Raw genomic sequence first — 288,358 nt, 5'->3', positions numbered from 1 at the left:
TCCTAATTCAAATTCCAGGACCAGACAGCATTCCCATAGAGGTGTATAAACATATGAGAAAGGTTGTTTTTCTGCATGTACTTGATACCTTGAGAGATGAATGAATGAATGAATGAATTAAATACTTGTATAGCGCACAATGCGAACTGAATCGCCTCTAGGCGGTGTGGCAAGCTTTGATCATCTGCTAAAAGAGGAAGGTCTTGAGTTTTTTCCTAAAAGCCAGATGATTTTCTTCCAGGCGGATGTTGATTGGTAGAGCCTTCCATAGCCGAGGCCCTTGGACAGCGAATCTCCGATCCCCCTTGGATTTTTTTGGGCACGAGGAGGAGGTTTTTGTTGGCTGATCGAAGACTGCGGTTTGGTGTGTAATGATTTATTTTCTCCAGTAGATATTGCGGAGCTTCTCTATGCACGCATCTGTGGGTGAGGCAAAGGGTCTTGAACGTGATCCGATTTTTTACGGTTAGCCAATGTAAGCTCCTCAGCGAAAGAGATGGATTCCCAGGGTTTTTTTCCTGTTATCAGCCTTGCCGCCATGTTTTGGATCAGTTGTAATTGCGCAAGTTGATATTGTGGTAATCCTACATAAAGCAAATTTGCGTAGTCCAGTCATGAATTAATGATTGTTCCAACTACCACTGCTTTGTCATTCTTTGGGATAAAAGGGATGAGTCTGCGAAGCATGAGCAGCAGATGGTGAGATCCACTGACTACTGCTCCTATTTGCGCATCCATTGACATTTGTGCGTGTAAAATAACCCCGAGACTCTTGCCTTTGGTCTTTGGGGAGATAGTCTGCCCAAAGACTGTTGGTGGAGACCAGGAGGTTTTGGTTACGGGATTATGATTTGGGTGTAAGATAAGAAGCTCTGTCTTTGATTCAATCAGCTGGAGGGAGTTGTCATCCAGTCCTCTATTGATTTGAGGCAGTTTTCAAGTTGTTGTTGGTGATCTTTTTTTCCATTGACCCGGAAATAAAGTTGCGTGTCATCAGCGTAAGAGTGGAAGCAGAGATCTGAGCGGGTGACAAAGGAGAGCCTTGAGGGACTCCGCAGGTGACTGCCCGAGTTTCGGAGAGGAATTTTCCTAGTTTCACTGTCTGTGACTGATTTCCTAGGAATGACGCGAATCATTGGAGATCTATGTCTTGGACTCCGGCAACTTCTGTGAGGCAGACGAGTAAAGTATTGTGATCTACTGTATCAAACGCTGCACTTAGGTCTAGCAGTACGAGGAGACATAGCTCTCCGGCATCTGCTGCTTCGAGGGCGTTGTCCCAAATCTTAAGGAGTGCTGTTTCTGTTCCATGACCCGGGCGGAAGCCTGATTGCAGCGGGTCCAGGAGTTTGTGAGTATCCAGGTGAAGTTGTAGCTGATGTACTACAGCTTTCTCCATGATCTTAGATATGATGTTGAGGCTTGTAATTGGCCTACGGTTGTTTGGATCCTGAGGGTCCAGATTTGGTTTCTTGAGTAGAGGTTTGAGGATGCTGGGAACAATCCCTTTGTGGAATGATCAGTTTATGAGGTGGGTTATGATTGGAGCCACGATGTCGGAGCATTCTTTCAGTCGTTTTGTGGGGATAATGTCAATAGGTGAGGTACTGTCACGCAGTTTATTAATGATGTTTTTTGCGGTGTCTGCGGTAATTGGGGATAGTGAAAATTTCAGCGGTTGCGGAATGTTGGTGAAGACATCCTCTTTATCTTCTGACAAATTGTTTCCCTGATGGTTTTGAATTTATTGATGAAAAAATCCGACAGTTTGTCACAGTAATCCTGGGATTAACTTTTTGGGGGTCCTAGGCACACCGGATTCATTGATTGATTGACTAGTTTAAACAGTTCCCGTGGTTGGTTTGCAGCCATTGAGATTGTATATGAGAAGTGGTCCTTTTTTGGCTTTGAAGATTGCTTTCCGATAATTCTCTGTGAGACCTTTGTAGTTAAAGTGGTTTTCCTCGGGGGGATTTCTTCTCCATGTTCTTTACGCTCTTCTGCATTCTTGCTTTAGTACAGCGAGGGAGCTATTAAACCATCCAGAGTTTTTTTCCTTGAAGAGAGCCCTGCGTTTTGGTGCTACCGAGTCTGCTGATTGCAGCAATGCCCTGTTCAGGGAGTTGAGTGTTTCCTCCGTATAGTCGTTTAAGGTTATTGTAGTTATCTTGTTGGACAGAGTGGATTTGAAGGATTCGGAGTACAGTTTTTGAATTTTAGGGTGTGCATTGTGAAGGATTCCATGAGGGGTGAAAGAAGATTGGACTTTGGTCCCGGTGGTCTGTAGCACAGTAGAATATGAGTGGTGTCATGGGGTGGTGGTTGAAGATGTAGCGTCAGGGTTTCCATAAAAGGCCCTGGGTTCTGAGATGATGGTTTAGTGAGATCCAGGTGACCTTTAAAGATCACTGCTAGGCCTCCTCCTTTTTTCCCTATCCGGTGTTCGGTTAGGATCCTGTAGTTTTCCGGCACCAATTCGGTGAGGATGGTGTTGCAGTCAGAGGTTAAGCAGCTTTCGGTGATGAAGAGGCAGTCTACATTGTTCTCGATGATGAAGTCGTGTACTTCCAGTCTATGTTTGACTGCAGACCTGGCGTTAATCAAGGCGCAATCTAATTGTAGTGGTTGAGTAGATGTCTTCCTGTGGTTGGGAGTTGCTTGTCGTGCACTTTTTAATAGTTGTTCTCTTTGAAGTATTTTTTGTATGGAAGATGGCAATGTGGTGTTGATGTTCCTTAGTCTGTGCAGAACTTCAGCTGAGTATTTGAAGTGGCACATGGTTTGTGGATGCTGTTTATGGTACTATGGGCCTAAAGATGATGATTCTGATCAGGGTATTGATCCTGAGGAGGGGCTAGGTATCAGACTTGCCCCCGTGCTTGAGGCTATTAGCATGCAAGTTGATCAGGGGATGCCTATATGGATGCGGAAGGAGTTGTTGTATTCGGTTGCTGGCTGTTCCGGCTACCTTTACTTGAGGTGAAGGTCCCCGCTCAGAAAAGAAGTCTGGCTGTGATCTGGAGTAATCATCCTAGGATAGCGTGAAAAATGCAATGGAGGCCGGAGGTAGGGGTATGCTAACCTATGGTTGTTCCTGATTGTTCCAGAGGAAGGCGAAAAAACCCCCTGGCAGTAGCAGCCAAACGCGCCAGTGTGGCAAAAATTCCTTCCTGACCCCCGTGGCGGTCGGACGGAGTCCCTGGAACAATCGCTGGGGGGGGGGAGTGGAGGTGCGAGCTTACCTGGTTGAGGTGGTCCCCGTTAAACAGTCTGGTTCCGGTGAATCTGGCTTGCTGTCAGCCTGACGTTTCTGGTTGCCCCTTGCAGTGGGATCTTTAAAATGGAGGGGAGGATGGAGGTAGGATAGAGGTTAGAGACTCCTGTCTTAACTCCTGTTTTCAACTCCTGGTTATTAACTCTCCACTTTAGTTCAAAATTCCACTAGTGTTCACAAAATCCACATGCAAGCCACCATCAGCTCCTAGAGGAGTTTGTATAACTACCTTTATACACCTGTGACCAATTAACCCCTCCCCTAAATTAGCAGGAAGAAAGAGAAAAAAATGCTGTTTAAAAAGTGTCAGAAAAAAGGTCTTTTAAAAACTGTTAGCAAATGTATCAAATAAAGGAGGGGAAAAAAAACACCCCCAAAAACAACACTTGCAAGCAGAAGCAGTCAAAAGTACAACTCCTGGTTATTAACTCTCCACTTTTGTTCAAAATTCCACTTGTTTTCACAAAATCCACATGCAAGCCACCATCAGGGAGCAAGCATGGCTTTCTCCCTGAATGTATGTATGAGGCTATAATAGTTACCAAAAAAAATGTAAATATCCTCATTTACTGGACTCATATCATTCCATATCCCTGTTAACAACGGATGTAAAAATATTTTCGAAAGTACTTGTTTTTGTATTCAGTAGTGGCATCTCCACGATAGCGCCTCCCTATCAAACTGGTTTTAAGCCCTCCAAATCCATATTCCATAATATTAGAAGGACCTTTCATATTATCCAAGTCCCCATGGATAATCCTGGTAATAGAGCCCTGTTCACTCTTGATATAGCCCAGACTTTTGACAGTGTGCAGTGGCACTATTTATGGGCAGTTCTGAAAAAAATCTTTTTGATTTCCTCATCCACTTACTCTATGTACATGGGGAAAATTCTCCCTGCTGAGCCTTTGTGGTCTGGCAGCAAACAGACTTCCCCACCATCAGAATACACTGACCAGCACTTTTGGAACTGGAAAAATCTGGTTGTACAGAAGTTAATTAGTACATTGACTTCTGTATACCCAGCCTACCCATTGGATTGAAGTTCTGCCAGTCCCTGCTGAACTGGCTGAATTTTGATCCACATTTGTCAGGCTTTACTCAGGCTTTACTCTATTAATCAATATATAAATATCTCCCTTTTGCTGCAGACATTTAGGTAAAAATTGGTGTAAACTTCCTTTTATCTGTTAGAGGTAGGATTAATTTGATCAAAGTGGCTTGGATGCCGCAATAGTTGTTTACACTACACAACTCCTCTATATGGATCCCAATAGCAATATTTACACAATTTTTTGTCTATATTTCAGGAATTAATTCAGAAGAGGGATCAACCTAGAATAACTATATTAACACTCCAATATCCTGAGGATGTAGGACTAGGTTGTCTATCACTCCCAACTCCCAAATCCCCATCTTTACTTTTTGGCATCCCATCTACAACATTTTCCAGTTGGAAATATCATAACTGTTCTTCCTATTCATATTATATTCTGAGATATTTATTGAATGGGCATAATCCTTTATTAGCATTAGAAACTTCATGCTACATGAAGTTCTCTTTTAAATATCCTACCGTTAGTCTTATGGTGAAAGTGTGAGAGTGTTCAAAAAACATACTTAAAATAACCAACTATACAAAGTTAACAGATAAGCATGGGAAAATAAACATACATACTCCCCTAGATGGCTGCAGCATTGATCCGATGCATGTTTAGATCTAGAGAACCAGAAAAAACAGTTTTTACCCCTGTGGGGTAAAATGGTCCCCACAGCCTCTTCCCCGCTATGCTCTGACAGTTGCAGGTCCTCTGACAACTTCCTGTACATTGCAGGGTCTAAAGCAATCGCTACATGAGAGTTACCATGATAGCTGTGGCAGCTGTCAGCCTCCCTTTGCTTTCAATGGGGTTGCTGCCTACAACTGATCGCTGGAAACCCCCACTGGGTCTCCCACATGCAATCGGTAATGGTCCCATTCACAAGTGTGACAAAGGCATTGGTGGACATTCTTGGTGCTACCTTTTGAGTTCCAAGGCCATTGCAAAAATAATTCTAAGGGGGTCCCAATCCCTTTGTTGCATTGTAAATACTGTATATGTTATAATAGCAAGAATAAAACAACATAAATGGGAACCTTCCTGATATACAAGAGAAATGATTCTCCAAGGTTACCAGAACCATATCAAAGAATCTCAGTAGAGTCACCAATGAAGTCTGTGATTTGTCCCAATAGGCTCCAACTAGAACTAAAATGTCACTTTTGGGTAGACTGACCCATATAATTCTTATGATAAATTGACATTAGAGGGCATCTTTCCAGTCTTCTGTCTTCACCTTTGTCAAGTCTATTAATGAAGGTCCCATGCAATGCTTCTTGTAATTTACTTTCTCACTGCAGTCATCACTTTCTTTATTCCTTGAAGATTTCAGACATAAAGCCAATTTATTTCTGTTTCCTCTTTAGCCAAGCTTTTGCCAGGGGCAATGCCGCATATGGATTTAATATATTTTGCAAACTATTATTATGGTAAATTTGAAATGTCAGAGAACACACCGTTTTCTAGAAAACATATTGCAGGTAAAAGCAACTATTCAATAGCTTTTTAATTATTATTATTATTATTATACAGGATTTATATAGAGCCAACAGTTTGTGCAGCGCTTTACAACACGAGGGCAGACAGTACAGTTACAATACAATTCAATACAGGAGTAATCAGAGGGCTCTGCTCATTAGAGCTTACAATCTAGAATAAGGAAGTGTCAAGTGATACAAAAGGTAGTTCAGATTCATTGTAGTTCACAAGGGGCAATCGTCATATTTTATTCATATATAACACACATTTCACTTCCCTTGTGAATAATTAAAGCAAACATTTCAGGTACATTTGTGAGTCTCCAAGAAATTATACTACCAAGGTGTAAAAAATAGTATAGGCCCATTATACTTCTGCACATGTAGGATCATTATCTTCTAAATTTACATTGTATATAGGTCTGTATTCATAAAAACAATGAAGTCATTTTAAATGTAACTAGTATAAGTAGATTAATTTGTCTTGCTATTAGCCTTATAATACTTTGCATATAAGCACTCTGGAAGAAGAAGGGCCAGCACCCTGAGCCAATCAGGCTGTGCTAATAGTGAATAAGCTAAAAGGAGTAGAGAACATAATGGTGCTGCTATTCAACTGTCAAGTCATTCAGCTGGAGTAGTGCTCTTGACCAACCTGTGCTTCATCTGCAGTGGAGTTTGAGGACCTGACTTATTGTGTAGCAGGAATGCCTGCATTACAAAAGTGTTTTTTTAATATTATATTTTGGCATGTAAAACAGTTCATATATACATATATTTTCATCAACATTTTGGTGCTTACCGAGAGATGAGCTATAAAGCAGAACTCCAGCCTTTGATATGCCCCCCACTCCTATCTTAAAAAAAAATATGTATATGGGTATACAACACGTGAATATCACCGCAGTAGATCAGTGCACCTCAGTACTGACCAGCTCACTGGTCCATTATTCTAAAATCAATAGCAGAGATTGTGGCACCAATGTTATTTATTTAGAGTTCTTCAAATCCAGATAGAAGAAAACAGAGAATGTGTTAATTGGTGGCACAATCTACTTTTTTTTTATTATTATTATGTGTACACCTTTTTTCTCAGGGTCTTCTGGCCAGACCATTGATATCGCAGGCTCCTTTTCTCCTCTCTGGCAGAGATGTTTGGCTGTGCTTCCTCCACAGCAAAACAACACTCATGTTACTCATGTAACATATATGCACTGTTCAGTATAGTAATACTATGAGGCTTGGAGTGAGGACGTGCTCCCAGGGAGTGGATCCATGACGGCCTAGACTTAAAGGAAGTAGGTGCAATTATGCTGGCCATCATTTAACCCAGAAGGCTGGTGGCATCTTGCTGGCTGAGAAGTACACGGGTAGGAGGAAGAGGAGTTTTTTTTTTTTTTTAACTGGGCTATTTTTTATATTTAACTAGAGTCCTTCTTTAGCTACAATAATTTACATCATGTCTACAGATATTACATACACTATATATTTTTAATGACATTTTTTTTTATCCCTCTAATAGCATATTTTTCAACATGACAGGTTTTCTCCGCAGCAGTAATTCTACTTTATCATGTACTAAAGCCGTTACTTCTAATTTCTTCAAAATCATTCAGTAGTAAGAGAATGAAAATGTCAATTTTTCATTAATAAAGTATTTCCCAGTGCTTATTTTATTATTAATGGGTCTCATTAGGTCCACAATCAATCCAACTCTACTCAGATGAAATCCATATACTGGCTCCAGCAAGTACAAATTAAAACAACTGCATGGAAATAAGATATATTGAACACCACATCAGTAAACGCTGCCATCCCTCCTGACAAATTTGATGTTTTGCTGTATTATTTGAAGCCTGAGCATGGTTTTCATTTGTAAATTTGTGTTTTATGTTCTAAAATTTTGTAAATCATTATATATATACAACTCTGACTGGATACAATTGATGTGGAATTGGGCCTTTTACTTAGCTATATCCAGGCATTTTTGCTTTAAGTCCAATAGACGCCTTTTGCTGCATTGTCCAGGCCATGATGAAGGAGAATTTCTGGCCCCCAAAGCATGATGGCTGTCTTTTGCAGTCCTTTTTTTACAAGAGACCAAGTGTCCATTCACACCAATTGTTTGGAAGACCTGCTAAGTCGGGCCATTAATCATAAATAGTGATTCTTCAACAACGGTCAAGGATCTGAGTCTCTACACACGATTGGAAAAAGTCAGATCGGATTTTGTTGTCAGAAAATTTTAGATCCAGCTCTCAAACTTTTTCCATCAGAAATTCCGACAGAAGAAGTCCGATAGTGCCCACACACTATTGGATTTTCCAACAACATAATCCGATCTGACTTTTTCCGCCGGAATTTCCGACCGCGTGTATGGGGCGTAACAGACAAATTTGAAAGGAAATTCCAATACCTATAATTTAATAGTTATTATTAGTTAATTATTATTTCACATTTTTGTATTTTCATTCTTTCTAATTTTCAGATTTTAGAATTTCCGAATTTTCTAATTTTCTAATTCCGATTTTTCGATTTTCCAAATTTATGAATTTACAAATTTACGAATTTTTTAATTTACAAATTTTTTAATTTACAAATTTTTTAATTTACAAATTTTTTAATTTACAAATTTTTTAATTTACGAATTTTTTAATTTACGAATTTTTTAATTTACAAATGTTTTAATTTACAAATTTATGAATTTTTTAATCTGCGAATTTCAAATTTTCGAAATTACAAATTTTTTGAATTTACAAATTCTCACATTTTCAAAAAAAAAAACAAATGAAATGAAAACAAACAAATTTTTCGACAGTGCACATGTCTATAAAGCAGAACTTCCCCTTTCACTCACTGATAACTCAGTTCTCAGTATAGAGCTAGCGGGGGACAGCTGCAGCATCGGATCAATGCTGTAGCCATCTAGGTGAGTATGTATGTGTTTTGTAAACCTTCACCTCTCTTTTAATTGAATGCCTGAGAAAGAATCAGCCACAAGCTTAGCTGAGTCCTGATTACAAAAAGTGCAAATCATTCTGCCAATTAGATAAGCTGGTATAACATTTCCACAACAATGGAGACAAATTAGTTTTTGCAGAGATTTGCATTGCAGAGAACTTTAGCCCTTTAACCAACGTATTTTACTTGATGCTCAGCTACTCGGAAAGACATATTAATTATATGAAATATACCAAAATGGTTTGCAACCACAATCATTCTTTCATTTTAAATCATACAATAGGGAAAAGGTCACTTACTCCTATTGTTTTTTTAAAAAAGTTTGACAATCGCTGTTTTCAAATAGAGGTTTCTGAGACATGTTTTTAGGTTCATGATAAAAACCCTTTAGAATGAAGCTAGGTTAAAGCTACAGTAATCATTTTTTTCCAATAGATAATGTTGTTTAAGGTTCCCTCAATCACTCAAACATAAAGTCTATGCATCAGTCATGAGGATCAGAGTTAACTGGTTGATCTTTCTCTTTACCAGAGTTCATGTAAGCCTAGGCTTTTTCTTAAGAGGGCAGTACTTTTTCTCATTAAGTAGAATGTTCTCCAAGAAGTGTAACTAGACTATCTAATTGTTTGGTTATCAAGTTCCAGGCCTTTTTTCTCTAAAAATAGGTGCAGGAACTCAACCATGACCCTCGAAATCCCCTTCTCCCACACACACACCCTCCATCAAATAGTGAGTGTGGTCAAATTTCACAATGGGCGAGTCTTAAAGAGAGCATTAAATACCATGAGTACATACAGAGTACAGAGTTCAGGGTTGCGCTACATACAGAGTTTGGTGGTACACTACCTACATGCACCTAGTGCAAATTTCAGGGGTGAGCTACATAGAGTTCAGAGCTCAGCCTTCTTCCACAGCTGCAGCCCTCCCTCACACTGTAGTTCGCCCCGTCTTTCTCACTTGCAGGTGAAATCATCCAGTGGGGGTGTCGGCATCCACACTTCACCCTGAACACCTGCATCTCCTTTTTACCCATCCTGCACTCAGTGGGAGCTGCTCAGGAGAGCAGATCTGAGGGAGCCTTTGGGAGACAATCTGTCACTTGTAAACACAGAAACCAGACTTCTGTGTTTACAAGTGATGGCGGTGAGCAGAGGGCCTGAGCCAGAGGTGCTGGAACTGAGTGCTACCAAGTTCCAGCTGAAAAAAAAGCCCTGTCAAGTTCTATCCATCTATCTTCATCCTCGCTACATGATTTACAGGACACCAAGAAAGCGTTCTGGATGGGTGCTATGTAGCAACGATATTTCGGTTGTGGTCCCCTTAAGGGAAATGTTTGGTGTAATCAGAGCATCTCACCCATGATGGGTGAGGAATTCTGGGATAGTCAAGCATAAGGAAAGATTGACTCGCAGTTCTGCATTTGTAACGACAAAATTACTATTGACTGCAGGTGTAACGACTTATTTAGGACCCAGAATTTTGAAGGTTCAGCATGATATTCGGGTGGGAAAAGAACCTCCACCCCTGACTACAGGGACTCCCACCTATACAACGTTAAGCAGCCTCCAGGAAGCAGCACAAAAGACAGGAAGCACCTAGTGCTGGGTGAGGTGGAGTAGGAATTGAGAGGAGTGCTGCACGTGTGCTGGAAGCTGACAAACATCCGAAGCTGGATGCTGCTAACTTTGGGGTATAACCCTTACATGAACTTTGCATATCTGATATTGTGTTTGTGCTGAAGATAATTGGACTTTTGTGTTGTGTTTTCTGAAGTTTCATTTTGCTGCTGGAAGTTCTGTTTTGTTTTGCTTTAAAGAAAAATAAGGAATTTTATGTTTAAAACAAATGGCTTTGCAAGTGATCCCAAGGTGCTATACCCCCCTGAACTATACAGTGCTTTAGGCTAGGTTCACACTGCTTCCGGATGTGGCTCACAGCAGGGGTCTGGTGAGTCCCTGTTCTCCATTTCAGGGATAAATCAGGGCCAAAGCCACCCCAGAGACATGTGAACCGGCTCCGTAGAGAGCCGATCACAATCTCCTGTCATGCAAATCGAATGCGGGGAAAGCCGCATCCAATTCGCACTAGTGTGAACCCAGCCTTAAAGGGTAAATTCACTATATAAATGCACATATTTTTTGCAGGTAAACAAATTTGCATCTATTTATTTTCTTAGGAGCCTGCAGAGCATTTTAGCCTTGAAAGAAAATTTGCAGACGTGGGCATCTGCAAGCGGGGCAAGTTCCCCCCTCTTGCAGGGCTGGCGCTACCTATAGGCATGTGCGCACATCAGTCAGGGGCTGGGAGTCACATACACAACATAGAGTGTGTGTCATGGAGAGATGATTTTTGCGGCCCCTGAGCTGGGGGAGGCAGTGTGGCCAGAGGCAGGAAATACAAAAGCTTGCCTGTTAGCTTTCACCTGCTGCCTGGAGCAGATAGTCACTGGATCACTAATGATTTATCTCCCCTCCCCTCTTTCTCCTCTGACTGCTGGCTGTGTGTGCTCTTCCTAAACATGTGTGAGAGGTCCAATGCTCCCTTCTAGATTGGGGCCCCCGAGAACACCTACTGCATGGGGCCCCGGCCTCATCTGAGCTGCTTGGTATATGCAGCTGTTGTTGGAGCCTTCCATCTGCCTTTTCTGGGGTTAGTAATCCATTTAATTCTCTCTAATGTCGAGAGTTTGCTGTGGATCGGACTCCTGCGAAGGCTTACCCGCTTAAATTACACACTAGAGCAGCTACCCAACTCCAATTTCAAAAGGCCAGGCAAAAACTTTTCTTTTCTAAGCAGAAGATGTTTGAACATGGGGAGAAAGCAGGCAAATTACTTGCGTACTTGGTGCATAGTGAAGACAGACCCCCGGTGGTGATTACACTGCGTGGCTCTGGTGGACAAGAAATCACAGACCCACCTACAGTAACCTCCATGTTCAGAGATTTTTTCGCTGATCTTTATAGGACAACAGCTTCCGCTGAGACAGTCTCTTTTTTTTAGGGATATTGATCTCCCGCAGCTCTCACATGAACAGGCTGACCTCCTGGAGGCACCCATCACTAGCGACAGCCAAAATAGCGATAGCCATTGCTAGCTTTGCTAGATCTAAATGCCCAGGGTCGGACGGTCTCCAGATTGAATTCTACTCCCAATATAGCGACACCCTTATCCCTAAATTACTGGCATTGTATAACCACATCTTTGAGTCACAAGAACTGCCTTTATCCATGACAGAGGCAACAATAGTCCTCATCCCTAAGCCAGGGAAAGACCCAGGGTACCCAGTATCTTACCGCCCCATATCCTTGCTACAGGTGGACGTCAAAATACTAGCCAAAGTCTTGGCTATTAGGCTCAATCAGGTCATCCTCTCCTTGATCCACGGGGATCAAGCTGGCTTCATGCCGGGTAGGAACACCTCATTCAATCTTAGGAAGTTATTTATAAACATGCAAGCCACACATGAAGAGGTGGGAGCGTGGGTGGGGGTGACCCTGGATACGGCAAAAGAGTTCAACACGGTGGAGTGGAGATATCTCTGGAGATGCTTGGAGGGCTATGGCTTTGGTCCTAAATATATCCGGTGGGTTCAATTACTGTACTGGGCACCCGCGGCTAAAGTGGTGGCCAATGGGTGGCAGTCTCGCATGTTTGACCTCAGTAGAGGCACGAGACAGGGCTGCCCATTGTCCCCATTACTTTATGCACTAGCGGCAGAAACCCTTGCGATATCCATCCGAGCAGACCCAGAGATTAGGGGACTGAGAGTGGGCTCCTTGATTGAAAAAATTAGCATGTATGCAGATAACACGCTATTATACCTGGCCGATTCGGGCTTGTCCCTACAGACTGCACTCCACACAATCGAGCGATTCGGTCTGTTCTTGGGGTTAAAAATTAACTGGGATAAGTCACAAATCCTACCCCTCGACAGCTTCCTGCCCTCGGAACTCCAAGCCAACCTACCACTACAAAGAGTCAATGTCATCAAATACTTAGGGATACAAATCTCTAGGTCCTCCGCAGATTATATTTCTCTCAACATAGAACCCCTCATCTCCCTAGTTAAAACTAAAGTGAGGATTTGGTCTCGGCTTCCACTTGGGGTTTGGGGCCGCATAAATTTAATTAAAATGGTCCTGCTTCCTAAGATTCTCTATGTACTATGGCATACCCCCGTATTTCTCCCCCTGAAATACTTTGTCTTTGGAGGCCCTGTTAAAACCTTTTGTGTGGGGTACCAATAGACACAAACTAGCGTGGCAGACCCTTAAAAATCCAACTGAGCTGGGAGGCACGGCTCTCCCAGATTTCAATTTATATTATGTGGCATCCCAGCTATCGCAGCTATTCCACATTAACATGACGGATAGTCCGAGATTTCTAACCCCTTTATGTCCCGGGTGGGTACAGCACACCAAAGACCCACTGTGTGCGATCACAGTGGGTGCACAGGTGTTTGAGCGAGGGGAACATAAACACACAACATTATATCAATACAGGAGAATATGGGACCTAGCCTCTTCTAAACTTGACATCCCACAACATAATGATTACACGCTGCCGTGGCACAACAAACACCTACCCGAATTAGCCAAACTACAAGACACAAGTTTATGGGCCAGACAGGGAGTGTTCTATTTACATCATATACTACAAGATGGATGCCTTTAAACCTTTGATTTGCTTAAAGAGGAATTTACCCTCCAAAACCGAATGTTCTTTAGATTCCTACAACTCCGCCATGCAACACAGTCGCAGTTTCCTGACTCAATCCCAGAATCTGCCCCTAATGCCGTCATGGCAGTGATTAAGGGCACAGACCCCCATAAGTTAATTTTGGCTTTTTATAACATGCTCTCCACCCCCATATGTACCAAAATTGTATATAACTTAAAACCTAGGTGGGAGAGGGAGGTACGCTCAATGACAGATGAGGAGTGGGGGGAGGCGTTGGAGACATGCAGGGCAGTATCTCCTAAATTGTCAGACAGTTTGTCACAGCTTTATATTCTGCACAGAGCGTATCTTACAACCCTCAGGGTGGCAAGGTACAAACAAACTCAGTCCACAATGTGCTTGCTGTGTGGACTGGAAACAGGCACTTTTGACAAGTACACCAAAATCTTTCTGTATGAGACACTATTCTCAGCTAGGAAAATAATAGTCAAAAAATGGATGAGACAATCACCCCCAAGGATGGTAGAGTGGAAAATTTAAGTGAATACTACTTTACCATACAAAAAATGTATATACATTAACAGAGGCTGCCCCGATAAGTACAATAAGATATGGGATCGCTGGTTACAAGAGTCTGATACCTGTGTGTAGCGTAGCAAAATTACAGTAAATTGAAGCAACTACTATGCCATGTACAGTTGAATGTGATTCTCCATTTATTGTGGTATATGCTTTTATAGAACTCATAACTTATAACTTATCTGAACTATGCAATGCAAAATTTTCTTTGAGTATGTATATGACATCAATATTCCATGTATGCACCGTATGTTTAATAAAAACCTATGTTTAACGTAAAAAAAAATTCTGTCAATTCTGTTATGTCAGTTGTCTGCCCATACCTCCCATACAGACAGACAGTTACTGAAGTCTACCAAGAATAATTGACCTATGTCAATGATGTCAAAGTCCCGGAGGATGCTGGGACGGTGACATCATAAGGGGTGGGGTCACCATGTGACATCACCCGGTGACCCCGCCCCCTGTCCCTATATAAGTCACCACAGAACGCGTTCCTGCCATTAAGGCTGAAGAGAGTGTTGTGCCAACATCAGAAGAAGGAAGAAGAAGCAGAAAAAGCAGAAGAAGCAGAAGGTGTTGGCGGTGATAGCGACAGAAGACCAGGCTAACGCTAGTCATCCGCTAGTAAAAGAGCTAGCAGAAGATAGTGGAGAAGACCCCCGAAGACAGAAGATGAGAAGACCCCCGGAGCTGTCTAATAAAGTATTTTAAAAACCTGTGTTGTGTTTTTTTATGTAAACTTTTTTCTCCCAGGTGACTGGGTAGGGCTACCATGTACCCCTTATTGAAGGGGGCTCCCGGATTCTGATAAGCCCCCCGCCCACAGACCCTGACAACCAACGGCCAGGGTTGTCGGGAAGAGGCCCTTGTCCTCATCAACATGGGGATGAGGTGCTTTAGGGTGGGGGGACGCAGGGCTTGAGGGCATGCGGCCTGGTACGGCTGAGGAGGGGGGGCACTCACTCGTCAAAAACCCCCTTTCCTGAACCGGCCAGGCTGTGTGCTCGGATAAGGGTCTGCTATGGACTTTGGGGGGATCCCCACGCCATTTTTTCGGCGTAGGGCTTCCCTTTTAAATCCATACCAGGTGACGGGCTCGTGAGGTGTCAATCTCGCCGATGGAGGCGGCCACATTCATTTCCTTCGCTAGTCCCGTCTACCTGGAGCCACGTTCAAAATTAACTGACTTTTCTCCATGTGTGGGCAAGTCCGTTCATTTCAAAAGTCTGGCCTAGCACACAGACGGGCGGATTGTCTGCCGGACCAAGTCCGCCGGATAATCCGATCGTGTGTACGTGGCATTACTGACATTTGGGACACTTTTTTGTGAACCAGTGACATTATGACAGTTATCAGTGCTAAAATATGCACTGTTATTGTCATAATGACACTGGCAGGGAAGGTATTAACATCAGGGGCAATCAAGGGGTTAAATGTGTTTACTAACTGTATGGGGGACTGTATGGCTAAGGAGGCACACAGATCCATCTCCCTGCGTAGCAGAAAGCAAGGATCTGTATGATCTCCCCTGTCAGAACGGATATTTCCCTTGTTTGCACAGGCAGATCCCTCTTCTGTCACTGCATGGAAAGATTATGGGTAGCCGGCGGACATCGAGTCTGCCCCACCCGCCGATTGGCTCCCCCACTGGCCACGTGCACCCACAAATTGCTGTGTACGAGCTGATGTACAATGATGGTGATTCACTGGAAGTATAACTGCGGCAGCTGGTCTTCAACCAGTTAAGGTATATGTACATGTGTGTGTATATATGTGTATAAAAGTGTGTAGCTTTGTATAGAATAGAGAAAGATTAGAATCCCTGAAAAGTTTTTATTAATGTCAGTGCCACTGCTTGGTAAATTTACACCCTAGTTGTCACCAGAATGGGAGTTGAGGGTAAATCTTCCGATGGATTTCTTCTCACTTTTTGTTGTGTCTTTGGGGCAGTAGGTTAAGAAAACTCTCACAATCTAGACATAGACAGCAATAAAACGGACAAGGTTTTAGTCTTTCAGGTCTCCTCTTTTATTACAGAGCTGTGTATATCTCAGGGCTAAGTGGACAAAAATACAAATGTTTTTTTCAGGTAAACCAGTTTTTGTATAGGTATTTCATCTGTGTATTTAGCTGTTCACCTAGAATTCAGCTTTATTGTTTTATAATTAGTATACACTTCAATTTGTTAAAATCAATAATGTTTAAGAGTGATTAAAAATAAGAAACAAACAAGATATATGCCTGATCAGTCATCAGCTGGCAATATGCAACAATCAGATCATCAGAATTGAGTGATTTGGCAGTAAACCCCTTTACATGCTGTCCTATTTCTACACCATCTGCGGTCCATTTATTTTACCAGCATTACAGTGCTCTATAAATCTGCACTGTTCCAATCTGCATGAATCATTAAAAAGTTCTTCCAGGCTGGTGCTTAAGACAAAACCATACATGACGTGTCATAATAATATGTCTGCTCTAAAAACAATTAAATTGTAATGCTAACCTCTAAGAAATATTGTTTATTATAGTAATTATATGTTCCATAGATATAAGAGACTTGTGACAGCTGTGAACACAATACAAGTTTGCATATAGACTGCAAGTTAGGGCCAACTGATAGGTCTTAGGTAGCCAGATCTTCAGCAGATCTGGCCTAAGACCAAACATTTTGGATGATTTAGGTTGGCTATTGGATTATATTGGATTATACTCCTTCAGGGAACAAGGACTGATGTGAACATACTTTGTAAAAAAAACTGCATACTACCATTGTGATACATACACACACACACATATATATATATATATATATATATTTCACAGTGCTACCCCTGTAATACCCAGCACAGAGTAAAGGGGCAATAGACACAGATTTCAGTAACCACAATTGTATTGAGTAACTCAAAGTAACACAAATTGATACTAAGGGGGTTAAAATTTGTTTGCAATCATGTGCACATTCAATTAAGAACAAGTAAATGTAACTTAAACCAGATAACAGCAATTGAGTAACACCTGCAAACTGTAATTACCCAGTAGATATCAATGGTGACTAAGGGTACAGCACTGGTTGTGGGGGAAGAAAAAAGCCAACTCCCCATAAGTCATTGGTACAAAGTAAAGGAACCACATGCATGACCTTTATATATATATCTAGATCAAAAAGTTGTAGTTAAGATCTTCTGCTAGTAAGCTGGGGCCCTTTAAGGTTGAAGAGTGATGATGAATGACTGTTTGCAGACCTGACTCTGTTTAAAGAAGTGACAGGTGAGGTTTCCCTCAACTGGCTTGGATAGATATGTATATGAATATAGGTGTCTGCTAGCACTGTCCTTATTCAACTGAGTAAGCAATGGATGGGCATCTGCCCTCTCACCAATCCCAATTCAGATATAGCTTTCGGCACTGCAGGATGAGCTGGGCGAGTCTTACACCCTTCAGCTGGAGAGGCCATGATCAATTAACCTGCTGCTGGAAAACTGACAGCTGAGATGAGTGATGATTCAGAGAACTATGATAGTTTATGGTCGGTCAAAAAAAGCCATGATGGTAATCTGCCATGAAGCTGCGCCTTTGTGTGTGTGGTTTGCTGCTAGTACAGAATGGGCCACTGTGTATGCAGAACTCAGGCACACAACTCTCTTATTTAGAGTACATGGGCCAAGACAGCAAGCCCACCATAAGCAGTTGACTTTTTAGGCTTACCCATAATCCCCTATTTGTTCAGCTCCTCTGGGATTCATAGTTTGAAAGGGGCTCCAGAATACAGGGGGAGTGGGCAGAAAGACTACAAATTCCAAGTGCTCTGTAACAGGAAGAACATCTCCCTCTCTATAAACAGGAAGTAATGTAACAGCCCATAGCCCGAACATTAAAAGAGAACTAAATAGTCTGTGGTTAATTTTGAAGCTATCCCTTATCTGTATATGTAGTGTAGCCAAAACCTGTCTACATATATACTATATATACACATACTGTGTATATATACAAAAGAAAACAGGTATAGAGGTCTTGCAGCAGGGATAAATCAAAGCAACAGCATTTTATTGTCAATGTTTTAATGGAGCTAGTTCCATCTTTCTAAAAATAAACCATTATTATATCAGGGTGGCCCTTCCCCAGCATAGTTTACATCCCCCATCCATCTTTAAAGTATAACTAAAGGTAAAAAAATATTTTTTTTGGATGGAGTTTAGAGGGATTTGAGCACCTGTCAGTTTTCATTGTTGTCTCTGCCCCCGTTAAGGAGATTCACCCTCCATTTGTCCTGTCTACTATTATCATTGAAAGTTAAAGAAAATCAGGGTTGTTCCCAGAAAGGTAATAGCAGGGAAATCTTCCCATGGCAACACTAGTTCTAGTGACATAGGGGAACCCAAGTAATTACCTTAATTTGCAGGGTTGTTCTCTCACTTCCTGTTTGGCTATGGGACAGAAAGTGAAGGGAAATCTCGGAAATGGGACACAGATGGCAAAAAAAAAAAATCTGGTTATAATCCTCGATTTTCTCTATCCAAAATGAAAAAAAAAGGGTTGCCTATAGTTCTACTTTAAAGTTCCACATACTCACCTTAATCCTTTGTTCATTGTCCTGTGGTACACCAAGTCTGAGTCTGTTACCTTCTTAACTGCAGAGTGGAAGGGTCTCCAGATAGCAAGGATAACTTGCCATAAATTTGTGACAGTGTTGAATTGTAAGTATGTTAACTTGATGCACATTTTCACTATTGAGTTGTATACTTGCAGAGCACTTGAAGCACAAGTTATAGTTGACACTTTTTCAATTTGTAGAAAATGTGCGTGGCAAGTCTCTGGCAAGAGCAAAGTTGCAGCAGTGAGTCTACAGCAAGATCTCTGCAAGTCTACAGCATGAAAATTCAGCCACAGTGACCCCTGTGGGGGTATGACTATAGCACAACATAACCAAACCAGAACTTGCAGCAGACTTAGGCTGGGTTCACACATGAGCTGCATGCGGCTCACAGCAGGGGTCTGAAGCATGCTGATTCACCTTTCAGGTCCAATTTCAGCCCAAATTTTGGGCTGAATTCTCACCTGAAACTGACCAAAAGATGCACAGTGTTTTTCTGAAAAGCGCTGCGGAGATATGTGAACCGGCTCCCTAGAGAGCTGGTCTAAATCTCCTGCTATTGCGAATTGGACATATTTAAAGTAATACTTCAGGCAATTATTTAAAAAATATCATTTAGAAATAAAAATAATTTTTAAATACAATTAGTATAGTTGTCCAAAAAAATGTATCTGCATTATGCACCCTATATAATTCTCTCCTAAATATTTTCCACTGGCATGTTCTTTGTTTGCCCATAGGGCATCCACACAAGCACAATGGAGTTACGTTATTCCAACTGTCATTTCATTTGCTAGGAGTGTAGGAGGAGGGAGCAGGGGTTTAGCCTGCCAGGCTCTGTGTGAGTCTGTGGATGTACACAGCTCAGAAAAGGGCAAAGATGAAAGTACACATGCACGGGTGTTTCCCTAACACGCAGTTAGCTAATGAAGACACCTGCAAACAGGTGGAGAGCGGAGGCTTGGGGACCAGCTAGAGGAAATGGAAAAGGACATTTTTAAAGCACAAGAACAATTATTTGGTGGCAAGCTGAGTGTGGCCCTCTTCTTTTGAAAATGAAGAGTTCAATATCACTTTAATGATAAACTCTTAAACTGCAGTTTTTTACAATTAAAATATTTTGATCTTTAAGTGGTAACATACGTATATGTAATAGCGTGGAGCTGTTCATTTAAAATTATGACCATTCTTTCTTGAACAGATGGCATACAACAGGATTAACTTGTACCAAGCATATGAGGCCTGCAGTTTACTCAGCAAATCAAAAGGACAGCTTGACTCCTGTTCCTAAATCCCATGGATTCGTTTGCTGAAAGTAAATGGAACAGAGCCAAAAAGAGCAAAAAATAAATTGGAAATTTGTAGTGTGAAAAGACTCAGGGTGTATGAGAGAATTTTGTACAATGGATAATTATTAATCAACCAGTCAGCAGGGAACACCAAGAAAATAAAACTTTTTTTGTGTTGCTCTGAATTTTTTCTACTGTGTTGAAACAAGAAGTGACTGCCAAGCAAAATATTTGAGGAAAAAAATCACATAAATTCTGGCCTAGGTAGGGCAGCAAGCATTCATAGGGGTTGCAAGATATGCATTTTCATTAAATTGGAAAAAGGGTAACTCTAATGAATTGATGACATCATTCACTGAAATGCTACAGTACTACCTACAGGTACCTGTGATATTCTTCAGAGCAAGCTGTCTGTTCCTGGGAGCCCCTGTATCTCAACCTCTATTCAAGTTGGCTTCAAGCCCTACTGCATCCTGGTACTAAGTTCCACTCTCACAACCAGGGCTGATCCTAGGAGCCTGGGTGAAGAAATATTTCTGGTGCCCCCACATGGGCGTGGTCATTTTACTAACTCCTCCCCTTTACAAATGCTTCTATGGCACAGAGGCTACATTTGATGGGCACAGTGGCTGCATTTATTGGCACAGTGGCTGTGATAAAGTGGCACAGTGGTTGTGTTTAATTGGCACAGTGGAGGCGTTTGATGGGCACAGTGGCTGCGTCTGATGGGCACAGTGGCTGTGTTTGATTGGCACAGTGGCTGCGTTTACTTGGCACAGTGCCTGCGTTTGAGGGGCACCCTGGCTGTGTTTGATGGGCACAGTGGCTGCGTTTTTGGCACAGTGGCTGCGTTTGATGGGCACAGAGGCTGCATTTACTTGGCACAGTGGTTACATTTGATGACACAGTGGCTGCGTTTGATAGCATAGTGGCTGCATTTAATTGGCACAGTGGCTGCATTTAATTGGCACAGTGGTTATGTTTAATTGTCACTGTGGCTGTGTTTGATGGCACAGTGGCTGCATTTAATGGGCACAGTGGCTGTGTTTGATGGGGACAGTGGCTGCGTTTGATGGCACAGTCACTGCATTTAATGGGCACAGTGGCTGTGTTTGATGGGCACAGTGGCTGCATTTACTTGGCACAGTGGCTGCGTTTGATGGCACAGTGGCTGCGTGTGGTGGGCACAGTGGTTGCGTTTAGTGGGCACAGTGGCTGCGTTTGATGGGCACAATGGCTGCATTTTATGGTACAGTGGCTGCATTTGATGGGCACAGTGACTGCATTTAACTGGCATCATGGCTGTGTTTGATGGGCACAGTGGCTGTATTTGACGGGGACAGGGGCTGCTTTTGTTGAGCACAGTGGCTGCGTTTGATGGGCACAGTGGCTGCATTTGAAAACACAGTGGCTGCCTTCGATGACACAGTGGCTGCATTTGACTTGCACAGTGGCTGCATTTTATGGGCACAGTAGCTGCATTTTATGGCACAGTGGCTGCATTTAATTGGCACAGTGGCTGTGTGTGATGGGCACAGTGGCTGCGTTTACTTGGCACAGTGGCTGCATATGATGACACAGCAAATTACTTACAGGGTGAAGCCAAGGGTCAGGTGCAGTGCAGTCACTCACAGCAAGTCAGACAGGCTCAGTCAGGCAGCTCTTTTCAGAAGTGCGCCGCTCGCTCCCCTCCCTCTGAGCCATGCTGTCTGAGTCTGAAGATGACAGAGGTGGAGGAGCCAAGCTAGTTTTCCAGCTGCTGAGGCGGCACGCTATGAATGCTGGGGTGGTCGCGGCGCACTTTGAATGCTGGGGTGGCCACTGCTTCTGAAGTCACTGGTTGCTAGGCGCCGGGCGGCCGGCGATTCTAGCAACCAGTGCAGTGAGGCGGCATGCCACAGCTTCGGCAGATCGGCACCCCTTCTCTGCAGCAGCTTACAGCACCAGGGCACAGTGCACCAACCTAGGATCAGCTCTGCTCACAACATTCAGAAGTTCAGCGCTGGAACTCTACAGTGGCAAGCAAAGGCACAGACATTGAACTGCTGAATGGTGGGAACAAGACTTTAGCAGTGGAAAATTGTGTGGATAAATTACAATTTGGAAAGAAGGCAACGTCTAGTATACCTGTAGCAGCCATGACCCTTTGTAGGGTGGCCTTGACTTATTGGGCTTACCGGCTACCTCCGCTTGGCTTGTTCTTCCATGTCTAGGGGTTCCTAGGGTTGATACCCAACGACTTGGACGCCAATAAAGTCCCTTTGAAAGGTTTTATTTTGCAGGGGTAACTTCCAACAACACAGTCTCGTATAGGAACAGAGGGCAAGGGTGAAGAACTCAGGCACCTTGAACTGCAGACATAACAAAGTCTCTAATACCACCCAGAGAGTAGCCACTCGCAGCTGGGCACTTCAAGGCTGAACAGATCTCTAGCCAGAGATCATGGCAATTAGCACGTTGATTCAGAACTTGTAAAATCTCTGAATGTGGACAAGTTGTGACTGAAAGTGAACAGGAACCTTTTTCCTCAGTACCGGGAACGTTCTCTGTCTCCTTGATGGTACTGGAAAAAATGTGAATTTCAGCAATGTCCTTCCCAACTCAGTAACCAGGCACTTCTCAGGATGCCACTTGTCGTCCCTCCTTTGAAGAGTCCTCCCCCGGTCACTTTCACGAGCTGTGGTGCCCCTCCAAGCCGAGAGCACACCCGGACACCTTGAATCCTTCCTCAGTTACTGCACCCCGGACCAGCCAGTTCCCGAGACTCGGGAACAGACGGATCCCTACCCCAGACCAGGCAGGTCTATTGGGGGTAACCGACAGAAGCATGCTGCGGGATGTTCAACACCCCGTGACTGGAACCCCTTGCGGGGTCCTGGAAACAAGAACAGACCACACGGGCCTCACAAACTCCTCTTGAACACGTGACCTCCACATCTTAAGTACCCCTTCCCAGACTCCTCAGCTGGACCCGGCACACCCACTGATTGGTTCTGAGAAGACTGATACCCAAAACATCCAACCAGGCCTGGTTCTGGCTTGTCATGTACACCTCACTGTACACATGACCAAGTAGAACTTCTAACACAGCCCAGCCAAACTGATGTCAAAGTTAACCTACAGAATTAACCCTCAGAACCCCACTACTGTTGTGAGGCAAAAACTAAATTTACACATGAATGTCACTTTGATCAAAATGTTATCCGCTACATACCCTTTTCTTGGAAGGAAGGAGCCTGATAGATAAGGATACAGGGTTTTATCTAAAGATTTCAAGTGGACCCTGCCAATGGGTGGGCATAAAGTGTATTTTTTTTTTCTATTCAGAAATTTTGAAAAAAGGGTTGCATGTTTCTTGGACTGTGCTCCAGGAAATGAGAGCAGATGTAATCAGTACAATCACTTCTGTATGACATGAACACTGCAGCCCCTCTTCTATAACAATCAATAAATGTAAACAGATATTTAAGATTTTGACGATGTTTTTGGTCAATTCTGTCAAATTTTCAGACCTAATTAATTCTTGTTTTTTGGGGCTGTAATTTGTAAAAGCCTAAGTTGCCATCTATTCTGCAAACAATTGAAATTGTTTAGTAAAAAGCATAAAACTAAGAAATGTCTCATTGGTGTGCTCAGTGATGACAATCATTGAAGCTTAGCTTGGTAACTACCGTTCGCCATCCAGGAAATTAGTTGAGTGAGTGATGCTTCTGTTAGATATGCTGGACTGTATTTTATGATCCTTTTGGAATGGTAAAGCTTTGCCAATACCTTCAGAGCGTGTTAAAACATATTTAGACGTCAGTTCAAGTTTGGAGTTATTGGGGATTTAGTGATGGAGGGTCCAGGAGAGTTCCCTGAGGTCCATGTGTCCGCTGTCTGGGCCACCATTTCAATGGGCCTCAGGTGTTTGTTGGGACCACCTAAAGAATATTATGGAACTAGTGATTGGTCGAGGCCTCATGAGCAAAGTGTACACTTTGACTCCTGCTCAGGCCTGGTGCCAAAGTAATGTGGAACAAATGTGTGTAGAGCCAGAGGAGTCTAGTGGAAGCCTCAGCTTACCTCTCCTGCAAATAGTCAGCCCTTTTGGGAATTGGCTTAACAATGTGGGTGCCATGGGGCCTTCTTACATGTATCCCTATTGGAAGATTTCTCCTATAGTCCTTATGGTGGCAACTCAAAATGTTGGATTTACTTATCACTTTCATTGCCAGTGACACTAGTAATCAACACAATTAGAAAGAATGAATCTCCCAAATGGGGACAGCAATAAAAACCTTAACGGTGGTTCTAAACCCTCACCACTGTATCCATATTTAAAAAGTTTTAGTTATATGTAGTGCTTACCCCAAAAGGAGCCTCTGGATATTTGGGTTCCCTGATTCCTGATGAAAACGATCCTTTCGGCAGTGTCACACCCTCTGACACACCAAGGCTAAATATTTGTTTGGGCAAAACACTCATTTCAATTTGTTAACTGAGTATTACTAAACACGACCTCTCTGGGAGCCCAAATCTCTGTTCAAGGGGGTAAAATTCACACCACCTAGGTTCTGAACTATAGGGGAACCCTACATATGGGTTATACTCACTCAGAGGCTAAAAGTCAATGTTCCACTTTAACTCTTTCCACTGGTCACTTGGCCTGTAGTATGTTAGCTAGTGTTGTGGCCCAAGATGACATCGTAGCACTCTTAACAAAGTTTTTTTGTAATCCCAACAGTAATAGAAGAAAAGCCTCCAGACTAAATGTCAAATAGTGTGGCGCTGTCTCTTTCAGAGAGGAATAACAAGTTGGTGCTCTTTACAGCACTGCTCTCTGCTTCTCTCTATGTGAAATACACTCAGTCCCAGATTCTCAGTTCTCTTCCTTCTTCTCCCAGCTCAGCTCTCATTTGGGATTTGCATTCTCACAATGTCTTAATAAAGGCCTTCATCCCCTGGAAATCTCCTGTCTGGCCATTCTCTTTTCCTGGGCGGTGCTGCTGTCAATCACTACTTTCATGTTGCTGTCCCAGGCAGTGAGCATGACTTCAGGCAGCTGTGGCTGCCAGTGTACACTATGATGCTGTTCTGACTGATATGGAGGGACGAAAGTCTGCAGCTTTAGCATGTGGATGGCTTCCGAACAGCCTGGGCTATGAAGAGGGACAGAGCAGAGGTGCTACCCAAAGTTATATATCCTTTATATAAAACAAGCCCAACTAAAAGTTTCACTGAAGCACAGTTACACTTTCAAAAGGAGTCTTTTAATTTTGCTTTGATTAAACTTTTGTTGTAAAATAAAAATAAAAACCCACGACAATATATTTTCTTTTAATCAACTGTCAGTTACCACTGGTTGGAACCATAATTTGCTGATCTGGCACATTATGTAGTTGAGTTTTTTTCTTTGCTTGCAGTGATGGTCAAACATTACATTGACAATAGTTTAATGAGACATGAAATGAGGAAAAATCTGCAACAGGCCGGAATAAAAGGCAAGACTTAGGCCAGGTTTGACTGAAATGTGTTAGCATCTGTGTGGTTTTATTCTGTACTTTTTATAAAGAAATAAACTTGCATTGTGGAAACTTCAAAAGGACTGGCGTTTTGTGGCTTAAAAATCAACTTGGGATTTTAACTTGCTAGTTTTACAGTGACTTGTAGCTCAGTGATTATGTGTGCAGCATTTCATGTCAGTGACAAGTGACAAGTTTGTAGCAACAATCACTCTGCATTCACCTCTATGGCTTAGCTACAAATTGCTGAAGGATGATTTGTAGCAGAATGTGCCAACCTAATTAGGGAGCACTCATTTAATCTGTAGCTACAACAAATCGCCTCTTAACAAAAAATTGCTGGTGACTTATTGATTTAAATGACAGCTTCAAATCTCTGTTGTTCTTTGGCATTAGTATTTTGTAGTGAAGATGAATTGCTGCTACAAAATCACTACTCTCACATGGTCCTTCCTGTGACAATATGTAAGGCAATATTTCTCCAACACAGCCACGAATATCAGTAAAAACCCAACACATGTCCTGACACATGCCGCTCAATATAAAGCTAACAAAAAACATTTTCAGTACTGGAGAAGAATGCCAAAAACTCAATTGTGATGTTTGTATGGGGGCTATGGCCACCTAAAGCCATTAAGCACAGTTGGACATTTGTACATGATCCAATGGCCCTCAGGCAACAGGATCTAATGGATACATGGAGGGGAGAGGATGAAGATTACCGGTGCTATACCCTCAAGGAGAACAATATGCAATCAGGAGACTTTTCCTAACCTACCCAATCAAAGTTATCCCCAACAGCAAGTGGGTAGGGTCCTACGAACCTGTGATCATCAAGCAGCCCAGCTGAACAAAAATAGAAAGAAAAGAATATATATATATACTTTAAAAAAAACTCAAGAATATTCTATTGCTGCTCCCCTGAAAAAAGAGAATACAATTTTAAACTTCTCAATTCAAGATATGAATAACATGTAGGGGGCGCTAAATTTACACAAAATTAATAATCACCAATGTGAACAACACCTTCTTATTGATAATCAATAATTTGGCTAATTAGCAATACATAACATATGTGCAACTAGTTAAAGTTCATTCACCATCATGAATACAACACATCAGAAATAAAATTAAAAAACAACACATTTGTGTGATAACACACACTCGTGTTGTTAGCCAGAAAGAACGAAACGTACGTTGGAGGCAGTGCAAGGTCACGCAGGACATCCGGTCGTTCTGGCTAACAACACGAGTGTGTGGAAAGCACACCATCTATAGTGGATAACAAGGATACCTTCGGTATCGCTCGAGATTCATGTCAGCAGCCCCAGTGCCGGGAGAAAGGCACTTTTCCAAGTAAGGAGCCATTTGGCTGTACATTATTTTAAATTTTTTTATAAAACTGTATTAGGCTATGGAGGCTTTCCATCTGTTTTTTATATACCGCACCTACCGTACTTGTCTGTGAGGAGGAACGCTGAATCTCTCTACAGGTCAAGGGCATGTGAGCAGGTACAATCCTGCAGAAGCGAATGTTGACTTACTTTTTCAGTAAAGTGGTCAATAAAATCTGGTAAGCTGAACCATATATTATCACTTATTGGTGTGGATGATCAAGGCTGTGGTGAAGGATCACGCACAAAGTTGAGACCACGTTTCTCTACACAAGAGATTTAACATATATATATGTTTTTTTGTGTGGACTATCACATTATGTTCATGGAAGAACTTTTTTTTGATATAGTTCAAATTGAAGGACTTTCTTATTGTAGTTATTTCAGCAAATGCTGTCACTTCAGGTGTTATCACACAAATGTGTTGTTTTTTTAAATTTTATTTCTGTTGTGTTGTATTCATGATGGTGAATGCACTTTAACTAGTTGCACATATGTTATGTATTACTAATTAGCCAAAGTATTGATTATCAATAAGAAGGTGTTGTTCAAATTGGTGATTATTAATTGTGTGTCAATTTAGCGCCCCCTACATATTATTCAGCCCAGCTGAACAGTCAGATGTTTTCTCACGTTTTTGGGTACCTTTAAATTCTTCACTGTTTTATCCTTAAGTCTGCATAACAGGACATATACATTTGTTTTCTTCTAAGGCATCAGTACAATAATCACAATGATACATCACTAAGATTCACTAGCATAAAAACAAACAGCACAGAGCATGTGTGTGGGAGTCTAATTAATTGAACCAGGGAAAAAACAGTGACACAGACAGCAATAAAAAGCTTACCGGAATTCTAGCCTTCCTCTACTCTACTAAAAGAAACATTTTTATTTCTGTTTTAATACAGTACATTTTAATAAACTAACAAAATTATGTAATAGCTGGCAGGCAAAAATGTAAAATGACTATGACAAATAGTTAAATGTTCCACTTTGTTCACATTATAGGAAGAATTCTAACTTGCAATATTTTATTCCAAAGAAAGGGCCCTTAAAACATTCTTAAAGTATTACCGCAAAATTGTACTATAGCCTTTATCAAGCAGAGATTGAACTAAGCCTTACTTTAGATTGTATAATCAGCAGAGGGCAGCAACGAGGAAAAGTGAAACCTGCATGAAGACCAACAACAATACCAGTCCATTGCCCATTCAAGGCAGTTCACTTCACTCTCCACTGCTCTCTAGCTTCTGCTCTCTTTATACATTTCTTTGGCTCCACTGCTACAGTGTTCAACAATGAGAGCAGGAAGGAAATAATATACTTTCCAGTATGAAGGAGTATGTGATTCCTATATGTGACAGCCCCCAGATCAAGCAGTACTTTCTTATGGGGACTCTACAGCCCTATGTAAGCTTTGACTGTAGAGATTCAGAACGTTTCTCTCGCTCCTAGAAGCTGAATGAAATGGTTGGAATTCTTCTCCAAAGTGATCATGTTGTTATGCTATGTTAAAAGGTGTGAGCCCAAAGCACCCTTACCATTATGAATTTGAATACAGGGGAGGACTGGGAAAACTTTGGCCTGGGAGGCAAACACACCAGCTTGCCCATTCGTGGTGTGGGCTAAAGGCAACCTGGAGCACAACAGTCATTGTTTGTAGACAGGTGCTCCAGCAACTGTATCGCTGTACACTAGTCTAGGGGGCCTGTTATTGAACAGGGCTGTCTAGGGCCTCACTTGTCCACCCAAACTCAGCCCATAGCCCTTGCAGGATGCCTTTCTGCTATATGTGTATGAATCGAGGCTTGGAAACCCCTTACTAACTATTCTCTTGGTCACCAAAAGCAACAATACACAGACAGTTGGGAACTGTCACTGCTCAGAGTCATGCATCTCCTCTATGGTTCCAGGTTAGGACTTAGATAGTCCAGCTGAACACCTGGGTCCATGTGACATGGGAGGCCATGCCACTTACCATGTGCTTTATGGGGGGGGGGCATGCTTCTTACTGACAATAGGGTGACCTCTAACCACCACCAGTCCCAACCTGACCAGGGTTGCACTACTTTAGTCCCAATCCGGATCCTGTACATCACTTTATGTATTCTATGTGGGATGCTCCCACCCAGAACTGTGGCCTGTTTGCTGTCCCACTTACACTTACACATACTTCAGCCAGAAGCTCAGTTCAATTCATTTATTGAAGAACAGTGTTACTTCTTCACACATAGAAAATGATCTTTTGCAATAAACAATTTCCAAGTCCTTTCCCAAAATCAGTGGTTTACCACAATCATACCAACCCAGTACTAGGAAAGCTCACCCTGAGGTTAGGAAAAAAAACCTCAAACTTCATGTCCATATCCTGGCAAATCCACTACTATCTGCCCTCTCTCTCTTAGTTCCACCCCACAGATTTACAAGGGCCTGCCAGGAAGGAAGGAAAATAACCTTATTTCCTGGAGGACTTAGGGCAACAACATACTTTAAAGGGACAATAAATTAGCCCTTGCCTGGATGTTGGTCAAAATGGGGGTTCGGAGGTTAGTGTTATCTTAAAGAACTTAGACTGCTGCTCTGTAAAAAAATAAAAATAATAATTCACCTAAATGCTAAATAACATAGCGAGCCATCATCAGGAATAATCCTTATCTTTCAGCTTGTCTTAACAAATAAGCGCAATGTATTTCACAGTTTGGCATTGATTTCTTTTGCAGCTCTCTACATTTGTTTACGTGACATCTCTGAATCTGAATGGGGAATAATCTCCACTCAGGGCCATAAGGTCAACAAATATTTTTACTGCCCCTGGGGGAAAAATACCCCCTGCCCCCCAGCCCAGGCAGAGTTGCTGTCTGACAATTTGGGAGCATTGGATACTTGCTGGGTGCTGTTGTTCCTCCTGTCAGCTGCTACACATTTACAGGATGCATGAATGATGTAGCAGCCAGCTAGGGAAGCCAAACATGTTAGCAACAGCTGCAAAAGAGAACAAAGTGTTGTTTACCGCCCATCAAAGAGGTAAGCCTTTAATTTTCACAGGGTGTTTAAAATCCTAAATCTTTTATTATAGTGACAGGATAAAACTGAAATATCTAAGTTTAGAACATACAGTATATCAGTATTTTATTTGAAATTACGAAATAAATATATTACTAAATACATTAACTAGTGCTGAACAAAAATCATTAAGAAAATGTGCAGTATAATTTGTGACCCATACTAAAAATTGTACTCACTTGATGTGTTCTAATTGTATTTATCTAGTTTAATTGAAGCATATGGTGTGCAAAAATGTCACATTTGGAAAGTATTTCTGCATTTAGCAGAAGGCAGGAAGCTATTTCCTTAGTCAAGGGATCAAAAGTGGCACTTATCACTTGCCAATAACAAGGGCGATCAGCTGACATCTGAGAGGTGATAAAATCTGCATTGGAAATGGGGACACTTTTTTCATTCATCACTTCTGTTATACAGCTCTGTTCTTGTCTAATTAATAACCCAGTTTAAACAATGCCACCAGTTGACCACTGTAAATTCCAAAGAGGAAATCCCAGTACTGATAGTCTGTCATTAAAAGAAACGACACAACCAAAAAAACAGGGAACTTCTTGGTTATTATAGACAAAATCTACTATCTTCGCAGCATTGTATGATAATGTTTAGGGATAAGGTTTGGGTTTGCCACTACCATGAGTTTGATGCATGTTCTGCTGGTTCAGTATTTGTTATCTTAGTGAATTTTTGTGCAGATTTGCCTGGGAGAATTTTTTAAACCATAATGTACTGCCAAGCCTTTACACTATGGCCAGCAGCCTTAGAAGGGTCAATAAAGGGGATGTTGAATAAGTCAGCAGTGTCAGGGCAATGGAAGTTGTAGAGAAAGAATACGAAAAACTGGTAAACTGCACAGGGAGAGATTCCGGTCAGTTAGGAAACTGCACTAACATTCTGATTGTTAGTTCACCCTTCGGCTTTAACACTAAGAATTGAGCGATCAAACACCACGATCGCTTGGTTCTCAGAGCTCCCTAAGCACAAGTACAAGATGATTGTAAAATAAAAAATCTATTTCTCACAAATACACATGAGATTGTTTGTATAAATAATATTGTCTTGTAACACTAAGTAGAACTTTATTTAAAGTATTTGTGTGTTTTTAACCGATTGCCGACCGCCGCACACACATACACATCGGCAAAATAGCACAGGCAGGCAAATGGGCGTACAGGTACGTCCCTTTAAATTTGCCGCCTTTCCCTTTCCTGGGACCCGTGTGGCCGAGGGTCCCAGGAATTTGATGTTCACCGGTGGCCCGCAATTGCAGTATGGAGAGGTAGAATGGGGAAATTCCTATGTAAACAAGGTATTTCCCCGTTCTGCCTTGTGTCATGACAGAGATCTACTGCTCTCTGTCATCGGAAGCATTGATCGCTGTTATGTCCTAGGCAGCCCACACCCCTCCACAGTTAGAATCACTAGGACACACTTAACCCCTTGATCGCCACCTAGTGTTTAATCCCTATCCCTGCAGTGTCATTTACATAGTAATCAGTGCATTTTTATAGCACTGATCCCTGTATAAATGACAATGGTCCTAAAATAGTGTCAAAAGTGTCCACCATAATGTCGCAGTCACGATAAAAAATCGCAGATCCTCGCCATTACTAATAAAAAAATAAATAATAAAAATGTCATAAAACTATCCCCTATTTTGTAGACGTTATAACTTTCGCGCAAACCAATCAATATACGCTTATTGTGATTTATTTTATTTTTTTACCAAAAATATGTAGAAGAATACATATCGGCCTAAACCAAGGAAAAAATTTCCCCACGGGGGGACACTGTGGGGGGGGGGGAGAGCACACAGGGGGATACTGTGAGGGGAAGCAAACAGGGGAACACGGGGGGAGCACACAGGGGGGCACTGTGGGGGGAAAGCAAACAGGGGGACAGGGTGGGAGGAGGGAGAACAAACAGGGGGACACTGTGGGGGGAGGGAGAGGACAGGGGTACATTGTAGGGGGAGAGGACACAGCGGGACACTGTGGGGGGGAGCACGCAGGGGAACACTGTGGGGGGCACACAGGGGACACTGTGGGGGGAGAGAAAACACGGGGACACTGGGGAGAAGCACACAGGGGGGCACTAGGGGAGGGAGAGGACACAGGGGGACACTGGGGGGTAAGCACACAGGGGGACACTGTGGGGAGGAGCACACATGGTGACACTGTGGGGAGGAGCACACATGGTGACACTGTGGGGGGGAGAGCACACAGGGAGATAAAGTGGGGGGGGGGAAACACACAGGGGGACACTGTGGGGAAGGAGAGCACACAGGGGGACACAGTGGGGGAAGCAAACAGGGGGACACTGTGGGGGGAGCATACAGGGGGACACTGTGGGGGTGGGGGGACCAGGAGAGTATCATACTCCAGTAAAATAAAGCTTTACTCACCCAATGCCTGTAATAATACTGCACGCTGCTCCCCTGCTCCTCTCTTCTCGTCCGTACCAGTTGATGTCACGTACAATACAAGCTCCTGTGGTGGACGGGAGGGAAGGAGGGGCTGGCGGGGAGCAGCGCGCCGCTAGCAGTATTATTATCGCCGCTTCAAGTGGCCTTTCATGGCACTGGGCCCCTAATGGCCCCGGGGCCCTCGGTCTGGGCCCGAGTGCCTGATGGGTCAATCCACCCCTGTATACAGCATTGCTATCATAAACATGAGTACAACAAATGGCATACATATACAAAAAATAGAACATCTTCTTTTGTGTTTTTTTCAATTGTATCTTGATTGGTATACTGCAGAACTGGGGTGAGGCAAATTTGCCTTATGGAGGGCCAAAAAGCAGCAATTACACTGAACGTGCTGAACCGGTGGTTGTAAAGGCAGAAGGTTTTTAATCTTAAAAATAATTCTATTAGTTGGGATAAAAAACCTTCTGTGTGCAGCAGCCCCCCCCCCCCCCAAGCCTACCATTCCAATCCAGCGATGATGCACCAGAGGCTCGGCTGTCCTCCTTCTCCTCATTGACTGAGACAGCAGCGGGCGCCATTGGCTCCCACTGCTGTCAATCAAAGCCAATAAGGAGAGAGAGGGGGGCAGGGCCGAGCCACAGCTCCTTGTCTCAATGAACACACAGAGCAGCAGTTTGGCTTAGGTGCCCCCATAGCAAGTTGCTTGCTGTGCGGGCACTTAGCAAGAGGGCGGGGCCAGAAGTGCTGGTGAGGGACCTGAGAAGAGGAGGATCTGGGCTGCTCTGTGCAAAACAATGGCACAGACCAAGAAAGTATAACATGTTTTTTTATTTTTAAACCCCAAAAAATTGAGACTTGAATAGTATCACTTTAATCTTGTTCATAGTTCATAGTTCCACCACTTCCCGCCCGGCCTATAGCAGAATGACAGCCGGGCGGTGGTTGTGTTATCCTGACTGGGCATCATATGACTTCCAGCAAGATAATCCCTAGCGTGCTCACACGGCTGCTAACCAGCAGGCTGTTTACCACGTGACCGGATGTGTCAAATCACAGCCGGTCACAAATGTAAACACAGAGAGCAGTTACTATCTGATCCCTGCTCTCTCCTCTATGAGGAGAGGGCAGGAATCAGTAAGTTAGATCAGTGTATTGCCTGTACTATACTACTGTGCACAACACTGCCCCCCCAATAAAGAGGATCTGTCACAACTTCATCTGGATCTGTCAGTCACACAGCCCATCTGTCAAACAGCCCATCTGTCACAGGCCCATCGCCATCGGTACCGCCATCGATACCACCATCAGGCCCACCACTAGTACTGCCATCAGTACCACCACACATGCCCGCTACCAGTACTGCCATCGGTACATCCACCAGTATCGTCATCGGTACCGCCATCAGGCCCGCCATTGTACCGCCACCAGTACCACCATCAGTACGATCACCGCCCTACCGCCATCGGTACAGCCACACAGGCCTGACACTAATACTGCCATTGGTACCACCACACAGGCCCACCACCACTCCCACCAGCACTACTATTACACAGGCCCGCCAATAAGTACTGTCATAATGTCTCAAAGGGTTTACACACCTGTGGAGGCATATGCCATTCTCACCATGTCGGATGATGAGAGCAATGGGGAATCTGGTTCGGAATACGAGCCAGTGGAGGATAGTGGATCAGAGTCCAAGTCAGCAGAGGAAACCGTCCCTCCCAAAAGAATAAGGAGATCAGGGCCAAGATCATAAGACCTGCCCACCATGAGCAGCGCCAGACCCCAGGAAGAGGAACCCAGTACAAGTATTGGAATTACATGCCCAACCCAAAGAATCCAGCCCCAGTCCTACCTTTCGATGCCCTGGCAAACCCCTTGTGGTTGCCTGCCAACTTAGGATCCACTATAATTCCCCCTTTCACTGCACAGCCAGGTGTGCAGCCCAACACTACAAATTTTTCCCAATTGGATTATTTTTATTTATTTGCTGCAGGATATGGTGGACCAAACCAATCTGTATGCATCCCAATTTATTGCTGCCAACCTCAATTCATCCTACACCCACATGCTCCAGTGGCATCTAACACTGGAGGAATTTAAATAGTTTTTGGGCCTTACGTTCAATATAGGGCTTACAAAAAAGAACAAACTCCATGCCTATTGGTCTACCAACCCCATCCAGTACATGCTCATTTCATTATGCGTTTTCTTCACTTCAATGATACTTTGCAGTGCCCTCCCCGAGATCATCCCAACCATGACAAATTGTACAAGATACACCCCCTAATCAATTCCTTTTCCCAGCGATTTAGAGAAGTTTTTATCCCTGACGGAAAAATTGGTGTGGACGAGTCCCTTATACATTTTACTGGCCGACTGCACTTCAAGCAGTATATACCAAGTAAGGGAGCCAGGTATGGGATGAAATTAAATAAATTGTGTGATCAAGCCACCCGATATGTGTCCACATTCTCTATTTATGAAGGCAAAGACTCCCAGCTCCAGCCCCGTGATTGCCGTGATTGCCCCACATATATTTGAACCAGTGGGAGAATTGTCTGGGAGCTGGCATACCCCCTGTTTGAAAAAGGATACCACTTATATGTCGACAACTTTTATACCAGCCTGCGGTACCTTAAAAAAAAAAAAACGTAAGAGCTTCCCACAAAATCTGTTAACAAAAAAAATGCAAAACAGAGAATCGGCATTCATGAGAAATGAGGAGGTGTTGGCCAGGAACTGGAAGGACAAGAAAGATGTCCACATCCTCTCTACCATCCACAATGACACCTTGGTGAAGATCCAGGAAGAACCACAAACCCCATTGTAAAGTAGACATGTGCAGCTCATTTCATACGAATCGAAAATTCTGAAAATTCGTACGAATTTCTGAAAATTCGTACATTCGGAAGAATCCGAAATACGAATTTCTATGCTTTCGAATTGTATACGAAATACAAATTTCCGTTGACGAATTTCGGATCCAAATTCCGTTACAATTAAACGTGACTGGTGTTTTGTTGACCAATCAGAGGTTTTCTTCTGCTGCTGATTGAGGGTTGGGAAAATTATCTTTTTTAATATGGGAGTGGGAGACTAGTACTGGTAGTCGATGGGAGATTCAGAATCGGACAAAATAAGAATGATCGTTAATATAATTTTATTATTGTCATAATAATTACGATTATTCGTTATGATGAAGCTAAAAACCCAGGAAGTCAGCACACCACAGGGATGGTGGGAGCCCTTCATAATGAGCACAGCAGGGGTACAGCCCCAGGAGGAAGTCAGCACAGCACAGGGATGGTGGGAGCCCCTCATAATGAGCACAGCCCCAAGAGGAAGTCAGCACAGGACAGGGATGGTATGAGCCCCTCATAATTAGCACAGCAGGGGTACAAACCCAGGAAGTCAATACAGCACAGGGATGGTGGGAGCCCCTCATAATGAGCACAGCAGGGGTACAGTCCCAGGAGGAAGTCAGCACAGCACAGGGATGGTGGGAGCTCCTCATAATGAGCACAGCAGGGATACAAACCCATGAAGTCAGCACAGGATCATGTGTGGATCATTTGCCTTCTACCATGTTAATTAATGACCCTGGCCTGTTTGTCGACAATGTCTTTGCCTGCCCATTTAAACCACGTTTCTGACTTTCACATGCGCCAACCTCAGCCTGTTTACCAAAGATGCCTCTGACTGCCGTTTTAAGTCAAGTTTCTGACTTTAACATGCACTGACCTCAGCCTGTTAATCGACCGTGGTTTTGCCTGCTACTTGGACTGATCTTTTTCCCTTCTACTTTAGTGCACAGGGGTCTCACATATGTCAGGGGCTTCAGAATAGGGTTCTGAGTAGAGAAAAACAGTTTCTAGTTTTCTGTGCTGCCAGAACAGGGTCTGGTTGCCCGGAGGCTTCAAAGAGATGTTGTTGGGAGAAGCCTCTACCCCTGTCCCCCTGGCCCTAAGCTTGATGGTTCTTCCTGCTGCCTGGACCAATTGTTAAGTATCAGATAAGACCAGAACTGTGTGGACTGCAACAGAGGAAACCCAAACGTGTATAAGTGAAATGTGATTTATTAAAGAAAGTGAATAATATAAATACAACCACACAGTGCAATAAACCAACCAACAAAGACCCCCAAACAACAACAGACAGATATGTACAATAAATGGGAAATGCAAGGACCGTAAACGATAGGCAGGCCAGGGTCATACACAGGGAGATCAGCAGATAAACAAGGGCAGTCCAGAATCAGAGTCACAAGCCAGGCCAAGGTCATACACAGGGAGATCAGCAAATGGGATAAGGAACACAGGACAGGGAGAAGATGGACGGATCAGACTGCAAGACAGGGATAATGGTAACAGGTGGGACAGGGAAACAGGATAAGAACCACGGGTCACAGGTTCAGGGCACAGGAATAGGTACAGAATCAGGATCGCAAGCAGCAGGTCAGGGCACAAGGAACAATACCAAGGCGAGGTGTGTGTGCACCTGCCGGGTATTTATAATGGCTGCTGTCAGTCATGTGACGCCTGACTGCAGAAGGCAATACCTGCTCCATACTGCCAGGATCCCTCCGCTGGTGGACACCAGTACTGCGGACCAAAGATGACATAATTCCAGCAGGAGACACCTGCTGGTGGATCGCAGTACTGCATGCCAAATGATTGATATTACCAGCGGAGGGAACCTTTCCTGACAGTACCCCCCCTCAAAGGAGCGACCTCCGGACGCTCCAACTAGCAGTTGCTGGGGAAAGTCCATTGCGTCAAGCTGGGCTATGAGCAAAGTCACATCAGGTTGGGTAACGGGCACTTCAAGCAGGGCAGCAGACAGAAGCACATCGGACCGGGAAGCTGGCACATCGGGCTGGAAGGCAGGCAACGACACGTCAGGCTGGAAGGCGGGCAGCGGCACGTCAGGCTGGAAGGCGGGCAGCGGCACGTCAGGCTGGAAGGCGGGCAGCGGCACGTCAGGCTGGAAGGCGGGCAGCGGCACGTCAGGCTGGAAGGCGGGCAGCGGCACGTCAGGCTGGAAGGCGGGCACTGGGACGTCAGGCTGGAAGGCGGGCACTGGGACGTCAGGCTGGAAGGCGGGCACTGGGACGTCAGGCTGGAAGGCGGGCACTGGGACGTCAGGCTGGAAGGCGGGCACTGGGACGTCAGGCTGGAAGGCGGGCACTGGGACGTCAAGCTGGAAGGCGGGCACTGGGACGTCAAGCTGGAAGGCAGGCACTGGGACGTCAGGCACATCAGACTGGAAGGCATCGGACTGCAAGGCCGGGACATCAGACTGGAAGGCGTCGGACTGCAAGGCCGGGACATCAGACTGGAAGGAATCGGACTGCAAGGCCGGGACATCAGACTGGAAGGAATCGGACTGCAAGGCCGGGACATCGGACTGGAAGGAATCGGACTGCGAGGCCGGGACATCAGACTGCGAGGCCGGGACATCAGACTGCGAGGCCGGGACATCAGACTGCAAGGCATCAGACTGCAAGGCCGGGACATCAGACTGGAAGGCCAGGACATCAGACTGGAAGGCCAGGACATCAGACTGGAAGGCATCAGACTGGAAGGCCGGGACATCAGACTGGAAGGCATCAGACTGGAAGGCCGGGACATCAGACTGGAAGGCCGGGACATCAGACTGGAAGGCATCAGACTGGAAGGCCGGGACATCAGACTGGAAGGCATCAGACTGGAAGGCCTCAGACTGGAAGGCCGGGGCATCAGACTGGAAGGCATCAGACTGGAAGGCCGGGGCATCAGACTGGAAGGCCGGGACATCAGACTGGAAGGCATCACACTGGAAGGCATCACACTGGAAGGCATCACACTGGAAGGCATCACACTGGAAGGCCGGGGCATCAGACTGAAAGGCCGGGACATCAGGCTGCAAGACATCAGACTGGAAGGCCGGGACATCAGGCTGCAAGGCGTCTGGCTGGAAGGCTGGGACATCAGGCTGCAAGGCGTCTGGCTGGAAGGCCGGGACATCAGGCTGCAAGGCGTCTGGCTGGAAGGCCGGGACATCAGGCTGCAAGGCGTCTGGCTGGAAGGCCGGGACATCAGGCTGCAAGGCGTCTGGCTGGAAGGCCGGGACATCAGGCTGCAAGGCGTCTGGCTGGAAGGCCGGGACATCAGGCTGCAAGGCGTCTGGCTGGAAGGCCGGGACATCAGGCTGCAAGGCGTCTGGCTGGAAGGCCGGGACATCAGGCTGCAAGGCGTCTGGCTGGAAGGCCGGGACATCAGGCTGCAAGGCGTCTGGCTGGAAGGCCGGGACATCAGGCTGCAAGGCGTCTGGCTGGAAGGCCGGGACATCAGGCTGCAAGGCGTCTGGCTGGAGCAGGTTGGTTGATGTGGAGGCAGGTTGCGTTACTGGCAGGATCAAATGGGTAGGAAAGAACTTCCGTCTCTTTTTAGATTTAGCTACTGAAGGCCTGTAGGTAGCTGCAGATCTATAGGTAGGGGATGAAGCAAACTGGAGAGAAGGGTTGAAATATGGCAGGGAAGAGGTAACAGTGGCTGGGGGAAGTTCTTGAGGGATAGTGGGCCATGGGAAAGAGGCAGTTGGATTAAAGGCAGGATATGTGCAGCAGGAAGAAACAGGGTATTGATATTTGGTGGGGAGTAGCGTATATTGGGCTGAAACTGAGGTTGCCATAGGTGATGGAGGAAGAGTTTCTTGGGCAGGCAGGTGTTTGGTAGCAGAGATGGTTTGTTGTGGGCTGGCTGTGGCTGATTGCAAAATACCAGACCATGCTAAAAGTAGTGGTTGCACAAACTGCGGGTTACATACTGCCTGTCTGACAAGGGATTGTACGGAATCAACACATTCTATTATCTGTTGGGAACAGGCTGTGTAATGCTCAAAAAAGTAAGGGGAATCATCTTCCAGAAGCCATTCCAGTGATGTGACTTGATTAATACTGAAAGGGGGAGAAAAATCATCCTGGCCCCCTGGGATGCAGGGCAGGGCCAGCTCTGTGCAGATTTGAATTAACGGCTGAACATCCCCAAACAACATACAGCCCTGATCAACCCAGGAGTGAGCTAAACGAATGGTTTCCATCAGCTGATCACTGGTCCACCCTTTCAGTGTCTGGCGGAGATAGTCACCACTCTCAGACGCCAACAAAGCATAATAACGAATCACTTCTAAATTCATTTCTGTAAGCAACCAGAACCAAGATGGTTCCTGTGTAGCCACTTCTGGTCAGGGATGGCCTTGGTATTCTGTTAAGTATCAGATAAGACCAGAACTGTGTGGACTGCAACAGAGGAAACCCAAACGTGTATAAGTGAAATGTGATTTATTAAAGAAAGTGAATAATATAAATACAACCACACAGTGCAATAAACCAACCAACAAAGACCCCCAAACAACAACAGACAGATATGTACAATAAATGGGAAATGCAAGGACCGTAAACGATAGGCAGGCCAGGGTCATACACAGGGAGATCAGCAGATAAACAAGGGCAGTCCAGAATCAGAGTCGCAAGCCAGGCCAAGGTCATACACAGGGAGATCAGCAAATGGGGTAAGGAACACAGGACAGGGAGAGGATGGACGGATCAGACTGCAGGACAGGGATAATGGTAACAGGTGGGACAGGGAAACAGGATAAGAACCACGGGTCACAGGTTCAGGGCACAGGAATAGGTACAGAATCAGGATCGCAAGCAGCAGGTCAGGGCACAAGGAACAATACCAAGGCGAGGTGTGTGTGCACCTGCCGGGTATTTATAATGGCTGCTGTCAGTCATGTGACGCCTGACTGCAGAAGGCAATACCTGCTCCATACTGCCAGGATCCCTCCGCTGGTGGACACCAGTACTGCGGACCAAAGATGACATAATTCCAGCAGGAGATACCTGCTGGTGGATCGCAGTACTGCATGCCAAATGATTGATATTACCAGCGGAGGGAACCTTTCCTGACACCAATACTTTGACTGTGCTGACCATATTGTTGCCTGTAATGACCCAGAACATTATTGTCCATGTTTCTTCCTGCTGCTTGGAACAATATTTTCGCTGTGTTGACCATAGATCTGCCTGCTTCCTCTACTGACTATGGACAGTATTTCTGCCTGGACACCTCTACCTGCCACCTGGACCAATGCCTTGGCTGTGCTTTGGCTGTGCTGACAGTATCTCTGTCTGTATGAACTATGGACAGTATTCCTGCCTGCTGCCTGGAGGATTGCTTTTTACTGTCGCTGACCACATCCCTGCCTGCTGCCTGGACCGAGGATCTCCTCTGTGGACCACTGCACTTCTGAAACCACAGGTAATCTTTTGTTATTTGTTATGTACCTGGTATGTACCTGCTATGTATTCAAAATATGAAGGACCTTCAAAAATGTGATCGGTAGTCAGAAAATTATATGTGTAATTTATGTTGCTAGAATACCTGGAGGTTCTACTTGGATGTTTGGCCTCTGTATGTGGCCAGGCTGTGTAAAAGTCTCAAACATATGGTATCGCCATACTCAGGAGGAGGAGCAGAATGTATTTTGGGGTGTCATTTTTGTTGTGTACATATTATGTGTTAGAAATATCTTATAAATGGACAACTTTGTGCCTTCAAAAGTGTAACAGGTGGTTGAGAAATGAGATGTGCAATTTATGCTGGTAGAATGCCTGAAGGTGCTACTTCAATATTGGGACTCTGTATGTGGCCAGGCTGTGTAAAAGTCTCACACATGTGGTATCGCCATACTCAGGAGAAGTAGCAGAATGTATTTTGGGCTGTAGTTGCAATTATGCATATGCTGTGTGAGAGAAATAACCTGTTAATATGACAGGTTTGTATAAAATAAATAAATAAATACATTTCGTCATTTTCCCAAGAATTGTGGGGAAAAACTACAACTTCAAAAAATTCACTATGCTTCTTAGTAAATACCTTGCCCAGTCTACTTTTCAAAAAGGGGACATTTGGGGGGTATTTGTACTTTCCTGGCTTGTTAGGCTGCATCCACACCTGAGCGTAGCGTTTTCAGGCAGAAAATTTACCGCGATTTTGTTTGGATACAGAGTAGCATGACTGAGTAATTGTCATTCAAAGCGCAAGAGCACTGCAAGCTCAAAATTGGTCTGGGCGGGAAGGTGCATAAATGCATGGAAATTAAGTGGTTAAGGCATTTATTATGGAATATATTGGACATTTTTTCTTTTTGGATTAGTGAACTGGTAGCTAAGGTTAGATAGCAAAAAAAAAGTTTGTTAATATAAACTGCTTATGCAGCATTTGTTTATCCAGCCTTTATTCCCTATTTGTTAAGTACGGTATGTAATGTGTTTACTCATAAAAATCTGCTTGTCTTTTTTGTTGTAAAATGCTTATATGAAGAAACAAAGAAATGTAATCCATAATTCAATGTGCTTAATTCCACTGAGAGCACATGATTTATTTTGCCCTGTCAATGTGTTTTTTAAACTTAAAGTATGAAGGTACAAAAAATATATAAAAAGAAATGACGTATAGGGTGAAGGTTAATGTCAACGTGAAGCTAGAATTGTGCAAGATTTTTTGTTTTGTACAGCCAAAGAAAATATAGCTTATTTTAGCCACGTACATATTGATCACGTCATTTGCAGAGATGATCGTTTCCACATTCTGGTCAAATTTATCAAATATTTATTGGTTTGTGACACAAATTAGATTTATTTGATCAAATCGACTGGATTAGCTTCATTCATAGGGCCATAAAAAATATACAAGTGTTTATTAACCACCTCAATACCGGACACTTTCACTCCCTTCTTGCCTAGGTCGATTTTTAGCTTTCAGAGCTGTCACACTTTGAATGGCAAGTACTTTGCCATGCAACACTACCCAAATTACATTTATATCATTTTTTGAGACAGATAGAGCTTTCTTTTGGTGGTATTTCATCACCACTGGGTTTTTTATTTTCTGCTAAATAAACAAAAAAAAGACTATAATATTCTGAAAAAATAATATTTTTTCTTTGTTTCTGTTATAAAAGTTTGCAAATAATTAATCTTTATTCATAAGTTAAAGCGGCCGTTCCACTCAAAAAATTGAACTTCCGCTATAAGGGAAGGTGACCCCCTGATATTCCACATTTGGCATGTAATTTTTTTTTGGGGGGGGGGAAGCGATTACCCTCTTTTTAGAGGGATCCAGCTCCCACTTCCTCCAGGCGCACCACAAGTTAACCTCTCCCCCCTCCCTCTCGGCAATCATCTGGGACACGCCACAGGTCCCAGATGATTGCCCGGCCAGTCACGGTGTGCAGGTTGTGCATTCGCAGTGCGTGCCCCGCTGAGTAACCACAGTGACAATGCCAGCACCGGAGAGAGCAGGGGGAGAGGAGCAGGGCTTCGTTCCCCCGCATCACTGGACCGTGGGACAGGTAAGTGTCCGATTATTAAGAATCAGCAGCTGTAGTATTTGTAGCTGCTCACTTTTAATTTTTTTTTAAGTGGAACTCTGCTTTAAGGCCAAAATGTAATCTGCTACATTTCTTTGGTAAAAATAACCCCAAATCAGTGTATATTATTTAGTCTGTAGTAAAGTTATAGACAAAAACTATGGTATATACAGTATATTTGAAAATTGATCAATCCTAATATACTGACAGTCCTAAAATACCAGGACAGTACAAATACCCCCCCCCCCCCATGACCCCTTTTTGAAAAGTAAGTAAATTAAAAAACAAAAAAAAAATTTGATTTTTTTGTACATACTTACCCCAGTCCAGTACCTCATCATCATATAACTTTTTTTATTACAATTTATTTTCTTTACGATTTTACATACTGTGATCAGAGCAGAACGATGTTACCATAGTACTACTCTCGGGAGGTGATCAAGGTTTTTTTTTTTGTTTTGTTTTTTACACGCTCTGATAGCTTATAATAGTAATTATAACTGTTATAAGCAATCCTTTTTTTTACAAATGGCATCCAGTGTGTACTATTGTGAAGCTGTGATTGGCCACAGCTTTAACACGGTACAGATGCACTGTGATTGGCCCTGTATGTACCATGTGATCACTGTGACCAATTACAGAGATCAACACAATAGTACACAATGAATGGCTATGATCGAAAGCCATTCATTGTGTACAATTTTCATGTGATCTGCTGTGATTGGTCACGCTATCCCATGGTACCGGAAGTGGCCTGGTACACTGATTTGTCATACCCTGTGTCTAGTGGACACTTCGGATGACAGTTTACATCACAGTGTGGCCCGTAAAACGGGTCGTTCCTGGGAGGACATCATATGATATCCATCCAGGATTGCAGCGTTCCCACTCCACAGTCATTATATTACTGGCCGGGCAGGAACCGGTTAATTACAGATCTGAACACAGCTGCATTGTTTTCAAAGGAGCCATTCACACAGGTGCGTAAACATGGGTTGCTTTCGGATCCGTAAGACAGAATCCAAATATCTGCATCTAAGAACATGCATTTTACGTGCTTACACATATCAAAGCATGTAATGTATACACGTAGGTAGGTTGTAGGCGTAACAAAGTGGGGAAATAAATTATCATAAGAAACCTTTGATGTATTTTACTGATCAGGAACTTTTCACCTTGAAAACATGTGTAAGATCAGTCTAATTTTTATGGCCATGTGAGTCCTTAATTTGAAGGTGAAAACGAATTCAGTTGGGATTGAAAAGTTGTTTTCTGTTTGTGCCATTTTGTTTTGCATGCAAGTAGGTGAAAGAGAAAAAAATTGTCTCTCTCAACCCATAGAGAGTGACAGCTCAGATGAGATTTTTACCTGAGGGCTATTTACACACAGGTGGGTAAAAAAGACACATTAAAAAAAAAAAAAAAAGTAAAAAATAAGTATTTTCCAGAATGCACCAAATATGCTGGGTTCCTTTATTTCAAAATAATAAAGATAAAATATTTTGATGCAATTACCTTTGGGTAGGACTGACACATCTACCTTGTGCATGTTGGGTTGCATGCAGCCCCCTATCTGTCACATTTGCCACTTTAATGAAAAAAAATATAGTTGTTTTGAGCCAATAATATTTTTTTTGAAAGCCTAATTGAAGCCAATCTAAAAAAGAACGCAAGCTGATAACATTGTTATATACACTTTTAGGCCTCATGCACACGAGACGCAGGTGAAAACTCTGCTCAAAAAAAGCTGAAACGCGCGCTTAGAAACACGCGTTTTGCCGCGTTTGCATGCCGCGCTTAGCCGCGTTTGCGTTTATAAGCGTTTATAAAGATAACATCATGTAGACCCTCCCCAAGCTCTCAAAGCATGTTTTTTTTAACTATTTCTGCTATTTTGATCAGAGTGAGCAGCAGCAGCATAGAGAGCAGTTGTACACTTGCATTTGCCTCTCTTTCTATGGTATATATTTTGAAATGGATCCCATATTGAATATATGTCAGGAAATGCTCCTGATGTTGCTCTTGATGAGACAGCAACGTGGTCGCAAATTTCGTGAGAGGTCCAGAGTCAGAGCTCATCGATATTGGACCCATCCATTGATGGGACAGCGAATGTCCGTTGGATATTTCACAAACATGTATGTGCAGCTGCGTAGCTACCCCGACAAGTTTTTTAATTTTAGCCGGATGTCCATTATCACATTTGATCTGCTCTTAGAAAAAGTATGACCTGGTCTGACATTCATGGACACCAATATGAGAAACAGTGTCACCACCAGAGGAACGTCTGTTGGTAACGATCGGGTATGTGTATATAGTTATAAAATATATTTATCTATAGATGTACAGATGAATTTTTTTCTCTGTCCTTTATTTAAAAAAAAAATAATGTCTATTTATAGCAAATTATCCAATTTTTTTAAATATCTAAAATTTTCTTGTGGCAATTTTTTTAATGTTTTCATTATTTCTAATATAAAACAATATTAAAATAGTTTTTTTTTTTTAATCTTAATATATTTTTTTACTCATTTTTTCTAGTTTCAAATTGTTTTATTTAAAAGCAAATCTATGTTAATTAGATTTTTTATAATTGTTTTAAATTTATTTGGCTAATTTTTTTATATATTTTTTTCGTGAATAATGTATTGATTATTATATTTAAATTCTTTGCTGCTGTATATGGTAGTATAATATTTTTAATGCCTTATTAAAATATCCAGAATCCTAACCCTAACCATTCATCCTAACCCTAACCACTAACCCTACCCCTAACCCTAAACAATAACCCTAACACTAACCACTAACCCTAACCCCTAACACTAACCCTACCCCTAACCCTAACAGCTAACCCTATCCCTTACACTAACCCTAACCCTAAACAACCCTAACCCTAACCCTAATCCAACCCTTAATCCTAAACAATAACCCTAACCCTAACGGATAACCACTTACCATAACACCCAACCCTAATGACCAAATTACATTGCTGCAGATAATCACAGTTGACTTTGAGGCCATGTATCTCTGATGCAGAAAAGTGCATGACATTTTGCGACCCGAATTTGGGGCCCCCTATGTTAGGGTCACTTGGTGACAGGAACCTTGAATTTAGATATGTTGTAGTGCTAGTTCCACAGTGTCTGCATACCAAATTTGGGGTTCTTGGAAATAAGTGGCCCCAAGATACGAGCCCCCAAAGTTGGGTCACAAAATGTCAGTCTCTGATGCAGAAAAGTGCATGACATTTTGCGACCCGAATTTGGGGCCCCCTATCTCGGGGTCACTTAGTGATAGGAACCTCAAATTTGGATATGTTGTAGTGCTAGTTTCACAGTGTCTGCATATCGAATTTAGGGTTCCTGGCAATAAGTGGCCCCAAGATATGGGTCCCCAAAATCGGGTTACAAAATGTCATTCTCTGATGCAGAAAAGTGGTATTGTCACTTATATATACAGTAAATAAATATATACATATATACAGTATCTCACAAAACTGAGTACACCCTTCACATTTTTGTAAATATTTTATTATATCTTTTCATGTGACAACACTGAAGAAATTACACTTTGCTACAATGTAAAGTAGTGAGTGTACAACTTGTATAACAGTATAAATTTGCTGTCCACTCAAAATAACTCACCACACAGCCACTAATGTCTAAACTGCTGGCAACAAAAGTGAGTACACCCCTAAATGAAATTGTGGAAATTGGGCAAAATTAGCCATCTTCCCACCCCAGTGTCATGTGACTCGTTATGCCGCGTACACACGGGCGGACTGTATGGCGTACTTAGTCCGTCAAAACACATTTCAGCGGACAGTCCGCTCGTGTGTGGGCTTCAGCGGACTTTTTCAGCGTGCAGTCTGGCGTACTAAGAATTTCGGATTTTTCGAAATTCTGTCCGTCATACTTTGGTTTCAGCGGACAATCCGCTCGTCAGTATGCTACGGACGGACTAAGAATGGCGCATGCCCAGAAAGGATTTACACGGCGGAAGGGTGCTTTGCTGTGTATTGGACTTCCTATTTCTAGTCCTGTCGTACGTGCTGTACACGTCATCGCACAAGCTTTCGTCGGACTGTTTGGGTATCCGTGTGTGGTCAAGTCCGTTCAGTGGAAAGTATGACGGACTGTCCGTCGGATTGTATGACGGACTAAGTACGCCATACAGTCCGCTCATGTGTACGCGGCATTAGTTTTACAAGGTCTCAGGTGTGAACAGGAAGCAGGTGTGTTAAATTTGGTGTTATCGCTCTCACTCTCTCATACTGGTCACTGGAAGTTCAACATGGTGCCTCATGGCAAAAAACTCTCTGAGGATCTATAAAAAAAAAGAATTGTTGCTCTACATAAAGATGGCATAGGCCAGTGATGGCAAACCTTGGCACCCCAGATGTTTTGGAACTACATTTCCCATGATGCTTAACTACACTGTAGAGTGCAAGAGCATCATGGGAAATGTAGTTCCAAAACATCTGGGGTGCCAAGGTTCGCCATCACTGGCATAGGCTATAAGAAGATTGCCAAGACCCTGAAACTGAACTGCAGCACGGTGGCCAAGACCATTCAGTGGTTTAACAGGACAGGTTCCACTCAAAACAGGCCTCGCCATGGTCCACCAAAAAATTTGAGTGCACGTGCTCAGCGTCATATCAAGGGGTTGCCTTTGGGAAATAGACATATGAGTGCTGCCGGCATTGCTGCAGAGGTTGAAGAGGTGGGGGGTCAGCCTGTCAGTGCTCAGACCATACACTGCATCAAATTGGTCTGCATGGGTGTCCTCCCAGAAGGAAGCCTCTTCTAAAGATGATGCACAAGAAAGCCCGCAAACAGTTTACGGAAGACAAGCTGACTAAGGACATGGATTACTGGAACCACGTCCTGTGGTCTGATGAGACCAAGATAAACTTATTTGGTTCAGATTGTGTCAAGTGTGTGTGGCAGCAACCAGGTGAGGAGTACAAAGACAAGTGTGTCTTGCCTACAGTCAAGCATGGTGTTGGGAGTGTCCTGGTCTGGGGCTGCATGAGTGCTGTCGGCACTGTCGGCACTGGGGAGCTACATTTCATTGAGGGAACCATGAATGCCAACATGTACTGTGACATACTAAAGCAGAGCATGATTCCCTCCCTTCGGAGACTGGGCCGCAGGGCAGTATTCCAACATGATAATGACCCCAAACACACCTCCAAGACGACCACTGCCTTTCTAAAAAAGCTGAAGGTAAAGGTGATGGACTGGCCAAGCATGTCTCCAGACCTAAACCCTATTGAGCATCTGTCGGGCATCCTCAAACAGAGAGTGGAGGAGCGCAAGGTCTTGAACATCACCCAGTTCCGTGATATCATCATGGAGGAGTGGAAGAGGATTCCAGTGGCAACCTGTGAAGTTCTGGTGAACTCCATACCCAAGAGGGTTAAGGCAGTGCTGTAAAATATTGACACGTTGGGCCCAATTTGGACATTTTCACTTAGGGGTGTACTCACTTTTGTTGCCAGCGGTTTAGGCATTAATGGCTGTGTGTTGGGTTATTTTGAGGGGACAGCAAATTTACACTGTTATACAAGCTGTACACTCCCTACTTTACATTGTAGCAAAGTGTCATTTCTTCAGTCTTGTCATTAAAAGATTGAATAAAATATTTACAAACATGTGAGAGGTATACTCACTTTTGTGAGATACTGTATATAGTGGCAATCCGGTACGCTGTCAGGCTCAAAATAGAGGTTGCAACCCAGGATTCTCAACCAGGCAGGTTGAGGGGCTCCAGGGAGTTTGCTTAACCACTTGCCAATTTTCAGCTTTTAGTGCTGTCACAATTTGAATAAGAATTGCGTGGTCATGTAACATTTTACCCATATGAAATTTTTATTGAGACAGATAGAGCTTACTTTTGGGGGTATACCACTGGGTTTTCTTTATTGTGCTAAATGAATGAAAAAGACCAAAAAAAAAAAACCTTTCTTTGTTTCTGTTATAAAATGTTGCAAATAAGTCATTTTCTCTTTCACTCATGTGCGCTGATGAGGCTGCACTGATGGGTACTGATGAGGCTGTACTGATGAGCACTGATGGGGCTGCACTGATGGGCATTGATAAGACTGTACTGATGAGGTGGTACTGATGGGCACTGATAGCCAATCATGAGGTGGCACTAATGGGCACTCATATGCTACACTGATGGAAACTGATTGGCACTGATGGGGTTGCACTGATCATTACCCTGACTATTTGTGTAAATGTCCCCTGTCACAGGAAAGCTGGTTATCGGCTTTCCTTTCCTCACTGACTGACAGCACATAGGAAAGGAAATGCTGATAACCGGCATTTGTTTACATGGGATCAGCTGTGATTGGACAGAGCTAATGTCATTGGCTCTTTACCCTCAGGCTGCATTCACACCTGAGCGTAGCGTGTTTGAACGTTTTTACCGGCGTTTTGTCGCGCGACAACGAGCGTTTTGTCACACTACAACGCGCGACAACGAGCGTTTTGTCACACTACAACGGGCGACAACGAGAGTTTTTTAACTTCGGCGGTTTTTTTCAACCAATAGGAAAAATATTTTTCATCTGCTTATTTTTTCTTGAGCAGATACAGCGTCAAAACGCCCGTAGAAACGCTCGTTGACGCGCTAAACGCTCGAATCGAGCGTTTCCATTAGTTTCTAACAGCCCGTTCACACCTGAACGTTTTGTAGCCCTACGCCTGAAGCTACAAAACGCTGGAGGGGAAAAAATCCATTATTCTCAATGGAGATGGTTCACATCTCCACTCCATGTCGCCTGAAGCCCTACGCCTGAAGCTCAAACAAGTTCCGGACCCTTTTTTGTCGCGCGAATTGGGCTGATTTGGGCGTTTTCATTCCCATAGAAACTAATGGAAACGCTCGATTCGAGCGTTTAGCGCGACAACGAGCGTTTCTACGGGCGTTTTGACGCTGTATCTGCTCAAGAAAAAATAAGCAGATGAAAAATATTTTTCCTATTGGCTGAAAAAAAAACGCCGAAGTTAAAAAACGCTCGTTTTTGCGCGTTGTAGTGTGACAAAACGCTCGTTGTCGCGCGACAAAACGCCGGTAAAAACGTTCAAACACGCTACGCTCAGGTGTGAATGCAGCCTATGGGAATGAAAACGCCCAAATCAGCCCAATTCGCGCGACAAAAAAGGGTCCGGAACTTGTTTGAGCTTCAGGCGTAGGGCTTCAGGCGACATGGAGTGGAGATGTGAACCATCTCCATTGAGAATAATGGATTTTTTCCCCTCCAGCGTTTTGTAGCTTCAGGCGTAGGGCTACAAAACGTTCAGGTGTGAACGGGCTGTCATTGGTGATGCACGCTGCCCGAGGGACACGGCACACTACTGATCGCCATGCTGCGAACCCCCAAGTAAGCACACGAACGGTGTGAATGGAAGGACCTCATATGATATCCGCCCAGAAGGAGGAGCCTGGTTTTTCAGTTTCCTCATTGTTTCAAAAAATCTGTTTTGGGACCTGGAGCCTGGAGATTGCCTAGAGATTTGGGTGAGCTGAAATCTCCAATCATGCTTTGTGGGCAGCCAGCACACTGATTGTACAGGTGTATGTAGGGCTTTTTGTAGAGACCAGACCATGGTTCTGGGCTTCACCCTGGCAGACAGAAAGGGTCTTTGACCCAGGAGTCAAGAGGGCTCCACCTAGGAGAAAAGTGGGAGCAAGAGGCTGCATAGAGTTTTGGGAGAAGACTGTCTATAAGAGACAGATAAGGGCCTAAGGCCGCGTACACACGCGCGGACTGTTCGCCCAACTTTGTCCGTCCAACAGTTTCGGCAAACAGTCCGCTCAAACTTAGCATGGACGGACATGGTCACACACGACGGACGAACAGTTTGCTGAAACCGTGCGCGATGACGTGAACGGCACGTACGACGGGACGAAAAATACGACGTCCTATACACTGCATTATAGCTTTCGGCGTGAAAATCCTTTCTGAGCATGCGCGCAACTTTGTTTGACGAACAAGCCTACACACGGGCGGACTGTTCGCTCAAACAAGGTTTCAGCGGACAGTTTTTCGGAAATTCCGAAAAACCTTGTCCGTCCAACTGTCCGCTGAAACTGTCCGCTGAAAGCCCACACACGAGCGGACTGTCCGCCCAAACACTGTTCAGCGGACAAAGTTGGGCGAACAGTCCGCCCGTGTGTACGCGGCCTAACGGTTAAGGCCAGAGCAGGAGTACTGCATGTATAAGCCTGGGGCCTCATTTTTGTTTGTTTTGCTGGAAGATTACTGCTGAATGCCCCTACGTGGGAAGCTCATGTTATGGTGTTTTACTGAACTTTCTTTTAATAAAACTGGGCAAGAAAAGCTCCTAAAAAGAAAGAAAGAGTGTCTGAGTCCTTAAAACTCTACCTTTGATGCTAGTTCTCAATATATACAGTATATACATAAGAAAGGGTTAACTAAAGTTGACAGCATAGCACTGATGCTTGCTGAGGTTCTGGTTTGTATGATTAAAAGGGGGTTTGGTCTAAGGCATCAGATATTGATTAGTAGCTTGGATTAGTTATTCACTTGTGTGTCAATAAAACAGCTGGTGAAGCCATTTATAAAGACACTATAATGTTCGCCTACTTGAGAAATAAAAAAAAGATCACATTAATAATCAAAAATACATCTTTTTTTTAAATTATATCGTTGCTGTTACATTGCAGCATGTCAAAAAGAATAAATCAATATAGACTTATAAACTCCCTTACTGCCAATGAAGGCAAAAAAAAAATAGGAAAAATAAATAGCCATACTCTATGGAATTTGTCTGTTGTAGTGCACTGTGTGCACGTTCCTAATCACAGTTGGGGCAGTTTGAATAGAAGCCAATTAACTTACCAATTTTAAAAACTTTGCAAACTGGGGAATATGTACATGGCCTGCAAGCAAAATTTACCTGCAGGGAAGTGACCTCAGGGCTCCAACTCTGCCAGGCAAGCATTGTAACCATATAAATAGGTGCAAACAAAAATAGTAGTAAATTTCCAAAAAACTAATTAGTTGCACGTGGCGCTATAACCTGTGTACCTTTCAGTGCACAAATCCTCACCTCCTCAGTGATCTTGTCTCAAATCATAAATTGTCTAATCAATAACAAAATATATACCTATTAATCACTCAGTGAATACCCAAATATACATTTAGATTACACATATAGTAAAAAATACATATAAATGAATGTGAATATAGTCCATCCACCACACAATATTCAAAAAAGCATCCAGATTACAGAAAGTCTTTCTATAAATGCATAAGAAGAATATCCAGTGTTCAGATTCCTTTCTACAAGTGACTCCTTCACCACACCATCCGTGATTCCTACTCCCCCCTTCGTGAAAACACTCACCGACTGCTAAGCCTTACACTCTCGTGTGAGGCTCAAGGGCTTTCAAATGATCTCTCAAGATGGAATTCAGACCCCAGCACATCCGATTGGAACTTCTCCACTTATACACTTCATTGTATAAATATATACCTCAAAGAGAAATCACAGAGGGAGACCCCAATAGTGTAATACTGCAAACACTCTTTAATGTATAAAAAATCTCACTCCTTATGCACTCACATGAACTTAAAAACGCAAAATCACTTCAAGAGAGTAAATAGACTCGCTTCACAACTTCACTCCACAATACTATTCTGAATACGTCGGGGCATTGGTGGTCACGGCGGACTCATAAGATACGATACTGTATCGTTTGATCTCACCCCTCCTCGTGCGTCCCGCCTGGTCCCACACAGCAGGTCTATTCGAAAAAAGGGCGCCTTCAAGTCAGATAAAACAGTCCTCTCAGTCCTGTGCCTCCTTCCCAGCTCCGTGTATGTCAGCTCAATAATCTCCAGATAGCCACGCCCCCGACATGTTTCGTCACATCAGACTTAATCATGGGATTGGCTATCTGGTCCAACGTCCCTCCTTATATTCCCCCATCGTCAAATCAGCGTCCTTAATTTTTCCTCTGTCACTCCCATATTAATGGAGTGTATACTAACGTCCAAAACACGCGCCGACGCCAAATGCCCGATTTGCGCATGCCCAAATCACAACATTCGACCCCTCCATCTCGAAAATCGGCGCATCACACCAGACATTCGATTTAAGAGTTCGCTACAGTTTCCTACCCGTGCGTCGATATTTGTCACGTGTATCGAAACATTCGACCTTAGATATTGCATTCGATGCTTTATAGGTTCCGCTCCGGTCTCAATGTTTAACAAACTCTTCATACTAGTAGATCTCGCATGCGCCGGGATCGAGACTAAGTGTCCCCATCTCCACAATAATCTAGTATTGAGTTCCATGTCCCCGCATTCCATCATTGAGAAAATGTGGAACCCTTAAAGTGCTGCCTCCAGTGATGTTAATAACCATCAGTAGTATCTTTCCATATACGTAAACGGTGTCCCTCTGTATGACGCATTGTATTAAGTCAACTAATCCTGAGTAGCCCTACCCCCACACAGGGTGCAAACCAGTGTATATAGAACTATAGACTGGTGCCATACTCTGTCGCCGTGTCATCAATGCGCCAACGTTTACAATAATGGTTACAATAATGGATATCATACATCTTCAACTGGCTGATAGGAACATAAATTGCGATATTACAAATGCAAATCTAATTCAATTCAAACGAAAATGAATATATCTCAATTCAAGCGAAAATGAATATATCTCAAAGATGCCATCTATATTTCGGGTGCACTTAACATATAAATACAACTCCAAATGCAAAATATTCTAAAAAATCTAAAATCGCATAGAAGGAGATCCCAATGCTAATACCCTAAACAGAGATGAAATTGGCACTATCATAATAATTTCAGGGTTTCCCCATCAAAAACTTATGTGAAGACTTATTTTAGAGATCAATGGTTGGTAACCTCCTATACATTTCCCTCTCGGGATTGCAACCGCAGATAGTAGACATCATGTGCATTTCCATATCGGAACTGCTATCTACTATCTGTAAAACTTGAGAAATCACTGAACCCCAACATCTCATACAGGATGTTTCCACTAAAGGGACTAATTCCCCCTATTAGGACCACACTGTTACTGTCCATACTTACTTGCCTATAAATCACTAATGTAGCAATTAAGGTCCAGCTCTATGTTCATCCCTCTCGGATAGAGGCTCCTCAGCAAGAAGATCCACTTGGTCTCCCTCTGCGACAGATCCCTTACCCGATTTGAACCTCTCCAGGAGGGATGGACATGATCTATTCCACAAAACTGTAGTAAATCGGGATTTTGTTGATGGTGTTCCTTGAAATGTAGTGACACACTATGGTACTGGTAGCCTTTTCGGATGTTGGCCAAATGTTCTGAGATACGTACTCTCAATAATCTCTTTGTACGTCCTACATATAGTAATTTACAAGGACACCATAGCAGATATACAATATAAGACATATTGCATGTCATGAATTCCTTGATTTCAAATGATTCACCCTCGCTGTTGGTTATTGAGGTGATCCCCCTGTTTATCTGGTGAACAGTTCTACAACATATACACCTCCTGCAAGCATAGAAACCTTTCAGGTCACCCGAGATGGTGATTCGTTTAGGGGGGTCCAGAACCTTTTTTACAACCCTATCCCCTATATTGGGTGCCCGTCTGTAGATAAATCCCGGGGTTTTGGGTATCACCCCTCCCAAATATTTATCCCTACCCAGGATATGCCAGTGTGTTCTAAAAATTTGTTCTACCTCTCTAAATTGATGATGGAAATTAGACAAAAATCTTAGTTGATGTTGTGACCCCTCCCCTTCCTTTCTCCTCCCCTCCAGGCAGGTTTCCCTTGGAATATTTGCAACCGTCCCAATAGTTTCATCCAAGATGGTTTCTGAGTACCCTTTCTGTATAAACCTCTCCTTCAAGATTTGGGACTGGGCTGCAAAATCCTCTTTAGTTGAACAGTTCCTACGGACCCTTAGAAATTGCCCCTTAGGGATATTTCTAATCCAGGATGGGTGGTGTCCGCTCTTAGTTGATAAATAGCTATTTCGATCTGTGTTCTTAAAGTACACCGTCGTGCTCAATCTATCATCCTTTCTCTCTATCAGGAGATCAAGGAAGTTTACCGCAGTGGAACTAATATTGAACTCCAACTTAATATCATTCGTGTTGGAGTTCAATCTTTCCAAGAAATGTAAAACTGAAGCCTCTGTTCCCCCCCATATAAAAAACAGGTCATCTATGAATCTGCGATAGAAGATTAGTTGCGGACAGTCAATACCAAACACATATCTATCCTCCCACTCAGCCATGAATAAGTTGGCGAGGCTGGGGGCATATTTAGCCCCCATTGCCACGCCAACCTTCTGGGCAAAAAAGGATCCATCAAACCAGAAGTAGCTGTGGGTCATGCAAAAATCTAATGCCTGGCCCACAAACACCTTCCGGGAATGTGGAATATCCTCCCTCCTGCTCATGGCCCAATTAAGTGCCAGTAGGGCATCTTGATGTTGAATAATGGTATAGAGGCTGGCCACGTCAGCCGTAACCAAATACACTTCCATGGTAGAGGGGATAGAGATCTCATTGAGGGATTTTAACAAATCTGTTGTATCCCTCAAATATGCTCTTGTGTTTTTAACACTGGGTTGGAGTGCTCTATCCAAGTATTCGCCCAATCTCGACGTGACTGATCCTATCCCGTTTACAATAGGGCGAGGTGGAGGAGCCGTCACATCCTTATGAATTTTGGGCAAAGTATAAATTACCGGTATCCTGCAGGAGCTAGGGACCAAGTATTTCTTTTCTTTTAAATTAAGTACTCCCTTCCCATACCCCCACTCCACCAACATCTCTAATTGGCTCTTATATTCATCTGTAGGGTCTACGTTTAATTTTTTGTAGGTGGTGGTGTCCCCTAACAGCTCCTCCAACTGGTTGTGATAGAATAATCTATCGAGGATTACCACCCCCCCTCCCTTATCTGCCGGGCGTATAATGATATCATTCTTTTCTTCTAGGGATGTAATCCCCTCCTTTATATATCTAGGGTTCACACCCTTACTTACAGGGAGTTTTTCTAAATCATTTAATACCAAGTTTTTAAAAACCTCTACAAAGTGATTGGCAGTCAGCTGCGGATTGAATAGTGACCGATTCCTCAGTCCACTATCCATTTGGCTATTAGGGTTATTGATCCCTACTTTCGGCATATTAGGGTGCATCAAAAAATGTTTCTTGATGTTTAAAGTGCGAATATATTTGTGTATATCTATGTATACATCAAATTTATTCATACTCTGTCGTGGAGCACATTTAAGTCCCATATTCAGAATATTCATTTCCTTCTTATCCAATATCACCTTGCTCAAATTGAAGATGCCATTGTCTAAGTGTCCCTCAGTCTTTTTCTTGGATTGTTTCCTCCATCCTGCCCTGCATCCCCTCCTCCTCTCCCCATTGGACCTCCCTGTTGGATAGGTGCATTTCTCTGTCCATTGGGCATGGTTGGAATATGCCCCCTTGGGGTTGTCCCTCCCCCTCTTCCTCCTCTCCCCCTCTGATTTAAAAAAGGGGGAGGGGGAAGAGTACGAGGTGGGAGTCCAGGTTCATTCATCCTTCCATTTCCATCATCGTATGCCAAAGGCATAAACCTATTCTGTAATGGTATCGGATTGCCCCTTCCTCGATTACCATCATATCCATATTCCTGTCCCCATCTTTGGTTACTTTGGGGTGCATAGTGTGCTGGGTAAAGGCTCCTCTCCCCATAGGGTGATGGGTAATCGTAATAGTTCATGTGATAATCATCTCCCCTTCCCCTCGAATATGGTGTAGGTGAGTGATAGTTACCATAGGAACTCGCTCTACCCTGTTGAGTGTTATTATACCCTCGATTGGGTGTCTGGATTAGGGGGGCTTTATTATTGTTAGTCTTCACCTTCCCTACCCCTCCTTTATTCCCCAGCTTGGAGTTGTTATTTTCCTTAATTGGAGGTTCATTAGTGTCAGTAGATGCTAGGTTCTTTATGGCCTGCCCTTCATTCGACTGCCAGGAATAGATCTTATTGTTTCTAAAGTCAGTCGTGTCTCTATTATATTTCTTAACCTTCTTTTTTTGAATATCTTTATCCCATTTCTCAAGTTTTTTCTTCATTGTCTCATTGAACTCCCTCATTTGGTTACTGTCTCCTAAAGGTTCTAATTTGATTTTCATTTGTTCAATCTGTTCCTTTAATTTGGCCAATTTTATCTCTTTCCTTTTTAAAACTAGAACTTGTAGCTCCATACCCATTTTATTAAAAAAAGTGAGCCATTCATCCATAAAAAGTTGGTCGTTTAGACCGTCTTGTGGGCATACTTCCCATCTCAGACTCCTGAAAATGAGACCCTCTTTTAAGTATTGTTCAAATGTGAGTACATCCCACCAGGTTTTAACCTGTTTCTCTAATAAATGATCTAAAGTTTTCAAGAGACCTGTGATGTCTTCCTCCTCCTCCATCATTACATGGTTGTTGGAGAAAATATTCGCTGGATTAATCTGTCGTGAGGCTAGATAGTTGATAGCCTCCATTCCTCCACCCGTGAGTGTAAAAGGCAATAGCCCACCTCAAGCTGCTCGTGATTATCTAAATGTTATGTTAATTTAAAGATACACACTCCACAAACCCTTTCCCTAGTGTATCATCACAGCGCTGTGAATAACTCAATATTTTATATCTTAGCTGCCACTTACCATACAATGTCACATATAAATAGGTGCAAACAAAAATAGTAGTAAATTTCCAAAAAACTAATTAGTTGCACGTGGCGCTATAACCTGTGTACCTTTCAGTGCACAAATCCTCACCTCCTCAGTGATCTTGTCTCAAATCATAAATTGTCTAATCAATAACAAAATATATACCTATTAATCACTCAGTGAATACCCAAATATACATTTAGATTACACATATAGTAAAAAATACATATAAATGAATGTGAATATAGTCCATCCACCACACAATATTCAAAAAAGCATCCAGATTACAGAAAGTCTTTCTATAAATGCATAAGAAGAATATCCAGTGTTCAGATTCCTTTCTACAAGTGACTCCTTCACCACACCATCCGTGATTCCTACTCCCCCCTTCGTGAAAACACTCACCGACTGCTAAGCCTTACACTCTCGTGTGAGGCTCAAGGGCTTTCAAATGATCTCTCAAGATGGAATTCAGACCCCAGCACATCCGATTGGAACTTCTCCACTTATACACTTCATTGTATAAATATATACCTCAAAGAGAAATCACAGAGGGAGACCCCAATAGTGTAATACTGCAAACACTCTTTAATGTATAAAAAATCTCACTCCTTATGCACTCACATGAACTTAAAAACGCAAAATCACTTCAAGAGAGTAAATAGACTCGCTTCACAACTTCACTCCACAATACTATTCTGAATACGTCGGGGCATTGGTGGTCACGGCGGACTCATAAGATACGATACTGTATCGTTTGATCTCACCCCTCCTCGTGCGTCCCGCCTGGTCCCACACAGCAGGTCTATTCGAAAAAAGGGCGCCTTCAAGTCAGATAAAACAGTCCTCTCAGTCCTGTGCCTCCTTCCCAGCTCCGTGTATGTCAGCTCAATAATCTCCAGATAGCCACGCCCCCGACATGTTTCGTCACATCAGACTTAATCATGGGATTGGCTATCTGGTCCAACGTCCCTCCTTATATTCCCCCATCGTCAAATCAGCGTCCTTAATTTTTCCTCTGTCACTCCCATATTAATGGAGTGTATACTAACGTCCAAAACACGCGCCGACGCCAAATGCCCGATTTGCGCATGCCCAAATCACAACATTCGACCCCTCCATCTCGAAAATCGGCGCATCACACCAGACATTCGATTTAAGAGTTCGCTACAGTTTCCTACCCGTGCGTCGATATTTGTCACGTGTATCGAAACATTCGACCTTAGATATTGCATTCGATGCTTTATAGGTTCCGCTCCGGTCTCAATGTTTAACAAACTCTTCATACTAGTAGATCTCGCATGCGCCGGGATCGAGACTAAGTGTCCCCATCTCCACAATAATCTAGTATTGAGTTCCATGTCCCCGCATTCCATCATTGAGAAAATGTGGAACCCTTAAAGTGCTGCCTCCAGTGATGTTAATAACCATCAGTAGTATCTTTCCATATACGTAAACGGTGTCCCTCTGTATGACGCATTGTATTAAGTCAACTAATCCTGAGTAGCCCTACCCCCACACAGGGTGCAAACCAGTGTATATAGAACTATAGACTGGTGCCATACTCTGTCGCCGTGTCATCAATGCGCCAACGTTTACAATAATGGTTACAATAATGGATATCATACATCTTCAACTGGCTGATAGGAACATAAATTGCGATATTACAAATGCAAATCTAATTCAATTCAAACGAAAATGAATATATCTCAATTCAAGCGAAAATGAATATATCTCAAAGATACCATCTATATTTCGGGTGCACTTAACATTGCAAAATATTCTAAAAAATCTAAAATCGCATAGAAGGAGATCCCAATGCTAATACCCTAAACAGAGATGAAATTGGCACTATCATAATAATTTCAGGGTTTCCCCATCAAAAACTTATGTGAAGACTTATTTTAGAGATCAATGGTTGGTAACCTCCTATACATTTCCCTCTCGGGATTGCAACCGCAGATAGTAGACATCATGTGCATTTCCATATCGGAACTGCTATCTACTATCTGTAAAACTTGAGAAATCACTGAACCCCAACATCTCATACAGGATGTTTCCACTAAAGGGACTAATTCCCCCTATTAGGACCACACTGTTACTGTCCATACTTACTTGCCTATAAATCACTAATGTAGCAATTAAGGTCCAGCTCTATGTTCATCCCTCTCGGATAGAGGCTCCTCAGCAAGAAGATCCACTTGGTCTCCCTCTGCGACAGATCCCTTACCCGATTTGAACCTCTCCAGGAGGGATGGACATGATCTATTCCACAAAACTGTAGTAAATCGGGATTTTGTTGATGGTGTTCCTTGAAATGTAGTGACACACTATGGTACTGGTAGCCTTTTCGGATGTTGGCCAAATGTTCTGAGATACGTACTCTCAATAATCTCTTTGTACGTCCTACATATAGTAATTTACAAGGACACCATAGCAGATATACAATATAAGACATATTGCATGTCATGAATTCCTTGATTTCAAATGATTCACCCTCGCTGTTGGTTATTGAGGTGATCCCCCTGTTTATCTGGTGAACAGTTCTACAACATATACACCTCCTGCAAGCATAGAAACCTTTCAGGTCACCCGAAATATAGATGGTATCTTTGAGATATATTCATTTTCGCTTGAATTGAGATATATTCATTTTCGTTTGAATTGAATTAGATTTGCATTTGTAATATCGCAATTTATGTTCCTATCAGCCAGTTGAAGATGTATGATATCCATTATTGTAACCATTATTGTAAACGTTGGCGCATTGATGACACGGCGACAGAGTATGGCACCAGTCTATAGTTCTATATACACTGGTTTGCACCCTGTGTGGGGGTAGGGCTACTCAGGATTAGTTGACTTAATACAATGCGTCATACAGAGGGACACCGTTTACGTATATGGAAAGATACTACTGATGGTTATTAACATCACTGGAGGCAGCACTTTAAGGGTTCCACATTTTCTCAATGATGGAATGTGGGGACATGGAACTCAATACTAGATTATTGTGGAGATGGGGACACTTAGTCTCGATCCCGGCGCATGCGAGATCTACTAGTATGAAGAGTTTGTTAAACATTGAGACCGGAGCGGAACCTATAAAGCATCGAATGCAATATCTAAGGTCGAATGTTTCGATACACGTGACAAATATCGACGCACGGGTAGGAAACTGTAGCGAACTCTTAAATCGAATGTCTGGTGTGATGCGCCGATTTTCGAGATGGAGGGGTCGAATGTTGTGATTTGGGCATGCGCAAATCGGGCATTTGGCGTCGGCGCGTGTTTTGGACGTTAGTATACACTCCATTAATATGGGAGTGACAGAGGAAAAATTAAGGACGCTGATTTGACGATGGGGGAATATAAGGAGGGACGTTGGACCAGATAGCCAATCCCATGATTAAGTCTGATGTGACGAAACATGTCGGGGGCGTGGCTATCTGGAGATTATTGAGCTGACATACACGGAGCTGGGAAGGAGGCACAGGACTGAGAGGACTGTTTTATCTGACTTGAAGGCGCCCTTTTTTCGAATAGACCTGCTGTGTGGGACCAGGCGGGACGCACGAGGAGGGGTGAGATCAAACGATACAGTATCGTATCTTATGAGTCCGCCGTGACCACCAATGCCCCGACGTATTCAGAATAGTATTGTGGAGTGAAGTTGTGAAGCGAGTCTATTTACTCTCTTGAAGTGATTTTGCGTTTTTAAGTTCATGTGAGTGCATAAGGAGTGAGATTTTTTATACATTAAAGAGTGTTTGCAGTATTACACTATTGGGGTCTCCCTCTGTGATTTCTCTTTGAGGTATATATTTATACAATGAAGTGTATAAGTGGAGAAGTTCCAATCGGATGTGCTGGGGTCTGAATTCCATCTTGAGAGATCATTTGAAAGCCCTTGAGCCTCACACGAGAGTGTAAGGCTTAGCAGTCGGTGAGTGTTTTCACGAAGGGGGGAGTAGGAATCACGGATGGTGTGGTGAAGGAGTCACTTGTAGAAAGGAATCTGAACACTGGATATTCTTCTTATGCATTTATAGAAAGACTTTCTGTAATCTGGATGCTTTTTTGAATATTGTGTGGTGGATGGACTATATTCACATTCATTTATATGTATTTTTTACTATATGTGTAATCTAAATGTATATTTGGGTATTCACTGAGTGATTAATAGGTATATATTTTGTTATTGATTAGACAATTTATGATTTGAGACAAGATCACTGAGGAGGTGAGGATTTGTGCACTGAAAGGTACACAGGTTATAGCGCCACGTGCAACTAATTAGTTTTTTGGAAATTTACTACTATTTTTGTTTGCACCTATTTATATGTGACATTGTATGGTAAGTGGCAGCTAAGATATAAAATATTGAGTTATTCACAGCGCTGTGATGATACACTAGGGAAAGGGTTTGTGGAGTGTGTATCTTTAAATTAACATAACATTTAGATAATCACGAGCAGCTTGAGGTGGGCTATTGCCTTTTACACTCACGGGTGGAGGAATGGAGGCTATCAACTATCTAGCCTCACGACAGATTAATCCAGCGAATATTTTCTCCAACAACCATGTAATGATGGAGGAGGAGGAAGACATCACAGGTCTCTTGAAAACTTTAGATCATTTATTAGAGAAACAGGTTAAAACCTGGTGGGATGTACTCACATTTGAACAATACTTAAAAGAGGGTCTCATTTTCAGGAGTCTGAGATGGGAAGTATGCCCACAAGACGGTCTAAACGACCAACTTTTTATGGATGAATGGCTCACTTTTTTTTAATAAAATGGGTATGGAGCTACAAGTTCTAGTTTTAAAAAGGAAAGAGATAAAATTGGCCAAATTAAAGGAACAGATTGAACAAATGAAAATCAAATTAGAACCTTTAGGAGACAGTAACCAAATGAGGGAGTTCAATGAGACAATGAAGAAAAAACTTGAGAAATGGGATAAAGATATTCAAAAAAAGAAGGTTAAGAAATATAATAGAGACACGACTGACTTTAGAAACAATAAGATCTATTCCTGGCAGTCGAATGAAGGGCAGGCCATAAAGAACCTAGCATCTACTGACACTAATGAACCTCCAATTAAGGAAAATAACAACTCCAAGCTGGGGAATAAAGGAGGGGTAGGGAAGGTGAAGACTAACAATAATAAAGCCCCCCTAATCCAGACACCCAATCGAGGGTATAATAACACTCAACAGGGTAGAGCGAGTTCCTATGGTAACTATCACTCACCTACACCATATTCGAGGGGAAGGGGAGATGATTATCACATGAACTATTACGATTACCCATCACCCTATGGGGAGAGGAGCCTTTACCCAGCACACTATGCACCCCAAAGTAACCAAAGATGGGGACAGGAATATGGATATGATGGTAATCGAGGAAGGGGCAATCCGATACCATTACAGAATAGGTTTATGCCTTTGGCATACGATGATGGAAATGGAAGGATGAATGAACCTGGACTCCCACCTCGTACTCTTCCCCCTCCCCCTTTTTTAAATCAGAGGGGGAGAGGAGGAAGAGGGGGAGGGACAACCCCAAGGGGGCATATTCCAACCATGCCCAATGGACAGAGAAATGCACCTATCCAACAGGGAGGTCCAATGGGGAGAGGAGGAGGGGATGCAGGGCAGGATGGAGGAAACAATCCAAGAAAAAGACTGAGGGACACTTAGACAATGGCATCTTCAATTTGAGCAAGGTGATATTGGATAAGAAGGAAATGAATATTCTGAATATGGGACTTAAATGTGCTCCACGACAGAGTATGAATAAATTTGATGTATACATAGATATACACAAATATATTCGCACTTTAAACATCAAGAAACATTTTTTGATGCACCCTAATATGCCGAAAGTAGGGATCTATAACCCTAATAGCCAAATGGATAGTGGACTGAGGAATCGGTCACTATTCAATCCGCAGCTGACTGCCAATCACTTTGTAGAGGTTTTTAAAAACTTGGTATTAAATGATTTAGAAAAACTCCCTGTAAGTAAGGGTGTGAACCCTAGATATATAAAGGAGGGGATTACATCCCTAGAAGAAAAGAATGATATCATTATACGCCCGGCAGATAAGGGAGGGGGGGTGGTAATCCTCGATAGATTATTCTATCACAACCAGTTGGAGGAGCTGTTAGGGGACACCACCACCTACAAAAAATTAAACGTAGACCCTACAGATGAATATAAGAGCCAATTAGAGATGTTGGTGGAGTGGGGGTATGGGAAGGGAGTACTTAATTTAAAAGAAAAGAAATACTTGGTCCCTAGCTCCTGCAGGATACCGGTAATTTATACTTTGCCCAAAATTCATAAGGATGTGACGGCTCCTCCACCTCGCCCTATTGTAAACGGGATAGGATCAGTCACGTCGAGATTGGGCGAATACTTGGATAGAGCACTCCAACCCAGTGTTAAAAACACAAGAGCATATTTGAGGGATACAACAGATTTGTTAAAATCCCTCAATGAGATCTCTATCCCCTCTACCATGGAAGTGTATTTGGTTACGGCTGACGTGGCCAGCCTCTATACCATTATTCAACATCAAGATGCCCTACTGGCACTTAATTGGGCCATGAGCAGGAGGGAGGATATTCCACATTCCCGGAAGGTGTTTGTGGGCCAGGCATTAGATTTTTGCATGACCCACAGCTACTTCTGGTTTGATGGATCCTTTTTTGCCCAGAAGGTTGGCGTGGCAATGGGGGCTAAATATGCCCCCAGCCTCGCCAACTTATTCATGGCTGAGTGGGAGGATAGATATGTGTTTGGTATTGACTGTCCGCAACTAATCTTCTATCGCAGATTCATAGATGACCTGTTTTTTATATGGGGGGGAACAGAGGCTTCAGTTTTACATTTCTTGGAAAGATTGAACTCCAACACGAATGATATTAAGTTGGAGTTCAATATTAGTTCCACTGCGGTAAACTTCCTTGATCTCCTGATAGAGAGAAAGGATGATAGATTGAGCACGACGGTGTACTTTAAGAACACAGATCGAAATAGCTATTTATCAACTAAGAGCGGACACCACCCATCCTGGATTAGAAATATCCCTAAGGGGCAATTTCTAAGGGTCCGTAGGAACTGTTCAACTAAAGAGGATTTTGCAGCCCAGTCCCAAATCTTGAAGGAGAGGTTTATACAGAAAGGGTACTCAGAAACCATATTGGATGAAACTATTGGGACGGTTGCAAATATTCCAAGGGAAACCTGCCTGGAGGGGAGGAGAAAGGAAGGGGAGGGGTCACAACATCAACTAAGATTTTTGTCTAATTTCCATCATCAATTTAGAGAGGTAGAACAAATTTTTAGAACACACTGGCATATCCTGGGTAGGGATAAATATTTGGGAGGGGTGATACCCAAAACCCCGGGATTTATCTACAGACGGGCACCCAATATAGGGGATAGGGTTGTAAAAAAGGTTCTGGACCCCCCTAAACGAATCACCATCTCGGGTGACCTGAAAGGTTTCTATGCTTGCAGGAGGTGTATATGTTGTAGAACTGTTCACCAGATAAACAGGGGGATCACCTCAATAACCAACAGCGAGGGTGAATCATTTGAAATCAAGGAATTCATGACATGCAATATGTCTTATATTGTATATCTGCTATGGTGTCCTTGTAAATTACTATATGTAGGACGTACAAAGAGATTATTGAGAGTACGTATCTCAGAACATTTGGCCAACATCCGAAAAGGCTACCAGTACCATAGTGTGTCACTACATTTCAAGGAACACCATCAACAAAATCCCGATTTACTACAGTTTTGTGGAATAGATCATGTCCATCCCTCCTGGAGAGGTTCAAATCGGGTAAGGGATCTGTCGCAGAGGGAGACCAAGTGGATCTTCTTGCTGAGGAGCCTCTATCCGAGAGGGATGAACATAGAGCTGGACCTTAATTGCTACATTAGTGATTTATAGGCAAGTAAGTATGGACAGTAACAGTGTGGTCCTAATAGGGGGAATTAGTCCCTTTAGTGGAAACATCCTGTATGAGATGTTGGGGTTCAGTGATTTCTCAAGTTTTACAGATAGTAGATAGCAGTTCCGATATGGAAATGCACATGATGTCTACTATCTGCGGTTGCAATCCCGAGAGGGAAATGTATAGGAGGTTACCAACCATTGATCTCTAAAATAAGTCTTCACATAAGTTTTTGATGGGGAAACCCTGAAATTATTATGATAGTGCCAATTTCATCTCTGTTTAGGGTATTAGCATTGGGATCTCCTTCTATGCGATTTTAGATTTTTTAGAATATTTTGCATTTGGAGTTGTATTTATATGTTAAGTGCACCCGAAATATAGATGGTATCTTTGAGATATATTCATTTTCGCTTGAATTGAGATATATTCATTTTCGTTTGAATTGAATTAGATTTGCATTTGTAATATCGCAATTTATGTTCCTATCAGCCAGTTGAAGATGTATGATATCCATTATTGTAACCATTATTGTAAACGTTGGCGCATTGATGACACGGCGACAGAGTATGGCACCAGTCTATAGTTCTATATACACTGGTTTGCACCCTGTGTGGGGGTAGGGCTACTCAGGATTAGTTGACTTAATACAATGCGTCATACAGAGGGACACCGTTTACGTATATGGAAAGATACTACTGATGGTTATTAACATCACTGGAGGCAGCACTTTAAGGGTTCCACATTTTCTCAATGATGGAATGCGGGGACATGGAACTCAATACTAGATTATTGTGGAGATGGGGACACTTAGTCTCGATCCCGGCGCATGCGAGATCTACTAGTATGAAGAGTTTGTTAAACATTGAGACCGGAGCGGAACCTATAAAGCATCGAATGCAATATCTAAGGTCGAATGTTTCGATACACGTGACAAATATCGGCGCACGGGTAGGAAACTGTAGCGAACTCTTAAATCGAATGTCTGGTGTGATGCGCCGATTTTCGAGATGGAGGGGTCGAATGTTGTGATTTGGGCATGCGCAAATCGGGCATTTGGCGTCGGCGCGTGTTTTGGACGTTAGTATACACTCCATTAATATGGGAGTGACAGAGGAAAAATTAAGGACGCTGATTTGACGATGGGGGAATATAAGGAGGGACGTTGGACCAGATAGCCAATCCCATGATTAAGTCTGATGTGACGAAACATGTCGGGGGCGTGGCTATCTGGAGATTATTGAGCTGACATACACGGAGCTGGGAAGGAGGCACAGGACTGAGAGGACTGTTTTATCTGACTTGAAGGCGCCCTTTTTTCGAATAGACCTGCTGTGTGGGACCAGGCGGGACGCACGAGGAGGGGTGAGATCAAACGATACAGTATCGTATCTTATGAGTCCGCCGTGACCACCAATGCCCCGACGTATTCAGAATAGTATTGTGGAGTGAAGTTGTGAAGCGAGTCTATTTACTCTCTTGAAGTGATTTTGCGTTTTTAAGTTCATGTGAGTGCATAAGGAGTGAGATTTTTTATACATTAAAGAGTGTTTGCAGTATTACACTATTGGGGTCTCCCTCTGTGATTTCTCTTTGAGGTATATATTTATACAATGAAGTGTATAAGTGGAGAAGTTCCAATCGGATGTGCTGGGGTCTGAATTCCATCTTGAGAGATCATTTGAAAGCCCTTGAGCCTCACACGAGAGTGTAAGGCTTAGCAGTCGGTGAGTGTTTTCACGAAGGGGGGAGTAGGAATCACGGATGGTGTGGTGAAGGAGTCACTTGTAGAAAGGAATCTGAACACTGGATATTCTTCTTATGCATTTATAGAAAGACTTTCTGTAATCTGGATGCTTTTTTGAATATTGTGTGGTGGATGGACTATATTCACATTCATTTATATGTATTTTTTACTATATGTGTAATCTAAATGTATATTTGGGTATTCACTGAGTGATTAATAGGTATATATTTTGTTATTGATTAGACAATTTATGATTTGAGACAAGATCACTGAGGAGGTGAGGATTTGTGCACTGAAAGGTACACAGGTTATAGCGCCACGTGCAACTAATTAGTTTTTTGGAAATTTACTACTATTTTTGTTTGCACCTATTTATATGTGACATTGTATGGTAAGTGGCAGCTAAGATATAAAATATTGAGTTATTCACAGCGCTGTGATGATACACTAGGGAAAGGGTTTGTGGAGTGTGTATCTTTAAATTAACAAAGCATTGTAACCATTTAGATAGCATACTCCCATTTTCAAACACTTGGGCTTTATATCTGTCTAATAACATATTTGCTAAATGAATGTGCCATGGCCAAAGTACAAGAAAAAATATCAAAGCCAAATCCTAACAGCTGTGTAGGAAAACAAAGTCACATACTTTATTATAGAACTATAAAAGAATAAAGAGCTCAGCTGAAAAACATGTGCAGGGGTGTTAATTAAGACTGCAAAGACTTAAGTGCTGAACATAAGCATGGTTGAAACTATTGTGCTGTGATAATCAGAATTATTTTTTGCTTTCTATAACTCTTCTCTTTTTAAGGACAAAGTGTCAGTAGACTAGGATGTGCTCCACAGGCAGACTGTAAAATCAATGGGTTTTCTGCTAAGGACTCACTGTTCATGTTCCCACCATGCAGCTCAATATTTTTGCAGCTGTCCATGCTGAAACCATCTGTCTTTTTGCAGCTATAGCAAAATCCGTGACCCTGATCTATTTTGTACCTAAAAGCTGTGCAGTTTTTTAAAGAAATGCTACAGTATACAGTATTATTATTTAGACAAAACTGCTAAGCATCATTCAGATGTGAGCTGCCTAACTAATAATAACTAAAGCTAGCCAGAATATTATTTGACTGTATGAAAATTCATAAAAATCATTTGCCAGAGCATTTTATAGTACCATTAAGAACTTAGCAAATTTTGTATGAGAATCCCGAAAAATGTTTTTGGATTGCCATGGCAATGTTCTGAATTCCATGGTTGACCTCGGCATGCCCATGCACATTACAACAAGTACCTTTTTTCTTTAACAAAAAACACACTCACAGTTAGAATTTAGTTTGTTAGAGAAAAAAATCCCATACTCCCCCTAATGCCGTGTACACACGATCGGAATTTTGGCCAGCAAAAGACCGATGAGAGTGTTTCATCAGAAAATGCGACCGTGTGTAGGCTTCATCGGAATTTAGCTGGCCGAATTCCCGTCAGCACAAATTTGAGAGTATGTTTTCAATTTTCCAGACGGAAAAACAGATCGGAAATTCCAATTGTGTTTATGCAACTCCGACACGCAAAAACTCACGCATGCTCAGATTCAACTACGAGACGGAAGCTATTGGCTACTGGGTATTGAACTTCTGTCTGGAAAACCATCAGAACTTTTTCCCACCATAATTCCGATCGTGTGTACGTGGCATAGGTTTTCCTGAGTCACTAAGTTCGATAATGATAAAAGAGTACAGATATTCCTGCGCTACCAAAGAAAGTAACTGCTGCAAACACCGAAATGGTCAGTCCGTAACCGCAAGAAAAAAATTGGATAAAGTGAATGGTGCTGCGCTGTTAATAGTAATATACAAGTGTGGTATAGTAACAATATATAACAAACAGAGAATTGCAAAAAAATTTGGATAAAGTGCTGTGTGCTTGAAATGACAATATAAAACCTGATAAATTCCAATATAAGTATAAATCAAGCTATGTGCTAAAAGTGACAATATGAAACGTGATACAGTCCAAATTATGTAGACAAATGTCCTAAATCGATGAATGAATGATGGAGGGGGAGTGAGAGCTAGTGCTGGATTCCCTTTAACATTCTGTGCAAATGAAAGCAGTATAATACAGTGACTTTTCCTCTTCTGTGCAAAACACCTCAGTGCAGGGTGGCCCCTTACCTTACTGCTGTTGGGTAACAGCGTATGCAAATAACAATGGAGATCCTGGATGGTGAAGTAAATCTCTATGTGGGCTTATAGATAGAGTATGATGGCAATAGTCTCAGGGGGCTCTTTATCCTGATAGAATAGATGGTTCTTACTACGAAAAACTTCCTTGGTGCCAGTAGGTGGCAATGGTATCCCTCTCCAGGTAGGTCCGTGTGTGATATGGAGGAAAAAAGGGGAGTTCCAGATTGTGTGTAGTATGTAAAAGCCAAATATTTTATTTCTAAAAACAACTGTGGTACTCATATCACAAACAATGGGTAAAAGCTATTCACCACAAGCAGCGAGCTCGCACGCTGACGTCACTTCCGATGCCTGTCTGTCCCAACGCGTAGCGTCACAAGACATCAGCATGTGATCTCGCCACTCCTGATGAATAGCTTTTACCCATTGTTTGTGATGTGAGTACCACAGTTGTTTTTAGAAACCAGACAGGCTTGTCTGAGTATTTCAAAAATTACTCATCTACTAGGATTTTCACACACAACCATCTCTAGGGTTTACAGAGAATGGTCTGAAAAAGAGAAAATATCCAGTAAGTGGCAGTTGTGTGGACGAAAATGCCTTGTTGATGTAAGAGGAGAATGAGCAGACTGGTTTGAGATGAAAGAAAGGCAGCAGTAACTCAAATTGCCACTCATTACAACCAAGAATACCATCTCTGAATGTACAACACATCGAACCATGAAGCAGATGGGCTACAGCAGCAGAAGACCCACTTTTGTCAGCTAAGAACAGGAAACTGAGGCTAAAATTCACACAGGCTTGCCAAAATTGGGCAATAGAAGACTGGAAAAATGTTGCTTGGTCTGATGAGTCTGGATTTCAGATGTGACATTCAGATGATAGGGTCAAAATTTGGTGTAAACAACATGAAAACATGGAACCATCCTGCCTTGTATCAACAGTTCAGGCTTGTGGTGGTGGTGTAATGGTGTGGGGGATATTTACTTCATACATTTTGGACCCCTTAGTATCAATTGAGCATAATTTTAGTGCCACACCTGCCGGATTATTGTTGCTGGCCATGTCCATCCATTTATGACTACAGTGTACCCATCTTCTGATGGCTCCTTCCAGCAGGATAATGCACCGTGTCACAAAGCTCAAATCATCTCACCACTGGTTTACATGACAATCAGGTCACTGTACTCCAATGAATAAAAATGGGAAAATACTGCGCTTAAAACTAAAAAATATCAGCTTATAAAAAATTTATAAAAATATCCTAACTGTTAGAAGCTGCAATTACTAAGATGTGATACACATCAAAAATCAATATATAAACAAGATGTAACTGCGCTACCTCACTAATCTCCACCCAGCTAGTATAACAACACCGTAATAGATATCGATATATTGCCATATAGTCTACAGCAATATTATGTAAGCAAATATATACTGATCTCTAGACAATAATATGTGAGCAAATATATACTGATCAATAGTATAAATAAATACGTGTGCAACTCATAAATATTTCTAAAATTGTGAGAGCAATAAGTAACAAGAAATATAAAATATAAAAATAAAAATATAACATTCAATATCGTGACTTCCTAAGTGAAAAAGGGGAGTAAACCAATATTATCATGATAATACATAAAAATAAAAAATAAATCAATACTACTAAATTAATTGGAATCGTGATAGAGATAAAAATTTGAATAATTAATTGAATAATAAATTAAATAATAAATAGTATTAGAGTCCAACCGTGATTTAATAAATAATGAGAAATTAATGTGACCAAGAAAGTGCTTCAAGCCAAAAAAGTGCAACAGTCCGTTTAAAATTATATTGAATAAAGAAAGTGACTCCTTCAATGAATTTCGGTGCACCGTGCAATCCTCCTTCACCACCAATGTGCTGGTCACCAATATAAATGCACGCTTACCAGACAGAAGCATGTGCAAGCTCACAATTAATGCCACTTATTCTGCTGGATGGGCCACCAAATAGGACAGAAAACTTCTCCAAAAGGACTTTCACATATGTATATCGCTCATAGGGTTTAGATAAAAAAGGTTCCCATAGCGTAAAAAAAGAAACTTTTTTAGCTGCAGGCGGAGTTATATTATAATTAGGGCGCGGGGCATGCGGTTATAGGCGTGGCACAGGAAAAGGGGAAAATGTGGCGTGAAATATGGGCATCTTTTACGTAAAACAGTGGGAGTGGCTTACCTGGTCGTGGCTCAAAGGGGTGTGGTTAGAGTCTGAGATGAATGCGGGATGGAGAGGGAAAGGAGGGGATGGAGGGACAGCAGCCCCAGATCCTACACCACAATAGCAATATGTGCTTTCCAGAGTTTGACAATCAGCAGATAAAGATACAGTACTCCAAATACCTGGTGTTAGCGCTTCAATCATCCCGGCGCTATGATTCTTATGGTGTTAGGATGATTGAAGCACATTATTTCTATTATTACATCATTACACTCACCATAATGCAGAATCAGTGGGAGCCATGAGCGTGTCACTAGCCACGTTGCCTGCCACCAGATGCCATCAGGTGCCCCAAGCAGAGTACCTCCTTACATCAGGTACCCCATCAGAGCAGCCTCCCTCACATCTGTGTCTCTATCAGCGGAGCCCCTCCTTACATCTGGTGTCCCCATCAATCGTCCTTACATCTGGTATCCCCATCAGTCCTCCTTACATCTGGTGTCCACATCAGTCCTCCTTACATCTGGTGTCCCCATCAGTCCTCCTTACATCTGGTGTCCCCATCAGTCCTCCTAACATCTGGTGTCCCCATCAGTCCTCCTAACATCTGGTGTTCCCATCAGTCCTCCAACATCTGGTGTCCCCATCAGTCCTCCGTACATCTGGTGCCCCTCTGACATCCAGCCTGCCCCCACTGACATCCAGACTGCCCCCTTTGACATCCAGACTGGCCCCCCTCTGACATCCAGACTGGCCCCCCTCTGACATCCAGACTGCCCCCTCTGACATCCAGACTGACCCCTCTGAAATCCAGACTGGTCCCTCTCTGAAATCCAGACTGGTCCCTCTCTGACATCCAGACTGGTCCCCCTCTGACATCCAGACTGGTCCCCCTCTGATATCCAGACTGGTCCCCCTCTGATATCCAGACTGGCCCCCCTCTGACATCCAGACTGCCCCCCCAACATCCAGACTGCCCCCCCGACATCCAGACTAGCCTCCCTCTGACATGCAGACTGGTCCCCCTCTGATATCCAGACTGGCCCCCCTCTGACATCCAGACTGCCCCCCCAACATCCAGACTGCCCCCCCCCTGACATCCAGACTAGCCTCCCTCTGACATCCAGACTAGCCCCCCTCTGACATCCAGACTGGCCCCCGACATCCAGACTGGCCCCTCTGACATCCAGACTGCCCCCCGACATCCAGACTGGCCCCAACATCCAGACTGCCCCTCTGACATTCAGACTGCCCCCTATGACATCCAGACTGGCCCCTCTGACATCCAGACTGGCCCCCGACATCCAGACTGCCCCCTCTGACATCCAGACTGCCCCCAACATCCAGACTGGCCCCCTAGATCTAGACTGCCCCCTGACATCCAGACTAGCCCCCCTCTGACATCCAGACTGCCCCCCCAACATCCAGACTGCCCCCCCGACATCCAGACTAGCCTCCCTCTGACATGCAGACTGGTCCCCCTCTGATATACAGACTGGCCCCCCTCTGACATCCAGACTGCCCCCCCAACATCCAGACTGCCCCCCCCCCTGACATCCAGACTAGCCTCCCTCTGACATCCAGACTAGCCCCCCTCTGACATCCAGACTGGCCCCCGACATCCAGACTGGCCCCTCTGACATCCAGACTGCCCCCCGACATCCAGACTGGCCCCAACATCCAGACTGCCCCTCTGACATTCAGACTGCCCCCTATGACATCCAGACTGGCCCCTCTGACATCCAGACTGGCCCCCGACATCCAGACTGCCCCCTCTGACATCCAGACTGCCCCCAACATCCAGACTGGCCCCCTAGATCTAGACTGCCCCCTGACATCCAGACTAGCCCCCCTCTGACATCCAGACTGGCCCCCGACATCCAGACTGCCCCCTCTGACATTAAGACTAGCCCCCCTCTGACATCCAGACTAGCCCCCCTCTGACATCCAGACTGGCTCCTCTGACATCCAGACTGCCCCCTCTGACATCCAGACTGCCCTCTCTGACATCCAGACTGCCCCCCGACATCCAGACTGCCCCCTCTGACATCCAGACTGCCCTCTCTGACATCCAGACTGGCCCCAGAAATCCAGACTGGCCCCTCTGACATCCAGACTGCCCCTCTGACATTCAGACTGCCCCCTCTGACATCCAGACTGGCCCCCGACATCCAGACTGCCCCCTCTGACATCCAGACTGGCCCCCCTAGATCTAGACTTCCCCCCCGACATCCAGACTAGCCCCCCTCTGACATCCAGACTGGCCCTTGACATCCAGACTGCCCCCTCTGACATCACGACTAGCCCCCCTCTGACATCCAGACTGGTCCCCCTCTGATATCCAGACTGGTCCCCCTCGGATATCCAGACTGGCCCCCCTCTGACATCCAGACTGCCCCCCCAACATCCAGACTGCCCCCCCGACATCCAGACTAGCCTCCCTCTGACATCCAGACTGGCCCCCCTCTGACATCCAGACTGCCCCCCGACATCCAGCCTGGCCCCTCTGACATCCAGACTGCCGCCCGACATCCAGACTGGCCCCAACATCCAGACTGCCCCTCTGACATCCAGACTGCCCCCTATGACATCCAGACTGGCCCCTCTGACATCCAGACTGGCCCCCAACATCCAGACTGCCCCCTCTGACATGCAGACTGCCCCAACATCCAGACTGGCCCCCTAGATCTAGACTGCCCCCCGACATCCAGACTAGCCCCCCTCTGACATCCAGACTGGCCCCCGACATCCAGACTGCCTCCTTTGACATCCAGACTAGCCCCCCTCTGACATGCAGACCGCCCCCTCTGATATCCAGACTGGCCCCTCTGACATCCAGACTGGTTCCTCTCTCACATCCAGACTGGCCCCCCTCAGACATCCAGACTGGCCCCCCTCTGATATCCAGACTGGCCCCCCCTCTGACATCCAGACTGGCCCCTTGACATCCAGACTAGCCCCCCTCTGACATCCAGACTGGCCCCCCTCTGACATCCAGACTGCCTCCTCTCACATCCAGACTAGCCCTCCTCTGACATCCAGACCGCCCCCTCTGATATCCAGACTGGCCCCTCTGACATCCAGACTGGTCCCTCTCTCACATCTAGACTGCCCGCCGACATCCAGACTAGCCCCCCTCTGACATCCAGACTGGCCCCGACATCCAGACTGCCCCCTCTGACATTAAGACTAACCCCCCTCTGACATCCAGACTGGCCCCTCTGACATCCAGACTGGTCCCTCTCTGACATCCAGACTGGCCCCCCTCTGACATCCAGACTGCCCCCCGACATCCAGACTGCCCCCTCTGACATCCAGACTGCCCTCTCTGACATCCAGACTGGCCCCAGACATCCAGACTGGCCCCTCTGACATCCAGACTGCCCCTCTGACATTCAGACTGCCCCCTCTGACATCCAGACTGGCCCCCGACATCCAGACTGCCCCCTCTGACATCCAGACTGGCCCCCCTAGATCTAGACTTCCCCCCAACATCCAGACTAGCCCCCCTCTGACATCCAGACTGGCCCTCGACATCCAGACTGCCCCCTCTGACATCCAGACTAGCCCCTCTCTGACATCCAGACTGGCTCCCCTCTGACATCCAGACTGGCCCCCCTCTGACATCCAGACTGGCCCCCCTCTGATATCCAGACTGGCCCCCCCCCTCTGATATCCAGACTGGCCCCCTCTGACATCCAGACTGCCCCCAACATCCAGACTACCCCCGACATCCAGACTAGCCCCCCTCTGACATCCAGACTGGCACCCCTCTGACATCCAGACTGGCCCCCCTCTGACATCCAGACTGCCCCCTCTGACATCCAGACTGCCCCGACATCCAGACTGGCCCCCGACATCCAGACTGGCCCCTCTGACATCCAGACTGGCCCCCCGACATCCAGACTGGCCCGACATCCAGACTGCCCCCTCTGACATCCAGACTGGCCCCCGAAATCCAGACTGGCCCCCAACATCCAGACTGCCCCCTCTAACATCCAGACTAGCCCCCCTCTGACATCCAGACTGGCCCCCCTCTGACATCCAGACTGGCCCCCCTCTGACATCCAGACTGGCCCCCCTCTGATATCCAGACTGGCCCTTGACATCCAGACTGCCCCCTCTGACATACAGACTGCCCCCTCTGACATCCAGACTGGCCCCCGACATCCAGACTGGCCCCTCTGAAATCCAGACTGCCCCCCGACATCCAGACTGGCCCCAACATCCAGACTGCCCCTTTGACATCCAGACTGCCCCCTCTGACATCCAGACTGCCCCTCTGACATCCAGACTGCCCCCGACATCCAGACTGGCCCCCCTAGATCTAGACTGCCCCCCGACATCCAGACTAGCCCCCCTCTGACATCCAGACTGGCCCCCGACATCCAGACTGCCTCCTCTGACATCCAGACTAGCCCCCCTCTGACATCCAGACCGCCCCCTCTGATATCCAGACTGGCCCCTCTGACATCCAGACTGGTCCCTCTCTCACATCCAGACTGGCCCCCCTCGGACATCCAGACTGGCCCCCCTCTGATATCCAGACTGGCCCCCCTCTGACATCCAGACTGGCCCCCTGACATCCAGACTAGCCCCCCCTCTGACATCCAGACTGGCCCCCCTCTGACATCCAAACTGGCCCCCCTCTGACATCCAGACTGCCCCCTCTGACATCCAGACTGGCCCCTGACATCCATGCCCCTTTGACATCCAGACTGCCGCCTCTGACATCCAGACTGCCCCTCTGACATCCAGACTGGCCCCCTCTGACATCCAGACTGCCCCCCCTAGATCTAGACTGCCCCCCGACATCCAGACTAGCCCCCCTCTGACATCCAGACTGGCCCCCGACATCCAGACTGGCCCCCGACATCCAGACTGCCCCCTCTGACATCCAGACTGCCCCCGACATCCAGACTGGCCCCCCTAGATCTAGACTGCCCCCCGACATCCAGACTAGCCCCCTCTGACATCCAGACTGGCCCCGACATCCAGACTGCCTCCTCTGACATCCAGACTAGCCCCCCTCTGACATCCAGACCGCCCCCTCTGATATCCAGACTGGCCCCTTTGACATCCAGACTGGTCCCTCTCTCACATCCAGACTGGCCCCCCTCGGACATCCAGACTGGCCCCCCTCTGATATCCAGACTGGCCCCCCCTCTGACATCCAGACTGGCCCCCTGACATCCAGACTAGCCCCCCCTCTGACATCCAGACTGGCCCCCCTCTGACATCCAGACTGCCCCCTCTGACATCCAGACTGGCCCCTGACATCCAGACTGGCCCCTCTGACATCCAGACTGGCCCCTCTGACATCCAGACTGCCCCCCGACATCCAGACTGGCCCGACATCCAGACTGCCCCCTCTGACATCCAGACTGGCCCCCGCCATCCAGACTGGCCCCTCTGACATCCAGACTGGCCCCCGACATTCAGACTGGCCCCGACATCCAGTCCGTCGTTGCCGCGCGGAAAGAGATTGAGCTGCGGCGCCACCGACCTTTCGCCCCTTTCCATTACAGTTCACAGACACTGGCAGCAGGGAGGGGGTGGGTGGCGCGGCAGCATCTCTATTGTGAAAAATAGCCATGCCTTCTGGTCTTCTTCAAAATGGTCTCCGCCGGCCGTGGACCTCTAGCGGCCGGCAGGGAAAAATCGTGAATAACCGAATTTCCCTGGACATTTCCCGGGACAAAATTAAATTGGGACAAGGGTCCTAATCCTGGGAATGACCCAGGAAATTCGTGACAGTTGGCAACTATGCTTTAACACTGAGGTGTTTTTCAGGTGCTAAAGGGCTAGAAGTAGCGCCTGAAAAATGTCTCAATTGCCAGTCCAATGTGAAAGTCCGAGTGCTTTCACACTGGGGCACTGCGCTGGCAGGACGTTAAAAAAGTCCTGCAAACAGCATCTTTGGGGCAGTGGAGGAGCAGTGTATACATCTTTCCTAAACTGCCCCTGCCCATTGAAATTAATTGGCTTCGGCAGCGGCGCTTTGCGGGCCCTAGTAACCCCTTCATCGGCCGGTAGGGGGGATTAAAAGCACCCCGCTAGTGCCTGAAAAGCGCCACTAAAACGACAATAAATCGCCGCTAAATCTAGCAGTGCTTTACAGCCGACGCTCCCTGCCCCAGTGTGAAAGTGCCCTTAACCCCTTGATCGCCCCCTAGGGATAACCCCTTCCCTGCCAGTGACATATATACAGTAGTTAGTGGCTATTTTTTAGCTCTGATCGCTGTATAAATGTCAGTGGTCCCAAAAAAGTGTCCAAAGTGTCCGATCTGTCCACTGCAATGTCGCAGTCCCGCTGAAAATCGCAGATCACCGCCATTACTAGTAAAAAAAAATAATAATAATAAAAATGCCATAAATCTATCCCCTATTTTGTAGATTTTATAACTTTTGCACAAACCAATCAATACACACTCATTGCGTTTTTTTTTTACCAAAAATATGTAGCAGAATACATATTGGCCTAAACTGATGAAGAAATTAATTTTTTTACATTTTTTGGGGGGGAATTTTTGTTTATAGAGCAAAAAATAAAAACTGCAGAGGTGATCAAATACCACCATAAGAAAGCTCTATTTGTGAGAAAGGGGGTAGGACATAAATTTTGTTGGGGTCCAGCGTCGCATGACTGCACAATTGTCAGTTAAAGCGATGCAGTGCCGTATCGCAAAAAATGGCCTGGCCATTGAGCAGCCAAATCTTCTGGGGCTGAAGTGGTTAAATTGACTCCAACATTGTTCCTGTTTCTTCTTGCTGGAGGCTGCCATTTTATTGACGCCCAGAGACCTGAGCAGCAGTTAAAGCAAGACGAAACCCTCCTATCTTTTTGAGCCAAGGACACTGCCATCTGTTTGATCTGCAGCTGCCATGGTGAACACAAGCAAATGTGACAGTTATCATTCCTGGCATGCCAGGAATGTAACTGCTTTTTGAAACTGTCAAAGCGATAGTAAACTCGATAAACAAAAAAATATCCTCCGACACGGCAATGTTATAATGTGCTAGCATGTATCGCATACTAGCATATTATGTGAAACTTACCTTAAAACAAACCTCTCCAGCGGTGGGCTGCCACCACTGACAGGGCTTTCATCTTCACCTGGCCTTCCTTCTGGGTTTGCAGGCTCCAGTCCTTTGAAATGGGCAATCCACAATGACGTCATGGGAGTCGCTGTCACAGGCCTCTGACGGGTATGCTGTTCCATCAGAGCACATCCGTCAGGTATGCCATATGCTGTTCCTTCAGAGCACATCCGCCGGTGACATCACAGGCAATTTTACAAGTAAATATCTCCTAAACTGCGCATGTTTAGGAAATATTTACTGTACCTATAGGAAAGCCTTCTTACTGTATAGGTTTACCTAGAGGTAAAAATGGGCAGCACAGTGGTGTAGTGGTTAGTACTTTCACCTAGAAGCAAAAATGGTCGCTGGTTCAAATCCTGACCATGACACCACCTTCCTGGAGTTTGGATGTTCTCCCTGTGCCTGCGTGGGTTTCCTCCCAAACTCCAAAGACATGCTCATAAGTTAATTGGCTCCTGTCTAAATAGGCCCTAGTATATGTATGAATGTCTGTTAGGGACCTTAGCTTGTAAGCTCCTTGAGGGGAGGGACTGATGTGAATGTACAATGTATATATAAAGTACTGTGTAAATTGACGGCACTATACAAGTACATGAAATAAATAAATAAAACGAACCAAGAGAGTTTACTCCCACTTTAAATCAATAGGTTTAGTTCTGCTTTTTGTCTTCAGACTGTCAGTAGATTGGCCTCTACAAATTCGGCACAGTATATTAAAAAGAATGTGTCCCCGGCGCCAAAAAAAAACGTAACTTAAATTTTGATTTAATTATGCTACGTAGTTTGCTGCAGCTATAGTCCCTTCATGATGTGCTCATACAATAATTTTAGTAGATAGCTGCACTAACTCCACTATGTATCAAATCCTATGAAAACAGCGGACATGTTTTTACTCCCACCGGAGTCTTGCATTTCACACTTATTTTTAACTCTAAACTGAGCTTACAGTATATATTGAAATACAGTATTTTGAAATCCGTCTGATTGTTTCGATTTTGAATTTTTAAAAACAGCGATGTTTTGTCAGGTTAGCAATCCTGTGAGATCAGCAGGCTTTTCACTGCTTTTAAAATTCAACATCAAAATAGTCAGACGGATGTCAAAATATTGTATATAAGCTCAGTTGACTGGTAAAAATAAGTGTGAAATGCAAGAGTTTGGTGGGTGTAAAAAGATGTCTGCTTGCCGCCTTCTCACTGTATCCTTAGAGCAGCTGAGTATGGGGTGTACCAAGATGGTCGTGACGGAACGTTACTTCCATTACAAAATCTGACGGGTCGGCTAATCTGATGAAACAGTGGCAGTGAGTGTATCCAGCAGTCAGTATCAGTGCCTTGCAGGCCGTTCCGTGCATAGGAACTGGTGTGCATTACAATCACATATTCAATGGTACCAAATGGCAGCAAGTGACGTGTACATCGCACCACTATCCTCAATGCGTTTTGCATGAATAATGCCATTATTCTGTCGATATGGAACGCTCTCGAATAGCGCATGCACAGCTACGAGCAGTATTTAAAGAAAAGTCGCTATTGAAGAGCGCTCCAGAACACCTGTGGAACACATACTGGAAGATTCTATGTCTCTCGCGTATGTGCAGTTTGCCAACGTCCCAAATCGTCAGAACACCGGCATTCCAGGAATGCTTCTGTTTTTTTTAAATGATAAATCAATGGGTTTAGTTCCACTTTATGATTTACTGCTGGGATTCTGGGCTGCAGCAAAATGGCAACCTCCAGCGAGAAGATACAGGAGCAATGCTGGAGACTATTTACAGCGCACACTAATTTTTGTAGCAAAATGAATAATGTGGAATGTATGTTCCTCGCTAAGTTGTTCCTTTTATCAAGTTGTTATGGGTAAAGTTCCGCTTTAAGGCGTAATTAAACCCTCCTATCTTTTACAGCCAAGGAAGCTGCTTCTATATGATCTGCAACTGCCATGGTGCTGCACATGTGATCAGTTGCAAAACCAGCTATGTGATGGTTTGACAGTTTGGTTGAGGACACAATCAAATGTGACAGTTAGTAATCCCAGCATGCCAGAAATATAACTGTTTTTTGAAACCATTAAATCGATGGGTTTACTTCCGCTTTATGATTTACTGCTGCTCTGTGGCTCTGGGCTTCAGCAAAATGGCAGGCTCCATCAAGAAGAAACAGGAGAAATGCTGGAGGCAATTTACAGCACACACTAATTTCGGTAGCAGAATTATTAATGTGGAATGAATGTTCCTTGCTAAAGAATATTATTTTTTGATCAAGTTGTTATGGGTAAAGTTCTATTTTAATTTTCTGGCTAAAGTTCCACTTTAAAGCGGAGGTCCACCCTAAAGTGGACCTTCCGCTCATTGGAATCCTCCCCCCCCCTCCGGCGCCACAATTGGCACCTTTCAGGGGGGAGGGGGGTGCAGGTACCTGTACAGTACAGGTATCTGCACCCACTTCCGGCATGGCTATCTGCGGAAAGGGGCGTAGATCTACGCCCCTTTCCGAAAGTCCCCCGCTGCCTGCTGGGAAACACACAGATCCCAGAGGCAGCGGGACCATCCTTATTGCGCATGCGCAGTAGGGAACCGGGAAATGAAGCCGAAAGGCTCCACTTCCTGATTCCCATACCCAAGATGGCGGCGGCAGCACCCGAGAGACGATCGCGAGATCGGCTTCGGGTGCCAACATCGCGGGCGCGCTGGGCGGGTAAGTGTCCTTATTTTAAAAGTCAGCAGCTGCAGTATTTGTAGCTGCTGGCTTTTAAGAAAAAAAAACGGCTGAACTCCCGGCGGACTCCCGCTTTAAGGAAAGAAAAGTAACGTTCTGGCCTCTGTAGTGAAGAACGCACACACACATGAAATGCATTTAAAAAGTGTGTCAGTGCTCGTCCACATCTATGAGTATACACACCTCCCAACATTTTGAGATGGGAACGAGGGACACCTATCAGCAAATGCATGTAGGCATAGGACACGCCCCTTGCCACGCCCCCTTAAAGCGGAGTTCCAGGCTTTTTATGTTTATTAAAAGTCAGCAGCTACAAGTGTAGCTGCTGACTTTTAGTAAACAGACACTTACCTGTTCCGCGGTCCAGCGATGCGGCCGAACGAAGCGTCGCTCTTCTCCCCCTCCTCTCCACCGGCGCCTCCATTGCCACTCTGGCCACTCGGCCGTGACAGCCTTCACGCTCGTACAGGCATGGCGCATGCGCGAGTCGTGCTGCTCTCCCAGAATGGACAGGTGATCTCTTAGGACCTGTCACGTGTCCCAGGAGATCGCCTAGAGGGAGGGGCTGCCTAAGGCGGAAGGAGGAGTCGCCTTGGTGGTCCCTGGGCGGAAGGAGGAAGTGAGACAGGAAGTCCCACTCCTAACGAAGCCCCCACTCCACCCAAAAAAATGACATGCCACATGTGGCATGTAAGGGGGTGAGGAGTGCTTAAAGGTTCCAGTTTTGGGTGAAACTCCGCTTTAAAGGAGAATTAACCAGAAAAAAGGTTAATTAAATCCACAATGGCTTTTTTTTTTACCACTACTATTCCTTTATATAGGCTTTTAAAATTTACAAATGCAGCAATTTAGAAAGGTTTAGAGCTGGGGAACATTATTTGAAAGATAAAAATCGCATTTTATGTACAACTATATAGATCAGACCAAAATGAGGGACAAATGGGCAGGAAAGAGGGACAGAAGGACATTGTTCCAAATCAGGGATAGTCCCTTGAAATCAGGGACAGTTGGGAGCTATGCACATATAGTGTGTAGAATAGAATGCAAGTGATGTGTTTCCCAGAACCAATATTTTCCTTTAAATAAACATTACTGTTGTCATTGTATGTTTGAAAAGAAATGGAGGCGCTAGCTCTTTATTTCTGTCTCCTTCACAGCAATACAAAGTCTATCACAGAAGAACGCGCTTTCACGACGCTTCGCCTACGGAGGAAGTTTGTCCTGTACGGCTTTCCGTACACGTGACATCAGGGTCACTGGATTTGGAAACCGGAAGTGAATGATCCGAGGTGTGCGGGGCTCGGGTTGCTGATTGTTGTGAAGTTTGGGGGATCAGGAGAGGACCGGAAGAAGAAGAAGAAGAAAGGAGGTACACGGACTCCCGGGAGGAGTGTTAACGGCACGAAGATCATCCAGCGAGGGCCCGGGCGGGAGGAGCAGAGACATGAAGAGCAGTGTGGCCCAAGTCAGAGTGAGTAGTTGTCCTGTACAATAGTCCTACCAGCACAGCTCATCGGGTGCTTCATGGAATGATACCTTCCTATGGCCATAGGGTGACTGTTACACATTACAGTTGGAGTATCAACTGAACCTGTAAGAAGAGTGTAGTGTAGTGTACACATTCATGACTACCACAGCTGTGAGGAAGACAAATACACCACTGACGTGTCTGGAAATGCTGACACTGCTGGGGGTATCTGTGTTCGAACCCCTGTACTCAATGGTTCCTCCCACTCACCTAGGATTGCCACCTCAACCCTGACCACATATGAATTACACAGGCTCTGAGTAAGGATGAGCTCCGCCGTGTTCACACAGCCCACATGCAGAGGCTGCCAGGAAGTCGGCACTGCGCTAATCACGGGCTGTGAGACATTTCCCGATTGCTGCAGCCGTGCATCAGGACTATAAGTGTCATTATATTAAAAGTCAGCAGCTACAGTACTTTTAACTGTTGGCTGTTATTTTAGCTAACACTGCTTTAAAGAGTGGCGAGGTGGTATTCTCTGATGGTATCACTTTGGCTTCATTCCCACGAGGCTGCCTCAGGGTCCGCCTCTGTCCGCCAGCTCAGCGGGAGATTTCTCCATTGATCTCTGCTGAGCCGGCGGATGACAGGTCGATCTCTCCTCACTGAGCGGGGAGGGGCTTGTCGAATGCCGCTGGTTTCTAAGAAGAGATCGGATGAAAACGGACATGCTGTCCGCTCTCACCCGATCCGCCAGCGATGGATCCGGACATAGGACCACACGTCTGCTTTTGGCAGATCGAACTGGGTCGGATGGCAGATCCATAGACCAGCATGGAGCACCCGTTCAGGTCCGCCGTCAAACCTGACAGGTGAACCTGAACGGTCCGGCAGTGTGGAAGGGGCCTTAGACAGGAATGACATGGCCCTGCAGCCACCTAGGATGTCACATGACACATCCCTGGAGGTTGCAGGTGTAGGGACACAAACCTGGCAGTGTGTCCTCTAGAGGCCAGCTGCAGGAACCAAGAAGAGACAGCTGTGCCCCGATGATCTGCAAGAGAAGATGGTACCAGACTTGGCATGTAATAGCAGATTGCAGCAGGACAGTAAAATCCCAAGGTTTGTATTGGAATTAGGGATAATCCTGCAAAAAAAAAATTTAAGTGGGCTTAGAAAAAAAAGCCCAAGGGTGGGGGAAGCTGAACTTCAGCTAACGCTTTTTTAAGCAGATAAATCAACAGGTTTTTCTTTTTTTTTTTTTTTTTTTTTTTTCCCTGCTTTTGGAATAAAGGTTTTACATAAATAAATACAATCTGCCATTGTAAGAAAACTTGTCAGTGGTAAAGGTAATGTATGGAGTTCTACAAAAATAAATAAAAAATACATACTCGCCACCATGTTGTAGCATTGGTGTGATTGCTGCAGCTGTCCCCCGCCAGCTCTAAGCATGAGAACTGAGCGATCAGATGACTGCTGATCGCTCAGTTCTCAGTCAACTCTGAGCAGAGAGTGGTGACTATCAGTCACCGGCCTTTGCTGCTCTTTTAATTCTCACTGGAGCACCATGCAGATGAGGGGGCGGGAGAAGCTGGCTCATTATTGTTGGCATCCTTCCATAGTCTGGAGTGGCTCTGTAATGTCAGCTGACAGCGGGCTTGTCGATTGCGGGTCACAGAAGAGCACAAGTAAATGTCAGGCATCTTTGTTACTTGATTTCCTGGAGCATTGCACTTCAGTGAATTCGTCTTAGAGCAGAGCTAAACATATCGGGCTCCGTTCACATTTGGCGTTATTGAATCTCGGGCAGAAGCCTGCAATCTCAAATCGCACTACCATCGCAAAACGCATGTTTCGGTGCCATTAATTTTCAATGATACCTAAGCACTGTGTGGTTTTGCTGTGATTATCGCTCTGCAGAAACCTTGTTGCCCAAAATGAAGCAGGAGCTTCTTTTGGGCAGTCGGCTTAGTTCATTGCTGTTTGTCATGATTGCCACATGATCATGGCAAAACCGCACCACATTAATGCTATTGAAAATGAATGGCACGCGAACATGCATTTTGCGATTGCAGTGTGATTGGAGATCACACACAGAATCACAACGCTTCTGCGTGAGATCCCAAAATGCCAAATGTTAATCACTTCAGCCCTGGACCATTTGGCTGCCCAAAGACCAGAGCGTTTTTTTTGCGCGATTCGTCACTGCGTCGCTTTAACTGACAATTGCGCGATCATGCAATGTGGCTCCCAAACTAAATTGACGTCCTTTTTTCCCCACAAATAGAGGTTACTTTTGGTGGTATTTGATCACCTCTGCGGTTTTTATTTTTTGCGCTATAAACAAAAAAAACACCATATTTGTTACTATAATAAATTACCCCCAAAAATATATAAAAAAAAAACCGATTTTTGGTAAAAGAAAAACGCAATAAGCGTTTACTGATTGGTTTGCGCGAAAGTTATAGCGTCTACAAAATAGGGGATAGTTTTATGGCATTTTTTTTTTTACTAGTAATGGCGGTGATCTGCGATTTCTATCATGACTGCGACGTGGCGGACAGATCGGAAACTTTTGCCGCCATTTTGGGACCATTCACATTTATACAGCGATCAGTGTGATTAAAAATGCACTGATTACTGTGTAAATGTGACTGGCAGTGAAGGGGTTAACATCGAAGGGGCGCTGCAGGGGTTAAGTGTGTACTAGAGAGTGAATCGAACTGTGGGGAGGGCTGGGCTATATGTGACACAACAAATGTCAGCCTTTTTCTGACACTTGTTGCTTACGAGTTAAAATCAGTATTTTGTGCTAGAAAATTAATTAGAACCCCCAAACATATATATATTTTTAGCAGAGACCCTATAGAATAAAATAGCAGTCGTTGCAATATTTTATGTCGCACTGTATTTGCGCAGCGGTCTTTCAAAAGCAATTTTTGGGGAAAAAATATACTTCAATGAATAAAAAAAAACAGTAAAGTTAACCTAATTTTTTTGTATAATGTGAACGATAAAGTTATGCTGAGAATCGTGATCTTTATTCTAAGCAAAAAAATTGTGATTCTCATTTTATCCAGGCTTATACAGCACTGGTGGAAGGGTAATTTCTGCTTTTTGTGTAAGCATTAACCACCTAATCTTAGGTGGTCATCATATGACGTCCTTGGGTTGAATTGGAGATCTTTTTTCTTTAGCAGGGGATTCCCTGCAATGTAAAAGCAATCATATCGGTTGTTCGCCCCCCCCTCCCCCTCCTGCCACTCTCCGGCGATTCTCCTGGCTCCCCTGTGCGATCGGGGAGCTGGAGAATGAATCTGCCCCCAGCGGCGGTTTACCATACAGCTGACTGTGGACCAGCTGGTACCCGGCCATCTCTATGACCCTCGGAGGCTGGAAGCAACATCATGCCATCACATCTGATGCCAGCAGATGTAAACATTGGCGTTTATTTTATTTATTTATTTTTTGCTGGGAAGCCTGGTATTGTGTGTGTGTGTGTGTGCATGGGTTGTTGTTGTTTTTTTTTTTTTTTTTTTTTTTTTTTTTAATATTATAGACCCTAGATCTCTCTGTAAAGAGGACCTGTCATGCCCTATTCCTATTACAAGAAATATTTACATTAAAAAAAGTGAAAGTGTAAAAAAAATAAAATGAACAATAAGAAAAAAAGTTAACGCACCCCCCCCCCATCCTTCAAACACATGTGAGGTATCGTAGAGAACTTTAGCGCGAGAACAATAATTCTAGCGCAAGATCCCCTGTAACTCTAAACTGGTAACCTGTAAAAAGATCACAATGTCACAATGGTGAATAGACCCTAACAAAATCTCTAGATCTTGTCTCAATCTCAGACAGCCTAAGGAAAGTCATAGTAAATTGCACATTATGTGTATAATACATTTTTTTTCTGTATCTTTGTATTTGCTTTGAAATCTATCTTGCATTTTTTTTTTAAATATTCTTTCTCTCTCTCTCTCTCTGTGTGTGTGTGTGTGTGTGTGTGTGTGTGTATATATATATATATATATATATATATATATATATATATATATATATATATATATATATATATATATATAAAAGATGGATCTTTTTTTTCCAAAAATGTGTACATTCTAAATGACCTTGACATTTTTTTTCTGAAAATTTCAGCGTTCCTCCAGTTATGACAAGTATGACTCCTACAGCTCTCGTCGAAGAAGTTCCTCTCCTGAGGACAGGTATGCAGTATTAATTATTTTGTATAGTCTGTGTTTATCACCCTGCATGATGAGGTATATCTTTGTAGACAAAAGCCACAATACTGAAATATGTTCAAAGTTTTCTTCAAAAGATTTTAGAAAAAAATATATACTCGCCTAGGTAGATATAGCATCGAATCCCCATCGCTTCTAAGAATGAGGACTGAGTGATCAAAGATCGCTGATTGCTCAGTTCTCAGTCTTCGCTGAGAGTCGTCAGTCACCAGCTTTTTGCTCTGACACTCCAATGCTGGACTGTGTAGTGGGCAGGATTGGCAGGTTTAGGCTCTCAGCAGTTTGCTTAGAGTCTGATCCAGCTGCCAGTCCAGGCATCTGGGTGGCTACAGACTGTAAATTGATTTCAACCGACATCAGGGTTTTATCCCATTAGGTGAAAACTGATCACAGGAGGTAGACTGAACTGCGCTACTATAATGTGGAGAACAGGGGCGCTCATCTTAGTGCAGTATATTAAAATGATTAATGATGAATTTATTAAGATAAAAAATTTAAAATAAGAATTAACTTGCAGGGTAAGGGTTTAAAATGGCTAGTCACAAGGGGAGGCTGGCTGTGTAGTCCTGATCCAGATAGCCGGTGGTGTGGGGTGCTGCTGCTGTCTCGCTAGCTGCAGGGGTTTCCAAGGCCCTGAGTCAAGCTGGCAGTCATCTCCTCGTCGGCTGTGACGTCACTGGATGTCGGACACAAGGCCAGCAGGCACGCGTTCGGAGCATGTGTGCTGCTCCTTCAGACCGATGATCTGCACTCCTGTGACCTACAGGAGAAGTATAGCCAAAATTAGCTTTGACCTTACTTCTCCTTTCAAAAGAATAGGTTAGGTTCACATTTGTGAGATGCAAAGCCACACTCGTTCCTGCAATGCACAAAAAACATAAATTATTTTTGCAGATGAGCGGCAGTGTCAATAATTAACAGCTCCACCTTGCTAAAGGGCATTAGAAATTGTTTGACAAAACGAATGGTAATAAAGTACTATGCATTTTGGTGTTGGGCGATTTAAAGAAAAAAATGGTGCTGCACTTCTTTGGTGCGATTTAGATGCTGTAAGCAGTTCATTCAAATGAATTCCGCAATGCATGGTAATGCGTGAAAAAACTTGCAGAAACACATGACTGCATTTGTGTAGTTAGATTGCTTACTGCCACTGTCTAAAATGTGAAAGCTCATTGATGCTCTTGCCATGGTGCCATTTTTCAGGAATCCATGTGGCATGTAATTAATGTTGTGTCGGCAAGAGTACCTACCTGTTTTACCTTTGTCAATGGAGAGTGCAGTATATGTCAACTTGTTGCTTTGCCTTCATGGTCATACGTTTTTGCTATAGATCTCAAATTGCAGCTGGTATTACTTCGTTATCCCGTTATCCTAATGCACTGATCTTCTCCCTTGGATGGCTGGAGGTTGTGGCATTACTCTGAAGATATCATATTGGGGATGTCATCCTGGCTTCTCCTCAGTGTACAAAGCCACTTAATTTTTAGTCTTCATCACTCACTCTTCTAGCTGCTCCTTTCTCTGCATTATCGGGGGCTAGCTGATCTCCCTTTTTACTGACAGACCGCTGCTGTAGTCCTTCAGAAGTGGGTCTTATGCTAGCTATACACCCTGTGGCTGAACTAGAGAAATTATGTTAAATAGTGTGGGTGGAGGAATCGGCACCATTGGCTGTTGTTTCCAGATAGTGTCAGCACCGGTGGTTGCCTGAACAGTGACTGCATCTGATCTGATTGGCCCAACATTTTCCACCTAGCTACTTTGACTTTCTAAAAAAAAAAGTTTGGGGTTTCCACAAAAATGTATACTTATCTAGGTGGAGGCAGTGCCAGTCCTCTGCCGCCTCTGCACTGAGAACTGAGTAATCAAACACTGCTGATTTCTCCACTCTGATCAGAGAGAAATGACTGTCTATCACCGACTCTTGGCTCTGCCCCTCCAGTGCTCACTGGAGCACCAAACTAGGGAGGGAGTGGCTTGCTTGTTCTCCCGATGTGGTGCCTGTCCAGCCATCTGGGTGAATCCCGACTAGACTGGCTGAGTGATATCGGCCAATAGTGGGCTTTAGCCCGCCGTCTGCTGGAAACTGGTCACAGGAGTGTGGAATGTGCTGCACTTTTGTGGTCTATAGAAGTACAGCCAAAAAAAGCTTTGGCCATGCTTCTCCTTTTAATTGAAGTTTTGTCAAACTAGGTAGTGCCAATAGGGTAACCCGCAGTTTGCATTTCTGACAATTCAGCAGGAATCTGAGGAAATTTTGAGTTGTGTATGGCTTAATCTGCATTGTGGGGAAGGATTGTAGATAATGTTGTTCTGACTTCAGCATAGTGGCCTGAATACTCTTAACAGGTCACTGATTGTGTTTTCTGTCTGGAACTTCTCTTTAAACACACATTCCAATAAATCATTTAGACAAGATTTCCAATGAGGTTGAAGAGTTCTCCTTTATGTCAAAGAGAAGGATATGATGTTTACTTGTTCATGCTAAATATGAATTCTGGGGATGGAGTGCAGTGTGACATTTGAAAATTAATGTTTCTAGCATTCAGAAAGACGTCTTTATGATAAAACCGTCAGATCTCAGGTAGAAGATGATTTACGGGGCATACAGTACAGTGCTTTCATTATTTACCTTACTAAAATTTCTTGCAGGTATCAAGACAGAGATCGATCACTTTCTCCATATGATGGTAAAGGTTACTCTAATCGTGACCGGTATGATGATGATGATGATGATAATCGGCCAAGAAATGGGAGAAATGACCGGTCCGAGAATACAAGGCAAGTGTTTGTTCTTTTGTATAGCAGGCAGTCCTTTATAACGATTCTTAGTTTCTCTGCTATTAGATTGTATTAGGTATTTCTGGGTACGTAGGATAATATTTTGGTAATGACAAGTCTTTGGAGTAAATCTGTGGATAATTATTTAAATGTTCAAAAAAGTTGGGTTCCTTTTAAAGTGTTTATATATTGTTTTTCTGTTTGTTTTGTAGTAGGTGGAAGGTAAGGGACAGGGAATATGACAGATCGAGGAAAGAAGATCAAGAGAGAGACCCTGAGCGGGACAGATCAAGAAAAGATATAAGTAAGGACTATGAACGAGACAGATCAAGACGAGATCCAGATAAGGACTTTGAGCGAGACAGATGGAGAAGAGACCCAGACAGAGACTCTGATAGAGACAGATCAAGAAGAGATCCAGATGGAGACCGTACAAGAAGAGAGCCAGACAGGGAGTGGGGAAGAGACCTCTCAAGAAGAGGCCCAGAAGCAGACTTTGACCGAAGACGGAACAATAAATCTCCACCAACTGGAAATAGTGAGCAGAGATCAGAAGATCCAGGTTTAGCAGAACCTCCAGTAAAGAAAAAGAAAGAGGAACTGGATCCCATCCTTACTCGGACAGGAGGAGCTTATATTCCCCCTGCCAAGCTGCGTATGATGCAAGAGCAAATAACTGATAAGAGCAGGTAAGTGCCTCTTTTTCAGTGAATGTGTTGTCTGCATAAGGAGGTTTGTAGGACTCTTGCCAAACTAGTCCCTTGACACCACACTATGCGTATACTTTCATCATCTGAATGTTCAATTTATTATAGATGTTTGGATGGAAGAAGATTAAAACGCATCTAAACCTATAAAAAGCTTTTATTTTTCATGGAGTAGTTCTGCCAGTAACTTTGTGTCATAGGGAGACAGTTATTACTCACTGTACTGTATGGAGCAACAGTCTTGTCGCCCTAAAACAGAGACACACCTCCGCTTCTCCATAACGTAGAGGAGAGGTGTTTTGTAATCCTCAGAGATGGCTCAAAACAGTGCAATCTGATAACTGTCAGCAGAGGCAATTTGTGTTTTGCATAATATTCCACTAATATGCAATCCAAACCTTTATTTTGGAAAGAAACACAATCTAATGTTATTCCTGTCCGTGTCCCAGTTGGGCAGATTTTTGCAGCAAGCACCCTGACTGCATTGACTAAAATATATATATTCGCAACCTTGTATTTTTTTCATAATCTCAAAGACTTTCCATCAGGTTTGAGCGGTCTTGAATTGGCACACTTTCTGAGCCAAATATACCATGCATATGACACAAGAACACCTTGCAGTCTACTGGACGGACTGGCCATGTTAGTTTCAGTGTAAATTAAAGCTCAACCCAGGTATAGCAGATAATGAAGTATCACCTCAACTTAAAACTAATTTTTGAATCCTACAGGGGGCTACATGCATGATAGTATGTCCCATTTCTAATCTGTGCTGTGAATGAGCAGGACTGGGACTTGTATTTCTTCACAGCAATGCTTGTTCACTTAAGTGCTTTCACATGCCGGAGAAAGCAGCAACGTTTTCTGGCAACAGGATGAGAACTTCTTGTCCCACATCTATGAATTAATACAAAGCTTCCTCTGATTAGCTGAGACAGCGTTTGAGATGTCAATCGCCTGCCTCTATGCCTCAGCCAATCAGGGGAGGCTTTTTTTATTTTATTTTTATTCATAGAATGCAAAGTTTGCTCTGAATGTCCGAGCAGTGGTCGACTTGATTTTGTTCCGGGAGCGGGGTGGGAAGTTCTGGTCTCGCTACCAGAACACAAATCTGTATACTGTACTTACCTGAGGATACATACAATTTATAGAGCATACACAGCCTCTGCAACTGTTAGTGAAGTAAATAGTTAGTTTGGACCAAACAAACTATTTAAAGTTAAATGTAATATGGAGAACAGATTTAAAGACTAATCAGTTTGTTGCTGCTGCTTTATTGTCCATTCAAAAGCAGTGGGTAGGGAGATGGCACCACTATATTAAAGTGGCACTGTACACGTCTTGCATCCAGCGATGTGGCATCCTGCAGCTCCCCGCCAGCTGCTGAAATCTGGCAGCTGGAAGTTAATGCTGGCCCACGCTACCCTCTTCCGACCAGGCTCCGCCATCTTTAAAGGTCCTGCACATGCACAGCTGTGCTGAAGGGCTCTGTCGGGCTGTCTCTGAAGGCCTCCAGGATGCTCTATAAGCAACACAAGTTTACACACCTATGTTTACGGGAACATTGAAAATCATGATCTGCATTTTACATCTGTAAAAAAGATTGTATGCCTAAGTGCTGCATTTTGGGGTTCTGGGAAAATGCCAACATGTTTCAGAGAATTCTAGTTATAAAACAGTGCTTATTCAGAAACCTGTAACAAATATCCACTCACAAGTCCGATAAAATCATGACGTTTCAAACGTTCAATGTGATCTTTAAATGCTTAAACCATAAAAAAAGAAAAAATAGGTCCGACAAAATTGTGGCTGTTTTATGTGTCTATTGTGCTGCTTTATTTTGTTTTTTGCACTGGGTGAATACACAGAAAAAGATCCACCACTTGAAAAACTCACATAGTTGATTGTCCTTTAAGGCAAAGTTCACACCTATGCGAATTTAGATGCGGGTTTCCCCACATCCAATTTGCATAGCAGGAGAATGTGACCGGCTCCCTATGGAGCCGGTTCACATATCTCCATTGCGGCTGCGGAGCGCACTGCACAGAAACGTCTGGCTCTGTTTCAGGGCTGAATTCAGGCATAGATTCGGACCTGATTCGTCCCTGAAACGGGGAACAGGGACGCACAGCGCTCCTGTGCGATTCACGGCTGATTCCAGTGTGACCCCGGCCTTATTGCACAAAGTCTCAAAAACACAGAATCTTTATATATAAGATCCAGATGCAATCTGACAATTCTTCTTTTTTCAGCCTTTGTTTCCAGGATCACATAATATAATATAGTTGCTCGTATTGAACAAATAGACAGGAAACAAAATCATAGCCTAATTCTTGCTATTTAAATGAACAGTAAATGCAAACTGGCCCACTCACTGAAGGCACTGTATCACAGATGCACACTCTTTCACACTCCTTCCTAGCCAGTAAGACCTCCTGCCAGTTTCACCTCTGCTTGCCTTGAACAAGTGACGGTAGCCAGAAACAGGCACTCACTGGCAAAGCAGGCACCTCCCTACTTGTTGCATATGCTGACCAGAGGGAGGGTTGGACATCTCAGCTTCGCATTATAGGGAACCTAGGAATATGGGACAAAGTACCACATGTCTCATTGTAAACTGAATATTGTTTATAAAAAAAAAAAAAAAAGTGATTATGCTTCTTTAACCACTTGCCGACCGCCGCACGCCGATGTACGTCGGCAGAATGGCACGGGCAGGCATAAGCACGTACATGTACGTGATTTGCCTCCCGCGGGTCGGGGGCCCGATCGGGCCCCCGCCCGGTGCCTGCGGCGGTCGGTTTTCGTTCGGGAGCGATCCCGGACGAGGGGACGGCCATTCATTCATGGCCACCCCCTCGCGATCGCTCCCGACGAATGGAAATCCCCGGTGACATCACTTCCTCTCCTGTAATGTAAACACAGGAGAGGAAGTGATGTATTCTCTCCTCCGTGTCGGTATTTTTCGTTCCGACACGGAGGAGAGCGGATCAGTGAGTTGCACCAACACATCCCACACACAGTAGAACATGCCAGGCACACTCACACCCCCCCTTTACCCCCCGATCACCCCCCCAATTACCCCTGCCCCCCAGTCACAGTGACACCAATGTCATTTTTTTTTTTTTTTTTTTTTTTTTTGCATTGGTGTCATTTGTGACTGTAATAACTGTTAGGGCAGTTAGGGTTAGCCCCCTTTAGTTCTAATGTACCCCCCTAACCCCCCCAATAAAGGTTTAACCCCGTGATCACCCCCCGTCGCCAGTGTCACTAAGGCTGGGTTCACATTGCAGCGGTTTATGAGAACGAATGTGATTCGCACCGCACTGCAGTGCAAATCACATCCGATCTCTGTGCGATTCGAGTTCAGCCATTCGCCGCACCCGCCGCACCCGCCACACCCGCCGCACCCGCCGCAAATTCGCACGGGACCCTTTTTTTGGCCCGCAGCAGAATCGGATCGCATGGGTGTTCACACCATGCGATCCGAGTTTGCAGATCGCACTGCGATATGCGAACTGATCTGGGGGTGTCAGTAACATTTCACTGACACTCCCAGCAGTTCGCATAGGGCAGTGTGAACTGCCGCCGGGAGGCATGCGATGCGGGAACCCGCCGCGGATTCGCGGCGTTTCCGCATCGCTCCAGTGTGAACCCAGCCTAATAAGCGATCATTTTTCTGATCGCCGTATTAGTGTCACAGGTGACGCTAGTTAGGCAGGTAGGTATTTAGGTTCGCCGCAGCTTTTTATAGCGCTAGGGACCCCCATATACTACCGCATAAAGCCCCCTGATTGCCCCCTAGTTAACCCTTTCACCAGTGATCACCATATAACTGTTACAGGTGACGCTGGTTGGTTAGTTATTTTTTTATAGTTTCAGGGCACCCGCCATTTATTACCTAATAAAGGTTTAACCCCCTGATCACCCGGCAGGTGTCATTTGTGACTAATAACTGTTAGGGCAGTTAGGGTTAGCCCCCTTTAGTTCTAAGGTACCCCCCTAACCCCCCCAATAAAGGTTTAACCCCGTGATCACCCCCCGTCGCCAGTGTCACTAAGGCTGGGTTCACATTGCAGCGGTTTATGAGAACGGATGTGATTCGCACCGCACTGCAGTGCAAATCACATCCGATCTCTGTGCGATTCGAGTTCAGCTATACAGATAGTATGGCTGAATTCGTGTCGCACCCGCCGCACCCGCCGCAAACTCGCACGGGACCCTTTTTTTGGTCCGCAGCAGAATCGGATCGCATGGGTGTTCACACCATGCGATCCAAGTTTGCAGATCGCACTGCGATATGCGAACTGATCTGGGGGTGTCATTAACATTTCACTGACACTCCCAGCAGTTCGCATAGGGCAGTGTGAACTGCCGCCGGGAGGCATGCGATGCGGGAACCCGCCGCGCATTCGTGGCGTTCCCGCATCGCTCCAGTGTGAACCCAGCCTAATAAGCGATCGTTTTTCTGATCGCTGTATTAGTGTCACAGGTGACGCTAGTTAGGCAGGTAGGTATTTAGGTTCGCCGCAGCTTTTTATAGCGCCAGGGACCCCCATATACTACCGCATAAAGCCCCCTGATTGCCCCCTAGTTAACCCTTTCACCAGTGATCACCATATAACTGTTACAGGTGACGCTGGTTGGTTAGTTATTTTTTTATAGTTTCAGGGCACCCGCCATTTATTACCTAGTCTCACTAGTGTACCCCTAAATTTAGGGGTGTCTACTTTCTAAAATGGGGTCATTTGGGGGGGGGGGGTTTGTGCCATCTTGGCATTTTATGGCCTTCAAAACTGTAACGCCCTTAGAAAGCCTGAAGGCGGTGCTTGGTTTTTGGGGCCCCGTACGCGGCTAGGCTCCCAAAAAGTCCCACATATGTGGTATCCCCGTACTCAGGAGAAGCAGCAGAATTTATTTTGGGGTGTCATTTCACATATGCCCATGGCATGCATGAGCAATATATCATTTAGTGACAACTTTGTGTAAAAAAAAAAAAAAAAATTTTTTTTTGTCACATTATTCAATCGCTTGAGGCAAAAAAATAAAATATTCAATGGGCTCAACATGCCTCTTATCAATTTCCTTAGGGGGTCTACTTTCCAAAATGGGGTCATTTGGGGGGGTTTTGTACTGCCCTGTCATTTTAGCACCTCAAGAAATGAGATAGGCAGTCGTAAACTAAAAGCTGCGTAAATTCCAGAAAACGTACCTTAGTTTGTAGATGTGACAACTTTTGCGCAAACCAATAAATATACAATTATTGACTTTTTTTTTACCAAAGACATGTGGCTGAATACATTTTGTCCTAAATGTATGACTAAAATTGAGTTTATTGGATTTTTCTAATAACAAAAAGTAGAAAATATCATTTTTTTTCAAAATTTGCGGTCTTTTTACGTTTATATCGCAAAAAATAAAAATCGCAGAGGCAATCAAATACCATCAAAAGAAAGCTCTATTTGTGGGAAGAAAAGGACGCAAATTTTGTTTGGGTACAACATTGCATGACCGCGCAATTACCAGTTAAAGCAGCGCAGTGCCAAAGTGTAAAAAGACCTCTGGTCATTTACCAGCAAAATGGTCCGGTCTGAAAGTGGTTAAGCCACTAAATCTCTTTACATCAGGCCTGATTGTAAAAAGCCAATGTAATAAGGATGTTTATATGGGGGGATCCTTTGTGCTACCACTCTACACTGAATTAATGAATGAATGATATAGCAGCTGCTCACATTTTAATGTATGTCCTGACATGTGAAATAAGCCAGGTATGTGTTTTAATGTGGTGCTTTGCTTATATGGTGTGTAAAAAAAAAAAAAAAAAAAAAAGTTTAAATAAATCTAATCATGATGAATTTTCCCTCCTATATGAACAAAAAAACTGTATAAACCTTATATTACATAAAAATGGTATGTAAGACTCCACCAATTATATATATATATATATATATATATATATATATATATATATATATATATATATATATCTCTATCTCCACCAATTCATATAAATATAAAGTGCATTGCAATCCAATTTCACATGTTTACAGATATAAAGTGCAATGCAAACCTACAAAGTGCTTCCAGTGCTTGTGCAAATAAATCTATCCATTCAATTAATGATGCTATATGCAACTATAAATTTAGATTGAAAAAAAAAACTGAGAAAATTCCCAGCTCAACTCATCAACTAGTCTGCTACCAATTTAATTAACCTGTCTAACAGTATGCGTTAAAAACAGGGGTTTCGTTGGCACACATTTGCAAATACACGTGTAAGCTGCAGAGCCACTCCACACCTCCCCCGATATTTCTGAAGTCCTAACTCTTGCAAATTTGTGTGAGTCTCCACAGTGGAAGCATAGGCATTCTAATGGATAGATGAAGGGCAGGTGAGCCGGAGGTAGCCTACCCCTTCTTAACCACTTGCTTACTGGACACTTAAACCCCCCTCCTGCCCAGACCAATTTTCAGCTTTCAGCGTTGATGCACTTTGAATGACAATTGCGCAGCCATACAACACTGTACCCAAATGACATTTTTATCATTTTTTTTCCCACAAATAGAGCTTTCTTTTGGTGGTATTTAATTACAGCTGGGAGTTTTATTTTTTGCTAAACAAACAAAAAAAGATGCAAAAAAAAAAAATCATGTTTAATAGTTTGTTATAAAATTTTGCAAACAGGTCATTTTTCTCCTTCATTGAAGTGCGCTGATGAGGCGGCACTGATAGGCTGCACTGATAGGCTACACTGGTGGGCACTGATGGGCTGCACTGGTGGGCACTGATAGGCATAGTTAAGGCGGCACTAATAGGCACAGATAAGGCGGCACTGATGGGCACAGATAAGATGGCACGGATGGGTGGCACTTAGGGGCACTGATAGGTACCACTGATAGATGGGACTGATAACAAAATTCTTTCATTCAGCGAACGTACAAAGATTTTTCATCTGAATATTCTCACCTGAAAATTGATCTGTGAGGCCAGCATAAGGCTCGGTACACACCTATGCAGTTTTTGCTTTTGATCTGTTTCTGCAGTGCTTTTTGCTGTGCGATTTTTGATTTTTGCCCAAGTGATTTTACAGCAATTTGCGTTTTTTGGATTTTTTTTTTTTTTTTGGGCAGATTAAAAAACACAAATTGCTGCAAAAACGCATTACATTCTTTACTGCAGCTTCTCCATTGAAGTATATTGAACCAAAAAAAGCACCATTTTGCGTTCCCTGACCCTTTCCAAATATGTAGCGGCTGAAAAAAAGCACAGATGTGAACATGTATCATAGCAAACCATGTAAATTAACTGTAGTGCGTTTCTGCAAAAAGCACCAATAAACATATAGATGTGAACCAGGCCTAAGACGTTTAGTAACATAATGGGGTTAAAAAGACTAAAATTAGCCCTTTATAGTACAAGAAAGCAGATAATCACTACTGGAAAGGCTTAATTTTTTACTGTAGAACAGTGACAGTAATATTAACAGTAGTGATTATATTTTTGTACTATAAAGGGCTCATTTAATTTTTTATTTTTTTTAACCCCATTATGTTACTGGCCGATTAATCGATTATGAAAATAGTAATCGATTAATTCCATAATCGATTAGTTGTCGATTTAATCGATTAGTAGTTTCAGCCCTACATTACACCCATATTTAGGGTGTAACATGCTCCTGGCCCCTGCACCCACTGATTCCCCCACTGATCGTAAATGCAATGCTTTGCAATCTCCTGGAGGAAAAAATAATAAAACCACATTGTTTTTCTATAAAAAAATGTGTATGTATTATTTTTTTCCCCAAAGGTGAGCTTATCCTTTCAGTTAGTGTGCTGGCGTTTTTTATGTACATATCACTAATTTTGTGAGTGTTTGTATTCAGTGATTGGACCGCACAGCACCCCCCTGTAGGTCAGGGGTAGAGGTCGACAGATATATCGGCCGATATTTGCCGTTTTTTAATTAATCGGCATCAGCCGATTGTGCTGATAAAAAGCCAATTTAGAACTACAGGGACTTTGAAATGACTTCTGTAATAGAAGTCAGTGTAAGTTGCCTGAGTCGTCATAGAAACGTCTTCCTCCTCTCTGGGCAGCCTGCCAAGAAAAGAACAGAAAGATACAATGTTTACACTTGAATGAATGAAGTCATCTCAGTGTGTAGAAGTTCTCGGTTTAACCATTTAAAGACTAAATCTTTTCTGACACTTGTTGCTTAGGGCCGGTTCACACAGCGGGCGATGCGAGGCGACACGACTCGCCTCGCCTCGCTCCCGCAAGTCGCCCCCGTTCTGTACAATGGAACCGTTCTGAGAGGAGCGACTCGAGTCGCTCCGACTCAGAAAAAAGGTTCCTGTACTACTTTTGGGCGACCTCGGGGCGACTTGCATTGACTTCTATACAGAAGTCATCTGCAAGTCGCCGCAGGTCGCGGCGAGGCAAGTCGGAGACGCCTCGCCTCGCCTGCTGTGTGAACCGGCCCTTACAAGTAAAAATCCTGTATTTTCTGCCAGAAAATCACTTAGACCCCCCAAAAATTATATATATTTTTTTAGCAGAGATCCTAGGGAATAAAATGGCGGTTGTTGCAATATTTTATGTCACACGGCATTTGCACAGAGGTCTTTCAAATGCATTTTTTTGGGAAAAAAATACACTATTTAAAAAATAAAAATAAAATAAAAACAGTAAAGTTAGCCCATTTTTTTTTTTTTCGTCCAAAAGTTTTGACTACCTGTTTTTATTTAATACATAGGTTTTTTTTGTTTTTTTTAGGGCCGGTTCACACAGCGAGGCGAGGCGTCTCCGACTTGCCTCGCCGCGACCTGCGGGGACCTCAGCGGCGACTTGCAGAGGACTTCTGTATAGAAGTCAATGCAAGTCGCCCCCGAAGTCGCCCAGAAGTAGTACAGGAACCTTTTTTCTGAGTCGGAGCGACTCGAGTCGCTCCTCTCAGAACGGTTCCATTGTACAGAACGGGGGCGACTTGCGGGAGCGAGGCGAGGCGAGTCGTGTCGCCTCGCATCGCCTCGCTGTGTGAACCGGCCCTTAATCTAAATCATACATACAAGTAAACTGATTGGAGGTTTGTTTTGTTTAATAAATGTTTAAATGTAAGAAATTTTCTGTATCACTTATGAAGGCTACTTTCACACTGGAGCGGGCAGGCGTTGATGGTAAAACGCAAGTTTTAGCGGCTCTTTACCATCATTTTAGCGGTGCTATTTGGCTGCTAGTGGGGCACATATAACCCAGCTAGCAGCCAAGGAAGAGGTTAAATGCGCCCATGAAGCACTGCTGCCAAATCGCATTGCATGCGCTTCGCAAGGTGGTGCCCATTCATATCAATGGGCAGGAGTGGTGGAGGAGCGGTATACACCACTCCAAACGTGCTGCTTGCAGGACTTTTTTTTAAGATCCTGCCAGCGCATTGCCTCAGTGTGAAAGCACTCTGTCTTTCACACAGACTGCAGGGGAGCCATTTTGCAGGCACTTTACAGGCGCTATTTTTAGCCCAAAAGCGCCTGAAAAACGCCCCAGTGGGAAAGGTGTGTTAGATCAAGGGGGATTAAAAAAAATTAAAAAAAATAAATAAAAAAGGAAAAAAATTAATAAATAAAATAAAATCGGCCTAACATATCGGGCCAAAAAAATCGGCATCATATATCGGCTATCGGCCGCCCTGATTTCTAAATATCGGCATCGGCCAGAGAAAAACCCATATCGGTCGACCTCTAGTCAGGGGTAATGAATTTAAATTTCAAGGAGGTCCGGTCGCCAAAATTTTCTTTGGGCTGAGGTCCGAATCTCAAGTCTGTGCTATGACTCAGAAAGATTGTAGTCACTGTATATCAATCAAAAACATGAGAATTTACAATTTCCTTAGCATTTCAACAATATTTAATTGTCAAGTTTCAGTTACAATATTAAACATGTGGACAGTTGGAACTAGGATAGCTTTACATTTGCTCTTTACATCGGGTGTCCCCATCACAGTGTCCCTTTACATCGGGTGCCCCCATCACAGTGTCCCTTTACATCGGGTGCCCCCATCACAGTGTCCCTTTACACCGGGTGTCCCCATCACAGTGTCCCTTTACACCGGGTGTCCCCATCACAGTGTCCCTTTACACCGGGTGTCCCCATCACAGTGCCCCTTTACACCGGGTGTCCCCATCAGGGTGTCCCTTTACATCAGACCTTCCTGTCAGAGTGTCCCCATACATCAGATGTCCCCATCAGGGTGTCCCTTAACATAAAATAAGGGTCACGCTGATGGGCACATTTTATATTAAGGGGCACTCTGATGGACACAACACAATGTGCCCCTTAACTTAAAATTTGCCCATCAAAGTGCCCCTTTAATATAAAATGTACCCATGAGTGTGCCCCTTTACATCAGGTGTCCCCATCACAGTGTCCATTTACATCACTGACATTCCTGTCAGTGTCCCCTTACATAAGATGTACCCATCAGAGTCCCCCTTAACATAATATGTGCACATCAGGGTGCCCCTTAACATAAAATAAGGGTCATGCTGATAGGCACATTTTATATTAAGGGGTACTCTGATGAACAACAAAATGTGCCCCTTAACTTAAAATTTGCCCATCAGAGTGCCCCTTTTAATATAAAATAAAATACGCCCATCAGAGTGCCCCTTAACATGAAATAAGGTTCACACTGATGGGCGCCTATTATGTTAGGAGGCACTCTGATGGACACATTTTATTTTAAGGGGTATGCTGGTGGGTATATTTTTAATGTGCACATCAATGGGCATATTTTGTAGGGCACATTTTGTTGTGCCCATCAGCATGCCCCTTAACAAAATATGCCCATCGATGTGCACATTAAAAATATACCCATCAGCGTGCCCCGTAAAATTAAATTTGTCCATCAGAGTACCCCTTAACATAAAAGGTGCCCATCAGCGTGACCCTTATTTTATGCTAAAGGGCACTCTGATGGACACATTTTATTTTAAGGGGCATGCTGATGGGTATATTTTTTAAGTGCACACTGATGGGCATATTTTGTTAAGGTGCACCTTAACAAAACATGCAAATCAGTGTGCATATAAAAAATATACCCATCAGCGTGCCCCTTACAAAAAAAGCCCAGCATTGTGCAAATTACAAATATACCTATCAGTGTGCCCCTTTCAATATGCCCAAAAGTGTGCATGATAACTAATGTGCCCACATACCTCAACTGCAGGAGGAAGGGCACAACTGAAGCTGCCTCAGGGAGAGCCAGGACCCGGGAATCGGGAACCGCGGGCAGCATGGGGGGGCGGGGCGCGCACGTGACGTCACACCCCCTACTGCCTGTGAGCGTGAGTAAAACACAGCTCCGAGAGACGCGGCCAGGAGCAGGGGGCGGGTGCATGCGCACAGCGTCACTGGTTGCTAGGGAAACCCGCGGTCCCAGCAAACCAGTGATTGCTGTAATTCACTACACAGGCGGCATAGCGGTCCGGGCAGAAGCCCCGCTCGGTCCGGACTCGGACCGCGGTCCACCATTTAATGACGGCTGCTGTAGGTCATTAGAAGAGACATTGTAGGGAGCCAGCAATGAGAGAATCATTGTAAAATACCGTGCTAGCATATCATAAACTGTTTGGGGGCTTTGTTGCTGCATATTTGGTTTTCGCACAATGTGATGTTAATGACATCCTGTTTGTGAATAAACACCTCATTGGCTGTAAAGGGAAAACTGTGAAACTGATGTTATAACTGTTTATAGCTGGAATGCCATTTCAGCATTTTATGGGCCATTAAGAAGACATGAGTAATATTGATAAATATACTATATGACTGTAAGATCTAATATAAGAATCCTTATGCTGCAGATTATGCAATAAGTGTATTGAACCTAAAGATAGTCATCATTTCCATGGACTATTTACATATTGAACTGGTTTTCTAAGTGCTTAAAATGCATTTAAAGAGGTTTTAAATGATGTGTGCGTTGCACATGTATTTACTTATGTGTATAATGCATAAATAAATATTTGACCCAACAGCATCAATGCTTTGTTGAGTGCTTACAGCTACTTAACCGCTTCAATACCAGGCACTATTACCACCTTCCTGCCCAGGCCTATTTCCAGCTTTTAGCGCTGCAACACTGTACTCCCAAATGATTTTTTTTTTCCACACAAATAGAGCTTTCTTTTGGTGGTATTTAATCATCACTGGGTTTTTTATTTTTTGCAAAATAAACTAAAAAGACCAAAAAATAGTTTTTCTTTGTTTTAGAAAGTCCAGAATTTAGTCTGAGCTGTTGGAGGGGAAAAAAGGGGGGGGGGGGCAGAGAGCTGAAATTACACTCTGTTGAGCTCAGTGAGGAGAGCTCTGACAGTTAATTGGAAGGAAGAGACATACCCCTCTTCACACTGATCACAGGAACAGAGATGAGTCTGTCAATTACAGGCTGTGTGCTGGAAATCCCTCCCTGTCACCTTTTTTTCCTCTTGATGTCAGAAGTGATTCATACTGATAGCAAAGGAAGGAAGCAGCAGACAGAAACACTTAAACTGGTTATACATGGATAGAAAATCATTCGAAAAAGCGTTTAATAAGACCAATTGTTAGACTTTAGTAGGGCTGAAACAACTAATCGATTACTATTTTCATAATTGATTAATCGGCCAGTTACATAATGGAGTTAAAAAAAACTAAAATGAGCCCTTTATAGTACAAAAATAGCAAATAATCGCTACTGTAAATACCACTTTCACAGTTCTACAGTTAAAAATAACCCCTTACAGTAGTGATTATCTCCTTTTTGTTGTAGTATAAAGGGCTACTTTTATTTTAATTTTATTTTTTACCCCCCATTATGTTGCTAAACGTCTTAGATCTGGTTCACATCTATGTGTTTTTGGTGCTTTTTGCAGAAACGCACTACAGTTCATTCACAGGGGTTCCTATGGGACACGTTCACATCTATGCTTTTTTTTTTCAGCCGCTGTGTATTTGGAAATGGTCAGGGACTTTTTTTTTTTTTTTTTTTTTTATAACACAAAACAATGCTTTTTTGGTTCAATATACTTCAATGGAGAAGCTACAGAAAAGCATGTCATGGGTTTTGCAGCAATTTGTGTTTTTTAAACTGCCCAACAACAAATTGGCCCAAAAAAATGCAAAAACTCAGATCACAGCAAAATCACGTGTGCAAAAATCTAAACGCACAGCAAAAAGCACTGCAGAGACAGATCATAAGCAAACTGCGTACCGAGCCTTATGCTGGCCACACGGATCAATTTTCAGATGTAAAATCTTTGTACATTCGCTGAATGAAAGAATGTTGTTTTGAAATTTTCACTTTTTTAACATTCTGTTTTTAAAATGAATGTCATTTCTGAACGAAAACCATATACACTGTCTGAAAAATTCCTTTCACCGAACAGTTTTCTATTTCTAAATTTTCCCGTCACTGTGGTTGAAAATGAACATCGATTTGACCCCCACAAATGAAACTAAAAGAATAAAAGAAAATTGAACAAACATTCTTAAAATTACATTTTTTTTTTTTTTTTTTTTTTGGAGGAAAGATCTAATAGTATATACAGTATATCTCTTCTGTCTGTCTGTTCTCAGGGTGGATTCGAGATTTGGCTCTCTAACCATATAGTTGGTTATTTTTATTTACCACTGCATAGAGATATTTAAGAATAAATAGCTTTTTTTTAATGTTACATATTAACTAAATTATACACCACACTTTTTTGTTTTTTAAGGTTATTAACCGATTAATTGATCGAAACGATAATCGGCCAACTAATCGATTAGGAAAATAATCATTGGTTGCAGCGCTAGACTTTAGAAACATTAAGGGGCGCATCTCGAGACAAGTTTTATGCCAAAAGAAAGATCTGTCATGTTGGAATTTCATTGCATAATCGAACGATTTTCGAAACGGTAGAGAAAACCTATCGAGGATAGTTTGAAAAAATGTGCAGCACATGTGCAATGATCGACCAAAAAATGTACCATTTATGTTGTTTGATAATATGTGGGAAAACAATCCAATACAAACAGTGATGGCGTTAACACACAGCCATTCAATAGATTTTTATCTAAAAATAAAACTTTTTTTCTAACGATTTTCTATTTATGTATGGCCAGCTTAAAGAGCATTTCCAGCCTCAAAATTTTTTTTTTTGTTCAAATTCAGAGGCTACAAATACTGTAGCTGCTGACTTTATTAAGGAGTGTACCTGTCCAGTGAGCCTGCGAGGTTGGCCCCCTGAAGCTGATTCGTCCATCGGATCAGGTGCAGGCACTGCCATTGCAACTAAGAGAAACCGGCAGTGGAGCCTTCAGGCTTCACAGCCGGTTTCTTATTGTGCATGCGTGAGTCGAATTCTGAATGGCCCCGTCATCTTCTGGGACACACACATGTCCCAGAAGGCAGTGGGGGGGGAGGAGGAGGGCTGGAGACAGAAGAGGAAATTGCGTACCTTGCCGCGGTGAGGATAGGACGGAAGTGTGCGTGTGTGTGCGTGTGTGTGTGTGTGTGTATATGACCTAGTTGTATATTGGGTGGATCTCCACTTTAAGTACTCTTAATTGAGACAAGTACACACTATAGAGGCATGTGCTTTGTTCATGTTTCACATGTGAGGATTACAACCGCTTTAACCACTTGCCATACATCGGCACAATGGCAACGGCGGGCAAATGGGCATACCTGTACATCCCCTTTTTAATTGCCGGCACTAGCGCGCACACAGCGTGACCGTGCCCGCGGGTCCTGCGGACTCGGTGTCCTGGCGATCATGTCACAGAGCAACTGAATGGTGAAGTACCTATGTAAACAAGGCATTTCCCCATTCTGTCTTGTGACATGTCAGAGATCACTGCTCCCTGTCATTGGGAGCAGTGATCGCTGTCATGTGAGTGGTAAGCCCCCCACAGAATTACTCCTTAGGACACACTTAACCCCTTGATCGCCTCTAGTGTTTAACTCCTTCCCTGCCAGTGTTATTTACAGTCTTGTGCATTTTTATAGCACTGATCTCTGTATAAAGGACTGGTCCCAAAATAGTGTCAAGTGTCATAATGACGCAGTCATGATAAAAATCGCAGATCGCCGCCCTTACTAATACAAAAACAAATAAGTATTAAAAATGCCATAAAACTATCCCCTATTTTGTAGACGCTATAACTTTTGCGAACCAATCAATATACGCTTATTGCGGTTTTTTTGTGTTTTTGGTAAATAAAAAAATAAAATAAAAATGTAGAAGAATACATAGCCTAAACTGAGGGAAAAAAAATGTACCGGTAGTTTTTTTTTTTTTTTATATATATTTTTGGGGAATATTTATTATAGCAATAAGTTTACAAATATTGCTTTTTTTCCCCAAAATTGGTGCTTTTTTTTTTTTCTTTTTTTTTTTTAAATAGCACAAAAGATAAAAATCACAGAGGTGATCAAATGCCACCACCGCACAATTGTCAGTTAAAGCGACACAGTGCCGAATTTCAAAAAGTGTTCTGGACATGAAGGGAGTAAAATCTTCTGGGGCTGAAGCAGTTAATGAACCTTTAACTTGCAGTGCAAGAATGCCCACTTCAAGAAAGGGGCTTTAACTGTAAAACAAGCCTCAGGAATTTCCTGCAAAGCTGAGGAGATAGACAAAAAGTCTGCACTGCTGATTTTGCTACTGGTCTTCAATGTTCTGGTTACCAATTAAGAGGATTTCTGGTTCCCAGGTGGAAGGCCTCTATTGGCAACCAGTCCATTATAGGCCAAGTCCATAAGGCCAAGCAGCCAGGCCTTATAGATCTCATGTGTGCAAGGAATGTCTAAACCTGTGGACTGATTTACATAATGCAGCCAGAGGTGTATTTCTAAAAGGATGCCTTCATATACACACACATCAAGAAAAGCAACCTGCAGGAAAGGAATTGTAGCAATAAAGTGTGGGTTAGGAGGTGACTAGGTTCTCAGCGAGAGCAGGTATGAAGATTAAGACAGAACACCTTTTCACTGTATATTTTTAACAATATAAAGATTGAATTCCATCCCTGCATGAGGCATGCGTATTTGTTGTAAGCTTTACTTTTTTCACTAAAAAAAATACAATACCTTTTCTAAACATTCCACATAGACCTTGTCTTATTTCAGTTAACTCACTGTGAGGAGGCTGGATGCATTATAGGATAAAAGAAAAGAAATTCAATGACCAAGGCTTGTCTCTATGCTAAAGCTTTAATTGAGGTTAGAGGTGGGTGGAAAAGGAAAGTGAACAGGAGTTAAACAAAAACATCCCAGCTGGTGGCGTGTTAACTTCACGGAATGATGTGGCGCACATTGTAAGAAAGTAGCTATGCATCGAAGAAAGGAACAGTATTAGAGGAAGCTTCAGTTTTGGTTTAAAGTGGAAGTTTAGTCAAAAAGTAATGTGAAAAAATTATAAGCAGCGCTAATACTAAATAAACTTATAAACATAAATTGCAAAACGCGCAATAGTGATTGTGCATAACAAAAAACAGCCTGCAGAAATACAGGTCGACAAATTTTATACAAGAAAGTACATATAACTTGCGACCGTGCCAAAGTATTTGTGCATAAACATCAGCCTGTAAAGAACACAAATCTGCAAATCAATGTGTAAAAGTTCCTATAACTTGAAAACAGTCCTTTTAAATAGATTAAACTGGCTTCCAGCCATCCAGAAAGTGTATTCTACAATGCAGAAGAGAAAAGGATCCACCACAAGCAAGAAACACTTGGCATACGCCTTGTCGAATGTGTTGGACCATAAGTTATAATGGTCATATGTAGGGATGCACTGAATGTGTTTTTTGGTGCCGAAACCAATACCGAAAATGAAAAATACACTAGGCTGAAAACCAATACCGAAACCGCACCGATACCAAAATTTACTGTTTGTTTTTTTTATATATTTTTATACATGAGATGGTCAGAGACTAGGGACATGATACAGGAGATGGTTAGAGACTGGGGACATGGTACAGGAGATGGTCAGAGGCTGGGCACATGGTACAGGAGATGGTCAGAGGCTGGGCACATGGTACAGGAGATCAATGCAGCCTCACCAGTGTCCCCCCATTGCAGCCAGCCAGTGTCCCCCATTGCAGCCAGCCAGTGTCCCCCATTGCAGCCAGCCAGTGTCCCCCATTGCAGCCAGCCAGTGTCCACCATTGCAGCCAGCCTGTGCAGGGGAAGAGAGAGGAGAGCCGCTGCCTGGTGGATTAGAGCGCCAGGAACAACACCGCTTTCATTTCAATAGCTGCGTGTTCCCCGCCGTGCGCCATCACATACAGCCCCTCCTCTTTATCTGGGCACTTTGATAGACCACCTGCCCAATCCTGGGACGGGTGATCTGTCTATCAAAGTTCCCAGACAAGGGGGAGGGGCTGTATGTGATGGCGCACGGCGGGGAACACAGCTATTGAAATGAAAGCGGTTATGTTCCCGGCGCTCTAATCAAACAGGCGTCAGTGCCGGCTTTCCTCTCTTCTACGCTATAGGAAGCCCTCATGATAGGCGGCAGCAGGGGCGGGGGTAGAGCTTTGCTCCATTATCGGCTGTTTTTCTCTTTCGGCACATTGCCGAAAAGGCCATTTTCGGCCGATCTATTTCGGTGGCTGAAATTTCGGTACATCCCTAGTCATATGCGCATGTGTTATGACAGGAAGAGCTGGTCATCTAATAAAAAGCAGTTGTCACTCAACAATGAATCCCAGTGTGTTGCTCAAAGGATTAAAAAAAGTAGACTGCCATAGTGCTGCCTATTAAACGGTAAGCTTTTAATAAAAGTAGTAAGAATTACCTCCACATGGCTTGTAATCAACACAGATTAAACGTTCAGCAAGCTGTCTGCTCGTGTATAGCTGCAGAAGTCAGTGAAGTGTGTGTGATGTCATCACAGGTCACCTCCGACACGTTTCGTCATCAATGACAATTTTCGGGGCACGGGCCAAGTAAACCTAACCTAATGCTAAACCTACGCTCAACCACATTCTAAGCCTAATCTAGCTAGAAAAATATTCTCTATTATTACCTGTTCTGCATCCAGGCCAATCTGGTTTCCAGCAGTGGATGCTGTGTGCAGGAGAGAACCGACAACGGCTGGGAAAGTACATCACCCATGAAGTTACTTTGGGGCTTCCGTTGTCGGATGCCTCTCCTACACGCTGAAGGCACTGCTGGGACCGGAGCGGCTGCAGAACAGTTAAGTATAGCAATTTTTTTTCTTTACGGGGTTAGTTCGATTCGGCTTGGAATGTGCCTGAGAGTAGGTTTTGCGTCAGTTAGGTTTTTGACTAAACTTCCACTTTAAAGGAGTTATAAAGTCAGAAGTTTTTTTTTTTTTTCATTCTATGCATTAAGATAAAAAGCCTTCTGTGTGTAGCAGCCTCCCCAGCACCCCCTAATAATTACCTGAGTCCCATCAGACACCTGAAACATAGCAGCGGCACCATTGGCTTCCGAGGCTGTCAATCAAAGTCAGTTAGCCAATCAGGAGAGAGAGGAGGTGGGGCCGAATGACAGCTCTGTGTCTGTTTAAACAGATCGTGTGTTCCTAGTATATAGGAACACTGATCGGTATCCTCCCCTAGTCAGTCCCATCCCCCCACAGTTAGAATCACTCCCTAGGTAACACATTTAACCCTTTGATCGCCACCCCTAGTGTTAACTCCTTCCCTGCGAGTGACATTTATACAGTAATTGGTGAATTTTTATAGCACTGATTGCTGTATAAATGTCAATGGTCCCAAAATATTGTCAAGTGTCCGATCTGTCTGCCGCAATGTCACAGTCACGATAAAAATCGCAGATCGCCACCATAAAAAAAAAAAATAATAATCATAATAAAAATGCCATAAATCAATAACCTATTTTGTAGGCACTATAACTTTTGCGCAAACCAATCAATACGCTTATGCTATTTTTTATTTTTATTTTTTAAACCAAAAAATATGTAGAAAAATACTAAACTGTGGAATAAATGTGTTGTTTTTTTGTTTTTTTTCAAACTTGTTGCGCTTTTTTGTTTATAGCGCAAAAAATAAATAAACACATAAGTGATCAAATACCACCAAAAGAAAGCTCTATTTGTGGGGAAAAAAGGATGTAAATTTTGTTTGGGTACAGCGTCGCATGACCTCGCAATTGTCAGTTAAAACGATGTAGTGCCGTATCGCAAAAAATGGCCTGGTCATTGAGCAGCCAAATCTTCTGGGGCCGAAGTAGTTAAAACATGTACTGTGTTTTTATTTTTGACACTTCTTTTTTTTTTTTTTTTTTAAAGTGAGTGGGTAGAGGTACGATGTCCCTTTATATTTATTCACATAGGGTGGGGGGGGGATCTGGGGTCTCCCTTGTCAAAGGGGGCTTCCAGATTCTGATAAGCTTCCCAGCTGCAGGTCCCGACAACCAACGGCCAGGGTTGTCGGGAAGAGGCCCTTGTCCACAAAGCACCCACCCCCCCTCATGTTGAGGGCATGCGGCCTGGTGTGGTGGGGGGGGAGGGGAGGGTGCGCTCGCTCATCCCCACACCCTTTCCTGACCTGCTGGCTGTGTGCTCAGATAAGGGTCTGGTATGGATTCTGGGGAGGGACCCGCATGCAGTTTTTTCTGCGTGGGGGGTTCCCCTTAAAATCCATACCAGACCGAAGGACCTGTATCATTTGGGTACAGTGTTACATGACCTCGCAAATTGACATTCAAAATGTTACAGTGATGAAAGATGAAAATTGGCCTGGGCAGCAAGAGGGTGAAAATGGCCTATGAAGTGGTTTAAAAAAAAAAAAAAACTTTAGTCACTTTAAGTTGGAAGAAAATAGAAGAAAATACACTTTTTGCACAGCATATATAAACTGCAAAAATTATGGTTCATTCATTCTGTACATTTTATTAAGTAAAGACAGAAATTTACAGTAGCCCAAAGCTTGACCCATTAGACCTAAATCAAACTGACAGCTGCGAAGTTACAGATGTTTTACACTCCGGGTATTGGTATGGCCCAAAGTTTGTTCATGTGGTTCAATAAATAGATGATTTTACTATTTAGTAATGGTTGATACTGGGGAGGCCGTTTCCTGAGTAAATATTACAGTGGTTACTCCTTCACTATAATAGTATTATTATAGGAGTCGTTCAATGGCTTTAGTGTTGTGCACATGGTCTGTAGGGATGATGAGTTGTAGTTATGGTTGTGTGGATCTTAGAGCTGCATGGATTGTAGGAGTGGCCCTTGGTGGGTCTAGTGGTTGACACTCCATTCTGCTTCTTTGTTGGTTTCTCCTGCATGTAGTGCTAGTCATCAGTCCCAGCATCTAAGGGTGGTCTAATGTCCTTGCAGCTTCACAGCCTGGTTCCCTACTACACATGCGTGATCTCACTGGTCCCTGCTGTCTTCTGGGACATGTGTGTCTCCCAGAAGACAGTGGGGGGCACAGATGTGAGGGGTGCCAGACATGACGTAGATGGCCACGGATACTGCGGCGATCTATGCCCAGAAGTGAGAGCAAATACCTGGATTATACAGGTATCTGCTCCCCCGAAAGGTGCCAAATGTTACACCGGAGGGGGGAGGAATCGGAAAAGCGGAAGTTCCATTAAAAAACCCTCTGTGTGCAGCAGCCCCCCTAATACTTACCTGAGCCCCATCTCTATCCAGTGATGTCCGTGTGTCCCTCTCCCCCTAGTTGGTTGAGACACAGCAGTGGTGCCATTGGCTCCCACTGCTGTCAATCAAATTCAGATAACCAATCGGGAGAGAGAGGGGGCAGGGCCGAACCGCAGCTTCATTTTTAAATGGACACAGGGAGCTGCAGCTCAGCTCGGGTTCTCCCATAGCACACTGCTTGCTGTGGGGGCACTCCACAAGAGGGAGGGGCCAGGAGCAGCGAAGAGGGACCCAAGCAGAGGAGGATCCAGGCTGCCCTTTGCAAATCCACTGCACAGAGCAGGTAAGTATGATATGTTTATTTAAAAAAAAAAAGAGGGAGACTTCATAATCACTTTAAGGATCAGCAACTCATCAGACTCCTTTATCAGCCTTTGTTTTGTTTCCTTTTGCAAATCTATAGAGTTCTGGGAATCCTTTGTCGCGTGTTCAGTGTTTATTTATAAAACAAAAATTGTATATATGTGTTAAAAATAAACATCAAACAATAGTTAAAAAATGTAATATCCTTAGAAAAAAAAAACTAAACAATTTTAACTTTCTGTTAATGAACACTACCAGAGTGGATATGAAGATCACTGTGCAGTTAACCAGTTCCCGACTGGCGCACACCAATGTACGTCGGCAGAATGGCACACTGGACAAATGGGCGTACCTGTACGTCCCTTTAAATTTGCCGCCGCGCCATCGAGTGTGCGCCGGCTGGGACTTCCGTGAGTTGGGTTGCGGGTCCCGCGGACTCTATGTCCTTGAGGATTCTCGTGATTGTCTCACGGAGAGGAAGAATGGGGAGATGCTAATGTAAACGAGCATGACAGTGTCACTGATCATAGCTCCCTGTGATCGGGAGCTATGATCAGTGATGTGTCACAGCTAGCCTATCCCCCCTAGAGTTAGAAACCCTCCCAGGACACACTTAACCCCTACACACCACCTATTGTTGACCCCTTCGCTGCCAGTCACATCTACACAGTAATCAATGCAATTTTAATCACACTGATCGCTGTATAAATGTGAATGGTCCTAAAATCGTGCCAAAATTGTCTGACGTTGGGGATATTTACTATAGCAAAAATTGATGCTATTTTTTTTTTTGTTTATAGCGCAAAAACGTAAAACCGCAGAGGTGCTCAAATACAACCAAAAGAAAGCTCTATTTGTGGGAAAGAAAATACATCAATTTTGTTTGGGAGTCACGTTGCAGAACCGTGCAATTGTCAGTTAAAGTGAATCCGTGCCGAATCGCAAAAAGTGCTCTGGTCTTTGGCCACCAAAATGGTCCGGGGCTTAAATGGTTAAAGGAGACGTATGACCAAAGTAATTTTGGCTATACTTTTCCTATGGATCACAGGAGTGCAGTTAAAGCGGGAGTCCGCCAGGACTCCGCGTTTTTTTTTTTTTTTTTTTTGTAAAGTCAGCAGCTACAAATACTGCAGCTGCTGACTTTTAAAATAGTGACACTTACCTGTCCAGCGCGCCCGCGATGTCGGCACCCGAAGCCTATCTCTAGATCGACACTCGAGTGCTGCCGCCGCCATCTTGGGTATGGGAATCAGGAAATGGAGCCTTTCGGCTTCATTTCCCGGTTCCCTACTGCGCATGCGCGAGCCGCGCTGCGCAATGAGGATGGTCCCCGCTGCCTCTGTGATCTGTGTGTTTCCCAGCAGGCAGCGGGGCACTTGCGGAAGGGGGCGGGCACTTGCGGAAAGGGGCGTAATGTACGCCCCTTTCCGCAGAGAGCTAGCCCGGAAGTGGGTGCAGTTACCTGGATTATCCAGGTAACTGCACCCCCCTCCCCCCTGAAAGGTGCCAATTGTGGCGCCGGAGGGGGGGAGGAATCCGATGAGCGGAAGGTCCATTTTAGGGTGGACCTCCGCTTTAAAGGCTAAAGACTTGTCTCGGCTGATGTCACTCAGCTCTTCCAGCCTCTGGACTACTTTACAGTCAGATGCCTGAGCCAGTCACTTTCACCCTCTTCACATCCCAGCGCTCCAGTGAGTGCTGAAGGGGCAGTGTAGAGAGCCGGTGACTACTCAATGAAGACTGAGAACCAAGCAATCAGTGGTCTTTGATCACTCAGTTCTCAGTCTTAGAAGTTTAAGAAATCCATTAACTGTAATACAAATCACTCTAATACAGTGGTGAGGTTGTGTGTTACTAGATAATTTACAGAGGCCAGGTATTGTAGCCATCATCTGGCTGGCATAACTAGGTCTCTGATCATTATGTTAACAGAACTTACTGAAAAAGTTCTTTCTTTCAAAGGCTCATTCACATGGGTGTCTAGAGGGCTGTTCATACGTACATATAAAAAAAAGTGCATTTCTTTGCCCAGATGTCACAAGTACTGCATACAACTGCCTATGCAAATCACACAATTAAGCACTTGCATGTATTCAGAAATGGATGTGAGCCTATGGACACAAGTAGTTGGTATCCAGGGTCACATTTAAATGCTTAGGTGTGTTTTTATTTTATTGTGTATTTTTAAAGTTATACATTTTAACCGCTTTCTGAACGCTCTATAACAGTTTTACTGCTACAGAACGGCCGCTGTGCGCAGGATCACGTGTATGTGTATATGCAATTCAGATGGTCCCTGCTGTCTCTGGGACCCGTGTGTTTTCCAGCAGAAAGAGAGAGAGGGGGGGGGGGGGGGGCGGGAAGAGGCATATACTCCCGTGGAAGTCTATGCCCAGAAGTGGGTGCAAATACCTGTATTCTACAGGGATCTGCACCCCCCCCCCCCCCCCCCCCTGATAGTGCCAAATGTGACACCAGAGGGGGGGGAGGGTTCAGGAAATCGGAGGTTCCATTTTTGTGTGAACCTCCGCTTTAATAATAAATGCCAATATGTAACAAATAACTATAGATTCCCTTTAAGTATTGACAAGTTAAGTAATAACTGTAAGCAAATCAAGCTATGTCTCTACAATACTGCTTTATATAAGTACTGAGGTTATATTGTACAATGACTTTGGGTTCTTGTGTGCTAACGCTTTGTTCTTGTTCAACAGCTTAGCTTATCAGAGAATGAGCTGGGAAGCATTAAAGAAGTCGATTAATGGTCTCATTAACAAAGTCAACGTGTCCAACATTGGGAATATTATTCAAGAGATCCTTCAAGAAAACATAATTCGTGGACGGTATGTACTAATTCTATGATTTTTTTTTTTTTTTTTTTTTTTTGGGGGGGGGGTTCAGGTTTTTAATTTTTATTTTTAATGTGACTGTTACAATGTAGGGGTCACACAGATTAAAGCTAAATTTTAACTTTCAGTTTAAATCTGCTAAATGCATGTCAAGTGAAACAAAAAATGCTTTCATGTCTTAGTTTTTTTTTTTTTTTTTTTTTTTCCAGAGCAGCTACAGCCCTGATGGAAAAGCCTGTCTTCTGCCAGCAGCTGCTTGCTCTCTGTGTGGAAGAAGTAGTCCATAAGTGGAGGTTCACCATGCCCCAAACTGGGCCAGATCTATAGCTCCGTAATCGGCAAAGCTCATGCTCCTGCTGATTGTAGAACTTTGGCTCTGACCTAGCAGGGAGTGTGTTGGACCTCTGCAGAGAGATCACTGCTTCCTCACACACAGCAAAGGTCCTCCATTATGGACCATGCTGACAGGGGACAGACTTCTTCTCAGGATGTGGCTTCTTTCTAAGGAAAAACACTCCAGTACTTTATTCATCATTTGTTTTGATGCACCTATAATGCATTTAGCTAATTAAAAGTGAAAATTCTGTTTGACTTTAAATTTTTATGTCATTGGTATATACAGTGTGTGTATGTATGTATATATCAGGGCTTGACAAATTTGCTTGGAATCTAGGAGCCAGATCCGTAACGGCGATCCGGACCAGTCCCTGGCTTGGACATGGAGACGAGTGAGGGGAAGATAGCGCCCCCCCACCTGTCTCCAAGTCATTACCCATAGCTCTTAGAGGGACATTTTTTTTTTTTTTTTTTTTCCAAATGACAGTTTTTTTTTTTAAATTGCATTTTAGTGTAAATATGAGATCTGGGGTCTCTCTGAACCCAGATCTCATATTTAAGAGGACCTGTCATGCTTTTTTTCTATTACAATTGTAATTCTTGCATTGCGTGCAGAAGTGAACACATATGTGAAAGCAGTGTTCAAACCAGAGATGTGAGATATCGCTGTGATCGGTAGAGCGAGAGCAATAATTCTAGCCCTAGACCTTCTCTCTAACTCAAAACATGCAACTTGTAGAATTTTTTTTAAATGTCGCCTATGGAGATTTGAAAGGGTAAAAGTTGCCATTCCATGAGCAGGCACAATTTTGAAGCGTGACAATTGGGCTAACTTTACTGTTGTCTTATTTTTTTAATTAAATAAATAATTTTTTCCCAAAAAGTGCACTTGTAAGTCCGCTGCGCAAATGCGGTGTGACAGACAGTATTGCAACGACCGCCATTTTATTCTCTAGGGTGTTAGAATAAAAAATATATAGAATGTTTAGGGGTTCTAAGTAAAGGGAAGGAGATGGGCGGGCAGTGAAAAGAGGCAGGGGAAGCTCCATTAGCATTGCTGGTTGTCATACCAACGGCCACCACGAGAGGGCGCCAGATTCCACAAGGAAGCATAGGACCGCAGAAGGCCTCAAAGCCACGGCCTCAATTACCGGCCAGGGGTGGCGCGGCCCGACGCGATCACGCTGGGGGGGTGCACGGAGACAGGATCCCCCAAGCTGTGCTGCCCCAGGCGCCAGGTCACTAATTCTAGTCGCAAATGCGACCTGGCGCCCGGGGATTGTCGAGCCCTGGTATATATAATTGTATTTATGTTTTAAAGACATTTTTTAAGGACTCATACATATGGATGTGCAGTTATTTCCATTCAGATCCATCATTTTTATTATCCTATGGGCCCATGCACACAGATGCATTTTGGTCCATCTATTATAGCTGTATATACCAAAATTAGGTAAATCCTGTGTAAAGACTGGCTCCATGTGCATAAAGCCTTAAAGCGTTTTACCCCAACACTTCATATTCTTGATATGTTCCTGCTGTACCATGTACTTGTATGAGAAATTATCTATTTCTCTTTGTATTGCTTCCTTTGTGTGAAAACCCTGGTGGTGTTGCTAGTCCTATTAACAGACCACAATAAGCAGGGGAGCACACTGGTCAGTTCTCTAGCTATGCTGGGAACTTGGTGTACTCTCCTCTAATGATCAGACTTGTCCTGACACGCGCCAGCTGCACAGCTATTCACTGGCAAGCTCAGTGTGCTGCTGCTTCAACCTGGGTTTGAATGAAAGAAAATCACTCGATTTTCCCCATCAACACATTTACATTTAGTGTTGATAGGGGAATCCTTTCCACTGCGCTATTGTATTCTGAGAGTGGGAGGTTTCCCCGCCGTCAGAAAACAATACCACTACCCATTAGGAAATGCAACAGAAGTGACGTTGCGAACAAAAATGCTTATTGCGCATGCTCTCTGCATTCCAACATGGCCGCTATGCATTTCAATAGAGTTCCTAATCTGTCAAAACATGAAGACAGTAGCGGATATCTTGTTACACCCATGCATGTCTTCAATTTTACACTTATTTTAGCAGTAAACTGACCTTATATGCTGAATAGACTATTTCACCTCAATCAAGTGAAATAGTCCATTTTACTATATAATCAGTTTGACGCTTAGAAGTGCAGGGTGTACCAAGATGGCCGTCGCCACCTTCTGCCTGCAAGCTTGTCACTGCTTTTTACATGCAACATGAAAACAGTGTCAGATTGAAAAATTCTGTGTTTGAGTATATATGGTGAGTTTGCTGCTAAAATAAGTGTTAAATTGAAGACTTGCCTGGGTGTAAGAAGATGTCCGCTGCTGCCTTTTCTGTTCTGTCCGATTAGGAAACCTATTGGAACATGCAGCGGCCATGTTGGAATGCATGGTGTAAGTATTTTTTGCTCGGAACGTCACTTTCTGATGGGTAGCAGTATTCTGACAGAACACAGACTATAATCGTATGGAAAAAAACTGACAGACTGGTTGTACTGAAGTAGATCAATAGACCATAGAGAATAATGGGATTTCCACTGTCATGCAGTGCAACATTAAGGCAGATGAAGGAGAAATCGCACTAGCGTGAATAGAGCCTTAAAGTGGTTTTTAAACCCTTACAAACCACTTTCACCTACAGGTAAGCCTAGATTAAGGCTTACCTGTAGGTCCAAGAAATATCTCCTAAACCTACAAGGTTTAGGAGATATTTGCCGAAAGACGGGCACTGCTGTCTACGGCGCATGCACCGTAGACAGTGGTGCGCAGGCGCATTGAGCGCGCCGCTGTCAAAGGCGATATGCCGCAAGTGTCGGCTCCCGTGCGCATGCGCGGGAGTGACGTCATCGCGGCTTCGCAGAATGACAGCGGCGGAGCAGCGAGACCCTCCGAGTAGATGGATGCTCCGGTCTACAGGGGACAGCGGTGACTTCGCTGGCTCCTGTGTCAGGTAAGTGACACATAATGGACTACTATGCGATGCATAGTAGTCCATTATGCTTTACCTTTGCAGGGAATCAAAGAGGAAGTAAATTCATCAGGGTTTACTTCCTCTTTAAACATTGCAGTGCACAAAATCTTGGTCTTTTATTGGAAGGATTACAGTTAAATGTTGTTCCTGTTTTGGTCGACAAGTTTGTTTTAGGTAGTCTGTCAAGGAAAGTCATACATTTATTGAACTTTCTGTGGAAGCATTATAGTATCATACAGTCTAAGCATGTTGACTTGTTAAGAAATGTTATGGTTATTTGAGGTCCGTATTTGGTAACTAGGACCTGTGGCAAGGTTACCCATAGAATTGGAATAGTGATGTTCTAGGAACTTCTTTGGCAACCATTCTGTTTCAGAGGGGTTCATTTACTAAAACTGGAGAAAGCTAAATCTGCTGCAGTTCTGCATAGGAACCAATTGGCTTCCAGGTTTTTTTTGTCAAAGCTTAATTGAACAAGTTAAAGTTAGAAGCTGATTGGCTACCATGCACAGCTGCACCAGATTTTACTTTCTAATTTTAGTAAATCAGCCCCAGAGTGTCTGATGAGGATATGGATCCAGATCTTGTACTGCCTTTAGCGTATTTAGGCAGTGTAGAGAACAAGGTAGTATGCTTAGAGGAATGAAAACAACAAAATAGTGTAGTGCTAATTTAAATAATGATATCTTCACCAAGGAAAGTATCCAAATGTAAACAATCATAAGTGCTAAAAAAACAGGAAATAAAATCCTCTATAATGTGATTAATACACATAAAATGGAGAACACGTGAAATATCCGGGTGGAAACAATCATACCGTATATACTCGAGTATAAGCCGAGATTTTCAGCCTCTTTTTTGAGGCTGAAAGTGCCCCCCTCGGCTTATACTCGAGTCATCGCTGTCTGCCCGCTCGATCAGCGTGTCGAGCAGACAGACAGCGGCCATTCTGATTCAAAAGCCGCGCCTCCGGCTCCGCCTTCGCCTGTGATAGGCGGAACACTGAATTTCCCAGCAGCCTGTGTTCCGCCTATCACGGACGTCGTATCATCCTCGTACTACGGACGAGGATGATACGACGTCTGTGATAGGCGGAACACAGGCTGCTGGGAAATTCAGTGTTCCGCCTATCACAGGCGAAGGCGGCGGCGCAGCTTTTGAACTTTACAATGGCCGCCGACGAAGAGGGCACGGGACGGCACGGCACGGGACGGGACGGGACGGGGGCAAGGCAAGGCACGACACGGGACGGATGCAAGGAGGCAAGGCACGGGACGGGACGGAGGCAAGGAGGCAAGGCACGGGACGGAGGCTCGGGACAAAGGTAGGCTGGACACACACACACACACACACACACACACACACACACACACACACACACACACACACACACACACACGGATGGAGACACACACAGGGATGGATGGATGGATGGATGGAGACACACACACACAGGGATGGATGGATGGATGGATGGAGACACACACACACAGGGATGGATGGATGGAGACACACACACACAGGGATGGATGGATGGATGGACACACACACACACAGGGATGGATGGACGGACACACAGGGATGGACGGACACACAGGGATGGACGGACACACAGGGATGGACGGACACACACACAGGGATGGACAGGCATGTCTCACCCTCGGCTTATACACGAGTCAATAAGTTTGCCAGTTTTTTTGGGGGTAAATTGGGGGCCTCGGCTTATATTCGGGTCGGCCTATACTCGAGTATATACGGTAAATAAAAAGCAGAGAATAAAGTCCTCTATAATGTGACTAATACACGTGAGGTAAGATAGAAGACATTCTTCAAATGCAGTAGACGTTTCACTGATCAGATGTGGCAAAGTGTATCAACTTGTCTGAAGTTCTAAAAAGTAGATGGAATACTCTTACCAGATGAGGTGGACTCCCCAGTCTTACGACAGTAGAGTCAGGAACGCTTGGGGTCTACACATGAGACCAGATGGTAGATTGGAAGTAGTCAAACCGGATTCCCAGGAGACTCAAGATGGTGGAGCAGCCGTAGCGGGCATCTTTCAGGAGGTCCCTCCAGAAGTCCAGATCAGGTATGGCCCATTAAAATTTCGAACCCCAAATATAAAGGGGGTTTTCACAGGGATGGTAATGAAGAAAAAAGAAAGCTCCAAATGGTGCAGGTCCAAAAAATTTTTTCATGAGGTATTTATTAAAAAGTCATAAAAAAGGACATAAATTATGACAAGTGATCACAAAAGCGAAAAAAATGGTAAAAGCAATGTGGGGTGCTAGATGCGAGCCCGACGCGTTTCGACAAAGAGTGTCTTCAACAGGGGCATGATCTTCACTCTTTGTTGAAACGCGTCGGGATCACATCTAGCACCGCACATTGCTTTTACCATTTTTTTGGCTTTTGTGATCACTTGTCATAATTTATGTCCTTTTTTATGACTTTTTAATAAATACCTCATGAAATTTTTTTTTGACCTGCACCATTTGGAGCTTTCTTTTTTCTTCATTACCATCCCTGTAAAAACCCCCTTTATATTTGGGGTTCGAAATTTTAATGGGCCATACCTGATCTGGACTTCTGGAGGGACCTCCTGAAAGACGCCCGCTACGGCTGCTCCACCATCTTGAGTCTCCTGGGAATCCAGTTTGACTACTTCCAATCTACCATCTGGTCTCATGTGTAGACCCCAAGCGTTCCTGACTCTACTGTCGTAAGACTGGGGAGTCCACCTCATCTGGTAAGAGTATTCCATCTACTTTTTAGAACTTCAGACAAGTTGATACACTTTGCCACATCTGATCAGTGAAACGTCTACTGCATTTGAAGAATGTCTTCTACCTTACTTCACGTGTATTAGTCACATTATAGAGGACTTTATTCTCTGCTTTTTATTTATGATTGTTTCCACCCGGATATTTCACGTGTTCTCCATTTTATGTGTATTAATAACATTATAGAGGATTTTATTTCCTGTTTTTTTAGCACTTATGATTGTTTACATTTGGATACTTTCCTTAGTGAAGATATCATTATTTAAAGGGGTTGTAAAGTTATTTTTTTTATTAGCTTATTATCTTCTTCTAAGCTGAGGCAGTGCTATTTCACTTACCTGTTCTTTCTGTTCCTCTCCAATTGTCACTGGTCCCTCTTCAAAATCTTCTCTTTCTGTAGTACTTCCTGGTTGCTTCTCACTGTCTCTCGAGCCGTTAGTGTGTGGTGGTGAGGAGTTGTGCTCGCCCCAGGCTAGTACTACAGCCCTGCGTGGAGACGCTCTGTACGTAACAGAGAGACACAGAGGCTGGTGGTTTGTGGGTGTGTCTGCAGTGATGCAGCACCTCCTTCTATTCCTTATTAGGATTTTGCACTGATCTACACAGCCCCGCCTTGGCTCCGCCCCCTAGCAGTCTGCAGACTAGAATCATAACGGAAGATCTTCAAAACTAAAGTCAAAGAGACAAGAAAACAGCTGCAGCCTCTAAAGTTTATATTAACCAACAAGGTAATCTTTAACCAAGCATTATAGGGGACTATTTAATTACTGTCAATTTGCAATATAATGTTTATTTAGATGATTTCCTTTACTGTATTCATGCACCAGCAAGCATGTACTGTGTCTCCTCATACACAATATAAACAAAAACGCCCCACCCCCCAACCACATTGCCTAGGCAGTAATATTATTTTTACATGCATCCCAGCTTCATATCTCTCTCATGTACATCCCTATGCCTGCTCATCCATCCCTCCATCCCTATGTCTGCTCATCCATCCCTCCATCCCTCTGTCTGCTCATCCATCCCTCCATCCCTCTGTCTGCTCATCCATCCCTCCATCCCTCTGTCTGCTCATCCATCCCTCCATCCCTCTGTCTGCTCATCCATCCCTCCATCCCTCTGTCTGCTCATCCATCCCTCCATCCCTATGTCTGCTCATCCATCCCTCCATCCCTATGTCTGCTCATCCATCCCTATGTCTGCTCATCCATCCCTCCATCCCTATGTCCGCTCATCCATCCCTCCGCCTTATTTATTATACATACTTCTCTCCGTCACATCTCTGTCATGTCCATCCCTCCATCCCTATGTCTGCTCATCCATGGCTCCATCCCTATGTCTGCTCATCCATGGCTCCATCCCTATGTCTGCTCATCCTTCCCTCCGCCTTATTTATTATACTTACTTCTCTCCATCACATCTCTCTCATGTCCATCCCTCCATCCCTATGTCTGCTCATCCATCCCTCCATCCCTATGTCTGCTCATCCATCCCTCTGTCTGCTCATCCATCCCTCCATCCCTCTGTCTGCTCATCCATCCCTCTGTCTGCTCATCCATCCCTCCATCCCTCTGTCTGCTCATCCATCCCTCCATCCCTCTGTCTGCTCATCCATCCCTCCATCCCTCTGTCTGCTCATCCATCCCTCCATCCCTCTGTCTGCTCATCCATCCCTCCATCCCTCTGTCTGCTCATCCATCCCTCCATCCCTCTGTCTGCTCATCCATCCCTCCATCCCTCTGTCTGCTCATCCATCCCTCCATCCCTCTGTCTGCTCATCCATCCCTCCATCCCTCTGTCTGCTCATCCATCCCTCCATCCCTCTGTCTGCTCATCCATCCCTCTGTCTGCTCATCCATCCCTCCATCCCTCTGTCTGCTCATCCATCCCTCCATCCCTCTGTCTGCTCATCCATCCCTCCATCCCTATGTCTGCTCATCCTTCCCTCCGCCTTATTTATTATACTTACTTCTCTCCATCACATCTCTCTCATGTCCATCCCTCCATCCCTATGTCTGCTCATCCATCCCTCCATCCCTATGTCTGCTCATCCATCCCTATGTCTGCTCACCATCCCTCCATCCCTATGTCTGCTCATCCATCCCTATGTCTGCTCACCATCCCTCCATCCCTATGTCTGCTCACCATCCCTCCATCCCTATGTCTGCTCAACCATCCCTCCATCCCTATGTCTGCTCATCCATCCCTCCGCCTTATTTATTATACACACTTCTCTCCGTCACATCTCTGTCATGTCCATCCCTCCATCCCTATGTCTGCTCATCCATCCCTCCATCCCCATGTCTGCTCATCCATCCCTCCATCCCCATGTCTGCTCATCCATCCCTCCATCCCTATGTCTGCTCATCCATCCCTCCATCCCTATGTCTGCTCATCCATCCCTCCATCCCTATGTCTGCTCATCCATCCCTCCATCCCTATGTCTGCTCATCCATCCCTCCATCCCTATGTCTGCTCATCCATCCCTCCATCCCTCCATCCCTATGTCTGCTCATCCATCCCTATGTCTGCTCATACATGCCTCCATCCCTATGTCTGCTCATCCATCCCTCCGTCCCTATGTCTGCTCATCCATCCCTCCGCCTTATTTATTATACACAATTCTCTCCATCGCATCTCTCTCATGTCCATCCCTCCATCCCTATGTCTGCTCATCCATCCCTCCACCTTATTCAGTATACACACTTCTCTCTAGTCACATCTCTCTCTCATGTCCATCCCTCCATCCCATGTCTTGGATATGCAGCACTCCATCTCTTGTCTCCCATCTCCATCCATTCATAGTTACATAGTCCGGTTGAAAAAAGACACAAGTCCATCCAGTTCAACATTAGAAACAATAAATAAATAAAATGTAAAAAATCTTACAATATACACAATTTTATTACCACAGTTGATCCAGAGGAAGGCAAAATTAAAAAAACACAGAAGAAGAGTATGCTCCATTTTGCTATAGCAGGAGTAAAGATTTCATTCCTGATCACAGAGTAGCAATTGCATCAACTTTACCTATAAATGTTAGGACCTAGATATATTATGTACATTCAGTAAAGTATCCAGGCCTTTTTTAAAGCAATCTACTGAGCAGGCCATAACCACCTCTGGTGGGAGTCTATTCCACATCCTCTACGCTCTTACTGTGAAGAAAACTTTCAATTTTTGAAGATGAAAACATTTCCTCTAGACGTAAAGAGTGCCCCTGTGTCCTCCGGGTTGACCGTACAGAGAATAACTCTACACCAAGTTCACTGTATGGACCCCTTATATATTTGAGTGAATAAATTCAATTCCTCTAATCTTTCCTCATAGCTGAGCTCCTCCATGCCTCTTATCAGTTTGGTTGCCCTTCTCTGCACTTTCTCCAGTTCCCCGATATCCTTTTTGAGAACTTGTGTGCAAAACTGAACGGCATATTCTAGATGAGGTCTTACTAATGATTTGTACAGATGATATCTCTCTCTCTGGAGTCCATACCTCTCTTAGGTGTCCGTTTAAGAAGCAGTGATCAGAGGTGATCCAGAGGATCTCCGCTGATCACAACCCATAAACAACCTGAGGTAATCGGGGTAGAAGTATTTGAATATGTTCTCCCACCGATTATCTACGCACATGGAGAATCCCCATACACTGTCACATTAACGGCCAGTTTATTAAGCTGCGATCTGAGCGCTTCACTGGAGATCTGTGTCAGAATTGACACTCCCCGAATCACCAACTCTAAGGTGAATAATCAGGGAGTGAAGAGAGAATTTGGGGGGATCTGATGAGGATTGAGGAAGATTTTTAAATTCCTTATACCTCGGTCATAACCCCCAACACCAAAACCATGTCCCCCTGTCATATTTATGTGTATGTATGTATGTGTGTATATATATATATATATATATATATATATATATATATATATATATATATATATATATATATATATATATATATATATATATATATACACATAATTTTTTTTTTCTTTTTATATGTAATCAAAAAATTTAATTATACTGTAATTATAACAGAAAATACAATGATTTATTGCAATAAAGTTTACATTTATTTCATTAGAAAAAATGTATAGTATGAGTTTTTAAAAAATAAATTTAAATCCAGAATATATATATATATATATATATATATATATATATATATATATATATATATATATATATATATATATATATATATATATATATATATAATGTGTATTGTAACCACAGACAAAAGCAGACATGGTAATATGGTTTACATAGACTGGGAAATCAATAGTTTTGTATAGATTTTAGCTTTTACCATGCTGCTTTTGTTTCTATTGTTGGAGGCTGGAATGTGTGTTAACTGGGGGCGGTGTGTGGAGATGGGTGTTAACTTAGGATCTGTGTGGGCAGGAATGGGTGTTTACTGGGGGCGTTTTACACGAGAACTTTGCTCGTTCTCGGTAACCAGGCGAAATGAAAAAAAAAGACAGTGCGCACGCGCAATGCCGCTAAGCATGATGGGAATTGTAGTTTTTTATTACGCCGTGCCTGTCATGAACGCGCACCGCAAACCCGGAAATAAAGGCAGAGACAGCAGAGGAAATGAAGGGGCATGATATTGAAGGTAGATTTTCGGATATATAGAAAAAATATATATAAAAGTAAGAACATGAATGTGTATAAGTACCTAACAGACATTGATTTAAACCTATAACATTTTTACCTTTACAACCCCTTTAAATTGGCTCTACACTATTTTGTTGTTTATATTTTTGGGCTTTGCTTTGTTCGAAGTGTTAGCAGCTGTTTTTCACTCTTATTCTAATATAGCGTGGTGTTTTCCACCCTTATTCTAATATAGCGCAGTGTTTTCCCCCCCTATCTGCTTAGAGGAATGGAAATTAAAAGCGCCTGAATCTGAAATCAATAGATTTTTTTTATTTTTTTTACATGCTTTAAAATGATTTGAAGCAAATTTTATTAAATTCCATGAAAAATCAATACACTATATGGCCTTAATTTACAGAAAAACAATTTTAGTTTAATTGAAAAGCTGTTTTATGGATATTTAAGCCTATACAACTTGACCTGTCGGTTCCTCAATATTTCTCACCTAATGACAATTTTCGATGTTGCTTCTTGTCTAGGGATAGCTGTAAGGGATTATTCTCGTGTAAAGAAATGACATTTTTAGTTATGCTCATGAGGGATTGGGCTACATATTGCCTGGCTGGATGTCATATTGCCCTTGAAGACAAGCAATTAAGACATTGTATCCTATTGTATATGATAGACACCATACCATTACTTTAGAAAAAGCAGTATTGTCTTCTAAACCTGCTGATTGTTCTGTTCGAGTGCGACCTACACAAGGTCAACCTTTCTGGTGCCCTTGGTTGGTATTGGAGGTATACACTATGTTAAATTAAAGTAATTCTTCAAGCATATTATTGTGTTGTAATGACTGAGTGTAACTGAAGTCATACCTCAGACTAACCGTCTGAAACCCAGTCCTCCTGTCCACCCGATCTGTGCTATGTTCATGTATCTAATGAACAGTCTGTACACTCCTGTCATGTCTGTGATTTTGTGTTTTCAAAATGGTTCAGACATGAAAGCAGTTCAACTACTCTTGATCTCCTACAGCTATTGATTAGGGGTTTGTCTTCTGTCCGTTCAGCATGCAGATCTGTTGATGGAGCAGACTTTGAATACGTAAATGAATGGACCACCTTTTATCATGAGCTACAAATATTGAATATAAATTACATGCAACCCAAAGTAGTTTTTATCAAATAAAAGCCGTAAGGGCTAGTTAAGGTCTCATGCACACTGGACGTTTTCAACACTGCTGTTAGGAGCATTTGGCTTTTTATTTTTAATTTTTTCCTGCCTTTAAATGTCCCTACATGTTAGCCTATGTGTCCATGCACACATAAGCCTTTAGAGGCAGAAAAAAAACCCCATAGCCAATGTGTCCAGGAGCAGCAGATTTTTAACATAAAAAATGCTTGATGTGTCTAAACATGTCTAAATGCGCCTAAGTGCTAGGCATGTTTAGCTATTGACTGTTCATTTTTTATAATGGTCGGAATAAATTATTATTCTGGCCAATTAAATTATTGCCCAAGCACTTGAAGTGCCTAAATGCATTTGACGCGTTTACAAGTGTCAAACGTGTTTTTTTTCTGCCAAAACGCTGCTTCCAGGAGGAAAGGAGTGGGCATAAGGCCTAAAGCTGAACTCCTACAAAACTGTTAAATACACAGTTGAAGCCCCAGTGTGAATTCTGTTTTACACTGAGGCCGTTAGTAATACTAAAGTCAATTTTTTTTTAAATTATTATTAAAAATAACAAACGTGTTATATTTGCTTGCCCTGTGCAGTGGTTTTGCACAGAGCAGCCTAGATCTGCCTCTTTTCGAGTCCCTCCTGATCTCTCCTTTTGTGTGCCCCCACAGCTAGCAGTTTGCTATGGGGCACCTGAGCCAAGCTACAGCTCCCTGTGTCCATTCAGACACGGAGCTGTGGCCCGTGCCCTTTCTCTCCTCATTCGCTGGCTGACTATGACAGCAGCAGGAGCCAATGGCACGTGCTGCTGTCTCAGTCAATGAGAAGGGTAGTCCCGTGCAGCCGAGACACACCTGGAACATCGCTGTATCTATATGGGACTCGGGTAAGTAGTAGGGGGGCTGAGGAGGGCTGCAGCACATAGAAGGCTTTTTATCTTAATGCATAGAATGCATTATGATTAAAAAAAACCTTCTGCCTTTACAACCCCTTTAAGCCGGTGTTCTGCCGTATAGTGTCCGGCCATCATATAGTGTCCGCCCCGTAACTGCGCATGCGCAGTATGGAGCAGACTAAGCTTCGGAAAATTTCCGAAGCTGAACGGCGCCTGCGCCATAAGTGGAGGTGGTAGCCCCACCATCCAAGCGGACATAGGGTTGTGAGTATTAAAGGGCCCCTCGCGGGCGAGCTTCGCTCGCCTCGCTGCGCTCCGCTCGCCTCGCTGCGCTCCGCTCTTTTTTATTCCTACTCTATGTCCACTTGGATGGTGGGAATAGAACCTGGACTCACGGCGCAGGCGCCGTTCATCCTCGGCAGTTTTCGGAATCTGTGTCGCTGTGTACTGCGCATGCGCAGTACACAGCGGACACTATCCGATGGAGGACGTTATTAGACAAGACACCGGCCATAGATGGTTTGAGCTTAGCGTGTATGGGCAGGCTGAATGTACCCAAGTTGATCGATCAATCAATTTGGGCACAACCAACTGGTCGGATTTTTCATGTGATTATTGCCAGTGGCCATAGCCACTATCAACAATCATTGTGTTATCCTGACTGGGATGGTTTCCCAGTTAAAGTTAGTCAGGTTTTTTATCTTCATCTTCTAGTGTCTCAGCCGTTCAAGATTCCCCCTCCTAATAATTGGCTGAGGCACAGCAGCGGTGCCTTTGCCTCCTGCTGCTGTCAAAGTCCGATAGCCAATCAGGAGAAAGAGAGGGCGGGGCCAGGTTGGGGTCCATGTGTGAATGCACACAGGGAGCTGTAACTTGGCTCGGGTACCCCCATGGCAAGCTGCTTGCTGTGGAGGCACTCAGCAGGAGGGAGGGCCAGGATCACAGACGAGGGACATGAGGAGAGGGGGGTCTGGGCTGCTCTGTGCAAATCCACTGCAACAGAGTAGGTAAGTTTGAGTCAAATCACAGCTCGTTGTGTCCTTTCAGACATGGAGCCTTGACTCGGCCCTGCCCCCTCTCCCCTTATTGACTGACTGACTTTGATTGACAGCCATGGGAGCCAATGGCGCCACTGCTGTGTCTTAGCCAATCAGGAGGAGTGTCCTGGGCGGCTTAAACATTCGTGGACATCTGGAGAGAGATGGGGCTTAGGTAAGTAATTAGGGGGGTGCTGGGGAGGCTGTTACCCTCCGATGCTTCTACCGACTCACCGCTTCCATCGGTGAGTCGGACACAGGATCCGCTGGCCCCCAGATGGTGATCATAGAGATTTCCCACGGACCAGATGGTCGCCTGAGTCTCTATGATCGTTCGGAGGACGGGCATGATGTTATGACGTCACGCCCGGCCTCTGCATTCAAATAACGGCGCCGCCTTTGCTGGGAAGCCGTGATCGTTTTATTTTTTTGTTTTTTTTGTTGATTTTTAGGCTTCCCAGCCTAGAAGTGAGATGTGGGGTCTTATTGACCCCATATCTCACTGTAAATAGGTCCGATCATGCCATATTCCTATTACAAGGGATGTTTACATTCCTTGTAATAGGAGTAAAAGTAATCAAATTTTTTTTTCTTTTAAAGTGTCAAACTAAAAAATAAAAGTAAAATTAACAATAAATAAAAAAAAAAATCTAAAGCGCCCCTGTCGCCGTGAGCTTGTACGCAGAAGCGAACGCATAATTAAGTCCCGCCCACATATGAAAACGGTGTTCAAACCACACGTGATGTATCGCTGCGAACGTTAGAGCGAGAGCGAATTCTGGCCCTAGACCTCCTCTGTAACTCAAAACATGTAACCAGTAAAAAAAAATTGAAAGCGTCGCCTATGGGGATTTTTAAATACCAAAGTTTGGCGCCATTCCATGAGTGTGTGCAATTTTGAAGCGTGACATTTTGGGTATCTATTTACTCGGCATATCTTCATCTATTTTTTTTTTTAAAGCCTAAACCTGTTTTTTTTTTTTTCTGAAAAAAGTGTTTGAAAAATTGCTGCGCAAATACCGTGCGAGATAAAAAGTTGCAGCGACCGCCATTGTATTCTCTAGGGTCTTTGCTAAAAAACATATATAATGTTTGGGTGTTCTATGTAATTTTCTAGCAAAAAAAGTATGAATTTTACATGTAGGAGAGAAATGTCAGAATTGGCCTGGATGCGAAGTGGTTAAGAAGCAGGACACATGCATGAGGCTTTTATTTTATTTTTTGGTTGAATAATGATTTGATTTGTTATATTTTTGGATGCATAGAATGCACTTTTGGTTAAGTTCTATTGGCAGATAACATGTCTAATTTTATTTTTATTTTTTTTAATGTACAAAAAAGAATTTTGGAAAATAATACTTGGCTATGTGTTTTACTTCAAATTTCAGTTTGGGAGTAGGCAGTTACATTTAAAAAAAAAATACAATGTAAAATTTACAAGGGACGCCAACATAGTTGTATCTTTGATCTTAAAAACTAAGGGATAATGGCATTGTGGTAACTTGCGCCAAAAAAAATTAAAAATAAAGCAGCATAATATTCTTTATCGTTAGAAAAAAAAAGCCTTTGAAAATTAGTTTGCAATAACTCCATCAGTATCACCAGCAAAGCAGCTTCATTATTAAAGAAGAAGAGAATGTGTGCCCTGCATTTGGAGATTTCATAATTAAATATAAACGCTAGTTTACAAGACCGACTGCTTCTGGCTCGTATTTGCTTCTGAGTATGCGTTTGTACTTTGGACTTTTGTCCACCAGACTTGTGTACACACACTCAGAAAATCCGATAAGACATTTGTCCATGGAGTATTGTAAAGCCTGTCATCTGCTTGTCCGCAGAAAATCCGACAAGAATTGTACAGCGTACAAACAGACGGATTTTCCACCAACAGCCTGTCATCACACATTTCCTGTGGGAAAATTCAATTGTGTGTACGCGGCTTAAGGCCTCATGTACACTGCTGCTGGTAAACGGACGTTTAGGAGCAGTTGGGCATTTTTTTCAGCTGCCCCTGAACCCTCCTCTGTTATCTTATCAGTACATGTACACACAGTCATTTCTAGGAAGTTGAGTTTAGAGGCTTTTTTTGGAACGCAAAAAAAAACGGTTCAGAAGCTGAGTTTAGAGGCATTTCAAGTGGCAAACGTTTCTACTAAACGCACTTACAGGCATTTTTCTTTTCTTTTTAAACGCAAACGGGGCATGCAATTGCAGCAAAATGGATGTTTTAAATGTGGGTCACTATCTGTCAAGTTAAATCGTTCAGAAGAAGTTGTAGAAACATCCTGTGTACATGAAGCCTCAGCCTTTTTGTTTCTTACAATCCAGTATTTTTTTGCTATAAAATTACTTAGAACCTCCAAATATAAATATAATTTTTTTTTTTTTTTCGGGGAAGTGACTCTAGAGATTGTTGTAATATTTTTTGTCACACTGTATTTGCGCAGCAGTCTTTCAAACGCAATTTTGGGGGAAAAAAATTTAAAATACAAAAATACACAATGAATTAAAAAAATAAATAAAAAATAACGAAACAGTACTAATAGCCCAATTTTTTTGTATAATGTGAAAGATGATGTTACGCCATGAAAATCATGAGAGAATCGTGATCTTTATTCTAAGCAAAAAAAAATCGTGATTCTCATTTTAGCCAGAATTGTGCAGCTCTAAGCTAATTATACCATGTTTATTTTTAAAGGGGAAAAAATAAATAAAAAGGCCCCTCAGCAGTCTATCTCCCCTCCAGCTACTGTTCTTTAGTCTGAGGGATTAGTAGTGCCTACTTTTAACACCTGATTACCTGGATTGCTGTAACATTCCGGAAATAAGAGAAGCTGTTTTATGTTATCTGTAACGTTTGTTAGACACTGGATAACCTTTATGTACTCTCCGGTTCAGGAGGGTTTTCTTATTCTTTTCCTGTATTGTACTTGTTTGAAAACTCAATAAAAATATTGAAAATAAAAAACAAACAAGACTTTGCAATCACTTTAACCACCGGATAACCACGCTATGGCCGAATGACGGCCACAGCACGGATGTGAATTCCTGGCACCCTACAGGAGAGTTCCCGGCCCCTTACCATGTGATCAGCTGTCAGCCAATGACAGCTGATCACATGATCAAAAGCTCTGTGATCATTTTTTGTTCTCCTCACGATGACAGCGGAGGAGAAAAAAAAAGCCGAACACCGGCTTATCTTAAAAGGTGCCTCGGTCCCGAAAAGGAAGAGGCAATTATGCCTCATTTATACTGTCTAACAGTGCACACAAGTGCCACCTATCGATGCCCAACAGTGGTGCCATTCAGTGCCACCTAGAAGTGCTGCCTATCGGTGTAACCAATCAGTGCCCATCACTGCCACCCATCAGTGTCGCCTCATCAGCGTACATTAATGACAGACAAAAATTACCAAAATTTGGGTACAGTGTTGTATAACTGCGCAATTGTCATTCAAAGTGCGACAGTGCTGAAAGCTGAAAATTGGTCTGGATACAAGGGGAGTTTGTGCCTTTTTTTTTTTTTTTAACTGTTTAAATCGATGGGTTTACTTCCACTTTAAGGTGTCATTGATTTAAAAAAATTGTTTGTTTTATAGTTTTTGAATTTTATGTAAAATCTGCTTAGTTTATTGCTCCTCTCTCAATGCAAATATATTGGTCTGCTCAGACTGATAAACAGTAGGCTGGTCATAGAGGAGCAGGCATCTCCCCAAGAAAGCCGGATGATATCTTGCCACCACCAAACGGTTTGTTATGCTGAGATGCTCGGTAGACCATGACACCACTGCGAGTTCTGTACCTCTGATCTTCACTATATGACATACAGCAGAATAATGAAATTACCAGTACCTTCTCATTGGGAGATTCTCCATCAATTTGCATACTGTTCTTGTGATAATGATAATCTCCAACTGTCTGCAGATGCAAATTATTGCTGTTAGCGCCAATTCACACCAGTGTGTTTTTAGCACAGCTGTAGAACCCAGATCAACGGAAGGACGTCTGAAAAATGATAATTTTCAATATGTCCTATTTACATCATGAAATTGCGTTGTGCTAAAATGCAATATGTCGGATGTCAAAATGTATGTCAACGTACATCATCGAGCATTAAAATGTGACTGAAATGGGTGGAAATGTACATTCATTTTAGCGCAAGTCCTGGTGACTTGGCCCTTAAAAAGGAGGTCCAGCCTGGGTGAAAAAAATTCAAAGTCAGCAGCTACAAATACTGTAGCTGCTGACTTTTAATATTAGGGCACTTACCTGTCTGGGGAGCCCATGATGTCGGCACCCCAGCAGATCTTCGGATTGACTCCTGGGTGCTTCTACCACCATTCCTGGTAAGGGAACCCTGCTGGGTCCCTACTGCGCATGCGTGAAGCATGCTGTGCTTTCTAATTGGCCTGGGGGGTGGGGGAAGGAGGAGGGGGCCGAATTTCTGGGAGATCTGGCCATGGTCCTGTCTCCGGATGTGGGGAAGTGGCCCTGTCTCTGAAAGGTGCCATATGTGGCGCTGGAAGGCGGGAGGAAGCGTATAAGTGGAGGTTCCACTTTTGAATGGAACTCTGCTTTAAGGAGAATACTTTCAAGTAGCATTGACATTTATTTTAGGGTAATATGTTTAGTAATAGCGCAAAATATCTACTTGCCATAAATGTAGTACACTATTTATGTTTCTCTCCCTTAGAGGCTTGCTGTCTAGGTCGATCCTTCAAGCTCAGAGTGCATCTCCCATCTTCACCCATGTGTATGCTGCTGTAGTGGCAATCATCAACTCTAAGTTCCCCCAGGTAGGGGAATTGATTCTAAAGAGACTTATCCTAAATTTCCGTAAAGGTTACAGGAGGAATGATAAGGTAAGGAACAAGCTTTTTTTGTTAGTGTATTGCTGGTGTGTTTTTCTTGGCTTTTAATATTTCATGCTTTTTTATTTTTATGCTTTTTCAGTACTCGATGACGTTGTGAATTTGATGATTTTATATTTAAGCTATACAATTATTTTTGAATAAACTAAGATTTTGCTTTTTGCTTGACGTTTTTAAAGCAAATCTTACTATTTGCAAAATACACTATAAAACTATAAGGGCACTTTCACACTGAGCCGCGCTGGCGGTAAAGTGCCACCATTTTTAGCCGTGCTTTACTGTTATTTTAGCGGGGCTTTTCGTAGGGATGCACCGATTGTTTTTTTTTTGGTGCCGAAACCGATACCGAAAATGAAAAATACACTAGGCCAAAAACCGAAACAGCACCGATACCGAAAATGACTGTTTTCAAAAAATATTTTTATACAGGAGGTGGTCAGAGACTGGCAACATGGTACAGGAGGTGGTCAGAGACTGGCGACATGGTACAGGAGGTGGTCAGAGACTGGCGACATGGTACAGGAGGTGGTCAGAGACTGGCGACATGGTACAGGAGGTGGTCAGAGACTGGCGACATGGGTACGGGAGGTGGTCAGAGACTGGCGACATGGGTACGGGAAGTGGTCAGAGACTGGCGACATGGGTACGGGAGGTGGTCAGAGACTGGCGACATGGGTACGGGAGGTGGTCAGAGACTGGCGACATGGGTACGGGAGGTGGTCAGAGACTGGCGACATGGGTACGGGAGGTGGTCAGAGACTGGCGACATGGGTACGGGAGGTGGTCAGAGACTGGCGACATGGGTACGGGAGGTGGTCAGAGACTGGCGACATGGGTACGGGAGGTGGTCAGAGACTGGCGACATGGGTACGGGAGGTGGTCAGAGACTGGCGACATGGGTACGGGAGGTGGTCAGAGACTGGCGACATGGGTACGGGAGGTGGTCAGAGACTGGCGACATGGGTACGGGAGGTGGTCAGAGACTGGCGACATGGGTACGGGAGGTGGTCAGAGACTGGCGACATGGGTTCGGGAGGTGGTCAGAGACTGGCGACATGGGTTCGGGAGGTGGTCAGAGACTGGCGACATGGGTTCGGGAGGTGGTCAGAGACTGGCGGCATGATAAAAGAGATAAGTGTGTTGTCCACTGTGCAGCCAGTGATGCCGCGAAGAGAGAGGAGAGCCGCTTCCGCCGTCTGGTTCAATAGAGCGCCGGGAATTGAAATGAAAGCTGTGATGTTCCCGGCGCTCTATTGACCAGACGGCGTAGGCGGCTCTCCTACGTTATAGATCTCCCATGATGGGCGGCACCAGGGGTGGGGGCGGTGCTCCGCCCCCACCAAGGCCACGCCCTATTTTCGGCTCAATTATCGGTGGTTTTTTCCTTTCGGCAAAATGCCGAAAAGGGCATTTTCGGCCGATATGTTTCGGCGGCCGAAATTTTGGTGCATCCCTAGCTTTTCGGCCACTAGTGGGGCACTTTTAACCCCCGCTAGTGGCCGAAAAAGGGTTAAAAGTGGTGCTGCCCAATGATTTCAATGGGCAGGGGCGCTTTAGGAGCGGCTGCTATTTTTAGCACTATAGCGCCTGTAAAGTGCCTCAGTGTGAAAGTGGCCTAAGAATGCCTGCTACCTATAACAGTCAGATTTGACCTTTTTATGTACAAATCTACACTGAGAACTGATATCTGATTGGTTGATTTGATGTTGGCAGCGTAAATAATTCTTCTTTGATACATTTTTATGATGCTTTCAGTCCATTAGTGGGCAAATGTATGCTGGTGAAGCACTATTTTACACTCATTGAGTAATACATGTAACTTTTATTTCTCCCAAGCCAGCATAACCAATGATGTTGTATATAGGGCTGAAACAACTAATTGATTGTGAAATTAATTGATTACTATTTTCATTATTGATTAATCGGCCAATAACATAATGGGGGTTAAAAAAACTAAAATGAGCCCTTTATAGATGAAGCCCTTACAGTAGTGATTATCTGCTCTTTTTTTTGTACTATAAAGGGCTCCATTTAGTTTTTTTAACCCCATTATATTACTAAACGCCTTAGACCAGGTTCACATCTATGTGTTTTTTGGTGCTTTTTACAGAAACAAAAGAAAAAGGCACTGCAGAAAGAGATCAAAAGCAAACTGCATGTGTACTGAGCCTTATGCTGGCCACACCGATCAATTTTCAGATGAGAATATTCAGACAAAAATCTTTGTACATTCGCTGAGTGAAAGAATGTTTTGAAATTTTCACTTGTTTTTAACATTCTGTTTTTAACATGACTGTCATTTTCTGAACGAAAACCATACATTGTCTGAAAACTTCTTTGACCAAGAAGTTTTCTATTTCCAAATTTTCCCATCACTTTAGTTTAAAATGAATGTCGATTTGTCCCCACGAACGATTATAAAATCAAACAAACGTTCTTGAAATTACATTTTTGTTTTTAATAAAAAAAAATTGATCTCTGAGTCTGATGATAATTACCAGATTCACCCTTTAATAGTATATACAGTGTATATAAAGAATATCTCTCCTTTAATAGTATATACAGTATATCTCTTCTGTCATTCTTAGAGTGGATTAGATATTTTGCTCCCTAACCATATAGTTGGTATTTATAGTTACCACTGCATAGAGATATTTACAAATAAATTGTCTTTTTTTTTTTTTTTTTTTTTACATATAAACAAAATTATACACCACACTAAGGTTATTAATCGAAAAATAATCGTTAGTTGCAGCCCTAGTAGTTGCATATAAACATTTAAAATACTGAATTTTATACCTGGATGAAGTAATGTCTATTATTTTTTCTTTCCTACAGCAACTTTGTTTGACGGCTTCAAAATTCGTTGCCCATCTAATCAATCAGAATGTGGTAAGTAAAGTTTTGATTTTTGTATTTACTGTTTTAATAAGAAGGAAATTTAATTGATTACTATTAACCACTTCAAGGCACTTAAATTTTCTTCCTGCCCAGGCTAATTTTTAGCTTTCAGCGCTGTCATACTTTGAATGAAAACTGCGCGGTCATGCAACACTGTACCCATATGACATTTTTGTAATTTTTTTTTTTCCACACAAATTGAGCTTTCTTTGGGTGGTATTTAATCAGCACTGGCTTTTAAATTTTTTGCTAAATAAATGAAAAAACACTGAAAAGTTTGAAAAAAACCCCCACATTTTTCCTTGTTTCATTTTGTGAATGAATAAATAATCTTTCTTCATAAGGTTAGGCCGAAATTTATTCTGTTACATTTCTTTGGTTAAAATAACCCAAATCAGTGTATATTTTTTTAGTCTGTAGGAAAGTTATTAGTTATATATATATATATATATATATATATATCTATATATATATCTTTTTTTTATTTTTTATTTTATTTTTTTTTTTTTACACACTATAATTGCTTATAACTGCATTTTACATTTATAAGCAACTCTCTTTTTTCTGAATTAAAACTGCTTATTCAGTGTTTACTAATGTGATTGGCCACAGCTAATCGCATGGCACAGATGGGCTGTGATTGGCCCTAGCTGTACATTGTGATCACTATGACCAATCACAAAGCTCATCACAATAGTGCATAAATCAAATCCTTTTCTTATGTACAGTTGTCGTGTGATCTGCTCTGATTGGGGGTTAAGCAACTTGGGCAAACAGGCTGTAATCTCTTGTATTTTCCTCCTCATTTTGGGCCATCCATTTGAGAGTGCATGGTTTGCTAGGAGCCCAAACTGTCCCCAACTGACGATATTTTCAAGAGTCGCTTTGACGGCTAGACGTTCCTTTTCTACAATGGCACATCTTTTTTTTCAGCAGGGGTCAGTTTTCAGTTTAAGAATGCTATGGGGTGTTCCTCCCCAATTAGCACGTGGGACACCACTGCACCTAATCACACTTCTGAAGCACCCGTCTGCACTACAAAATTCCTGGGTGATTAAGACAGGGCTATTACACAGGGCTGTCTTTAGGTTCTGGAAAGCTTTATCAGCTTCTGGGGACCAAGTTACCCCTGAGGACTCCCCCCTGGTAAGATCTGTAAGGGGAGAAACACCTGCACTCACCTTAGCAGTTGGGACACCTCTGTGCTGGCCATCAGCCACGTAGGCCCAACCCTTTTTCTGGGTGTGCTTCAAGGTACGTTCCACCTTGGATCTTAACCAGGTCCTATAATTCCTTATACTCTGCCTTCCCTCTCTTCTCTTGGGGTCCCTAGGCTTACTCTCTTTTCTTGGGGGAACTCTACCTTCCCTGATCTTACCTTTCCACTTACGGAAGTCCGTTTTTACCTTTCACCATAGGTCTTTCAGGTTCAGGAACCTTTCTCTGGTTACCCACGGCAACCACATCACATTTTCACAGCACCAATCATTAGCAGATCATACATTTCAATGTCACCCTTTCCAGCAGAATCGGTGCCATCTATCTCAGTGCTTATTAGAGCCAGACCTGAGGAGGGACCATACACAGGCGAGTGACTATACCCCACAGGACCATAGCATAGCTCCACTTCACCTGTTGTCCAACATTCCATGGGTACTTGTTCTAGGAACTTACACTGATCCAAGTATAAACCACTTCTTTCTGGTGTACACATTACATTGTTGCAGCAACCAACATTAGCACTTTCTCTTACAGTGTCTCCGGGTACTTTAAGGTGTACCTCTTTCTGAGTGATTGAAAGCATCAGTGCTAGTGCTGCGTCCTTCTTTCTCCTGAGGTTTAGCGGGTGAGACAGTATCCATGCCCTCTACTGACTTCTGCTCAGCCGCACCTCGGACGACACCAGCAGAGATGTTTCTAGATACTACACCAGCCAGAGAGACCTTTGATGTCTCCAACAGTTCTCCTGAGCGCCTTCCATTCCACTCAGTAACTGAGAGCACCCTCTCTGAGAACCTCAAGACAATGTGCCACACTGTTAATAAGCGTTGGTCCCACCAATACCATTCTTGATCAAGGCTTCGCAGCATGGCCTGTACCACCTGCCTCCACTCATTGGTACACCACAGCACCACCTGGTCCAACTGCGGTGGAGACACCCAAGTGTACAGTGAGTGTGTTTTTACGAAGTCTAGCATTTCCAGTAAGGTTTTTGTCATTTCTAAACATCCCATGTCTAAATACCAGACTTTTCTGGGGACTTTTCCCCAGTCCAAGACATGGAAAGGCTCATCCACTGTAGGGTGAGAGGGTGAGACATTCGAAGAGACCTCCACCTCCTTGGAGGTACACATCATCACAGCCTGTTGCTCCCCTGGAGCGCTGTCAGACACATGTCTCACACTTATCCCTTCTGCACCAGTGTCAGTGAGCCGCTGCATGTCATTACAAGTCACACTATCACTTTGACGCTCAATATTATTTAGCTGCAGTGCTGTGGACAACACATCTGTGATATCAATGCCCTGAACTGTTTCTTCAGACTGAAGGATAGCAACCTTTGCAGGGACCAAGGTGCTTTCAACCACCGGCCACTCTGCAATCCCCCTGTCTGGCATAGCAGTTGTGTTTTCACACCTTAAAGGAGTTGTAAACCCTTGTGACAGTGACCAGCCTCCCAGTTTTACTCCCCCGAGCCCCGCGAGCTACACAGTGGAGGTAAGTATGAATTTTTTTTTTAAATCACTTTAACCACTTGACCACTGGGCACTTAAACCCCCTTAAAGCGGTTTGGTACCTAAAAATTAAACTTCATATTATTAAAATCACAAGATAGAATACTTACCTAAATGAACCCTGAAAAAAAAAAATATTCTTTACTTACCTTTTATTTCAGATGTTTCTGCTGACTTCCTGGTTGTCCTCCCGTGGGAGTAGGCGTGGTTATCGTCCTCGCAATGGTCCCTGGGAAATTTCCCAGGAATCCATGGGGGGACAATGAAATTGCGAAATCTCGTGAGATTTCGTTAGGATGCCGGTCACGTGACAAGGGTGTGTCCGAATTTGCCATTTTTAAAGTGGGCAGGCAGCTGTATCTGCCATTACCACCATTGCACACTGAGCATGTGCGAGATGGAGCGGAGCATGCTGGGAGCCGAGCGTCATCGATATACAGGAAGTAAATGCCTGTGGGCTTCAGACGCCCACACTTAAAATGGAAAATGCCAGAGCACTTTTTTAAAAGTCATCCCAAGGAAAAGAATCGTCGCGCCGGGGGTCAAAAAAACGCCGGACGTGGATGCTAAGCGAAGGTAGCAGTCGCCCACCTGTAACACAGGTAAGAAAAAAAAAAAAAAAAGAGCGGAATCCCGCTTTAATAACAAGACCAATTTTCAGCTTTCGGTGCTCTCACATTTTGAATGACAATTAGTCATGCAACACTGTACCTAAATGAAATTTTTGTCCTTTTTTATCACTCAAATAGAGCTTTCTTTTGGTGGTATTTAATCACCGCTGGGTTTTTTATTTTTTGTGCTATAAAAGAAAAAAGACAGAAAATTCTGTAAAAAAAAAAAAAAAAAAAAAGGATTTTTCTTGTTCGTTATAAAATTTAGCAGTTTAGTAATTTTTCTTCATACATTTTGGCCAAAATTTATACTACTACATATCTTTGGTAAAAATAAGTACAAATTGGTGTATATTATTTGGTCTTTGTGAAAGTTATAGCATCCACAAGCTATGGTGCCAGTATCTGAAAATTTACCGCACCTGAAGTACTGATGGTCTATCTAATTTCTTGAGACCCTAACATGCCAGAAAAGTACAAATACCCCCCAAATTACCCCTTTTTGGAAAGCAGACATTCCAAGGTATTTAGTAAGAGGCATTGTGAGTTTTTTGAAGTTGTCATTTTTTTCCACAATTCTCTGTAAAATCAAGATTTTTTTTTTCCACAAAATTGTCATATTATCAGGTTATTTCTCACACACAGCATATGCATACCACAAATTACACCCCAAAACACATTCTGCTATTACTCCCAAGTATGGCGATACCACATGTGTGAGACTTTTACACAGTGTGGCCACATACAGAGGCCCAACATGCAGGGAGCGCCATCAGGCGTTCTGGAGCACCCAGGCCAATTCTGACATTTCTCTCCTACATGTAAAAACCATCATTTATTTTCTAGAAAATTACATAGAACCACAAAACATCATATGTGGTTTTTTTTTAGCAAAGACCCTAGAGAATACAATGGTGGTTGTTGCAACTTTTTATCTCGCACGGTATTTGCGCAGCAATTTTTCGAATGGGTTTTTTTTGGGGGGGAAAAGTTTTGTGCTTTAAAAAAAACAAAACAGTAAAGTTAGTCCAATATATATAAGCAACAAGGGGGGAATTTTGGGACTTTAAATGAAGTACAATTAAGTACCTCCATCCCGATAATTGATACGCATAAAACAGGGGAGGTTTGGGACTTTAAGTGAAGCACTTGGATAGTAAGAGACAAAAATATTTCCTTAAGCCATATTGATTTGTTTAATTGAATGTTCAATAAAAGACTACTCATTATAAATAAATCCAATTCACAATATGTATAAACATTAATACAATAAAAACATAATATATGACAAATTATATAGTATCCACGTATAACTACACATATCAGTAATAGCTAAATTAATTAAATAATGTGGCAGAATAGTGCCCATGATAGCATATCCGACATCGACAAATGTATGCACATGATAGATATGCATCCCATAGATAAAAACAAAATTAAATATTGTAATAAATGGTCAAGGACTTCAAAATAAATGGTAAAAGGCTTATGGATGTGGTTTCGTATACAATGTAACTCGAGCATCACAATACAAAGCTCAACGCGTTTCGTGGGTATCTCCCCACTCATCAGGAGCTGATGCTACCACAAAATTCCTATAAAATAAAAATAGAAATTATACGAATAAAGTACTGACCAGTAGATAAAAATAATAAATTCAAGAGAATATATTATAAATAAGTAGTTTGGCCAAGGCGGACTCGCCAGTCCAGGCGACAAATGCGGTGCACATCGGTGGGCGCTGGGCGGGCCAGGGACAGACTCCCCCCACGGGTACTGAGGCGGCAAATGGATGGATACGATATCCAAAGTTAGTCCAATGTTTTTGCATAATGTGAAAGATGAAGTTATGCCGAGTAAATAGATACCTAACATGTCGCCCTTCAAAATTGCACACACTTGTGGAATGGTGCCAAACGTCGCTACTTAAAAATCCCCATAGGCGACGCTTTAATTTTTTTTTACTGGTTACATGTTTTGAGTTACAGAGGAGGTCTGGGGCCAAAATTATTGCTCTCGCTCTAAGGTTCGCAGCGATACCTCACATGTGTGGTTTGAACACCGTTTTCATATGTGGGCGGGACTTGCGTATGCATTCGCTTCTGCATTCGAGCACATGGGGACAGGGGCGCTTTAAAATTATTATTATTTTTTTATTCTTTATTTTCTTTATTTTAGTTTGACGCTTTTGTCCCCACATACAGAGGCTAAGTATGGCCGAGCATGGCTGGGTCTCAACGAGTATTGCAGGGTATCACAGAGTATGGCTGAGCATGGCCGAGTATGACCGGGTATGGCTGGGTATTGCAGAGTATGGCTGGTTATTGCAGGTTATCAATGAGTATGGCTGGGTACCACTTAGTATACCGTCCCTTCAGAGCACATGCACCGGTGACGTCACTGGCTTCATGCCGTATGAATGTCTCCTAAACTGTGCAGGCTTAGGAGATATTCACTGTACCTACAGCTAAGACTTTTTATAGGCTCACCTGTAGGTACAACTTTAAACAAAGAGTTTACTTTCACTTTAATTCTAATTTGTTGCTAGGGATGCTGAAACCACTTACCCTTTTTTTTTTTTTTTTAACTCATAAGTTCCTTTGTCACAGAAATCAAAGTCGTCAGCAGATGCTGTAGACTCGTTGCAGTACCAAGCAGAGGAAAAACATATCTTTAGTATTGTACTATGCCAGTCCCTTGAGGGAACAAATTCTTGTTATTTATGTTGGAGGGTGAATGGGCTAAATGCATTATTGCAATATGTAGGCTAGTTTGTTTCTTTGTATAGCTATGAAATTGGAAAACAACGTTAAAAAAACTATTTTGTTTTCCTGTATACTACATTCCATGTCAGGGACATCTTTATAGGTAGGAGAGTATATTCTCTCCCTCTTTGTCCGTGTGTGTATATATATATATATCTCTCTCTCATAAAATAAATTCCAAGACAAATTTTTGGAAAAATAAAAAATCACTATAATGTCCCCTTATAATCTGGTTTGATAGAGTTTATTTTGAATAATCCCGTTCCTATTTTTATTATGTTAGGCCCACGAGGTATTGGCACTGGAAATGCTGACCTTGCTCCTGGAGCGACCTACAGATGACAGTGTTGAAGTTTCTATTGGTTTTATAAAGGATGGCGGCCTTAAGCTAACTCAAGTAACACCCAGAGGTATAAATGGTAAGTGTCTGCTGTATTGCGTCTTGGCTGTTTAATGGTACATTACTTTCCTCATTAATATTAATCCTTGGAAAGAGGTGAACTTTAGCCTGAACAAGACATTGTTTTTCTGTGCCACAGACACTGAGAATCATTGTGAGCGTCTACCGCAAGAACCGCTTGAATACATTAATGTGTGAAAGGGGGTTATTTCAGAACCTTGCTGGGGCAACATTTTTCTAAAAAAAAAAACAAAAAAAAAAACTATTGTGCCCTGCCATCTCCGGTTTTATTCTGCTTTTTCATTTATACTATTGGTTAAAATATGCTTATTATGCTCTCTCTCTTAATCTGAAATGTTTGATTTTAGTTTGTATGTGTATTTGGGATTTTTGTTTTGAGTGTGATGAGAAAAAAAGGCAGAGAGCGCAGAGAAGTTATCAGTTCACTGGATTTCTGGAAGGATCAACAATTTTTTTTGTACTTTGTAAAAAGATATAGCAAAACACTTTAACTGGTATATTTGACACACCAAATGGGAATTAAGAGTTTATTTTAAAGGTTTATATACACATTAAAGTGTTTGTAAAGTCACTATGTGACTTTACATGTATACCATGCAGATATGCAGCCATTAACAAAAGTGTGTTTGTTAGAAATGAAAAGGCTAAATACTGTTGCTAAAACTACAGGTGTGCGGTCACTTGATCCCCCTGTGCTGGCCGGCCATGATCTATGGATAGAAACAGGAGGGGCCAAGATTCCGCCGTGATGTCAGCCCCTCCCGCTTCTCTCTATAGATCCAGACCGGCCAGCACAGGGAGGTCACGTGCTGCAGTGTCAGAAACATTTTTTTTCTCCTTTTTTAGTTTTAAACAAGCACACTTACATTAATGGCAGTATATCTTAATGGCATACATTGATATGTGCTGAATTATGCAGCTGAATAGAGGCGGGAGGGCCAGGAAGAAAAGCGATCTCATGCTGACAGGGAGGGAGGAGAGACTGTCAGAGGAGAGACGAGAGCTGCGGATGGCGAGGCATGTATACTGACAACGCTAATCAGGACTCAGCAGCCATGATTATTGTGGTCAGTGGAAGCAGGTGGACACAGGAATTGGCAGAATCTTTCAGGTTTATTACAAGTTAGGAAGAAAAGAATTGCACAGCCCAAGCACTGTGCTGCTGTTCATGCTTTAAAGGAGCAGGATCTTAGTGTTTTTAGGGTTACAAACACTTTAATGTAGGAGCAAGTCAGTTCAAGCCAGGGACTACTTAGTACTCGTTGTTTGAAAATTAATGTAATGCCTTCCTACTGTACAGCAGAAACATTTGTGTACTTGTTTTTTGTAAGAAAGCAAAAAAAAGGTGATTAGCTTGGTAGTTACTTTTGTAATAGATTTGATGCAACAGCAAGGTTAATAATGGTTAGGTTAATTTTAGGATTAGAGGATTAGATTTAAGGATCAGCTTTTGGGGTTAAATGTGGGTCTATTTTTCAGATGTGAAACTATTATGCCTTGATGTACCATGCTAGGCATTTGCTGGCAAAAAAAAACAAAAAAACACTGGGGTTGATTTACTAAAACTGGAGAGTGCAAAATTTTGTGCAGTGGTGCATGGTAACCAATCGGCTTCTAACTTTAGTTTGTTCAAAGTGATTGTAATGGGTCGTTTTTTTTGGTTAAATAACCTATACCGCCACTGTGCAGCTCGTTTTGCACAGAGTGGCCCCGAACATCCTCTTCTGGGGTCTCCGGCAGCTCTTGTGGCTCCTCCCCACATCAGATAAGCCCCTAGGAGAAGCGCTCTCCTGAGGGGGTTACCTTGCGGGCGCAGTCCCGAGTCCAGCATTTGCATCCATGGACACAAATGCTGGACTCGGCCTGCCCCGCATCATTGGATTTGATTGACAGCAGCGGGAGCCAATGGCTACACTGATGTCAATGTATCCAATCAAGAGCTGGGACCCCGTGGAGAGAGGGTTAGTGAGTCCCCGCCTAGGATATGAAGGGGCTCAGGTAAGTAAAACGGGGGGTTGGGGGGCCAGTGACTGCCAGGTGTTTTTTCACCTTAATGCAACACAAGGGTTTACAACCCCTTTAAGCTTTGACAATAAAGTCTGGAAGCTGACTGGTTTCTATGCAGAGCTGCACCAGATTCTACACTCTATGGTTTTAGTAAATCAACCCAACTGTCCTCTTACTCACGATTACGATTCAGTTCACATTTGTTCGCTATACAAGTATTTCATTCATTCATTCATTACTGCTTACACAAAGCTGCTGAATTGCGTAGCGCAAGCATTTCTTAGGCTCTTTGAACATAGGGGGCTGAGAAAACCTTCATGCTGTGTCTGATTACACAGCACACTCGGCATCTGTAAATAGATGGCCTTTAGAGCTAGTTCACACTTGAGCAGTTTAGCTTAGCAGTACAATGCCTGATTTCCACATATGAGAACTGGACCGATGTCTTCATTGGCTCCATTCAAATTTTTGCAGCCTGCTGCACTTTGACATAGCATTTCCATGCTCTTGCCTTCAGTAGTTTGGGATATACGTATATATAATGTGAAACAAATGTTTTGAACGCTTAGGGTCCCTTCACATCTGCGTGCAGAAAACCACATGTAATACAAGTATAGATTTGAGTGTGGTGAGTCTTAGCTTGGAAAACCACAGACCTTTTTGACATGTGGTTTTCTGCACACAGATGTGAAGGGGCCCTAAGTGATCAAAAGATTTGTTTCATTTAATGTTTAAAGTAGTTGTTTTATCGGCTCCTAAGTGTGGTTTTTCTATTCCTTGCAGCTATCTTTGAGCGTATGCGGAACATCCTACATGAGTCCGAAATAGACAAGCGTGTGCAGTACATGATTGAGGTCTTATTTGCTGTCAGAAAAGATGGCTTCAAAGATCACCCCGTTATCCCTGATGGCCTGGACCTGGTGGAGGAAGAAGATCAGTTTACACATATGCTTCCTTTAGAGGATGATTACAATCCAGAAGATGTACTTAGTGAGTCTTTACTATGTCATTTATCACGGCACTGATGAAAATCTGTGGCAGCTTGGAATTGACTACTCTATGAATAAACTGCCAGCAAAGTATTTGTTTGCAGCATAAATCACGATCATTCAGTTGCAGAGAAATCTGTCATTCTCGAGCCGTTTACTTTTCCTGATGATGATGTTTTTATTCGGTTCACGCCTGCTTTTCTGATATTTTCCAAAGCTTAGTGCTTTTCAGTATAGTGGGGAATGCCTACATTAAAGCTAAAATGCTGCAATCACTCAGTATACTTTTAAACTATCTTTTGAGTGTGCGGCTCTAATACTAGACAGATCCTGCATTCCCATAAATCAACATTTTGTTGGAAGATAACCTTTTAGACGTGATTCTTTGCTGTTTGTATCTGTGATTTTTTTTTTTTTATTGTTATTCTGGCATTCCTATATTTGTCTATTGGTAATACTTAATTGGGTGTGGTTTCTTCATGAACTATTATGCAGACATATGAACCAGTGTTAGGCTAGACACTAGTCTAGATGACCCTTTTGTGTGTAATCTGGTGATCCTAAAACTCACCTGCTAGTGATTTTGGAACACCTCCGTGCTCCATTCCTCTCCTACACAGAAAGTCTAAAGTAAACAGTGCAAAAATGTTTTTCTCACAGCCATATTTACTGTATATATATGTGTGTGTGTGTGTGTATATATATATATATATATATATATATATATATATATATATATATATATATATATATAAAAAAAAATTTTTTTTGTATGGGACATCAATTTTTGCCTATGCAAGGATTAGACTTCACTACCAGTGTCACAATGACAGAGAGTGAAGAAATATCTCCTCCCTTTTTCCAGCTCTACTTTCAGCAGGGTTGTCAATCGCATACAGTGGAATTCATAAAACGTGTCTACGACACTCTTTGGAATTCTGACATGCCGCAGAGCGAAAAATGTTCTATATGTGGAGTCACGCTGAGATTGGAATGTCCGTATGGACAATACAGCTGAGCTCCTGCTGCTGCAGGAGACTGTGCAGCATCTAAGGTTTTTTTCTAAGCTGTGTGACCTGATTAGGGACTACTGCCTCAGCTTCCCCATCAGGCTCTGCCCACAGTCGGCATGACTGTTTGCTAGGAGGCTTTTGGCTGTAAAGCCATCAGTGTCCCTAACAAAAGGGGGTGGAGGTGAGGGAAGGAGGTAGCTGCGGCAAGAATAGCTGCTACACAGCTTCCAAATTCAGGCATTCTGCCTTTCTCTGTATGCCAGCTTATAGTTGGTCCTAATGACCTGCAGTTTGTGTATCTATGAACTAGAGGTTATTTTTTAATCTGGTGCTGCCCTTTGTAAAAGTGGTGCTATTACAGTGGTTCTAAAGGCTGAAAGTTTTTTAACCTTATGCGTTCTGTGCATGAAGGTAAAAAAAACTTTCAATGTGCAGCTTAATATGAGGGCATTTGGCAGAGGGGAGAGGCCCAGAGCGTAGGCAGCAGACCCCAGAAGAGGAGGATCAGGGCTGCTCCTTTGCAAAACCATTGCATAGAGTAGGTAAGTATGACATATTTGTTGTTTTAAAAGAAAAAAAATTACCTTTTAATTTGTTCAGTTGAAAATACACCGTAGCTATAGCTAGACATTCTTAGTGCTCTTATAATCTTGGGAAAAACTATAGCTACTAGATGGAAAAAAAAAATCCTACCCAACTTATTCTGCTAGATTCCTAAGGGAAATAGGTTGGAGATGTCTGTTTTTTTTACCCTGTTTTCAGTACTCAAGACCTGAGGATAGTTTGCTAGCCGATAAAAGGTCATCTTTTTACAAGTGTAATTTTCTGCACTGTGTCATTTCAGTTTTTATAACAACCCAAAAAACTGTTTGAAATGGCTATCATGATTAACTGAGCACGGTCCCATAACATAGATTGTAGAGCTTAAAGTGGAAGTTCCGTCAAATACTAACTTTAGTTAAAACTGCTCCCACCCCCATTCTTGGCCTATTCTAGCTACCCTGTAGCTACCCTGTAGAGCTGCACGATTCTGGCTAAAATTTTGCTTAGAAGCGGTGTAACATCATCTTTCACATTAAAACAAAAAAAAAGAATTGGGCTAACTTTACTGGTTTTTTTTTTTTGTTTTTCTATTTCATTGAAGTGTATTTTTTCCCCAAAAATTGCGTTTGATAGACCACTCCGCAAATAGCGTGACATAAAATATTGCAGCAATTGACATTTTATTCCCTAGGGTCTCTGCAAAAAAAAAAAAAAAAAAAAATATATATATATAATGCTTATGGGGTTCCAAGTAATTTTCTAGCAAAAAATATTGATTTTAACTTAAGAAGCAAGTATCAGAAAAAGATTTAGACTTTAAGTGGTTAAACTTCCTGCATTTACACATTGTTTAAAAACTTGGCATACTGCCTGGATTTTTCTTTCATGAAAATGTATCCCTTTTGATCTAACAAGGAATAGTTAGTTATAATGTTTCATGTTAAAAACTTGGCAGACTGCCCAGATGTTTTTTCTTTTGATTGCTGAGTGAGCAGGTAAGTTTCTCCACTTGTTATATGAAAGAACAGGCAAACGCTGCAATAGAGATCATGGGGGGGGGGGGGGGGGGTTGAATCGAGATCAAGATTTTTAAACAATAAATTGTGCAGCTCTACTACCCTGTAAAGGGAAGATGTCTATAATTACCTATTCTGAGGGCACTCCTGTCACATGATCAGCGCTGGCTTCAGTGTAGAGGAGGGACAGCCGACAACTGATGCCCCATAGTAAGCCTATGGGTGACATCCCTGCATAGACATTGCAGACGTTGGCTGGAATGTCTCCTCTTTCCTGAAGCTGGGTCTCTGGGGGCGATCATGTGTCTGGACAGGACCGCCCTCAGAATAGGCAAGTATAAACCTCATTCCTACAGGGTAGTTAGAATGGGGGGGTATAGGTTTAGATATAGTTAGAATTTGACCGGACTTCTACTTTATTGTGGTCTATTGGCCCACAGTGGATTATCTGCGATAAGTCAGAAATTTATGAGTTTATGATAACACAAGGATCCTTTGTGTTTTAATATTTTTTGAATAAAATATAGAATATATAAATATATAAATTGAAATGCCTGATCCATGTCAGTATGCTGCAGAGAAGAATGCTTGCTCTCTTTGTCTGAAAGCAGTGGTCCTCTCTGCAGGAGAGATAGACCTGAAGGAGGCCATGCCTCCGAAATGCCAGAGGAGTTAGTCACTTCACAGCTCATCCCCTCCTCCGGCCTCGAGTGACATCACACAACGCCGGTGGGTCAGAGCGAGTGCTCTGAGCGGCGTCTGATACCAGGAAGTAGGTGGCCTGTGATCACAGTTCCCCCTAATCATGCCGCTAGTTGTTGTGAGCCAACTGATTGCTGCAGATCAGGAGGTGGAGGCTTCTATGGATATGCTACTGTAAACCGGATGTTTGTGAGTGCAGCCCTCAATCTGTTTAATTAATTTCTACTATTAAACAATATCGCACTAGGGCTGGCATGCACTCTCCTTTGCTCTATATATTTGCAGGAGAGATAGAGCCCTCCAGTCAGCATGAAGCATAACACTTGCCGACTGGATAGCTTTAGCTGTGACTCAACAGGGTAAGTATTAGATTATTGCTGAGGTGACCACTGCTTCCAAACAGAGATAAATGGTCCTTCTATACAGTGGAAGCAGTGGTCCCCCATAATGGACAGGGATAGGCTTTTCTACAAAGGTGGTTTTCTAAGGTAAACAAACTGTGATTATCCTATACTCGCCTTGCCTCCAGGCTTCCTTGCTGGCCCTCCTATCTTTGCCTGGCTGCCTTCTAGGTTTAGCATCCTCAGCCACCTTGATGCACACAAGACTTAATTTATGCCAGAACCAAGACAGGCATAGAATGTACTTTATTTCATATAGAACAAGCTAGTTAGCGAAAAAGTACTGTTATCAAGACATACACCATCTCTTCTGCCATAAGAGGCTACCTGTTTCATAGTTTCTGTTTTAGGTAAATCAATATGCATAGGTCTCTGAACATACCATTAAAAGCACAAGCCTCGTTATAAAACTAATATTGACAGATGTGCTAAATCATACCTAACCATAGTCTTTAAAAATTTTCCTTTCAAGATGTCTTCAAGATGGATCCAAATTTTCTTGAAAATGAAGAAAAGTACAAAACTATTAAAAAAGGTATGTGTAAAGTTAATTGTATATTCTTAGTAGGCTGTTCCAAGGTGAAGGTCCCCCCTCTCTCTTACTACAGAGAGATGTCTCAAACAAAATGGGGATTTACATTGTACTTGGAAAACCTTGTTTTTATAAATCACGTTTTCCACGGTTTCTTTCATATATTGTTTTCAATTCATCCAGGAAATTTATTGTAGCGTAACAGGAAAGCCATCTATTTGCTATTCATGAGATACACTCAAAGCACTTTTTTTTTTTTTTTCCTTCCTCGCCTTCAAAGTTCACAATGGATATAGCTTTACATTAGGAATTCATACTGTATTTTTAATAAGCCGCCTTTTTGATTTAGTTGTCATTGCTGCAATGTGTGTAATAACCCTACGTTGAAAACCAGCAATGCCTTTAAATCTCAAGGGAAAGTTTAATTACATTATAAACTGTTAGCAAAGGGGGGAGAAAACACCTTAGCCATTTTGCAGATTGAAGCACTGGATTGTTGAAGTGCATTTACTACTGACTTGTTTCCTGACTAGCCTTTTTAGTGCAGACACAAGTGCCAATTTGATAAATGACTGTATATTCATTCGGGGGAGAATAAATCGTGCTGATCAGTTATTGTGGGTAAGTTGTGTTCTTTACTAGAGTATTTTGTTTTATGTTACATCTATTATCCTTGTGTTTTTTTTAAGAAATCCTTGACGAAGGGGACACTGATTCTGAAGGAGGAGACAGCGAAAATGACAGTGATGATGACGATGAAGAAGAGGAAGATGGAGCTGAAGACGGAGGGGAAGGTTTGTGCTACGTTTTGTCTTAATCATTCCTCAAGAATTGATGCTTTATATACTAATATCTTCACTTCCCTGTTGCCTTTGCAGTGTATATTGCCAGTTTAAGTTGATCTGTCATAAATAAAACTTTGTTTTCTCATCCATTGAGGGACAAAAGTAGTCATTAAGTGTTGGTTTATATTGCCTCCAACATGCCTCGCTTTTTTGCTATCTTCGGGCACTAGCAAAAAAATCTTCAGTTTACTTAATTTTTATTACGTTTTCTCTTCCATCAAGATTCATTTCTTTATTCATGCAAGAGGTGGTTTTTACTATTGCAGCTTTTCAGAATGGCCTATGCTCCTCTTGGCTTTAGAGTGCTGTGAATGTACTCCACTGGACTGGATATTTTGTAGCTAGCTGAGAACTGATTTTCAGGCACTGGATTCCATGTATGGTGTTTTTCAGACCACATTCTGTTAACAAGTTAGCTTTGTTAACAAAGTGCTTTCCAGGTCCAGAGCCATTGGCAATGCCTCAGCTATTGCCCTGCCTCTGAAGACTCACTCTATGAGTAGGCTGATCAGACTGAACAATGTGAGCTTTCCTCATTAAGATCACTGGACACCTTTTTGAAACTCCTTCTTTCTACTGTGAAAGGGGTTATTTCTGAGGAATTGAACACTGACATCATCTGGGTGGTGTGTCGAACACAATCCACACACGCTCTTTTCTGCCATTCCGCATAAGGAAACATCTACCTGCTTTGCAAAGAGCCATGTTGAACAATATGTTACTATTGCCTGTCTGCAGTGACTGGTCACCTCAGGCAATCCAACCCTCATTGGCTGCCAGTTGTCTAGTAGTCTGAGCTTAATCGCTTTACTGCCAAGTAGTAATAGACACAGTGATTGATCCCGATGTAACAGTTGACTCCAGCTCACACTCTGGTTTTGGCTAAGTTTGTTCTGTGCCTTCCAGAGGTACAGGCGTCTGCAATCTGAAATCCAGTTCTCCTATGGCTCTGAGGGGTCTACCTCAGCACTAGTGTTTCTCTGAAGACACTACCTTTAAAGTATTACAGTCTTCTGCTATTGCCCTGGATTTAAGAGACTGTTGCAGCTCTTTATTAATGTGTTATATACTACCTTGCATTTAGAGGATCACATAATGTATCCAGTCTTGGGTCTTTCAGAGCTCCTCCAGCTGCAAAGACCTTCCAATTACATCTGCTCTTCAAGATTACTCAGAGTATTGGAAGCAACCTTATGTGTCCCAGATACTCCCTGACCATTTACTTGATGTGTTTCCATTTGAGAAAGAATTTGCAAAACAGCGTCTGACCCACTGTGGATTTGTACATGACCCACCTTAACAGGCAATCCAATAGCTCAGTAGAGGATTTCCTCGCATTCAAAGATTCTACAAACCAACAGTTAGAATCCCTCTTTAAAACTCTGTTCACACTGGTAGGACATACCATTTGATCGTTTCTGGCTGTGACCCTACACTGTCAAACTATGGCAGAATGGGCTAAATACCTTCAAAGGTATCTTTCCACCACAATTGTGTTGAAAATATATCTGTAGATTTACACTTCAGCAGTGATGGCCCCCTGGAAGCATCTTGGCTTGTTTCCTTTATGGGTTTGTTCTTTATACAAATGCGCAAAGCATTCTGATTAAAGTGCTGGCATATGAACACACTGTCGTGGTAGCACCCAACCCTCTTGGTCTTTGTGTGACAACTTTTCTTCCAAGCTTTCCTTGACATTAGTATAAATGATAGTGTTTTATTCCTGCGCTACCACTGGTGATCTATCAAATGTCAGGGGCTGCTGCTACTACCGGAATGGATCACACCGTATCCACTTAATATGAAACTAAAGATATGTTGGTATTGCGCTGTCCCTAATATTAAATAACCCTCCGAGGGTGATAAGTATAATGCCTAGTTACATAAATCAATAGTGTAATATAAAAATATATATCTATAAATGTCTACTGAATAGTATCAAAAAGTGCAAAGTGCTACATTAAATAAAATAAAATAAACACACCACAAAGGTGATAGAATCCAAATAAATGAAAATCAAGTGAACAAAGGTAAGTAACTAAAAACAGTCTCTTAGAAAATTACTATTTTGATAAAGTGCAAAAAAAATGCAAAAAAAAAAGGTAAACGCACTACAGAGTCAATTGAAAACCACCACGGAGACACAACTGCTTCAATTGAGTGCAAAGCCAAAAAACAGTGAATTGATCATAAAGTGCCAAGTGCGTCTTATAAATGTGCAAATAAGTAAACACTCTCCAGAGGTGATATAAGTGAACCACCCTAATAATAAACAAATGATATACAAGAAAATAAGGAAGAGTATACCTAGACCAAAAAGAAGGTACCCTCTCCTGATCACTTGGGAATAAACTTTAGAATAAACAAAAAAATATATATAGTAGTAAACGCACTACAGAGCCGGCTGTAACATAAGTTATATCAGAATGAACCCGGCCTCTATAGATTAAATATACATATTGAAATCCATCAAAAATAAAAAGATATAAATATTCAAGTCCATAAATAAACAGTCTCCTGTAAGTGCAAGTGCTTTGTGCAAACTTGTGCAAATTCAACTGAGGTGTGGGTCTCCCAGTGCTTAATCCCGCTGTGATCACACTTTAGTGGGCAGTGGCCCCTTACCTATAGCAAGGAGGGATTCGCAATGAGGTATATAGATTTTTTTATATGTCTTCTCTCCTGGTAAATTCGGTCACCTTCTCCTTTGAATTTTATTCTTATTGCTCCATAGGACCCAATAGATTAATAGAGAGGGAATACCATAGTGTAGTATTTCACAAATAGCATTTATTAAAAAATTTCATACACAGGGTACTCACACATTAATAGATAGAAAAAAGCCTTTTTCTAGTAATCAGCAGCAAGTGCATCCACAGTCAGCTTCCTTCCCGTCCCTACGCGTGACATCACATCACGTGACTTCATCGGGGGATCTTTTTTTTTTTTTTTTTGCATTTTTTCTGCACTTTATCAAAATAGTAATTTTTTAAGAGACTGCTTTTAGAGCCCATTCACACAGGGGCAACTCCTGATCCGACTTCAGGTCGCCCCTAGTCGCCTCAGGTCGCCTCAGGTCGCCTCAGGTCGGACAACATTTAAAAAGCAATGTAAGTGAATGAGAGCCGTCTTAATGCACACTACTGAAGTCGCTCCGACTTCAGAAAAGGTTCCTGTACTACTTCTATCCGACTTGTAGGCGACCGGTACCCATTGATTTCAATGGAGGTCGCCTCCAAGTCGGATCTCCGTTTATACGGAGGCGACTTTGACAGAATTATCAGCTCTCAAGAGGGAACTCCACGGCAAATTTCTGAAAAAAATTTGGCGTGGGTTCCCCCTCCGAGAGCATACCAGGCCCTTAGGTCTGGTATGGATTCCAAGGGGAACCCCCTACGCCGAAAAAACGGCGTGTGGGTCCCCCCCAGATCCACACCAGACCCTTATCCGAGCACGCTACCCGGCCGGCCAGGAAAGGGGGTGGGGACGAGCGGGCGCCCCCCCCCCCTCCTGAGCCGTACCAGGCCGCGTGCCCTCAACATGGGGGGGTGCCTTGGGGGAGGGGGGGCCTGCGGCCCCCCCACCCCAAAGCACCTTGTCCCCATGTCGATGAGGACAAGGGCCTCTTCCCGACAACCCTGGCCGTTGGTTGTCGGGGTCTGCGGGCGGGGGGCTTATCGGAATCCGGGAGCCCCCTTTAATAAGGGGGCCCCCGGATACCGGCCCCCCACCCTATGTGAATGAGTATGGGGTACAATGTACCCCTACCCATTCACCTGTGGAAAAAAAGTACAAAAAAAAAAACACAACACAGGGAAAAAATATTTTATTGCACAGCTCCGGGGGTCTTCCGTCTTCGGGGGTCTTCTCGCCGGACTCCTCCGCTATCTTCTTGTAGCTCTTTTACTAGCGGAGGAGTCCGGCTTTCTTCCTCCCTGCCGCCGGCCTCTTCTCCCGACTTCGGGGGTCTTGTCCCCCTCTTCGGTTCTTCTGCCGGGCCACCGCGCCTTCTTATAGCTCTTTTACAGGCGGTGGCCCGGTCTTCTGTCGTCGCCGCCGCCGCCTTCCGTTCTTCTTCTTCTTCTCCAGGAGATGTTGGCACAACGCTCTCTCCGGCCGGAATGCCAGAGCCGCCCTGCGCTGCCACTTATATAGGGACAATGGGGCGGTGTCACATGGGTTGATGTCACATGGGTTGGTCACATGGGTTGATGTCACATGGTAAGGGGGCGGGGTCACCATGTGACATCAACCCATGTGACCAACCCATGTGACATCAACCCATGTGACACCGCCCCATTGTCCCTATATAAGTGGCAGCGCAGGGCGGCTCTGGCATTCCGGCCGGAGAGAGCGTCGTGTCAACATCTCCTGGAGAAGAAGAAGAAGAAGAAGAACGGAAGGCGGCGGCGGCGGCGACGACGACAGAAGACCGGGCCACCGCCTGTAAAAGAGCTATAAGAAGGCGCGGTGGCCCGGCAGAAGAACCGAAGAGGGGGACAAGACCCCCGAAGTCGGGAGAAGAGGCCGGCGGCGGGGAGGAAGAAAGCCGGACTCCTCCGCTAGTAAAAGAGCTACAAGAAGATAGCGGAGGAGTCCGGCGAGAAGACCCCCGAAGACGGAAGACCCCCGGAGCTGTGCAGTAAAATATTTTTTCCCTGTGTTGTGTTTTTTTTTTTTTGTACTTTTTTTCCACAGGTGAATGGGTAGGGGTACATTGTACCCCATACTCATTCACATAGGGTGGGGGGCCGGTATCCGGGGGCCCCCTTATTAAAGGGGGCTCCCGGATTCCGATAAGCCCCCCGCCCGCAGACCCCGACAACCAACGGCCAGGGTTGTCGGGAAGAGGCCCTTGTCCTCATCGACATGGGGACAAGGTGCTTTGGGGTGGGGGGGCCGCAGGCCCCCCCTCCCCCAAGGCACCCCCCCATGTTGAGGGCACGCGGCCTGGTACGGCTCAGGAGGGGGGGGGGGCGCCCGCTCGTCCCCACCCCCTTTCCTGGCCGGCCGGGTAGCGTGCTCGGATAAGGGTCTGGTGTGGATCTGGGGGGGACCCCCACGCCGTTTTTTCGGCGTAGGGGGTTCCCCTTGGAATCCATACCAGACCTAAGGGCCTGGTATGCTCTTGGAGGGGGAACCCACGCCAAATTTTTTTCAGAAATTTGCCGTGGAGTTGCCCCTTGAGCTCATTCTCTGCTTGGCCTCGGCAAAAGTCGCCTGGCCTGGGGCGACTTGTAAGTCGTCCCAAGTCGGGCTTGAAGTCATCACAAGTCGTTTTGAAGTCGTCCCAAGTCGCGCTGTGATCTTAACTCAAGTCGTGTCCAAGTTGCCTGACTCAAGTCGCCTACAAGTCGTGTTGCCCCTGTGTGAATGGGCTCTTAGTTACTTACCTTTGTTCTGCTAAACCCTCAAGGAAGCCTTCATTAGCTTGAAAGTGCACTCCTGTTTTTCCAAGTGTGTGTGTGTGTGTGGGGGGGGGGGGGGGGGATTTGTTATATTTGTGGGCCTTTGTGTAGTTTGCCCTTCAGGTATTAAGGTGCGGAGAGTGCCATTTCAGGACTACAGACTGAACCCTTGCCACCACCATTATCTTTAGCTTCTCACTTTTTTACCTTCCTGTGTCACCACAGACTAGCAGGCCTGCTTCTGCCCACTTGAGACTTGTGATCTTCTGGACATATATATCCTTGTCCTGGCTCCTATACCAACCTGACCTTAGGAGCTGTATCCCAACCTGTCCTAGGTTTCTGCCAGAGTAGATGTTTTTCTTTTGAGACATGCAGGACACTTGCAGATTGATCACTGTCCACCCACAATTCGAACTCCTCTATCTCGCCCATGCATTTCTAACCTTCTACAAGGTACTAACCCCAGTCTTTGCCCTAGTGACTCCTCATGGCATCTACATTTAAAGGATATGTACACCCTAGGGAACATGTTACATGTTCCACCCATTTTCAGAGTGGAACATTTAACATGTTCTCAATGCTGCAGCTGCTGCTTGATTAGAATCCCCCCCCCCCCCCCCCCGGGATTGCTGTCACTTTTCAAAATCAGTGTGGCTGTGTCCCACACGGCCGTGTCATTTATACACACAGCTCTGTAAAGGAGCTACAAGCCCTGACATCCTTTGCGGCTGTCAACATTTCTTTTTCTTTTTTAAAGTGAACTTCTCAATTTCCAATGTACGGTTTCCTTAGTCCCATGTCTTTTCCCTTTGGCCAGGGAGTTGCCCCTTTTTTGGCTTTTGCAGGAGAATCATGCTGAAGAGTCTTCCATTCTGAGACACTATCTTTACTCCAGTCTCTTCTCAGTCCACCTCAGACCTTCCTATTGAGGATCAAGTTTAGAAGCAGACCAAACTGTCTACCCCCTGAGAAACGGGTAGTGTTTGACCTTGAGGTTCAGTTGTCTGCTGTTAGTGAAGATTCTAATTTGCACCTTCTGGAAAGTCGTGTCATCAGAGAACCATCATCTCCTGTTCTACATTCCGGAGTCCCAGAACAGGTTAAATGGAGAAATTTTCATCCATCGCACACCATACAAGCTTAGCATGTAATAAGTGATAGTAGCCTCAGCCTAACTCCATCCAGGCCACACCCCCCAGGTTCCCAGAACAGGTTGTTTCTCTTACATCTGGGGATCATTGCCGGGACAGATCTCCTAATGCACTGACACTGTTAGACAGCATCACCGTGCTGGCTTGCCTCAACCACTACAGAGAAATAGGATGCCTTGCAGTGGTCAGAAAGATATTTAGGTTCTTGGATGCAGATTAGTGGTCCAGACAGTTGGGTTCTTTTCAGATCATTGATTACAGGTGGAGGATGTCATAGGACATTTTCGATACTGAACAAGCTTGTGTCCTGATGCAGGAATCCTCTGGCAGTAACAGGTAATGTTCAGATGTCACCATGGGATCAGCTCCTTTCTGTGCCTTGTGAAATAGTCATTGATGTGCAGCTTCCCCTTTAGATTATACAAGTGTTTGCATGTGCTCTTACCCCCCAGGATCGCTCCTTTGATATGTTTTACCCAATGAACTTGATCGTATATATGCTGAGGATAGAGGTCTCTCTCTGCTTTGTTTACTTTGCAGACTCAAGGTAGTCCTTTCTGGTGAAATTCCTTTCTCTAGTTTAAGTCATGTGAATCTCCTGAGATAGATTCTAATTCATTGCTGTATATAAAGAGTGGGGTGTAACCTGACTCTCTTCAAAGTTCCAGTAAGTTTGCCTTAGGGCTTCGTTCCAGGGATGTCATCTCCTAGGTGTTGAGTGTGTTGTGATAGCTGTGTGTTCATATTGATCCTAAGCTCTATTGCAGGGTTTCTCAACCTTTTTGCCTTGGAGGAACACCTGGCAAAACGTTTTAGATCTTGGCAAACCTATGAAATAATCACATCTACAGCTCACAGAACCATTGATGTGATCAGCAAGCTGTTGAAATAACAATTATTTTTTGGAACCAGCATTAAATAATAGAATCTATATTAAAATGTTCCTGTTTATTTTCAAATTTGTGCTTGCTTTATTTCTGCACAGATGCTCAATTCTGGGTTGTGATAAGCAGTCTACAGGGGGAAGCAGGGAAAAGCACAGGGGATTAGGGTGTCACACAACATTAGGGGCAGCAGGGAACCTTAGATAAGAGCACAGCGCATTATATGGGATCAGGGCACACGGCAGGGCACCTTACCTGGGATCAGGACACATGCCAGGTCAACCTTACCTGGGATCAGGACACATGGCAGGGCACCTTGCATGGGATCAGGGCACACGGCAGAGCACCATACATGGGTTTAGGGCACACGGCAGGACAGGTCTCCATAGGTAAGTGGTTGTGATCAGTCCTCTTCCCCACCTTTCCATTTCAGTTGATGTCACATACAAGCACCTGGAATAAACAGGAGGGGGGATGGGCATGAGAGGAACAGTGCTCCACATCGAACACGATCACAGCTGCTTACCTCCGTAGCTCTGCATGTGTCAGCTGAGGGGATGTGATCTACCCCTCAGCTGACTGTGACTGACAGGCATATTACGGCAGAACCCTGGGATTCTGCTCTATTGAATTTATATGCCTTCCTACCATCTTAAAGTGAAGAAATCTACCCTCTATCCCTTGACTGCTTGTGTGTTTGAGCTTCCCATGTATGTTATCCTATTGGTCATGCTGACTTCATGGAATCTTATCCTTGGTTACTTAGGTGGTCTCAGGAGCCACTGTTGCCGGATATACTCCATTCTCAGGGTTCCTCACTAATAGTTCTCTCACCTTGGCAAGGGAATGTCAGCTCTGACAGTGATTCCAGACATATAATTCCTTGTTCATTTGGTCCCTTGAGATCACATGAATTTGAGCTCATGTCCTTTTTCCACTTAGACTGGTTCTGGTTTTTCTTCTACGAGGATATCATTCTCAAGTTACTCTTTGTTACAGTTCTTACAAGGGAGCTCTCTCTCCTTAACTGCAGTTTAGGTTGTGAGTTTTTCCTTGTAGGGAAATTTGTTGTTTGTCAACCTGGTCCAACTAGAAGCGTGGAACAATCTTCATGCTTATGGTCTCTGGTTGGTGTCTCTTCCATGTCGAGACATTCCTTGCTTTGGTTAATTGGTGTCGTTTCCCATCTTTTATTTTCCTGTCTTTACTTCCTATCAGACAAGGAGTGTGGCCTTATTTAGGTGATTATACAGGCAGCTCTTGAGCAGCAGGCACTTCCAAGTTCTTGTTCGATTTGGGTCTGTTAATGGTTGTTTCCTGTCACCAATTGCACAATTGGATTCCTTTTGGACATTCCAACAGTTATTCACTTCTGTGTCCCTCGATAGGCGAGTAAGAAAATGTTTTTTTTTTTTGTAATTGGTGTAAAATCCCCTTCTTGAAGTCCATTGATGGACACAGGTACTCTGTATTTATATTCAGGCTCTTGGTAATGGTACAAAATTGAGGTATGCTGGTTGTAAGAAGGGGTTATCCTCGGGTGGACTACAATATTTTTGTTTGCCTGTGTCTAAACCTCCTATAGGGAACAGTGTAACCTGACTTTTGATCATTTCAGTGGGCTCCAAGAAAAGGATTTTACCCAAAGTACAAAAATCCTATTTCTGGTCTTTTACCTGCAGTTTTAAGGTGGTTTCAGTGTGTGTTTGTTTTTTGTTTTTGTTTTTTTAATATTCTGTCCAGCATTTTTTCAGTACTTTAAATCATCTAACATTTTGTGCTATGACCCTTACTCTCATATGTTTTTTTTTTTTTTTTTTTTTTTTTTTTACTCCACTTCTGTAATTGGTTTTACTGTTGAAAATGAAAAACAATGACTAAACGTCCCATATTAGCATAGATTTATTAATAGCATTTTTGAGTTGGTAACTGTTTAGGTTTTTTTTTTCCCCCCAAATAAGTACCAAAAAACATGTACACATTACGTGTCTGTGATTTGGAATTTGTAGCCTTGCAGTGTGTAATCGAGTTATATGATAGTAATTGATAGTGCAGATAGCTGGCAGACTGGAATTGGTATTGGGGAACTGCCATGTTGTGTGCTTGTCTGTGGTAGGCTGGCACGAAGAATATGTGGAATATAATTTATGTAAGGGGATGAAGCAATGTGGAATAAAGATGACCTCATCGCCCAAATAGGTTTGCTTCAACCTTTTCAACTTTGTTTTTCTGTCCTCATGCATGTCTAGATTCATTGCGACTGTTTACTTGTAATTCAGGCTGTCTAGCCAGTGTCCTAAATTGACTTTTTTTTATTGTAGAAAAAGGAAAACACTTTAAAAAGTAGGATTGGCACTTTAAATTGTACTAATCTAAATGTGTCTGAATTAACTTGTTAATGCTGCTTAAAACTTGGCTCATGTGGGGAAATAAAAATGTGGCAAATCTACTATGGGTTACAGCAGGTATTTCTTTAACCTTTTGTGAATGAGAAATATTTCCGTCAGTTTTTTCCACATTAGTAAACTGTGTTGGTACACTTTATTATTTTGCATATATCTTGAGCTATTCAAGTGAATTTTAAATTATTTAATTGATTGACATTCTTTCATTTTTGTTTGTTTACAGTATTCAGTGTGTGTAGGTGGAACTTTTTAATTTGGCACTATTATGTATATTAGATTTTTTTTTACTGGGAAGTTGTATAACATTTTGCTGTACTTCCACTAAATTAAATGTGTCTAATTTCCTTTATTGTAGGGGAAAAAATAACCATTCATGATCAAACTGAAATTAACTTGGTATCGTTTCGGCGAACAATATATCTTGCAATTCAATCAAGGTAAGGTGTTTAGCTCACATTACTGAAGTTGGGGAATTTTTTAAAGATTTTGTTTTTGCTTCTTTATATGACTTGTTCTTGTACATTTTGTACTTAAAGCGGTTGTAACCCTAAAATTTGTGTAATTTGGCCCTATCTCCTAAAATACCTGGCTGATCCTGCCTAGTGCTGCCACCCCCTTTGTAAACTGACCACATTTATCATGGCTTCTGTGCCCCTGATGCCGTGCTCAGTTTACATGCCTCCATCATCCGCTGTCTGTCCTCTCTCCCTCTCCCTCCCTGCCTGTCAGCTGTGTCCATGCCTGCCCCTCCCCTCCTGCTGCACAAATTACTGTGTTTCCTTGCTATAATCCACAGTATTTGATTACGCTATGTGCCCCTATGTATGTTTATACAAAAAAATTTGCCCCTGTATACCTCATTTCAGAGCGGCGCTCACGTGACTACCCGCTGCTCTTCTCCTGTTCTCTCCTCCCCTCCTCCTGGCTGATGTCAGCAGGGGATTCTTAGCCCCTCCTGCTGTAGCTGTGGGATTGGGAAAGAGTGGCGGGCAGTCACGTAAGCGCAGAGCTGCACTCTGAAATAAGGTATGGAGCAGCATTTTTTTTTTATATAATTAACCTACATTGGGGCACATAATGTAAACTAATACTGTGAATTACTGCAAGAAAAAAAGTGGAACGCTTTACAAACCAACATCCGCTTGGAAGAAAACCTCCAGGTCTTCAGGAAAAAAAACTCCAAACTCAAGACCTTCCTCTTCTAGAAGCTGAACAACAAAGCTCCGCACAGCGCCTTGATGCGATTCAGTTCGCTTTGTGCGCTATACAAATTATTCATTCATTCATTTATGCTTTTTGTTAGGACTCTTTTACACTTGCGTTGACTTCAACACACATTAAAGTGCCTACCTCTTCAGTGGTGCTTCAATTATGCTTTGTGAGTGCTTTTTTGAAGCTTTAATGAAGCCAAGGCATTTTTTGCTATATAGCACTGCACTACTTTAACTGGCAAATTACGTGATCATTTAATACTGTACGCAAATTACATTTTTATAATTTTTTTATTACATTTTTCAAAACATTTTAGTTAAATTTTTTAACTTTTTCATATTTTATTTTATTTGTTACTGGTTTTCTTTTTGTTCATACTTTCATCAGAGTATTTTAGTGTCACCATAGTAACACTGTACTATTATGGGGGTGATTAGGGATTTTTTGGTTTTGTTTACACTTGGTTGGTTACAATGAAGATCATTGTGACAGCAGTGATCACTAATCGTATGGTACAGGGTGCTGTGATTGGCCCAGATTCCATGTGATAGCTGTGGGCCAATCACAGCATAGGCAACACAGCTGTTAAAAATGAATTCATTCATAACCGCTTTGTTGACATTGTGTTTGCATGGGGGGGGGGGGCGTTGCGATGCTCCTCAATCCTGAGCAAGCACATGACATAAGTACTGCGGCGTGTTAGTAAGTTGTTAATGAAGGGTATTGTGAGGATTCCCCCTCAGGGTGTACCCTGCACTCACAGTATGTCCTTACTCTTCCAGTTTCTCTAACTTGTTTATCTGGATGCATAATCAAAGCGTGAGCTACTGAGCTCTGTAAAGTTGCTTAACTACTTGAGACCCGCGCTATAGCCAAATGACGGCTACAGCGCGGATCTCCTTTGCCGGGACTATATCTATTGACGTCGTCCCGTGCACGAGCGGCCTGCGCGCCCCCTGAGGGGCGCGCGCGGCGCTCTCTGTGATCGGCGAGTCTATGAGACTCGCCTGATCACCGATCCGAGCAAGGGGTCGATCACGACCCCTTATCACGTGATCAGCTGTCAGCCAATGACAGCTGATCATGTGATATAATGGAGCCGGTCATCGGCTATTATTCCTCCTCGCGCTGACAGCGCGAGGAGAAAAAAAAAAGAGCCGATCACGGCCAGCCCTGCCAGTGCCCACCTGTTCCCTGCCAGTGCCCACCTGCCCCCTCATCACTAAACATCATTAAAAAATAAGTGCCCCCCGTCAGTGCCACCCAGCAGTGCCCACAGTGCCACCCAGCAGTGCCCACAATCTGCCTCAACAAAGGTGCTGCACCCCAGTGCCACATATCCCTGCCCATCAGTGTCCTCTACTAGTGCCCAGCAGTGCCACCTATCAGAGCCACCTATCAGTCCCATCTATCAGTGGTACCTATCAGTGCCCCTTAGTGCCACCCATCCATGCCACCCATCCGTGCCATCTTATCTGTGCCCATCGGTGCTGCCTTATCTGTGCCCATAGGTGCCGCCTTATCTGTGCCTATCAGTGCCCACCAGTGCAGCCTATCAGTGCCCACCAGTGCAGCCTATCAGTGCCGCCTCATCAGCGCACTTCAATGAAGGAGAAAAATTACCTGTTTGCAAAATTTTATAACAAACTATTAAACATGATTTTTTTTTTTTGCATCTTTTTTTGTTTGTTTAGCAAAAAATAAAACTCCGAGCTGTAATTAAATACCACCAAAAGAAAGCTCTATTTGTGGGAAAAAAATTATAAAAATTTCATTTGGGTACAGTGTTGTATGCCCGCGCAATTGTCATTCAAAGTGCATCAGCGCTGAAAGCTGAAAATTGGTCTGGGCATGAGGGGGGTTTAAGTGCCCAGTAAGCAAGTGGTTAATACAGCTAACTAGTCAAGATTAGCAAAGCTAAACATGTGAAAAGGAGCCCAGAACTCTACATCCTGGTTCAAAATTCATACATTTGTGAGAGTAGCTTGCAATATTTTAATATCTACCTGACTAAATTATTTTTACATTTTATTTTTGTCCTAAACAATCAAAATATATTCAAAACTTGATCCCTTTAACTGTAGACAGGGTCTGTCTTGTGACAAAATTTTTTATCGTGTCGGTTAGAGGTACAGTATATGCACTACACGAAAACCATGAAAACATTTCATATTAGCTCAGAACTGTAGCAGCAACATTTTACCTGCTGGTAATCGCATAGTAATGTCTCCTATTTAGTGTAGCTTTTTGCATCTTTTTTATTTATTTATTTTTTTTAAGCTTTGCAGAGAACCTATTCAGAAGCAAAAATAAAATTGCATCTGGCTTTCAAACGTGTGTGATCTGCAAAAAGCCTGGATCAAAATAATGCTGCTGTAAAGGCTTTTTGTGACCGTAAAATGTACTTCTACCTACAGATGCTTAATGGAGCCTACCCATTCCTATAACTCTGCTGCTTTTCTGCAATGAATGTATCTCATTTCATCTGAAAATCTCCTAATGATTTAACAGGCTCTGCTTTCCTGGGAGGCAATTTTCAGATTTTGCAAAATGCATTTCATAGCTTTTGTTAACTTTTCCAGCTGTACTTTGTACATTTCTGCCAAGCTTGCTGCACTGATCCACATGCTTTTACTATGGAAGGAGCTGTCTTGAATTATTTTTTTTTTTTTTTTAAATTCTGTGGCCATGCTTTTACCTTTCATTATGTATAATTTACAGCTCAATTGAATGCTTTCAGCATAGTTGCTAAGTATTAATCTCCCATTGTCCTTCAAAAAGCAGTATTTTAGCACAGGGATTACGCTATAATATGTACTCTGTAGCTAATCAGTTAATGGTAATGTCTGGGCATTGGTAGCCAAGATTAAAACAAGGAGTGTTATGTATACTAGAACACAGCCTGATCTCTTTGTGCCTCCCTCCACCAGCAGAGAAGCATGTAAATACTTAAGGGAGCATTGGCCTTATTCTGCTGCCAAGGCATGGCTGTCCTTGACAGTGAAAGATGGATGCATTTAGCTATGCAACCAATATGTAACTGACTATCCCAGAAGTCACAGCCTCATTTGAAGTTGTGCAGCTTGAACTTTGCAGAGCAGACTTTGATGGTGTAAACAGTACAGCAGGCATGAGGTTTAAAAACAGATTAAATCCTCACAAAGACAACCACTGACAACCACTGCTCTATACAAAGCGAACTTCATCCCTTTCTTAGCCAAGCTTCCTGCAGACTTAGCCAATATCTCTAAAATCACACTATCAACCTCAGGCAGACTTGCAGCATTCAAAATGCTCAAACTCCCTCAGTTGCTTTACCTATTTAGAGCATTGCCCATACCCATACCATCCTCCTTCTTTACGCAAATTCAATCCATACTTCGAAAGTTTATATGGCAAGACAAATAATCCAGAGTGGCAAGACGTATTCTTATAAAACATAGACGAGTAGGGGGCTTAGGATATATTGATTTGAGACACTACTACAATGCGGCACTCTTAACCCAACTCAAAGCTTGGTTCACCTCCGACCCAAATAATCAATGGAGCAATATGGAAGCCTCTCAAGTTTTAGGCAAAAATCTACAAAATTGGCTATAATCCGCACCCAAACTTAAAAAATCTGACCAATATCTATCCCCGACCATCAAAGCATCAGTGGCAGCCTTTACATATCTCTTTAAGCATTTGCACTCCACTGCTCATACCTGCGAAATCCCTCTCCCCATAGATACGGTACAGTTACTGATTAAGGACATACAGCTCTCCTCTTGGAAACACAAGGGTATCTCCCACATCTCAGACCTATATGATAATGAATTCATACACCCTTTTACCTCCTTACAGACCAAATTTTCCTTGCCTCACACTGATTACTTCAAATATGTCCAAATATCACATTGTCTCATAAGGAATCCTTCCCTTCGTCGTAACATACCAATATCGGCTTGGCGCTACCTATCCAACAACTCCTCATCGACCAAAGGTATCTCCCTCTTTTACGCCCTTTTAGATGGCAAAACTACTTTTGAAAAATTACCTCCCATGCTAATCTGGGAAAGAGACTTGGGTACCACGTACTCTCCTCAACAATGGCACACTGCAATCAGTGCTAAATCGGCTAACCTGTGGGATCTCTCACATAAACTACACAATCGGTGGTACATCACCCCATCGCACATACACAAATTTAACCCCTCCACAGATCCTAAATGTTGGAGACTGTGTGGCCTCCCAGGTACCTTATACCACGTATTATGGGACTGCCCTAAACTAACGCAATTTTGGGTCGATACCTTTCGTCTTATAACAGAAATTACACATATTGCCTCCCCTCCATCTCCAGAACTGGCACTCCATAATATTGGAATCGAAAACTACCCCCACAATTCTCAATGCATAGTTACACATATATGCTTAGCTGCAAGGTTAACCATTGTACGTAACTGGAAATCCAATGAACAACGTCACACACGTATGTCATAAGAGTAACACATATACACGGCATGTATGAACGCATGTATGCCTTGGCAGAAGGCTCTCTCCCTAAACTGACACACAAATGGGAAGCTTGGCTAAACTGGTACGAATCGTCTAAACCTTTATTCCACTGACTAATATCACCACTCCAAGAGGGACTCATTTTACCCCTGCCCTCATATATTCCCCCCCCCCCTTTTTTTTTTTTTTTTTTTTGTGTCTGTGTGCCTTCCTCCTAGCTGTTTGTTCACTACTGGCTACTACCAACTAGATACCCTCATTGGTTCCATTTTCTGTTTCATGTTGCCAACCTTACACTGGCTTTGTTATTGCCATTTTCTGTCTCTATGCTATGAAACCCTGGTTCATTCTGATAAAACAGGGATAGAATATGGTGTCATTATTGTACTCATCGGCTACCAATTTTTCCCTGATGGCAGGGATGGCACCTTGCTCCTGCGTACAGTGTGTTCCCATTTGGGGTACCTGGGGCAGGGTGCTACCCCACCTATATATCACATTTTGGAATACTACCGTTACAGCCGCTTACATAATGATCTATACCCCTTATAATTTCGTTTTTTCTGTTGTATTTGAAAAATGGATGTAATAATCGTATACTCTGTACTATTAAGGATGTTTTACTACACTGTCTTAAAACTGTACACTGCATTTCTTTATCTCAATAAAAATTATTGAAACTAAAAACAGATTAAATCCCCCATAGATTCATTACGGACAACATATGTCTCGCCTCAAACAATTCAGGACGCTGACTTATTCTCCTGTAAACTTTTCATGCTTAGTTTAGATATACTAAAAGCTTTCGATAGTGTATCCTAGAGATACCTATCCACCCTCTTACAATGCATGGGCTTCAAGGGAGAATTCCTATAAGCCTTCCAGGCCCTTTATCAGAACCCGAAAACAAGGATTAAGATACCGGGGTGTACGTCTGAGTTCTTTAATTTAGGCAGAGGTACCAGGCAGGGATGCCCACTTTCCCTGCTTATTTTTGCCCTTGCACTGGAGCCTCTGGCCATAGCGATACTAAACAACCCAGATATTTCTGGATATATCAAAGGATCTACCACTTATAAATTCTGCATGTACGCGGACGACATACTTTTGTTCCTCAACTGTCCCTTAATCTCACTACCAAACTTGCTACGAACCTTATACCTCTTTGCGGAGGTCTCTGGTCTTACAGTAAACGTCTCAAAGTCAATGGCTCTTCCAGTGGGCTTCTCGCCCTCAGAATTAAACTACCTTCGACAGTCCTTTTCTTTTATATGGACTGAGACCCATCTCCCATACTTGGGGATTAATTTAACCAAAGCCTTTCACTAACTCTTTGAAGCTAACTACCCCCTGATGAGTGCTTGACTCAAAAACACTCTTAAATCTTGATCCCCCCCTCCATATCTCATTCTTAGGTAAGATCACCGCCCTTAAAATGACTATTCTCCCTAGGTTATTGTATTTATTTAGATCGCTCCCAATCAGACTCTCTAAATCATATCTCCTTAATATCCAGGCCCACTTTAATAACTACATTTGGCAGAATAAACCCCCTAGATTCGCAAAAGATGTCCTATACCGCTCCACATCAAGAGGAGGCCTAGTTGTCCCCCAGATATGGCTTTACTTTTTAGCAAGTAGATTTGCACAACAGGCCCAATGGAGCATTAAAAACTCTAAGGTTCCGTGGGTTCGGTTCGAACAGGACTCGATTATACCACTATATCTCCTGGGTTGATGTGGTCCTCCACTTCCCTTAAATTGGATTTGGGCTATAGGAACCACATTGTTGGGTTAGGAATGAGGTTATGGAACCAATATAAAAAGAAATACAACTTCGTATCGGAGCCGTCCCCAGGGGCCTCTTTCTTGGGAGACGCTAGATTCCCATCGGCCTACAACCATCTGGAATCATTTGAAGTCTGGGTGGGACATGGCCTGACCACGCTAGATAATTTTTTGAAATTTGCCACGTTCCCCCACTTTAAAGATCACTATCCGGTACCTGAAGGGGAATATTACAGATTCCTACAAATATGGCATTTTTTTCACAACACTATGCTAAACCTTCTCCTGACCCTTGCACACTTTTCGAGGTCCTGTGTTACACATCCCGAGACAAAAAGGCCTAATTTCGATGATGTATACAATTTTAGAATCTACGGTTGCCAAACCTATTTTGAAATATAGAGCCCAATGGGAACAGTGTACCAAGTCATTGACAATCCGGGAAACCACTATAAAATTATTACGCGCTGGTATTATACCCCCCTGCGTCTCAGTGAAATTTACCCCAAATCTTCCCCTCTGTGCTTTAGGGGCTGTGCCCAACAGGGCTCCGATAGGCATCTCTTCTGGGACTGCGAAAAGCTACAGCCCACCTGGAATGAGATCCAGAAATTGAGCGATAATCTGACCGGCGGTACAGTGACCCTATCTTCCACACTTTAAATGATTCTATCCTGGAATTTGATGCAAAATGGAACCCTTTTATTTAGACTCTCACACTGACCAAAAACCCTCTCCTCCTCTCTCTCACCTGTGGGTGACCTGCATTTTAATGCACTAGATGAACAGGTCACTGTTAGGATATACAGAAAACAATTGTTCACACTGCAATGCATCCTGGAGGTGGGGTGCAGTGCGCTGCTATAAAATACAGACGTGACTACGGACTGAATTGTATCGCAGCACACAGGAAGACGTCGCATGTCACTGTATAACAACACAACACACCGTGCTGCTATGCAGTTACTTGAATGTAGTGTCACTTTGTGCACTTCAGATAAAGTTGACACAAAAAAAAGGAAAGCTCTAAAACACATCACACCACCCCTATTGCCAGCTGACTTGAGCCAGAATGGAGAGCTGCGGTTTAGTGTGCAGTCAGTGTAAACAGGCTCCAAATTGTGCATTTTTTACTATTTTATTTTGCAATACTGTTATGAGCTCTTTGACTATATGTCATCCTTATCCTAATACTCCTTTCCTTGTACTGAGCTGATTTACCATACAGCTCACACACACAGTGATGGTAGAGGTAAAACACCAAGTGGTCTATAAAGTTTGCCTCTTTTTTTTTTTTTTTTTTTTTTTTTTTTTTATATATAGTTCTAGGTTTGTTCCAACCGTGTTTACATCTACTTACTGTTATCTGACTCACTACCTGTGCTAGAAGTCTGTTCCAATCATCAACTACTCATTTGGTAAAATAATACTTTCTAAGATTAGTCTTTAAACATTTCCTAGTTTGAGGACATGTCCTCATTTTCTTTATCTCAGCTTCATATTGAAAATATTGCCCTCCTGAACCTCACTCTTAATGTATTTAAAGGTTTTAGTCATGTCTCCTCTCTCCCTTCTTTGTGCCAAACTGTACATATTATGTTTTTGCAGTCTGTTTTTGTTGCCAGTCTCTGGACTTATTCTAGCTTATTTTATGTATTTTTGTAAGCGAGATCTCCAGAACTGGACACAGCATTCTAAATGAGGTCTCGCTAAAGATCTATATAGGGGAATCGGGACCCCCTTTCTCCTGCTGGTGATCCCTCAAGTGCAGTGTTTCTCAACTCCAGTCCTCAGGATGCCCCAACAGGTCATGCTTTCAAGCTTTCCATTATTTTGCAAAGGTGATTTAAACAATTTCACTGCCTTAGTAATTATCCACAGCCATTTCATGTGAGGGAAATCCTAAAAACATGCCCTGTTGGGGCGCCTTGAGTACTGGAGTTGAGAAACCCTGCTCTAGTGATACATCCTAGAATTCGGTTCACTTTTCCCATTGCATGGCCAAACTCTGCTCATTTGACAAATTTTCCAGCAATGCCGTGTACAACCTCCAGGGATATCAATCCTATTGCACGCCTTGTGTATCATCAGACCTTGCTCATCAAACCTTTAGTTATAACACTTAAGGCCTGTACACACAGCCAGAAAATCTGAAGATAAACTTCATCCGATGAACGATCTGACAATTTTTCTGATAGTTAGTATGCTGCTTTTGACAGCCGATTATGAATTTTTCGGCAGACAAAAACTGGATGTGCTGGCTTGAAAATTTTTGTCTGATGTGACCACAAAGTCTGATTTTTCTTTGAATTGGTACGGTTTTTGGACAAAAAAAATAAAAAATCTGAAGAACAAAGACTAGGCATGCTCAGAAATGAAAGAACACATACAAAACAATTCAACACATTACACATTTTCTGATGGTGAGTACCCTCTTCACTTTCGATTTGAGACTAGCATCAAACGATAAATGGATGCATTCATCCAATAATCTGACCGTGTGTACAAGGCTTTAGACCAGTGGTCTCCAAACCGTGGCCCTTTGCTTGCCTTTATGTGGCCCTTGGGGCACTTTTCCATCCACTGACACCAACAATGGGGCATAATTCCTTTTACTGACACCATAAAAAGGGCACGATTCTTCCCACTGACACCAACAATGGGGCACAATTCCTCCCACTGACACTAAGGTTAGAGCATAATTCTTTCCGTTGACACTAATGATGGAGCACAGTTCATTCCATTGAAACCAACAATGGGGTATAATTCCTTCCATTGATACCAAAGATGGGCCTTTATTCCTCCCACTGACACCAAAGATAGGGCCTAGTTGACTCCAACTGGACACCAGCACATTTTCTACTTCCACTAGCCTTAGTCAGGCCCTTCAAGTCTGAAAGACATCAAACCGGCCCTTTGTTTAGAAAGTTTGGAGACCCTTGCTTTAAACCATACACATTCCATTTTCTGCAGATTTTTGTCTTCAGATTTGCCAAAACCATATAATATGAGGTCAGACCTTAGGCGTTTAAATTTGTATGCAATCAGGCAGGCCCTTGCACTACATGGTTTTGGTAAATCCTGAAGACAAAAATCTGCATAAAATCTAATAGTGTGTATGGAGCCTTACATATAGATTTAATGGAACAGGACCTAGTACAGAGCCTTGTGGTACACCATTAATGACTGGTTTCTGTTCCGTACCCCTGGCTTGCTGTCACAGGGAAGTGTGGAAAGCGGGGGCGCTACGCCAAAGCAACATCATACATGTTACACCCTAAATACTTGTGTAACATGTTACAAAAGGGGAACTTATCCTTAATGTATTAACAAAAATGGAGCTGCATTACTTTTGTGTCTGTTATTGTTTTTATGCCTGGAGTTCACTATAACACAGGCCAAGGTATCATGGATACTCATTACCAGCATTCGAGTGATATAGTATCTATTTTAAGTGTTGTGAAGTGCAGGGCTGAGCTGTGCCATGGTGCCCATAAATAATTTAGATTAATGTTTATTTTCATTTTCTTTTCTAGTTTAGACTTTGAAGAATGTGCGCATAAGTTAATAAAGATGGACTTCCCAGAAAGTCAAACAGTAAGTCACATACACATGTTTTGTTCAACAATAACATAAAAAAATGCAGTTTTGTACTTGTGTGGGAAATTTAAATTTCCACTGATATTTATTCTATGTGTAATGTAGATTTTATTTATTTTTCTAATCTGGGTAAAACAATACCTCGATCAAATCAGAAAGCCAGTTCCTAAAATATCTTAATACCTTTATTGGTGTATATAAAAAATGATTTGCGAATGCCGGTAGCTCAAAGCAAAGAGGTATTGAATTTGCTTGAATTTTTAGTATATATTTTTTTTTTTTTTTGCGGGGGGATTTGTTTTGATGTAAAATGTTTTAATGTTTAAATGCTCCTCAAATGTGCATAATAACAGTATAACTTAGTGGTTCTAAAGGCAAAACATTATTTACCCTAATGCATTAAGGTAAAAAATGTCCCACTACTTGTTTCCTTCCACCAACAGCCCCCATCTCCAATCCCCCCACTGCCTAAACCAGGGATATGCAATTAGTGGACCTCCAGCTGTTGCAAAACTACAAGTCCCATCATGCCTTTGCCTCTGGATATCATGCTTGTGGCTGTCAGAGTCTTGCTATGCCTCATAAAACGTTTGTAGTTCTGCAAGAGCTGGAGGTCCTCTAATTGCATATCCCTGGCCTAAACGGTTACCTGAGTCTTCTCTCGATCCAGTGCCATGTCCATCTGTAGCCCTGCTGTCCTCACTTCCTATTGCCACAGGACTCATGGAAAGCAGCAGGAACCATGGGCTGTGAGGAGGGAGAAGGGGTTGTGTCTGTGGATACACACACCGGCTTGGGAATGCACCCACATGGGTGCCCCCTCAGCGCACAGCTTGCTCTGGGGGCACTCGAAGAGGAGAAGTGGAGAGCACCAGTTGGGATCTCTAGAAGAGGAGGCAAGGGTCCGATCTGTGCAATACCATTGTCCAGACGGCTCCCAAAGCCACTGTGGATTGAGATTGGAGAAGAAAGCTATATGATTATAGCACCCCCCTATTGGATAAAAGTCCACAAATGTTGAGCTTATTTTCATACAAGATCAGACACAGGTTGTTCAGAAGGCCAGTGCATTTCTGTGGCTGGCCATTTCCATTTGATCAGTGTTGTAATTGATATTAGGTGTATATCAATATATCATATAAAAAGGAATGCAATCCAGCACACTAAAAGTTTATTAGTATTATAACAAAGATAACAAGAAAAGTATTATACTCACCTAGGTGGATGTAGCATCAGTCCGATACCTCCTCTACGACTAAAAGATGAGTGATCAAAGATCACTAAGTCCTCAATCTTCAATGTTCAGAGAGCCAGTCTCATCCATGCTCAATTGCTCTTTTTTTTTTTTAGGCACTGCACAGAATTTGTAGAGGCCGATCTGCTGACGGCCTTAATTTTTACTGTTGTGCTCGAGCTCTGGGCTTTAGCAAAATGGCAGCCTCTGGGGAAGAAGCAACGGGAACAATGCAATTTACAACACACACTCATTTTGGCAGCATAATTATTAATGTGGAGTGTACTTAATATTCATTGCTAAAGTACATTCTTTTTTATTAAGTTGTTATGAGTAAAGTTCCGCCATTTAAAAAAAAAAAATATATATATATATATATATATTTGATAAGATCACATTACTTCCAAATGCTTAAAAATCTGTTGTGATAACTTGATTAGATCTTGAGTTGCAAATGTGTAATCAAGTTATCACACTTGACATTAACACTAAACAATGATGACAATAAAAACTGAGAGAGGTTCTAATCATTCCCTTCTGTGTGTGTGTGTGTATATCTGTCTACTTTTTTTTTTTTTTTTCCAGTTGGCCACCGGCTCTTCAGTAAAAGATCTGGGTGGCAGTAGAACCACCAGATAAATTTTACTGAACTTGGAACTTGTTACCTTGTGTTTTTTCCGAGTTCACACGTTCCCCAATCTCCTGTGTGATTGATAGGCCTGGAAGTGACAAGCATTTAATCACCTCCAGTTTCATAGCTGTCATTCCGTGGCTACTGTAGCAAAGGTAAAGCAGCTAAAGGAGCACAGTCTGTGCTTGATTAACTGTAGTGGAGGGCAGGAGAGAGGTTAGGGGTCTATATTGTTGTCTCAATAAAGAGAACCTACTACCTGCCTGTGCGATCATATTGGAGGCCTGTTGGCCCCATTGAGATAGCAATAAAGTGTTAAATTTGAAATTATAATTTTTTTGTTTATTTTTTAACAAACCCAGTCCACCTGTGCACACATGATTGCGGACACTTACATGGAGCTTGTGTAAATAAACAATTGTGAGGTATTGATGCAAATGTCGGTATGAGCGCAGTAATTCTAGGGCCATAATTCATGATTAATTCTAAATTAAAAGGCTTTTATATCATCCACTAGAGACATTTTTGGTTACTGACATTTTTTGCTACTTCACAGATGCACGCGATTTTAAAGCTTGACATGTTTGGTATCTATTACTTTTTTTTGCTGAAAAGATGCATTTAATAAAGAGTAGCACATATATTGTACAGCATAATAAATTCAACTAGCTCCATTTTTATTTCTACTTTTAGAACATATATAATAATTTAGGTGTTTTTCAAACAAAAAAATGTGGATCAGATTTTAACATGTCAAAAAATACAAACTTGCCTGGATATGAAGTGGTTAAGATGCACTTTAATAACAAAGCCAACAATCTGCTTGCTGGAGCAACTACACTTCTTCCCTTTCCTTCACCATTACACACTATTTCTGTCATTCTGTCTTAGACAGATTTCTTTATTATGACTAAGAACAGGTACACTTTATCACCTGTTCTGCCATCTAGAATGGTATTTATTCCCTTTCCAGAGAAATATTTGGTTAGACATCTTTCCATGTCTCGTTTGACTTGAAAGAACTTGTAATAAGGTGTTAATTGTCTGTACTATTTGCAGCCTGCTGAGTGTACCGTCTCTCTACCGTCTTCCTCCATGTTCTGCTTTACCTAATTTCTTATGTGTGCTTCATTTATTTATTTTGAAGGATTATTCCACAGGAAAAATCTAAGTAAGACTTCCTCATGCTGCCATATAGTTCATTGCCAGTCCGCTATTTTGCTAATGACATATGCATCATTTTTATCATTTTATTTTCATCTATGTTGAGGAATGAATTTACTTTGAGACAAGTCCACATTCTTTAATACACCTACTAGCTGTCTGGACTTTTGCCGGTGTTTTAAAAGATATTGTAAAGTGTGTGCGTTTTGTGGTGTTGTTTTTTTTTCGTTTTTTCCTTGTGTAATTGCTAGATGTTGGTCAACTTGTTAATATTTTACAGCTTATTTGAAGATGTACACATGCATGAATATATACCCAAACATTTGTGTTGTAATGAGAGCAGCCTTGCCTTTACTTGTCTCTCGGGGTAGAAAAACCCAAGTTGGGTTTTTGTACAGGCAACACCGGTCCAACTAGTTCAAGTTTCATCAAACTGTCCACAGCCAGCTTGATAGCATTTTTAGCATGAAATGCTTTGTTTTCCAAAACAGCAAATTAAGTGAAAACTCCCCAGTTGGTTTACAGATGGGGTTACATTTCTGGCCAATTTACCGCCTCATCTCTCTTCCTGTGTGCTTTGTGAAGAGGGGGTGTCCCTTCCCTCAAATCAGCTCTGAGCTCTCCTCACTGAGCTGTGCAGAGGGTAACTTTAGCGCTCTACCCCCTTTCTTTAAAAATGCTCAGACGAGCGTTATAAAATTCTGAACTTTTAACGGCTGTAGAGGCTAGAAGACTGCAGATAAACAGGTACAACTTATGTCGGAAGACTTGTTTCATCTCTGTGTATCATCTAAGGCCAGTCACTTCACTGGGTGTATATAAGGGCTTACAGCCACTTTAATTAAAATATTGCAACTTACCTATTCACTTAGATGTGCATTTTATATTTATATTATTTTTAATATACTTTTTTGTTTTATTTTCACTAGTGACTCTGCCCAGTAACTGTGTTATTTATTTTTTTTCTTCTTCTTCCTGTAACACACCAAGCTGTCCAGCAGAAGTAGGAATTAGAGGGTTGGGACTCGGAGTGCTTACAATGATCATTTTTTTTATTGATTTGTGCATATATCAAATGGGGGGAAAAAATCTTTCTGTAACTGCTTAAAAAGTGTTAGCTGAAGTTTGCATTTTAGATTTAGTCTAAACCATCTAAATATGTGCATTTACCACTACCCTCTTCCTAGATTGTCAATGCTGCTGTCCAAGGGGGCTTTGTTGCTCATCCATAAAGTGGAGCCACCCTAAGACAGGAAGTGTGTTACTGCCAGGATCAGCATGTGAAAATTAAAGGAAAAATTGCCTAACGACTAATGCAGCCACCATATTTATTGACTGCTAAGCTGCGGTCAATAACATTGTTGTTTTTAGATTTAGTACCACTTTAAAAGTGCTAAATATTACAGTTTTCTGGATCAGCTGAAACTCAGCTCAGCATAACTGGGGTAGCCATAATTGAATAGAAGCAGTGAGATGGCTTGTATTGTGCCCTTTAGGCACTGGATTCTGTGTGGGCTAGCCGCAGACTTCTGGCACACAGTTTTAGCTACAGAGCTCTGTACGGGTCCAGGGCAGTGTTGCAGCTGTCTGAAGGAAGCCTGCCTCTGAAGACTCCTGCTTAGAGCTGCAAGTGCGTGCCCACTGGAGGGCAAATTTACCCGCTGGATCTGCTGCAATTGAGGGGCCCCGGACATGGACCTCTTAGCTTTGTTTTTAAAAAAAAACTGGTTTGTCTCCATGTCTAGGGATCCTCGAGCCTCTGCAGTGGCTGTAAGTGACACTGTGGAATCTGTTTAGTCTGATCTAGGTCTTTCCTCTTCTACACCCTCCTTTGGGAGAAAAGTAGAAGGCATTCAATGATTCTCATCACATCAAATTGGTCCAAGTTGCTGTGGGTCTCGTCAGGCTACTTGCAGACACTCTGTGGGCCCTCCCAGATTGTCTAGACCAGACCTGGACAAAATTTTGGCCTCAGGGCCATATCTGGCCCTTTGGTCCTCCCTGCCTGGCCACTCTGAGTCTGTTGGTTTCCTCACTAAGAAAGCTGACAGGCTCGGAGAAGTATGCTGACAAATGCCCATTTGTGCAGAGCTGAAAGAACTAAAGGAGAACCTGAAGAGCTGCATGGTACCGTGAGGAGGCTCAGTTCTGTTGGAAGGGCATTGCCTAGGAGAAGTTCTGATGCTCTCCTGCCATCTTGCTACCCAGCCATGTTCTTCTGCATTAGCTCTTGCATGCTTCAAACCTCAGGATCTATGTACCTGTTCTTCACTTCAGGGCAGGATCCCTGCTGTACCAATCTCAGGCGCTCTCCTTATAGTCCCAGTGCTTTTCAGAGAGCATTTGACAGGCAGTGAGAAGGTGTTATCACCTCCTTGCCACTTGATTTAACCCTATAACGCTGCATTATCATGTCAGTCGCATGCATTGCATGCGGTTGCATTGTGGCCCCATTGAACTCAGTGGGTGAGTTTGACAAGCAGTGGCACTTGTCAGACTCTATACCCATAGTTAAAATTGTGATGTGAACCTCACCATGCCCCATCCATCTGTTATTTTGCAGTGCAAATGGGAGCCAAACCATGGATCATCTCACCATCTTTTCCACTCCCCTAAGAGACCTATTTCATGAGCAGTTGTACCTAATAGTCCCAGTGCCAGGTGTTTTGTTTTCTATATGTTTATGACCTTCCCAGGTCCAAAATGTTATATTGAGCAGAATTAAGTTTGGCACTCCACAACAGTCTAAGTTTCTCCCTAGAGGCGATTGTGCGATTGTGCGCTATACAAGTATTTCATTCATTCATGTGGCTCGTTGGGGGGAGGAATTCCCCTGGTTTAGACCTTCTGTCCCAATCCCTGGTTTAGACCTTCTGTCCCAATCCCTGGTTTAGACCTTCTGTCCCAATCCCTGGTTTAGACCTTCTGTCCCAATCCCTGGTTTAGACCTTCTGTCCCAATCCCTGGTTTAGACCTTCTGTCCCAATCCCTGGTTTAGACCTTCTTTCCCAATCCCTGGTTTAGACCTTCTGTCCCAATCCCTGGTTTAGACCTTCTGTCCCAATCCCTGGTTTAGACCTTCTGTCCCAATCCCTGGTTTAGACCTTCTGTCCCAATCCCTGGTTTAGACCTTCTGTCCCAATCCCTGGTTTAGACCTTCTGTCCCAATCCCTGGTTTAGACCTTCTGTCCCAATCCCTGGTTTAGACCTTCTGTCCCAATCCCTGGTTTAGACCTTCTGTCCCAATCCCTGGTTTAGACCTTCTGTCCCAATCCCTGGTTTAGACCTTCTGTCCCAATCCCTGGTTTAGACCTTCTGTCCCAATCCCTGGTTTAGACCTTCTGTCCCAATCCCTGGTTTAGACCTTCTGTCCCAATCCCTGGTTTAGACCTTCTGTCCCAATCCCTGGTTTACCAGCCTTCCTGACCTTCAATGGTTTTAATTGGCCTGGCTGTTGAAGATAGGGGCCTATACAATCCTACTGCTTGCAACAAAAGCTACTGGCAGGGTTACTTTAAGTCTGTAGGCAGGCTTAATCAGAAAGCTCCTTTTTGTGCAGGGACTGGGTGTGCATGTTAGTTAGTGGCTGATAAAGTTCACCGCTGTCCTTTCCCCTTGATGACTTGGTGTAGCCATGTTGTTATCAGAACCAGGCAGTTCACCACCACGTAGCTGACTACAATACAATCCATATTGTGTATTTGTTGCCAGTGAAGGCTGTACCAGGGTTACAAACAAGATGGGTTCTGTATGTTCTTAAAGTGGATGTAAGTGAATAAAGTGAATAGCCTTACGTAGTTTAACTTATAAGTTTAATTGCAGTCTTCTCTTGTCTAAAACCCTTAAAAGATTTGTGATAAAATCCTTATGCATCTGTGAGTACAGAGGAGAGGGTAGAGAACTGCAGTCACAGCTCTTATACACAGTGTGAGAGCTGATTGGAGGAAAGGGACCCCCACCATATAAGCAGAGAAATGAAGGATCATGTAGAGCTGTATTCTGAATAGACAAGCTATGTGCTTATCTCCCTCCCCGACACAAATTTATCCCATGTGTCCTGAAAACTTCTCGGCAGTCACTTATGCTGATAACGGAGGACCAAACGCTGTACACACAATCCAAATATCATACAAAAAAATACAGCTTTCGAATCGATCATACGATAGTCTGATTGTTAGTACACAGCTTTTGTCCAAAATTTTCCGAAGAGAGAAACGTGGGGAAAACAAATTCATACAACACCAGATCGTACGATTTTCATTTAATCAGTAAAATTCAAAAATACAATACAAATGCAATACATTATATCTTTTCAAGATTTCTATTTTGTCATGTGAGAATTTACGTGCTTTAGTAACCTATTTATTTTTCATGTGGAGACTAGCATGGAAAAAAAAAAAAGACGATGATTAGTCCGATAATCTTTTCGTGTGTACTAGGCTTTAGAGCTTTGGCAAGAGAGAAGTAAACACTGCAGATATACTGTATGTGCTTAGTTCAAATTTCATGACTGTAGTTTCCAACCACTTTAAGTTAAATTTGTATAAGTTGGAACAGGTATATTTTTTTTTAAGTATCACTTCAGCCCAAATTTTTTTTTAATTTCTAGCATAGGAAAGGGTTATCATTCCTGTAACCTTTGTTTTGCTGTCTGTGCCACTCTTCAGAAGATTTCACCTAACTATATCTGTACCTGTGACAATAGGATTTTGAAAATGTTGGGTTGTTGTGGAATCAAGGATTGTAACAAAGCTTCAGTGGAGACACCTTTTGCCATCATAACTCTTACAGGAGTTAATTTCCCTTCCTAGGGAAAGATTTCCTCTCACTTCCTGTTGTCTCCCATTTGTAAGTGTGAGTTTTATGTAAGTTGGTGTTTGTAACTTGGGGACTGCCTGTTCTCTGTAAATTAAAAATTGAATCGCTGTGCTGTTGCCTGGTAAGTGGAATCATTTTGTTTGAATTTCATGTTCCTATTTTATTTTTTATTCTTTATTTCTTTGCAAAGATACAAAACATAGGTTGTTAATAACAATTACATATACGAAACACTTTCTAATAACCACATGTTCTATTAAACAACATCAAAAAGAAAACGACATAATGTATTCCTGACAATTTTATAAACAAAACCATATCAATTCCCCATAGCGATCCTCTTCCTTCTCCCTTAAAAAGGGAGAAAAAAAAAGGGGGGGGGGGACAAAGAGAGGGCAGGAAAGAGGGAGAGAAGGGGGGGTAAACCGACCCTACCCACCAAAGGGTAAGGTTCACATCACTCGACCAATTAGTCTAATCCTCAGCCTCCTCTCCAATCAACCTCTTCCCCTCCTCTGACTGTAAAAATATTTCCCAAGGGGCCCCGACTTGCACTATAGATTCCCTTTCCTCCGAAGGCATAGGGATCAATTTCTCCATGATCCCAATTTTCCTTACTTTGTTTAACCATTGCGAAATTCGTGGTGCCCCTGTTTCCTTCCAGCAAGTGGTGATGCAGCTTCTAGCTGCGTTCACCAGATGACATAGCATAGAATTCTTATATCTCTCTAGTGGGATATGTGTACATTGTAATAGAAAAAAGGCCGGATCTTCCATAACATAATATTCAGTAAACAGTTGAGAGATTTTCTGAACTTCTTCCCAAAACTGTCTAATTACTGGGCAATACCAAAAAATATGGGCAATAGTGCCTCTCTCCTTACCGCACCTCCAACATCTGTCCGATGACTCTGAAAAAAAGTATGCATTCGTGATGGAGTATAATACCAACGCATTAATACTTTATAATTTAATTCCTGTATCTTGACACATCTAGATGATTTAAAAGTCAAATGTATTATTTTCTGCCGTTGGGCCGGGGTGAAGGTTTGTCCGAGATCCCTTTCCCATTTATCTAAACTCATTATATTAATATCCTCCTAAGGGGAAATTAATAAGGCATATATCTTAGAAATAATATGGGTAAGAGACTCCTTCTCCTCACAATATCCTTCAAACTTGGTAAGTGGCCGATCAAAATCCTCAGTCGGTCCCAAAGTATCCAAGAAATGTTTAACCTGTAATGCCTGCCAAAGGGGTAGTTCATATTGTCCTCCTGATTGCATTAACATTTCTATTGATGGCCATTTTTTAGACCTCAAGAAATGTGATGCCTGAAAACATCCCTTCTCTCTTAAATTCCTAAATACTCCTGGCTCCAGGCCAGGCAGGAAGTGTGGATTCCCAAGGATGGGAAATAAGGGAGACTTTGCTGTTGAAATTCTGGGGATCCGTACGGCTTTAGCTCCCATATGGAGTGTAGGTCCTATTAAAGGATGGGCTCTTAATATAGGAGGTATAGCTGCGCCGCACCACGTGGCTCTATCTAAAGGAATGGGGCTTACTTGTTGTTCCACAGCGACCCACCTTTTACTGTCTCTGACGGCACTAATCAACAATTCTACCAAGCTGAATAGCTTGGTAATATTTGTATAAATCCGGTGCCGCAATTCCACCCGCCTCTTTAGGCAGTATTAACAGCTTCCTATTAATCCTAGGATGCTTACTTGCCCATATAAACTTGATAAAAATTGTTCGGATTTTACTAAAAAAGGCCAGTGGAATCCGGATCGGTAACGCCTGGAACAGATAAAGAAACTTAGGGACTATGTTCATTTGCAAAACATTGCTTCTCCCAAACCAGGAGTGTGAGGATTTACTCCATTCATTCCACATTATACTAATTTCCCTTAATAAGGGTGGAAAATTTAATGCATATGCATCTGTTAAGTTAGGTGGGATCTGTATCCCTAGATAATTCAGCGCTGTAGCTGTCCATTTAACCACTTTCAGACCGGACCATTTTGCTGGTAAATGACCAGAGGTCTTTTTACAATTTGGCACTGCGCTGCTTTAACTGGTAATTGCGCGGTCATGCAATGTTGTACCCAAACAAAATTTGTGTCCTTTTCTTCCCACAAATAGAGCTTTCTTTTGATGGTATTTGATTGCCTCTGCGATTTTTATTTTTTGCGATATAAATGGAAAAAGACCGCAAATTTTGAAAAAAAATATTTTCTACTTTTTGTTATTAGAAAAATCCAATAAACTCAATTTTAGTCATACATTTAGGCCAAAATGTATTCAACCACATGTCTTTGGTAAAAAAAAAGTCAATAACTGTATATTTATTGGTTTGCGCAAAAGTTGTCCCATCTACAAACTAAGGTACGTTTTCTGGAATTTACGCAGCTTTTAGTTTACGACTGCCTATCTCATTTCTTGAGGTGCTAAAATGGCAGGGCAGTACAAAACCCCCCCAAATGACCCCATTTTGGAAAGTAGACCCCCTAAGGAAATTGATAAGTGGCATGTTGAGCCCATTGAATATTTTATTTTTTTGCCTCAAGCGATTGAATAATGACAAAAAAAAAATTATTATTTTTTTTTTACACAAAGTTGTCACTAAATGATATATTGCTCACACATGCTATGGGCATATGTGAAATGACACCCCAAAATAAATTCTGCTGCTTCTCCTGAGTACGGGGATACCACACGTGTGGGATTTTTTGGGAGCCTAGCCGCGTACGGGGCCCCGAAAGCCAAGAACCGCCTTCAGGTTTTCTAAGGGCGTAAATATTTGACTTCACTCCTCACTACCTATTACAGTTTTGAAGGCCATAAAATGCCAAGATGGCACAAAACCCCCACAAATGACCCCATTTTAGAAAGTAGACACCCCAAGCTATTTGCTGAGAGGCATGTTGAGTCCATGGAATATTTTATATTTTGCCACAAGTTGCGGGAAAATTACAAACTTTTTTATTTATTTATTTTTTTCACAAAGTTGTCACTAAATGATATATTGCTCACGCATGCCATGGGCATATGTGAAATTACACCCCAAAATAAATTCTGCTGCTTCTCCTGAGTACGGGGATACCACATATGTGGGACTTTTTGGGAGCCTAGCCGCATACGGGGCCCCGAAAACCAAGCACCGCCTTCAGGCTTTCTAAGGGCGTTACAGTTTTGAAGGCCATAAAATGCCAAGATGGCACAAACCCCCCCCCAAATGACCCCATTTTGGAAAGTAGACACCCCTAAATTTAGGGGTACACTAGTGAGACTAGGTAATAAATGGCGGGTGCCCTGAAACTATAAAAAAATAACTAACCAACCAGCGTCACCTGTAACCGTTATATGGTGATCACTGGTGAAAGGGTTAACTAGGGGGCAATCAGGGGGCTTTATGCGGTAGTATATGGGGGTCCCTGGCGCTATAAAAAGTTGCGGCGAACCTAAATACCTACCTGCCTAACTATCGTCACCTTTGACACTAATACAGCGATCAGAAAAATGACCGCTTATTAGGCTGGGTTCACACTGGAGCGATGCGGGAACGCCACGAATCCGCGGCGGGTTCCCGCATCGCATGCCTCCCGGCGGCAGTTCACACTGCCCTATGCGAACTGCTGGGAGTGTCAGTGAAATGTTAATGACACCCCCAGATCAGTTCGCATATCGCAGTGCAATCTGCAAACTCGGATCGCATGGTGTGAACACCCATGCGATCCGATTCTGCTGCGGACCAAAAAAAGGGTCCAGTGCGAATTTGCGGCGGGTGCGATGCGAATTCAGCCATACTATCTGTATGGCTGAACTCGAATCGCACAGAGATCGGATGTGATTTGCACTGCAGTGCGGTGCGAATCGCATCCGTTCTCATAAACCGCTGCAATGTGAACCCAGCCTTAGTGACACTGGCGACGGGGGGTGATCACGGGGTTAAACCTTTATTGGGGGGGTTAGGGGGGTACATTAGAACTAAAGGGGGCTAACCCTAACTGCCCTAACAGTTATTACAGTCACAAATGACACCAATGCAAAAAAAATAAAATAAAAAAAATGCAATTGGTGTCACTGTGACTGGGGGGGCAGGGGTAATTGGGGGGGTAATCGGGGGGTAAAGGGGGGGTGTGAGTGTGCCTGGCATGTTCTACTGTATGTGTGGTGTGTTGGTGCAACTCACCGATGCTCTCTCCTCGGTGCCGGAACGAAAAATACTGACACGGAGGAGAGAATACATCACTTCCTCTCCTGTGTTTACATTACAGGAGAGGAAGTGATGTCACGGAGGATTTTCATTCGTCGGGAGCGATCGCGAGGGGGTGGCCATGAATGAATGGCCGTCCCCTCATCCGGGATCGCTCCCGAACGAATGCCGACCGCCGCAGGCACCGGGGGGGGCCCGATCGGGCCCCCCACCCGCGGGAAGGCAGGGACTTATATATACGCCCTTATGCCTGCCCGTGCCATTCTGCCGACGTATATCGTCGTGCGGCGGTCGGCAAGTGGTTAAACCTAAAATTGTTCTCCAGATTTTTTTGGATGGAACCCTCCAGTGATATCCCCATCGCCTCTGACTTACTATAGTTTATTTTAAAATTAGACAGAGCTCTGTAACGCTCTATTTCCCCCAATAAATTGGGTAGTGATATTTGTGGACTAGAAAGTGAAAATAATAAATCGTCTGCATATGCTGAAAGTTTATATTCCTGATCCGCTAAGGGGATGACTTTAATATCGGGGTTCTGTCTAATTCAATTTTTCTAGATACCCAATCCTTATTGGAGGGTGATACATTATAAATAAACTAGGGACAGAACCCCTAGTTTATTTATAATGTATCACCCTCCAATAAGGATTGGGTATCTAGAAAATGTATACACTGTATGCTTGCTGGCTGGTTTAAGGACAATTAGTAATGTTGGAATTTGTGATGTTTTTTTTTTCCGTTTTTTTTTTTATGGGCATCTGCCTAGTAAAATGCTTCCAATTTTTTTTTTTTTACTGGGCACAGATGGCCTTCTAATTGTAATGATTTCTGAGTGATTACTGATCCAGGGGTTTATTTCTACTGCTTGATACTGATATATTTCAGTAAATATTCTGGTGACTTAGATGTTGAAAATAATTCTTCTGACATCCTTCTAAAGAATGCCATGCAGTCTACAACATATAACTGTGTGCATCAAACAGTCCAAAGAGGGGATTCCTGTTTCTATCTGTGTGTATTTATGTATACAGTAGCTTCACAGTGTTAAAGGGGGTCTCTGTAAGTACCAGCAATGTATGTCAAGAGGGGTTTCCTGTTTTATTGTAATTGGTTTATCTCACTATACAGTTGCACTATTTACATATGTGTACTAGTATATAATCATATACAAGCTCCTTCTAGCAGATTAGCCTTTCAGTTTGGACTTGGCTAATAAGCTCAACATTTTGAAAATCAGCTGTGAGTGCAGCATTAGATGATGACTCTAACTTACCTTTTTGCTGTACAACAACATATGTGTTTTCTATCTAATCTGTAGAGCCATTGTTCCCTTTGCCTTTTGGCGTTGCTGTTTTGTAATATTGTAATCGCTGTATTTTTTCCATATAGTCATTGTATTATACATTCAACCTTTGGAAGGCAGAGAAAAATGCAGTTCCTCGTTTTGACTTTCATTCAATTTTTAATCTACCTAAAAGTGATGTTTCAGTTGTAGCTGTCTTGGATACTCCAACAGCAAGATCTCCTTGCCATAATTGACAACTCTGTTCCTTGACGTCTAGGTGATCTCACCCCACTTTTCATGTCCCAACACTTTATTTCTTTATCGTGCATCATGAGATAGAGCCTTAATTAATAACTTAATGGGTATATAGGCACCTTCAGGTTACGGACACGGGTATACCCAATCCAGGAAGTTCACTCCCTATATAACCCCTCCTCCTATCAGGAGTACCTCAATTTTTTCGCCAGTGTCTAAGGTGTTGGTCATGAGTGAAGATGTGCTCTGAGGAGCTCCAGGAGGTATTCATGCTGGATTTAAATAGCCTCCATAGACAGGATCCATCCAAAGTGCCACTGAGGCCAAAGTGGATGGTACCTGGGCCTTGTATCCAAAGCACGAGGTTTTGCCTGTAACGCCACTCTTTGTAGGGCTGGACCCAGGTCTTTGGTCATGCTATATTACCTAAAAGCTTTTGCTGGCAGGGTGCTTTTTACAGGTCCAAGGCAGTGGAACCTCGATAAAAAGGGACCCGGTCCTTGTAGGTTTGCTAAACGCAGCCCGCCGTGATGGGTGAAGGTTGGATTGTCTGTCAATTCAGCAAATCCTGCGGCGGGGATAAGGTAAGGGAAGAAACTTAGGAACTGAAAAGTCCACCTATGTATTTTTCTTTAAGGGAAAAAATGTTGTCATGCCTTAATTCTGCACTAGAGGGGAGTCTATGCACATACCTTAATCTGTTGTCTTCACTTCAGCTCAGTGTCAGTCTGTGTGTGGCCGCAGCAGCTTGTGCAGGGTGATTCCTCCCGAAGGTAAGAGATTTGCCAAATGCTTTTCTCCCCCCTGAAGGGACCAGAAGTGTTAGACAGCTGTGGTTGTAACCCCCTTGTAATACCCCCCCCCCCCCCCTGCGAGTGTGGAGGACCCGTTTTTTTTCCTCTGCCTGATGTGTAATTGGCTCTGCCTCCCCCACCCCCGCTGCATCTGCGGACCCGAAAGCCGCCCGCGCTTTAGCACGGGTAATATTTTTTCAAATGAAAGGGAGGGGGGCGGGTTTATAAAGGGAGCAGGCCTAGGCGCGGCACGGTGAAACATCCACGAGGACGCTGGAGCGCAGTCTCTCCTCGGCAGCGAGGAGGAAGCAAGCAGCCTACACTGGGACACAGGAGCGGTGGGGCACGGAAGGATGGCAAGTGGCATTCCTGATGCAGGAAGGACTTTTTTTCCTCGGCACTAGGCTGAACTTAATAGCACCTTTACTGTCATGACTCTGTTCAGCAATTAAGGCACTATTTAATAGTGCCTCTGTTTTTGTGCTTAGGACTGTGCGTACCAAAAAAGACACCACAAAGACCAAAAAGGTACCAAAGGTTTTACCGCCAGGTGCTAGGATCTCCAGTCGCATCTCCACACTGTCATCATCCCCTGAAATACCAATTATGGCAAGCCAGTGTGAGCCATTGGAACAAATTGATGGTGCAGCTGCTTCTCACATCTCCGCCCCTGTATACGTGACTTAAGATGTCTTTTCCTCCACCCTGTAGGGTCTGGAAGGAAGATTAGCGGCTTTAATCGCATCCTCCATTCAAATGGATAGGAAGCATGCTAGATCCCCTCCCCCACTTTATACCCTTTGCAAGGGGAACAGTGGGAACAGGATGAGGTGTTACCCTCAGGCGATCAGGAGAAAAGAAAAACTGATGATTCCTCTGCAGAGAAAACGGTAGATGAACCTTTTTCAGCCTCACAATCTGAGATATTGCAGATACAATCTCTTACGGAGATGGTTCTTTCTACTTTCATGCTACCCCTAACGGTGTCTGCTGAAATCTCGGTTTCTTCCTTGGGTTCCTTAAAACCTTCACAGCTTATGCATGCGTTTCCCATTCAGGCATTACTAGAACAGTTCATTTATGCTGAATGGGATCACCCGGATAATTATTTTCTCCCTCCAAAGAGAATTTCAATTCCCTATCCCATGAAAGAGAAATTCACCAAAAAATGTAAGGTACTAGCAGTTGATGCTGCGATTTCCAGTGTGAATAAAAGTCTAATTTGTCCAGTAGACAATGCACAAATGCTTAAAGATCCCAAGGTTGGAATTCCTGTTAAAATCAGCTTTTTTCTTGGCAGGTGTCAATCCCTAAAGGACCAATTTAGACAGGCCTTTAACCTCCCTGGCGGTATGATTCACTCTGGTTTTAGGTGCTGAAAGCGGTACAATTATTTTGCATGGAATTTTGGGGTTTTATATTGTAGTCCTGTAATTCTTAGGAATAACTCTCTTAAATCTATTAAAACCAGAGTCTAGTAGACATCCCAGGTATGATAAAGTTTATAATATAATAAATAATAATAAAATTATTCAATAATGTAATCAAATCCTAAAACACTGAAAAAGGGACACTTTTTGGTTGCTATGGACAATCTCCAAATCTCAGGCAGAAAAAACAGTATTTATAATATAAAAGTGCATGCAGGACACTGCACAGACCACTAGGGACAAAGGGGGTGTGTATTTTTTAATACAGTACTGTAATCTGTAAGATTACAGTGCTGTGTGTGTTTTGTGTCTTTTTCCTTTTTTGAATTTGCCGTCGTTGCGCCGTAACATCACAGGGAACGGAGCTCGGCGGCATTCGGCACTGTGAATCGAGCGGAGGACAGCTCGATCACACAGCGTGGAGGACATCGCTGGATCCAGGGGACAAGGTAAGTAACTCTCCCTGTGTCCTCCCTGCATCCAGCGATGCGATCCCGAGTCTGGCTCGGGGTTACCGCTCCTGTTAGTAAAATCCCAACCCGAGCCAGACTCTGTATTACCGCCAGGGAGGTTAAGAAGGTTCCTGCACGACAAGCTCAGGATTGGCCGAATTACCAAAAGCATTATGCTTTTCCATAGATGCCATTGAAGATTCCATTCACCAGGTGTCCCGACTTAAGTTTACGCTAGTACATATTCGTAGAATCCTGCGGTTAAAAAAAATGGTCAGCCGAAGCACCATGTAAAAAGCTTGACTAGTTGTGGATGATTTGAACAAATACAACCAAACTATTTCTAGTGGGAAAAGTACTCTTTTGCCAGTCAAAAGAAAGTATAAACGTCCTTCATTTAAACTGGCTCTTTCTCCTGCGCCAGGGGCTTCTGCCTCTAGGCAGTGGCGACGGCCTCCTCCGTCACTCTAGGGGAAAACCTCACAGTCAGGCCCAGGCTCAAAAGAAGACCTGGGGCCGGAAACCTGCAAAGCAGAATCCTAAAGCCTCATCATAAAGAGGCACCCCCCCCCCCCTCGCCAGGTTGGGGGGGGGGGGGAGACTTCTGCAGTTTTCAGAAGTCTGGCAAGAGGAAATTCAGGACAGATGGGTCATCTCCACGGTAACTCTGGGGTACAAGCTGGAATTTTGAGACTTTCTACCGTCTTGTTTCCTGAGCTCAAGCGTTCCCAAAGTTCCAGAGAAAAGGCAATCTCTGTTTCAGGCACTAGAATGATTAATGGCTCAGGGGATGATCATGCAGATCCCCACAGAAGAGCAAGGTTTGGGGTTTTATTCAAACCTCTTCACAGTACCAAAACCGAATGGAGATGTCAGACCCGTTCTAGATCTAAAGAATCTAAATCTGTTCCTAAACATCCGCTCATTTCGCATGGAGACGTGAGGTAGAACAGCATTTCCAGTTTGTAGCCTTGCTCTCCGGGCTAGTTACAGCACCCCGGGTGTTTACAAAAGTCCTGGCCCCACTTCTAGCCAGGTTAAGGGCACAGGGCATAACAGTCTTGGCGTACTTAGATGATCTATTGCTAATAGACCAGTCGGTGACTCGTTTAGAGCAAAATGTGCACCTTACAACCAGTTTCCTGGAAAGTTTGGGTTGGATTCTCAACCTAGAGAAATCTTCCTTAAAACAGATAAAAGGTGGTTCCTAACCCAGAATCTGCTGAAAGGAAAATCCTTCAGACCAGTTATCTGGAAAGTGGTAATGACAGATGCCATCCTTTCAGGCTGAGGAACAGTACTAGAAAAGACAACTGTCCAGGAACAGTGGTCAAGGGCCGAAAGAACCTTGCCCATCAATATCCTAGAGATTCGGGCAGTGCGTCTGGCTCTAAAGGCCTGGACTTCCAGGTTACGCGATTGTCTTGTCAGAATCCAATCTGACAATGCCACAGCTGTGGCCTATATTCATCACCAAGGGGGCACCAAATGTCAGCGCAGAGAGTGGTGAACCATATTCTAACTTGGGCAGAAAGGAATGTTTCCTGCCTATCAGCAGTCTTCATTCCCGGAGTGGAGAATTGACAGGCGGACTACTTGAGTCACCAGCAGTTATTCCCAGGGCAATGGTCTCTCACCCCAACTTTTTTGGGGCTGTTTGCCAAATATGGGGGGCTCCGGACATAGATCTTCTAGCGTCCAGATTCAACATGAAGTTAGTCAACTTTGTGTACAGGACAAGGGATCCAATCGCATGTGGAACAGATGCGTTTGTGACCCCATGGAATCAGTTCTCACTGATCTGTGCATTTCCCCCTATTAAATTGCTGCCTCATCGTCGTTTTCAGGATCATCGTCGTTTTCAGGAGAAAGCCAGTAACGCCATCATGGCCCAGAAGGTCATGGTATGCAGCAATCGTAAAGATGCCAGTGGAGGATACGTGGTCCCTCCCACTATGGCCAGACCTATTCTCACAGGGGCCGATATTCCATCCTACCTTACGGTCTGTAAATTTAACGGCTTGGTTATTGAAACTCACATTCTGAAGAAACGTGGTCTTTCCGGGTCCATTATATCTACCCTGATTAATGCAAGGAAGCCAGCTTCCAGAGCTATATATTATAGAGTCTGGAGGGCTTATGTTTCTTGGTGTGAATCCAAGGGTTGGCACCCTCTGAGGTGTATCATAGGCAGAATTCTTGCCTTTCTACAATTAGGGGTAGAGATGAATTTGGCCTTGAGTACTATTAAAGGCCATGTCTCAGCTTTATCGGTCTTATTTCAAAGACCGATTGCTACACATTCTTTAGTTCGGGGTTTTATGCAATGGGTGAAACTGCTTAATCCGCCAGTCAAACCTCCTTTGAACCCTTGGGACTTGATCTTAGTTTTGTCAGTGTTACAAAAACAGCCATTTGAACCGATACAGCATTATCCCCTTAGTCCTTCTGACAAGGAAGCTGGCGTTCTTGGTTGCTATATCCTCAGCATGGAGGGTTTCGAAATTGGCTGGTCTTTCTTGTAAAGAGCCATACTTGATTATGATTCCCTGTGTGAAAGGGAAAAGGGTAAAAGGGATCCAGCGCTCTCTTCTCCCTTCTCTTCCTCTTCACATTGGCTCCTGCCAGGAAGCGGGGGACGGGGCCAAGTCGCACTGTGTGTGTCTCTGGAGTTCAGCTCCAGAGAGATACTGCTCAGAAGTGAGCAGACACCCCCCCAGCGAATGGTTTGCTTTGCTAAGGGGACACACGAAGACCAGGAGGTGTCGAGATCGCTCGCGGGGGGGGGCGCCCAAGAAGAGAAGGATTGGGCCACTCTGTGCATGGCTGCATCTCTTCACCCCTCTCTTCCTCTTTACAATGGCTCCTGTCAATCAAATGTAGTAAAGAGGAAGTGGAGGGCAGGGCTAAGTTCCACTGTGTGTGTGTGTGTGTGTGTGTGTGTGTGTGTGTGTGTGTCTGCAGAGTGAAACAAGCCGGCACCGTTTGCCCCCATAGCAAACCATTTGCTATGGGGGGACACGAAGAGGAGCCAAGTTCACCGACAGGGAGCGATCTTGGCTCCATTGCACAGAGCAGGTGAGTATAACATGTTTGTTATTTTAATAAAAAAATAAAAATAGATTTTAGTAACACTTCAAGTTCCCCACCTCTCTGTTCATTCTCCGGGAGCAAAGTAAACCACAGTAACTGGAATCGTAGCCTACACAGGGCTAAGGACTCAGCATGTGGCAGCCATGATTTGACCTTGTGCTGTCACATGCTCCTCCATGCCCAGAGGTAACTATATATTGCTGAGAATGAGGGAATTTAAAGCAAGCCTTTTTCTTTGCCCCAAGCGCAGAGATCTCGCAAACAGATTGTCCAAAGTATAAAATAAACTATTATGTAGTTTTATGGACAACTGTAACTGAAGTTGTTTAATGCTCCCAGTCCCCAGAGTACAGCCCACTCCGTTAAATATTTACCTTCCACCCATTATGTGGCCATGCAACCTTTTGGGGTAAAAAAAACTTCCCCTGCAGGTCCCTTCTTACTACATGTGTATTTGAGGATCACAGGTTTTCCATGCAGGAGCTATACTCTGCTCTACCCCTGTCCTGGAGGCTGGAATGCGCACACCACCACCAAATGAATGGATGTGACCACAGCACACAATAAGAGGATCCAGATAATTTTCTGTAAAATTGCTATGTTGTGCCGGGCAGGGGCATGCAATGAATATTGCTAGAACAGGGAGGGAAGGTAAGTAACTGGGTGAGTTGTGCTCAGGAGGACTAATTAGATAACCAAGGGGCAGTTCACGCCAAAACACTTGCGCTCCCATCCATGATTTGAATGGGTTGCAAAATGTACTGTAACATGGAAAAAGTAGTGCAAGCATTACTCCTGTACCATGAGATTTGGTGACACAAATGTGCTGCATTTGCAAGATCCATTAACAATTTATTGGCATCCCAATCTCTCAAGGGCAGCATGTTTACCTGCGGTGTGGTGAACATGCCTTTTCTGCACCGTGTTTTTTCTGCACTGTGTTTTGGTGTGAACCGACCCAAAAGGAACAGTTTTTTGCTTTAAATATACAACATCCTCCAAAACTGTCATGTCCATTTTGGATGAACTGACACTTTAACTCTATAGAACCACAATTGAACTGACTATGAGTGTTCAAGCTTGCAGATTTTACAATCCAAATTCAGCGTGTCATGAAGATGTGTCAACTCTTTCAAATGTCTTTAATTTCCTGCAAAATTTGGCATATTTAATTAAAATGTTAAAATACTTAATTACTAAAAACCTCAAGGGATAAGGGCTCTTTGCACATTTAGGTTGAGAATTAATTTGTTTTGCTCCTGCTGCAGACTTCATTTCCATCAAACTACATTTCATTGTGCTGTACAAGACACAATTCATTGGTTTTTTTTATAATAATACCCTGTAGGCTGCATTTAAGTTGTAAAATAATTCTGCATAAGAATTTGATTGTAGTAATTCTGTCCAAAGTAACTTGGGCTATGACATAGCAATCTTACCAAGTTAAGTTTGTCAATAGGCTTCCACTATTGATGTTTTTTGTTTTTCTTCTGTCAGTATTGCAGAATTTTTCAAACATAAATTAACTGCATAGTCATCATAACAAAATTAGGTATCCATACACTTTTTTATACTAAGCTACTTTAAAGGACAGTCATTTACATAATCGTAAAGAAAAAATGTCCCCCAGAGAAGCATAAAGTAAGTATATTCAATTATTCCAGTTTGGGGTCTGCCTCAAAGTCAGAATAATACAGTGGCATGTCTGTGCAGATTTAATTGCCCTCCAATGAGCTCTATTGCATCAACATGGGCAGAATTAGGCCTTCATTGCAATTTAAAGTGGGACTTTAGTCAGGAAATGAAGTCCTGCTAGATCACTTCAGGCTGGCTCCTTTTGCTGGTATTTTTAATGTAAAACATTAAAAATAGGTGCCTATGTTTAAAATCCTGTAACCTGCACATGCTCAGTTGCTCTCCATTTTTAGGCACTGAGGAATTTATAGAGGCCAATCTGCTGACCGACTTTAGACACCTTTCACACAGAGGTGGTTTTTAGGTGCTTTAGTGCTAGAAATGACCTCTAAATAGCGCCTGAAAACATTGGGGCGGTGCGCTTGCAGGACGTCTGGAAAAGTCCTGCAAGCAGCATCTTTAGGGTGGTTTGGGAGTGCTCAAACTCCCTGCCCGTTGAAATGAATGGGCAGTACTTTGGAAGCGCCGCAACATGGACGTTTTTATTCACTTTGGGGTTAAAAAAGCGCCCCACTAGAGGCCAAAAAGCACCACTAAAACGAGCGCCATTTAGTGCTAACCTGGTCGTGGCCCCAGTGCGAAAGTGGTCTTAAAGCAGAATCATGTTATCCTTTACAGCCAAGGAAGCTGCCTCTGTTTGATCTGCAACTGCCGTGGTGCTTCACATGTGATCATCAGCCATTTGATGGTTTGACAGTTAGCATTCCAGGACTGTAACTGCTTTTTGAAACTGCTAAATCAATTAAATTTTTAACTTAGACCCCTTTCACACTGAGGCACTACAGTGCTAAAAATAGCGCCTGTAAAGGGCCGCTCCTGTCTCTCCAGTGTGAAAGCCCAAGTTCTTTCACACTGGAACGGTGTGCTTGCGGGGCGTTAAAAAAAACTCCTGCAAGCAGCATATTTGGAGCAATGTATACACCGCTCCTGCCCATTGAATTCAGTGGGGCAGCTCGGCTATACCACCGGCAAAGCGCTGCTACAGCAGCTCTTTGCGGTGGTTTTAACCCTTTCTCGGCCGCTAGTGGGTAGGTAAAATGACGCAGTGACATTGACGGTAAAGCACCATTAAAAATAGTGACGCTTTACTGCCGACACATCCACTGCCTTAGTGTGAAAGGGACCTTAATGATTTACTGCTGGAGCTCTGGGCTTCAGCAAAATAGCAGGAAGAAACAGGAGCAGTGCAGGAGGAAATTTACAGCACTACACTATTTACAGCATGTTGGTTGCATCATTAATCATGTGAAATGCATGTTTCTTGCTAAAGAACATTATTTTTTTATCCTTGTCATGGGTAAAGTTCTGGCAGCAAAGTATTAGGAAACAGCCTTACTATTGTATTAAAATACACATACAGTTGTCATCGGATTCGACTTTATGTTCAAATTCTTGATTCATATATTGTACATATTCTGTGAAGCTGTATATACAGTAAAGAGAAAAAGTTCTTTATAGTCCTTACGCTTCACCAGCTGGATTTAGTCTATTTCTCTTAATTCTTCATTTGGGTAAGATATAGCTTCTGTAGTCTATACCTTTCAGTTCACCAGTTGGATAAGAGGAATGCTCCTTGATCCATACTTTACAGCTTGTCAATTATGTTAAGAATTTGTTTAGAATTCTAAATTACAGTGAAACTATTTTTTTGGTAATCCTGAAAACAAAATGCCAGACCATTTAGGATAGTGAAGTATTAATTGGCTATGATAACGTTTAGTGCACCAAAAGGTATGAAAGTTTAGTAATACCAAAATCATAACCCATCTGCTGGAAATTAGGGCACAGTGTGGTAGTGTACAGATGCCGAAATAAGTGGGCCATCTGGCACAATATAATTTGATATTTTAGCTGCCCAGATTGTCATTCATTTCTCACAATGTTTCACTCTGCATTGAGGAGCATGCAAGCAGTGTGTCTGCTGATCCTTTTTTTTGTGGTTACCATGTTGTGTATTGGCTTTCTCTTGAGGAAGCTAATGATTAGGTCCTGCAAAGACATGACAGTAAAATATAAATTCTCAATCTATTTCACTTGTTATCCTTTAAGTGATAGACTGTTCACTGTTGTCCTTTGTCTTCATGTTATTGTTAAATTTATTGAGAATTATCACATAAACTAAAGATATTACTAGCAATTTAATGTTGCCCAGTCCAGCCTGCTTCATTTAGATCAAGTAATAGAGCAACTACCTCTGCATGAGTCCATGCACAAGGTGGAAAAAAAAATAAACCATTGGTAGATGGTTTTAATATGAACATGAATCCTGCTTTCATCCTAAGGCCCCTTTCACCCGGGCTTTTCGATCAGGTCCGCCTGTCAGTTTTTCAGGCGGACCTTATTGGAGTCTCCATTCACTCCTATTTTGCTGCAGCGGATGTCATTGGTGACATGTCTGCTGACACCCTCTGCTATTCGATCTTGTTTATTAAATCCAGATGGATGTGACCCTATTTTCCATCCATCGCTCGGTTCGGATGAAATCGGACAGGCGGTCCACTTTCATCTGATCTCCCCATAGAGGAGGGGCTCTGACAAGTCCATCTCGGCACAGTGAGCTGAGACAGACCTGTCATCTGCCTGATCAGCAGAGCGATCTCCTGCTGAGCATAGCTGAATCCACCTGGTGGACCACCTGTGTAAAAAGACCCTAATGGTTCACACTAGATATATACCCTTTGTTGTTAGCATAGTTCCTACCTCATCTGTTAATAAAAAACGGTGTTAAGAGTGTATAAAGTTTGACCTCCTGAAAATTGTAGGTGCCAACCATCACGCTGATCTAATGATTTCATTGTTTTGAGACGTTGACCTGGATAGAATAAATCTAAACCCTTTCACTTTTTTTACACTTCTGTTATGTCAGTATATGAAAGAATTGAGCCTAAAGGGTCAATAGAAAACGTGTATATCGCGCTGACACGCAAAAGTGTATCCAGTAGCAGCACAGCACTAGAATGGGTGTCAATAAAAATATAAAGGTAAAATTATGTGCTACGCTTAGAAATTTGTATCACTACAAATTCATGTAAAACCCAATGTCTAATGTGAAATAACCACAACAATAAAAAGAAGAAATTATCCAAAAAATGGTGGAAAGTGTTCTGAAAATCAAACAAACACAATCTCTGAGTCCATATGTTGTCATATAGAGGTTAATAAAATATGAATACAACAATCCATAGGTGAACCGTGAAAAAAAACTCAATGGCAGGAAAAGGTATTCCACATGCTGTCAGTGTTGAAATGAAAAAAATGACAATAAAACCACCACCGGTTGTGTGAAGGCTTCCCAAAGTGTAGGGATTCAAATGGGCGTATGCTCAGTGAGTCAGCAGGGCTTGTGGTGTAAACACTAATGTATAGGACCCTTTGACCATCTTCTATCCTGATCTGGAACACAGATGCAATGTGTTTGGGAATGACTCAGACAAGTAGTCCCCAGGAGCAGCCAGCATATTGAACCAGGTCATCTCATATATTCAGAATAGTATAACCAAAAAAGAAAATACTCCACATAGTGTAAATCCATAAAAAAACGTAGAGATTTTATTAAAATTGGGGACACTCACGTTTGATAAGTAGATCAAGCGCTTGAAATGTGTAGTCTAGGCAACACAATAATTGTCCCGCTCTATAAGACTCTGGTCCGGCTGCACCTGGAGTATGCTGTCCAGTTCTGGGCACCAGTCCTCAGGAAGGATGTACTGGAAATAGAGCGAGTACAAACGAGGGCACCACAGCTAATAAAGGGTCTGGAGGATATTAGTTATGAGGAAAGGTTGCGATCACTGAACTTATTCTCTCTGGAGAAGAGACGCTTGAGAGGGGATATGATTTCAATATACAAATACCATACTGGTGACCCCACAATAGGGATAAAACTTTTTCGCAAAAGGGAGTTCAACAAGACTCGTGGCCACTCATTAAAATTAGAAGAAACGAGGTTTGACCTTAAGCTACGTAGAGGGTTCTTTTATTGAAGTTCCGCGTACACGCGGTCGGAATTTCAGCCAGCAAAAGTCTGATGAGCGAAAATGAGAAAATGCGACCCTGTATATACTCCATCAGAATTTTGCTGGCCGAATTTCCTCCAGCATAAGATTGAGAGCAGATTCACAATTTTTTCCAATGGAAAAAGTTTCTATCGGAAATTATGATCGTGTGTATGCAATTCCAAAAACTCACGCATGCTCAGATTCAACTATGAGACTGAAGCTACCGGCTATTGAACTTGCTTTTTCTAGTTCCGTTGTATGAGTTGTACGTCACCGCATTCTTGGCGATCTGAATTTGGTGTGACCATGTGTATGCAAGACAGCTTGAGCGAAATCACGTTGGAATTCTGTCGGGAAAGCCATCAGAGCTTTCCGACCAAAATTCCGATCGTGTGTGTGTACATGGCATAAGAGTAGCAAGGATGTGGAATTCCCTTCCACAGGCGGTGGTCTCAGCCCTTTGCTGTTTGGTTGCAGAAATGGACTGGGAATTACCACTGCTGGAGCACAACACTGTAAGTTACATAGTCGGGTTGAACAAAGTCCATAAAAAAAAAAAAAATACAATCCCATATACACAACCTATACACAGTTGATCCAGAGGAAGGCAACAACCCCAGCAAAGCATTCTCCAATTTGCTACAGCAGGGGAAAGAATTCCTTCCTGATCCCCCGAAGGGCAATCAGATTTTCCCTGGATAAACTTTACCTATAAATGTTAGTACTCGGTTATATTGTGTACCGTATTTTTCGGACTATAAGGCGCACGTAAAAGCCTAAATTTTCTCCCAAAAACGACCGTGCGCCTTATAATCCGGTGCGCCTTATATATGACCTGTTGACATCGCTGGAGTTCTTTTGTTAACAGTATCTGTCAGATGGGCGCGCATGGAGTCACAGATCAATAGGGATGGAGATTCGTGGAAAAAGCCACCCGGTCTCTTGACGTAAACCTTCGGACTATAAGGCGCACGTAAAAGCCTAAATTTTCTCACAAAATCGACCGTGCGCCTTATAGTCCGATGCGCCTTATATATGGAAATATCCATTTTATCAGCCGGTCGTTGCTAGTGCGCCTTATAATCCGGTGCGCCTTATAGTCCGAAAAATACGGTACATTTAGGAAAGAATCCAGGCCTTTTTAAAAGAAATTGACTGAGCTTGCCAGAACCACCTCTGGAGGGAGTCTCTTTTCACAGCTCTTACTGTGAAGAAACCTGATGCTGCATGCAGAGCTGACAGCAGGCGCATGTCTTTGTAGTGCAGATAGCTAAGCTTTGAGCTTTATTTTTTCATTTTTAATGAAAGATATTATACACAGAGTAAAAAAAAAAAAACATCAACCACTTGTCGACCGCCTCAGATCGATATGCGTCAGCAGGATGGCACGGCAGGCAGAGTAACGTACCCATACGTTACTCCCCTCCCACGATCCTAGCAGCTAATTGGCCTTTACACTGCTTTCACAAGCAGTGAGCAGGAATGTCCCCCTCCCACCGTCTTCCATGGTTTTCTCTGGTTCTCCTATCCCAACAGGGAAACTGAGAATGCAGCCGGTGGTTCCGCCAGCTGATCATAGACCAGAACTGCTCCAATCCTCTCTATGGCCTAAGAAACCGGAAGCTACGAGCATTTCATGACTTCGATTTTTCCATATGTAAACAGCACCATTGGGAAAGCATTTTATCACACCAATCTTGGTCTTCCTTGAGGGCAGAGGAGAGATCTAGGGTCTAATGGACCCCAATTTTTTCAAAAAAGAGTACCTGTCACTACCTATTGCTATCATAGGGGATATTTACATTCCCTGAGATAACAATAAAAATAAAATGAAAGGAACCGTTTAAAAATAAAATCTAAAAAAAGCAAAATAAATAATTTAAAAAAATAGAAAGCTCAAAGGCGAACGCAAGCGTCGGTCTGGCGTCATTTGTAAACAGCAATTGCACCATGCATGTGAGGTATCGCCACAAAGGTCAGGTCGAGGGCAGTAATTTTAGCAGTAGACCTCCTTTGTAAATCTAAAGTGGTAACCTTTAAAGGCTTGTAGTTTGTCGCCGCAGCACGTTTATGCGCAATTTTAAAACATGTCGTGTTTGGATAGATTGATAATGGACAATATACGCCTAGCGGCGGACATTATTCAAGATGCAGATATAAATTCCCGAAAACTCCTTTTGCTTAGCCCTCTACATACAAAAGGCGTTTGATAGCGTTTCATGGACCTATATTACGACTCTTACAACACATGAGGTTTAAGGGTGAATTCCTACATTCATTTCAAACCCTTTATCAAAACCCTATGACGAGAATTAAAATCCCAGGTTGTAGCTCGGATTTTTTCCGATTTTAGGCAGAGGCACTAGACAGGGGTGTCCCCTCTCGCCATTAATTTTCGCCTTAGCACTTGAGCCCCTGGCTATAGCTACAGTATTTTAAACAACCCAGACATTTCCGGGTATACTACTGGCCCCACATCCTACATCCCTCATCCTACAAATTTTGTATGTATGCGGACGTCGTATTGATATTTATAACAAATCCGTTACCCAACCTATTTGAAAATCTATCTAAATTTGCTGAAGTTTCAGGATTATTTCAGGATTATCTATTAATGTATCCATATCCACTGCCCTCCCTGTTGGTATCCCATCCGCAGAACTTTCCCATCTTAAACAGTCCTATTCTTTTAATTGGTCTCGCTCCCATCTTTCGTATTTAGGTATAGATATCTCTGGGAATTTTAGAAAATTATTTGAGGTCAATTACTCTCCACTGATAATAAAATTTAAGAAAACTTTGGTCAAACTTCCATATTTATTTTATCGGTAGAATAGCAGCCCTCAAAATGATCTTTCTTCCCAGCCTCCTGTACATGTTCCGCTCTCTCCCAATCAAAATTTCAAAATCTTATCTATATAACTTCCAGGGCCATCTCAATAAATTTATCTGGCAGGATAAACCTCCCAGATTCGCTAAAGAAGTCTTATATCGCTCCTCAAGAAGGAGGGTCCTACAGATTTGGCTCTATTATTTAGCCAGCAGATTTACACAGCAAGCCCAATGGAACATTAGAAATTCCAAGGTCCCCTGGGTTAAATTCGAACAGTTGTCTATTAACCCTTTATACCTCCCAGGCATTATGTGGTCCTCCAATCAGGCTAACCAAACTCAAGCCCAAAAAAAAACAAATGGTAACCTTGGGGTTAAAACTCTGGAATCAATACAAAACTAGATACAACCTCATCTCACAACCCCCCCAGGCGCTTCATATTTGGGAGACCACAGATTCCCTTTAGTATATGAACATCCACACTCTTTCCAACTCTGGATGGATTGTGAACTCATTTCGCTTGGAGACTTTCTTTCAGGTTTGAAATTTGCCACTTTTCAGGACCTGCAGTCCCGATACCCGATCCCGGATAATGAATACCTGCACTACTTACAAATTTGTAATTTTTTTCCAGCAACATTACTCTAGCCTCCACTCCGACTCCACAAATTTTGAGGATATTTGTCATACCACGCCTCGTCAAAAAGTACTCCTTTCAGGAGTCTATAAAATGTTAGAATCAGCAGAAGAAGGAGGTAAATTAAAATATAGATCCCAATGGGAACAAGAATTAGAATTAGATGATGATACCATAGATTGGGAGAAAGGGTGGAGAAACGTGTAAATGCTCAAAGTCCCTAACAGAGAGACAGCCATCCAACTAACCACTAGATGGTATTATACACCAGCATGCTTACAAAAAAATTTTCCTCAAGCTTCCCAAATATGCTTCAGGGGCTGCCCCTGCCCAGGTTCTTTTAGACATATATTTTGGGAGTGTGGAAAAATTCAACCAATTTGGCAAAAAATATTTAGGCTGATCAGTAAACTAGCAGGATATGCTATGACACTAGATGCTAATCAGTCTACTATTCCAGTCCCCTCCAGATACTCCTAAACCCGTAATGAGGCTAATTCACTCCATCTGCACAGGCACGCATTGGTCTATAGCACTAAATTGGAAATCACCTTCGGTCCCATTCACCCAGATTATGTCGTGTATAGACCAAATGATGCTCACCGAAAAAATCCACCACACCCTGCATTTGAAGCAAAATGTAATTATTGATCTCTGTTTAGACTTCAGAACTGACCATGTTTTTTTTTTTTTTTTTTTTGATCTTGTCTGCCTTTTTTATGTTTTGACCATACCTTTGAATGTACATTTACTACAAATGTTCCATCCACTTGATATGGCACATAAGAACTAGCCACATAACGTTGATTGGTTATTGTTATACAGGATATTGTATAAATGGTTCGCTTACAAGAAATGTGAAGACCTTTCAATGTGCACAGTAGGCTATTTTCTCTTATATGGATGGCTTTAGACATTCTCACTGTGTGTTATTTAAATTTTTTCAATAAAAAGTTTGAAAACAAAAAAAAAACGTGTTTTGGTAGCCATGTACTCGGCCTAAGATCATCTTTATTTCATCAAACATTAGTGTGTTTTAGTGCATTAAAATAAAAAAAATAAAAAGTCTTTTAAAAAAATCGCTGCGCAAATACTGTGTGAAAAAAATGAAACACCCACCATTTTAATCTGTAGGGCCTTTGCTTTTAAAAAAAATATATAATGTTTGGGGGTTCAAAGTAATTTTCTTGCAAAAAAATTTTTATTTAATTTTTTTTTCTGCTCAAAGTTGTCACTAAATTATATATTGCTCAAACATGCCATTGGCATATGTGAAATTACACCCCAAAATACAGGGGTACCACATATGTGAGACTCTTTGACCGCGTACGGGACCCTGGAAACCAAGCACCGCCTTCAGGCTTTTTAAGGGTGTGAATTTTTTATTTCACTCCTCACTGCCTATCGGTTTTGGAGGCCATGGAATGCCTAGATGGCAGAAAACCCTCCAAATGACCCAATTTTGCAAAGTAGACTCCCCAAGCTATTTGCTGACAGGTATGGTGAGTATTTTGTAGATCTTGCTTTTTGTCACAAACTTTTGAAAAAAGAAAAACATATTTTTTTCCTTTTTTCTTTATTTTCAAAAACAAATGAGAGCTGCAAAATACTCACCATGCATCTCAAATAGCTTTGGGTGTCTACTTTCCAAAGTTGGGTCATTTGGGGGGGGTTGTGCTATCTTGGCATTTTATGGCCTTCAAAACTGTGTTAGGTAGTGAGGCTTGAAATCAAAAATTTCAACCCTTAGAAATCCTGAAGGCGGTGCTTGGTTTACGGGGCCCCGGCTAGGCTATGCTACCAAAAAGTCATGCATGTTGTATCCTGTACTCAAGAGAAGCAGCAGAATGTATTTTGGGGTGTAATTTCACATTTCACATTTTCTATGGCATGTTTGAGCACTATATCATGTACCCTAGTTTGTAGACGCTGTAACTTTTGCGCAAACCAATACATATATGCTTGTTGACATTTTTTTTTTTTACCAAAGACGTTGCTGAATATATTTTGGCATAAATGAGTTTGTAGGATTTTTCTTATAACAAAAAGTAAAAAATATCTTTTTTTTTTTTTTTTTTTTTTCCAAAAATTTCTGGTCTTTTTCCATTTATATCTCAAGAAAAATAATTGCAGAGGCAATCAAATACCATCAAAAGAAAGCTCTATTTGTGGGGAAAAAAGGATGCAAATTTTATTTAGGTACAACATTGCATGACCGCGCATTTACCAGTTAAAGCAGTGCAGTGCCAAATTGGCAGCCAAATGGTCTTGGGGCTTAAGTGGTTAAAGTGGTTGTAAACCCTTACAAACCACTTTGACCTACAGGTAAGCCTAGATTAAGGCTTACCTGTAGGTCCAAGCAATATCTCCTAAACCTATATGGTTTAGGAGATATTTGCCCGAAAACGGGCACCGCTGTCTACGGCGCATGCGCCGTAGACAGCGGCGCACTGAGCGCGGCAGTTACAAAAATGGAGCTGCCGCATTTGTCGACTCCCGCGCGCATGCGCGGGAGTGACGTCATCGCGGCTTCGCCGAATGACAGCGGCGGAGCTGCGAGACGCCACCAGCAAGATGGATGCGGCGGACTACAGGGGACAGCGGCGACTTCGCTGGCTCCTGTGTCAGGTAAGTGACACATAATGGGCTACTATGCGATGCATAGTAGTCCATTATGCTTTACCTTTGCAGGGAAAAAAAGAGGAAGTAAACTCATCAGGGTTTACTTCCTCTTTAAGTTAAAAGCTTAAAATGCTGCCAGGTTTGCAAAAATCTGACAAAATAGTTGTGTTTGTTTGCATTTACAAATCTAAAAGCTGCCAGTAAAGTTGGTTTCAGTAAAATAGAAGCTGCTTTGCTTGAACAGTTTGTAAATATTCACAAATATGTAGAGGGTCCTTCACCTGTGCAAATTGTCAGGCATGAAATTCCCAGCCATTCCAAACTTAAAATATTAATGGAATTTCTCCCTGTCTGCCAATGGTACTCGAAGTCAGAAGGGCATAGTAAAATCTCTCTTCAGAACTCTAATCACAAATATTTCTGGTTCAAAAAAAGCTCCAAAAATATTTCCAGAATATTTTTGTTAATGTCATTTGAAGCATGTTTTTTTTTTTTTTTTTTTTTGCTCACTTTGCAATCTGGGTTCCTTGCCCCTTTAAGAACATTTGCTGTGTTAAACACATTTATTAGTGCTGAATGTGCTCCAGATTCAATGTCATGTATAATATTAAAGAGCTTGATAATGCATTGTCATCAATATATATTGCTATTTTACCCAAAGCCCTAGCGCAATCATATTTTATTGTATTCATTACGGTTACTTAAGAAGTAAAACAAATGGGAAATGCCTCTCTGCACATTTAACTTACAGTCTATTGTGCTGCAGCTGTGGAAAGAAAATCTGCTTACTGAATATTTAAATTTTATTTTTAAACAGAAAGAACTTTGCAATATGATACTGGATTGCTGTGCTCAGCAGAGAACGTACGAGAAGTTCTTTGGCTTGCTTGCTGGGGTAAGTTAATTGTTCAGTCATTTCATTTCCTAACTTACAACCCCTTGGATTCATTAGACTCATGCATATAAACATGGGTTGAAATTCATTTTACAGATTTTTTTTTTTTACTACAGCCTGCTAGATTGTTTAGCATCTTTGCTTTGCAGTTTTGAGCTTCTGGGTTCCCCAGGCACAGTGTTTGTATATAGATTGTATGAGCATTAGGTGTTTTTCTCTCTAAAAAAAAAAACAAAAAAAAAACAATATAGGTGTTACAGCGCTGTAAAAGTGAAATTAACAGTTATGGTGATAAACACTGATGTTGCAATAATATGAAAAAAGTCCAAAAACATAAAATGAATGAATCCACGTTGTGCAAAAAAAGAAAATATAAAAAGCAAAAAAACAAGCTTGTGTGATCTCTTCAGACAACCTCCATAAACTGATTGCTCCCCCCACCTCATGCAATGCTCGCTCACCTCCTTTAAATGACCCTGCAAGGGGTCAAACACACCTTGCACCCTGTGCATACATTCCCTCCCAGGGATCGTCAGAGAATCTTGCTGGGTCAAAGGATGAAAGTATTCAAAAGCAGGTAGGTACTCCTTCCACTGTGCTGCTTCAGACTTTAAATCAACAATGACTACCGGTAAGTTCAGCAACACATGAAAAAAACGAGAGAGAGGGCCTCCTGTAGTGCAGTGTCCGAGGGGTTAAAAATGAAACCACTCCACCCCAGCTAGCATTGAACTCACATTTAATGAAATTTTAAAAGCATTAAAAATGACATGACAGTCTCACTCAGTAGTTGTAGTCCACCGCCAGGCTCCACCTCTACTAGTTTCACCACCTCCCACGTGGCTTGATCTGGAGGTCATTTTTCTGTTCGTTAGTATGCTGCTTTTCACAGCCGAATACTAGTGTTCTCATATATTTATTCATTATTCTATTCTAGAAATATGGTTTCTTCTTGCTTACACCCCTGAAGGAGGCAATTAGTACTGAAATGCGTTGGATGTGAGAAATCGCAAAACTGTATTGTACATTTATATGTATGACGGTGTAAACATTTTAGACATGTTTAAACATTCCATGTTTTGATATATACTTTTTCCTATACTTTTCTAAATAAATGCATATAAAAAAACAAAATTAGCTGCGCTACCTACCCCCATTGAGGCTATTACTGTTTGTGCAAAGAAATGAAAATTAATAGGATAATTCCAATAGATTAAGTGAAATCAGCTAAAACAATTCATATACAATCAAGATTAAGTGATAAATGCTCAAAAATTTAATATGATTAAATTAATATAGTGATTAATAACAGTTGATTATATTCAAAAAGTTAATAAATAATTATAAATGAATAAATAAATTCATTAATTATTGACTATAAGTAAACGAATTTAAATTAATTATAATCGATAAATAATTATAAATAAATACAGTGATTATTATAATTAAATAAGATAAAAACCCAGTGACAAATTTATAAAAAATTATATCCATAAAAAAGGTGAACCAGTGAACCACAACCAATGAGAAAAAGTCCAAACAAAAAGTCTTTATAATGGAAGAGATATCTCTTTAAGAGGGTGCCAGTCAGCCGTGCGATCCACCTTCACCAAGCCAGAAACCCTTGAGTCAACAGTGGGAATGTAAACGCTCATTGAATTTGTCACCCGAACTGCACCAATCCTGACTCCTATTGCGGAAACACTTTCGAATGGACCATGGAGATTTCCACATAAGCAGGCAATGGTTTCGATGGTAACTCGGAAAACACAAAGAAAGCCTCCCATAGCGTAAACCAGGCAGGATGTTTATATTTAAATAAACAAAATATACTCACAAACATAGCAGTAAAAAAGCATGAAATGCCGGCCGGCATGCAAACGCCCGTTCAGAAGGTCAACGTAATTGCGTCAGCACATCTGGACCACCCTTTTTTTCTAAATAAATACCTTGAAACCATGAATATATTCTACTAAAATCCTTTGATATAAGATTGTGCCTTAAAAGTCCACCACACAGGAGATCTTTTCCTTTTTCTTGTAATACTGGATGTGGTACTACCCCTTGCACAACATTACTGTGCCAACAAGCCACGTGGGAGGTTGTGAAACTAGTAGAGATTTGCACACTTTATTTTATTTTTTTTTCCTCATTGCTGTTAATGCATTACCTTTTTGTATTTAGATTTTGCATGGACAGACCCTGTGCAACTCTTTGTAAATCTTTTCCTTTGTATATCACCAGTACTTAAGCCTTTCATTGGTATGTGTTCACCATGTAATGCCTACATGACTTTCTCCTGTAGCGTTTCTGTTTGTTGAAGAAAGAATACATGGAGTCTTTTGAAGTCATTTTCAAAGAGCAGTATGAGACCATCCACCGGCTGGAAACAAACAAATTAAGAAATGTTGCCAAGATGTTTGCCCATCTTTTGTATACTGACTCCATTCCATGGAGTGTAAGTATCTGCTTTTTTCTTTGCCATGCTGGTATTAAATGGGCAGGTCTCATTAGTCCTTTTCAGATTGTACACCTATACTTCAGTTGAAAATGTTCATTAGTGAATTCTTCTACAGGTTTAGATTTTAAAATGTCATTAAAGGGGTTGTAATCGCTTATGTTTTTTTTCACCTTAATGCATCCTAAGCATTAAGGTGAAAACATTTCTGACAGTGACCGCCTGCCCCCTGTTTTACTCGCCCTTTGTTCTCTCAGCGGAAACGCGCTGGACCTCTCTGCCCGGGGTTTTTGGCTCCTGATTGGATAAATCTATAGCAGCACAGCCATTTGGTCTCGCTGCTGTCAATCATATCCAATGATGTGGGGGGGGGGGGGGGGGGGTCGGTCTGAGTCCGTCATCCTGTGTCTATGCACGCAAATGCTGGACTCGGTAACACATCCGCAGAATTAATGCATTTATCCTGGCTCAAGTGGGCTTTGTATTCACATAGACTTATATGGGAATGCAAAACCTGTTTGAAACAAACAATAGCTTTTAATCCATGACTAACATGAAGAGGGGAGTGGGTGGCTGCTCTGTCCTACATATGATATCCCCGGTGGATGTGCATTGACCCCCTGGGATGTATCGAGGGTGGCTGAGCAGTGTGTTGGCAGCCCTCTTCTTGCAACCATCTGTATTCAACTATTTATATGTTGATCTACTATAAATGGCATACCCCTGCTTTATCTTCAAAGGAGTTTTCTGAAATGTGTTGGGTTTTGTCCTGATTTTCCTGCAAAAATGTAGGCCATGACAGGCATACTACAATTTTTTTATATATATTATGGACACATGAGGTTTTAATACTTTTAGCCATGTTTATGTAGTAACGTTGCTACAGTATTTTGTGTATATATACTAGTATACTCTGGATCTTTTGTAATAAACTTGGCATACTAGCCTCTTATTGAAATACACACGATTGTCATATCTACTTTAAAAGTTGTATGATTTAAAATGGAAATACTTCTTTTGTTGTAATGTAAATATACAGCTGTAGAAAATATTCCTTAAAGTGGAGCTCCAGAGTAGCACCCCCCTCTTTGTGATTGGCCCGGCAGTGGGGAAAGGAGAAGGGGGGCTAAACTTCCGAGTGACTTCGCTGCAGCGAAATCAGAAACGGGTACTGGCCAATGTGGCAGTGGATGGGGGAGGCGGGGGGGAGGAAGCAAACAAATTGAAGTGGAGCTCTGCTTTAATCTGTCCCTCCAATATGCAGCCAGTATAGTTGTTACATTCTCTGTATGTAGTCAGTCAAGATAGGTTATGTACTCTGGGTGGAACACAGGATTGGGTTTGTTTCAGGTTAGCCAAATAGTTCCCTAAATCTAATGATTTTTTTTTTAAGTGTTTTTAATCAGTGTCAAATGAAGCAGATACCAGGAAACCCAAAAAAAAGTTCACTAGGGAAACCCTGTACAAACATTAAAACATGTTTATATAGGCCATAAAATTGTTTTCTAAATCGGGTAACATGGTCACGTGGTCTTACTTTCTTTTTTAAAAGATGTGGCCCTGCACAAGCTCAAGTTAATAGGTTTATTACCATGCATTGCTTGTGTATCTCTTTGTGATTTTGTTCCATTGATGAGCATAAATGTTTTTGTATATTTTAGGTCCTTGAATGCATAAATCTTAGCGAAGAAACTACAACATCTTCTAGTCGTATATTTGTGAAAATATTCTTCCAGGAGCTGTGTGAATATATGGGACTCCCCAAACTAAATGCCAGACTTAAGGATATGTGAGTATTCTGGTTCTGAAGTTGTCTTGATGGAAAGTACCTTTTATGTTGCCACTAATTGCGATGCTTGAAAAAAGGAATGCCATGTTTTTTAAGGGAACATAACTAATAAAGAAGTATGGCCGAAGCTCCTTAGGCTGTACGTCTCCTATGGATCACAGGAGTGCAATTCATTTTGCACTCCTGTGACCCGTTTTCAGCCAAGAGCATGCTGCAGTCCGCTCTTTGCTGACGTCACGGAAGTTGGTCTCGGTACCGCGTCCTCGCGACAATGCAAGTCAGGATCCGCCGGATGCCTGGACAAACAACCCGGCTCAGCCTGTCAGCGAGCCATTGAGAGTCTAAGACAGGCGCTCCGCCCCCTTCACAGCCCAGCACTCCAGTGAGCATGGGAGGGGGGCCAAAGCAGAGAGCTGTCACTGACAGTCTGCAGCTCTCTGCTTGGGGAGCTGTCAAAAGCGAGTGATTGCTCGGCTCTCAGTGCAGAGGCATCGGGGAACAGATGCAGCATTAGCCCTTGTACACACGGTCGGAGATTCCGACAACAAAATCCGTCGGATTTTGTCCGAAACTGTTGTATACACACGGTCGGACAAAGTTGTCGGAAAATCCGACGTGATGACTTTATTTCGTTACGACAGGACTATGTTCATGCTAGTAGCCAATAGCTTTGGTGTAGGAATTTGATCTGAGCATGTGTGGCACTTTGCCCGATCGGAATTCTCTACATATGATCGGAGTATGTCCGATCGGAGCATTTTGACGGAAAATATTTCCGGCAAGTTGGAAAAGTTGGTCCGACGGAAACAGTCCGATGCAGACCACACACAGTCGGAATATCCGACAAAACGCTCCAATCGGACACATTCCGACGGAATCTCCGACCGGGTGTACAAGGGCTTAGACCAGGGGTTGACAAATTTGCTTGGAATCTAGGAGCCAGCTAAAAAAGTTAGGAGCCGGGTCCGTGACGGCGATCTGGACCTGTCCCTGGCCTGACATGGAGACAAGTGAGGGGAAGATAGCCCCAAGCCCCCCACCTGTCTCCAAGTCATTGCCCCCCATAGCTCTTAGAGGGACATTTTATTTATTTTTTTTCAAATGACAATTTTTTTTTAAAATTGCATTTTAGTGTAAATTGAGATGTGAGGTCTCTCTGACCCCAGATCTCATATACAAGAGGACCTGTCATGCTTTTTTCTATTACAAGGGATTTTTACATTCCTTGTAATAGGAACAAAAGTGACACATTTTTTTTTTTTTAAAGAACAGTGAAAAAAATAAAAATAAAAGTTAAAATAAAAAAAAAATAGAGACCTCCTCTGTAACTTAAAAAGTGCAACCTGTAGAATTTTTTAAATGTCGCCTATGGAGATTTTAAAGGGTAAAAGTTTGTCGCCATTCGATGAGCGGGCGCAATTTTGAAGCATGACATGTTTGGTATCGATTTACTCTACGCAACATTATCTTTCACAATATTAAAAAAAATTGGGCTAACTTTACTGTTGTCTTATTTTTATTTTTTTATTAAATACATTTTCCCCAAAAAAGTGCGCTTGTAAGTCCGCTGTGCAAATACGGTGTGACAGACAGTATTGCAACGACCACCATTTTATTCTCTAGGGTGTTAGAATAAAATATATATATAATTTTTAGGGGTTCTGAGTAAAGGGAAGGAAAATAGGCTGGCAGGCAGGGAAAATTAGCATTGCATCCATTAGCATTGCTGGTTGTAATTCCAACGGCCACCACAAGAGGGCGCCAGATTACAGAAGGAACCATAGGATCGTAGAAGGCCTCAAAGCCGGGGGCTAAATTACCGGCCGGCGGCGGCGCGGCCCGACGCGATCGCGCCGGGGGGGCCGCGGAGACAGCATACCCCCAGCTGTGCTGCCCCAGGCGCCAGGTCTGGAATTCTAGTCGCAAATGCGACCGGGCGCCCGGGTTTTGTCGAGCCCTGGCTTAGACTGATGCTGCATCCACCTAGGTAGGTCAGTCAGAAGTGCTCCTTTGCTTTGCACAGTACTTTTTTTTTTTTTTTGTACTGTTTTGCATCTAGCAGTGCTATTCAAAATTAGTGATCTTGTATTTTTTTTCTTTATTACCATATTGGCCTTTTCCTAGGCTTTAAAGGGATTGTAAATACAGAAGGTTTTTTATCTTATCTCTTTTGTGTGCATCACCCACCCTAATACTTACCTGAGGTCCCTCCTAGGTCCGGCAATGTCTCATCTGCCCAGGACTCACCTCCTCATTGGCTGAGACAGCAGCGTGGTGCCTTTGGCTCCTGCTGCTCTTAATCAAAGTCAGTCAGTCAATGATTTTTGCTTGTTACCCTGGCAATTTGGCTGCAAAAGTTTAGCAGTCATATACTGAACTGTTGTGCAACACCTCAGAACATCACTAATGCAAATGTTATGAGATGTATGGCTTTTTTTTTTTAACTACTTCCCACCCGGCCAATGTATATATACGGCCGGGTGGGAGCCTCCTCCTCACTGGATGTTCAGCAACGTCCTGCAGAAGGAGGGGGATCAAGCACGTGCCCACGCAGCGGCGCGATCCGGATGTGCTCGTGTCACCCGGACACGGCGCATCTCGGATCGGCAGGAGGGCTCTGTGATTGGCCCTCTTGATCACATGACGGCCGTGTCCAATCACAGCCATGATGTGATGTAAACAAACAGCTGGTTGCTAAGCAATTGGCTCTCCTCTCCTCACACGGAAGTCGTCGCTGAGGAGAGAGAGAGCAGATCTCTGCAGGAGGCTGGTGATCAGTGAGTATGAGCTGTTTTTACAGCTTTTTACTCGCTGATCACCAGTCTAGTATAAAATACACATGTCCCCACAACACACATGTCCCCAAATATTAAAAACACATGTCTCCCACATAAGTCCCACTAAAATCACATGTCCCAGTGATTATCTGCACACATATGTACATGATCACCTGCACACATCTGTACATGATCAATTGCATACATATGTCCGTGATCACACAAACCAATTATTATACACTTAACGGAATTTTTTTTTACCAAAAACATATAGCAGAATACATTTTGGCTTAAATTTACGACAAATTCGATTTTATTGTGATTTCTTTTAAAATATAAAGAAAATATATATATTTTTTTTTCAAATTTCCGCTCTTTTTGCACTTATATCTTACCCCAGCATGGTTTGGCTCTCTGACGTCAGCCCACAGCAGGCTTCAGCCAACAGCTTTAGTACACTTCTAGTTTAAGTTCTAACTATCCTAACAAATACAGTTTACAAAATAGTTGGTGTCTAATCATCTTAAAATGGACCTGAACTCTCCTAAAACCTGTAACAGTACTGCTAAAGTTTAGGCAACATGTTTTGCCTGCATGTACCTGTGTTAAATACTATTTTGTCCACTTGGATTGTAGGACAAGGCTATACATAAGGTCTTGTTAAAATTGGTAAAGTCTTACCATCTGTTGCTAAACCCCCCCCCCCCCCCCCCGTCATTCAGCTCTTGTGTACCAGAACTTTAATTGGTAGTATATGGCAGTTGACTGTAGCTTGACAGAGGTGTTGGGAGGCTATAGCCAAAACATTTGTTTGGAAGTGACAGTAGAGAAGAGTTTAACACCTTTTGAGTTTTTTTCCAGCCTCTGTCCTGTTGGGGAGATTTTCTTTAACTTCTTGTCCCATAGACTCAATGGAAAGTGAACGGAAGTCTCCTCTAAGCCCTTGTACACACGGTCGGATATTCCGACAACAAAATCCGACGGATTTTGTCCGAAACTTGTGTTGCATACACACGGTTGGACAGAGTTGTCGGAAAGCCCGATCGTACATAATGTGATAACGTTATTTCATTACGACGGGACTACGTTCAGGCTAGTAGCCAATAGCTTTGGTCTAGGAATATGATCTGAACACGCGTCCGAGTCCGATCGGATCATGTTGTCGGAAAGTTTTATAGCCCAGCTCTAAAACTTTGTCCGTCGGATATTCCGACGGAAACAGTCCGATGGAGCCCACACACAGTCGGATTATTTGACAACACGGTCCGATCGGACATTTTCCGTCGGAATGTCCGACCGTGTGTACAAGGGCTTAGACAATTGTCACAGATTTCCCCTCACTTGGATTACTGTATTTTACAGCAACAGTGGTCTACATGACTTGGTGAAACTTCCCAGCAGGGACACGGACTGCAATTATATCCTAGAGATACATATACGTGCAGGCACTACAAGGTACCTGCTGTAATCTTAGAAACCTTTTAGGCAATGTCGAAAACCATGCAACTTTTTTTTTTTGTTTAACTGCTTGCGGCAGGCTGGCTCCGCTGTGCGAAATCACGTTATTGTATGTGATATTGTGAGGCTTGCCTAGCAGGCACACGTGCTCCCACTATGTGCTCCGTGAGTCTGACAGCGGGTCCCGTGTACTCGATGTCCGCAGGCATACCCGTGATCGACTCACGGAGAGGAAGAACGGGGAGATGCTAATGTAAACGAGCATCTCTCCATTCTGCCTAGTGACAGTTTCACTGATCACCTCTTCCTATGATCGAGAGTGCTGATCAGTTATTTGTCACACACAGCCCAGCCCCCCCCCCCCCCCAGTTGGAATCACTCCCCACACTTAACCCCTACAGCGCCACCTAGTGTTAACCCCTTCACTGCCAGTTACATTTCCACAGTAATCAGTGCATTTTAATCGCACTGATCACTGTATAAATGTGAATGGTCCCAAAAGTGTCCGATCTGTCCGCCATAATGTCACAGTCACAATAAAAACTGCAGATCACCGCCATTACTAGTAAAAAAAAAATAATAATGATAATAAAATGCCATAAAACTATATCCTCTATTTTGTAGACAACCAATCAGTAAACGCTTATTGTGATTTTTTTTTTTTTTAACCAAAAATATATAGAATACGTATCGGCCTAAACTGAGGGGAAAAAAAGGTTTTTTTTATATATATTTTTTGGGGAGACTTATTATAGCAAAAAGTAAAAAAAAATGTTTTTGTTTTTTTTTTCAAAATTGGCGTTCATTCTCTGTTTATAGCGCAAAAAAATAAAAACCGCAGAGGTGATCAAATACCACCAAAAGAAAGCTCTATTTGTGGGGAAAAAAGGGCGTCAATTTTGTTTAGGAGCCATGTCACACGACCAAGCAATTGTCAGTTAAAGCGACGCAGTGCCGAATCGCAAAAAGTGCTCTGGTCTTTGGCCAGCCAAATCCTCCGGGGCTGAAGTGGTTAATGAGCCCAAGGAGCTGATAATAGCCATAATGTGTTGTTATGCACAGCATAGTAGCACATTGTGACAGACCTGCCAAGGGATTCCCTTCAGCAATTTGCACCTGTATTTTTCATAACTGCCTGGAAAAAAGCAAAGCTTATATTTACAACCACCCTGCATATCATTATATTCTTAACTACAGCTTTGTTCATATTAGTTCTAGTGGTTATTTTTGGTCAGCTTAAAGTGTTCTGCTGGAATTCCATACCGGTAATTAATGTTCACACTTCCTCTACCTCATTTTTTCAGGACTCTTCAGCCATTCTTCAGCGGATTGCTGCCAATGGACAACCCAAAAAACACTCGCTTTGCTATTAACTTTTTCACTTCCATTGGTCTTGGAGGATTGACGTAAGATTAATTTCAATAAGGCCTTACAGTTACTAATTTTACCTCCCTTAAATCTTTTATACTAAGTAGGCCATTGTTTTTTTGTTTTTTTTAAACAGAGATGAACTGCGTGAACATTTGAAAAATGCAGCAAAAATAATAATGACCAAAAAGCAAAATGTTGAATCATCTGATTCTTCATCATCCTCAGAATCATCTTCATCTTCAGACTCCTCATCTGAATCCAGCTCATCCAGTGACAGTGATTCCTCCAGCTCCAGCAGTGGCTCGGGTATTTATTAGCACATACTTCTTTTATGTATAATAAAATGTGTTTGTCCATATCTCATACCCAAGACATTCTTGCTTTCCCGAGCTATAGACTTAAATTGGAATTTTTGAATGCTTTGTTGTTGACAACTCAGGCAATGCTTTAGGTAAAAGTCCATCACTGCTTTATAAATATGCCCCTTAAAGTAGGAAGGGTAAAAAGGAGTAAGTATATGCTATCCCTTTTGTCCTATGTAGACTACAGAGTGCACTTACATTTGTACATGAAGCCGACTAATGCTTACTTGGTTCTCCTGAAATTTCAGTTACCGTATTTGCCGGCGTATAAGACGACCCCCTAAAAACCTGCACAGTTAAAATGTTTTGCCCGTACTCACCGTTTAAGACGACCCCCGATTCCGAGGCTTCCGACGCTTCATATCCCTCTTCTTCTTCGTTCTTGCTGGAGCCATTTCCTTCTTCCTTCTGGTGCTGGAGCCAATCACGGCGAGCAATGTATTCTATTAATGAATACAAAGCCTGCTGGGATTGGCAGAGGCTGTTACATCATCAGCCCGCGCCTCACTCTCAAAGCCAATCGGAGCAGGCTACTGTGTGTAGCCTGCTCGGATTGGCAGAGATTGCTGCTCCAATCCGAGCAGGCTCTGTATTCATTTGAATACATCGCTCACTGGGATTGGTTCAGTGGTATATACTGTATGTAGCCGAAGCTACATACAGTATTACTGGACATCTAAAAGGCATCCCAGCAGCTGACCCGGCGTATAAGACGACCCCTCCTTTTTGCTCAGTTTTTTTAAGTGTAAAAGGTCGTCTTATACACGGAAAATACGGTATGTATTTTATGAAATTGAAGAAAAAGTCTAGACCTTGCTGCTTCGCTAATGTTTTTTTTTTAATCAGCCGGTTAAAGTGAAAGTTCAGCCTAAAACTAAAATCTCTAAATCTATTTGCATCCATATTCTAAGACTTGCCTAACTTGCCTCTAACCCTGTAAAACGAAAATTGCTATACGAGGTGTGTCTAATAACTAACGAGACTGATTAATTACTCACCCTTTAGTTATATGTGTTACAAATATAATGCTTGTGCCCTTCAATATATTCCCCATTTACACTAATCCATTGCTGCAGTCTTGTTTTCCACTGGTTAAAGGCATGGAGAAAATCCATTTCTGTTAGTTTCAACACATCCTCCTTTTTCTTTACAGCATCAGCTGACTCAAAACATGTCCCTTTAAGCACTGATTTAACTTTTGGGAATTCATTCTCACGTCCATCACTGAATCTTTTGTGCCACTCAAATCACGCACAAAACAGGCCGTCATTTAACCACTTAACAACCGCCCATTCCCGATTAACGGCTTCAGGGCGGTTGTTTAACTCTGAGAGGCCGTTAATTAACGGCCTCCCAGAATTCTGCTCTCGCGCGCCCCCTGGGGCGCGCACACGAGAGCATCCGTGACCTCTGGGTCCAGTGGACCCGGCGCATCACGAATCACGGTAAACGGCCGCTCATCGCGGCCGTTTACCACGTGATCGCTCCGTCAAATGACGGAGTGATCACTTGTAAACAAGCCGGCGTCATGTTATGACGCCGGTTCCTCCCTCCCCTCTCTGTACCGATCGGTACAGCGGAGGGGGAAGAGATCGGTGTCAGCAGCGATGTGGGCTGCATCTGCAGTGCCCACATCGCTGCTCACCGAAAATTAACCCCTCAATTCCCTGCAAATACTCTGCATTACTCTGCAATTCCCTGCAAATACTCTGCATTACTCTGCAATTCCCTGCAAATACTCTGCATTACTCTGCAATTCCCTGCAAATACTCTGCAATTCCCTGCAAATACTCTGCATTACTCTGCAATTCCCTGCAAATACTCTGCAATGCCCTGCAAATACTCTGCAATGCCCTGCAACACTCTGCAATGCCCTGCAACACTCTGCATTGCCCTGCAACACTCTGCATTGCCCTGCAACACTCTGCATTGCCCTGCAACACTCTGCATTGCCCTGCAACACTCTGCATTGCCCTGCAACACTCCGCATTGCCCTGCAACACTCCGCAATGCCCTGCAACACTCCGCAATGCCCTGCAACACTCCGCAATGCCCTGCAACACTCCGCAATGCCCTGCAACACTCCGCAATGCCCTGCAACACTCCGCAATGCCCTGCAACACTCCGCAATGCCCTGCAACACTCCGCAATGCCCTGCAACACTCCGCAATGCCCTGCAACACTCCGCAATGCCCTGCAACACTCCGCAATGCCCTGCAACACTCCGCAATGCCCTGCAACACTCCGCAATGCCCTGCAACACTCCGCAACGCTCTGCAATACCCTGCAACACTCTGCAACACCCGCCAATACCCTGCAACACTCTGCAATGCTCTGCAACCCCCGCCGATACCCTGCAACACTCTGCAATGCTCTGCAACCCCCGCCGATACCCTGCAACACTCTGCAATGCTCTGCAACACCCGCCGATACCCTGCAACACTCTGCAATGCTCTGCAACACCCGCCAATACCCTGCAATGCTCTGCAACGCAGTACTCTGCAACACCATGCTCTGAGATACCCAGCCATAGTCGGTGATACCCTGCAATACCCAGCCATAGACATCTCCCGCCGCCCTCCGGTGCTTCTACCGAATCGCTAATACGATCAAAGCCAGAATCTTTTTTTTTTTTTTCAGGCTTCCCAGCTTAGAGGTGAGATGTGGGTCTTATTGACCCCACATCTCACTGTAAAGAGGACCTGTCATGCCATATTCCTATTACAAGGGATGTTTACATTCCTTGTAATAGGAATAAAAGTGATCAAAAAAATTATTTTTGGGGAAAAAAATGTCAAACTAAAATAAATAAAGTAAAATGAACAATAAAAAAAAATGTTTTTTTAAAAGCGCCCCTGTCCCCATGTGCTCGCATGCAGAAGCGAACGCATGCGCAAGTCCCGCCCACATATGAAAACGGTGTTCAAACCACACATGTGAGGTATCGCTGCGAACGTTAGAGCGAGAGAAATAATTCTAGCCCTAGACCTCCTCTGTAACTCAAAACATATAACCAGTAAAAAAAATGTAAATCGTCGCCTATGGGGATTTTTAAGTAGCGACGTTTGCCGCCATTCCACGAGCGTGTGCAATTTTGAAGAGTGACATATTAGGTATCTATTTACTCAGCGTAACTTCATCTTTCACATTATGCAAAAATTGGGCTAACTTTACTGTGTTTTTTTTTTTTTTAAGCACAAAACAGTTTTTTTTCCAAAAAAAAGCATTCGAAAAATTACTGCGCAAATACCGTGCGAGATAAAAAGTTGCAAAGACCACCATTGTATTCTCCAGGGTGTTTGCTAAAAAAACATATATAATGTTTTGGAGTTCTATGTAATTTTCTAGCAAATAAATGATGATTTTTACATGTAGGAGAGAAATGTCAGAATTGTCCTGGGTGCTCCAGAACACCTGATGGCGCTCCATGCATGTTGGGCCTCTGTATGTGGCCACGCTGTGTAAAAGTCTCACACGTGTGGTATCACCATACTCGGGAGTAATAGCAGAATGTGTTTTGGGGTGTAATTTGTGGTATGCATATGCTGTGTGTGAGAAATAACCTGATAATATGACAATTTTGTGAAAAAAAAAAAAAGTAAAAAGAATCTTGATTTTGCAAAGAATTGTGGGAAAAAATGACAACTTCAAAAAACTCATCATGCCTCTTACTAAATACCTTGGAATGTCTTCTTTCCAAAAAGGGGTCATTTGGGGGGTATTTGTACTTTTCTGGCATGTTGGGGTCTCAAGAATTGAAATAGGCCGTCAGTACTTCAGGTGTGATCAATTTTCAGATATTGGCACCATAGCTTGTGGACTCTATAACTTTCACAAAGACCAAATAATATCCACCAATTTGTACTTATTTTTACCAAAGATATGTAGTAGTATAAATTTTGGCCAAAATTTATGAAGAAAAAATTACTAATCTGCTAAATTTTCTAACAGAAACAAAGAAAAATTCGTTTTTTTACAGAATTTTCGGTATTTTTTCTTTTATAGCACAAAAAATAAAAAACCCAGCGGTGATTAAATACCACCAAAAGAAAGCTCTATTTGTGTGAAAAAAAGGACAAAAATTTCATATAGGTCCAGTGTTGCATGACTGAGTAATTGTCATTCAAAATGCGAGAGCACCGAAAGCTGAAAATTGGTCTGGTTATTAAGGGTGTTAAAGTGCCCAGTGGTCAAGTGGTTAAATAAGCTGTAGTAAGCATTTGAAAACATTGTTGGTGTTTTGTGCAATTTTATAAAAATTTCAAATTGACACGATGTTCAACCTTTAACTAGTTGCTGACCGCCGGTTGTCAAATGACGGCCAGGCGGCACACCTATTGTGGCGGAAGGCCGTTATATGACGGCCTCCCGTTTAAACAGGGAATGCACGGGATCGTGCGCAAGCATCCCTGTTTCTTCGCGGGCGGCGTGTCAAAGAGACCCTCCCCCAATAAAGAGGACCTGTCATCACCCCCATAGTACCTGTCATTCACAGTCCATCAGAGTACCTGTCATTCACAGTCCATCAGAGTACCTGTCATTCACAGTCCATCAGAGTACCTGTCATTCACAGTCCATCAGAGTACCTGTCATTCACAGTCCATCAGAGTACCTGTCATTCACAGTCCATCAGAGTACCTGTCATTCACAGTCCATCAGAGTACCTGTCATTCACAGTCCATCAGAGTACCTGTCATTCACAGTCCATCAGAGTACCTGTCATTCACAGTCCATCAGAGTACCTGTCATTCACGGTCCATCAGAGTACCTGTCATTCACGGTCCATCAGAGTACCTGTCATTCACGGTCCATCAGAGTACCTGTCATTCACGGTCCATCAGAGTACCTGTCATTCACGGTCCATCAGAGTACCTGTCATTCACGGTCCATCAGAGTACCTGTCATTCACGGTCCATCAGAGTACCTGTCATTCACGGTCCATCAGAGTACCTGTCATTCACGGTCCATCAGAGTACCTGTCATTCACGGTCCATCAGAGTAGCTGTCACGGCCCATCAGAGTACCCGAGTAGCTGTCACGGCCCATCAGAGTACCCGAGTAGCTGTCACGGCCCATCAGAGTAGCTGTCACGGCCCATCAGAGTAGCTGTCACGGCCCATCAGAGTAGCTGTCACGGCCCATCAGAGTAGCTGTCACGGCCCATCGGGGTACCCGAGTACCTGTTACGGCCCATCAGTTCGCGATTCAGAGGCGATTCAGTTCGCATTGTGCGCTATACAAGTATTTCATTCATTCATTCGGGTACCCGAGTACCTGTCACGGCCCATCGGGGTACCCGAGTACCTGTCACGGCCCATCGGGGTACCCGGGTACCTGTCACGGCCCATCGGGGTACCCGAGTACCTGTTACGGCCCATCAGTTCGCGATTCAGAGGCGATTCAGTTCGCATTGTGCGCTATACAAGTATTTCATTCATTCATTCGGGTACCCGAGTACCTGTCACGGCCCATCGGGGTACCCGAGTACCTGTCACGGCCCATCGGGGTACCCGGGTACCTGTCACGGCCCATCGGGGTACCCGAGTACCTGTCACGGCCCATCGGGGTACCCGAGTACCTGTCACGGCCCATCGGGGTACCCGAGTACCTGTCACGGCCCATCGGGGTACCCGAGTACCTGTCACCAGGCCATCGGGGTACCCGAGTACCTGTCACCAGGCCATCGGGGTACCCGAGTACCTGTCACCAGGCCATCGGGGTACCCGAGTACCTGTCACCAGGCCATCGGGGTACCCGAGTACCTGTCACCAGGCCATCGGGGTACCCGAGTACCTGTCACCAGGCCATCGGGGTACCCGAGTACCTGTCACCAGGCCATCGGGGTACCCGAGTACCTGTCACCAGGCCATCGGGGTACCCGAGTACCTGTCACCAGGCCATCGGGGTACCCGTCACCAGGCCATCGGAGTACCCGAGTACCTGACACCAGGCCATCAGAGTACCCGAGTACCTATTTGCAGCCCATGTCTCATAGAATATACGTTGGGGTGTTTGCTTTCCAAAATGGGGTCATTTTGTAGGTAATTTCACTGTCCAGGACCTTCAAAAGTGTGATGGGTAGGAATGAAATGATATGTGTCATTTATGCTCCTAGAACGCCTGAACGTGCTACTTCAATGTTCGCCCTCTCTATGTGGCCAGGCTGTGTAAATGTCCTACACATGTGGTATCGCCATACTCGGGAAGAGTAGCAGAATGTATTTTGGGGTGTAATTTTTGCTATATACATGCTATGTGTTAGAAATATCTTATAAATTGACAATTTTTTGTAAAAAAAAATGCGTTTTAATTTTTTTCCACATATTCCAAAAACTTCTGGAAAAAAATTAACCGTTCAAAAGACTCATTATGCCTCACAGATTATACATTGGGGTGTTTGCTTTCCAAAATGGGGTCATTTTATGGGAAAGTCCATTGTCCTGGTACTCCAGGGCCTTCAAAAATGTAATAGGTGGTTGAGAAATGAGATGTTTCATTTTTGCTCGTAGAACGTCTGAAGGTACTACATCAATGTTGGTGGTCTGTATGTGGCCAGGCTGTGTAAAAGTCTCACACATGGTATCGCCGTACTCGGGAAGAGTAGCAGAATGTATTTTGGGGTGTAATTTGTTGTATGCATATGCTGTGTGTGAGAAATAACCTGATAATATGACAATTTTGTATAAAAAAAAAAATAATAAAAAAAAAATCTTCATTTTGCAAAGAATTTGGGGAAAAAATGACAACTTAAAAAAACTCACCATGCTACTTACTTAATACCTTGGAATGTCTACTTTGTAAAAAGGGGTCATTTGGGGGGTAGTTGTGCTTTCCTGACTTGTTAGTGTCTCAAGAAATGAGGTACACCTGATGTACTGAAGGCCTGATCAGATGTGATCAATTTTCAGTGATTGGCACCATAGTTTGTAGACTCTATAACTTTCACAAAGACCAAATAATATATACTAATGTGGGTTATTTTTTACCAAAAATAGGTAGCAGTATAAATTTTGGCCAAAATGTATGAAGAAAAATTACTAATTAGCAACAATTTATGACAGAAACAAAGAAAAAGGCATTTTTTACACAAAATTTACGTTTTATTTTATTTATAGTACAAAAATAAAAAACCCACTAGTGATTAAATACCACTAAAAGAAAGCTCTATTTGTGTGGGAAAAAAGGACGCAAGTTTCATATGGATACAGTGTTGGATGACTGAGTAATTGTCATTCAAACTGTGAGAGTGCTGAAATCTGAAAATTGGTCTGGTCAGGGAGGGGGTGTAAGTGCACTGTATTGAGGTGGTTAAACTTAGCATTTTTTTGGGCACACTACAGAAAACACAACCTAAGTAAGTGGCGACTCATAATGAACTGAACGTCATAGGGTGTTGCTGCTTGTCATGCAGGTTCAAACATGTTCAAGGTCACCACGCAAGCAGTTATAACCGGTTCTGACTGCTTTGTTTACTAGGTGGGATCACAGTCTCGTTATTCACTGTGGTGAAACTGAGGTAAGGATCACAGAGACAATCTATGCATCCCATCTAGATACTTAGAGTAGAAGACTCACCAGGCATATGAGGTTCTGCCTGCAGTGTAGGGATGATCCAATGGAGTTGGTAACCTGTCCAAAATTACAACTTCAGCCGATATGACCTATGCATATACACCTGGGGTCTGTATGATGTAGGTTACTCCTAATCCTGTAGTCCTATTACCCAGCAGCCATCATAAGTGATATCAGTCTCAGCTAAATCCTTGAGCAATACATGCTCTGGTGACTAAATCCCTGCTGCAATGCTGATGTTTCAGTCAGTGATGACGATAAGTCCATGCAGTCAAAATAGCCCACATTCTGGTAGCTAATACACAATATGGTGCTGGCCGGTTCATGAAAATGGTTAAAAGTAGGTAAAACTGGATTAAACAAATCAAGCATTGTATTTTTCCTACACACAAAGCAGCCACTGACAGCTCAGCCTGGGACCAGACCGGACCAGCTTCAGAAAAGATATTTATATCAATTTCTTGTACTTCACAGGACACAGAGCCACAGCAATTACTGTATGGTTTATATGGCAACTTCAGGTGATGGACACTGGCACACCCAAAGATGAGAAGTCCACTCCCTATATTTACCCCTCCCACTACTGGGTGTACCTCTGTTTTTTCGCCAGTGTCTTAGGCGTTGGTCATGAGTAAAGGTGTGCTGTGCTCCGCTGGAAAAATCCTTTGCTAAGGCAAGCCATGCAACCTGATCCATGTGTTTTTTCAGGCTGAATTGAATGGTACCCAGGCCTCGTGGCAGAAGAAACCCACCATGAGTGGTGAAGATTGGGTCTGTCTTGTTTTACCACAGAACCCTGCAGCTGGATAAGATGAGGGAAATTCCTAAGAAATGTTCTTATCGCTCATCACGGGACACAGAGCCATAGTAGTTACTATGTGGGTTATAGGCCACCTTCAGGTGATGGGAAACTGGCACACCCTAAGACAAGAAGTCCACTCCCTATAGCGAGGCTGGTCAGAGTGAGCCATCAGGGTCAGGGGTTGCAATTGCTTCTGACAGTTCAGCCCCTGTCTATATTACCGAGGAGGTTTTTTTCCTCGGCCATGAATGGATTAGAGGAAAAATTTATGGCTTTAATCGCATCTTCACAGAGTAGAAGAAAACGCATTCGGTCACCTTCTACTGCCCAGGATCCTCAAACAGAGGAACAGTGGGAGAGGGAAGATGAATCCCCCCTCAGGGGACTGTGAAGAGACTGATAACTCCTCTTCCGAAAGATCAAGTGGGGAAATTGACACTGCTATATTGACGCTCTGTGAATAAAAGTTTGACTTGTCCGGTTGACAATGCACAAATGCTTAGGGATCCAACTGAAAAAAATTGGAATTCCTGTTAAAAAAAAAAAAAACACTTTCTCCTTGGCAGGTTCAGTGGCTCCACCTGCAGTGGCGGCAATTGGGGTATGTCAGTCCTTGAGGGACCATTTGAAACAGGTGCTCTAGGTTTTCCCTGAACAGCAGGACCATGATTTAGCAGAGCTGCCAGTGGCTTTGTTTTTTGCAATTGACGCAATCCAAGATTCTATTCTTGAAACCTCCTAGCCTTACTCTTGGGTTGGTACATATGCGTAGAATCCTATGGTTGAAAATTTGGTCAGCAGAAGCACCATGCTAAAAGCTCCTGACTGGTTTTCCTTTCCCCGGTGAAAAGCTGTTTGGGGATGATTTTGACAAATATATCCAAAATATAACAAGTGGGGAAAGTACCCTCTTGCCAGTTAAGGAAAAGAGTAAACATCCCTTATTTAAACGGGCTCCTTCTCAAGTGCTAGGGGCATCAGCCTCCAGGCAGTCACGACGGCCTCCACTGTCAGGTTTAAGAGGTAAACCTCAGGGTCAACCCCAGGGACAAACGAAGTCCTGGGGGAGGAAACCTGCAAGACAGAATGCTAAAGCCTCTTTGTGAAGGGACGCCCTTCTGCAGTTCTCATGGATCTGGCAGGAAGAATTTCGAGACAGATGGGTAGTCTCCACAATAGCTCTAGGCTACAAACTCTAGAGTTCCGAGAATTCCCAGGTCCTCATTTCCTCAGGTCAGATGTTCCCAAAGATCCAGAGAGAAAGAAGTCTCTTTCAAGCATTAGACCGACTTTTGTTGCAAAAAGGGATCATGGTGGTCCCCATGGAAGAGCAGGGGCTGGGGTTTTATTCAAACATTTTCACGGTTCCTAAACCAAATGGAGATGTCAGACCCATTCTAGATCTCAAAAATCTAAATCGGTTCCTGAAAATTCGCTCTTTTTGTATGGAATCAATCTGATCAGTAGTCTCCATCCTACAAGGAGGAGAACTTTTGGCATCAATCGACATCAATGATGCATACCTGCATGTACCTATCTTCCCTGCTCATCAGAAATATCTGCGTTTCGAAGTGGAAAACCTTCATTTCAGTTTGTAGCTCTGCCTTTCGGTCTAGCTACTGCACCTCGGATGTTTACCAAGGTTCTGGCCAGATTAGGGGCCCAAGGTATAACAAATAATAGCTTTAGACAACCTGCTCTTGATAGATCGTCGGTAGCCCACTTAGACCAAAGGATGGTCACCACAGTCAACTACCTGGAAAACCTAGGTTGGGTGCTAAACCTAGAGAAATCTTCTTTAACCCCTTGCCGACCGACTCACGCCGATATACAATGACAGAATGGCATGTACAGGCATATTACCGTACCTGCCTTTATGACACGGCATTGTGGGCACGCGTGCGCTTCCTTTAGCTCCGTGAGTGTGATCGTGTGTCCCGCAGACTATGTCCACAGGGATACCCGCAATCGTATCGCGGAGAGGAAGAATGGAGAAATGCTGATGTAAACAAGCATTTCTCCATTTTTCCTAGTGACAGGACACTGATCACAGCTTCCTGTGATTGGGAGCGGGGATCAGTGTCGTGACACACATAGCCCATCCCCCCTACAGTTAGAACACATCCCTAGGACACACTTAACCCCTGCAGCGCCCTCTGCTGGTTAACCCCTTCACTGCCAGTCACATTTACACAGTAATCAGTGCATTTTTAATCACACTGATCGCTGTATAAATGTGAATGGTCCCAAAATAGCGCCAGAAGTGTCCGATCTATCTGCCATAATGTCGCAGTCACAATAAAAATTGCAGACCGCCACCATTACTAGTAAAAAATTTTTTTATAAAAAGGCCATAAAGGGGCGTGGTCTCGGCATGGAGGAGTGAGGACGCTCGATCAGGGAGCTCCCGGTCCGTGACCCCTCCGTAGCCTTTTATGCCAGTCTAGCCACACATTTCAGCATCCCCGGCACCGCAGCACGCCGCTGGCGATCCACCGCACCGGCGGAGACACACAGAACGGCGATATGGACAAGTTCCTGGTGCCCCTCCGGCCTCCACGCCTGATCCGGCCAAGATGGCGCCCGCGGCCTCCGGCGCGCCCAGCTCGGCGCTACACAGGGAAGGTGAGAAGGGGACACAGCACTCCCACGACCTACCTCCGTTCTCCCCTCCTAGTGACCTGCCTCCCCCGCTCGCTGTCCATGGCCTCCCTGGGCAGCATGGAGCACAGCGGCCTGCCGCCATGGCCCCCCCGCGGACTACAGTATTCCCAGGGGCCTCCACACAGAGGCTCCCCCATCCTGGAGCCGAGCAGTCAGCCAGCGTCTGCCTCAATTGCACAGGGGGGAGCGCAGGGCTATCATCCACCCGCTTTTCTAGGTGACAGCACAGTGTGGTCCCTGCTGCAGAATCTTCCAACAAAAGAAGATTTTAACTGCATGACTGCCAGGATTGAGATGACACTGAGGACTGAAATTGCAAATGTTAAACGGGAAGTGGCGGCCACGACCACCCGCGTTGCAGCCTTGGAAAATGATGTGATGTCAGTGACCACAGATTTAACGGGCTTGAAGGGCACGCAAGATACCCTGACCGACAGAGTCGCACAGTTGCATTTGCTGGTGGACGACCTTGAAAATCGCAATCGCAGGCGCAATATTAGGATCAGAGACTTGCCCGAAGCGACTGGTCCCTCTGACCTCAAAGCAACAGTCACGGCCATCTTTAACGCTTGCTTGGACCGCCCTGCCGATACACAGATTACTATTGACAGAGTCCACAGGACCATGGGACCCAGGGGCCCCACGGAGGGCAGGCCACGTGACGTTCTGTGCTGCCTCCACAGCTATTCCGTGAAAGAAGATATACTACAGGCGGCGTGGCACAAAGGCAGCATAGATTTTGACGGGGCACAGGTTACTCTGCTACCGGACGTCTCCCGGAGGACCCTACAGATGCGACGCTGCCTGCGGCCCCTCCTGGAGAAATTAAACGAACAGAGGATACCCTACAAGTGGGGTCACCCATTCCACCTCATAGTACGCAAGAATGGCAGGCCCGTTACACTGCGTCACCCCTCTGAAGTTCCATCTTTCTTGGATACGCTGGGCCTCCCATCGATCGCTGTCCCTGATTGGCTGGCGTTTGTTGTCCCACAAAACACTCCGGCAGGCGAATCCGACCCTCGGGCCAGGCCGCAGAGATCGAGAAGGAGTCGCCGACCACACCGCCGGAGAGAGCAAGCACCTCAGGACCATGAGCCGTGAGTGAGTAGTGCTTCCCCTCATATTTTGATATCTGGAGGACATTGGGGGGGTTTTTTCTTCCTTTTTTCCCCCTTTTGATTTAACTCTTTTTTTTTTTTTTTTTTTCTCTTTTTGTGGTTTGTGTCTTTAATTGAGAGCTACCCGGTTCAGCCCTTATCAGAGTTCCCCACGGATGATCCCGGGGGGGGAGGGGGGGGGTGAAATATAGGGATCCCGTTCGACCTGGCGCCCCGACACGGGCTTGGCCTGGAATCGGCCGCCCGTGCCTATGTCCCTTATGCAGCTCACAGTTCTTGGATCCGCTAGGACACCATCAAAGGGTCGGCAATCTTTGTTGGAACGCTACCCGTATTGGCTGAACATTTTGGGGATAACCCCCCCCACCTACTTTTTCCCTTGCCGCCTGATGAACTGGAGGCCACAGACTGATTGCCCGCCTGGGAATCCTGGACAGAAGCGGTTTAACACCCAGGACCGTTGTGGGGTCTAGCCACCTGGCTGAGTGGGGGCAACCCCCCCCCCCCTTCTTTTTTTTTTTCTCTTATTTTTATTTTTTCCTTTCTTTTTTCCTTCCCTCCCTCATCTGAGGGTGGGAGGGAGATTGGGGGGAGGGGGTGGGAACCTGGGTGCTAAGGGGATCGGTATACACTGTACTGTTTACTGTATTTGAATGCTCTAACCTTTTTTGTTTCTTTTTTGTTTTCTCCCACTGTTCTCCATGATTTACTGCAGACTGTTTTGATGTTTTGTTCATATACGTTATTTTTGTTACATGCTGTTGCGTTGCCACAAGGTTACTGACGTTAACACCTGTAGGCCTCTCTGGGGCTGCAGGGACTGAGGGCTACGAGAGGGGCGCTGTGCTGGGGGTTCCTCCCTCCACTGTGCCCTACCCCTACCCCCGATAGGCCTTTCTGCCTTAACCGGCAGGCTTTCTCCAGTAGGAGCTTTAGAATTTCCCTGTCCCGCCCTTACCCCCACCCCTGTTCCTTCCCTCTCTCAGTTAGATCTACTCCCAATCTCCCCCTGACCGTCCTAATTGTCCTGCCCTTCCTTTAACCTTTGAACCCCCCACCTCTTTCAGACCCTGGTGGTGGGCCCAAGACCGGTACAGCGGCTGACATGGCCTTGAAACTGGTCTGCTGGAATATTAAGGGGTTAAACATACCAGAAAAAAGGTCCAGCTGCCTTGCGGAGCTGTGGCGGTTGAGGCCTCAAGTGGCTTTTCTACAGGAGACCCACTTCAGGACTGACCAAATACCGCGGCTGTACAGTAAACATTTCCCTATAGCCTATCATAGCACCTCTTCTATATCAAAATCGAAGGGAGTGTGTATCCTCCTAGCTAAAAACTTGCCTTGGAAACTGTTGGACATTCAGACCGATAGTGAAGGGAGATACCTCTTCCTCAAGGGTACGTTGTACTCGCAAACCTTTACGCTTGCCAACCTATACATGCCGAATGTCGGCCAGCTGCCTGCTCTGGAAGCGTGCCTATCTGCCCTGGCTGCGTTCTCGGAGGGCACCTTGATTGTCGGAGGTGATTTTAATCTTACCTTAGACCCCCACAAAGACTCGTCGACGGGCACTTCTGCCCTATCAGTACGCACCCGCTCCTAAATAAAAGATCTCATCCACTCTCACCGGTTGATAGACGTCTGGCGCACTCTCCACCCACAAGACAGGGACTACTCTTTTTTTTTTATGCTGTTCATGGCTCTTATTCGCGCATAGACCTGTTCTTGGTGGCCCATGGCGCCCTGCCACTGGTCTCTGATGCTCAGATTGGACACATTGCTTTGTCCGACCATGCACCGGTTTTCTTAGCACTGAAGCTTCAGCCGGAATCGCGGGGCCAGTCGTGGTGGCGACTAAACGAGTCGCTCCTGAAGGACACAGACACTCACTCGGAATTGCTCCGAGAATTGCAGAGCTTCTTTGAGACCAATCAAGACTCCGTCCCCAACCCTCTTACGGTCTGGGCAGCCCATAAATGTTACATTAGGGGCATTCTTATTAAGCATGGACACAGGCTTAAGGTTGCTAGAGCTAAAGCTCTCTCTGATCTTATCTCTAGACTACACGCGTGTGAACAGCAGCACAAGTCTCTGCCGACGGCCGCACTGGATGCAGAAGTGAAAGACCTTCGGGAACAAATTGGAGAATTCTCTCTCTTTCAAGCGAAAAATAGACTTATGTGGGTACGTAGAACGTACTATGAGTATGGGGACAAATGTAGTAGGTCCTTGGCGAACGCCCTATGAGCTCAACGAAATTCGTCTTTCATCCCGGCCATATCTTCCCCCACGGGCGCCAAACTTTGATTCCAAGGCCATAGCGGAATGCTTCCGATCTTTCTATGAGGCCCTTTACAACTTACACCCCCAGGCGTCACCGAACGCCACGCAGGCCCGATCTGCAGCTATAGACGCATATCTGACCTCTGCGAACTTACCTACCCTTACAGCGGAAGAGATGGAGACACTCTCGCAACCGATATCGCCGGAGGAACTGGCGGCCGCACTGAGGGACTCCCCGAAGGGGAAGGCGCCTGGCCCGGATGGGTTTACAACCCCTTACTATAAGACGTTTCTCCCGTTGTTGACTACACCCTTTGTTTCGGCCTTTAATGCTATATTGGAGGGCCGGTCTATTCCACCGGAGCTTTTGCAGGCCAGCATTTCAGTCATACCTAAACCGGAGAAGGACACTCTTCTCTGTGCTAATTACAGGCCTATCTCCCTCTTGAATTGTGACTTGAAGTTGTTCACAAAGATCCTAGCGGAGCGACTGGCACCTATTCTTCAACGCCTGATTCCGCTAGATCAGGTGGGGTTTATTCGCAACAGGGAGGCCAGGGATAACACCACCAGGACCGTGAACGTTGTGGATCGGGCCAGGCGTCTTAAAGTTCCGCTTATGCTGCTATCGGTTGACGCAGAAAAGGCGTTTGATAGGGTGAGCTGGCCCTTTTTACTGGCCACCCTACAACGCCTGGGGGTTCCTCCCCCTATGATCTCCTGGATAACGGCTCTATATTCCTCTCCGACAGCAGTAGTCAGGATTAATGGGATTGCTTCGTCTCGCTTCTCTATTGGCAATGGGACGAGACAGGGATGTCCCTTGTCCCCTCTCCTCTTCATACTCTCCCTTGAGCCCCTACTCCAACACGTCAGACTTAACGCTGATATCAAGGGGTTGGACACCCCGACATGTCATCATAAAGTCGCTGCCTTTGCTGATGACCTCCTCTTTTATATCTCAGAGCCACATACCACCTTGCCGAATCTGCTATCGGAGATACGGCGGTATGGAACTCTCTCGGATTTTAAAATTAATTTACAGAAGTCAGAGGCGCTTAATATTTCCATACCCCGCACCGTCCAGACGTCTATGAGCAATAACTTCCCTTTTCGCTGGGCATCTAACACCATACAATACTTAGGAACTAAGATACCCCCAGACCCGCAGCTGGTCTTCCAACTGAATTTCCTGCCCCTCCTGAAAACCATCACCTCGGACCTGGAGAGGTGGTCGCACTTGGCGACCTCCTGGTTCGGAAGGTGTAATGTGCTCAAAATTAATATAATGCCACGGATCCTGTACCTTATGCAGGCCCTGCCAATACGAATTCCCCAGTCATTCTTCAAGACTCTGCGATCTGTCTTTATTAGATACGTTTGGCAAGGCAAACCCCCTAGACTCAGTCGAGCTTTACTACTTAGACCGAAACACAGGGGAGGGATTGGACTTCCTGACCCAGCTTGGTACTATACTGCAGTCCATATGAACCGGACGGTTGACTGGTGTAGGCACTTGGAGGATAAGCTGTGGGTCCGTCTTGAACGAGAGTCCATGCCCTTTCCGCTTGAAGGGCTGCCCTGGGCGGGGCCTATCTCTTCAGGGGTGACGCTGGCACACCCCTTGTCGAGTCCACACTACGGGAGGTGGCCAGATACTTTTCACTGGCGGAGGTGCCCAGCTTTCCCTCACCAATGACTCCAATTAGTGGACACCCGCAATTTGCCCCGGGCATGGTAGACCGGTCCTTTCGTCTCATTCCTGACCAAGATCTGATCAGAGCTTCCCACTTCTTGGGCCCGAGGGCTTGGAAGAGTGTCTTGAATATTTATGAGCAGTTGGGGCACACGGCCCTGGGCAGGTGGAAACTGGCTCAGCTCTCTCACTTTTTGAAGTCTTTGCCTAACTGTGAGAGCTTTCACAGACCATTAACTCAGTTCGAAGACTTGTGCTTGGGTGAGGGGCCGATCCGTGGGTCTCTCTCCCAATCATATGGGATCTTAATGGACCTTCTATCTCGGGGAGACCCGACGTTTTTAGGAAAATGGGAGAGGGACCTTGATGCCAGATTCTCGACAGAACAAAAGGCTCGAGTGCTTCTGTTTGCACACAAGTCATCCCTGTGCAGCAAGTACCAGGAAATCACATATAAGATCTTGACCCGCTGGTACAGGACTCCCACGGTCCTAGCAGCCATGTTCCCGGGACATAGCCCTGGGTGTTGGAGATGCAGTGCACATGCAGGCACTCTGCTCCATATATTTTGGGAATGCCCGCAATTGTCCCATTTCTGGGGGCAAGTTCTCAAGATTATACTTGATCTCACAGCTGTCGATCTTAGGAATGACCCAGCGGCAGTCTTTCTTAACCTGACTCCGCTTTCTGGTAAGAGGTTTCGTAAGTCACTTTTAAAACACCTTTTGAACGCAGCCAGGGCATGTATACCTAGTATGTGGAAACAGCAGGCCGCCCCGACGGTGCCTCAATGGTTTGGGAGAGTTTGTGACATCTATCGAATGGAACAGCTTACAGCGTCCCTGCATGATAGAGAGGAGGAACACACCGCCCGATGGATGCCTTGGAGCCTGTTTAGGTACTCTGATGCATACAGAACTTACTTGTGATGCTTGGCATGGGAATAGCAGGACGGTTCCGGTATGGGCTCACCACAGGGACCACCACAGTCTGTACCCCCATCTGAGGACCGTTAGGGTCCACACCACCCCCCTTATTCCCCCTCTACCTTTTTCACCCACTTCACCCCCCCCCCCCCCTCTTTCCCTCCTGCTCCTTAGCCTCCCCGTCCCCCACCCCCCTTCCGCTCCCTCTTCCACTCCCCACAATCCCGACAAAAATATCTAGTGATTGCAAGGGCCTCGACATGCTATTCACCCAGTTTTCTTTCTAAATGGCGACTGGCCGTGGGAGTAGCCCCGACTGGGCTTCCTACTCTGCGAGTGACCCCACGCTATTAACGAAGACCCCTCAGGGTCGGCCTAGAAGGGACCGCCCCACGTACCGCATTAAGGTGACAGGAAGTGCCGAGCGGGAGACTCGAAGAACCCAGTAAGGGTTAAGTCTGATACAGATGTACTGTGATAAACTATTAAATACTCCTCACCATGTACTGACTGTATTATTTGTGTACTGAGACGACTGGGCGTCTAATGTTTCTTGTACAATTTGTATCTGTATTTCCTGCAATCCATAAATAAAGAATTAAAAAAAAAAAAAGGCCATAAAACTATCCCCTATTTTGTAGGTGCTATAACTTTTGCGCAAACCAATCAATAAAAGCTTATTGCAATTTTTTTTTTTTTTTTTTTTTACCAAAAATATGTTGAAGAATACGTATCGGCCTAAACTGAGGAAAACATTTTATATATATATATATATATTTATTATAGCAAAACGTAAAAAATTGCGTTTTTTTTCCCCCAAAAATTGTTGCTTTTTTTTGTAGCGCAAAAAATAAAAAAACGCAGAGGTGAAAAAATACCACCAAAAGAAAGCTCTATTTGTGGGAAAAAAGAACGTCAATTTTGTTTGAGAGCCATGTCGCCAGACCATGCAATTGTCCGTTAAACTGAAGCAGTGCCAAATCGCAAAAAAAACGCTCTGGTTTTTGGCCAGCCAAATGGTCCGGGGCTAAAATGGTTAAAGCCATAAAGAAGATAGAGTACTTGGATCTGGTTATAGATACAGCCCAGAAGAGGGTGTTTTTACCCCAGGCAAAGATCAGCGCTATAAAGGAGCTGGTTCGGGTGGTCAGGGCGAAGAAGGGTCCTTCTATTCACCTTTGAGGTTGTTGGGGAAGATGGTGACTTCATTGGAAGCAATTCCCTGTGCTCCGTTTCATTCGAGACTACTGCAAAACAGTATCCTGTCTGCCTGGAACAAGAAGTTCCAAGCCCTAGATTTCCCAATGCGTTTGTCGCCAAAAGTGCGCCAGAGCCTCAGTTGGTGGAAGATATCTGAGAATCTGCAGAAGGGGAAATCATTCTTACCAGTTACCTAGAAGGTGTTAACAACAGATGCCAGCCTTTCAGGTTGGGGAGCAGTACTGGAAGAAACGTCTGTCCAAGGGAAATGGTCCATAACCGAGAGGACTTTTCCCATCAACATTCCAGAGATTCGGGCAGCGCACCTAGCCCTAAAGGCCTGTACGTTCAGGTTACAGAATTTTCCTTTTAGGATTCAATCCGACAATGCCACAGCAGTGGCTTATATCAATCACCAAGGGGGCACCAGAAGTCAGGGAGCCCAATGAGAGGTAATCCATATCCTAACCTGGGCAGAAAAGCATGTGCCGTGCATATCGGCAATCTTCATTCCAGGGGTAGAGAACTGGCAGGCGGACTACTTAAGTTGCCAGTAGTTGTTCCCCTGGGAATGGTCCCTTCACACCGACATTTTCCTGGCTATATGCCAAAGATGGCGGATTCTGGGTGTAGATTTGTTTGCGTCCAGGTTCAACAACAAAGTCAACAACTTTGTGTCGAGAACAAGGGATCCACTCGCATACAAAACAGATGCTTTGGTGACCCCGTGGGATCAGTTCTCACTGATCTATGCATTCTCTCCTATTCTGCTGCTACCTCAACTTCTTTGCAGGATCAAGTGGGAAGGGAAGTTGGTAGTTCTTCTGGCCCAGAAGATCTTGGTATGCAGAAATGGTAAAGATGGCGGTAGGGGCCCCATGGACCCTACCACCACATCCAGACCTGTTATCGCAGGGACCATTGTTCCACTCTACTTTGCAAACGCTAAGTTTAACGGTTTGGTTATTGAAACCCACATTCTGAGGAATCGTTGTCTTTCAGGCTCAGTGATATCTACCTTGATTAATGCAGGGAAGCCAGCTTCCAGAGTCATTTATTATAGAGTCTGGAATGCATATGTTTCTGGGTGTGACTCCAGGGGTTGGCATCCCAGAAAGTATGTCATAGGTAGAATTCTTGCCTTTCTGCAAATGGGGTTTGAGATGAAGCTGGCCTTGAGTACTATCATGGACCAGGTCTCTGTCTTATCGGTATTGTTTCGACCATCCCCTTGCTTTGCATTCTTTGGTCTGAAGCTTTATACAAGTGGCAATGCAGCTTAATCCACTGGTTAGAGCACCCCTGAACCCTTGGAACTTGAATTTAGTCTGTCGGTATTATAGAAACAGCCTTTTCAGCTGATACAACATATTCCCTTGGTCCTTTTGACAAGGAAGCTAGTTTTTCTGGTAGCCATTTCTTCTGCAAGAAGGGTATCAGAATTGACAGCTCTTTCTTGTAAAGGGCCATATTTAATCATTCACAAGGATAGAGTAGTATTGCGTCCTCATCCTTTGCTTTCTGCCAAAGGTGGTTTCAGGTTTTCATATAAACCAGGATATTGTTCTACCTTCATTTTTTTCCAGAACCCTGTTTTTCAGAAACCATGAATCAGGCCGAGACAGAAGTACAATTAAATCACACTTGTTTATTAATTAAAAAATAAAAAGGTAAATAGAAAAAGCGTAGTTAAAGCATAGCCAGAGTCCAGTAACCGGATCCAGTAGTCAGCCAGGCCAGAGTTCAATAACCAGATCGGGTAATCAACCAGGCCAGAAGTCAGGGATCCAAGTAGAGCAACAACAAGCAGGGTAAGGAGCCAGAAGGGATGTAAGCAAGCCAGTCTTTAAACAGAACCGCAGGAGATGGTTTCCTGTGATGTGACCAAGGTGAAAGCAGAGGTGAAGTGAGCTTGACAGTTTTAAGTAGGCAGGTTAGACGAGCATGATCAGGAAAAGCTGGTAACTATGGAGAGAGATGAGAGCTGGCAATTAGCTGACAGCTGAGCAGCCAGCCCAGAGAAGGAAGGGCTAAGCCAGCCCTGACACCTGTTCTATGGAAAAAAAAGTCACTCTGGATGTAGTAAGAGCAGTCAAAATCTATTTGAAGGCGACTGCTCAGATTCGGTAAACAGATGTTTTGTTTGTGTTGCCTGAAAGTCCTAGAAAAGGACAGGCAGCGTTGAAATCTACTATGGATTTGAAGTTATTATTCAAGCCTTATGGTTTGAAGAGGAACGTTCCACCTTTTCAAATCAAAATGCACTCCACCAGGGGGCGTGGCTACCGCGCGTTGATGGATGGCCGCATAGAAGGAGAGCTCCGCTCCAGCGACGGGAACCCTTCAGCTTTAGAGGCCCCCTGAGCCGGCGAAAACAACGGACGATCACTCCGGCGAGTCCTCCTACCCTCCGGAGATGTCGCCGAAACGGAAGGGACCCGCACAGCCTAAAAAACTGCCGGACTTCTTCCCGCCGGCGGCCCGCGAATCGAGCCAAGATGGCGCCGGCGGCGGCCTGCATTCCTCCCCTGGTTCCTCCTCAGCCTCATCCGGGAGCCCAACACCCAGCGTGGATCGGGGGAGGAGGTCGCCGGGGACCTCAACACCGCTAAGCAGCAGCCCTGTGAAGTCTAGGCCGAGACTGTCAGATGCAGCTCTTCAGGTTAGTGCTGAACATAGCTCCTCTGCTGACACCAGAGAACTCTCTGAGTGTATCTCTGCTTTCCCTGCCACCAACCAGCCTGTCTCTGAAGCAACCCTTAAGGACATGCTTGTCTCCCTGCGTGCCTCTTTACACACGGACTTTATGCAGTGCATCAGCAACTTCAAGGCTGAAGTAGGTGAGCTCGCTGGGAGAGTGGATCATGTTGAGCAAAAAATGGGGGACTTTGCCGCAGCCCACAATACTTTAGTGGATGCTCATACTGATCAATCTGAGGACATTGCGTGGCTCAAGTCCAAAATGGAGGACCTGGAGGACAGATCCAGACGCAACAACGTTAAACTACGGGGTATATCTGAGACTGTCCTACCTACCCAGCTTGCCCAACATGTCCAAGACCTTATGAAAACACTGTTGCCCTCTCTATCTGATCAAGAACTGATCATTGATCGCATTCATCGTCTCCCTAAACCTGCACACCTGCCGGACAACATTCCGCGGGATGTTCTAATGCGGGTCCACTTTTTCCATGTGAAAGAGCAGCTGCTGTCAGTGTTCCGGAGGGAGACCCAACTTCCAGACAGATTCTCCCACATACAGATGTACGCAGACCTCTCTCAATTCACCATGCAGCGGCGTAAAACACTTCTGCCTGTTACTAAAGCTCTTCGGAACCACGGAATCCCATACCGGTGGGGATACCCCCTGAAACTATTGATCACCCACGAGGGTAAGTCCTCTGTGATTACTACCCTCCAAGAAGGGCTGGATCTGCTACGCATCTTGGATATTCTCCCCGAGGAACAAACCGCATCTCCGGCTTCATCCCCACCTTTAAAAGTGGATGCTCAGGGAGACTGGCAAACAGTACAGCGGAGGAGAAAGAAGAAAAGTAAAAAAAGAGTGCCCTGAAGCGGTCTGCTGCTACACTCCTATCGACTGTTGCTCCTAGTCGCTGGATGTACTTTGGTGCTCACCCTTGATACACCCCACATCAATGGGCATTCGTAATGCCTTCAGACCTCCTCGGAGGTCGTTTTTTTTACTATTCCCTACTTTTAACTTTTGTTTCTGGATCTTTTTGTTTTTGTTACAGCTGTGTTACAGCATTGTTCTAGTCTGTCTGTGCCCGAACCGCTTGACTGTATTTTGGTCCTTTTGTCTCCTGTGCCTCGGAGGACTCAGAACCTCGGGTGATGCTGGTACTTGCCTTGAAGGGACTCCCATCCTATCTGTCCTGCATTTGACTGTCATACCTAATGTCGCTTAATTTTGTATCCTTTAACGTTCACGGTCTAAATCATCCGGTCAAACGGAACTCTGTGTGGCGGGAGGCCTTGGATCTGGGGGCGGATGTGCTCTGTATTCAGGAGACTCACTTCTTGCATTTGGCTGCTCCTAGGTTCCAGCATAAGAACTTCCCTCACATTTTTCAGGCCTCCGCCTCAGAAAAGAAGAGAGGGGTAGCTATTGCTATAAAAGACACAGTGGCCTTTTCCCTATCTGAAGTACTGATGGACCCTGAAGGGAGATACTTAATTCTGCTTGCTGAATTGAACAATAAGGTGTATACTATTGTAAATCTTTATGCCCCTAATGTGCATCAGCTACGGTTTTTGAATAGTCTTTTTCGTAAGATTAACCGATGCCTCAGGGGGTCGTTGGTTGTCTGTGGCGATTTTAATATGACGGTCGACTATACACTGGACACTACGTCCAGATCCAACCGACCCTTGCCGGGACTCCAACACCTCTTAGCTGCTGAAGATCTATATGACGCCTGGAGATGCCAACATGCGAGCGAGAAGGACTATACGTTCCACTCCGCTAGACACAACACTTACTCCAGGATCGATTTGATTCTGGTAGACAGGCTGTTGTTGCAGGCAGTGTCCTCCTCCACCATCCACAATATTTCGTGGTCTGATCATGCACCTGTATCTGTTGCTGTGGTGGAGGGGCACGCTCCGTGCTCGGCCTATGTTTGAAGGGCAAATTCACAGCTGTTCCAGAACTCCTCGCATGTTGCTGCTATCTCCAGGCACCTGTCTGAATTCTTTGAGCTCAATGCCGGTTCAGTACGCAGCCCTACTACACTTTGGTGTGCCCATAAGGCCTTCATAAGGGGTATCATGCTTCAAATTTGTTCAAGAGAAAAGAGATTTAGGAATCAGCAACTGGACTCGATCCTGAAGGACATTCGGGCCTTAGAATCCTCTAACAAGCTTAAACCGGATCCCAACACGGCCCATAAGCTCACTCAGCTCCGTGTTGACCTCCGCCGTTTATTGCTTGCTAAATACGATAAATGTGTGTATTTCCTCAAGCTGTCGCACTATTCCTCTAGCAACCGTGCTGTCAAATATTTAGCCAACAGAGTGAGGGCAGCTAGGATCAAGACCAAGATTCCTTTTATCCACCACCCCGTAACTAAAGATAAGAAAATAAATCCTCAGGAAATAGCGGATGCCTTTGCCGACTATTATTCCTCCTTATACAACTTGAAATTAGATGTAGACACCCCTCAGCCTACGGATGATAGCATACAATCCTTCTTAGCCAGTGTCAATCTCCCCTCCCTTACTAGCGATCAATTAGAACTTCTTAACCAGCCTATCTCGCCGGAAGAAATAGGGAAATGCATTAAGTCTCTCCCCCTGGGTAAATCTCCAGGACCGGATGGCCTAACTAATGATTTTTACCGCACATTCTCTGACCTACTTGCCCCACAGCTCTCGGGGGTTTATGCGGAGGCATTTGCCTCTGCGTCTTTCCCCCCTGAGATGCTTGGGGCTTACGTGGTCACTATTCCCAAGCCAGGTAAGGACCCGACTACTCCATCCAATTTCAGGCCAATATCCCTACTAAATACAGACGTTAAGATATATGCCAAAGTTTTTGCCCAGAGACTTCTTCCCCTCATCCCCTTGTTGATCCATTCGGATCAGACGGGCTTCACACCAGGCCGGCAGGCATCGGACGCCACCAGGAGGGTCGTTGGGGTTATCCAATACGCACGGACCTCTCGGACGCCTTCTCTGCTCCTTTCTTTGGATGCGGAGAAGGCGTTCGACAGGATCCATTGGGGCTACATGAAACAGGTCCTACAGAAGTTTGGCTTTGGGGGGCCATTCCTCTCAGCCATTCTCGCCCTCTATTCCGCCCCCTCAGCGAGGGTCTTCACCTCTAATATGTTGTCGTCTCCTTTTCCTATATCGAATGGTACCAGGCAAGGGTGCCCCCTCTCCCCTACAATTTTTAATCTTTTGATTGAGCCACTAGCTGAAAAAATTTGATCTCATCCTCAGATTGCAGGTATTCCCATGCACGAAGGCCCCCACAAAATTAACTTATTTGCAGATGATATTATCCTTTTTTTAACCCTCCCATCCTCCTCTTTACCACAAGCACACCAAGTACTTCAGGACTTTAGCTTGATCTCCTACTACAAGATAAATTTTTCAAAATCAATTATTCTAGACCTAAATGCTAACCCATCCCTCTTCACTGATTTGAGGACCATGCTTCCTTACACTTGGAGCAATTCCACTATCCCCTATCTGGGACTTCAACTTTCCAGGTCAGCTCAGGACTTAGCAGAAGCCAACTTTCCTCCACTTATAGATAAACTATCCAAAGAGGCGGGCAGACTAGCTAGAACTGAACTTTCATGGTCAGGACGCCTTGCATCTTTCAAGATGCTGATGCTCCCTCAAATTTTATACATATTCAGAGCGCTGCCAGTCCCCCCCTCCGGGAAACACTTGTCCGGACTTAATTCCCTAATGCACAAATATATTTGGTGCTCCAGAAGACCACGATGCTCTAAGATGCTGCTGACAAAGCATAGGCTGGCGGGAGGTATGGGTATGGTAGATCTTAGAGATTACTATCTGGCATCCAGGCTTGTCCAATTGAAACACTGGTTCAACTCTACCCAGGAGCCAAGGTGGTGCAGTATTGAAAGAGCCCTCTGCCCTACTCGGGACCTAGGGCTCTTCTTTCTTGCAGATTCTGTTAAACAGTGGTCCCTCCGTAGGCTTCCCGATACTCTTCGAGCCTCCTTGCAAGCTTGGAGAGAACTCCTTCAGTCCACCCCACAGGACATCAAACTAGCTAGCCTCCCTGTCCCGTTGTGGGCTCTAGATTATATCATTCCTAATCTCACGGTAAAGGAATGGGCCGGGAAGGGGATACGGAGGCTGCAGGATCTTTTCCAGGGACCCCAGTTGATTCCATTCCAATCCCTACGATTACGCTTTCATTTGAAACCTTCTGATGCCTACAAATATTGCCAAATTTCTCATCTACTGAAGGATAGTAGGACTACTCATGTAGTGCTACCAGATTCTCTTTGGAACTTCTATGCTGCCACTCCTACCTTGCCCAAAGGAATATCTTTATTTTATAATTTCTTCCAACATAAGCTTACTTTTGTTAAATCCCGTCCCTACCTGCGTTGGGAGGAGGACTTAGGGAGGGCCTTCACAGAGGTGCAGTGGTGCCATGCGTTTGGAGCAAACTACACAGCCTCCAGATGTGTTGGACACTGGGAGATAGCCCAGAAAATAGCCTTGCTGTGGTATCTTACACCGTATAGGATTTCGAAGTTTGGCCTGGCTGAGTCCTCCCCCCTGTGCTGGCGAAATTGTGGAGAGGTGGGTAAGCTCCTCCACATGTTTTGGTCCTGCAAGCACCTTACCAGTTTCTGGAACACCATATTTCGTGGTATATCAAGCATCTCCGGTTTCCTCTCCACCCCTGAGCCAGGGTTGGCCATTCTCAACCTTGGAATTGAAAAATATCCACCTGATTTTAGAATTGTAATATCCCATGTTCTTCTGGTAGCCAGAACACTGATAGCTAGATACTGGAAAAATAATCAAGCACCTAACGCCTCAGAGGTATGGGCAACTACCAATCTGCACTACAGGTATGAATCAACCCTAGCCCTCAGGCTTGGAAAAAAATTAAAGTTTGATAACAATTGGCAAATGTGGGAAACATGGCGTAGGAAAACTCCAGATGCGTGTCCATGACCCGTTGACCAATCACTCCTGGTAGGAAGCGGAGACCACACGGGACCATTCTTGTGCTTACTTATTCTCAACCTTGGGCATATGACAGACTAATTTCTGACAGTTTCATTCTTTCTTTCCTTTTACCTTGTTTCTTTCTTTCCCTTTTCTTCTTTCACATGTTATGTTTAGTCTTACTCTTAGTTCGATCACCCACTATCTCATCCTCCTCCCCACTATTCTCTGTCCTTCCCTCTGCCTACTCACTACTTTAATTCAGCATACTGGAGTAATTTTAGGGCGGAGGGAGGCTGGGTCTGCTACAATAGTTGGGGAGATGTGGAAATTTCTCTGTGATTACTTTGAAATTACTTTGTGATTACTTTGCGACTATCTTGTGAGTATTTTGTGATTATTTGGTGGTCATTTTCTGATCTCTATGTGTCTTGTATCTTGATTATACTGTAAAATTCTTCTAATAAAAATTATTTACAAAAAAAATAAAAAATGTACTCCACCAGGGCTGTTTAGTGCTTCATAGGCTGTGCATCACCAAGCTTCCATGGCTCAAATCTGCAAGGCCGCACCTTGGTCTTCAGTCCATACATTCACCAGATTCTATCAGGTGGATGTAAGAAGGCATGAGGATATCGCCTTTGGGCGCAGTGTGCTGTAGGCAGCAGTACAAGTCCTCAGGTCTGATTGCACCCTACTTTTGTTTGTGTCTCCCCCCTCAGATAGCATTGCTCTGGGACATCCTATACAGTAATTAGCATTGCGCTCGGACATCCCATACAGTAATTACTGTGGCTCTGTGTCCCGTGATGTACGATAAAGAAAATAGGATTTTTATAACAGCTTACCTGTAAAATCCTTTTCTTGGAGTACATCACAGGACACAGAGGTACCTCCCCTCTTTCTGATTGCGCATGTATTGCTTTGCTACAAAACAGAGGTACTCCCGGTAAGGGGAGGGGTTATATGGGGAATTGAACTTCCTGTCTATGGTGTGCCAGTGTCCATCACCTGAAGGTGCCATATAACCCTTACTGTGGCTCTGTGTCCTGTGATGTACTCCAAGAAAAGTATTATGCAGGTAAGCTGTTGTAAAAATCCTATTTTTTTGCTTTACAAAGTTAGATAGGTTAGTCTAATGCCGCATACACATGTAGCCGACTATCCGGCGGACTTCCCGCTGGACTGTCCGCCGGACTTTCCGAACAAGCTACTTGCCCACACATGGCACTTTTTCAGCGGACTAATACGGCGTACTAAGTCCACCGGACTATCCGCTGTACTTTTGAAATGAACGGACTCGCCCACACACGTAGAGAGGAAAGTCCGCTCATTTTGAGCGTGTCTACTCACCCACAAATGCGTGCATAGAGAAGCTCCGCAATACCTAATGGAGAAAATAAATCATTACACACCAAACCACAGTCTTCGATCAGCCAACAAAAACCACCTCCTCGTGCCCAAAGCCCGGTATAAATCCAAGGGGGATCGGAGATTCGCTGTCCAAGGGCCTCGGCTATGGAATGCTCTACCAATCAACATCCGCCTGGAAGAAAATCACCTGGCTTTTAGGAAAAAACTCAAGACCTTCCTCTTTTAGCAGATGATCAAAGCTCGCCACAGCGCCTAGAGGCGATTCAGTTCGCATTGTGCGCTATACAAGTATTTCATTCATTCATTCATTCAAAATGAGCGGACTTTTCTCCGCACGGGAAAAGTCTGTTCATTTCAAAAGTACAGCGGACTAGCACACACACGGCCGTAATGTCCGCCGAAAAGCGAGTCCGGCGGACAGATTGGAGTGCAAAAATACTTTGAGTCCGGCGGACTTTTGGGTAAAAAAAGTCCGCCGGAGGCTACACACGGGCGGATTGTCCGGCGGACTTGAGTTTGCCGGACTTTTCCACCGGATTGTTTGATCGTGTGTACGCGGCATTAGAATGTGGCTGCAAGTAGATGTAGAGATTTTAGTTTAGGCTGAACTTCCACTTTAATTAGACAAGGGATCCAGTCTATATTTTAAAATGTGCTTTACAGTCTGGTTGCCCATCCACACATGCATTGACAAAAGGGATAGTATATAATTTACCCCTTTTTTTCCCCCCTTCCTTCCTCATGGATATTAACTACTTGCTGACCACCCACCGTCAAATGACGGTGGGGCGGTGCAGCTCTCGTTCTGGGATGACGTCATATGACAGTGTCCCAGAACGGCCGCTCTCACGCGCCCACACGGGATTGTCGTGCCCATGACTTGTTGCTAGGACACACCACGACCCTGATCTCTATAAAGAGTCAAGTCCGCGGGTCTTTAACCATGTGATCGGCTGTGTACAATCACAGCCGGTCACGCGTAAACACGGCGATACCTGTAATCGGCACTCCTGTGCTCACACTAACAGTGTGTGGTGAGGAGAGCCAATCGGCGGCATCTGCTCGCAGGAGACAACAAAACATAACAGCGCGAACGCAATGAAAGCTGAAAAATGGCCAGAGCAGGAAGGGGGTGTGTAAGTGTCCTGTAGGCAAGTGGTTAAGGGGCATATGTGTAAAGCAGTGAATGTAACTTTCACCAAATATTAGCTGGTGGGGGATCAATTACTCTCATGTAAAACACATGTACCTGGAAAATTTACCTGCAGTGAATGTTTGATGAATATTCATATTTATTGTTATGCCCCTTAGCGACCTTGTCTATTATGCTAGGGAATGCTGGGATCACAGATCACATGAAACGTTTAAAACAGACCATTGTCTTGACTTGGCTGCTGATGCTAATCTAATCTGAGTACTTTGGCATTCAGCCATTGCCTGAATAAAAACTGCGGGCAAAGCACATTTTTTTCAAATGGGAAAAGTGTAAAATGTAAATGTTTTTTAATTTTAGTGTCAAATTACCAGCTATTCTGTTCTTATCTGTATTTAGTAAATTGTATTTTATGTGATCGACTAGGGATTGTCTTTCTCTTGTGTCTGTCTTGGGTACCATTGTCACCATGACAAAATCCAGAAACTGATGGAAAGCCAAGTATTTTAAAGTTGGCAGTAGAGTGAAGGGAAATCTTCTGATGCGTTCACCAGTGTCATAGGGGGATGTCCCCTCGCCACTTCCTGTCATGTCTTTGGGGAAGGATGTAAAGCGAACTTTCCTCAAATGGGAAACAAAAAACTGACAGGGCATTTTTAACCGCTGCTCTTTTTATACAAAACAAACTGAAAAGTTTTGCCTGTGGATTCAGGTTTACTAATTTAGCTTGTTCTTATAAAAAGTGTAGACTGCATAAAATGTTCATAAAATACATGTGTTTTGAAGCTGATGAGTGTTCCATGTGCAACATCAGACAAAGCTGAGAGCTATATTTATGTGGCTTCTGAATTCTGCTGGTTGGGACTCAATTTCCTTTCACTTTAAACTAACTTGTGTAATATCTATGTATGACATCAATCTTTTATATATACGTTCTTGGTTTCAAGCCGAAGGTAAATTGAAGGAATGTGACTTACAGCCCTATTTAATGTTCTTTTTAAGCTCCATTTTATGTTAGGGGTTGTACTCAGTACTATTTTGTAAATGTGGCTTTAAAAATGTTTTAAAAGTTTATTTTATAATGCTTTCATACTTTCTCAGAATTGCTAATATTTTAAAATGCATTTAGATCCAAGCTTCTCTGTATACTACAAGAAGACGATAACAAGAGCAAATTTCCCTAAGTAGCGTTGTTTATGTCTTCCGTTCTGACTTATCTATTAGGTCCACGCAGTGATAACTTTCCCTGGAGTTCAGTTTCAGCTCATTATTCACAACAAAATAATTAGTTGCTCAACTAATGTTCCTGTAGGAAATGTACGCATTAAAATATAACGGGCATTAAAAAAGTGTTGTGTTCTATATAAAATGACAAGAAAAAATATATGAACCCCTGGAATTAACAAATTTTCTGCAGTAATTTGTCATAAAATGTGATCGTGATCCTCATCTAAGCCACAACAATTGACAGTTGTAATTGCTTGTGTCTTTATTGAACACACCCATTAAACATTCACTGTGCTGGGGTAAAAAATAAGTCAACCCTAGGGGTTAATAGCTGTTTGACCTTCATTTGGCAACAGTGAATTCAAGCAAGTGCTTTCGGTAGCTCTGTATAAGATCTGTCCAATGTTTAGGAAAATTCTTGACCATTCTTCTTTCGAAAACTGCTTCAGCTCCGACACATTTGTAGAATGTCTGGTGTGAACGGCTCTCTTGAGGTCATTCCACAGCATCTCAGCATATGGGGTTATGGTCTGAGCGCATTTTCTTTTTCTGAAGCCATTCTGTGGTGAATTGACTTTGATGCTTAGGGTCACTGTCCTGCTGCATCACCTTACTTCTGCTAAGCTTCAGCTGGTTGACAGCCACTCTGACAGTATCCTGTAGGATATTTTATGAAACGTGTTAATTCATTTTTCCCTCAATGATGTCAAGTGTTCCAGCTCTGAGGCAAGGAAGCAAGCCCACATCATGATGTTCCCTCCACCACACTTCACAGTTGGGATGATGTATTACTGCTGGTGCTCTTTTTGTGCCATACATAATGCTAAGAGCCGGATCACACTGGGACGACTTGTCAGACGACTTAGCCGCCTGACAAGTCGCGTTCCGTTATGTGCAATGGAACCGTTCTAATAGGAGCGACTCAAGTTGCTCCGACTTAGAAAAAGGTTCCTGTACTACTTTGTGGATGACTTGAGGCGACTTGCATTGACTTCTATATAGAAGTCGTTTTGCAAGTCACCGCTGCTGTCGTGTGCAGGTCGCATGAGGCAGTCACGCTGCAAGTCGTGCTGCCTCAGTGTGAACCGGCTCTTAGTGTTCTTCTATTAAACTTTTTTTTCAGTCCACAAAACATTTTGCCAGTAGTGTTGCAGTTTGGAAAACTTCAGACACGCGGCAATTTTTAATTTTTTTTTTGTAGAGCAGACGTTTGCTCCATGGTGTTCTGCCATGGACACTCTGTTCAAAGACTGGCTTATGGTAGACTCATGAATAGGGATGTTAGTTTTTTTTCAGTGATGTCTTCAAGCCTTTAGTTGTTACTTGTGGGTTCTTCTTTACCCCTTTGATGATTCTGCATTGTACCTTGGGAGTCATCTGGGCTGGGCACCCACTTCTAGGAAGAGTAGCCACAGTACTAAACTGTCTTTAATTATTCACGACTTGTCTGTCGACTGATGGATGCCTAAACATTTTGAAATTGTTTTGTATCCTTTTCCAGTCTCATACAGATCAGGTACTCTCGATTATATGTTTTCAAAGAGCTCCTTTTTGTGAGGCATGGTTCACATCAGCTGGTGCTTCTGATAAACAATCTTAAAAAAAAGTTTGTGTCTCTTATCAATCAAAAGTAGTTCTAAACTACTCCTCCAAACCCATTTCATTAAAGTGGTTGTAAACCTCGGACATGAAACCTGAACAAACCATACCCCTCTATCGTGTGTGCTTGTCTTAATCCAGAGCACTAAGTGTAATTTCTGTATGCTGCCTCGCTCCTCTGCTGTAAGCATAAGTCACTTCTGACCAGTTTTCCTGACACCAAGAGAAAAATGGTGATGGGAAGGGAGCTGCAACTGATTGAAAGCCTTAACACTGTTCCTGTGTGCTGTGTGAAGAGGGGTGTGTCCTTCCAATCAGCTCTTTTCACTGATTTAACTTCTACTCCCTGCCCCCTGATTTTCAGAGCTGAGGAATCCTGTGTAAATTCTGCACTTCAAATGGATGTAGGGGAAAGACGGCTGTAAATAAACATGTACAACTTATGTAGGAGGGTTTGTTTCATGTCTGCGTATCACCCGAGCACAGTCATTTCACTGGGTATATGTGATGGTTTACAAGCACTTTAAAACCATGTGTACAAACTATTGACTTAGATGAGGATCAGATCACATTTTTGTTGGCAAATTACCACAGAAAACCAGTTAGATCCTAGGGGTTCACATCATTTTTTTCTTGCCATTGTACCAGTATAATTTTATTTTAAAGTTGTATCATTATTTCCATTGAAATGGGTATATTTTTGTGTATGTACTTGTACACAAATAGTATTTAATGTAATATTACCTTAAAAACAAAAAATCTCAACTAAGGTACCCTCACCAAATGATCAGTAATCATAAATAAGGAGTAAGGGGGAGCCGCCAAGGAAAGAGAATCATATTGTATAGCTCAATAATTGATGAATGAAAACCACTCTTTGGCTATCAATCCCGGCTTTGATCCTTATTTATGTATTACATTGCTTATATGAAAATTTAACATACTAGCAGTGGTGCCAGTGCATGTGTTTCTTGGCCAAACCTTTTAATTTGTTTATGCATTTAGGGGAATATTAAAACAAGTTTTATGTATTTTGATATCTAGTTTGATATGTTATAATGATGTATATATTATCGTGAATATAACTAAAGGGTTGATAGCTAAAGCCTGTTTTTTTTGTTGGAGATTTATGTAATACTAACTTGGTGTTGCTTAAAACACATCAATTACATTATATTCCTTTATGGACAACAGGACTAAAATTACACTTGTAGTCCTCTCCAAAGCCCCAGATTCCTAGCTGCTCTTCTTTGCAAATTTCAAAATTGTCCTGCTTTCTTGAGAGCTTGGTTGCTTTCTGCTACCTCCCACACTTTTTTCTATTGGCTAATTTTATTGTCAGGATTTTTATTTGCCAATTGAAAATTGCAGCAGTGGGCTAAACAGCATTCAACATGGCAGGGATTGTGTATTTTTGCTACCTTGATGTACTCAAGAACTTGTTCAAAGGTATGTGCATTTTCATTCTGTGGCTGCTGTGTGAATGCTAAGAACCTGACGGGTGTGTTTTAAGGCAAATCTTACATGAAATCCTATATGTGTTCAAATTCGATATTTATAAGCACATACAGAATAGTACAGCGGGGAAAAAAAGTATTTAGTCAGCCACCAATTGTGCAAGTTCTCCCACTTAAAAAGATGAGGCCTGTAATTGTCATCATAGGTATACCTCAACTATGAGAGACAAAATGTGGAAACAAATCCAGACAATCACATTGTCTGATTTGGAAAGAATTTATCTGCAAATTATGATGGAAAATAAGTATTTTGTCTATCAAAAGTTCATCTCAATACTTTGTTATATATCCTTTGTTGGCCATGACAGAGGTCAAACGTTTTCTGTAAGTCTTCACAAGGTTGTTGGTTGCTGGTATGTTGGCCCATTCCTCCATGCAGATCTCCTCTAGAGCAGTGATGTTTTAGTCCAAAGGTTTTCCATGGGGTTGAGATCTGGAAAATGGCTAGGCCTCTCAGGACCTTGAAATGCTTCTTACGAAGCCACTCCTTCGTTACCCAGGTGGTGTGTTTGGGATCATTGTCATGCTGAAAGACCCAGCCACGTTTCATCTTCAATAACCTTGCTGATGGGAGGAGGTTTGCACTCAAAATCTCACGATACATGTCCCCATTCATTCTTTCATGTACACGGATTAGTCGTCCTGTTCTCTTTGCAGAGAAACAGCCTCAAAGCATGATGTTGCCACCCCCATGCTTCACAGTAAGTATGGTGTTCTTTGGTTGCAACTCAGCATTCTTTCTCCTCCAAATACGACGAGTTGTGTTTCTACCAAACAGTTCTACTTTGGTTTCATCTGACCATATGACATTCTCCCAATCTTCTTTTGGATCATCCAAATGCTCTCTAGCAAACCTGATGGGCCCGGACATGTACTGGCTTAAGCAGGGGGACACGTCTGGCACTGCAGGATCTGAGTCCCTGGCGGCGTAGTGTATTACTGATGGTATCCTTTGTTATGTTGGTCCCAGCTCTCTGCAGGTAATTCACTAGGTCCCCCCCCGTGTGGTTCTGGGATTTTTGCTCACCGCTCTTGTGATCCTTTTGACCCCACGGGGTGAGATCTTGTGTGGAGCCCCAGGTCGAGGGAGATTATCAGTGGCCTTTTGTGTCTTCCATTTTCTAATTATTGCTCCCACAGTTGATTTCTTCACACCAAGCTGCTTGCCTATTGCAGTTTCAGGCTTCCCAGCCTGGTGCAGGTCTACAATTTTGTTTCTGGTGTCGTTCGACAGCTCTTTGGTCTTCACCATAGTGGAGTTTGGAGTGTGACTGTTTGAAGTTGTGGACAGGTGTCTTTTATACTGATGACAAGTTCAAACTGGTGCCATTAATACAGATAATGAGTGGAGGACAGAGGAGCCTCTTAAAAAAGAAGATACAGGTCTGTGAGAGCCAGAAATATTGCTTGTTTGTAGGTGAACAAATTCTTATTTTCCACCATAATTTCCAAATAAATTCTTTCAAAAGTCAGACAATGTGATTGTCTGGATTTGCTTCCACATTTTGTCTATCATAGTTGAGTTATACCTATGATGACAATTACAGGCCTCTCTCATCTTTTTAAGTGGGAGAACTTGCACAATTGGTGGCTGACTAAATACTTTTTTGCCCCACTGTATAACATTGTAGTGCTTAGAATATGTTTGACCCAAAACATAGACAGCTTCTTTTAAAAGGTAAGTTCACCTTTACAGAAAAATCTGTAAGGTGAACTTACACAGGAGCCCCGTAGCTGCTGACAATTTTTATATATGGTCACTTATTTGTCCAAGGATCGAACACCATCCTCACCTGAGCCGATTCTTCAAACAGCTTCAGGTCCAGGTGCTGGCATCTTAACTAAGAGAAACCGGTAGTGAAGCTTTGCGACTTCACAGCCGGCTTTCCACTGGGCTGCACTTTGTGAATGGCCCTGCAGTCTTCTGGGACCTGCGATGTGTCCAAGAAGGCTCCTTGGGAGAGGAACAAACTGCCGCTTGGATCAGCATGGTCCAGCCAGTAGTAGTGAGCATATATACTGGCTAAATTCTGCCACCTTAACCTCCTGCAACATCTCCAGAATTGAACCCTTCCGGACACCACAAAGCAACTTATTCACTCCTTGATTATTTCCCACCTTGACTACTGCAACTCTCTCCTTAATGCCCTACCCTTAAGCAGGCTATCCCCCTCTTCATTCTATTATGAATTCTGCTGCTAGACGAATACACCTCACTAACCGATCCATGACTGCTGCTCCTCTCTGCCAATCCCTTCACCGCCCCCACCCCACCCCACCCCACCATGTAAAATTCAAAATGCTAACCATAACATACAAGGCCACTCACAACATCACCTCCATCTACATCACCAACCTCATCTGCAGATATCGCCCAAATTGTCCCCTTCGCTCCTCCCAGGACCTCCTGCTTTCTCTCTCCCTTGCTTGCCTTAAAGACTTCTCCAGAGCCTCTCCCATCCTCATCAGCCCCTACCCTGTCCACCTTTAGGAGATCCCTGAAAACTCATTTATTCAGGGAAGCCTATACCATGCCCACTTAACTGTACCCAAGCCACCCCCATCAAATCATTCTCTGTAGCTATTACTGTTTGTACCTCCCCCTCCCTTTAGAATGTAAGCTCTATGAGCAGGGCCATCCTGTACTTTTTGTATTGAACTGTACTGTAATTGTGTCCCCCCCCCCCCCCTATACATTGTAAAGCGCTGTGTAAACTGTTGGCACTATATTAATCGTGTATAATAATAATATTTTAAAGGAGTTTTCCACTCTTTAGGAAAACTTTAAAAATATACCCTTGTGGACCACCAGCTACACAATGTTTCCTCTTCCAGTGGCTAGTTAAACTTTTTCATCCGCCGTGCCTCTCCTGTAGTTAGGTCTCCTAAGCTCTGAGCCCCACTCGCCTGTTTCAGCCAATATGATGGCTGGGTAGGGCAGTGGTCTAGTTTTGCATGTTCCATTTACTTCATGTGATAAAGAATGCAGTAGGTGAGGTAAGGCACCTTTGTTTATGTTTGTGGGTAAAGGGGCGATGGCTAAAAACTCTGGAATGAGTATCTCATCACTATAATGAGTGTGTGCTTCTCAGATGTAAAATATTGATCATAGTAGATGTAACTTCAGATTAAAAATGTATTCGTTGTTTCCTGAAAGAATAAAATAATATATGCTTGTAGAAATATGTGGGCTCCTGCAGCTGGGGCAAAGAGAGACAATGTCAGAACTGCCTCTGTAGGCACTTTTCCATCTGTGCTTGCTAAAAATGGTACTACTTTTGTACTGCATACATATATTACTATTAACAGCATTGGCAATTTTAAAAAGTGCTTTCTCAGTCTAATTCATAGATCACCATGGCTTTTATACAGATTGTTTAGAGAGCAGATGATAAAACAGCATGAACTTCTGTATTTAGGGGATCTTGCTGATCTGAGATTAATTTGATTTATAACAACAGTGCAGTAGTAGACACAAGGCTTGGTAATTATAATATACTGCAGTGGTGGTGGGGGGATCGAGGGTTATTTAATGCCTGCATTGTGGATGTTGTCTGGTAAAGGAGCTCCAGCCAGATAATTGCTTGCTATGACAGCTCTCCTGTAAACAAAACCATTGTTTGGGGCTACCGAGAAATTGTTCTTTGCTTTGAAGATTGCCTGGCATCACATACAGCTGTAAATTTTTTGTATTTGTACTCACTACTAATACTCATATGAGTAATGTGTTCTTTGTTGGTCCAGAAATCTATATCTTGTTTTAAATCTCAAGAAAGATTTACTCTGTAATGACAAAACTATATAAGATTGCCCCATGGTGGTCATTTTTAGTAGATAATTTGACAGCGGTTCAGCTCAGATGATGCTAGAATAATGAAACACATTGATTTATAGCCTTCAAAAGGTTACAGCTGGTAAATAAAGGAGCTCCGTGGTTTAGGGATTTGTTTTAATGTCTGACTGGCTGTTGTGCCGTTCTTTCAGTACATGCATTTTTGGCCATGGTGGCTATTTACATAGACTAATCATATACTGGAGGATTATTCAGAAAACCGTTTATGAAGAGGTTTGCCAAAATCAATCCAAAAGATGTCAAGTACATCGGTGCTGTTTACAACAGGCATTTACAAATCATCACTTCTATCACCAAAAAAAAAAAACATATATAATAAAGTTGCATTTAAAATGTTCCTTTTAGGCCTGAAAATATTCTAATTCCCTTACGCACATATATTCAAAATAGACAAATTCTAGACTAAAAAGGAGGTAGTTTCAAATTTTTATGTTGCACATTCTGTCATGCCTACCTATCATAAAAAAACATTTGCAGGAAGGCACATGTGTACTATACAGTATTTTACTTAACGTGTTTTGGGTTGAATATGGCAAGCCTCTTCATAACTTTAATTTCTCAACAATCTGCCAGTATGTGATTTATTTATGTAAATATGTGATGGCTAAAAATGCATGCTAATTTTTCTCTCCTCCAATTTAAAAACCTTTACAGTTAGTCGGTTTAGAGGTAACCTTAAATGATGACCCTAGTATTATTCTAATCACTCTGACCTGCACAGTTATAACCAGTATGTATTATTCAATCACTGTTTACTTGAAAATGTCCTAGGTGTGAACATGTATTGTGTGCATTGGGGGGGTCCTTTTAATTTTTTTCCCTTTTTTTTTTTTTTTGCTATCACTGAGAGGCCCGTGTGTTCTAGTATGTTTACATGAACCATCATGTAGAGAAATCAGAGGTCTGTTAGACCCCTGATGTCTCTCCTGTTTCAAACCAATTGATTGTAGACAGCAGTTTTTTATGGGTTTGGATAGAGTAAAAGGATTAGAACCCCAGTTGGGTTTTTTGTTTCTATCCAGGTCTCCTTTTCAGACCTTTACTCCCACATACATCTGTCCTGCTGAGACTATGGTTTCATCAGACAGAAAGTGATGGAAAAGTGATCTGCAACCAGGACAGAGACCGAAATAAAAATCCATCAGGGATTCTAACCTTCAACTCAGCCAGTTCCTGCCTGCCCACAGTACATTTACTATGAGGGGCTGGCATGGGCAAGCAGGATCACGTAAACATGTTATCAGCTGGGGGGCATGCTGCGCACGGCTTCCACGACAGCTGTGTCCACCAGACAGAGGATTGCAGCTCCCGGTAGTACATGATCACTATAGGATCATGTGGCCACAATGTAAACACAGCTGTTATGATGAATGGATTTTATTCATAATAGTTGGGCATAATATTGTGATGCTGTGATTGGCCAACAGCTATCACATTGTACCTAGGACAATCATAGCACCATGTATCATGTGATAGCCCTGGGCCAATCACAGCTGTTAAGAATGTAACCCAATCATGATAGTTCAAAACATTTATGACAGTTAAACCCCCCGAACACTGAACTACTCTACCTTTTTCTTTTTTTACACACTATTTATTACCAGTCAGTATCCCTGAATACTGCATAATTAGTTATGTGATAACGCTGTACTGCACTAGTGACAGTTTGTTAAAAAAATACAAATAAAATACAGTTGACAGGTAGAGTCTCTGCTTTACATGATAGTCTAAACTTTTGAGGCAATTCTTTTTGCCCAGTTTCACTGAAGACTGCTTTGATACAATATTCTGTTTTCATGGGCTAAGTTGATTCTATCACTGCACAGAGTGATTCCTCTTTCATCAAGCACTAGATTGTCCCTGGCCTGTGGCTCTGGAGTCTGGGAAATCCTTTCTTTTCTTCATTTGGAGGATCCTCATGACAGATGCCAGCTTGTTTGGGGAGGTGTCATAGGCACCCTGTTAGTGCAGGGGACATGGCTGTCTGAGGAGTCATCTCTCCTGATAAACATCCTAGAACTTTGGGCAATTTGGTGGTCTTTACAGCTGTGTGCTATCTTACTGGAAGATCATCCAATCCAAATTCAGTCAGACAGTGTACATCAATCATCAGGGAGCAACCAGACTTTGCAGGCAAGTTAGATTGGATCCTGTCCTGAGCAGAACTTCTTGTTCCAGCCTTGTCAGGTGTGTACATTCCAGGTGCTGACAATTGTCAGACAGATTTCTCAACCTGCAGTACCTGGAGAGACCACCAGGTAAATGGTGTCCTAGGACATGTGTCACATATGGCGGACTTTGGACGTGGACCTCATAGCCTGCAGGTTTAACAAGAAATTGGACAAGTTTGCCTCCAGAAAAAGGAATTGTCTGTAGTAGAAAGCGGTTTCCCTAGCTTGGCATGCTTGCCCACCCTCCTCCAAGAAAAAAGTGATCACTGCAGCAGAGTGGGTGCTCATTTACAGTGAGACTAGAGGATGAAAAACTGTATTCTGTGTAGAAACAATTTTTATTGGGGCAGAAAATAGGGATTGGGCACATTTCGCTTAACCCATACCTCTAAAAAGTCATAATACCCAATGGTGCAAACGGGGCCTTTATTTTGTGCTCCACTAGACACCATACTAGCCATTAAGAACTTTAGTTCTTAGAACATTAAGTACTTAAGTATGTTATTTAAAAATATGGTTTAAGGCCTCTTTCACATAACCGATCCGTTCAGGTCTGCCTGTCAGGTTTTTTTAGGCGGACCTGAATGGATGCTCCATAGAGGTCTATGGCGTGTCGGATGTCAGCGGTGACATGTCCGCTGACATCCGACCCGATTCGAAAAGTGTGACGGAAAAAACGATTTTTCCATCCGTCATCGGATCGGGCGACGACGGACTCTGCGGTCCGTCATCATTCGAACCTCCAATAGGGGAGATCGTCGCTCTGACGGGTCCATGCCCTGCACAGTGTGCAGAGACGGAGCTGTCATCTTCCTGCTCAGCGGGGATTGCCCCGTCGATCCCCACTTAGCAAGCGGATGTCCCCCGGGCGGATCATCACCGATCCATCCTGCGTGTAAGAGCCCTAAGGGAGCTTGTTAATCATGGGCAGGTGATAGGTAGATCACACCCCTTGGTTGCTGACACAATCCACTGCCCCACTGACACATCCGCTGTTCTACTGACACTGTCTGCTGCTCTACTTACTGATACTGTCCACTTTTAAGGTGTAGTGTAAGTATATATTTTTAGAGTGACATTTACTTTATTATGTTTTTTATAACTTTTCCTTACTATTTAGTAAGGCCTTGCTAGTTCATTTCTTTTTTTTTTTTTTTTAAAGTGTGTCAAACCCCAGTGATCTTTGATCTCTTTCATGTTGTTCAGGTGGATCGCCACCTCTCAAGGGTTGTCTAGCCCTGGTCTGTGGCCCTGTGATGTTTCTACATGATTAAAACTGCTAAATCCTGCAATTTGTTTTGTTTATAATTTGTGATCATGCCTGAAGCCAACAGTCAAATTACTGCTTGATATGTGAAGTGGGTTTTATTATTTTATTGTATCTGCTAAATTGCAGTAGTTTTCCATAGTTACCTGTAATTGTCAGGACCTATGCAGGTCTTTTTCCTTTTCTTATTTTTTTTCCCCTTTCCTTTTGCTTTTCTTTCCGGCCCATTTTGTTCTTGACCATTTTTTATCGTTAATCATATTTTTTTGGTAATTTTATTATTTGTTGTGTTAATTTTTTATATATTTTTTCCCTTCAGATGTTTCGAGGAAAAAGAAAAGGGCATCAAGAAAGGAGAACGAAAAGACCTCAAAGAGGGACAGAAGTACAGAACAGCCTCACAAATCCGGTTCAAGGAATGAACACCACAAAGAGAGGCATAAAGAAAAAAAACTCTACAAAGATAATCTCAGTGATAGAGGCTCAAGCAAATCAGACAAAAAGTCTGATAAGCACACAAAAAGATCGCATAGATGATCTTTTTTGTATTTTTAATGACACTTTTTTTTTTTTTTAAGCACAAAATGCTGTTGGAGGTTGGATGCCATTAACGGACCATACTAATAAGCAGAAGCTGTATTTTAACAGCTGTGGCGTTAAATGTATGCTTTTATGTTGTGGACCTATATTTTCATGTCTTGATTAAAACAAATTTTTTAAGAGTTGGTATTCTCTTTCAGAATTGTAGTTGGTTGATTTAGGACAACTTAAGACTGAACTCCAGGCAAAACTGCCAAATACACTTAGGGGGGCTGTTTTACTTGCCAAAACATTTAATTTCTATCCATCCAGTCCAGAAATGTGCGCAGGCCCATCACACAGCACAGTAGGTCTGTCGACACCACTTTCTCTGTTACTGTTTTAGTCTCTAGAAGGAATACAGTTTCTTCACTCTACCCCCAGCCTGAAGACAGGACAGTAAAAGAGCAGCAGCTGACTGATTATTCTCTTGCTTTGGGCATCATTGTAAAACACATGATCCAGTTCACTCCAGTAGGGGGAAAAAATAATTTCCAGATTCCCCAGCAGGCAATCTCGATATTCCTTGGATCAACTACCCCTGGTGTTATTACCACCACTTTTTTTTTTTTTTTTAATCAGATTTGACTTCGAAAAGATTTCTTCATTCTTAAAAACAAACAAGACATACAGAATACGCCATGCAGGGCCTCAAGAGAAACAACATAATAGCAACACTTTGGCGCATACAGACAAAATAATAGGCACATGGGTGATTACAGTAATAGAGTGGCATCAACCAGAGGCTAATATTTATTGAAAAACATCAATAAGGAATAATGGCATATAACCCTATACATGTGCACCAATGCTTAGAACCAAAGAGAGAGAGCCTACCCCAGTGTGAGACACACAAACTCAAGCCAAATTGCATCAGACTTCCTAATTGAGTTTCTAGAAAATACTTATGTTTTTCATCGGAGATGAGCTTAAAGTCGGATATCATAGGAGATAAGCTTATTAAGGTCGGAGATAAAGTAGGAGGGTGTGTGGAGGTTCAGTTAGGGGAGTTTGTCTATGAGCCCCAAAAAGAGCATACCGTATATACTCGAGTATAGGTCGATCCGAATATAAGCCGAGGCCTCTAATTTACCACAAAAAAAATGGGAAAACGTATTGACTTGTGTATAAGCCGAGGATGAGACATGCCCGTCCATCCCTGTGTGTCCGTCCATCCCTGTGTGTCCGTCCATCCCTGTGTGTCCTTCCATCCCTGTGTGTGCAGCCTTGTGTGTCCAGCCTACCTGTGTCCCGAGCCTGTGTGCTTCTGCACATACGGCGGCCATGCCAGGATCGCCGCACCTCTTCTCGTCTGACAGACGGCGGCCATTCCACTGTTCAAAAGCCGCGCCTCCGTCTGTGATAGGCGGAACACTCAATTTCCCAGCAGTCTGTGTTCCGCCTATCACGGACATCCTCTCATCCTCGTCCGTAGTATGAGGATGAGCGGATGTCCGTGATAGGCGGACCACTGACTGCTGGGAAATTGAGTGTTCCGCCTATCACAGACAGGGAGGCACGGCTTTTGAATAGTTGAATGGCCGCCGTCTGTCTGCTCGACACGCTGATCGGGTAGACAGACGGCGGTGACTCGAGTATAAGCCGAGGGGGGCACTTTCAGCCTCAAAAAAGAGGCTGAAAATCTCGGCTTATACTCGAGTATATACGGTAGGTGTTTATGTGAATGTAAACAAGACTTTACTATCACATAAGAGGAGTCGTCAGGGTAGCCCAGTAGGCATCCAATTGGTTCAACAGGAATATTCACCCATTAAGTGTACCCACCACCTCTTCCCCAGAGATAGGGCCAATATCCTGCTCCCTTGTTACCCTGGAAAGGATAGGGGAACTTCAGTAGAAATGTATTTAGCAAAGCCACATACATATCATAAATAAGACCCGTGGTAGAGGTTGCGTGTACTATTTTGTCCAGAATAAGTGTGGGAGAAAAAGGCACTACAGCTGAGGGAAATTGGGCTCATAACGCATGACACGGCAGAAGAAATTTATCAAACCACCTTGGATGTAGGGAGAAAGCTGTACCTCTAAATATTAATATCCAGCTATATTATGTGCTCTTACTGTGAGGAAGCCTTTCTGTATGTAGAGGTTAAATCTCTCTTCCTCCATAAAGAGTGTCCCCTTGTCCTCTGTGATGACCTGAAAGTGTATAACTCTACAACAATTTCACTTTATGGACCAAATGGTATTTGTTCATGTTAATTCAGTTCAGCTAATCTTTCCTCAAGCTGCTTGCTGCGGGGCACTCAACAGGAGGGAGGAGCTCCAGCCAGAGACCCGAGAAGAGGAGACTCTTGGCTGCTCTGTGCAAAACCAACTACACAGAGCAGGTAAGTATATGTTTGTTATTTTAATTGAAAAAATAAAAACTTGACTTTACAATCACTTTATGCATAGAATTGCCAAACTCATTATATACTCCTGGACTAAAAATCGAATAACATTATTATTTATGGTATTAAGGTTTGAACATGCACTACGGACAGATTTAGCCGCTGTGATATATAACATGTTTATAAATCCATGTTTCAGTAAATATTGCTTTTTGACAAACAAGTGCAACTTTAAAATATAAAAGAAACCTGTAAACTCTGTTGACTGTAATGCCATTGCACGTATTACCTGAATATATTACCAACATGAAATATTAAGAAAAAAAAAGAAAAGCCTTTTTCTTTTTTTTTCAGCAGCTTAGATGTCCCCTATTTATTCTTACGTGGTAGTGCAGTGCTAATTTTTATGTCAAATTTCGATTTAGTTTTAGTCGGTCTTTGACTAAAATGTCATTTTAGTTTTATTCGTATTTTAGTCATCTGAATTTTTTTAGTTTTAGTTGTAATTTAGTCTACTAAAATCTCCAGTACAAATGCTAGCTTTGTTAAGTTTGTCAAAATTAACACTGTTCATAGCTGAGCTCCTCCAAAGTTATAAATGGACAACTTTGTGCAAAAAAAGAAAAAAAATGCGTTTTCATTTTCTTTCCACATTTTCCAAAAAGCTGTGGAAAAAAATGAAATTCAAAAGACTAATTATGCCTCATAGAGTATACATTGGTGTGTTTACTTTTCAAAATGGGGTAATTTTTTGGGCGTCTCTATTGTCCTGGTGCTCGAGGGCTTTCAAAAGTGTGATAGTTTGTCAGAAAATTAGATATGGCGTCTATGTTCCTAGAACGCCTGAAGGTGCTACTTGCATGCTTGGCCTCTCCCTGTGGTCGGACTGTGTAAAAGTCTCATCCATGTGGTATCGCTATACTCAGGAGGAGTAGCAGAATGTATTTTGGGGTGTAATTTGTGGCATGCACATGCCATGTGAGAGAAATAACCTGTTAATATGACAACTTAAAAAAACTCACCATGTCTCTTACTGGATACTTTGGAATGTCTACCATCCAGAAAAAAATAAGGGGTCATTTAGGGGGTATTTGTATTGTCCTGGCTTGTTTGTGTCTCAAGAGATGTCTAGCTGTCAGTACATCAGGTGTCCTCAATTTTCAATGATTAGCACCATAGCTAATCATTGGGTTATTTTTACCACTAATTTGCAACATTTTATAAAAAATATAGAAAATGCATTTTTTATAAAGTTTTCTTTTTTCACAAAAAAACAAAACAAAAAAAACAGTGGTGATTAACCTCCTCCCGCCCGCCCTATAGCCGAATGACGGCCGTAGAGCAGGCGGGTTCGTCCGGGCGGTCGTCCCTGGACGTCCTTTTGTTTACTTCCGCAATGCGCGCCGCCGGGGGCGCGCATCGCGGAAGTTTTGTATCCGCCGTGTCTCCCGGAGACAGGCGAATACAGATCGCCGTGAACGGCCAATCAAAGCGGCCGTTCACAGCGCGATCGCAGCTGCCAATAGGAGATGATCTCAAATGAGATCATCTCCCATTGCCGTGTCTCTCTCTCCTCACACAGAGACAGCGTGTGAGGAGAGAGAGGATCTGTGAGTGTTACACTGTGAATTCATTACTGTGACTAACATCTGTCAGCCCCAGTGCCAGTGCCACCTGTCAGCCCAGTGCCACCTGCCAGCGCCAGTGCCACCTGCCAGCCCCAGTGCCGCCAGTGCCACCTGCCAGTGCCGTCAGCCCCAGTGCCACCTGCCAGTGCCATCCGTCAGCCCCAGTGCCGTCAGCCCCAGTGCCACCTGCCAGTGCCACCTGCCAGCGCCATTTGCTAGAGCAATTAGCCAGAGCAAATAGCCAGTGCCAGCCCCAGTGCCATCTGCCAGCCACATCTGTCAGTCCCATCTGTCAGCCCCATCTGCCTCCAGTGCCACGTGTCGTCAGTGTCACCTGTGATCAGTGCTGTCAGTGTCACCTGCCACATCAGCGTCGCCTGTCAGTGATGAATAAAAATGTCACAAAGATTGTATTCAGCTGAGGAGGCATATGATATCCTTGCAGCCGACGAGAGCAACGGGGAGGTTTCCGCTTCGGATTCCTCCTCCTATTCAGATTGTGACTCTGACGTGGACTACGAGCCTGTCCTCAGCAGCGGTACCATGACAGCCTCAGAGGAGGAAGATGATAGTCCGCCCGTCAGACGAAGGCGCACTGGTGAGGAGGCGGTACCATCCACCAGCACCGCAGAGCCATCCACCGGAAACCCAGTGCCATCCACCGGCACCACAGTACCTCGGCAAAGGCCACGTACCAGTGGGGTGTCAACTCGGCCCCAAAGGGTTAGGTCCCATGCCAGCCTTCCCTATTCCCTCCAGAACCCCTTGTGGCTTCCTCCTAACTCAGGAGAAGCCAACGTTCCCCCTTTCACTGCCAACCCAGGAGTCCAGGTGGACACACACAATTTTTCCCTGATGGACTTTTTCCACCTAATTTTTACAGAGGACTTGCTTGAATCCATTGTGGTCCAGTCCAACCTATATGCCCAACAATTTATTGAAAGCAACCCAACATCCTCTTATGCCCGTCCCTACGAGTGGAGAGCCCTAACAGTGGAGGAGTTTAAAAAATTTTTGGGCCTCACATTTTGTATGGGACTAAACAATAAAAATGAAATACATGCATATTGGTCATCCCGCCCCATCTATCACATGCCCATCTTTTCCTCAATAATGCCCCGGACCAGATATCTAATGATAATGAGATTCCTACACTTTAATGACAATACCCAGTGCCTTCCCCGGAATGACCCAAATTTTGATAAACTTTACAAAATTCGGCCACTAATAAATTATTTTTCTCAGATTTTCCCCCAGTTGTTTACCCCAGACCAACACATATGTGTGGATGAGTCCCTGATAAAATTTTCTGGCAGGCTGGGGCTAAAGCAATTTATTCCCTCCAAAAGGGCCCGCTATGGAGTGAAGATGTATAAGTTGTGTGACCGAGCCACAGGGTATACATATTCCTTCATGGTATACGAAGGGAAGGACAGCCAGCTACATCCCCCTAATTGCCCCGAATACATCGGATCGAGTGGAAAAGTTGTTTGGGAACTCATAAACCCACTCCTTGAGAAAGGCTACCATCTGTATGTGGACAATTTTTATACCAGTTTACCCCTGTTCCGCAACCTCCATAGAATGCAAATTCCAGCATGTGGCACCGTAAGAACGAACCGGAAGGGCTTTCCTCAAAGCCTCGTCAACAAAAGGCGAAGCGGCGAGTTTACGGAACGAGGAAATTTTGGCTGTGAAGTGGAGGGACAGAAGGGATGTCTACATGCTTTCTTCGATCCACAACAACACTTTTGTTGAGATCACCAGGAGGGATGGCCCAATACAAAAACCCACTTGTATCCATGAGTACAACATGTTCATGGGGGGTGTCGACTTGAACGACCAGATGCTTGAACCCTATCTTGCCACGAGAAGAACATACAAGTGGTATAAAAAAATTTCAATTTCTTTAATTTGGCCATATACAACACGTATGTAATTTATCGTAAGTCCACAGAAAGACCCATACCCTTCCTTGGCTACCAGGAGGAAATCACCACTGCCCTTATATACCCCAACGGCCCACCACAAAACATTCGATCCGATGTAATTAGCAGACTCTGAACGCCACTTTCCTGACAAAATCCCTCCCAGACCAACAGGCCGAAGGCATCAGAAAAAATGTCGGGTGTGCAGCAAACGAGGAGTGAGAAGAGACACCACTTATCATTGTGCCCAATGCCCTTCCCAACCAGGCCTCTGCATAGGTGACTGTTTCCGCCGTTACCATACTTCAGTGAATTATTAGTGAAGTATGGTAACCCTAACCCTCACTTCCTGCCATTTACCTTCAAACCCCTTATGCCTCTGCTTGCTCTGTAACTGACCCTGGCTTGTTATTCGACCACGCTTCTGCCTACTGATTTTGTACATACCTCTGCCTGATCTGGAACTGACCCTGGCTTGTTATTCGACCACGCTTCTGCCTACTGATTCTGTTTATGCCTCTGCCTGATCTGGAACTGACCCTGGACTGTTATTCGACCATGCTTCTGCCTACTGATTCTGTTTATGCCTCTGCCTGATCTGGAACTGACCCTGGACTGTTTGGCCATGCCTTTTGCCTGCCTCTTGGACTGATCTTGTACCCTCTCAGTGGACTAGTGGGATTCATAACAGGGGTCTCGCATATGTGAGGGGCTCCAGAATAGTTTTTTTGGATGAAGGAGACAATTTCCTTTGTTTTCTCATTCCTAGATTAGGGTCTGGAGACTCCGGGGCTTCAAAGAGATTTGGGTGGGAGAAGCCTCTACCCCTATCCCCATTCTGTCCTGAACAAGGCCCTACTTCTGCCTGCTGCTATACCATCATGCCTCTGCCTGTCGCATGAACTGACCACACCACATGGATGGACCATGTTCCTGCCTACTACCAGGACCAATATTTTGGCAATGCTGACGATCTCTGCCTGCACTGACCTTGGACTGTATATGGACAGTATCCCTGCCTGCTGCCAATATTGACTATGGACAGTATACCTGCCTGTTGCCTGGAAAATTGTGTTCACTTTTGCTGACCAAGTCCCTGTCTGCTGCCTGGACCAGTGCTATCATCCTGTGGACAACTGCGCTGCTAAAACCACAGGTAATCTTTTGTTTACTCTTTTCTCGGCAGAATGTATTTTGGGGTGTAATTCTTGGTATGTGCATGCTATCTGTCCCTGGAACACCTGATGGTGTTCCTTGCATGTGGGGCCTCTGTATGTAGCCAAGCTGTGTAAAAGTCTCACACATTTGGTATCGTTATACTCAGGAGGAGTAGTAGAACGTATTTTGGGGTGTCATTTTTGCTATGTAAATGCTATGTGTTGGAAATATCTTATAAATGGACAACTTTGCGTAAAAAAATAATGCGTTTTCATTTTTTTTCCACATTTTCCCAAGACTTCTGGAAAAAAAATGAACCAAACGACTCAATATGCCTCATAGATTATACGTTGGGGTGTTAGCTTTCCAAAATGGGGTCACTTTGTAGGCATTTCCATTGTCCTGGTGCTCCAGGGCCTTCAAAAGTGTAATAGGTGGTTGAGAAATGAAATGTGTAATTTATGCTCCTAGAACGCCTGATGGTGCTATTTCAATATTGGGCCTCTGTATGTGGCCAGGCTGTGTAAAAGTCTCACACATTTGGTATCGTAATACTCAGAAGGAGTAGCAGAACATATTTTGGGGTGTCATTTGTGGTATACACATGCCATGTGAGAGAAATAACCTATTACATTGAAAATTTTGTGAGGAAAAAAAAAAAAAATAATCATTTTGCAAAGAATTGTGGGAAAAAGATGACAACATCAAAAACCTCACCATGCATCTTAGTAAATACCTTGGAATGTCTACTTTCAAAAAAGGGGTCATTTGGGGGGTATTTGTACTTTCCTGACTTGTTCTGGTCGCAAGAAATGAGATAGGCCACCAGTACATCAGATGTGATCAATTTTTTATGATTCGCACCACAGCTTGTAGACTCTCTAACTTTCACAAAGACCAAATAATATCCACTAATTTGGGTTATTTTTACCAAAGATATGTAGCAGTATAAATTGTGGCCAAAATGTATGAAAAAAAATTATAATTTGCAAAATTTTATCACAGAAACAAAGAAAAATGCGTTTTTTTCCAAAATTTTCGGTCTTTTTTCATTTATAGCGCAAAAAATAAAAACCCCAGAGGTGATCAAATACCACCAAAAGAAAGCTCTATTTGTGGGAAAAAAAGGACACAAAATTCATTTGGGTACAGTGTTGCATGACTGAGTAATTGTCATTCAAAGTGTGAGAGCACCAAAAGCTGAAAATTGGTCTGGGCAGGAAGGGTGTTTAAGTGCCCAGTAAGCAAGTGGTTAAATACCACCAAAAGAAAGCTCTATTTGTGTTAAAAGATAAACATTTCATATCTTTCATACAGTGTTGCATGACTCACTGGTCAGCTAATTAAACTAAATTAGTTTCTTCCTTAACCACTTGCTTACTGGGCACTTAAACACCCTTCCTGCCCAGACCAATTTTCAGCTTTTGGCGCTCTCACACTTTGAATGACAATTACTCAGTCATGCAACACTGTACCCAAATGAATTTTTTGTCCTTTTTTCCCACAAATAGAGCTTTCTTTTGGTGGTATTTGATCACCCCTGGGGTTTTTATTTTTTGCGCTATAAATGAAAAAAGACCGAAAATTTTGAAAAAAAACGCATATTTCTTTGTTTCTGTGACAGAATTATGCAAATTATTAATTTTTCTTCATACATTTTGGCCACAATTTATACTGCTACATATCTTTGGTAAAAATAACCCAAATTAGTGGATATTATTTGGTCTTTGTGAAAGTTAGAGAGTCTACAAGCTGTGGTGCGAATCGCACAAAATTGATCACATCTGATGTACTGGTGGCCTATCTCACTTCTTGTCACCTGAACAAGTCAGGAAAGTACAAATACCCCCCAAATGACCCCTTTTTTGAAAGTAGACATTCCAAGGTATTTAGTAAGAGGCATGCGCTTTTTGATGTTGTCATTTTTTTCCCACAATTCTTTGCAAAATTAAGATTTTTCATTTTTTTTTTCTCCACAAAATTGTCATTGTAATAGGTTATTTCTCTCACGTGGTATGTGTATACCACAAATGACAGCCCCCAAAAAATTCTGCTACTCCTCCTGGGTATTACAATACCACATGTGTGGGACTTTTTCACAGAGGCCCAACATGCAGGTAGCGCCATCATGTGTTCTAGGAACATAAATTACACATCTAACTTGTTGACTATTTATTACACTTTTGAAGCACCAGGACAATGACACGAGACAATGATGACAGATGGCACTGATACGTGGCAATGATGACACTTATACGTGGCACTGATGACACGTGGCACCGATGACAGATGGCACTAATATGTGGCACTGATGACAGATGGCACTAATATGTGGCACTGATACGTGGCACTTATACGTGGCACTGATGACACGTGGCACTGAAGACACGTGGCACTGATGACAGATGGCACTAATACGTGCCACCGATGACAGATGGCACTAATACATGGCACCGATGACGCATGACACTGACAGATGGCACTGATAAGTGGCATTGATGATACGTGACACTGACAACAGATGGCACGTGACACTGACAGGTGGCACTGATGACAAAGGGCACTGATACGTGGCACTGATGACAGATGGCACTAATATGTGGCACTGATGACAGATGGCACTATGTGGCACTGATGACAGATGGCACTGGGGACAAATGGCTCTGGGGGGGATGGCACTGGGGGTAGGTAGCACTGGGGTGGATGGCACTGCTGGGGGGGGATGGATGGCACTGCTGGGGGAGGATGGATGGCACTGCTGGGGGAGGATGGATGGCACTGCTGGGGGAGGATGGATGGCACTGCTGGGGGAGGATGGCACTTTTTTTTTTTTTTTTTTTAGCAAAGCAGAACGGCTGCCACGGCAGCTGTTCATCTCTCCCCTCTCACATTCTCTGTGTGAGGAGGGAGAGCGGCGCTGAGAGATGATCTCATATGTTTACATATGAGATCATCTCCCATTGGACACGCCGATCGTGCTGTAAACGGCCGCTGTGATTGGCCATTTACAGCGATCTGTGTTTGCCTGTCCCCGGGGTTACATTAGGACGTCCAGGGACGGCCACCCGGACAAACGCGCTTGCTCTACGGTCGTCATTCGGCTATAGGGCGGGCGCGAGGTGGTTAAACTAAGATATGTCTGGTGTCTTGTCTTTTGGCTTTGTCAGAAGGCACAATCTTACATTGGAAGGACCTCTGTTTTTTATATTTGAAAGTATTTCTTAAAACCCAGTATTCTGGGTTGTTGGTCTCCAAAGGAATTAATGAATCCAATTAATATCCTGGAGTTCTAAGCATTTTGTTGCTTTGCTGGATACCTCCCTTCTCCTTTCTGATTGGCCATCTGATCTGGGTTTAATCAGCAATGCCACAGTTGTGGCTTACACCACCCATCCAGGTGGGAACAGAGCCCAGAGATTCATGTTGCATAAAATTTCACAGAACACATTCTCGGGGTATAACACTGGCCAGACAGTCCAGTATAACCCCTCCCAAGCCCAGGGTACCTCAGTATTTTTTTTTGCTAGCATCCTAGGAGAATGGATGTCATCTCTCTTCTGAGAGAAGAAAAAAAAGTTATTTTCCTTTGCTAGCACACTTCAGTAGTTGCTGCAGGGCCTCTAGAACATGGTCTGTATGTCCACCACAAGGACAAAGACTGCTGGATGGAACATGTTCCCTGGATTATGCCTATCTGCTTAGTGGGGACACCAGGAAGTTTTTGGAACACTGCTCTGGTAGGTTAGGGCTTCAATCCTTGCTGGCCCCCTAAAAAGGTAATCTCAAGAACGCCAGCTGTGACACCTTCTATTACAGTATCACGACAGAAGAGGCTCCACTTTTTGAATTTGTTGCCATTTGATAGAACCCATTTTAAACTTGACGTGCTGACTGGCTTAGTCTCTTTCGGCCATCTGTGCAGCAGCTCTAGCACCATGATCTCCATAATGTGGTCAGGCTCCTTGCTGCCTCCAGGGACTAGTTACAGATTGCATTAACCCTTGTGAGTACCGTATATACTCGAGTATAAGCCGAGATTTTCAGCCTCTTTTTTGAGGTTGAAAGTGCCCCCCTTGGCTTATACTCGAGTCATCGCCGTCTGTCTGCCCGATCAGCGTGTCGAGCAGACAGACGGCGGCCATTCTACTATTCAAAAGCCGCGCCTCCCTCTCTGTGATAGGCGGAACACTCAATTTCCCAGCAGTCAGTGTTCCGCCTATCGCGGACATCCGCTCATTCTCATACTATGGACAAGGATGAGAGGATGTCCGTGATAGGCGGAACACTGACTGCTGGGAAATTGAGTGTTCCGCCTATCACAGAGAGGGAGGCGCGGCTTTTGAACAGAGGAATGGCCGCCGTCTGCCAGGAGGAGAGCGTGGCACACAGAGGCTGCAGATTGACACAGGTAGGCAGGGATGGACGGACAGCACAGCGACGGACGAGACACAGGGACACAGGGACAGACGGGACACAGGGATGTCTCACCCTCGGCTTATACACAAGTCAATAAGTTTCCCAGTTTTTTGGGGGTAAATTGGGGGCCTCGGCTTATACTCGGGTCGGCCTATACTCGAGTATATACGGTACTACTTGTGGGAATCCATCACTTGCAGGCTTTCTTTGGCAGATCATAAGCACAAGTGGGCTGCCCTGCAGGCCTTGCTGGCTTATGACCTGCTAACAGCTGCAGAGGGATTTTGCAGCACTTCTAGAGGTCCTAACAACAATTCTCCTGACCACTATCCCACTGTCCCTTGAGGCTCCTTTAACCTCTTCAGGGGTGGCCTCCTCCTCTTATAAAGGAAATTATTTTTTTTGCTATGATACCTCATTCTGGCAAAAGTTTTATCCAGGATGACTGTCTAAGAACGCTGCCACAGCAGTTGGGATACCCAAACTCTTTCAGTACACAAGAAATCTCTCTACTGATATATCCCCTAAGCTCAAAACAGAAGTATGGATTTGGGATTTTTCCCCCATCATACTTGGGTGGATGCAGCATCAGTGCGATGCTGCATCTGTCCTCCAGTGCCTCTACACTGAAAACTGAGCAACTGAACATCGCTGATTGCTCAGTTCTCACAGCTCCCCAAGCAGAGAGCTACTGACTGTCAATCTCTCCGCTCTCCTCCACGCTCACGGGAGCGGCAGTCTTAGTGGATCGCTGAGACGGGTGTCAGTCCAGGCATCTGGCAGGATCCCGACTTCCATTGTCGCAAAGACGCAGTGCCTGGACTGATTCCTGTGACGTCACAGGAGTGCACTAATGTATGGGGGGAGGAAAATACACTTTTACTCCAAGCAATACCGCTTCACAAACAAATCCTCCTACGTGAGGGAACGCTCCCGCTTATCGAACTGAACAACATCTCCACAAAATTGGTGAACCTTCACATTGCTTTGACACGGCTCCTCTCTCAAGGTCTCAATGACTATAACCATTGTTCCAGAAAAGGAGAAGTTTTAAAGTTTCTATCCAAACCTGTTTGTTTACCATACTTAAAGCTAAAGTGGGTATTTGCCCTATACTGGATTTAAAGGTTCCCAACACTTTCCTCCAGGTACAAAATTTCTGTATGAAATTCACCTGGTCTGTCATTGCCTCCCTCCATCCCGGAGACTTTCTGCTCTTGTGGTATTCAATGATGCTTGCTTTAGGCCTATAGTGATTGTAAGCTTACCTGTAGGTACATGTTTAAATACAGACTTTACTACTGCTTTAAAGGTAAGCACTGACACCACTTCCCTATGTTACAGTTTAAGCACACAACCCAACAATGGGGGACCTAAATGGTCATGCATACCATAATCAAGTATAAAGGAATCTTCAATTATTTCATACAATCGCATCATAAAAAAGAACATACTCCCACTATGCTGTACCATACTCATATAAAATATACACTCATATATACTTAATTTTCTTGATGCATTTCCAAGAACAAATTTGCTTCCTCAGAAGTATGGGGAAAATGCACATCTAATATAGTGTAATACCATGCATGGCTGAGGAAGTAGGCTTGTACTGGGAAACACGTCAAGAAAATTACCATTCTCCTACTATATTTTGACATTGTATATTCTAGAAGGAAGAAGAGTTGGGTAAATTGAGATGTTGCAATGAAACCAGTCATATTTACCGTTTGCAGTAAAGCAGGTGGCGCTTTAGGTTTTTTACAAATGTATCACTATTAGCTAAATGAATACTGTGTTGTTTACATTGCTGAATACATCCAAAGCTGATGGAGTCAAAACCTGTAAAAATCATCTTAAAACATTATAGTATCCGTTTTATACATCTAGCCATCATAATGCATAGGAACTGATCTTCTGAATGTTATATGGTGCTTACTATTATAGCATATGATGTATCCTATTAATGCTTCTCTATCAGTTCTGATTATTGGCCACATCATTTTACACATGTGACACTAAATTAAACGCCTGTTTGTCCCATGCAATTTCAAATAAAATCCTTATTCTAATCTGATTTTTTTTTTTTTTTTTTTTACACCGAGGATTTTGACCTTGAAGCATTTTTTAAACTCTCCTAAATGAATATACTTGGATATTTTTATCACTTTAATCCTTCTATATGTTTTCTAAAGGTTATGGATAGACATAGCATAAAGCAATTTAGTCACTCGCTATATTTAACATACTACATAATTATATTTATGACAAAGCTCCCTGTTATTTTTACTACTTAATGATATATTACACTGAATGGAGTGCTTAGCTGTTTTGCCAGTATAGTATGTGCATCATCTATACAAACTGAAGGAAAGTATATGAGCTGTCCATAGTATCCAATCAGGTGCTTGCTTTATATAGTCTAACCTGCCCTAGAAGAACTGGCCACTAGAAACCAATTGGTAATTATGGGTAATGTTAACAATTTCTTTAAAATTATCACATGACAGAAATGTAGACGTTTGTCTTTTTTTTATTTTTTATACATTGTTGGTTTTCTAGCTGTTACTGCGCATCATAAGCCTCTTCGTTTTTTTGGGGGTGGGTTAAAGCCTCTGTCAGGATAATCACCACCTCTATGTGTTCTGGTGACCATTGTCACAAAATTGAGGGAAACTCCATAATTTTGAGTTGCCAGTCCTGGAATCCAAGGAAACATTTCCAGTAAGGGCATCTGTTCCAGTGACAACTAAGAGAATTTCTCTTGGCTCTTATAATATCATTTAGTTTGTTGTAGTAAAGTAATATACACTGTTGGCCATCAGTACAGAAAGTTTGGATTTTAAATGATATTCTCTATTGTCTAGCTTAAATTCTTGTAAGATTTCGGGGATGCTTTAGATCCCTTCCTTGGGCTTTCTACAATTGTAGAAAGCATGAAGAAGGGATATAAGTAATCCCTGAAAGCTTGCATCTTTAACCACTTTAGGACCGCTCACAGTAATTTAATGTATACACAACTATTAATGAGTTTCATGTGCTTTCTGTAGTGGTGCTATGATTGGCCCACCTGGTACCTGGGTCAATCACAGCACCCTGTATCATGTCATTAGCTATAACCAATCACAGTGTGTCAGCAGAAAGCAAGCCCATTCATGATAGTTCAAACGATTGCTGTAAAAGTATTAATTGTAGTACAGCAGGCAAATAGGAATGGGAAATGTTGGGTTCACATATTTTTTAACCTGATCAGAGACTCCCCTAATAACTGTATATGACCACCAAGTTTCCATGTATCATAACTCAACATACAGTATATAGAACATTCTATTTTTGTACAATTTAAAATACCAGGAGGTTATGTATCATTGACTATTCTGTATGTATTGCATAAAATAAAGATTTAAAAAAAAAGGATGATGTCTATTGTTTTGCTTACTGCGGACTTAAGTTAGTAAATAGGTTCAATAATATTGATAAGTGAGTCATGCTATTACTGCAGTATTCAGTGTTTATGTACAACTTATGTTTAACCCCTTAACGCCGACTGTACGCCAATATGCGTTCTCGGTGGGCAGAGGTTATACTGCAGCTGCAGGAATCCCCCCAGTCCTGTTTTTTAGAGCAAGCAGTTGGCTTTTTTTTTTTTTTTTAAATATGTTTATTAAAAGTTTCATAACAAACAACATAGAAAAACAACAGTGCTCACAGTATACAAAAGCTGTTTCATGACACAGAGATAGTCAATGCAACATAATACCTCAATAGTCATAGCAAAAAGCAACAAGGGTACTCCACTGGCTGCCCCCATAGTTCCTGTCAGTATATACAGTCCTTCATCGTGTTCCATAAGAGCAAGAAACAAAAGACAGCTCCCCCCAAAAAGGGGAGGGGAGCACATATATGGCGGTATAGAACAAACGGAACAATACCCTCCCGCAAACCACAACCATCATCCCCAGCTAAGCAGTTTCGGGGTCAGCTACCCAAACATGCCAGACCTTATCGTATTTCTTTGGACATCCCCGATGCAGGTAAGTATCTTTGTAGAGGGGAAGACTGTTATTCACCAGGCGCTTCCATTGCACCATGGACGGGGGGTCTGCCTTTTTCCAGTGCATAGCAATATTTTTACGAGCATAAGAGTAGCAGACCAATCATCGTGCGTCTGGCCGTGGACTGCACCACGGGCTCAATGAGTCCCAGCATGCAGACCTCCATGGCCAGAGGCACCATGGTCTTGGTGACCTTGTTGATCAGATGTAACACTGACTCCCAGTACTGCTGGACCCTAGGGCACAGCCAGAAAATATGTGAAAAGTTCCCAGGGGAGGCACCACATCGCCAACAGCTCGGAGAGTGCGCAGGGTTCATCCTATGGAGTCTGTACGGGGTATAGTAGGCCCGGTGTACAATTTTAAATTGCACAAGACGGTCCCTAATAGAGACCAGGGAGTTGAAAGGAAGGTCCCACACATCATCCCAGTCATCCGTGTCAAGTGATGGGATGTCAGTCTGCCACCTGGCCCAAAGTTTATCAAGAGCCGGCAGCGACACAGTTATGAGATGGGAGTATAAAGCCGAAGTAGGTTTCCTGTCACAGTCAGTCCTAAGCGTGTGTTCTAGTTTCGATTGTGTCAGATTGCAGGAGGAGTTCGGGAACTGTGCTGTGAACGCGTGTACCAATTGAAGGTATCGGAATAGATAGTGTCCAGGTACATTGTACCTGGAAATTAGGCTGGTAAAGGGGAGTAAAGAGCCCTGCTCCACAACATGCGACACAAGCTTAATCCCTAGCTTAGTCCATGCGTATGGGTCAGGGATCTGGTATAGGTGAGATAGGCCAGGATTCAGCCACAGTGGGGCATTTGGGGACACATCAGAACGTTCACGTCTCTCCAGGGCCAGCCCCGCCCGCCATGCTCGCAGAGTAGCGACCATGGAGGGAGTCAAAGAAAAAGGAGCCCGAGGGCCCCGGTATATTAGGAGCCTGAGGGCCTCCAACGAACCCAGAACCGAGGCCTCTAGAGCAGTGGAGGAGTTCGTTTGGTCCGGCTGCAGCCACCAGGCAACCGTGACTAGCTGTGCGGACAGATAGTATTTGTAACAGTCTGGGAAGGCCATGCCCCCCTGCGTCCGTGGTCTCATCAGAGTTGTCAAGCGGTACCTGGGTGATGAGGAGCCCCAAATAAAGGAGGAAAAAATCTGGTTCAGTTTTTTGAAAAACGACTTAGGCAACCACTGCGGGGAGTGACGAAACAGGTAAGTAAGTCTGGGGATGACCTTCATCTTGAGGAGGTTTATACGCCCCCAGAGCGATAATGGCAGGTTACTCCATGATTTAAGCTTGGCCTGAATATCTAAAAAAACCGGGGTAAGATTGAGTGTAAGGTAATCCGACGCCAAGTGAGATACCTGAACCCCCAGGTACTTAAATGAGTCAAGCAGTTGGCTTTTTAGTGATTACAACCAATGTGGCTAAAAGTCGCATGACTGTTTTCCTAAGGAGCGGTAGTGAACCTCCCGCTGCTCTCCCATCCCACCGTGAAGCCCGGGCGACCAGCCAACATGTCTGCCGGCAGCCCAAAGGCGCAAATAAAGCCAGAATTGGCTTCGATCGGGTCTCCTATCTAGTAACCCGGAACTGATGTCATGACATCACTTTTGGTTTACTCGGCTGCCAATGGCACCAATTAAAAAATGAACCCTAGTATTCCAAAACACCGAAAGAGCAAAGGAGGGATTTGCGGTCTTATAGACCCCAGATCCCTCCATAAAGAGTACCTGTCACTGACATTACTGTCACAAGGGGTGTTTACATCCCTTGTGACAGCAATAAAAATGATCAGAATTTGTCTTTTAAAGAGACAGTTTAAACAAAAAAATAAATAATAAATAAATAATAAAACTTTTTAAAAAAACCTGTTCCTTTGTGCTCGCATACAGAAGCGAACGCATATGTAAGTTGTGTCTGCAAATTTAAACTGTGTTCAAACCACATATGTGAACTATCACCGCAATCGGCTAGAGCGAGAACAATAATTCTAGCACAGGGCCTCCTCTGTAACTCTAAACTGGTAACCTGTAGAAACTTTTAAAGCTGCGCCTATGGAGATTTTTTAGTATTGTAGTTTGTCGCCATTCCACAAGGGTGCGCAATTTAAAAGCGTAACCTGTACGTTTTTCTATTTACTCTGCGTAACTTCTTTGACATTATAGAACATTGAGATATAGAAATAAATTTCATATTATCGAATATAGAAATATGGGCTAGCTTTACATTTTTTTTGTTTTGTTTTTTATTTAAAAAAAAAAAGCATTTGAAGGACCGCTGCGCAAATACCGTGTGTCATAAATCTGCAGCTATCACCATTTTATTCTCTAGGGTCCCTGCTAAAAAATATATATATAATGTTTGGGGGTAAGTAATTTTCTAGAAAAAAAATATTGATTTTAACTTGTAAGCAACAAATTGTCAGAAATGGGCTTAGACATGAAAGGGTTAAGGTACTGAAAGGATTTTGAACATTTAGTCCTGCTTCATTTTTGTGCTGCATTAAAGTGGTGGTAAAGCCTTAAGGTTTTTCATCTTTATACATTCTATGCAATAAGGTGAAAAACCACCTGTACTGCAGCTTCCCCCCCCCCTTTTTCTTACCTTAGCCCGATCCAGCAATGTGCATGAGAGCAGCGACTCTAGCCATTGTCTCTCGCCTCGTTGGAAGATTGATAGCAGCAGGAACCATTGGCCTCCGCTGCTGTCTGTTAAATCCTGGGACATGTAAGCGGGGGGAGGGGGCCAGGGCGAGTCCCACTGTCTGTGCCATTGTACACACTAGTGGGACTCTGTAGCGAGCCCACACGGATGCCCCCAGGGGAAGTGGCTTTCTGTGGGGGCACCTGATGAAGAAGAGGGGCTTGGGGTGTAACAGAGTTTTACAATCGCTGCTGTAAAATGCAGTGTGTTACTATCAAAATCACCAGATGGATAAAAACTGTAAAAAAATAAAACAAATTCAGCCACATTTAAAGCAGAATGATAGCCTTCCATAAAAAAGTTTTGCAGCACTTAATTACAGGCAGTCCCCAAGTTACAAAAATCTGAGTTACATACAACTCATACTTACAAATGGAGGGAGACAACAGGAAGTGAGAGGAAATCTCCCCCTAGAAAGGGAAATTCACTCATGTATGAGTTATCGTGGGAAAAAGGTGTCTCCACTGAAGCTGTATCACCAATCCTTGTTTCCACAACAGCCCAAAATTTTCAAAATCCAAATGTCACAGGGGCAGAAAGTGTGGTGCAATATTCTGAACTGGGGCAAAGACAGCAAAACATACGTTAGAGGGGTGTTAACCCTTTCCCTGTGCTATGCAAAAAAATTATTTTTTTTGGCTGAAGTTGCACTGAAAAAAATATACCCATTCCAACTTGCATACAAATTCAACTTAAAGAGGGATTTCACTGTAAAAAAAAAATTATTAAAAGCCAGCAGCTACAAATACTGCAGCTGCTGACTTTTAATAAATGGACAGTCCCCTGTCCCAGGATCCAGCGATGTCGGCAGCCGACATATTTTACCTGGGTAAGTACCACCGATAGTACTAAAGAATCAGATTTCAGACATTTTCAGACATCAGTGATGGCATCCTACATTTTTTGCTCATGACGGACTTGCTTTAAGTAGAACATTTTTCTGAGTAGGTGGGAGAACTTGGAAAAAATGAAAACATGGCCTTGGGAAATATAATTTAATAAATTAATTTTTCAACACCACACATATTAACTGCTGCACCCACAATTTTGTCTTTAATTATCCTAAAATGTTCGCATTGCAAACTGCCAGAGCAACCTCTAAACTGGCTTCTTTCTGTATCAGAATATTCTACGTCTGTTTCCAGCCGTGTGAGATATTGCAGGTGCAGATACTATTTTTAGTCCAGCCATTACAATGTATATTGTAGCTGCCTGAGGTCACAGAAGTAGCATATTTAAAACAATGCCATCCCAAGCCCTGTTGTCAAAGTTATAGAATACAACAAGGTCTAGATATCTTTTCTGACTTGTCAATATTTGTCCAATTATAATTCTTTTTCTATGTTTACGTATAATATAGGGTTGCATAATGTAGTCTTTATTTGGTGTGAATAAAAGATATTTATAGTATTTTTGTAAATATATTTTCTTTCTTTTTAAATTCTTTCTCCTTTTCTTTCTTCCCTCTCTCTGGTAAATATTCATATTGACTACTAATATTTAGTATTATCAGTACAGCCCCTGTGAGGAAGATCATTTTCAGTTTCCTCTTCCCTTCTGTTGTCCCTTTTGTTGTTACAAAACTCAATAGCTCAAACTAAAATGAGTCAGGCTAGAGACAACTGCTGTGCTGTCTCTACCGAAAACCCTTAGTGTCACATATTACATGGGTGTTTTAAAAACAAAGCTTATAAAGGCCATGTTCCCCCTTAGTTCACTGATGCCACATGATGAAACATGTAGGCTGGTGCCCCAAATTCCCCAATGATGTCATGTTGATGAAACACGTAGGGTATGGCTTTTCAGAACTGAGAAAGAGACTGCTATCAAGTTGAGGAGCTAGATTTGCAAGCAGCATCCATATCCATGCACCCTAATGTCAGCAGATGAGTGAAATTTTAATCAGTATATATGCTTTCTATGCCTATATTATGATGCAAGTGGCACTTTACATGATTTTAACAATAAAGCAAGAGTAAGCACTATGTTGGATTTTATTGTATTTTATACATGTGTACCGCACTGACTTATCCATCCACCATCTGACTGTAATGGTTATAATCTCAGAGGTTAAAACAGGAGTCATTTGTTTGAAATGGTCATACTGAGGAGATGTAGATCTGAGTGATTACAAAGGAGTGTGTTTTGGCCTTTGTTGAGATGGTCAATATACTGAGTATTCAATATACTTTACACCCAAAGGGTGGTTTGCAGTGGTGGAGGCTTTCAGCTTTCATGTATCTTCTGTACTTGTTTGGAGTGATCTCACATTGACTTTTTCACCAGATGTGTTATTTATTTTCACATACATATTTGGACTTTATTCGACTCCCACAACAGGAGGCGTTTTTCTTTTTTTCTTTTTTATACTTTATTGTGCATGTTGAATTATTACACTGTGATGATTTTTTTATTGTGTTTATATCATACTGATGCTCCTACAGGTGCCTGCAGATCCTTGCACCTGCGATCAGTGGGCCGCCAGTGCAGTGTCTACACACTCCCTCCACTTTGTGTCCGTACCTCCATATGGGTTTTCAGTTAGAAAATCAGAGGAAGAGTGAATTGACTCCAAGTGTTTTGATCAGCACACTCATAGTCCATTGAGAACTACTGTACAAGCCATCTTCCATGTTGGCAGGCAGGAATTGTAGGTTATTTTTTCACAGATTCCGGTGAACGAATGATGTTGCTGTGCAGATGGAGCCCTGCAAAAGGCGCTCTTTCTTTTAAAATAGGACAGGGGGTGCGGTAGAGGAGGGGGCTGTGCAGTGTATGAGCTGGAACATGTTACACCCTAAATAAGGACGTAACATGTTCAAAAGGTAAACTTAGCCTTTAAATATTATATGGGACGAAATTGGTTTATTATATATATATATATATATATATATATACACAGTGCCTTGCGAAAGTATTCGGCCCCCTTGAACTTTTCAACCTTTTGCCACATTTCAGGCTTCAAACATAAAGATATAAAATTTAAATTTTTTGTGAAGAATCACCAACAAGTGGGACACAATTGTGAAGTGGAACGAAATCTATTGGATATTTTAAACTTTTTTAGCAAATAAAAAACTGAAAAGTGGTGTGTGCAAAATTATTCGGCCCCTTTACTTTCAGTGCAACAAACTCACTCCAGAAGTTCAGCGAGGATCTCTGAATGATCCAATGTTGTCCTAAATGACTAATGGTGATAAATAGAATCCACCTGTGTGTAATCAAGTCTCTGTATAAATGCATCTGCTCTGTGATAGTCTCAGGGTTCTGTTGAAAGCGCAGAGAGCATCATGAAGACCAAGGAACACACCAGGCAGGTCCGTAATACTGTTGTGGAGAAGTTTAAAGCCGGATTTGGATACAAAAAGATTTCCCAAGCTTTAAACATCCCAAGGAGCACTGTGCAAGCGATCATTTTGAAATGGAAGGAGTATCGGACCACTGCAAATCTACCAAGACCTGGCCGTCCCTCTAAACTTTCAGCTCAGACAAGGAGAAGACTGATCAGAGATGCAGCCAAGAGGCCCATGATCACTCTGGATGTACTGCAGAGAACTACAGCTGAGGTGGGAGAGTCTGTCCATAGGACAACAATCAGTCGTACACTGCACAAATCTGGCCTTTATGGAAGAGTGGCAAGAAGAAAGCCATTTCTCAAAGATATCCATAAAAAGTCTTGTCTAAAGTTTGCCAAAAGCCACCTGGGAGACACACCAAACATGTGGAAGAAGGTGCTCTGGTCAGATGAAACCAAAATCGAACTTTTTGCCCACAATGCAAAACGATATGTTTGGCGTAAAAAGCAACACAGCTCATCACCCTCAACACACCATCCCCACTGTCAAACATGGTGGTGGCAGCATCATGGTTTGGGCCTGCTTTTCTTCAGCAGGGACATGGAAGATGGTTAAAATTGAGGGGAAGATGGATGCAGCCAAATACAGGACCATTCTGGATGAAAACCTGTTGGGAGTCTGCAAAAGACCTGAAACTGGGACGGAGATTTATTTTCCAACAAGACAATGATCCCAAACATACAGCAAAATTTACAAAGGAATGGTTCACAAATAAACGTGTCCAGGTGTTAGAATGGCCAAGTCAAAGTCCAGACCTGAATCCAATCGAGAATCTGTGGAAAGAGCTGAAAACTGCTGTTCACAAACGCTCTCCATCCAACCTCACTGAGCTCGAGCTGTTTTGCAAGGAAGAATGGGCAAGAATTTCAGTCTCTTGATGTGCAAAACTGATAGAGACATACCCCAAGCGACTTGCAGCTGTAATCGCAGCAAAAGGTGGCTCTACAAAGTATTAACGCAAGGGGGCCGAATAATTTTGCACGCCCCACTTTTAATTTTTTTATTAGTTAAAAAAGTTTCAAAAATGCAATAGATTTCGTTCCACTTCACAATTGTGTCCCACTTGTTGGTGATTCTTCACAAAAAATAAAAATTTTATATCTTTATGTTTGAAGCCTGAAATGTGGCAAAAGGTTGAAAAGTTCAAGGGGGCCGAATACTTTCGCAAGGCACTGTATACATATATATATATATATATATATATATATATATATATATATATATATATATATATATATATATATATATTTTTAAGAATTATTTAATTTTCTTTATTCTAAAATGCAAATTCTGTAAAATGTTTTTTTTTTCCAGTTTGATTAGAGTTTCAAACCAATGATACTGTTACTGTCTGGGCCTGTGTAGAGTTTTCATCAGAACTGCATCTACTACCATACAAGCCAATAGATTGCATTGGCATCTTGAAGCAGTTTGATGCAGCTTAAAAGGAGGTCAAATGCTTTGAGCAATGAACTCTAAATCATCTCAAAAGCGATGTCAAATGCAAGCAGAACAAACCTGAAGGCGAACTGCATTTTTCCATCCATTGACACAAATGCAAAGTCCATTGACAGTATTCCAAAGTACAAATTTTGTTATCCTTTTAATCAAAACACTAACATATAATTTCTGGTACAAAGGACAGTAAAGGTATTTTTAAACAGTATAATAGCATTTTTGTAAAATGTTTAACAAAATGTAAAAAAAGTGGTTAATTAGAGCCTAACTGCAGCCATTGTGTGTGTGTGAATAGAGTGGGAAAAAGTTGATTTTCAAAATTATGATGTTGAGATTTTTCCTTCCTTACCATCTCTGTGATGTCCATGCAAAAATTAAGGGTAGCCATTTCCACCAAGTCAGGTAAACTTGTCAGACGTTTTAACCCTACCTTAGTCTACTAAAATGTTTTTGTTTTGACCTTCTTGACAAAAAGTGATGGTAAGTCGCCCCAATAGAGACACAAATGCCCATAGAAATCTGACAGAGGCTCTAACCTTCCACTGTTCTATCCAAAACAAAATATATTTGTATTTGGGATGCAAGGGTAACTTTCTATTGCTGAAGTTACAGTACATGAAAGATTACATAAAATTCATTTGCTGTTCATGTAACAGTTGCAATAATGAAGATATTTGTTATATTACCAGTGATTATTGTTACAAATAATTAAAGTATCATTGATGCAGAAGTCCCCATCGGCAACATCTGAACACATACTGTATTGAAATGTTTGCTGTTAAACTGACAGAAGGTCTAAGCAAGCAGGGTCTTAATAGAATATATCAGGTGCATACACCCTGGTGTCTTCCATTTTGGAAAAATCCTACAATTTTCATATTTTTTGTAAACATTTTCAATTACTTTTTTGTATACACAAGCTTACAATTTAACTTTGCTTGCTCTTTAAATAGTGAGAGAACAGCATGTCAAGTAGTAAACTATGGGAGACAGTTGCTTCTTTGGCCACATAACTTAGATGTTTGAACTATAATCTGCTTAGAAAGCCCAGGGAAACACTTATGAAATCCCTGCATGCATTTACTTCTGATGCTAACATTAGACATTATAATTAGGCCGCGTACACACGCGCGGACTGTTCGCCCAACTTTGTCCGTCCAACAGTTTCGGCAAACAGTCCGCTCAAACTTAGCATGGACGGACATGGCCACACACGACGGACGAACAGTTTGCTGAAACCGTGCGCGATGACGTGAACGGCACGTACGACGGGACGAAAAATACGACGTCCTATACACTGCATTATAGCTTTCGGCGTGAAAATCCTTTCTGAGCATGCGCGCAACTTTGTTTGACGAACAAGCCTACACACGAGCGGACTGTTCGCTGAAACAAGGTTTCAGCGGACAGTTTTACGGAATTTCCGAAAAACCTTGTCCGTCCAACTGTCCGCTGAAACTGTCCGCTGAAAGCCCACACACGAGCGGACTGTCCGCCCAAACACTGTTCAGCGGACAAAGTTGGACGAACAGTCCGCCCGTGTGTACGCGGCCTTAGATATGTAATGTTCCATGCTCCACAGAGCTTGTGAGAGGAGCTACTGACAGACGTCTAGGGGCTACCCCTTATAATCAATTGTCATATTCAACATCTGTTCCAAATCTTTTTCACTTATAAATTTGGAAGATGTCTTCATTCTAATTATTATAATTTTTTTAAACTCAATTAACTCAATTTTTACTCCATTATCATATTTCCATTTTTTCAGTGATATTTGAGAGCCCCACTATACTGTATGTTTGTGTTCCCATTCAAACAGCATGCATAAAAAACTAAAAAATATTTCTTGCCTTTTAGGCCCCTTGCACAGTGGAGTCATAAATTTACTGATGTTTAGTCAGGAACTTGTGATGCCCATGTGCAAGGGAATAAAAACAAGTGTAAAGACAAAGTAATGTTGAGTATAGGCGAGCAAAGGTAAATAAGTGTATAGACAAGTGAAATTCTTCTTCATTGCCAGTATTGTAATATACTCATTTATATTTGTGTAAACATGCTTATAAACCAGGGGTCTCCAAACTTTTTAAACAAAGGGACAGTTTATTATGCTTCAGACTTTAGAAGGGCCAGACTATGGCTAGTGTGAGTGGAAATTTTCCTGGCATCAGTGGGAGTAAACATCATCACATTTGGTATTACGGGGAGATATAGTGCCCCATTGGTAGCATCATAGGAGGGAAATAGTGCATCGTTATTGGTATCAGTGGGAGAGACGGTGCCCCATTGTTGGTGTCAGATGGCAAAATAGTGTCTTGTATCAGAGGGAGGAATAAGTGCCCCAGGGGCCAGATAAAGGCAAGCAAAGGGCCGCAGTTTGGAGACCACTGTTATAGACGAATAAACTTGTGTATGCGAGTAAGTTACTGCACTCAAACTTTCTATTTTTGTTTTACTGTTCTGTACTCAACGCTGTATTACTGATCTAGCTTTGTGCAATGTCCCACAGACAACAATGCATCTCATTTCAGATCATTAAAAAAACTCAGCACACGATAGAACACTTCCTAACAAATAGCCCCCCTTTTCCACCCTTTACCCCACCCCGCACCCACGGGAAACTCCTAATCATCCTCACTTACATACCTCTATGTGAGATAAGCAGCAGCATAAGACGACGCCATGCCTGCTTATCCAAGTATTATCGACGCCTACCACAAGTACACATGAAAACCCACACACAAAATTACAATATCTGAGACAGCTTTGGAATCGAATTGTTTATAATGATTTGTATCTGCATGTTTTATTAAGTGTACCTGTGCTTCTCTTTAATAGCGGCTGTGCCCGCATTCCCTTCCACCCCGTTTTGATTCTTGTTCATGTTATATATTTCTTTATAACCAAATAAAAACATTTTAGAAAAAAAAAAAACTCAGCATTTGTTACTCCTGTGTACACAAGGCCTTAGATGTTTCTCAGAAGGAGGTGTCATAGCCCACTGCAAGGTATTTTAAACAATGTTAGGGTAAGCCTGTCCCAAGTCTGTCCTCATTAACCACTTCCCATCAGCGCTGTTCTCAATCTACAGCCTCACAATCACTCTCCAGTTTTGGGAGGGCTTTCCTGGACACCTCTCCCTGGGGTACGCATTAGGAAGTCTCTGTGACCGCTGTGTGACTTGGACACAGCACATCACAGATCAGGGTAAAGGGCAGATCACAGCGGCCCTTTACCACATGATCACTGTGTCTAATCACAAGCAATCACAGATGTAGACAGAATGGGTCTTTGCCTGTTAACGGCTCTCCTTCCCTCACACGGAGACCATGTGTGAGAGAAGGAGAGCCAGATCTGTGCTGGAGCAGTGAGTACAGTATTTTACAGTGCCTTGATTATCAGTGCAGCCTCATTGGTGCACATCAGTGAGGCTAATCAGTGCCTAACAGTGCAGTCTCATCAGCACACAGCATTGAAAAATAAATTTTACCTATTCTCAAAATGTTATAACAGAAACTAAGAAAAACTTTATTTTCAAAATTTTTAATCTGTTTTTATTCTTGTAGCTAAAAAAAAAAAAACCATTGGTGATTAAATATCACCAAAAGAAAGCTCTATCTGCCTAGGAAAAATATATAAAGAAATAATTTGGTGTTGCATGACTGTGTAATTGTCATTCAAAATGTGATAGTGCTGAAATCAGAAAATTGGCCCGGGCAGGAAGGGATGAAAGTCTAGGCCTAGCCTCTATACCTTTATCTCTTTGTTCGGAGAGATAGGAGATCATTTACTATAGCGCTAATTATCGCTAAAATTGTATTCAATATAGCACTGGTAAAAAAAAAATCAAATTTACTATAGTTTCCTGAAAAAAAATAGTGCCCATACCCTTATGCCTCGTACACATGAGCAGATTTTCCATCTGAAAAAACTTGGATGGTTTTTCCGACGGAATTCCGCTCAAGCTTAGCTTGCATACACACGGTCACACAAAAGTTCTCTGAACTTTCGATCGTCAAGAACGCAGTGACGTACAACACTACGTCGAGCCGAGAAAATGAAGTTCAATGCTTCAGAGCATGCATCAAATTGTTTCCAAGCATGCGTAGGAATTTTGCACGTCAGAATTGGTACAGACGATTGGAATTTCCGATCGGAACTTTTTCCGACCGAAAAATTGTGAATCTGCTCTCAATGTTTTGCTGGAATTCCGCCACCAAAAGTCCGATGGAGCATACACATGGTCAGAATTTCTTAGCAAAAGCACACAACGGATTTTTGCTGCCGGAATTTCCGATCGTGTGTACAGGGCATAACTCTGCTAAAACCTGGAGTATTGCACATGGAAATCATGTTTAGAGCATGATATAATTGCCTAAATGGTACTGAAATATTCGGTATACTGTTTAAGGATAATCTGCTTTTAAACTGTGTGAAAGAATCTACACTGAAATATCTTTAAAAGTCTGAGAAGAAAGTCTGAGAAGAGATAAATTCCCTGTCTCTGCACAACTAGGTGCTCAGACGTGCAGCTAGCTCTCATTTTAGCTCGTAGTAAATACCAAAATCAGTGCTGTGTTAAAGAGCATTTTTTAGAAGTGAAAATTGGCACTATTATAGTCAAATGCAAGTTTTAGCCATTGATTCTAATGGTACAATTGTAACTTCCCCAAATAACTCCTTTTAATGTTGAGATGAAATGTATCTTTCTCTGAAATCAATTTTCCTTGCAACTTTGTTGCTTTTACTTAATCTGTTTTGTTTTTAAGAATGCTAGAATGTGGAATGTTTTGATAACATATATTTTTCTGTCACTTTCACTTGTTACCCTCCATCTCACAACAATCTTTACCCAAACTCACACAGTCGTCTTTACAAACCACAAACAATACTGTTGCTGATGCAAATTTAAAATGAGTCCCAATTTTTTGTGCTTTTTATTATTTCCAAATAATCATAATTTGAGCCCAAAAAATGTGATGTGTACCAAAATCAGAAATCAAAATGTAATTTCCAAAAATTTGAGGGTAATATTACTATTCTACACTCACCCACAAAAAACCACCAATTATCACAGAATAAATCAAAAATAATAACTCTTGAGTAATGTAATTCCACCACCTATATGTCCAAAGAAATGCAGTAATTATGTGTATTTATGTGTAGGAGGTTTTCCCATGTGGCAGTTCCGTGGCTTGGAGGTTAGAACTTCTGCTTAGCATCCTTGAGCATCTGGGTTTGAATGCCAAATATGCCACTTCATGTAAAGAAGTAGTCTCATCTACCATGTCCTAAAACTATGTCTAAAAGTAGTATTTATGTGTAGGAGGGTTCAAACACCATTGTAATGCTTGCCAGACACTAGCCAAAAGTATTGGGACACCTGCCTTTACAAACAGTTGAACTTTAATGGCAGCCCAGTCTTAGTACGTAGGGTTAAAATTTGATTTGGCTCACCCTTTGCAGCTAGAACCACTTATGGGAAGGCTAGGAAGGCTGTTCACAAGGTTTAGTGTGTCTATGGGAATGTTTGACCATTCTGCCAGAAGTGCATTTGTGAGGCCAGGCACTGATGTTGGATGAGAAGACCTGGCTAGCAGTCTCTGCTCTAATTCAGCCAAAATGTATTCTATCAGGTTGAGGTCAGGACTCTGCAGGCCAGTCAAGTTCCTCTACCCCAAACTCACTCATTCATGTCTTTATGGACCTTGCTTTGTGCACTGGTGTGCAGTCATTTTGGAACAGGAAGGGGTCATCCCCAAACTTTTCCCACAAAGTTGGGAACATGAAATTGTCCAAAATGTCTTGGTATGATGGTGCTTTAAGAGTTCCCTTGACTGGAACTAAGAGGCCAAGCCCAACCCCTGAAAAACAACCCCACACCATAACCCCCCACCACCAAATGATTTAGACCAGTAAACAAAGCAAGGCCCATAAAGACATGAATGTGTGAGTTTGGGGCTGGATGAACTTGACTGGGCTGCACAGAGTCCTGACCTCAACACAACAGAACACCTTAGGGATGAATTAGAGTGAAGACTCTAAATGTAAGAAAAAAGAGAAGTGCATAAAAATAAAATAAATAGAGAGCGAGCTAGCTGCACACCCCTAAGTATTCTAGAGAGAATGAAAGGATAAGTTCCCCTTGGGGTTTTCAGGCAGCAACAAAAAGCAGAAATAGATTCGTAAAAAATATATTTGTTTTATTGGTTCAACTGCTTATTCGCCATCATAGATTTAAAATACAGGCTCTGGTATATATTATTACAGCATATCAATGGATAGAAAATATATGCAACACTTAATACAGAAATGGTTACAGGAACAATTTTGCAAATACAACAATTTTTCAAAGGTTGCAAATAACACCCAGGCTGCCCCAATGCATTTCGACCTTCAAGGAGTCAGGGTCTTCTTCAGGGGGGGAAAAAAAACAACAAAGCTCAAGCGAAAAGGATAATTATATTGTGTATTCTGCAAGTAATCAAAGGAAAAAAGACTTTCAATATAATAGGTTTTTACCAAAAAAATGAATTAATTTTCATAACTTGTTTCAATAATATTTACCAACTCCACCTAACCGTTACTGTTCAACCAGAGACTTTTAATAAAATCTGAAAAAAAGAAACGTTCCTTTGCTCAAAGGGTCATCCTGGATCCGCTGCCCTGCTGTTCTGGCCCACCTCAACCACCCACCAAGTGGAAAAGGGAGGGGGGGAAAGGGTGCAGAGGAAAATGACTTCACGGGGGCATCGATCGTTAGCTTGCAAGAATTGACAGTATCTGGAGTTTCCCCAGGGAGACCAGAGGAACAGAGGAGGAGGTTCTTGGCACACCCAAGGTGGCTGCACCTAAAAATAGTAAAATACAATCAGATATAAAGTAAATATATCACAAAAAAATATGCTAACTAGATATTTAACTAGTGTGTTACACAATTGTGCTAATCTGCAAAAGCATATGTGAATGGGAATAACAAAATAGGAGGGGAATAATACTTTGTTGCCCAAATAATATTTATATAGGTAATACACAGGTGTGAAAATCCCACTGTGATAATCACATTATTGTAAAATAGTGTGGATGTAGTTCAAAAACCAGTTAACTAGTAGTGCAACCAGACCAAGATGTGTGAATGTGTGTATGCTTAAACCACTAACCCCATCAGCGTGTAGTGAAGTGCCTGAGAATGTGATAGTATGAATGATAGTGAAAAGTGCAAACTGAAAGAATGTTGGTAACGTTAGTGATTAGTAATGTATTACCTGTGTATTGTATCTGCTGCACTTATTTTGTAGTTTGCAGATAAATAAATTGGCCCCTTAAAACGAATAACGAAAAAGCCCCCAGTGCCGCAGCGGCCCTAAAGCTAAATATAAAATAATATAGTTACCAAACTTCATATTGTATCAATAGAGAGAGACACAGCGAAAAGAAAGATGTCTCTCTTCAACATTCTCCATACCTGTTTTAATGATCTGTCTGGTGTGGTGTTCCAGGACTCAAATGAAAAAGTCCTGCCTATTGCACCTTATTTATAACACTTACTTAATTGTCAAATTAAATGCAGGTGGGGTTCTCCTCCTTCTTTTTAGTGGTGTGCTTGTTCTCCGCCCATCCGCTGCTCCCCTCAGCCCCCAGAGCCATAATTGTGGCTCCTGTCAATTCCTCGGCGTTCCGGAAGGCAAAGGATGCCCCGGAAATCCCGTCGTCTCCGACGCAACCTGCGTGACGCCGCGATAATGCGCGCCCCTGCGCAATGTAATACTCCCCAAGAAGCCCGGGGAGAGCCCGCGAAGGCGCACTATGCAAACCGCGATGTCCGGCGGTGGTCACGGAATGCCGCCGGCACGGGACTTACTGCCCCCAGCCAAACCTAGCCGAGGGAATTCGGGGACGGGAAGCAATAAAAAATGCTCCCTCCTCCCCTCCCCGTGTCGAGAAGCTAGCGGATCCAAATGCCCAGAGGGAATCGCATAAATCGACAGTACACCAATAAATACAATACAAATATCGCTAGTAATACATGATATTATCAGAGCAATGAGTGCCACCATTGTTGTTTCACTGCTTTTTGCCATGGTATTTGTTAGTAATAATTCAATTATGATCCTGGAAGGGAGGAGGGAACGGGAAGAGGGGACAGGGACAGAGGAGGGGAGAAGGGAAGGAAGGGGGAAAGAAGAAAGGGAAGGCAGAGGAACAATGGCTGAGCCCACGTTGTGACAATGTTGGGATTCAACCAAAAAATGTATTTCTTTGCATTCACTAGCGTTGTTTGATTTTTCCTTTTGATCTCTCGTCTTACTGCCTTAACTCGTTTTACCTAAGGTATAACCTTTTAAAAAAGGTACAAACGAGATTGCCTCATTGAGGCCCGGATATTGTGTAGCCTGAAGTGAATGGAGACTTTAAACCAGACCTTCTCGTCCAACATCAGTGCCTGACCTCACAAATGCACTTATGGAAGAATGGTCAAACATTCCCATAGATACACTCTTAAACCTTGTGGACAGCCTTTCCAGAAGAGATGAAGCTGTTATAGCACCAAAGAGTGGGCCAAATCAATTTTGAACACTACAGCTAAGACTGGGATGCAATTACAGTTCATGTGCGTATAAAGGCAGGCGTCCCAATACTTAGGACAATATATTGTATATTGCTTGTGACACTGAGCATGGCTATGGACTTAGGGCTGGTTCACACCAGAGATCCAGACAACATGTGTGAGGCTTCCCGCTGGCTGAATGGGTAGGTATTCCATCTAGCAGCACTGGGGTTGCTGGTTTAATTCCCCAATATCCTAATCCTTGTGTTGAAGTCTATGTTTATGGTTCTCCCTGTGTGGGTTTCTTACCACAATCCAAAGACATGCTGGCATTTTATTTGTCTCCTGTCAAAATGTAAGAACGTTAGTTTTGGACTTTAGATTGGAAGGTCATTGCAGCCAGGGACTGATGTTAATGTTTGTTGGCACTAATCATGCCTAGGGACTTGGACATTTAAAATTGTAGAGTTTACACTGCACAGGTACATATGCTTAGAAAACTGTTGTTTTGTTTATGTACATTCAAATGGACTTTGATCTTTGGCTTGTAGTTGGAAATTTGATGCCCATAGCCGAGGGCTAACACAGTTGCAAATAGTATTGTGTGTTCCTGCTCATCAGGTGCAATCACTTTAGACATATATGAAGAGACAGATTGAAAGATACTGGTGGGCGTGTACTTCTATTGGGCGTGTGTCAGTGTGCTCACAATACAACCCATCCCTTCGGGTCTAGTATGGATTTGAAGGGAACCCGCCCATGTCAAAAGTAAAAAAAAAATGGCGTGGGGTTCCCCAAAAAACCATGCCAGACCCTTATCCAAGCCCGCAACCTGGCAGGCCGCAAGAAAAGGGAGGGGAGAAAGAGAGAGCACCTCCTGAACTGTACCAGCCCACATGCCCTCAACATGGAAAGGGAGCTTTGGGGTCCCCCCAAAACACCTTGTCCTCGTGTTGATGGAGACAAGGGACTCATCCCCACAACCCTTGCCCGGTGATTGTGGGGGTCTGCAGACGGGAGGCTTAGCGGAATCTGAAAACCCCCTTTAACAAGGGGCCCCCAGATCCTGCCCCCCGCCCCTATGTGAATTGGTATTGGGTATTGTACCCCTACCCATTCACCAAAAATAGCAGTAAAATGTGACAAAAGACAATTCCTTTATTAAAAATGTCTTCTTTTTTCCCCTGCTTATTCCTCTGGTCTTCCTTCGGTCTTCTCCTTCTCCCTCCGGTCTTCTACATTCTTCCCCCCCCCTTCTACCTCCGGTCTTTCTCCTCCACCACCCCTTCCACCGACCTGCTGAACATGAAAACAAACAGATTCCGATAAGCCCCCCACCCACAGATCCCCACAACCATCAGGCAAAGGTTGTGGGGATGAGGCCCTTGTCCTCATCAACAGGGAGATGAGGAGTTTTGGGGGTAACCCCAAAGCACCTCTCCATGTTGAGGGCATGTGGCCTGGTATGGCTCAGGAGGGGAGGGGTGTTTGCTCGTCCCCCTTTCTTGGCCTGCCAGGTTGCGTGCTCGGATAAGGGTCTAGTATGGATTTGGGGGGGGCGCCCTATGCTATTTATTTTTATTTTGCCGTGGAGTTCCCCTTAATATCCATATCAGGCCTGGTATGGCCTGGTATGGACTGGTGGGGGGAACCTACGCCATTATTTTTTCTTAGATTTTTACTCTATTTTGCTGGGAATACATTACAGCTGCGAACAATTTTGAATTACATTTTTCCTTTAGAAATGTCATTTTGCTGCGGTACAGGAAAAGATGTGCTACTTTACAGGCATACTAAGGACACCCCCAGGCACGCTATTTAAAGGAATTTTTATTGTTTTGCTTTAAGCATTATTTATTTTTCCCTTTGTGCAGGACCCAGGTCACACTTTTTTTTATGGCAAAGAACTTGCATATAAGCCTTCAGTGAGAATGATAGGCATGTTCGCCAGCAATAGCGCTGCTTTCCATTTGCATTTGGGCACAGTTTCTGAGAGGTGAAGTCTTAATTGGCCTTAATTGGGTGCTATTTTCCAGGACTGCAGGATCATTTGTTGGTGCTATAGTAAATGACCTCCGCAGTGTTCAAATCTTGTTAGAATTCATAATGAAGGATCACCAGGTTAAAATGAAGGGAATAAAGCCTAAATA

At 43.2% G+C, this 288,358-nt stretch overlaps 1 protein-coding gene across 1 annotated transcript; it reads left to right on the top strand.

Annotated features, from left to right (window-relative positions):
* The first annotated feature begins 82,680 nt into the window (after positions 1-82,680).
* Positions 82,681-254,751, top strand: CWC22 (CWC22 spliceosome associated protein). Its single transcript, XM_077448115.1, has 19 exons — positions 82,681-82,912; positions 87,065-87,132; positions 89,821-89,949; positions 90,162-90,638; positions 114,352-114,480; positions 133,027-133,195; positions 136,043-136,096; positions 142,500-142,635; positions 145,428-145,634; positions 149,781-149,843; positions 150,530-150,634; positions 160,892-160,973; positions 171,573-171,633; positions 203,617-203,694; positions 206,000-206,152; positions 207,814-207,941; positions 213,481-213,582; positions 213,681-213,853; positions 254,349-254,751. The coding sequence occupies exons 1-19, from the start codon at positions 82,886-82,888 to the stop codon at positions 254,564-254,566; spliced, it is 2,559 nt and encodes an 852-aa protein (XP_077304241.1). The 5' UTR covers positions 82,681-82,885; the 3' UTR covers positions 254,567-254,751.
* Positions 254,752-288,358: the final 33,607 nt, after the last annotated feature.

The sequence above is a fragment of the Lithobates pipiens genome, unplaced genomic scaffold (assembly GCF_037356315.1).
Source record: "Lithobates pipiens isolate NorthernLeopardFrog02 unplaced genomic scaffold, aLitPip1_a1.2 Scaffold_22, whole genome shotgun sequence".
NCBI classification, from domain to species: Eukaryota; Metazoa; Chordata; class Amphibia; order Anura; family Ranidae; genus Lithobates; species Lithobates pipiens.
This window is presented reverse-complemented; position numbering and strand designations above follow the sequence as displayed.

Coding starts and splice junctions, on each gene's coding strand:
- CWC22 (XM_077448115.1), top strand. CDS start 82,886: ATGAAGAGCAGTGTGGCCCAAGTCAGA. Junction 142,636..145,427: donor AACACCCAGAGGTATAAATG/GTAAGTGTCTGC, acceptor TATTCCTTGCAG/CTATCTTTGAGCGTATGCGG. Junction 145,635..149,780: donor CAATCCAGAAGATGTACTTA/GTGAGTCTTTAC, acceptor TTTCCTTTCAAG/ATGTCTTCAAGATGGATCCA.